Genomic DNA, 245,551 nt, shown 5'->3' with positions numbered 1-245,551 from the left:
GAGCACTAAGAATAGAATCTTTGTTCTTGTTTATAAAATTGAAAGTGCAATAATATAATAAAATAAAAAGAATAGAATGAAACCATTCTAGGTGCCTAGCTTGTCAGCTTGACTTGCACCATTTCCTCCACCTCTGTGCAGTGTAGTGTCATGGCTTGACTTTTCCTGTAATGCTCTGTTCATCATTACCCATGTTTTGCCTATAGCAACAGAAGGGCTTTCCACCACCAAGAATCAGGGAGAAGGCTTGGCTAGAAAGAAATACAGGGTGGAGGCATCCAAAGTCACAGGAGAAAATTACATTTATTTGCGGGTGCTCTCCCACTTTCTTCAGCCTAACGTGTTTTGAGTTTAACTCTTCACCAGAGGTAGAGAGGTAGTAGTCTGTCACTTTTTGTTCCCTGAACCAAGGAGCTGCTTTCACTTAGGAGGTCATTTATACCCAACAGAAAACTTTCTCCTGGCTTCTGTTTTCCAGTTTGTCCATAGTTTTCATTAGCTGTCAGGATCCTTCCCCATATCATCCCCACAATTTTATGAAAGATTGTGTGAACAGGCTTCTTGTGCATATGGACCTATGTAAAGGGCAGCCAGGTCACAGGTTATGGAGTTTGGTACCACAAGATGTGGTGATGGCCAGCAACTCTGACTGCGTTCAAGGGGAATTGGACAAACCCAGGGAGGCTGTCGGGCTAGATTATTATGTCAGCATATAACCATTAAGACTTTATATGCAAAGTCCTATTGGTTATATGCTGAGGGCAGAGGCATCTGGTTAGCCACTGTGAGAAACAGGATGCTGGGCTGGGTGTGCTCTGATCCCGCAGGTCCTCCTCTTAGGGCCTCCACTCGCCACCAGGCGAGGACGATCCTTAGTCAGGCAGAGACCACAGCATTCCATATAATCAATATTATTTGTGTTTCAGTTACCAAGTGTTCACATTTGACAAGTGTTTTTAAAATAAATACCTGTAAACTTCCTGATTGTAGCCTTTTCCAATTCTGCTTTGGCAAGATAAAAGTCAGAAAGTCAAGTTAATCTTTCTCTAGTAAAGACTTTGTGAAATATTTATCAGAAAAGCGACCATGATGAGCACCTGTATGATTGATAGGAACGGGCAACTTCCATTTTATGATATAGTATCATTTAGCTTTAATTGCTAAAACAGTACTCTACATTAAATTATTTTACAGCCACAGAAAAAATATTTATATTTATTTAACTGGGTTCCCAGTAAATGAGTTCTGCAGAAAGCTATTTAAAAATAGTTTCTAAATGCAGTAAACAAAGTACAAAGTTTTTATGTATGAGACTACTTTTAAAGTCCATGGGTTTGTTTGTTTTTACTGAAATTAGACTGGGGGGATGCATGATGACAATCAGTCATGAATGCTACTTTTTATTTAAGAGATTTAGATTTTATTTTTTATTTTTAAAAAGCCAAATAGGAAGTTGAATGATCCAAACCATAGGTCACAATTACAAAACAGAATGCATGCAAAACTATACAACATGCATCCCACTACTAATGGGATGTTTAAGTAAATGTGCATAGAAACTGTAAATGCATTTTTTTATTTCCATTGATTTCAGGGGGACAGAAATATGTATGTTTCAGTCTTTCCCATTGCAATCAATGGGACTGAAAAGAGTGGGCTTTTCACCACACAGATAAGCTACCATTCTGTTACATGCTACAGGGTGAAATCTGTTAGTTGTTAATTGATGGAAAGCACCTGTTAACAGGAATGACTGGATTTCGTAAAACTGTACTTGTGATGTTTGCAGGTAAAGTGATAACTCCAAAATCTGTGTGCGCGCACAGGCACTCTGAAATTTGTCTCTGTCCATTTATGGCAGTTTTCATTAAGGAGGGCAATTTTTGTCTTGAAAATACTTGGTGTCAGCCTAAACCATGTTAAGGACATTTTTGTCTGGCATCCATTTTAAACTTTAAAATGGAAAATAAAAGAGATTTTTTTTGAGGGGGGAGTGGAGGAGAGTTCACTGTTGCAGTAGAAGCATTGGATGCCAAAAAGAGGTTAAAAGGATGCTGGACCAGAGGCCTCAAACAACAAGGCAGGGGAATCTTCCAGTCAAATCTACCATTGCCTTTAGTCAAACTGGGGAAGGGATGGAGTCAGTATATTTTCACATATGAAGATACCAGCCACCATAAGCTGAACAAGCCTTGTTTGCAAAGTGAAGGATCTGGTGCTGCTTTTAATATTTTAAATGCTCACATCTTGTAATTTTTATCTTTCTTTCACTGTCTTTAAAATCCAATTAGTGTGGTCATAGACTTATGTATGATGGTGCTTTGCAAGGATGTATTTGTTATAATGACCAACATTTGGTCAACCCTACTCACTCATTCACTAACACTTCTTTTTGAATTGTAAAATAAAAGTGCTTTACTCGCAAACTGTATATAACCCTTGTACAAAGTTCCCATCCCCCCTTTTCAATTATTACTATACATGGAGTTGTAACAAATAAAATGTTGATTTTTTTATAATAAAATTGAATGGAAGATAAATTTATTATATTGACAGGACACAGGAACTTACATATGGCTAATTAAATGATCTATGCCTTTTACACTGTGGAGGGGTTATTGTTTTTGTTCGTTACTATGTTTTGTGTTTTATATTGTAACCTACCCTGTGATCCTTGGCTGAAGGGCGTTAGTTAGTTAGTTAGTTAGTTAGTTAGTTAGTTAATAAGAGCTTATAAACCTGAAATGACAGAAGAGCCAAACTGGTGTGTACAGTGAACATCTTTCCCTGAAGTATGTGCTATACTTTAACTTCTTATTCAATTTCATTGAAACACTGCAAGATGGAAGCAATAAAATAAGCTTTAAGAGGCTGCACCTGTAGCAAGAATAGATCTGCAGATATGGATATTATACATAAATGCATCAGACTTCTTTTCCATAGGGAATGGCATTTCATAGTGAAGATGTCACTATAGAGAAGAGCTGCTGTAGCCACCCCCTATCTGCAATGATAATTTATTAAAGTCTTAAATATTGGCAGAATGTCTGTGTGGTAAGCCTGCTTGAAGACTTTATTGGGCTCCCATGATTTCTTTCTTGACCTTCAACATTTATTAGTTTTTAAATGTACAGAAAAACAAAAAGAGAGGGGAAAGAATCCGTCTCTTAGGAAACAACAATCCATCATGTACAATTTTCATATGCAGTCTGAATTACAAAACATAATTTCAAAAATCCATATACAAAGATAGTAGAAAGAGGTTAGTTAAAAATTATATCCGAAAACTACAGAAAACTAAGTAAAAATATCAGGCTATGTTTTCAAATTAATATCTCGGAAAGACCTTCAGACCAAAAGGGCAAATTAGCATTTTGAGATCTAGTACAATTAGGACAAATAAAGTGTCTTCACAAAAGAATATATAAGACAGGCCCCAGTGCCTGAACTATCTTTTGCAGGAACAGAGCCTGAGGAAGTAATAATGGACAGGCTCCAACTGGAGGACTATGTGTGGTTGGCAGAATATGGTTTTAGTCGTTAATCCTGCACACACATACCTTTGGGGGGAAAGCCTAATGGGGGAGGGGGGCGAAAACTCAATGAGGATTGACTAAGCATGCTCTGTCGCCTCAGACTGTGTGATGGGGGGGACAGAAGAGAAATCTGGGGGGAGCAGCAATAGAATCACATACTCTAGTTGTCGCCCTGAGGTGGAGCACTCTACTAACCTTTTGAACTTGGGTGGTCAAGTGCCTCTCTGCTTAAAAGTGAAATGCTATAGCAATTTATATTTGGAGAACTCTATGTATACAGAATTATAGGCATTTGTAGATCAAAAAATGGTCCAGCAAGGGCCAGTGAGCTTCTGGGTCTTAATGCTGCTACTGGTGAAGCCTTTAGATATGATAGCCTGATAGACGCCTATTTTTTCCTCTCCCAGACCTTTCAGAGGCTGAGAATACACCACAATGTTTTGTTGTAGTCCTGTACTTTTATAAATAGTCATGAGCATGTCCTGTGGCACTAAATTTCTGTTAGCAAAGTCACTTAAATTACGCAAATGAGCCGAGAGAGAAAAATCCTGATAACACTTTACTGAAGAAACTGAACAAAAATGGAATTTGCCTTTTCCAATTGCCACTGCATAAACTGAACTGACATTTTCAGAGGTTTCCAATGAATGCATAACCGCTGGGTTTACGTAGTCAGGCCACATATCAAGGGCAGGCAGTTGGGTGTCCTTTGGATGTTTGAAAAATAATTACCGTCAGACCCAGCCTCCATGGCCAATAGTTAGCGATGAGGCTCTTGATCTCAGGTTCGTAGGTTCAAGCAAAAAGATTCCTGCATTGCAGGGCGTTGAGCTAGATTATCCTTGTGGTCCTTTCCAACATTACAATTCTATGGTTCTCTGATGTGAGTTGAAGTTCAAAACAGCTTGAGGGTATGACGTTCCTGATCCCTGTTTAATCTGAGGAAAGTATGGTTAAGTGTTCTCCTCAGGCAATTTAAACTGAATTTGTTAGATTATGGCTGTGCCCCACACATTATATTTTCTATTGTTTTTGAAACCACCAAAAACTTTTTAAAAAGCAAAACCTGCAGAAACAAAGCAAAACAACCAGAAATAAAATCTCATAAAAATAAAGAAAACCAGCTGAAGTGGAAAAGACAAGAAAGTACCCAGAAATGAAACAAAGTCAAAAGGAGCATGAAAAACAATGGAATAAATGCAAATTCACTTGAAAGCTAAAAACAAAACAATGTTGGCTATTTGCAGACTAGTTGCACCGTAGAAGGCGTGCTGGAGAGACCACACATCACAAGGAACGCAAAATAACTTTAGCTAGGTTTTAATAACAAAAACTCCTTTTATACTAATTATAATATTATAATTATAATTTTATAAAATTATAATATATCAGTAAGCATGACCCAACCACCAGGGTGCCGAGAGAGCTAGGTGCTGCTCTTTATATACTATACCCAACAGGTTAATTACCACACCTTAACAGCGCCTGCTGTACTGCTTCACAGCTGTAAAACTGGGTCACGTTATTTGCTCTGGCCCTTAAAGAAATACACATCTTGTGGAACAATAATAAACCTTCAAATTTAAAGAGACCATTCAACACTCCAAACTCAAAAACTTGTGGAAAAGAACTAGAACCATTAGCAAACAACATGGAAGAATAAAATAACCAGAAACTGCAAAACAAAGCAATATTTAGCATATTAGCTTTCACTGTCTCTGTTTCTTGCTTGTTTATTTTCTTCATTTGGTAGTTTTTCTTGCTTTGGGGATTATCGGGTCTCATCAAAATGAAGTAATACCAGCAGAAATGCAAAAGCCAAGAAGAAACAGAAATGAAGCAGAGACTGCAACACGAAAAACAAGGATTTCAGTCAGACTTATTTCTTCAATTCAGTATTTTGGGTGGTATTCCTTCTGCTTTATAAGACCTTCAGACCAAAAGGGCAAATTAGCATTTTGAGATCTAGTACAATTAGGACAAATAAAGTCTTCACAAAATAATATCAAGGTCAAGTGGCAGGATTTAAACTGAACAAGTTAAAAACTAAGGTTTTAGAGAAAAATTTAACACCGATTGAAAGAGAGAGGTTTCAGAATGAGACAGGTTTGACTGTGAAATACCTGGGGATTAATATGACAGCCAAAAATGGGAACTTATTTAAAGATAATTATGAAAAAAGTTGGACGGAAGTGAAAAAAGATTTAGAAATTTGGTCAAATTTGAAGCTTTCACTGTTGGGTCGTATTGCTGTGATAAAAATGAATGTATTGCCTAGAATGCTGTTTTTGTTTCAAACATTGCAAATTGTGGACAAGATGGATTGTTTCAAGAAGTGGCAGAGAGATATCTCTAGATTTGTCTGGCAGGGCAAGAAGCCCAGAATAAAATTTAAGATATTAACTGATGCAAATGAAAGGGGTGGATTTGCCCTGCCAGACTTTAAACTTTACTATGAATCAGCAGCTTTTTGCTGGTTGAAAGAATGGCTACTTCTTGAAAACACAGACATTTTGGACTTAGAAGGTTTTAACAATGTATTTGGATGGCATGCATATCTGTGGTATGACAAGGTCAAAGCGCATAAAGCATTTAAAAACCATATTGTCAGGAAAGCATTGTTTAATGTTTGGATAAGATACAAGGATTTATTGGAAAACAAAACCCCAAGGTGGCTGTCACCGATGGAAGCGAAAGCTCTGATAAGGCTCAATATGGAGGCCAATTGGCCGAAATATTGGGAAATTTTGGAACAAGATGGAGATAGACTGAAACTGCAGAGTTTTGAGAAACTAAAAAATAAAGTGCGAGATTGGCTTCATTATTATCAGATAATGGAGGCATATAATTTGGACAAGAAAATTGGCTTCCAGGGGGAAAAATCAAAATTAGAAACAGAACTGTTAGAGCCCAAAACTAAGATTTTGTCAAAGATGTATAACTTGCTGTTGAAATGGAATACTCAGGATGAAACGGTGAAATCTGCTATGATTAAATGGGCACAAGATTTTGGACATAACATTATGTTTGCTGACTGGGAACAGTTGTGGACCACAGGTATGAAGTTTACGGCATGTAATGCTTTAAGAGAGAATATTATGAAAATGATATACAGGTGGTACATGACCCCAGTCAAGCTTGCAAAAATTTATCATTTGCCTGATAACAAATGTTGGAAATGTAAAGAAACTGAAGGTACATTCTTTCACCTTTGGTGGACGTGCCCAAGGATTAAGGCTTTCTGGGAAATGATATATAATGAACTGAAAAAGGTATTTAAATATACCTTCTTGAAGAAACCAGAGGCCTTTCTCCTGGGCATAGTCGGCCAATTGGGCCCAAAGAAGGATAGAACCTTTTTTATGTATGCCACAACAGCAGCAAGAACACTCATTGCAAAGTATTGGAAGACACAAGATCTACCCACTCTGGAAGAATGGCAGATGAAGCTGATGGACTATATGGAACTGGCAGAAATGACTGGCAGAATCCGAGACCAGGGAGAAGAGTCGGTGGAAGAAGATTGGAAGAAATTCAAAGACTATCTACAGAATTATTGTAAAATTAATGAATGTTAGAATGATGTTGGATAGAAATTAAGTGGTTTCCAGCTGTAATGCTTTTAAGGGATTATGAAAAATGGGTTGTTAATAGGTAAAAATTTAACGTTACTATTTTAAGACTAAAGATTAGGATAAATAAAGAAGGGTAAGGATTTGCTGAACCAACAAATTGAACTGGAATACAAAAAAGGGAGGTATGAGGAGGTCCGGGAAACAAGCTAAAGGAAAATAAGCAATGGAAAATCTGTGTGTTTTTAACTATTTTTATTTTGTATTTTTGTTATTTTTTTCATTTTTATTGTAATACTTTAAAAAAGCTTAATAAATATCTTATATATATAAAAAAAGAATATATAAGACAGGCCCCAGTGCCTGAACTATCACAACTTTCAAAGGTGAAGAACCACCATACGCATTAACAAGCGAACAAAGGGCCTAAAAATCTGAAACATGAAGATGAAACAAAACCACTAGAAACTCAAAAACTAATGGAAAAGAATCTAATGGAAACTAATGGAACTAGAATCACTAGAAACTAATAAGCAAGCAACATGAAAGAGCAAAATCACCAGAAACTCCGAAACCAAGCATCATTTAGCATATGAGTTTTCACTGGTTTGGCATTTCTGGAGAATTTGCTTTCTTAATGGCCATTTGCCCCCCCCCCTTTCTTCTTTTTTTTTCTTTTTGCTATTCTTTTAGTTCTGCTTCTTTATAATTGCCTTTTACGTTTCTGCTAGTTTCTTTGTTTCTACTTGTTTTGCTGGTTTCGGGTTTATCAAATATACCGCCTCGGGAGGTTTTGCTTTATTTTGGTATTCTGGTGACTTTGTTTCTTTTCTAGTGGCTTACTCTACCCCTAACCCTCATTCTAACCCTAACCCTAACTGTAATTCTAATCCTAACCCTAATCTGAACCCTAATTCTAATCCTAACGCTAAAACTAACCATAACCCTAACTGTAATGCTAACACCACTGCTTTTTTCTGGGGGGGGGGGCGCAGGGGGATTTTGGCCTCATTGAGGGGCAGCATTTCAATATGAGTAGGAAAATGAGAGTACCCCTAAACATTTTTTTTAGGGGGGGAGCACTGACTAACCCTAACCGTAACTTAAATTCTAAAACTAACCTGGACACTAATTTTAACCCTAACCTTAATCCTCATTCTAACCCTAACACTTACCCTTATTGTACTTCTAATCCTAACCCTAACCCTAATTCTAATCCTAACACTAAAACTTGTTGTGTTTCTTTTATTCCTGCTTCATTACAATTGCTTTTTGCTTTTCTACTAGTTTCCTTGTTTCTGCTTGTTTTTCTTGTTTTGGGTTCATCAAATATACTTCATCGGGAGGTCTTGCTTTATTTTGGGATTCTGGTGATATTGTTTCTTTTCCAGTGGCTTACTCGAACCCAAACTGTAATTCTAATCCTGACCCTAAGCATAATTCTAACTCCAACCCTAAACCTTATCCTTACATTAAGCTTAACCCTAACCATAACGCTAACCGTAACCCTCATTCTCACCCTAACCCTAATTCTGATTCTAAACTAACCATAACATTTAACCTAATTCGTACCCTAACACTTTTCCTTTGGCTTGGCTTGGCTTGTTTCTGTGCTGCTTGTGGTTTTGTTTCATTTCGGCCGGGCTTATTTATTCAATTTAGTATTTTTGGTGGTATTACTTCTGTTTTATCAGCTTTGATTTATTTGTGGGTTTCTTGCAAAATTGATGTCTTGGGGGTTGGATTCTTTCCGGTGTCTCATTTCACTCATATCATTTCCTTGTTTGTTGGTAGTTCTGTGTCAGGCTTCAGGGACTTTGGCTTCCTCCCCCACCCTCTGGCAGTAGATAAGCAGAACAAAGCGAAAGGAGTCTCTTACCAGTTAGAAGCTTTAATGATCAGAGAGAGAGAACAGAGAATCCATTTCTAGGAATGAAGGTGCTCCCAATTAAGGATTCCGCCCACTTCCCCCCTCGTCATCCACATCACTTCCGCGCCTTGCAACCTGATCTCGCAACCACTTTTTTTCTTTCTCTGCTGCCACCTTATCTTCTCTCCTTGACCTTGGGCTGAGCGGGTGTACGCTTTCCAGCGAAAGAGAGTCTGTTAACTTTCTCTCTTCCAGTTCTTCTTTTAGCTGTTCACCACCCAGTTCCTCCCAACTTCTGTCTTCTGAACTATGTCCCTCTGCAAACCACTGTTCCAAATCTGTACTGTCCCACTGCTCCTGGGAAGATTCAGGATCCTGATCAGGAGCAGGGGGAAGGGGAGACTCCCACCATTCCTCCTCAGCATGATCCCTGACATCACCCCCCCCCCCCGAGCTCTCCTCCTTCTTCCACCCCACTGGCTTGGGTCTATGGAGGTGGCTTGCATGAAATGCCTTTCACAATTCTGGTGCATGCACATGTTCTGCATACTCCCACAATCTTTCTGCTGGCCCATACCCCTTCCACCCAATTAGGTACTACAATTTTTCCCCATTGCCATCAAGAGTCTAGGATTTGCTCTACTTCGTATTCCTCCCTCTCCTTCCACTATGACAGGAGATGGAGGAGCTTCCTTAGGAGTCTGGTACGGGTGTGCAGGCACCACTGGTGACAACAGTGATCTGTGGAACACGGGGTGAATCTTCATGGATACAGGCAACTAAAGTCTAAAAGTCACAGGATTAATCTGGTCTATCACTTCAAATGGACCCACTCTCTGATGATCTAATTTCTTGCATCTGCCTTTTTGCAAATCGCGTGTTGACAACCACACTTGATTCCCCACCTTGATCTCACTGCCAGGCTGACAGTGAGCATCTGCTGCCTTCTTATAGGCCTCATTTGCACAGTCCAGATGCTCCTTTAGTAACTCCAGGATGGCTGCCAACTACGAATTCTTCTGCGGCTGGCACTGACAAGGTGTTGGTTGGTGATGGAAAGGAACGAGGATGGTATCCATAGCTAGCAAAGAAGGGGGTCTGCTGAGTTGAAACGTGAAGGGCATTATTGTTCGTGAACTCTGCCAAAGGGAGCTTGGCTACCCAATCATCTTGTTGGTAGTTTACGTAACAGCGAAGGTATTGTTGTAGTGTAGAGTTAGTTCTCTCCAGCTCTCTTGGGGTGTCTGGCAGAGGAAAGGCACAACTCCAACTTGAGTAACTGCACAAGTTTCTTCCAGAACTGCCAGGTGAATTGGGTCCGCAATCTGAAATGACTTGGAGTGAAAGCCCATGCAACTGAACACGTGGTCTAGGAAGAGCTGTTCTGTTTCTTGGGCTGTTGGGAGTCCCTTACATGGCACGGAGTGTGCCATTTTGGTGAACAAGTCCACTACTAATACTGTCTGCTGCTGCGACTTCAGTAGATCTGTTATGAAGTCCATAGCAATGGTTTCCCAAGGCCTTTGCGGGGTAGTTAACGGTTGCAGAAACCCTGCTGGTGCTTCTTTGGGCCCCTTTGCCTGCTGACAAGTCTCACAGGCTCACACGTCTTCCTTCACCTCCTCTCTTACTCTTGGCCACCAAATCTGCCGTGTCACCTGGTATAATGTCTTGTGCTGTCCAAAGTGATCCACTGTAGGGTTATCATGACATTGACACAAGACCTTGGCTCTAAGGTCACCCACTGGAACATAAAGAGCTTCTCCTTTGTACAATAGTCCCTCTTTCTCAGAAAAGCCCTCTGCCTCATTGGTGTCTCCATGCCTCTGGCGAAGACATCCTCTCAGGTCTGCCGTTGGAAGTCTGCTTCATCCCCCACCGATCCTGCAGCCAGCTCTAGCTGTGTCGGCTTCAAGATATGTCTACATACCGAGACTGGTTCCTTGTCCTGATATTCCAGCTTCTTAGAAAGGCATCCACCCCCTGATTCTGACTGCCTGGACTCTGAAATCAAACCTGGCAAAGAACTGCACCCAGCGAATCTGCCTCTGATTCAAACGCCTTGTCGTCTGCCAATACTCTAGAATCATAGAATCATAGAGTTGGAAGAGACCACAAGGGCCATCGAGTCCAACCCCCTGCCAAGCAGGAAACACCATCAGAGCACTCCTGACATATGGTTGTCAAGCCTCTGCTTAAAGACCTCCAAAGAAGGAGACTCCACCACACTCCTTGGCAGCAAATTCCACTGTCGAACAGCTCTTACTGATTACGATGGTCAGTGTGCACCTCTACCTGGTGCTGTGCCCCTTCCAGGAAGTGTCTTCACATTTCAAAGGCTTCCTTGATAGCTATAAGTTCCTTCTCCGAAATGGTGTAGTTCTGCTCAGAAGGAGTCACTTCCTAGAGTGGAAGGCACACAGAGGTTGCCATCTGGGTCTGACTGCAGCAGCCCACACCACTGCCCTGTCAGAAGCATCCGCTTCCATTATCAGCGGCCGGTCGTGTGCTAGGTATACCTCCAAAGAGAACATGGTTTTGAGCCATTCAAACGCCTGTCACGCCTCTGCGTGACACTGGAAGGACTTCTTGCCCTTCAAACAATCAGTGAGAGGTGTAATCAGCCTTGAATAGGCCAGCACAAACTTATGGTAGTAGTTTGCAAACCCCAAGAATCTCCCCCTCAGGCATGAGTCTGTAACCCAGGAAATCTACAGTTGAGACATGGAATTGGCACTTTTCCAACTTGGCATAAAGCTGATTGGGAGAAGATATGGACCAGTTGCATCAGCAACCTACTTCCGTGTTCAGAAGTGCATTGATTAGAAGTATGGGAGGACAGATATCAGAAGCAGATTCTGCCCCTGAGCACCCAGTTTCTCCTATCCAAGAGCAGCTGAGGTTTTACAGGACTTTCAAAATTTCCAGTAGGTAACATTTACTGGCCAAACTGTTCGACACAGACAGCTATAGTTAATTTTTAATGTGAAATTGGGCACCATATAAGAGAAAGCAGTGAGCAAGTTTTCTTTTCTTTAGTTTGTGAACAAAAGCTATTTTTTTAAAAAAGTGAAGCCTCCAGCTTCAGCAGTAGTCTACCTGGAAAATTAATACCCCTTGTTTTTGAGACTGCAGTTGTGGTGCCAGATATTCCCTACAAGTTAGGCAAATTAGAAAGTGTTTTACATAGGAGAAAGAATGGAGGCATTTTGCAGGAGTCCTTCCTGCATCTTTTCCAAATTACTGCAGATTTGGCTAGTGGAGGGTAGTGACAAATTTAAAATGGGCCAGTACAATGGAAAGATTTTCTGTATGTATTTTGAACTAGAGGAAGAAGTGTCCATCAGCTGGGTTAATACAGCTGCAGAACTCTGTGTATGCAGAGTCCATGTTTCTTAAAAGATTTTATGTGTATGTTTTATTAATGTCTTTTGATTTAAGTATATATATTTTTTATCATGGTAATACTAGATTTGGTTTGCAAACATAATTCCAACTAACAAGGAACCAAATTTGAATCTGGCTTTAAAAGATTTCCAAAGAATAAAAATTCAGAAATAAAAGGTTTTACTTTAATTGCAGGAAGATGGACTAGATGACTCTTGGGGTCACTTCCAAGACTACATTTTTATGCTTCTATGCGCAGGGTCACTGGCTCCCCTGTCCCTTCTTGGACCCACCCTGGGGGGCGGGGGCAATGTACTTGCAGGAGAGGTTCTGGGTAGGCATCTCTGCATGGAATCATGGAATCACAGAACCAGGGTCATCCGATCCAACCCCCCTGCAATGCAGGGATCTCAACTAAAGCATCCATGACAGCGGTCCTGGAGGTTCTGCTGAATATGATTAGAAGGGACCGGTTGGTTAAAGGTATACAGGTCGGAGCCAAACAGTACAAATTGAGAGCATTTGCAGATGACTTAGTATTGACGTTACAGGAGCCAGAATCTAGTACCAAAAGAGTTTTAGAACTGATTCAAGAATTTGGTCAAGTTGCAGGATTTAAATTGAATAAGTTAAAGACCAAGGTTTTAGAGAAAAATTTAACACCAATGGAGAGAGAGAGGTTTCAGAATGAGACAGGTTTAACAGTGGTTAAGAAAGTTAAATACTTGGGGATTAACATTACAGCAAAAAATGGGAATTTATTTAAAGACAACTATGAAAAATGCTGGGTTGAAGTGAAAAAAGATTTAGAAATTTGGTCAAATTTGAAGCTTTCACTGCTGGGCCGTATTGCTGCGGTAAAAATGAATGTATTGCCTAGAATGTTGTTTTTGTTTCAAACACTGCAAATTGTGGACAAAATGGACTGTTTCAAGAGGTGGCAGAGAGATATTTCTAAATTTGTCTGGCAGGGCAAGAAGCCCAGAATAAAATTTAAGATATTAACTGATGCAAAGGAAAGGGGTGGATTTGCCCTGCCAGACTTTAAACTTTACTATGAATCAGCAGCTTTTTGCTGGTTGAAAGAATGGTTGCTTCTTGAAAACACTGACATTTTGGATCTAGAAGGTTTTAACAATGTATTTGGATGGCATGCATATCTGTGGTATGACAAGGTCAAAGCGCATAAAGCATTTAAAAACCATATTGTTAGGAAAGCATTGTTTAATGTCTGGATAAGATACAAGGACTTATTGGAAAATAAAACCCCAAGGTGGCTGTCACCGATGGAAGCAAAAGCTCTGAAAAAGCTCAATATGGAGGTCAAATGGCCGAAATATTGGGAAATTTTGGAACAAGACGGAGATAGACTGAAATTGCAGAGTTTTGAGAAATTAAAAAACAAAGTGTGAGACTGGCTTCATTATTATCAGATAATGGAGGCATATAATTTGGACAAGAAAATTGGTTTCCAGGTGGAAAAATCAAAATCAGAAACAGAACTGTTAGAACCCAAAACTAAGATTTTGTCAAAGATGTATAACTTGCTGTTGAAATGGAATACTCAGGATGAAACGGTGAAATCTGCTATGATTAAATGGGCACAAGACGTTGGACATAACATAATGATGGCTGACTGGGAACAGTTATGGACCACAGGTATGAAGTTTACGGCATGTAATGCCTTAAGAGAGAATATTATGAAAATGATTTACAGGTGGTACATGACCCCAGTCAAGCTTGCAAAAATTTATCATTTGCCCGATAACAAATGTTGGAAATGTAAAGAAACTGAAGGTACATTCTTTCACCTTTGGTGGACGTGCCCAAGGATTAAGGCTTTCTGGGAAATGATATATAATGAACTGAAAAAGGTATTTAAATATACCTTCTTGAAGAAACCAGAGGCCTTTCTCCTAGGCATAGTCGGCCAATTGGTGCCAAAGAAGGATAGAACTTTTTTTATGTATGCCACAACGGCAGCAAGAATACTCATTGCAAAGTATTGGAAGACACAAGATTTACCCACTCTGGAAGAATGGCAGATGAAGGTGATGGACTATATGGAACTGGCAGAAATGACTGGCAGAATCCGAGACCAGGGAGAAGAGTCGGTGGAAGAAGATTGGAAGAAATTCAAAGACTAGCTACAGAATTATTGTAAAATTAATGAATGTTAGAATGATGTTGGATAGAAATTAAGTGGTTTCCAGCTGTAATGCTTTAAGGGAATATGAAAATGGGTTGTTAATAGGTAAAAATCTAACGTTACTATTTTAAGACCAAAGATTAGGATAAATAAAGAGGGTAAGGATTTGCTGAACCAACAAACTGAACTGGAATACAAAAAAGAGAGGTATGAGGAGGTCTGGGAAACAAGCTAAGGAAAAATAAGTAATGGAAAAATTGAGTGGTTTTTAATCATTTTTATTTTGTATTTTCTTTTTCTTTTTCATTTTTATATTGTAATATTTTGAAAATCTTAATAAATATTTTATAAAAAAATAATAATAAAGCATCCATGACAGACGGCCATCTGACTTCTGCTTAAAAACCTCCATTGAAGGATTTATAGCAGATTAGAAGAGGGTTTCTGACACCTGGTTCTGCAGTGAAAACCAAAAAGAACAGCCTGTTGGGTGGCTGAAACCGAGAAAGCTTTGTGGATAAGAAGAATTTATATTTTGTTTCAGGGTGAAAAGACTGTGAGCTCAATTTATCAGTGTTTTGGCCACATTGCTGTTGGCACTCAGCCACATGGGGTTGAAATCAGAGGGAGTGATGTGCAGGTTATCCAAGTGCAGCGCATACGGAGTGCAGTCGGCAGTCGGGTCCACCACCCGTTACAGTGAACTTCATGCTCCAGTCAGCTCAGGTTAGGTTGGGGGAGAAATTTGATTCTGGTTGTTGATTTTGTTTACATATCCTACCTTGTGGGACATCTTCAGGAGAAGAAAAGGCTGAGGAGTAAACCCTACTCAAATCTGAAGCGGAGTCCCTAAGGTGGTTGGATGGCGCCTTGTCTGCCTCCTTCCAGGAACTTTTGCAACTCAGCTGGTGCCAATTGTATTGTTCTGCTTTCCCTTGGGAGAGAGAGGGGGGAGTCTTGTCATCTGAGCAGCTCAGGACCTCCAGACCCACTGCCCAGGCTTGCGCCCAGGTCATGCAGCAAAAACAACTCAGGAAGCAGCAGTTACAAGTTACGGGTCTCAGCAGTTACAGCAGGCACTGTGGTTCTCCAGCAGGTGGGCTTCACTCCCATAGGCTCACTCCATTGTCTCTCAAGAAAGATGGATGCCAACAACATATAAGTATTTATAATGTAACAAAGTATAATAACGGATGCCAAATAAATCAAAAGTAGAAAGGGCAATCTAGAACTAAACATATAAGAACAAATCCCCGTACTAAAAGTGAATGTAAAACTTAATATCACAAGGTTGATTTCTTCTGTTTATTTCATAAAATTTATGCACTGCTCGATTGTAAAAAAAAAGAAAGAAAAAGAAACCTCAAAGTGGTTTACAAAAGATAAGACAAGAAAATCAAGAAAAATCTACAGCTATACCTTAAAACATACACAAATTAAAATACTAGAACAAATTCAAAATTTACATCAGTGTTTCTAAGCATCTGGGCAGGCTTGTCTGAACAATAATGTTTTTAGCAGGAGCCCAAAAGAGTACATGACCTGAACATGCAGGGAGTTCCACAGTGTAGGCGTTGCCACGCTAAACAATAGAGTTCTCACAAATGTAGAACACATAGGGTATTATGTGGCACTTGTAGTAGAGTCAATTCTGCTTATCAAAGTGATCAAGTGGGTGCACGTAAGGTAATTTGGCACTAGATCCTGGTGTGGGGCCCCAGTGTTAGTCCTGCTGAAATGTAAGACCTGCTGAAATGTAAGGTCCCCCAGTGAGCTTCATGGCCAAGTGGGGATTCAAACCCTGGTCTCCCAGGTCCTAGTAGTCTGATGCTCTAACCACAATGCCGCGCTGGCTCTCAAATATAAATATATGTGTTTGTACATGTGCAGAGGCATACCTAGGGGTTGGTGAAACCAGCCTGGCTAGGGGTGCAAATATCACCTCAGAAATCTGCCTCCAGTTATCTCCCCCACCCCCGAGGTAACACCATATTTACTTGTGCTGCTTTAGAACAGCATCACAGTAGTGGCAAGATCTTTGTTTGGTTGCCTGTGTGAGCTGTTGTGATCTCAAAAGGTTGCTCCTAGTGGAGGATAAGCTGGATCAGGTTAGATTCCCTCTACTGCCACAGTTCCTCTGGAGTCTCCCCCATTTGCCAGGTTGAGGTCCAAGCCGTGTGACACAGCAGGTCTTAGACCTGTCGGCAACTTCCTGGGAAAGGCCGCTTTGTGGAAGGCTCTGGCTGTCATTAAGCAAGAGTTTCTCTTGACCTGATGCTGTATTGGCCTTAGAGAGGCTCCTGCATCCTGGCCCTTCCTTTTTCATTTTCAGATTGTCGAGGTAGGAGAAGAAAATGAAAGCCACCACAACCATCACAGTAATTGAGCTTGGAGAAGCTCTGCTTCTTCTGCTGCTGCCTGGGCACCTACTTTCTGGCTGTCTTGCCTCAATATTCTGCTTCAAGCTATTCCTGTCACTCCCAGGGTCATCTAGTCCAACTCCCTGCGATACAGGGATCTCAATTAGAGCATCCATGACAGAAGTCCATCTGACTTCTGCTTAATAACCTCCAATGAAGGAGGTTCATTGGAAATGAATGCAAGGGAATGTTCACAGGGGGAAACTTTCAATTATTCTGTTACCCCACCAGGTCTCAAGTGGTATGGCTCAGTGATGCTACATAATGTAATGTAAACAGACTTATCTGTGAGTCTGGGCTACAGCAATGGAAGAAACTGTAGCTGACTAATCTCTGCCCTCCAAGCACCCATTAAAAAGGCAGGAGCCCTGTCCCATGCGGAACCCATCAATCCTACTCCTGAGATCTCCATTTTTATATATAGGTTTTATTATTGTGATTACGTTCCAATTACACCTACAAAGATGTCTCTTGCACAAAAGTACTGATAGGTTTCTCCACCCGAACAATGTGTCATTGAAACATGTTAACCAAAGGACTAAAAATGCCACAACCTGCTGTGACTTGCAAAATGTACTCCAGCATCGCAAAAGCAGCATGTTGTTATTGCACATGCACTGAACTATCAGTGCCAATATGAAACCAACTAAGTCTTTTGATTTAAGGGGGGGGGGCGATTGTTCAGCCATCCCCGATCCCAGTTCCAAATGAAGAGATGTCTCATAGGCTTTCATCATTCTACTTCTTCTTGGTCTGGTAATCCTAAAGCTTTCCCCTGGAAGTGAAAAGACAACCAAGTCAGTAAGATTTATACAATTCTGTATGTTTTGGGGTTCACAGCAGAGCAAGAATCTCTCCCCAGTGCTAAGGAGACCAAATACAGACTTAGGCCAATTAATGCACAACTTCTGATCCATGAGTCCAAATGCATCACGCTACAGATTTGCAACACAACCTGTTTCTTGTGCCTGCAGAAGCAGCAGGAGGCAGTGGATGCTGGTCCATTAGGGAGAATGAGGCAGTGGGGCATTGCAGATGAGCCTGCGAGAGATCCCTCCTGAAACCTGAGAGCTGCTGTCAGCCAGTGTAGACAATGCTGAGCTAGGTAGACAAATGGTCTGACTCCGTAAGACAGCCTCCTATGTTCCACTTTGCTCATACTTTATAGCCAAGAGGGTGAAGCTCATCCTGGGAAAATGATGGTTTTGGCGGATCAGCTACTGGAGATGGGAGGAAGAACAACACTGATTCCTGGACAAACCACTCTCTGTACCAGTTGCCTTGGTAATGCCGAGCAACTCTCAATACACTGCTGGATGTATGAACACTAATGTGCGTCTCTGCCTTGCTCACTTGACTCTTACAACCTATGTATCCACTTTGGACAACGCATTAACCAGCTTCAGACAGATGGGCTCTTGGGAATCAGAAAAGGGAATCAAGCCTTCTCTGAAGCAACTCAGAACTAACAGTGCTACTCTAAAGCTTTGGACCCACTTTGAAGATTTGGAGAGACACAGTCAATTGAAAAGGCACACCCCTCTTCCTCCTTGCCCCAAGTGCTTTCTAAAAGGAAAATGCCAGACAGAGGGAGGGAGAAGATGGACTGTAGTTTTGTGACTGACGAATCTAGCTCCTAACTAGTAAATGCTGGATATTAAACTCCCACCTCTGCCACACACGTCCACCCATAATTGTCATAATTGTCACAAGCACTTTCAGTGAAAACTGATGCCAAATTCAGTCAGAAAACTTTAAAAGCTTCAAACTGTTATTCATCCATATTGACCCCTGCAATTTTGCAAGGAATTTACCTAGAGGTATCTATATGATGTACCATATGTTTATGCCAATTGCCAACAACATGGTGAGGGGAGGAATCCCTTTTTCAAACAAACAAACAAACAAACAAAAACAAACAAACAAACACTTTAAAGGTTTATCTGTACCTTGTCTTAAACATGGCTCCACTCAGAAGAGGCTACTTTGCCCACAGATTTCATCCAGGTGTGACAAAAGTTTTAAAGTTCTTCAATAATTTTTTGTTTTGTTTTAATTTGTGAAGCAAATTCACAATACAAAATTTAAAAATCAACTCCAAGCCTCCCTTTCTCTCCCCCTGTTTTCTTCTGCCCACCAAGACAATGAACAGAGGTCGGGGAAGCTGGCATCAAAAGACAGCTGGTGGAAGAGGCATAACTGCTTTCTTGTCCCCACCTGCCCCATCCTCTTTCTCCCCAGGGGAACAGGAGGGCTGCAGACAGGCAAGTAGACAGGCAGAGAGAAGATCAATAAACAGGCCCCTCCTCCTGTTTTCCACCCCCTGCCCCACCAGTCTTCAGACAGATGCACACATACAAACACACGTGGCTGTTATACGATCCAGCTGTCTTTTAAAAGACAAAATTCACTTGCGGGGGTGGGGGGTGGGGGGTGGCCAGCAGATGGAGCTCAGCTGGCTGAGCTTCCCAAAGTCATTTCTCCTTCTTCCCTTCTTTGGTATCCTCTGGCACCTCCTTGGGGGCAGAGTTCTCCTCATAGCTGAACATCTCTGCCACTTCTCCCTTCACCAGAGCCACCAGGAGAGGGAAGCCAATGCAGGCTGGGACCAGGTAGAGCAGGGCTGGCTGTGCATGTTTGAAGATGGTGAGGCCCAGCCCCAAAATACCATATAAGCCACAAAACTGGTGTGGAAGTATGTGTGCTTGTTCCTCTTGAGGCAAAGCATGGCAGTAAAGCAATGAAGATTATTGGGATGACAATGCCCCCAAGCCCATCATGGCAAAGCTGTCAGCCTCCAAGTATTTCTCTAGCAGATCTTGGGGGGAAACCAATTTTATAGGTGCTTCAAATGACTTTGCGACCGTCACCATAATGTTGGTGCCAAAGACACAGAAGGCATCATACATGAAGAGCCCACCAAGCAGAATGCAGCCGATGCTGACATTGTTCAAGTTCAGCAGCTCCACCCCACTGAGAGACCCACTGAGACCTCCGGGCAGTATATAAATTCACTGAATAATAAATAAATAAAAATTGAGAGGGAAGGCCAGGCCAAAGAAGTTGTCGGCAATCCAGTGCTTTCTCAACAGGTACCAGATTTCCAACACTGCTACTCATGGCCAGGCAGACAAGGTCCACGGTGTCAAACTCGTGGTCGACAAGCTCTTCCTTAGTTTCCTCAGAGCCCTGAGTGAAGAGAAGCTGGTACTGTTTGTTGGGAAAATTCAGGGAGAGTAACAGGCTGATGTATTCGTGAGATAATATTTTGAAGAAGAGGTGGAGGCCTAAGAGGGTGCAGCTGGCAACGACAGGAAAGCGGGCAACATCTCAGTCGGCAATGGTCTCTGGCATATCCAAAGCACTCTTCCCCTTTGCGCAGGAGACGGAGCGCAGTGCCCCGAAGAAGATGGGCAGCAGGGCCATGAGCTGCCATAGGCCAGAGCATGCCCTTGGGGGTGGCAGGGGGCAGCCCTGGCCATGGAGGCGTCTCTGGCCCCACTCCTGTTCTGCACCTCAGTGTGCTCCATAGCCTCCAGTCAAAAAAACGCAGTCCCCAAAGTTTAAAAGTTATAGCCATTTGTTACCCCGCCCCAAGAGGCAACTCAGCTTTCTGAAGCTTTGGTTTCCCAGACAAAACGAGCATTGCCTAAAGCAGACCGAGGGAGATAAGCTCTGACTGAATCTGAAGCACCAACTTAGAATCCAATTTGGATCCCCCCTCCCCCCACGCCCGTCTTGAATATATACACTACAATCTTTTATCGAGGTGGTACCTCGGATTAAGAACTTAATTCGTTCTGGAGGTCCGTTCTTAACCTGAAACTGTTCTTAACCTGAAGCACCACTTTAGGTAATGGGGCCTCCCACTGCCACTGCGCCACAGTCGCACGATTTCTGTTCCTCATCCTGAAGCAAAGTTCTTAACCCAAAGTACTATTTCTGGGTTAGCAGAGTCTGTAACCTGAAGCGTCTGTAACCCGAGGTACCACTGTATCGTCATTTCACTGCTACAGCTTTATCTGAAGAAAACTGGGAATAAAAAATTGGTAAATTGGCTGAGAATTTTCCTAGCCAATGGGATTCAAGATTCCCCAAGAAGGGGTATAGTTGTTAAACAAATTTTAATCTGTAACCTAGTTATATCCTAACATAGTGAGAGAGCTCAGTGCAAGCTTGTAGGAATAAGAGCACAAATAATAATTTCTACTTTCAGAATGTCAGAACAAATGTCTGGTATGTAGCACAGAGTACCCATGCATTCACACCCAACTGTCATGAATGGCTGCTAGGCCCAGCAGCCCCAATGGAAAGTTCACAGGTAACTATTGTTTAGAAAGGGGAGGATGTGCCAGCAGAGGAAGCAAAATCTCTTACCCATCCACCTTGACTATGGATCCAAGGGCTGAAGTTTTCCTTGAGGTATTTTGCTCCAAAGCCCAGTATGGTGTTCATGGGATGGTTGTCTATAGCAGTGAGTCTAGTTATGACTTCAATAGCAAAAGCAACTTTGATACTTTGTGCTTGCACCTCAGAGTCTGCTGTAGAGTCTGCAGGTATCTCTTCTAGGAATTGATCGGCAACTCTACTGAAGAATCCATAGGACATCAGTTCTGAGGCACACTGAAAGAAAGTCCTGTCATTTTGAACCTGGAAATGAATGTAAGGCATTTGTCATTAGGAACAAACAGAGGTATTGGTTCTGTGATGGGACGATGAGCTGCTTGTGCGTAAAATCCAAGTCCCTCAGAGTTTGGTCAAGTTTGCAAACCTCTGTCTGTAACGGAGCCCCTTAAACATGGCTCTGTCAGTCGCTTGCAGATTCCGACAGTGGTTGCTTTCGGAATCGCTTCCAACATAAAAGCTCCTTAACGGAAACACGTCTTCTGGACTCTCTGCGTGACAGTTTCCGGCGAGGAGTGGGTGTCCCTACAGGAGGTCCTGAAACCTCCCCACTGTTTTCGCTGGAAGTGTCTCGGAGCCATCCCTCCTGCTCACTTTCCCTCAGCTCAGCTCTTCTCCCCCTACTGGTTCCCTCTTCAGCTGCTGAGTCTCTCCCAACCTGTGTGAGCCCTTCCACCTCCCTTCCTTCCGATGGCAGTTCCCTGACAGGTTCCATTTCAGGCACAACGATCTCTGAACACAGCAAGTTCAAGGAAGGCTTTTCCTTGTAAAATATACAAATAAGAAATAATTGCTCTCCAATTCTCTGGTAAGTGTGGATTTGTGAGACAACTTTTTTTTTACAGCCAACTTGTAAATGTAGTTCTGGAAAAGTGCTTTCAGCTCTCCAAAACCCCAAATAATTCTTTGGAAAAAGATTACTGAGGCCTCCTTAATGTACACACATTTTATGTGGATATAAACAAATCTGATGGATCAAATTGGGCACCACAGTGGATATAGGGCAGCTGGAAGGTGTGCAGAAGAGGGTGACCAAGATGATCAAGGGTCTGGAAGCCAAGACTTAAAAGAAACAGTTGAGGGAGTTGGATATGTTTGGCCTGGATAAAAGAGACTGAGAGGAAATAAGATGTCACATGGAAGATGGAGTAAGCTTGTTTTCTGCTTCTCCATAGGGTTCCAGATACAGTGGTGCCTCGCAAGACGAAATTAATTCGTTCCGCAAGTCTCTTCGTCTTGCGAGTTTTTCGTCTTGCGATGCACGGTTTCCCATAGGAATGCATTGAAAATCAATCAATGCGTTCCTAGGGAAACCGCCTTCAGACCAGGTCCGGGGACAGTCTGTCCCCGGACCTCTTCTGAAGGCTGGGGGGGGGGGACAAGGGCTTTTCTTCCCACCCCCAGCATTTTAAAAAACCCCAGGACAGCGGAGGACTTCTCCGCTGTCCGGGCGATCTTAAAATGCTGGCGGGCGGCATTTTAAAATCGCCCCGGACAGCGGAGGACTTCTCCGCTGTCCGGGGCGATTTAAAAGCCCCTGGGAAGGCAGGCAGGGGGGCAAAGACTTTCGCCCCCCGCCCGCCTTCAGAAGGTGCTCCCGCCCCCCGCCCCTCTTCCGAGCAGCGTTCCGAAGTGGGGCGGCTGGGGCAGGTGTTCCCGGCCCCCCACCCCGGAACAGCGTTCCGAAGTGGGGCGGCTGGGGCAGGTGTTCCCGCCCCCCCGCCCCGCTTCGGAACAGCGTTTTAAAATGCTGGGGGTCGGGAGCGAAGCGTTCACTGCCGACCCCCAGCATTTTAAAATCTCCCCGGGACAGCAGAGAAGTCTCTGCTGTCCCGGGGAGATTTTTAAATGCTGGGGGTCGGCAGCGAACGCTCCCGACCCCCAGCATTTTAAAATCTCCCCGGGACAGCAGAGACTTCTCTGCTGTCCCGGGGAGATTTTAAAATGCTGGGGGTCGGCAGCGAACGCTTCGCTCCCGCCCGCCAGCATTTTAAGATCGCCCGGGGCAGGCGGGGGGAAGGCAGGCGGGGGGAGCAAAGACTTTTGCCCCCCGCCGGCCTTCAGAAGAGGTCCTCTTCTGAAGGCCGGCTGTGGGCGAAAGTCTTTGCTCCCGACCGCCAGCATTTCCCTATGGGCTTTCGTCTTGCGATGCAAGCCCATAGGGAAATTCGTCTTGCGAAGCGCCTCCAAAACAGAAAACCCTTTCGTCTTGCGGGTTTTCCGTCTTGCGAGGCATTCGTCTTGCGGGGCACCACTGTACAAGAAAGTAGATTCTGACAAAACATTAGGAAAAACTTTCTGACAGTAAAAGCTATGTGGAACGGACTACCTCAGAAGGTGGAGGATGTTTTAAAGCAGAGGTTAGATGGCCATCTGTCTCCGATGCTTTAGTTGAGAGTTTTGCATTGCAGAGGGTTGGACTAGATGATCCTCAGGATCCCTTCCAATTCTACTATTCTATTATATTTTTATCCAAACCTACGGTAATCTGAATTCCACAAAAGGCTTTCTCCTGTCTTCCTTCCCCTGCAGCTGCTCTTTAAACTATATCTTTCTCCCCTTTCTACACATTCAACATTCTAGAAAAGCAATTCACAAAATTGTAAATAATAAAATAGAAAGTTCTGCAATTAAATGCTTTAAGATTCAATGCAAGTAAAAAACAACATAGTACAAATTGCAGCCTCAAACTGGTTACCTTTTCCTGCAGTTTATCTCCCGATGCTCTTAACAAGGCAACTATTTCTTTTATTAACTTTTCTTTCTCATCTGGTAAAACAGAAAAAAGAAGAAGCTAATTTTCTGGTTTAACACAGGATGTAAAATAATCATTTACATTCATTAAAACAAATTATTTCGTAAGCTGCCTCAAGAGCTTTAAGTATTTATGGAATGCTTTTTCCATGTGTTCTATGCATATTATCTCAATCAGAAGAGGTTGTCTGGCAATACTAGGGACACGGGTCCAAAACATTCTTGGGCTTGCTGATCGGAAGGCTGGCAGTTCAAATCTGTGTGATGGGGTGAGCTCCCGTTACTCTGTCCCAGCTGCTGCCAACCTAGCAGTTTGAAAGCACACTAGTGCAAGTAGATAAATAGGTACTGCTGTGGCTGGATGGTAAAAGGCGTTTCTTTGAGCTCTGGACTCGTCACGGTCCTCTGTACACCAGTAGTGGTTTAGTCATGCTGGCCACATGACCTGGAAAGCTGTCTGTGGACAAACATTGGTTCTCTTGGCCTGAAGTGAGATGAGTGCCGCACTCCATAGTCGCCTTTGACTGGACTTAACCGTCCAGGGGTCCTTTACCTTTTACCTTTACCTGGCCATACTATCAGCTGCCTCGTGTGGAGAATACTGACCATCACTGAAGGTGGCTGAAAAACAGTGTGATAGATAACCCATAGGGCACAACTGTGTTATATATTTGAATATGTTTAAATAAATCTGAAGGTGTGTTTCAGTTACGGTGCTTCCAGACAAAAGCCATATTGCAGATGTCTGTTACTTTTCTGAACACACATACAGTTTTTAGTAAAGGTAAAGGGACCCCTGACCATTAAGTCCAGTCGCAGATGACTCCATGGTTGCGCACTCACCTTGCTTTATTGGCCGAGGGAGCCGGCGTTTGTCTGCAGACAGCTTCCGGGTCATGTGGCCAGCATGACTAAGCCGCTTCTGGCGAACCAGAGCAGTGCACGGAAACGCTGTTTACCTTCCCACTGGAGTGGTACCTATTTATCTACTTGCACTTTGACATGCTTTCGAACTGCTAGGTGGGCAGGAGCAGGGACCAAGCAACAGGAGCTCACCCTGTCATGGGGATTCGAACCGCCGACCTTCTGATTGGCAAGCCCTAGGCTCAGTGGTTTAGACCACAGCGCCACCCAAAAGGCTTTGCCAGTACGCTGAAGAATGTGTGCTGAAATCCTTTGCAACATCCAGGGGTTATGTGGCAAGTGTGCAATGGTTCCTTGCCAGACAAATCAATCAAGAAAAGGTTTCTTCAAGAAAAAAAGTTTTTGAAAACACACTCTACAGAAATGCCATTTGGCTGCTGAGGAAAAGCAGGTTACCTTTTTCAACATCATTTTCGGGTTTGGTGGCACACCCACCATCTGCTTCTAGGCTCAGAGTCTCTTCCAGTGCTTTGAATCCTGTCCTTTGAGGGAATAGCGTGGAATTATCAACTATTTCAGCAAGCTTGTCTACCACAACATTGATGTCTGAATCACCTGTTCAGAAACAAATTGAGACAAATTCACTGGCTGGTTTTCTTTACACCCTGCACAATCTTGAAATTATCAAGCATGTCACCCTTAGAATCCTCAAATGCTTTAGCCTTTCTCCATAAGGAACATGCTCAAATGCTGATCCACTCAATCCGGTGCTGTAGATGGTCTTCTGGCAGCAAGCTCACCAACAAAGACCTTTCCCAGTGCTGCATGCGATCTACCACTGAGTCGCAGAGGCCAAGAGGACAGCTTTTTGGAACCCCAGTGGCATGGGAGACTATCTGCACTGTGAGTTCACCACCTGTGACCCTGCCCCACTTCTGAAAATGTTCCCTCCACCTCACGTAGGATCGGGGAAAGCCTTCTGTTGCCTCTGATAGGAAGTTGAATGGTGATGTGCTTAGGCGTGTGGTGTGTGCATGCCTGTGGTGTGCCATACTTCCTTGGAGTACCCTTCCTTGCCATACCCACCTTTGCCATGCAGTCTCCTGTGCGTTGGCAATGAGGCAATGTAGCCCTCAGGCTGAAAAGGGTTCCCAGTCCCTGAGGCAGACCCTCACAGAATTAAGAACCAGCCCTTCACAATGGACGTGCATCGCTTTGGTCAGAGAGGCTGCCAAGGGGAGCAGATTTCCCCATAAGAAGTCTTCTTCACTCTTTAGAACTGTGGTTCCCAACGTGGGGCACACGCCCCAAAGGGGGGCAAGTTGATTTTTAAGGGGGGCAATTCGAGATAGACCAAGTTAATGGCTTTTTAGGCTTCCTCCATGTGAATAGGACTTCACTTTTTGAATAATAAGAATTATATGTCATGGGGGGTGGGCATCAGGATTTTATAGATGCTTAGGTGGAGCATGGGGGGGGGAAGGTTGGGAACCACTGCTTTAGATAGTTTGATAGATTAGCTATGTTACTTCTATTTGTTTATTTCATAAAATTTAAGCCATTGCAGTGGCTTAGCTATCATCCCCTTAACCTACGGAACTGTAAGTAACTGCAGTTCTGGGAAGGGGCCTGCAGAACTGTTTTGAAACCAAGGCTGAAAACCAAGTAATAGTTGCCACTAATATGCTATTAGAGTGTTTAACAAATTGGGGGGGGGGATTAAACCCACCTTGCTCTTCTAGTGAAAAAGCAGAACAACTTCCAACACCCGCCTGCAGGCTTAGTGCACGCCCATTTACAGCATCACCCCTTCTGAGCGTCTTCCCAGAATCCTCTTCAGCTTGCGCCCTTAGACAGGAAGGAAAGAGAAAGTTCTTGCAATGGGACTTCTTCTTCTTCGTCTTCCTCCTGACTCTGGTCAGCTGTCCTTGGTCCTTGGGAGACGAGCCTTGATGTGCCTTCTCCTTACCTTGCCTCTTCTCTCTGCCTAGAGATGATCCCTCTTGGCCTTTCGCTTCCCTTTCTAAAAGATGCCCGTATTTGCTCGCGGACAGTCGACGCTGGGCATAAGCCATAAGCACTCTGTATTCTGTGCTGGTTCTATTGACATCATCCAAAGGGATTTCTTCCATACTGGAAGAATTTGTCAAATTCATGATGCACCTGCAAAGATAAAACAACAGCAACACCATTTTATTGGTATTACCAAGTAAAGGTAGGAATTTCTCTGGAGTGCTTTGCTATAATCAATTTAGAGGCGTTAACACATTGGCAAAAAGTGGGGGAAATCTGAGCAAGCCAAGTTCAAACAGGAAACAATTTGAATCTCCTTTTGTTCTGTCTTCTCACCCTAAAAATTTCAGCCCAGCTCTGAGGAGCAGCAAGTCTTTGTACACAGAGGAAGGGCATGGACAATCATTTGAACACCTTGTCAGGCTCCATGTATTCTGTACTCAAATAAAGTAAAAATCTATTGCAAAGTACAGTGGTGCCCCGCAAGACGAATGCCTCGCAAGACGGAAAACCCGCTAGACGAAAGGGTTTTCTGTTTTGGAGGTGCTTCGCAAAACAAATTTCCTATGTGCTTGCTTCGCAAGACGAAAATGTCTTGCGAGTTCCTGCGGGGTTTTTTTCCTCCCCCCCCCTTTTTCCCAAGCCGCTAAACCGCTTATCAGCTGATGGCTAAGCCGCTTAACAGCTGGTGCTAAGCCGCTTATCAGCTGATCGTTAAGCCGCTTATCAGCTTATCGTTAAGCCGCTTATCAGCTGATCGTTAAGCCACTTATCAGCTTATCGTTAAGCCGCTTATCAGCTGATCCACTAAGCCCGCTAAGCCGCTAATACTTTAGCACTAATCCGCTAATGGGCTTGCTTCGCAAGACGAAAAAACCCGCAAGACGAAGAGACTCGCGGAACGGATTCTTTTCGTCTTGCGAGGCACCACTGTAGCACGAACTTTTCATCCCATATAGGGTATGAACTTTTCCTATTCTGCAATTTTGCATATTTATTTTACTCTTCTACTTCTGTTAGGCAGGGTCAGGGTCAGCACCAAAGGCCAGTCAGGCCACGCCAGGGTCTCTGAAGGGCCTTTCACTGTTCTTGCTGGGTACTTTTCATCAGCAGGTGGCCCCTGTGAATGGGAAGTGACTTTGGCTTCTGTTCACAAGCATCCCCAAGTAGGATGTTTTATCTCTGAAATCATTAGGTACAGGGCACTGCAATTTGGGTAACTTAAACTGGTGGGCAGTTACTGTGGATGTGGGTCACACCTAGATGCCTTTCCGTTGCTGAAGTGTGCCTAGAGATCTGGTGGAGGGTGCTGAGTGCTGCCACCACTGCTTTGGAAGCAGGGCTGGCCCCCACCCTAGTAGGGTTGTATGTGCTGAGGGAGGGGCATTGGCAGCACTATGCCCAGGGCTCTCTGACCAAATAAAACCTTATTTAACAACTTTTATCTAGGTGCTATAATTCCTCATCTTACATGCACTTTGACTTATGCAGTTTCAACCAGATGTAGTTGGTTGGCTGCATAAAATTTCATAAGCCAAGTCCCAAGCAAGGCACAACGCTTCAGAGCTCTTTTGGCACAGCGTCCACTTGGGGATAAAGGTAAAGGTAAAGGGACCCCTGACCATTAGGTCCTGTCATGGCCGACTCTGGGGTTGCAGTGCTCATCTTGCTTTATTGGCCGAGGGAGCCAGCATACAGCTTCCAGGTCATGTGGCCAGCATGACTAAGCCGCTTCTGGCGAACCAGAGCAGCACACGGAAACACCGTTTACCTTCCTGCCGGAGTGGTACCTATTTATCTACTTGCACTTTGACGTGCTTTCGAACTGCTAAGTTGGCAGGAGCAGGGACCGAGCAACGGGAGCTCACCCCGTCGCAGGGATTCGAACTGCCAACCTTCTGATCGGCAAGTCCCAGGCTCTGCGGTTTAACCCACAGTGCCACCCGCGTCCCCACTTGGGGATAAGGTAAAGGTACCCCTGCCCATACGGGCCAGTCGTGTCCGACTCTAGGGTTGTGCGCTCATCTCTCTTAAGAGGCCGGGAGCCAGCGCTGTCCGCAGACACTTCCGGGTCACGTGGCCAGTGTGACGAAGCTGCAGCTGGCGAGCCAGCACCAGCGCAGCACACGGAAACGCCGTTTACCTTCCCGCTATAAAGTGGTACCTATTTATCTACTTGCACTTAGGGGTGCTTTCGAACTGCTAGGTGGGCAGGAGCTGGGACCGAAAGACGGGAGCTCACCCTGCCGCGGGGATTCGAACCGCCGGCCATGCAATCGGCAAGCCCTAGGCACTGAGGTTTTACCCACAGTGCCACCTGCGTCCCTCCACTTGGGGATACCTGGCCTTAAAAGAGCTTTTAAGCTCTCTGGCTCGATTGCTAGGCAAGGCCCACTCAATGCAGAGCCTGGGAGACTCTGGGATGCAGACTCTCCCCCCTCACCCCCACCCCCCTCACCTGCTAGCTACAGGGTGGCTCTGGGGGTTTGAATGTACACATATACATTTCCACATATACACATGTGAATGAGTTTTGAGCATAAGCACCCCTACAGACAGATAAAATTGCTATGTTCTCTCATGTTTGTGTTGTTCCTGAACATTTCACTGCAAATGTTTGGGAGGCAATATTATTCAAGAAAAATAGCATTTCTAAGAAGTCTTAAAAATCATTGCCCCTTGGTAAGAGAAAGTACAGACTTACCATATATTTCAGAAAACCACTACCTGTCTCTGATCTTTGTAAGTCAGTCCTCACCTTCCTGCTTTCATTGACTAGAAACTAACATGGAACTGGCAGCATGCAGCAACTGATTTATTTTAGGATATGTCAGTTTGTTTGTAACAGATCCAAATTGGCATACCTGCTGTGGAACCAGATAAATGGCATAAAGGGCAACTGCTAATGATTTACAACAGAGCTTTCCAAACTGTGTGTTGCAACAAGATGTCAGCTGCAGCGTGTAGGTGTGTCACAGGAATGCTCCCCACATTTCTGGGGCTGGAAAGGGGTTAGTTTAACCTCTGGTTTGCTAGTAAAGCTGAATTACTGTACTGCAAAATGATGCATATCTAAAAAGTGTGTCACCAACATGAAAAGTTTGGAAAACTCTAATGCTTCTGAAATACAAAGTGCCTCACAGCCACTGCTTCTACTTATAGTCTCTAATTCTATACTAACAGTACTCCTCCAGATTTATTACAATTAAGTTTACATAATTTCAATTTATTGTTTTTACATGAAACTTTAGTGCAACAAACTCATGAGCTATGCACTTTTTCAGGGTAGCCTAAGAGAAACAGGATCATTCCAAGATCTTTCAACAATACTTGTTTAACACTCAACCATGTCTGGTCAAGTGGAAATTCAGCAACCATTCCAGCAGAAAGTGCCAGGAGACAGAGTTTCGCTTGAGGCTAGAGCCTGATTTTTTTTTTTATTTCCACATAATAGTTTTCAAAGTGCAAATAGATGAATAGGTACCGCTTCAGCGGGAAGGTAAAAGACGTTTCCGTGCACTGCCCTGGCTCGCCATGCTGGCCACATGACCTGGAAGCTGTACGTCGGCTCCCTCAGCCTATAGAGCGAGATGAGCGCCGCAACCCCAGAGTCATTCATGACTGGACCTAACGGTCAGGGGTCCCTTTACCTTTAATTGTTTTCCACTTATGAAATATCTGCATTCCTGAGAGAAAGGCAGTTCTGACTGACTTTCCCCAGCCCAGTCATATATTACTCAGTATGAAAGTTCAAGAAAGTTTCCTGTAAGACAGACAGTATTCAGGCTTAAGCAAATAAAAAATATTAAATCCTGTATATAAAATACTTTGGGTAATTACCTTCAGATAATGTTTCACAAACAGCCCCCGAAAGGATCACTTGTTGGTGGCCCGTGAATGCCGCAGTGTTGTGTCCGCTTCCTTGTTTTAATAAGAAACCAGCTCAAAGAGCCCAGCTGCTTCGAGGGCACTTTCACTTCCTTATTGGAACTTTGTTTGCTGAGAAATGAAAAGGGGTGGAGCTAAGAGCCTGGACACTTTAGCCCAGCAGTCATTTCCCATTTGTTAAAAGAAACACACCCACTTAAAGCCATTCTGACCTTGCGCCATTCATTCACCATGTATCTAGGATTATCTGCAAACTGGAAGTATATGTGCCACAAAGGTCCTTCTGGTCCGCCATCCTGTTTCTAACAGTGTCCACTCAGATGTGCCAAAGGTTGCAGGAGCAGGAGCCTTCCTGGGCTTGGTAAACAGAGCTACGCTGCCTCACATCCACATCCGACATTCATTCTCTAAACTAAAGCTTTCTATAGTCTAACTTTTATCAAAAGTCTGCAAGTTTAGACTTTTAACGATTTCTGCAGGAATAAGCATCTGTTTCCTGCAAACTCTGGCTGTGCCTCTGTTTCCACTACTGTACTTAAAATGTAAATTACTGTACATTAAATGAATGTAGGGCTGCGCTGACACCTAGTGAGCAAAAACGTTGCTACAACAAGCCAGTTGTTACTGTAAGAATACAACTTCTGGAATGTTACTTAGTAACTCCCTGATTTTCCATCAAAGGTATACCAAAATGCACAATTTTTCTGCTAAAAGACATGGTGACATTTGATCTGTGCTGATAATATTATGCTTATGGTGAGTTATAAAAAGTAATTATAATAAATGCTCTCAATGCACATCAGTGATAATTTTGGATATAGAGTGAGTGGCGCTTTGAATCTAGCTCAGGGGTCAGCAAACTTACTGCGCCTCAGGCAGGTGTCTCCAGCGCCGATCGCACGGTGGGCTGGAGGGTGGGGGAGTGCGTGCCCATACGCATGTGCACACGCTATTTCCGGTGCACTTCCGGGTCGGAGGAGCACTGGAAATAGCTTGTGCACATATGCACGGGCCTCCTCTGACCCGGATGTGCACCGGAAATAACGCTTGCACATGCGCGCGAGCTATTTCTGGTGCTCCTCTGACCCGGCAGTGGGCAGCAGGAGGCAGGGGTCTCCGTGGGCCAAATAAGCAAGTCCCTCAAGCCTTATCCGGCCTGTGGGCCTTAGTTTGGGGACCCCTGATCTAGCTGAACCTGGCTCAGAAATATTGTTTGCCCTCACACTCCTGAGATCTGAAATGCAAGTGGCACTTGCAGGGAAGGGTTTGCAAATGAAAGGCATCTTGTTTTGTGAATGGCAAGACTATCCCCCCCCCCTACAGGAGAATAGTCTTGATAATTGTCCTCAAGCAGAAACCCATGTATGAAGATTGGTGGGTTCACACATTTTTTTCATCTTATGTAGGGAAAGAAGTTTGGAGTGGACAAATTCTTAACACAATTTTTTTAAACACATGTTTTTGTTTAACTCTTTGGTGAAAGAGTTATGCAACACACATGTTATAATCAAATCTGGAAATCTCCACAGCTGCATTAAAGTTTGGGTTGTGTTTTTTTTAAGTTACGAGTAATCTACTGAATAGTACAGATAAGGTCCTCTCTCTACATATGTAGCTTAATCCTAGAAATAATGTGAACTTGGAAGCCACTCACTGCAACAGGATTTCCTGGGCCCAGTACATACACTGAATGTGGATTGGGGCCTCTCAATTCCCCATCTCCCACAATATATTGACAAAAACTGCTGCTTATGTACATATATTAACTGCAGCCTACCTTACATGGCTATGTCCTTTACTTATGTCACCTGCCCACCTAGCAGTTCGAAAGCACATCAAAGTGCAAGTAGATGAATAGGTACCGCTCCGGTGGGAAGGTAAACGGCGTTTCCGTGTGCTGCTCTGGTTCGCCAGAAGCGGCTTAATAATGCTGGCCACATTTATGATTAAATGGGCAGAAGATGTAGGTCACAACATTATGATGGAAGATTGGGTTAAATTATGGAAAACGGACTTAAAATTTACAGATTGTTCCCTATTGAAGGAGAATTACATGAAGATGATGTACAGATGGTACACAACACCAGTGCAGTTAGGGAAAATGTACAAAACTAGTTCAAATATATGTTGGAAGTGTAAGGAAAAGGAGGGAACATTTTATCATATGTGGTGGGATTGTAAAGTAATTAAAAAATTTTGGGAAATGATATACAATGAACTGAAGAAAATGTTCCATTTAACTTTTGTTAAAAAACCTGAGGCATTTTTGTTGGGGATTGCAGGGAAAGACCTGCCAAAAAAGTTGAAAAACATCTTCATGTACGCGACAACGGCCGCGAGAGTTCTGGTAGCACAAGGATGGAAGACTGAAGAAACCCCAGCTAAAGAATTATGGCAAGAAAAATTGATGGACTATGCAGAACTGGCAAAATTGACATATAAGTTACGGGACAAGGATAACTGTGACTTTAAGGATGAATGGGAACCTTTCACAAAGTATTTGAAGATGCAACAAAGCGAACTGGACTCCTTGGCAGGTTTTGAATAAACATTCACAATTTTTTTTACTGATAATAATTAGCTAAACAGTTTGAAGATCTACACAACTCTGCAACATGAAGAAAATAGTGTTATTGGAGAAACCAAAGACTGGAACTGAGGGAAGTCGGGGGGTGGGGTGGGAGGGTGGGTTCTGTGGGGGGGAGGGGGGAGGAAAAATAGGGGGGAAATAAGGATATGTTTTTGGAAAATATGTTTTGTTATAACTTTGAATAAATAAATTTAAACAGAAAAAAAGCAAAAGAAAAATAATGCTGGCCACATGACCCGGAAGCTGTCTGTGGACAAACACCGGCTCCCTTGGCCTATAGAGCGAGATGAGCGCGCAACCCCAGAGTCATCCGCGACTGGACCTAACGGTCAGGGGTACCTTTTCCTTTATGTCACATTATTTAAAGGTTGGACTGTTGCTGTCTGGGGAGGTTCAAATTCCAAAAAAGTTAACAAATCTTGGAAAGGTGTGGAGAAATATTTTGAGGCTGTCTGTTGCCTATTGTCAACAGAAGGTAAATCTTTTGGCATGCATAAACTAGTTTCAAAAATTTCAAATCAAAACCTTTATTGCATTAGCATACAGCCATAGCAAAATAAGACAAAAATACTAGAGACAAGCAACCAAACAAAATTCAAAGCGATATTACTGGCGTAATGACATTTAAATTACCCTAAGACAATAATGTAAAGATTTAGTTGCCAGCGCCAAGAATCCAAAATGCGGATGTATATAAAACATAAAATGGCCCCAAAATAGGCTCGGCACATTGGGTTGAAAAAGTAATAAAAAGAATTAAAACAGGTCCAGGTCTAGGACACACTACCCAGTCAGAGTAGCCCTGAGTTTCAGAGCCTGCACTATAAAGATTGCCACCCCATGTGAAATTTGGGGATTTGCGTCCACAAGAAGCGATTTCAAACAGTCTTCCTTAGATGTAATGGTGGACGGGATCAAGAGGAGGAGCTTAGGTCTTATTGGCTCATAAATAGGGCAGTAGAAAAAGAAATGTATGAAGTCCTCTACTTCATTCATTGTGCATGGACATAAACGCTGAGTAATAGGGGTCTTAGAGTAAATCCCCTGCAGGAAGGCCGTGGGTATAGAATGGAAACGGGCCATAGTAAACGCTCTTCTCAAATTGGGCTCCGTCAGGTCTATCAAGTAGTTGGCAAGTGATCTTACCACTTTCACTTTAGGGAGCCACATGGAGAGGCGAGCTGTAATGGACTGTGCCCGGTCCATGGCCTCGTCTCTTGTAAGAATCCAGGCCCGGATTTTATGTTGGTCCCAAGATGACAGCGTGTCGAGATCTGGGAGGGAGTAGCGTGCAGTAATAGTCTCCATGGCCTTGGACCATTTGTTGGTATGAGAACAAGTTAAAAAGGCTTGCCTAGCTAGTAGGGAACCTGGGGCATTGATTAATTTACAGTAAAAACTAATGATTCTAATGTGGGCTCTCGCAACAATGGAGGGGAGGCCCAGTTCTGTTCTTAACTGTGCAGCAACTGAGCCCTTGGGGAGGCCCAGTATCTTTCGTGCAAAAGAGTTTTGCAGAATCTCCAGCCATTGTAGTGTTTTTAAATTCCACCCCCAGATTTCAACCCCATACAGTAACATCGGGAGGACTTTGCTGATAAATGCTTTTCTGATTGGTGGAACCAACTGGCCGCCTTTTGCATAGAAGAATTTCTCCAAGGCTTTGATGGTTCTACGGGCAGCCAGGATGGTCATATTTAGGTGAGCTGACCAGCTAAGCCCATGCTGAAAAGTGATACCCAAATACTTGAATGCTGAACAATATTCAATAGAGTGGCCCTCAAAATTCCAGAAAGGCTTCCGAGTTTTCGTGCCAAAAGTAAGAATTTTGGTTTTGGCGAAATTGATTTTGAGGGAGTTGGTATCACAATATGTCATGAGCCCTCTGAGCATGTTGTTTAAGCCCTGCTTGGTTAAAGACAGTATCACCATGTCGTCCGCATAGAGTAATATGGGGATCTTGAGCTGTTGTAAAGAGGGGGCAGATTGATTTAGGGCCTTCATGGTTGTAACGATGTCATTGATGTAGAAATTGAATAGAAAAGGTGCCAAGAGGCAGCCCTGTTTGACCCCTTTATTCAGAGGGAAAGGATCAGATAGAGCTCCCAGAGGGCCGAATTTTACTCTGGCCGATATGTCATTATGAATTTCCATAAGAAGGTGGAGGAGTCTCTTATCTATGTTAGTGTAACTAAGCTTCTGCCATAGCCTATCTCTGGGGATGGAGTCAAAAGCGGAGGTCAGGTCCACAAAAGCCGCGTGTAGTTTGCAGTTGAACCTGTTTAGGTATTTATCAATCAGGGTAAATAGAACAAGACATTGGCCAGATGTGCTGTGACCTTTACGGAAGCCAGCCTGTTCCGGGTGGAATAGCTTTGTTTCTTCTGCCCACTCGATTAATTTCTCTAGCAAGAATCTAGAGTAGACCTTGTATGATATGTCCAGCAGGCTGATAGGTCGATAGTTACGCGGATCTTGTGGATCCCCCTTTTTATGTATTGGGATGACTATGCTCTGTTTCCAATTAGGTGGAATCTTAAGAGTAGCATTAATAGTGGTAAAGAGAGATGCTAAAATAGGGGCCCACCATGTCTGGTTCGACAAGAATACCTCAGGTGGTATCATATCCTCCCCCGGGGATTTATCCCCTGAAAGCGTACTGATTAGTTGTATACATCTCTCTGGGGAGACTGGCTCCCAGGTGGGCAAGGCAGATGCTGGAAGAGTGGAGACAACATTTACTTCGGGATCTGGGGCGGAATACAGCTGAGCAAAGTGAGAGTGCCAACTGGCTGCTGTGATGTTATTAGCGATGAATGAGGGGGGTCTTAAACCTGCATTAATTAAATTCCAGAATTTCTTGTCGTCACGGGTTTTAATGGCCACTGACAGTGCCGTCCAGCGTTCTTTCGCAAAGAGCAATTTCTTATGATGGAGCAGCTTCTTGTAGTATGAACGGAATTGGGCTAACTCCCTGATTTTGCTCTGGGTGCTGTCTGATTTCATATCAGACTGAAGAAATCTAAGCCTACTTCTGCACTGTTTGCATTCTTGGTCGAACCAAGTTTGATTCTTCCAGGTTAGAATCGCACGGGAAGGTTTCGTAAGTGAAGGAAGCAAGAAGGCTAGAATTTGCTGGAAAGTTGAGAAATGATTCACATTCATTGTTAACAGCTGAGCTTTCAGGGCTAGGATCTCAGGGGAATTTAGGAGGACTTTTATGTCTTGCTCCAGATAGAAATCCCACTTCTTACGTCCAGGAGCTAAGATCAGTGGATCCTGGGGGTGGAGTGAGCTGGGAAGCCCCAGCTGTGTGTGGAGGAAGGAGATGGCGATTGGCAGGTGGTCACTTTCGGTTCTGTTGAACACATTGAAACAATATGCCTTATCATTAAATGCCGAGGAGGACCAGATGTAGTCTATAACGCTTGCCCCTCTAGATCCTAGAAAAGTATAGAATCCCCCGGACCAGTCTTTGGGTGTGCCATGCAAGCTGTGCAGCCCGCAGTTTATGGTAAACTCCAGCAGTATGATGCCAGCCCTATTAATGGTCTTATCATGTGAATTCCACGTAGGAAACCACTCCTCTTCTATGAATAATTGCGACTTATCGGTGAATGAGCTTATATCTGCTCCGATTCTGGCATTAAAGTCCCCCATTATAAGGATCTCTGACTTTGGAAATTCAGCCACAGATTTATCGAGGATAAATCTTAAATCCTCCCAAAGCTGATTTGAATGAGAAGAGGAGTAGGTAGATGGATTGTACAAGTTTACACATATGAAGTCCCCAACCGGGCTGTTAGTGATATGTAAAGTTTGAATGCAATTACTCTCTAACCAAAAGAGAGGAGAGATATTAAGTTGAAGCTCCTGCAAAACAAATGTTACCAGGCCTCCACTAGGGCGCCCAAACAAATGTGTTTTGGTCGCAGGAATCACAAAGGCGTCATAGCCCAGTAGGGAAGGGGGGGGTGACGATTCTAAGCACCAGGTCTCTTGTATACCCATAATCTGGAATTTCGCTAAAAACTCTTTCATATCCCCGCCATCCTGTTTGGACGTCCATCCCGCCACGTTCCAGGATAGCACATTGAAGCAGTTTGAAGAGGGACTATGTGCTAGTCAGTTACTCTGGTTGCTGGTGGGAGAAGCATTGCCAAGGGTCTGAGACAGCGCCAGGCGTGATACAGCCGAAGGTATCGAAGGGGTGGTAATTTGATTGATGTGGCCAGCAGGGTCTTCAATAAAGCCTGAGCTGTCTCTTTGCGCAGTGGCTTCCTTAACGTTTATATATTGGCTTGAAGAGGTTGCGGATACATGAGGTTCTACCAAAAGAGGTTGACTGGCAAAGGACGAGGATATACGGTCATCTGCCTGGACCACACTGAATGAGGACTCCAGGTCAGGCATAGAAGAATAGGACATTGACAGATTACCAGGATGAGGGGTGTTTGGCGCATTGCTCTTTAAGGCGGAGGACGAGGTAGCTGATTGCAGATCTATTAGTAGAGGTGAAGGGGGTCTGCGTTGCGACGGTGTATGAGGAGCTTCCGCCAGGCAGACTGCCATATCATCCGTTATTGGAGTCCCAGTGATTGGCAGGGGTTTCTGGGGTGTTAGCCCCTTCATGACTGCGTTCCTTTGATTTAATAGGTTGCTATGACCAGGTTTTGAGGAGATTTTCTCTTGAAGTACATGTGTAAGTTGCTGCTTGAGTGTATTGAGCCTGTTTATAACTTCCTGCTGTTCTACTAATGGCAACTCGCCATAGGATGAAATAAGGTCCCTCTCCTCTGAGGCAGCCAGATGGCTGGGCCCGCTTTGGTCATGCTTCTCTGTAGCTGGAGTAGATAAACCAGGAGGCTTGGGCTGAGAGGGAGGGTGAGGTTCCCGGGTGGACAGCTTGAGTTTCAAGACTATGTCACGCCTGTCTGGCGAGCGGATACCTTTTTGTACGATGCTACGGAAAAGAGGTTTAATCCTGGTGTCATTAAAGACTCTCGTTGGGAAGATGCCCCAGGTGGCCAAAAACGCTTTATGCCTAAGCAGTATGGAGGGAATTTTTGGTGACTGGAAGGAGAGCAGTACTTTTTGGAACCGATGGTGGTAGTATAAGAGTTTCACTGTACTGAGATCTATTAGCGGAGGCCAAATCTGAAGGAGTTGCCTTAGATGATCTTTGACATCTCTCGGATTATTCCACCTTGGGGACCTGGGGTCACTGCTGCGTATAGTTAGACATATTTTGTTTGGTTGTAAGATCAGAGATTGAGAGTCCAGTTGAGTTTTTAAGAGGTGACCACCAGTACCACTTTCATGTCTAACAGGGGAGGTACACCTCTGTCCCTTTAAATCCCTCGGAGGCAGAGTGAGGTTGTGCTGCAGCTCCAGCAAATGGGCCTCAAGCTTTTGGTGGAGATTATTCACCTGCATGGAGATCCCATTTATGCTCTTAAAGATGCAGCGCAGGGTCCTGATTATTAATTGGAAATGATTGAATCCCATGCCATCGCCCAGGGCCAACTCGGACTCCCCCTTCGAGGTGACTCTCACTTCTTTGTCATTATCATTAGCATTATTCGTTGCCTTCGAGTTCACCCCCTCCACTTCTATATCGGCTGCGAGGTCAATTAAAGGATTAAAACGATTGTGGGTTTCAACCGTGTAGCTATCTTCCTCGTTATTTCTGCTACAGTTAAGAAAGAAAGAATCAATCTTGGACTGTTTGGGCCTCGGGGGAGGCATTGCCTCATCCAGGTCCCTTGGCCGCTTGCCATGGCCCATAGTGGAGATTAGGAGAAATATCCGCAATAATTGGAAATATCTTAATGCACCTTAGAGAGTATTGCAGGAGGCAGGGGAGTGGTGAGCGAAGAAAAAGTAAGGTAAAGTTCGTTGCTTACTTACAATTCTCAGTCATTTGTCCGAGTGTCCCCCAGAAGAGAAAATCATTTAGCAATAAGAAACCTTAAACAGGGGAGTTTCTCTTCGTGCCGGCGGTGCAGGTCTGAAGGATCGTTGTTCTATGAAGCACACAAGTTTGGCACCACCCAGATCAATCCAAAGCAATCCTCCTTCGTCAAACTTAATTAAAATCTGGCATCACACCAGTGGAGAGTCCAGCAATTACTTGTCTAGCAAAAGGCAAAACTAAAGTAAATAGCTTACTCCAGCGGTTGTAAAATCCAAGTCAGGAGAAGAGGTCGGAGAGAACTGGAAGCATAAACTAGTTCAATAATCACTTCCACGCCACAGAGAACTGCAATTAGTATTGCATGTGATCTGGCCCAATATGTCAATGATGGGTTTCTTTAAACTTCCTTTAAAAAATCTCTCATTGCTTCTTCTTCTTCTTCTTCTTCTTCTTCTTCTTCTTCTTCTTCTTCTCCCCCTCCTCCTCCTCCTCCTCCTCCTCCTCTTATCTACTTACTCATTCACTTATTTTTAACACTTTTATTCAAAAGTTACAATACAGCTTTGTCCACCACCATAATAGCACAGAATGATCACTCCTCATCACTGTCTGTTGCAACTTAACTGCAGCTACATTTGACAACATCAGCAATCTGGGCAGGTTGTAGAGTGTGTGTGGAAGAGGAGCTATACAGTTTAATGCCCCTGCGCATTTTATTTGTAGTGGGGATGGAGAGTTGGGGAAAATCACATCTGCTTTGGTTTCAGATAGTACATGGGTAGACCAATCTAAAAAGCCCAGGACACAAATCTTCACACTCCTCTAGCAGCTATGGTGGCTCATTTACCAGAAGTAATGTATTTAGCATTAACTCTGCAAGTGTATACTTGATTCTGACCAAACTAAGCCTGCTAGAGCATCGGGATCATTGCCCCCCCCCCCATATCACAGAATCATTGTAGGGTTGGAAGGGACCCCAAGAGTCAGAGTCATCTAGTCCACTCCCTGCAAATATGACCATAAAACCTTCACTCTCCCATTCGATTTAACAGCATCAAACATAAAAGAAAATGCTCAGTTTACTTCAGGTTTCAGAGAGAGAAACACCCCTCCCACTGTATATAGCTCTCATGAGTCACACTGTCACTAGTTTAATGCCCCTGCGCATTTTATTTGTAGTGGGGATGGAGAGTTGGGGAAAATCACATCTGCTTTGGTTTCAGATAGTACATGGGTAGACCAATCTAAAAAGCCCAGGACACAAATCTTCACACTCCTCTAGCAGCTATGGTGGCTCATTTACCAGAAGTAACGTATTTAGCATTAACTCTGCAAGTGTATACTTGATTCTGACCAAACTAAGCCTGCTAGAGCATCGGGATCATTGCCCCCCCCCCCCCATATCACAGAATCATTGTAGGGTTGGAAGGGACCCCAAGAGTCAGAGTCATCTAGTCCACTCCCTGCAAATATGACCATAAAACCTTCACTCTCCCATTCGATTTAACAGCATCAAACATGAAAGAAAATGCTCAGTTTACTTCAGGTTTCAGAGAGAGAAACACCCCTCCCACTGTATATAGCTCTCATGAGTCACACTGTCACTAGTTTAATGCGCATTTTATTTGTAGTGGGGATGGAGAGTTGGGGAAAATCACATCTGCTTTGGTTTCAGATAGTACATGGGTAGACCAATCTAAAAAGCCCAGGACACAAATCTTCACACTCCTCTAGCAGCTATGGTGGCTCATTTACCAGAAGTAACGTATTTAGCATTAACTCTGCAAGTGTATACTTGATTCTGACCAAACTAAGCCTGCTAGAGCATCGGGATCATTGCCCCCCCCCCCCATATCACAGAATCATTGTAGGGTTGGAAGGGACCCCAAGAGTCAGAGTCATCTAGTCCACTCCCTGCAAATATGACCATAAAACCTTCACTCTCCCATTCGATTTAACAGCATCAAACATGAAAGAAAATGCTCAGTTTACTTCAGGTTTCAGAGAGAGAAACACCCCTCCCACTGTATATAGCTCTCATGAGTCACACTGTCACTAAATCAAAACATTATAGATACACTGTGCTATCTGAACCTTAGTGTTACATATCATCAAGTGCAATAAGTATTAGCCACAGTAACAAATGCACTGTGTAAACAAAACATGGAAAACGATGTGTGCCTGCCCAACCTGTGTCCTAATAATAATAATAATAATAATAATAATAATCTTATACCCCACCCATCTGACTGGGTTGCCGCAACCACTCCAGGTGGCTTCCAATACATACAGCATAAAAACATTATTAAACTTCAAACATTAAACCTGACCCTAAACCTAAAACTACCCTAACCCCCAACCCTAACTGTAACCATTAACCCGTAGTCATTAACCCCTAATGCTTAAAGCCTAACCCTCTAATTCTAACCTCCAAGCCCCAAGCCGTAGTCAGCGGGGGACTAGCCAGGATTTTTGCCCCGGGTGAAGCTTCCAGAGGGCACCACTGAGGCTCCCAACTTTCCAGCATGTCTGCGCTTAAGCCAGAGAAATTTGGAAAAGTGAACGGAAGAGAGAGGGGAAAGTGAATGGCAGGAGCTGTTCCCATGAAGCTGAAGGAGGCTCATTTACAAGGGTAGGCAGGAAGAGAGAGCTGGAAAATCTGGAGAGGCTACACTTGTGCCCCAGTGAAGTGGAAGATGGGAGCCCCTGAGACAGAAATCCTGGAGAAAGGAAGAGGGGAAGCTGAGGAAGGGAATAATAGAGTTGCAGAGGGTACCCAACTCCCAGAAATATCCTTTCTCCATTTCCTTTTTCCTCCCCTCCATGTCTCAGAGATAATTTAAAGTGATGAAGAGATCAAACCAACTCACCCCATCCTTTTTTCTTCCTTCCTTTCTTCTTTGGAAACAGGAGCTTTTGTCATAATTAAACAATTTAAATGGCAAGTTCACAAGATAAGCACTTCCAAGTATCGCTTGCTTATATTATGTGTTTTTTCTCTCTCTTTCTCTCTTTCTCTGTGTTTGTGTGTGTCTGTTTGGATGAGAGGAAACATACATGTTTACATCATGTGAATACATAAAGCGAGAACTGCTACATAGAATCAGCTATAAAACACTTGTACCAATGAAAGAGATGTGATGCTGACATACAAAGCACTTTATATTTATCAATTCATGCAATTTTGAGGGGAAATGTGGCCACTTTAAATTGAGTCTTACACTGCAAGCCTGTACCGAAATCCACTGAATTCAATGGAACTCACTGCCAGGTAACTGGGTTAAGACTGTGCAGTCTTATACTGCAATCCTAAGCAGTTTTACTGAGACGTAAGTCCCACTGAGTTCAGTACTCTGGTAAGTGCCTGACCATTCCCTCCATCATACAGGCATGCATCCCCTGCCCCCAATAAATAAATATTATATGCAAGGAAAGAATAGCATTTCACTCCACTCAAGCTTTGAATGTGTTTCAAATAGCTAATATTGATTCATTTCACAGACTGTGCATGATCTACTCACAGGGAAGCAAGGGGTGCGTGACCATTTTCCCACCAAAGGCAGTTCCCTGACGAGCGCTGGTCAGCTAGGCGGTATTCAGATTGCAAGGGAAGGGCACTTTCTACCTGAAATTGGATTCACAACTAGCTTCATTCCATAAATCATAACTACTTTGCTTATCTTAGCTGTTGTTCTACTAATTATATATGTTATTTAGGTGTTATTTTCTATATTATTAGCTTCATACCTTATACAGTGGTAAAGGTAAAGGGACCCCTGACCATTAGGTCCAGTCATGCCCGGTTTTGGGGTTGCGGTGCTCATCTCGCTTTACTGGCGGAGGGAGCCGGCGCACAGCTTTCAGGTCATGTGGCCAGCATGACTAAGCCGCTTCTGGCGAACCAGAGCAGTGCACGGAAATGCCGTTTATCTTCCCGCCGGAGCGGTACCTATTTATCTACTTGCACTTTGACATGCTTTCGAACTGCTAGGTTGGCAGGAGCAGGGACCGAGCAACGGGAGCTCACCCCGTCGTGGGGATTCAAACCGCTGACCTTCTGATAGGCAAGTCCTAGGCTCTGTGGTTTAACCCACAGCCCCCCCCATCCTTATACAGTGGTACCTCAGTTAAAAAAATTAATCGGTTTCGGAATTCCGTTCTTAAACCGAAACCGTTCTTAAACTGAGGCGCACTTTCCCTAATGAGGCCTCCCGCTGCCGGTGCCCTTCCAGAGTTTGGATTCCGTTCTTAGACTGGGGTAAAGTTTGCAAACTGGGACACTACTTCCGGTTTTGCGGAGTTTGTAAACCAAATAGTTTGTAAACAGGGCTGTTCTTAAACTGAGGTACCACTGTATTAATTATGAGATTCTGTTACCAATTAATAAAAGGTAATAATAATAATACCAACAACAACAATAAAAGCTAATAGCTTGTCTGCCCTTCCATTCACTAACATCTGAAGAACCCTCCTGCTTTCTTTTGCAGCTGTCATGTGTGCTCCATCCTGTAGCCAGGCATTGCATCCAAGGAGGCCCAGTTCCATGCTGACGGCTGAGCTGTTGGATTTAACTTTGTGATAGTTGAATTCCTTCCACCAACCGATCCTCTCTAATCATGTTTAATAGCACTTCCAGAACCGAAATAAATAACAAAGGGGAAATAGGGCAACCTTGTCGTGTCCCTTTTTCAATTTTAAACTCTTCTGTAACCACATTATTAACTATCAGTTTAGCTTTCTGTTCTGAATATATCGCCCCAATCCCATTCTCAAAACCCCGTCCCACTCCCATCTCTTTTAAATTTCCCATCATAAATTTCCAGGAGATATTGTCAAAGGCCTTCTCCGCGTCTATAAAAATTAGGACTGCTTTTGTATTTATGTCTGTTTGCAAAAGTTCCAAGATATCAATAATGTTCCTTGTGTTAGCAAACAGATGTCTTCCTGGGAGAAAGCCGGCCTGGTCCTTATGAATTACTTCATTTAAAACTTTTTAAAATCTAATTGCCAGAATGTCTGCAAATATTTTGTAATCCACATTTAAAAGAGAGATGGGACGGTAGTTCTTAAGTTGTGTCTTTTCAGCTTCCGACTTTGGTATTAATGTGATAAACGCTTCCTTCCACGACTCCGGTGCCCTCTTCCCCTCCATAATTTCATTGCTGACCTCCATCAAAGGTTGTATCAAATAGTCTTTTAATGTCTTATAGTACTTGGAGGTCAGCCCATCTGGTCCTGGAGATTTGCCAAGTTGCATGTTCTGGATAGCTTGTTCAATCTCTTGTCGTGTTATTTTAGAATTCAGGATTGTCCTATTTTCTTGTGACAATTTAGATAGTCCGTTTTTTACCAAAAATTGTTTAATCTCAACATCATCTTGCGGCCCTTGGGTATATAATTTTTTGAAGTATCTCTGGAAACACTTTCTAATGTCCACTGGATTCTGGATGTTTTTTCCATCAACCTCTAAGTTTGTAACAGTATTTAATCTTTGTCTTCTCTTCAACTGCCAAGCTAGCAGTTTTCCACATTTATTCGCCGACTCAAACGTTTTTTGTTTCATTAATTTAACCTTCCATTCAATTTCCTGATTTATCAATTTAGAATATTGTGTTTGATAAAGTTTAATTTCTCTCAGAGTTGGCTGTGACTTCGGATTCACTCTTAATTTCTTCTCTAATTCTTTTATTTTTTCCAAGATCTTATCTTTTTTCTCATTTTGTGTTCTTTTCTTTACTGCATTCTGTTGTATCAAGAATCCCCTCATTACAGCTTTACTTGCGTCCCAGATTATTCTTTTTTCCACCATGTTATTCATATTTATCTCAAAATAGTCCTTCAGAACTTTTTGGGCCTTCTTGGTAATTTCCTGATCTCTAAACAAATTGTCATTCATCTTCCATCTAAAGGATCCAGTTGGTAATAATGTCATATCCATCTTTACTGCATTATGGTCGGAGCAGGTCTTTGGGCAGATTTCCACTTTTCTGACCTTAGGTGCCAGGCCTCTGGAAATCCATATTTGGTCGATTCTTGTCCAGGTCAGTTGGGCTTCAGAAAAGAATGTTCCCTCTCTTCCTAGTGGGTTCTTTGTCCTCCAAATGTCAATCAAATCCATATTGTCAGTCATTTCAAAAAAGGTTTTAGGTAGTCTGCCGTCTTTTGTAACATTTTGACTTTGTGACTTGTCCATGTTAGTTGATACGACCCCATTCATATCTCCCATCATTATGATGTTGTTATAATCTAGGTAGTCCAGCATTGTCTCCTGCAACTTCTTGTAAAATTCCGATTTCCCTTCATTAGGTGCATAGATTCCTAATATCAGCAGTTTCTCACCTTGATGTTGTATCTCAATAGCCAAAATTCTTCCATGTTCATCTTTAAATAGGGATTTAGGTGACAGGCTCTCTTTTGCATATATCACCACACCTCTCTTCTTAACTTTGTCGGACGATACAAATTCCTGGCCCAATCTTTTATTTATTAACACTTTTCTGTGGAGCCTCGTCACATGTGTTTCTTGTAAACAAATAATGTCCAATTGTTCTTTTTTTAATATATGAAATATTTTCTTCCTTTTTTCCGGAATGTTACAACCATTAATATTCCAGCTCAACAGTTGCAGAGACATCCTGAACTATCTGGTTATTTTTCAAGGGGTGGTATCTTCTCAGGGTCTTCAGGTTCCACAGATGCTGATGTTGGTACTGGCGTTGCCTCAGGCCCAGAAGGTAGTTCAATTCCTTTTTGAAGGTCCTCTCCGTATGTAGACAAGAATTTGTCTCTCTCTTCCAGTGTTCTCACTTTGACCTTTCTCCCTCTAAAGGTAAAAGATATTCCTTGGGGAAATTCCCACCTGAATGGAATTGCGTTGCTCCTTAGTAGTTTAACAAGTTCAGAATAGGCGGCTCTAAGATCAAGCAGTAGTCTTGGGATATCTTTATAAATTTCAATTCTTCTATCCAACACCTCCAGTGATTTTACAAAGTGTAGTCCCAAAATCTTATCCCTTTCCTCCTTTGATCTCAATGTTATCAAACAGTCTCTGGGCCTCTCCTTCTTTATAAATCTTCCAAGTCTGAAAGCTGACACAATTTTAAAGTCCTTTTCTTCCAAGTTCCAGAACTTGGAGAATTCTTTGGTCAAAAACTCAGTTAGATGTCCTTCTTCTGCCTCTTGTAGTGATCTAATCCTTAAGTTGTTCTCACGGTTTCGCAGTTCTATCATCGAGAGATAAATCTGGTGTTCCCCGACTTGTTTAGTGAGTGGTCTTACCTCTTGCTCTAAATTTTCAAATCTTTGTCTGGTGTCCTCAGTCAATTTCCGATTTTCTGCTGAGGCCTCCGTTAACTGTCCAATTGCTTGTGCATTCTGTACCACTTGTGTGGTTAATTTATTTAGACATTCTGTGTTTTTATCAATCTTTGCTGATTGCGCATCTGCTTTCTTGTCCAAAGCTTCCAATTTTTCAAAAATTTTGTCTAGTACAGAAACAGATGCTCCTGAGGCCATATCTTCCAGTTGTAACTGCTCTGCTTCGCCCTCTCCCTCCACTTCTGAGGGCAAAGTAGGCACAGATGATCTGCGTGTCTGTGAGGCTGAGGTTAGAGTTGTTAGAGTTGTTTGTTTAGCTCTCCCTCTTTTTCTTGTGCCACTCATTCCAACGTTATCTGTCAGTCAAGGTCACACTGAGTTGTTCCCATGGGAATGGAAAGGTCCAGAGCAAGCAAACAGCAAGGGAATCGAAAGTAAAAAGTGCATGTAAAATCACTGTTATAATCCAATCCTCTAGAGGGAGCTTAATCTGTCTTTCAGAGTCTAATTTAATGTCCAAGAACCTTCAAATACAAATGTTTAGCAGAGTTTATAAATGGTCACTTTGTTGCAGACAGTGCTTATTTATCTCCAAAAAGAATGTTTCAAATTTAAAAGGTCTCAATACCCTCAGATTGTTTCAAGTTCCAATATACAGTATCCAAATCTGCAGTGCTGACAGCTCCCTTAGTACTCAGGCAGCTCCTGACTCTGGGTTTCACCTTCTAATTTGTAATCCAATAAGAGGAGGAAAGTCAAGTGCAAATAAAAATCCCAAATCTTTAACTTAAAGTCTTTACTTTAAGATGCAAGTTCAATAGATGCTTAGATCTGTAAAACTTAAAGTCTCTTTCTTTCAGCCTCCACTCCTCCAGCTGATTGCTTTTTTTTCAAGTTCAATGGCTGCGGAAGACGGACTTCCTGCTTCCACGTCTCTCCGCTCTCAGCCAAGTTCAAGCCAATTTAAGTTTCCCTTTTAAAGTCTCAAATTCAAGTGATTCAGTCTTTTACTCACAAGTTAGTTGCTTTTTCGTCCGGATCCGTAATTTAGCAGGAAAAGGGATCAGCGCTCACCGACAGTAGCAGCGCGGCTTCGCTCCTCAGGCTGTGAAACAGCTCACAGCGCCGCAACCCCCCTCCGTGCTCCGGAGCCCCTTACGGGGTTCCTTCTGCACTTGGAGGGTCGCTCTAGGCGCCCACCGAGCCTCAAGACCCCAGGCTCTTGCCGCCTGGGGTTTTCCAGAGTGGGTCTCCGCTTCGCCGTAGCGGACGACCCGTTGCCTGCGGAGCCTCCTCTCCCGTTCAGAAGAGGACCGCCATTGCCGTTCGCGCCGCCCCCTCCTGCTTTCTTTTGCAGCTGTCATGTGTGCTCCATCCTGTAGCCAGGCATTGCATCCAAGGAGGCCCAGTTCCATGCTGACGGCTGAGCTGTTGGATTTAACTTTGTGATAGTTGACACATCTGATGTTGCATCAAAAATGATTACCACTCCTAATACAAGCATCTGGGCTTGCATCACAGAGATGTATGCCACCCGGGAGATTTATTATGAGCCAAGTAACAAACAAACAAACAAACAAACAAACAAACAAACAAACAGAGAAAGTGTGAGAGCACACAGGTAGCATTCCTATCTTCACAGATCGTTTAAATTTAGTACCAGAAATTCAGGTGGTGTGCCACTCTAGTCTTTTGCTTCCTGATAGTGCTTCCCAAAACTCAAAAGGTGAACACAATATTCAAGAGGAAAAGTCTAAGAGCGAAGGAAACTGCAATGAACCAAATCAGACCACTGGTCCATCGAGCTCAGCATTGTCTACACAGACTAGCAGCAGCTCTCCAGATGCTCTCCCAGCTGGACCTGGAGATGCTGGCAATTGAAGCGGAGACCTTCTGCATGCCAGGCAGCTGCTCTGCCGCTGAGCTGTGTCCCATATTGTTGGGTCCTCCAAATCTAAACTGAAGGCATTACATATCCCCCCTTTATTGGGGGAGGGGAGGGAATGTTGGAAAGCTGTACACATATGTTTCTAGCAGCATTTTCTAGAGACTCATGTATCCCATTTAGTATTGTATTTGAAACTACTAAAGGTGGAACTGCATATTACAAAGAGGTACTTCCTGATGTTGTGAGCCATTCCATAGCAGATCTGATTCCTATGGAAGGTGCTGGACTCTCCTTTGCTAGAGGTTTTTAAATAGGGTAGGTGGCCACCTAGCACAGGTGAAGGCATCACAGAGGACAGTTGTGATGGACAGCAGAGCCAGAGTCTGGTGGTGCAATGCCTCAGAATTCCACCAGAGGGCTGGAAGCCCTCTCTAATTTGCTACCCAGACAGATGGATAGAAAGAGCTTTGGGAGAATAAAAGGAGCAGTTTCTGAAGTAGTGTTCAAATAGGGAGATAGTTTTAGAAGGGAGTTAGAGAGAGAAGAGTTAAAGTGTTTGTTCTGGTCTCTGTGTGTAACATCCACCCTGAGGAAAATATCTACAGCTAGAGAAAGGAGTCTCTGAGCTTAGATCAGTGTTCTTTAGTGTTCTCTGAGAGTATTCAGAGAGGAGGGCTGAGTTTGAGCCAGGAGAAATAGAGCTGTGAGGATACAGCGACTTGGGTCTCATTCCAGACAGGAAAGGAGAGATCTTCTAGAAAGGGAAGACTCCCAAGCAAACCAGTTAAGAGACGTGGGGTGATCCTCTGGGTCTGTTGCACTGTTTGGAGTACCTCAGGAGTAGGATTGTTGAAATGTTGGATAACTGACAGAAAGTACCACCTTGTTTAGGAAACCGAAGTATTAAGCTGCAACACTGCAATTGTTCACCTTCTGTCTGAGTCTCCCAAGTATCAAAGTTTTACCTCACGCAAAAACCATAGGAAAACCTGTCGTGGTTTTAGGATGTACAGAGATGCCACAATTTGTATACAGTGGTGGAATCCGCTTCCACAGTCCTCTATCTGGAGCGCCCCCTAGCTGAAGCAGGGCCAAAATTGGCTTTCTGTCACTTGGGTCAAAGACCCAGTTTGGCACTCCCCCAGATGCGGGTTTGTGTATACACAGCCACAGCCACACCCACACACCTCAACACATTTATTTGTAAAGGGCATAAAAATTAGGCAATATATAATTTGAATACAAAGGAATCCGAAGAAGTATTATGACTGTATGACCAAAGGAAAAATGAGCATCCCTTCCATCCTATATCTGTGCATCTGGTGCAGAACCTTCCATTTGTCCTTATTGAAATTCATTCTGTTAGCTTGTACCCAGTTCTCCAATCTGTTAAGGTCATTTTGAATTCTGATTCTGTGGCATTAGCTACCCCTCCCAGATTGGTGCCATCTGCGAATTTGATGAGGATCCCCTCAATTCCTTCATCCAAGTCATTTATAATGTTGTTGAACAACAGCAAGCCCTGCGGCACCCCACTTGTCACTTTTTCCAGGATGGCAAGGAACCATTAATGAGTAGTCATTGGGTTCAGTCAAGCTGAACCTGCTCACAGGCCGACTGTTCTATCTAATTATCTATTCTAGGACCTTCCCTGGTATCGATGTCAAGCTCACTGGTCTGTAGTTCTCAGGGTCTTCCTCCCCCCCCCCCCCATTTTGAAGATGGGGACATTTGCCAGCCTCCAGTCTATACGGACCTCACCTGTTCTCCAATAATTCTCAAAGATAATAGACATGTGGGATGTACAGTACAGTCAAGTACAGCATGATTTAGTTCCTAGAGTAGACAGAGACAGGGGAATGTATAACTTCCTGTTCCTGCTGCAAGTGACTCAGCAGATGAGTGTGACTCTATAAAAGCAGAGTACTAAGCAAATTTAATAAAACAGAAAAACAAACAAACAAACAAAAAACTCTATAAAAGCAGAGTTACACAGCCATTTCGTCTCTCTGTTTGATTGAACTCTTAGTTTAGCCTTATCCATTTTGTTGTCTGCTGGCTCTCAGCCAGCAGCGCTTGAGTCCATCCTCACAAAGGATGTGAGCCACGTTATAAGTCTGTAACCTGAAGCTTAAAGCCTGCCTTCTAGGATGTGTACTGTGAACAACTTGTGAGTAAACTTATTGTTATATTTTTAAAAACAGACTTGTGAGTCTTTATTATATTTTAAGAGGCAGAAAAGGGGGCATCGGAGATAATCCATCTGGGCAAGCCAGTTTGGATTAGTCACTTTGTAGAGATTCAAATGAATCTATCAGCTAGCTTCTGGGAATATAGAGGGTATTTGTGGGAGTGAAGGAAGGATAATATTTAACAAATATTTCCTTGTCTATTATCCTAAACATCCCCACAAGACAAAGGCTCTGAAATTACATCTGCAAGCTCCTTTAGTACCCTTTGATGCAGCTCATCAGGCCCTGCAGATTCGAATCCATTTAAAGCAGCTAGGTGTTCCCTTACTACCTCTTTTCCCATCTTGGGCTGCAGCTCCCTCCTTATGTCACTTATTCTGTTATCACCAGGTTGGGCATCACTTTCCTTTTGGGTGAAGACAGAGGCCACGTAGCACCACCTCAGTTTCCTGGGCCTCAATGAAGCTCTTATCCCCAGTGCCAGGTGCCCTTTTGTCATTCTTTTGTTTTCTCCCTCCCCCTCAAGACCTTCTTTAAAGCTCTCCTGATCAGATTCTCAAGACTCTTGGCAAACACGTTCTTGCCAACCACTGTGAGGTTGCAGCCCATCTTTCGCCAGAAGTCCTTCCTCAAGGAAGTGGAGACCATGATCTAAGAAGCCAAATCCTTCCTGACAACACCACCTGCACAGCCAGTGGTTTATCTCCAGCATTTTCCTCATTGTAATACCTTTTAAATTGTTATACCTTTTAAAGCAACAACATCGTCTCTCTCTTTTTGCTCCCAAACAATGAACACAATGCCTTTGAATCAAACAAGGGTTGGCAGGCTATAGTAATGCAGTCTATCTCCATTCTATTGATACATCAGAGGACATCTCTGACACTCCCTTATAAGCTTCACTCTTTAACATTTGAAGAAAAATGCCATTATGATCAACCTGCTAATATCATCACTACCCAGGAATTCCTCAATTGAACCATTATGGGAGATCATGGGAAGGATTGAAAATAGACCCATTTTGAGTGAATTCATACTTCTGTTGATGACTTGGCTGGTGGAAAGAGCACATTGTTGCAAGCAATAGATGTATTTCAGCAGGAGACAGAGGGCTCGTTTAGACAATCTGGACATACAAGCTGTCACCTAGCATGCTGATATCTGTGACCCTTCCTGCCCACATTGTTGTGTGGTTCTGGCCATGCACACCCCTGAGGTGAGTTCTGATTATTACCATGTGAAGGATATTATCAGCAAGGCCAAAAGAAACTAAAGCACAATCCTAACAGTGCAATAGGAAAAGTAAGACATATTGAATTAAATGCTGCTTGCTTCCAGGGAACTTGAGTTAGGATTGTAGTCTAAGAAATGTAATCAACAAATAAATATTTAATATTTATTTTTAACATTTAGCTATTAACAATGTCTTCTGGGAGGGGCACAATTTTTAAGTAAACAAACAAATAAAAGCATTTTAAAAAATAAACAGTAAGATCAATGCAACTATTTCCATAAAACACACACAAGCTGTAGAAAACCATTCTAAAGCAGTATTAAAGCTCACCTAAAAATAATTTGTTCTCAATACTAGAACGGTTTGGTCTGTATAACCAAAGTTCTAATGACTTTTTAAATAGAAGGCTGGTCAACTTTGTGTTAAGAAACACAACAAATAAAACAGAATAACACAGTGAACCCTCCACATTAATTAGTTCAGGACTTCTGCTAAATCAAAGTCGGCATATCAATCCAAGATAAGCAGGAAGCACTGAATTGTCCTTCACTTTGCCAACAGTTGGTGGCACCTTGTGCTGATTTACTTCTCTTTGCTTTGGCAAGGATGACGGCAGAAAAACAGAATATGAGAGAACACTTTGCTCCCGGCTATTTTAGCAACAGGCAAGCTGAGCAGCTTTGCTATGAACAGGGTTAGCCAGCTTGGTCCTTGGTTGTTGGAGGGAGTTGGTTTGGTGGCAGGGGAGGATTTTGCCTTAGAGCATGGATTGTGAGGTACTGTGGGGAGAAGGGATGGAAGGATCTGACTGTCTTGGTTCTCTCTCAGCCCCCACCCCCACCCTGCAATCTGAAATTCAGTTCCGCACAACACTTACTTACTTACTTACTTACTTACTTACTTACTTACTTACTATAATCTTTAAGAAGGTTCTTCAACATTTTACAGTCAGAGATAGCAGTGCTTCTGAATACCAGTTGCTGGAAACCCCAAAGGGAGGAGGGCTCTTGTGGTCAGCTCCTGCTTGATGGCTTCCCACAGGCACCTGATTGGCCAACATGAGAACAGGATGCTGGAACAAATGGAACATTTGCCTGACCCAGCAGGATCTTATGTTATTGTGCAGTGTGAAGATATGGATGGGAATATACAGCCCTAGAAATGGCAAGACTAATTTTGGATCTTGGCCCATATGGCTTGACATTTTATTAATGTTAAAAATAGGTTAAAAATTGCCAAAAAGTTCCATAACTGGACCATCTAGGTAAATGATTAGTTTACATTTCCTTAGAACACTGATCTTGATCAAGATAAGTTGGACAGTTCAGCAGAAAATCCTCTCCTTTTTTCAGTTCCAAACAGTGCATGACTCAAGGCTAACATTAAACCCTGAAATTCCTTCTACTCTTGTCATCTGGAATTTTTGTTCTTTGCTTCACAGTAAATTTGAATTCTTCATCAAGATACATCTTTCCCCCCCTTCCTCAACCCTTGCTCCTGAAAACCATGAAGCTGAGGCTCAAAATCTTGTCAAATGAAGTACTTGATGCCGCAATTATATTTCCCCTTCTCCAAATGCTCTTGGGTTGTCATAAGACAATGAAATGCATATTTCCTTGGAGAACCATGGAACTTCTCTTCAAATTTCTGGGTTTCTTAAGCATTGTTCATTGTTTCTTCAAGTAACACTTAGTTAATCGTGGCCACAATTCATAAGCTGACTAGGGTTGCAAGCTTGCATTTCTTAAATTGTTAGATTAATCAAGAGGATTGCAGCAGGGAACATTTGGTTCTTACCTCAGGGTTCCTATCCAGGGTTCCTTGAGGAGAGGGAAGAAGTTTCAATAGCAAGTGGGTTTACTTCTCCTTCTGATGCAGAGATCTTCCCAGTCATGGGAACCAACTCCAGGGGGCCATGGGGGCCTGGGCACCCACAATAATATAATTGTAGGGACTGAGCACCCACAAAGTCAATGAGAAAAGTTGGCAGACAGCAGTGGTGGGGCTTCTGAGAGAGAAGCAGTTCAGCTCTGCCCTCCGTAGCCAGCGAGCAAGGCGCCCTTTTCTGAAGAGGCTCAGACACAGCAGCAGAATCTCTCTGCCTCCGAGTCTGAGCCCCTCCCCGTGGAAAAGGGTGCCTCACTGGCTGTGGAGAGAAAGAGGAGCTGTGGCTGCTGGCCGCCACACACATTGTGTGTGTGTGATGTCACATGTCCACGTTGCTGCAGAGGACACCCACAATCCTGAGGGCGAGATGGCCCCCCTGTCCCCAGCCAGGCTGCTTCTAGACCAGCCTAAAATACCTCACAGGATTGTTTTGGGGTTGAATGAGGAAGTGGAGAATTATGTGTGCCACCTTTAGCTCATTGGTGAAAAATATGGGATATAAATGTAGAAATAATAAATAAGCCCACTTGCTGTTTCCTCCCCAGGTTGCTTGTAATTGCCATCAATGTAATTGCCATCAGTGAATGTGGCAGAATTCTGAAAAGCTGCTGGGGGCAGCCCTTATAGGATGTGAAGTGTGGCTGGAGAGCATTCAGCTCCCCCCACCCCGCCTGTGCTTTTAATTGTCCCCAACTCCTCACGCTGTATGATTCTTATGGCTACTCTGATTTTAATATATAGTTATTACATGGAGTCTGAAACTAAGCTGCCTTTTGATGACACATGCCTGAGTGCAGGAGTACAGAAGAATCAAATGGATTTTCATAGTTTTTTGTACATCAGATGCAGAGCAGAGAAATTCAACAGAACAAGAGAACAACATAATTTAACTTGAATGTTAGCCAATGCAGCTTTTATGTTTTTACCATGCTTGACTGCTGTAGTTGTGAATCTTGAACTGCTTGCTTGGCTGGCCTGCTTGCTCTCTACCAGCTCACCTGTATATTTGTAAGCAGACAGATATTGCAAAGTCAGCCCATGTCTTTGGCAATTTCCCTTTCATTCAAAAGGAAACGGCTGCCCTGGAACTTCCTACCATTTGGGGGAAGTAGGAGCACTAAAACAATGCTCACTTTGTTAGACTCACCTGTCATTCAGCCTCTTCCCCTTCACCTGCCAAACACTGAAAAGGGATTGTTAAAAAACAATACATTCTGAACAGCTTTGGCTGCTAATCAATTACCTCAGGCTAGCAAACTGTCTTTATAAGCCAACTGAAGATCTGTTGGTCTCCTGAACATCTGCCGTTGACCCTGGTAACTGCCATTCTTCCAACGTTTTGAGACACTGGGAGATTCTTATGCACTGGGGTCTGCGGGGTTTTTCCTCACTGCATGTCTTGCAACTAAGTATGTCAGTTATAAAGGCCTGTATTGTGCTTTGTTTTTCTTTGTTAAAAAAAGAGATTGTGCTTTGTAAAATAAAAAAGTAAGTATGACCTCCAGCTGCCTCCCCCTTACCTGCATATACATTCAGCAGTTCTCTGGACCACAATTTAAGAATGGAAGAGGACACTAAATGGTTTATTCCTTTTGACCCTGCTGTGCATATTTATGTCCAGAGTTGTTGGAATATAGCTTCTAAGGACTGAAGTATGCCTGCCAAGGGCACCCACGTTTTTGTGCTCAAGCCTTTCCCATTGAGCATGAGCAGCAGTCTGTGGTGAGCCAGAGGTCAGGACTGATAGCCTTGACTGAGCTAAAATACTGGGGAGTCTGAACACATAGTTTGTGACTTCATTAAATGTCCCTTACTTTTCCTCTCTCCAGTTTTTAATATTGAAAGCTGTGCATAGGTGATTTTTGCCCTTCCTAATCTTCCTGCAGTTCTTGAAGCACTGTCAGGGACTGGACTCAAGAGGGTGAGATGCAGGAGGAGGAATGGTGGAAATCACTCCCCGCTTCTCCCGACGCTGCAGGAGGAGAAGGAGGCAGCAGCACTGACTTACAGCAGGGCTTTGAGGGGTCTGAGGAAAGTCACAGCTCAGAGATAGACAGAAGAGTTGGGAAGTGTTAGAAGAAGTGGGGGGACGGGACTGCGGCAGGGCAGCCAGATGACACATTGTCACTGGAGAGGATTTCTGATCCCCCGTCTCCCAGAATTCGGCATTTGTTAAGAGTGCAGGAACAATGGAATCAGACATTTGACCTCGAGCGGACGCCGTAAGGGAAGGTGCTGTAGCGAGGAAGGAGGGAGGAGGAGCCCAGTTAGGAGCAACGCCGTTGTTAAGGCTTGTTGCGTTCTTTTGCCTCTTGCTATTATGACTGAATAAACCCATTAAAAAGGACTATACCTTGTTTATCTACTCTTGCTGCAACTGGGGGAGGAATAGCCTTGACAGAAGCCTTGACAGGTACCCTGAAACATTTTAAAGAACTGAGTGTGCAGATCCCGCTTAACTTTAGACAGGCCCAGAATCCTTCTGGATTTGTTCATATCTGCCTCCATCGTACTTGCCACTGACAGAGTATATCTGTGAAAAACTATTGCAGCTTCCCATGTCAGGTATGGGTGACTCCCCACTTACATGGGGGTTACAGTCTGGGCCCCTGTGCACATAAATAAAATTGCATAAGGTGGTTTGTCTAGTTCTTAATTTTTCTTGTCATCTTTGCCAATTCTACATAGACATACAGACAAACCAAAAGTTTAACAAAGAATGGAATATATACAGATTATATTTAAAAGAACATTGTTCCCGTATGAAATCTTTGACATGCTTTGATTAACTTCTGCAATGTCATATGCTACAAAGATTATAATTTATGATGAGTTAAATGTCATACAATATGCAGTCAACAAGGAAACGAAGGACCCACGCTGAGGAAGACGGAAGTCTCAACACATGGAAGAAATTTAATTTATATGTAACATTTTTTTTGGTATTTGATGTGTTTTCTTTTTTTTCTTTTTGTGGTGAATAGATGCAATATTTAAAATCAGTAAGGATTTAAATTTTTTGAAAAGAAATTGCGTAAGGTGGGGCGCACCCTCTAAACACCCTTTCTGCTTCTCTCTCTTCAATTCATACCAAAATACTGTAGTTCCCAGGCTGGCAGGAGTCTGGGACATGCAGGAAAGTGGCTACTGCTGCTGCTCTATCCCGCCCACCGGCTGTTAGGTGGGGAGGCTGAACAGTGTAAAGTCTCTTCAGGGCTTCTTCCACCTTGACTGATGCCCTCTGGGCTCTGGGCAAGGTCTCCTCGCAAGCCCCAAGGACTCTCCAGCTCTCTCCACCATTTGGCTTTGAATGGTTTTGTATGGATTATTTACTTCTCTGTGCCACACATATACACAGTGCGTGGAAGTGTGCCTGCATTACAGCCTCTTCACACATTTTCCTTTATAGGCATACACCTAAAGATGCAATATTTCAATGTATTACTTTATTCATACAGTAATATGAGCAAAGAGCAATTCCATTCTCCTTCTATTACCATAGTTAATTCCCAATATCACTGCATAATAAGTTAATGTTGTGAACCTCCCTGATATCTGTGGATATTTGTATAGGGCAATATACAAATTTAATAAAGAAATAAATGAGCAAATATTAAATATTTTGTATAACAAATAGCAATATCTAATGTTGCTGTTCAAGTTATTGTTCAAACTTCTTCCAGGAAACATCCAAATAGGGAATTTCCCCACTGCAAAGTTTCTGTAATGACTGTCATATGCATTCATGCCAAGAACCTATTTAATAAGATAAATCACATAATCAAAGTGTCAAGAGATTGAAGTAATGTCATATTAAAAATCAGGGCTGCCATATGTCCCAGCGCTTTGTCCTGGATCTTAGGCAATTCTATCGAAAAATCAGTTTACTTTTTGAAATATGGCAACCCTATAAAAATAGCACTTAGCAGTCAATTGTTTCAGCCAAATCTATTAATTATGGAACAACTTTGAAAGTTAGTCAAAACTATGTTGTCTCCAAAGACAAAAACTTACGAAACACACCAAAGGAAGTTGTTATTGGAACAGCTTTTATTGGAGTACTTTACTTCTGTAGTAAAATAGTGGCATTGGAACTGAGGCTTACCCCCTGACAGCTGGGCTAAAAAGCAAGTTTCTTGCTTTGCAAATTTTAATTTATGAAGGCAGACCATCAATGTACCTGGCTTATATTTTCCTCTCACTTCCCCCTGTACTCTGTGACAGTGGGCAGCCAAATAAACACTGAAGAAGATCTTAAGTCCATTATTATCACGGTAATGCAAGAAACACTTTTATGAAATCCACCCAAGTCTGGGCTGTTTGGAAATCTCTGGAAATCTGCCAGTGTAAACTCTTTCCTAAAGCAAAATTTAAGTATATACTTTTGTCCCATATTAAAGTGAGCAAGCAAGCCTAGATTTGATCATGGTTACCAATATAATTTTGAGTAAAAACTTTGCTATCACATATTGCTGTCATCACCAGTAAATTTATCAGGCAGTGTAAAAGGTGAAGACTTGGACAAATGTTTATGTCAAAGGGGGAGGGAATGCAGACTTTTGCTCCCTATTACAAAATTAGTATATGTGTCCATGCAGACAGGGCATGGGCATTATGTTTATGATGTTTGGGAAGGGGTGTTCCTTGAACATGCCTACAGCTGTCTAAATGGTGATGTGGGAGCCCCTATTCAGACCTCAGCAGAACACGGCTGTAAGGGGGATTATGTGGGAGTGGGTCCAGCCCCAAACTTCCTCTTATGTGAAGGGTAAACTTCTATAGAGCTACTGAAAGCCCAGATGCAGCAGGAACCAGAGCATATGGGAGAGAGGTTGGTGAAGAGGGAAGCTCCTTTCACGTTCCAAAGATCATCGGTGTGCAAACAGTAAATCCACTTCCACAGTCACACAGTATACCCTTAGAGGTAAAGGACTGGTGCTCCTGTTACATGCTCAGTGGGAGAATTGTGCTATTCTCATGCACTATTTTAAAAATAAAATGCAGGGCCACACTGTGAAGTCAGTTGTGTGCAAGTGTTCAGGTAAGAGGGTATGATGGACATGTGCATACCAGTTGCTGATGTAGGAACAGTGAATGTCCATATCCAGAAGAGCACTATAGAGGTTCATGACAGTGAACCTGCAAACATGCATTGACTGTGGATGAGGCAAGGAATTACCAACATTCAGTGCCAACAAATCAGACACTAAACAGCATCAATGAATCCATGCTGGTATTAGCAGACAGTGGGGAACTGATGCGCTCTGAATAACATGGGGGAGGGGGAAGGAGGGAAACATTTACTGTGCTCTGGGACGCGGGTGGCGCTGTGGTCTAAACCACAGAGCCTAGAACTTGCCGATCAGAAGGTCTGTGGTTCGAATCCCCGCGATGGGGTGAGCTCCCGTTGCTCGGTCCCAGCTCCTGCCAACCTAGCAGTTCGAAAGCACATCAAAGTGCAACTAGATAAATAGGTACTGCTCCGGCGGGAAGGTAAACGGCGTTTCCATGCGCTGCTCTGGTTCGACAGAAGCAGCTTAGTCATGCTGGCCACATGACCCGGAAGCTGTATGCCGGCTCCCTCGGCCAATAAAGCGAGATGAGCGCCGCAACCCCAGAGTCGGCCACGACTGGACCTAACGGTCAGGGGTCCCTTTACCTTTAAGGTGCAAATGTGAACATAGTCCACATTAGACCTCTAGAGGGCAACTAGAAATCCTCTAAGTTCTCAAAACAGACAAGACTTTTTCATGGATGTTACAAGTTTATACCATTATACGAGAAGAAATGAGTTTGGAGCACAGACTAGAGCTTCAGATTCAATTACCTTTGTTTGCTGTGCATTACAACTTCAGTGTTCAGTGTTCTCTCACATGATTAGTGCGCTGCTAAAGGTGGCTATTAAAAAAGGTGGGTGTGGTGGAGAGAAGGAAGGTAAAGCCTCGAAAACCTTGAGTTCTTACCTGCAGCATATACTTGCTTAAGAAAAAACAACAGAACAACTTTATATATTAAAAATTTTATTGAGATGATGTAATTACAAGCATTTAAAAATTATTTGCAACTCACTGGCCCTGAGAAGAGGCATTCTTGTTTTGTTACATTCATTCAGTTCAATCACCTTAACCCCCACACCTTGAAGAAACAAAAAGAAGAGCCACCATCAACAGGCTACAATTTACTTAAGATTTTTTAATAAAAAAACCCAAGCAAACCGACAACAGCATTTCATTCTTAATTTGCACGTGGCTGCAGCCATTTAAAGAGAATGTCAAAGAAATCTCTGCCCTTATGTGAACCCAGGCGTCCTTGCAATGTTCATTTTGTATACAGTGGTACCTCGGGTTAAGTACTTAATTCGTTCCGGAGGTCCGTACTTAACCTGAAACTATTCTTAACCTGAAGCACCACTTTAGCTAATGGGGCCTCCCACTGCTGCTGCGCCACCGGAGCACGATTTCTGTTCTCATCCTGAGGTAAAGTTCTTAACCCAAAGTACTATTTCTCAGTTAGCGGAGTCTGTAACCTGAAGCGTCTGTAACCCGAGGTACCACTGTATAGGTGAGTTTTATGGTAGGGTTCTCCATTCCCCAATAACTTTTAAGCATTTCCCTATTCCTATTTGTTCTACCCATCACTGACTTCTGCTGGGGAGACAGGGAAGTGCAGGACATCTTGTGAACAGTTGCAAACCCGGCCCTACAGCTGCCATTTTCAGAAGCAGCCCCTTATTAATTGGTAATGGTTATAGTTTGGCCCCAGAGAAACACAAGAACTCACATTCAGTTCCTGAATATGAAAAGCACACCGTTGCAGCCGCAGTTTTATTTAACAGCCATCCAATGAAATGTGTCCCGTCCCCCCCCCGCCCACCTAGTTGTTGCTTCTGTGACTGTCTGGGCTGCTTACATGGATGCAAGAACAATGGGACCAGAGTGTGAGTGTGGATTCATAAGCTTTTAGAATTGCAGCCTTTGTTGTGACGGAAGGGAAAGTAGGCTTCCCCCTTGTAAGAGTCTGCCATTCATAAAAACATGTTAAGAATCTGCAACAACAAAAATGAACTGCCAAATTCAAACACAATAAATGTAATTTGAGGCCCCTTTCATATAAAACAGACAATGTGAAGCTTCTTAAGTCAACAATGAGCAGGGTTTGAAGCTCAATAGAAACAATTCCATAAAACATGTTGATCCACCTGCAGCTCTAAATCTGGGATGCAGCTGTTCTGCTGAGACTCCTTTCCATTAACACAGAGTGGATCGTATCTCTTGGCCGAAGTATGCTGCGCTGGCTACGTAACTGGTATGAAAATTAAGGGACCGGAGGAGCTACCTGTGGGGAACGAAGAGTGATGGACAAATGTGTGAAAATGAATGCTTTAAATGTATGTTCAAGGTTCTTTTATTTTCACATGTTGCATCTTAGATTTAACAGTTTTATCCCTTATCAGTAGTATGTTTCATTTCACTATTTAACATTTTCTTGGGATGGGGGGAAGAGTCCCAGACCAGTTTTTAGTGAATACTGCTGTGAATTTTTTATAGTGAATGACTTTTACTGGAAACTGGTAAGAAACCAGCCAATGACCAGGGCTGTGTGTTTTATATAACCTTACCATGCAAATGCAGAAACATATTGAGTATTTCACTTTAATTTTTCTTTTTAAAGAGCAAGTTTTTAAAGATTCAGAATAAATTTTAGAAGCCAGAAGGTTGGCGGAGCAGAATTACCAGTGATGGAGAGGTGGAGAGACATCAGCATAGCCATCCCTTTCCACCTTACCCCACTTATAGACACAGAACTCTTTATGCAAATTAAATCACAGCAAATATGCTTAATTTGAATATCAGGTCCAAGTGATACAATTTCAGATTCTGCATTCCTGATGCAGAATTGTAAGTCATTATGGCACAGAATACTGATTTCATTAGCATTTAAGATACATACAGCCCTGTGAACAGCTTTCATTGAGTGTGGACGCTGCAGCACAGACAGAATTATGTCATTATGTGTACAGATGAACATATGAACTTTATGAAGAGTAAGATATTTTGTGGTGGAGAACCACAGGGTAGCATACTGCTAACTTCAGAATAATTTAACAACCTTCTTGATGTTTAAAGGGCTAAGACCTCCTACCAACAGAGGTGCATACAAAACTCCTCTCAGCAAAAAAGCTACAGACCAATCTGGAGCTGCAAGAACCTAAAACATTTAAAATTAACAGGGCACGAATGCTCATCCTTTAAAATGAAATTCCATATTTATGGGTAAGATAGCCAGAAAACTTCACTTACAACAGAGCGAAACATAACCAATGCAAAGATCAGCCCAGAAATGCAATCTGTGTTTCCCCGCCAGCACATATAGTTGTGATGACAACCCATCAGAGCTTCCAGAAATGCAATTTTGCAATTTTAAGGGCCTTAAACCCCTTCCTTCTCTTTTTATGACAAACCTTTCTTCTGTCCTAGAGACTGTTGGCTGGCACAAAAAACAAAAACCCTCTTCAAACTGAAAATACCCTGGTGATGGCTCAACAAACTCAGTCAAGCAAAAATCCTGTCCTATTAGTATGGTTTTCATTTAAAGCTTCCTTGAGTTGGAAAATTGTGGAGATGCCTACTGACTTTGGCAGAGCTCTTCCCTTTATCTCTCCTTGTGGGACTGAGGTGCTTTGCAGACACTTTCAAGTCACAATGCTCACTCAAGATAGGCCACTCACGACTCTCAATTTCTTATACCTTTCACCATGGATCACCATCCAGAATCTTTAACCTTTGTGACAAGCATGAATAAAAATAACTCCAGCCATTTTCTCACTTCTTTTATGGCATTTGTCACCATTTGTTCCTATCTTAGAATCATCTTATGAGACTTTGCACAGAAAACAGTTGTACTACATTTCCATAGGAAAGCCTTCAGAATAAGCAAAAACTTGATGTTTTGTTCTACAAACGTTGCTTTAAAAAGGCCAAGTGGCATATTAATTAGAAAAGAAAATCCTCAACAAACCAACCAACCCAAAAACAAAACTAAACAAAAATATCCCCGGGTGAGGGAGACTCTAAAAGGAGCAGTGCAGTAGTGCTATATTTCCCCTCTCTCTTTCAAGTCTTGCTGCCAACACCTTGCCAATAGATTTGTTTTTTCTAAGGTACTCTGGGCTCTTGCACTGTCTCCAAAGTAAATGCTAAGTCCTGGGGTCTCATTTCCCATCTGACTGTGCCTCCACGTAGACTGCTCTTCCACAGACCAAAGTGAAGCAGGGGACTTGGTTCTTCAGCACTCATCTTCCTGGTATATTTGCTCATCCAGTTCCTGAGATTCAAGATGCTCCAGGCGGTCGGTGCGACCACTCATAATCTCATCTGGAGTCTTCATGAACCTGAAAACACAAGCAACATAGAAATGCATGGGTAAGGTATTTTGTTCTTACTGTACTGGTATCTGAAAAAGTGTGCCCATTTTATCATAACCTCTTTCATCTGCTCATCCTGTGCATACCATTCTAATAAAAAAAATGTACATTTTAGATAGCAATTTACTTCTGCATTCCAACAGTTCAATTTGAAATCTAGATTTTTTATCTTCGATTTTTTATCTACTTTCTTATCACACAAAAGAACATCATTTACTTGGTGATATTGCAAGCAACCTGTAAAAGCACCCTCAATTTGGTCATATGGCTTTAATTTCCAACCTCTGTCAGTTTTCATTAATATCTCTTCATAGGTGGCCCACCTCCTCTCTGGATTCACTTTCTTTACAGTTAATACCTCCACAGGTGATATCCACCATGGTGTTTTCCTTTCCAACAAGTTTTTGTTCCTTTCTCAGACCTCGTATATAGATCTTCTAACACATGATTTGTAAAACCTCTATGCACTTTAACTTTATCATACCAAAGATAAGAATGCCAACCAAATCTGTTGTCGTATCCTTCCAAATCTAATAAGTCTTTATTTTCCAGTGTAATCCATTCCTTCAACCAGCAGAGACAGGACGCCTCATAATAAAGTCTGGCACAGAGAATCCACCTTTTTCTTTCTTATCTATTAGTAATTTAAATTTTATCCTTGGTTTTTTCCCTTGCCAGATGAATATTGAAAGTACTTTTTGCCATTCTTTAAATTGTCCAGTCCCCTTGATTATTGGAATCGTTTGAAATAAAAATAACGTCTTAGATAATACATTCATTTTTTCTGCAGATATTCTACCACAAAATGACAACTTTAATCTATTCCATATCTCTAAGTCTCTCTTAATCTCCTTCCACACCAGTTGGTAATTATCATTAAATAAATTGATATTTTTTGCAGTCAGCCAAATTCCCAGATATTTTACTTTCTTTGCCACCAAGATTCCAGACCTTTGTTGCAATTCATCTATTTTTTCTTTAAGCATATTTTTAACCAACATTTTAGTCTTAGTTTTATTCAACCTAAACTCTGCTAGTTGTCCAAATTCTTCAATTTCCTCCAATGCTTCTGGTACACTAGAATGAGGTTCTTCTAATGTTAAAACCAAATCATCTGCAAAGACTTTAAACTTAAATTCCTTTACACCAATTTTGATACCTTTCACTTCTGAGGCTTCTCTTAACCTGTTTGTCAATACCTCCAAGACCGCAATAAATAATAATGGGGACAATTAGTACCTTTTATTATATCAAAGTATTCTGTCAGTATATTATTCACAATCATTTTTGCCTTCTGTTCAGAGTGTATTGCATCTACTCCTCTCAGAAAAGAAAAATATTATCAAAAGCTTTTTCCAAATCTATAAACATTAATGCTGCTTGTTTATCATTCCTGATCTCCAAATATTCTATTATATCCAATATATCTTACATTCTCTTTTAATTGTCGACCAGGAAGAAAACCTGCTTGATCTTTGTGAATCAACTTGTTAAGAGTTTCTTTTAATCTATTTGCCAAAATATCTGTGAAAAGCTTATAGTCATTATTTAATAACAATATTGGTCTATAATTCCTGGCATTCAAACAATCTGTATCTTGCTTAGGGATTAGCGTTATATATGCCTCTTTCCACATGTTCTTGATCTTCCCTTCTTTCAGAATATTATTCATCACGTCCCACAGAACAGATGTCAATTGTCCATTAAGAGTCTTATAATATTTTGATGTGAAGCCATCCAGTCCTGGAGCTTTACCTTGCTTCATACGTTTTATTGCCATTTGAATCTCCTGCATTGTTATTTGTGTATTCAATTGTTTCCTTTTTTCTAATGGGATTTGTTTTACTTTATAAATTTCCAAATATCTCTCTATTCTCTTCATATCTTCCTTCTCCTTCCTGTACAAATCTTTATAAATTTTTTGAAAGGCCTTCCTTATTTATTTTGGATCTTTTGTCACCTTATCTCCTATTTTGATCTTATTAATTGTATTTTGACTTTGACGTTTTCTTAACTGCCAAGTTAATAGCTTTCCAGTCTTATTCGCTGATTCAAAATTCTTTTGTCTCATTATTTTTATCTTCCATTCAACCTCCTGATTCACCAGCATGGAGAACTGAGTTTGCAACATTTTAATAGTTTGTTTTATTTGTTCGTCTTTAGGTTTCAATGTTAGTTTTTTCTCATTCTTCATGAGGTGATTCAGAACTTTCTTTTTCTCTTTCTGTCTTTTGGTGGCAATTTTTCTGTATCAAGAAGCCTCTCATTACAGCTTTACTCGCATCCCAAGCCATTTCAAGTCCAGTTTCTTTATGTAGATTCCACTAAAAGTAGTCTTTTATTACCTCCTTAGCATTTTCCACTATTGTTCGGTCATCAAATAAACTTTCATTCATCCTCCATCTGAAGGAGGACTGTTCTTTCCCTTTCAATTCCGTAAGTGTTGAATTATGGTCTGATAGTATTCCCGGTGTGATCTCATTTTTAATTACTCTTGGTACTAGTTCCTTGGATATCCATATATAAACTATTCATCCCAAACTGTGATTCGGTTTGGAAAAAAATGTGAACTGTTTTGTAGTTGGATATTTTAGTGTCCATATATCAACTAGTCCAAGGTTTTCAATCAAGTCAAAGAATGTTTTTGGTAACTTGCCTTCTTTCGTTGATTTCCTTTTTACTGATCTATCTAGTTCTGGCCGTACCACTCCATTGAGATCCCCCATTAAAATTATCTTCTGATCCATGAATTACAACAGCCTCTCCTCCAATTTTTTTCAGCCTTATTTTCATTTGGTGCATAAACTCCAACAATGATAATTTCCTCCCCCTTGCAGCATCATTTGGGCTACAATCACTCTCCCTTCATCCTTGGAAATCAACTTAGGGTCATACTTCTCCTTTATGTACAAGACTACTCCTCTTTTCTTATTTACATCTGAAGTTATAAAGTCTCCCCCAACCTTTTGTTAATCAAAACATGTCTATGTTTCTTTGTCACATGTGTTTCTTGCAAACAAATTAAATCCAAATTCCGTCTTTTTAAAATATGCTCAATTTTATTTCTTTTAGATTTATTATTAAGACCGTTCACATTCCAAGTTATAAGTTTCAACGTCATTTCTCTGGTCACTACAGTCAATAAAATTTAACTTAAGGTTGGGTAGCTTTATCCTTATCAATATCTTCTTCCTCTCCTTTTTCTTCTTCTCCTCCCTCTTCTTCTTCCTCCTCCTCCTCCTTATTTTCCTCCTTTTTCTTCTTCTTCTTTCCCTCCTTTGAATCCAGAGTGGGTCCAGCAGGTCCAGTGAGACCAGCGTCCACCTTTCCTAATTCTTTCTCATATCTTCTGATGAATTTCTTAACTTCCTGAACATCAGTTAATTTAAATCTTTTATCTTTGTAATAAAATGAGACCCCTTCTGGAAATTCCCATCTGTGTTGTATTCCATTTTTCTTCAACAATCCCATTAGTTGGTTATATCCATCTCTCTTTTGCAAAAATCTGGTAGGGATCTCCTTAAAAATTATGATTGGTTTCCCATCAATAAATAATTTATTATTATAACAGAACGTATTTCTTTCCAAAGGCTGGAGCTCAGCACGTTAGAGTTCTCCCAACCAAAACACAGAGTCTTCACCAGGGGGAAAAAAAAAATCTCCTCTTTAACTCCCACAAAAACCAAAATTCACTACAACGATAATCCCTGCCTTAGCACTTTATACAAAGTATCTGAGGACTTTCAGTTTAACACTCACACAGCAGGGTTGTTCACTTCTGTCTTTACTCCTGCAACTTTCTTTCCTGCACCATCTTCCTCACCGCTGTCGGGATGGAGTGCCTTTTTTCACCCCTCAGCTGTCCGGATCTTGCCAAATTTTCTCCAATATTTCAATGGATAGAAACATCCAATTACAGTGGTACCTCGGGTTACATACGCTTCAAGTTACAGACTCCGCTAACCCAGAAATAGTACCTCTGATTAAGAACTGTCCTTGACGGCTGAACCTGGAGAAAGTCAGATTTGGAGAGATGGAGTACTGTTTGGTCTGGAGATGGGAAGTTGGATAGATCCCCCTATGCAGGGATGTTTTGACTTTTCGGATCTGGCTTTGGGCCAGGGGGAGTTCGGAGTTGTGGGGGCCCTCAATCTTGGAGGGACTTTGAAACATGCCTTTAAATATCTTTTGGATTCTAGTGTCGACTATGGAGAATGGGCTGGCTTGTCGAGAAGGGATAAAGATATTGTCAAGTTGGAGTCTCCCCGAGAGAAAGGAAGGAAATTAAGAATAAGATCAGCAGAAGATAAAGTAAAGTGCAGGTATAAACAAGAAGAAGACCTGCAGAAGGGACATGGAAAAGACTTAAGATCCTCAGATAGAAGGTCACCAGGTTGACAGACTAGATGGATGGAACAGTAAGGACTGACAAAACCCGAGACCAGGAAGAAGAGATGACGGATGAAGATTGGAAGAAAGTTTTAAAAATTCATTTAGAAAATTATTGTAAAATTAATGAGTATTAGAAAAATGTTGGAATGAAACTATTTGGCTTTAGTAGAAATGTTAAAAAGAATTATGTATAAATATGTTTTGTTAAAAAGAATTAGGTATAAATAAGATTTAAGTTTTAAGCTTTAGGGTTTTTTATGGTTAGATAAGGTTAAAATAGATTAAGGTAATCTAATGACAGAATATTGTGAAAGATGGAAAGGATTTGCTGAGATAATTAACAACTAGAATACAAAAAAGGGAGGTGTGAGGAGGTCGATGAAACAAGTTAATGAAAGGTAAGGATTTGGGAATATTGGATTTGCTTTTAAATTTTTTGTTTATTTTTGCTTTTTTGATTCTGATGTATTGTGTGTTTTGTTTTTCTTCTTTTTTTTGACTTTTGTTTTTATTGACTTATATTGTTTAATTTCTTTTTTTGTATACTTTTTTTCCTTTTCTTTTTTCTTGCTTTTTCCTCCTTCTTTCTGTAATTTTAAATTCTTAATAAATATCTTTTTTTAAAAAACAACAACTTTGTTTCAGGATGAGAACAGAAATAGTGCTCTGGCGGCACAGCGGCAGCAGGAGGCCCCATTAGCTAAAGTGGTGCTTCAGGCTAAGAACGGTTTCAGGTTAAGAACGGACCTCCAGAACGAATTAAGTTCTTAACCCGAGGTACCACTGTACAACAGGCAAAAAGGGACTTTCAAAGTGTGTAATTGTAAAGGAAGATACTTGAGCAGCTGTTCTTGGTGAGGATACGGGGCCCCATTAGCTAAAGTGGTGCTTCAGGTTAAGAACAGTTTCAGGTTAAGAACGGACCTCCGGAACGAATTAAGGTTATCACTGTATAATCCAAAATCCATTTTTTCTCTTTGGAAGCTTGCTGCTTTCATCAGAAGCCAGAGACTGCACAACAAAGGATTAGTGGTGCTTTCCCTTTGCGCCCGCAGCTCAATCCCGTCTCCAGTTCTATTAATAAAACCCGAAGAGCAGGAGAGCATGCAAGGGCGCCGCTGGGTGCCACATCCCTCAAGGTAATCCCCTTGAGTTTCCGAGGTCTGCATAGCCTTTGCAGAATGTCTTAAAACCCCCACGTTGCTCGGAATCCCCTGGGGGGTATTCCACGCTTCTTTCTGATGGCCGCGGCTTGCTGGAAGTCCACCTCTACATTTCAGTTTTTAAAAGGGTTTCCCTCTCTACAATCAAGTGGTATATAAATTTTATGAAATAAATAAAATAGTTTGGTGAGCCCCAGCCTAGATGGTGCAGTGGTTTGATTCAGTATAAGGCTGATTCATGTGCTCCTTTTTTAAATGGAAAAAAGAAATGGTCCTCTTGTACCTGCAAAGGTACTGTTTCAGAATGGTTATTTCAGTGGAGGTGTTTACCATTTCTTTATTTCTTTTATTGCACACTCCTTTTATTCCCTCACCACAGCCCCCTCCCTTTGCCCTTCTCCTTTCTCATCGCCCAAGCCCTGCTCCCCAACTCCTCATCAAACCTCTTCAACTCATCTGCACTTCGCTCCACCTGTGCAAGACCTCCCTTCCTGGACTTCCCTGCTACTGCAAGCTCACCTGCCCACTCCACCTCTGCTCACTCATCCACAGGGCCACATCACCCCTTTTGCTCAAACTACCCACGTCCACACCCTTGAGAGATGCTCAACTCTCACTGGCTGCCCCTCTTGCTTCCCCTTCTGCCACAAGCCGTGCTCACTTGCTGTGCCTACCTGTCATTGATGCTTCCCTCACTCTGGAGCATGTGCCACCTGTCACCAGCGTGACAACGGACTAGTACAAATATTATAAAGAGCTATATGCAGTCCTGAAAAAGAAAACCCAGTCCCCTGTTTTGGTCTTAATAGCTCTGAATTTTTTGAAAATGCAATTTTTGGCTTCATGCTTACATTAATGCAATATCGCAAATTCACCACTTGCTGAACATAAGTCACAGTTTGATTTGATTAATCCTCCAAGTGCCAAACTGTCAGCTTTATATGCAGAGCTGCACATATAGTCTACTCAGTGGCCTCATGGAATACTTCAACACTGATAGATATTGAGATATTGGTTTTAATGCTGTGAACTGGTGAACCCATCCCCGGCCTTCAGATATTCAGAAGTTTGGTTTTTAGTCAGGTTAGCTACATTTCTGGAGGGCGATAACGATTCTATTTTATAGCTTCCTCTAACATTATCCATAAGGAAATTTAGAAAAAGAATTTCTTGCAAACAACAAGGATGAAAAATAAGGAATTATCACCTGAACAAAAGTCGTTGTCCTGGCTCCTTTCTGATAATATTTAGTTTATAATAATGGCGCAGGGCTCTAGACATTTTCTCATATGTCATATTTGTTCTGTTCTGTAAAGAAAGAAGAAAAGCATGAAGCAATAATTAAAACATAATAATACAAAGAAAAAGGTGGTTGATGTTTCTGTCTTTCCTTTTGTTCTGTTTCCCACATATATTAGTAGACTACGGAATTGGGGAGGGAATCACTTTATCTCACAATATAATAAAAATCTAATAACGTCATCGCACGGCCCCCAATTGCCTCATCCCAGTCCTTGTTATGCAGGATAGGGAAGAAAAAAGGAAGGCAAAGTGCACAACAGCAGTGGTCATGGCATGGGAGCAAGAAGGGAAGAAAAATGAGAGGGTTTAAAATAATGACAGAAGTTTGAATAAAGCAGCAATGGAGTAAACTAAGAGGGAAATGGTGGTGGTTTGAGTAAAGTATGGACTATTTGTGAACTTCTTGTCCTTTAGCTCTCACACATGAGGCAGCTGAGAACCATAGAATTGGAAGGGATTCCAAGGGTCATCTAGTCCAACCCCCTGCAATGCAGGAATCTCAACTCAAGCATACATGACAGATGGCCATCCAACCTCTGCTTAAAAACCTCCAAGGAAGGAAAGTCCACCACCACCTGGAAGAGGCACAAGTACAGCGAGAAGGGAAGAGCACTGAAAAGAAAAGAATGGTTGTTTTAAACAACAGCAAAGTTTGAAGTGGGGATGGAGAAGCATTGAGAGGAAAACTGATGTTTTAAACAACAGCAACAATTTGTGTAAAGCTAGGTGGGAGAAAAACAGAGGAAAACAGTGGTTTTAAACAACAGCAGAGATTTGAGTAAAGCAGGGATGAGTAGAAAACAGTGGCAATCTTAAACATTGCAGAGGTCTGAGTAGAGCATGCAGGGGAAAACACGGGGGGGGGGGGAGAAGTGGTAGTTGAGTACAGTGACAAGGGAGTTTGGAAAGGCTTGGTTATCTTAGCTTTTTGCTGTTCATTTCAAAGTACCCATCTCTGCTAAGTACCCATCTCTGCTATTTCTCCTTGTTAAAACTGGGGGGGGGGGTTGGGGGGGGGCAAGGGGAAAGCAACCCTCAGTGTATCTCCGTGCCTGGTTTACTAAACCCTGGGCTGCAATTTAAAACAGCCACTTTTTCCTCCTCTGTCCCGCTCTCTTCTTGCTGTACTCAAACTTCCCCCTCATCAGGGCTGGAGTCAGGCGTAGGTCAGCACAACACAATGAATCACTTGAGGCCAGTAAAGTGAATTATTCAAGGAAACAATCCACAGCTCCGGCCTAGTGGTCTCAGAAACTCTTTCTAGGTCTTGCCCTGATGAAGCAGTTGCAAGGACGGAAGGTCCCCAGTGCCCACTAGGACTCCTCCTCTCCAGGGTGTTTCCCGCGCAGTCTTAGGCTATGTCTGCACACAACCCCCCCTCTGCCCCTTTCATTTCTCTGTGTGTCCTAGGAGACCGGGGATGGGGGGAGCTCCAGCAGCAGCAGGAGACTCCCAGGCCTCTTCAGCAGCTTGCCTCTCTGTCTTCTAGTCCCCCTGCCCTCCAGCCCCCACTTCCACCTCAGAGTCTGAACGGTGCTCTGCCACAGCCTCTTCCTGTTCACTAAACCCTGCCACCTCTTCTGCTGTTGACACCTCCTCCTCCCAGTCTTCTCCTTCACACCACTCACTGTTGTCCCACCACCAGTCCCCTGGCTCTGAGCCTTCTTCCCCAGAGGGTTCCCCAGTTGGATCCCCCCCCCACTCCTCTGCTTCCAGCCCGTCCATGACAGCCCTCCTCCATTCCTCAGCTGCCTCATGTGACAGATAAAGGATGTGGAGCTGTCATTCCTGGTACCATTGCCTTCAACAAGAAGTTCTAGAATCAGTGTAATAACTTAGAATAGACAAGCAAATACCCACATATGTACAACATCCATTACTTAACTTAACCTTCTCTAACCGAACAGGATAACTGGCAGACTTGCTCTTAAGATTCTATTCATCTTAGAGATACAGTGATATATATCAGCAAGGCATGTGTGCCTAAAGGGGCTGCAGAAGAGGAGAGGAGGAGGCCTGCAAATGTGGGTGGTCTGTGTGCAAGGGGCAGTTGAGAAAATTAGGGAGGAGGCATGCAATGGGGTTGAAGATGAAAGCGGGGAATGAAAATGTATGCAGAAGAGGAGTGGTGGCAGAAGGTGAAAAGGGTGGTGGCTGCAAGGTGTGGTAGGAGGAAGGTGCAGGAATTAAGATTGTGTGCAAATGGCATTGCACAAAAGGAAGATGCATAGACACAGGAGTGAAGATGAAAACGGATGTAAAGCAGGGCTGCAGCACAGAAGAGTTGTGGCTTCACAAATGGGGCTTGAAAGGTGAAAAGCTCTATTTGTAGCTGCATGGTTTGACAAGGGAAAGCTCTAGGGATGTGGGGGGCTGGGAGGGAGGTTGGCAAGCAGAGTGAGTAAGGATGCAGCCCCTAGTCTACATAAAAAAAAATAAAATCCCAGTTATCACAATTCTGTTACACCCAAGCCATGGACCAAGAAACAGCAACATGCATGGAGCCAGATTGTGTAGATTCTTAGTAGCCCCTGTCTCAGGGACACTGTTGCCTTGAGATCAACACCTCTCCCTTTCTCTGCCCAACATTGCTAGGTTAGGTCAGCAATAATTGGTGTACTCGGGCCAAGCTGCTCTTTACCTTATGGTTTCCCCACAGCCTGGCCAGTCCGTTAGGATCCACTATCCGGAATATTTTGGATTCTCTGTCCTCCCATCGGATGAAGTTTTCGTACCGGCTGTCTGACAGCAGCTGATAGACATAATCCCAAAGGAGCCTGCAGTCTGTGAAGAGGACACAAAGGTTTTGAAAAGACCCACGCCTGGAATGAATTGGGCACCAGGAATGACGCTGACAATTCAGACTTCCACCTAAGAACACCAGAGTTGCCTCGGGAGATCAGATGAGAGGTCCCTTCCATCTCCCACCACCAGAAGCCAGTCAGACGCCTCAGGGAAATTATGAGCAAGATCAGGAAACAGACGACAGTTCCCTGTTGATTGTCCCCAGAATCTGGTATTCAAAGATATACCGTTTCTATATATGAAGGCTTTAGCTATCATGCACATTAGCCTTTGATCAACCATGTATTTGTCCAATTGTTTCTATTAAAAAATTATTACACATTTGAAATAATTTGTTTCTAGAAATTTTGTGTTTTTATCATGATCCTTGTTTGCTAATGTAACAGAAAATTCCATATGTATGTCCCTTAACACTTTTCTCCAACTCAGCATTTGCATAATTCTGTAAAAGCACTGCAATTACTTCAGAGCTATTAAGTAGTTAAATGCCTTCACTTTTGATAATTGGATTGAAATTTCACCCTGGCTAGATCTCTAATTAAAGGTCTAACAGATTATTTAAATTTTGATTACTTCTCCCCTCCTTCTTTCATGCCAGTATTTTTAGATTGGTTAAGCAAAAAGGTTAGTTCTCCCCACTCCTTCAGCTTCATGCAAGTAAATTTTACACCACAGGCATATTCAGTGAGAAATTTAGAATTCAAAAACTGGTTGCAGACCAAAGCTGAGAAATTGTCACACTTCAAAGACAGCTTTTTTTTTCTGAAAGGGGAAGGTTGAATTTCACACCCCATGGGATGGCATTCAGCATAGAATGTATTTATTTATTTGAATTTGTTTGTTGTCTCATCACACTAGTTTTCTAGGTGCCCTATAAATACACTGGTGGACTTACAGCCCCTACTTTATTTAAACATTTCTGTACTGCTTTTCCGCTGAACATGGTCTTTAAATAGCTCATGCCAATATGAAAAGATACAGACAACATATCATTTAAAAGATTCAAATCTACTTTAAAACAAGCCAGCAAACCATAAACATTAATTGAGAAAGAATATGCACAAATAACAGTCTCAAACCAGCTTACAAAAGTATGGCAGAAAAACACTACCATTTACTGATGGAGCAGATCTGGTAAATTTCCTGCAGGAATGAATTCCAGCAGTGACAATGCCTGATTTATAGCACCAGGAAATTTTACCTCAGACAGAAATGGGAATCAAATTATATATATTTCATTTATTATTATAGAGGCAGAATAGATCATTTGTATTATAAAGAAGAGCATATTGTATATACTCTTGAATGTCTTCCTATATATCATGGAATTCTACTCAATATTGATTCAGAGCAGATTCCAACACCTAGTTAGCAGAGTAAAAACTTAAACACGTTGCAGGATTCCCTCCCAAATAGACCAGAGGCAATCAATTGTATTTCATCCAGCAGAGCTTTACTGCTACTGAAGACAAATGAGCATAATGGTCACAAATCCAATACATTCAGGATTGGCCCTGCCCATAAGAAATCCACTTGCAGCAGACTTAACTTACAATAACCTATAATAAGTCTAAACCTCAATGCTAAGCATACTATGTACAGAACACTGCGCCAGAAGAAAAAAAGAGAGAGAAAGTGAAACCGAGGCTCCTTCTGGCCTTACTTTTAGAGTCAGCATGACCTTGACAGAGAACCAGTTTAAACCAGCTGTACTCAGCTTCTCTGAAGGAATAGCCCAAACATCAGGAACCTTCTGCTTGTTTCTTTCACACAGAGAAACTTCCAGAACCCTACACATCAGATCAATACTTTTTGTACTAAGAAATGCAAGCTGACACTAGATGCATGCATAAAAAAGGTGAGGCTGTTGTCAAGCTGCCGTTCACACGGCATAAGTGGCCACATCAGCTCCAGGATGGCAAATGGCAGGCAAGCAAGCAGCACTGGGGGCAACCTGCCCAGGAAAGCCATTTGAGAGAGGAGGGAGAGGGGATTCAAGAGCGGTTTAGCAAGCCACTTTATGAAGCCCCCACTCCTTTATTAGGGGGTGGGGCTTGGGCCAAAGTGCAAGGGGAATGGGAGGGCCTTGGAGCAAAGGGGTGGGGGAGGTATGGGGGAAGGGCAGATGGCAAAGAAGCTGGAGGGTAGTTGGAGACGTTGGAGGGTTGGTGAGCAGGGGGGGGCAGGAGGGGCAGCCCTAGTACTGCACAAAGTCCCTCAATTAGGATTTGATTAATTCTGATTTATCAAGTATTAGATTTAGGTACTGACAAAGTGATACTGACATTAACCCTATCAAGACAAAAGGTTAGAAGAAATTCAACACATGTTGTCTCCCTTAGTAACGACATTTTCTGGGGTACTTCCATATGGGGGCTGCATTTGCAAACTGGTCACTGAAAGATTGCAAACTGGTAGTTGGCAACAGGTTACTTATTCCATTTCCCTCAGTTAAATGGCGAGGAGTCCAAAGCTGTGTGGATGCTACACAATGTATGCAGGAATAACACCTTTAATAATAAACTAAACCTCAGGAAGAACTTTCTGATGGTGAGAGCTGTTTTGTGTGGTGTACTGGTTAAGAAGGACAGATGTCCTAGTGCTCACTGGAAGGACAGATCCTGAAGCTGAGGCTCCAATACTTTGGCCAGAGAAGACTCCCTGGAAAAGACCCTGATGTTGGGAAAGATGGAGGGCACAAGGAGAAGGGGACGGCAGAGGACAAGATGGTTGGACAGTGTTTCTCGAAGCTACAAACATAAGTCTGATCAAACTGCGGGAGGCAGTGGAGGACAGGAGTCCCTGGCGTGTTCTGGTCCATGGGGTCACGAAGAGTCGGACACAACTAAACGACAACAACAACAGTGGTTAAGAGCGGTGGACTCGTAATCTGGGGAACTGGGTTCGCGTCTCCGCTTCTCCACATGCAGCTGCTGGGTGCCCTTGGTCTAGCCACACTTCTCTGAAGTCTCTCAGCCTCACTCACCTCACACAGTGTTTGTTGTGGGGGAGGAAGAGAAAGGAGATTGTTAGCCACCTTGAGACTCCTTCGGGTAGTGATAACTTCTGAGTGTGGACTTCCGGGGTGGCGCCATCAGCAATGGCGAACTCCCTCTGATCTGGAGGGACTAGCTCCACGCGAAACGGGTCTTTTCCGCTACAGCGAAGCGGGGACCCTTTCAAAAATCACAGGCGGATGAAGCCTGTGACCATGGGACTCGGCGGGCACCCTTAGCGCCCCCCCAACCCGCAAAGGAACCCACTAACGGGCTCCAAAGCGAAGAGGGGGAAGTGGCGCGGTGCTGAGAGTCAACTTCTATTTCCGTGGAGTGAAGCCGCATAGCTGTTGCCGGAGAGCGCTGCCTTTTTCCTGGGACAATTTGGCTTCTAAAATAATCACCCGTGAGTACTTAAATTTCGGACAATTGGACTTTAAATAAGGACTTGCGAGCAGAAAGGAATTGGACTTAAAAATTTACTTCAATTTGGCACTGAAACGGGAAGGTCTAAACAGGAAGTCAGCCTTCCGTTTCTTTGTAGACAGAATAAAGCAAAGACAACGTAAACTAGAGCTCAGAAAATAGCTTCTAAAAGATTAACTTTCATCATTTTAAAATTGTTGAACCCCCCTTCGGAAGCAGGAGAAGAAGGGGGATCTTTTTCGGACTGTTTAAACCTGCAGAAGTGAGTTTAAAGTAAAGTAACTTTCCACCGTCCTGATCCTGGAGCGGGGTGTCAGGACTGACGTTTGAAGCTCATTGACCAGAGACAAACATTTTTGACAGATAGCTAAAAGAAGAGAAACATAGTGATTCCACTGTTCCCTTTCGCATTTTAAAGGAACAAATATTGACAAAATATCTCAAAAAGGAAACTTTGTTGCTAGATTTGTACTTAAAAGAAAGAACAAATAGAAGTTTTCCCCCTAGAGGGAGACTGTGAAACTGTAACTAACTTCAGGGAGCTTGCAGTTGGTACAGATTACAATCGTGGGAATAGACTTGTGACCTTGTAGGACAATGTACTCTGAAGCTCTGTGGTGTGCTCTCTGTAAAACAAATGCCCTACTGGAACAGTTAAATGAGAAGACGGATTTGATGACTAATGCGGTCAGAATTTTTGAACAGGCAGTGGGAAACTATATGGAGCCCACCCAGGAATCAAATCAGGAGTGTGCCCTGACAGAACAGATGAGAGAAGAGGATGTTGCTGAATTTTGGGCGCCAGAGATGGAGGGAGCTGTGGCCCTGCAGGAACATGAGGTTTTGGACTTGACAAATGAACTTGGAAAAAGCCAGATTTGGAAAGATAAAGTTTGGACTGGTTTGGAAATGGGGGGTTGGATAGACCCCCCTATGCAGGGATGTTTGGACTTTCCAAGTCTGGCAATGGGCCGTGAGATGTTTGGGGCTGTGGGGGTTCTTAATTTTGGAGGGATTCTGAAACATGTTTTCAAATACCACATGGAGTTTAGTCTGGTCTTTGGAAAAGGGGCTGATTTGTTGAAAAGGGTTAAAAACATTACCAAGCTGGAGTTCCCACGAGTGAAAGGAGAATATGAAGAAGAGCCGCGGAAGGGACATGGAAGAGACTTAAGGGCCTCGGATATAAGGTTATCAGGTTAATGCGCTGGATCAATTGGATAAAAAGGACTGACAAAACCCGGGACCAGGAGGAAAGGACGCTGGATGAAGATTGGATTGTTTTTATTTCTTTTTTTATTATTAGGATTGTTTTATAAAATTGATGAATGTTAGAAAAATGTTGGAACGAAATTACTTGGCTCTAGCAAAAATGTTTAAAGAATTAGGTAAGAATATTATGGTTATGAGAAGTTGGTAAAAATAAGATTTAAGTTTTAAGGTTTTCTATGAGATAAGATGAAAATAGATTAAGGTAATGTAATGACAGAATATTATGAAATATGGAAAGGATTTGCTGCGATAATTAATAACTAGGATACAAAAAAAGGGAGGAGGAGGAGGTCAAAGAAAGAAGGTAATGAAAGTTGAGGATTCGAGAATGATGGATTTGTTTTTATCTGTTTGTGGTGTATTTTTGTTTTTTGAATCTGCATTGTTTGATGTGGTTTGTTTTCTCTTTTTTTCTTTTTTTTCTTTTTTTGCTGTGGTTTTTTTTCCTGTAATTTTAAAAAATTTCAATAAATATTTTTTTAAAAAAGATAACTTCTGAGTGTGTTGAGAATTTCAGCTTGTATCTGCTCAGGGATCATGTCTTAGGTTCAGTCTCTGACTCGTGGTCTGTTGGAAGTCTTTTCAAAGTTTTGGAATGAAGCAAAGGGCTGTATGGTTTACATGATACCTCCTAAATGTTTGCTAATGCATTGTATATCTTTGCCATCTCCATAGTTTTCTGGGGAACTTGGAGGAATGAAATAGCTGGGGTGAAAGTGAAGGAAACACCAGAGCACATGTTAGGGCTTATTCCACAGCAGTGGTGTCAGAAGAGGGCTTCTCTGCTTCTATTGTGTCTATGCAATGTTGGCTGCAGGATGCTTTTAGGGGCTGGGAAGCATTCTGAATGTTATAATTCATTAATATAATTACCATTCTTGTTGGGGAATGTGAATTATGGGAATACGATGCACCGAACTAATTGCCTAAGTGCATGGCAGAATATAAAAAAGTAGTTTCATAGCTAGGTTGGTTGCATAAGGCTACAGGAATCAGGGAGCCTGGGAACTGAAATGCACGGCCAGGAGGCACCAAAGATGAAAGAACAAGGCAGATGGAACTAAGTGCTGCCTTGTTCTTTATTTCTTGGCTATGACTAGCACCAAGCAAATATTCATGACTTGCTTGGAACCCTGAAGCCAAAAACAGCAAAGAAGGAGCAGCTTCCCACAGCAGACAGGTATTTCCAGTACAAGACCTTTCTCAAGCATATGTTTTTTCTACAAATCCAGGACTGGTCAAAACAGAATTCATAAACGCGGGACACTGAGTCATACCTGAATCGCCCTGTGATCTTCATATGAAGGGTGGTATATAATAATAATAATAATAATAATAATAATAATAATAATAATAATTCTATATAGTTAGCATTTGAATTTGTTCTAGTAGGGAAAGTAGCCATTGTGTGTGTGTGTAGGGGGTGGAAGTTAATCCCTCCACCTCAGTGCTGTGGCCCAGACCCAATTTCACCCCACCCATGTTTGCTTTTCAAGTAAATTAAAAGAGAGATAAGCAATCATAAATCTCTCCTGTCTCATCTAGGTGATGAGTGTTTGCGGGATTAATTGTTAAAATAAATGGAGAGGGGAAAACTTGCATGGAAGTTTCTTATGACTGAAGGGATGTTTTGCTTTATTATACAGTGATATAGGTTGGTTGTGCTTCTACATTCTTATTTTACACATCAGATAGAACTTTCATTGATATACCTTGGCTGTTTGTCCAGCTAAGCAGACTTCCTAGCAGATTACGTTTCATTCAGACTAACCAGATTAGCTGGGGGAAAGCTAAGCAGTCCTGCCATTTCCTTCTTGCTTTATCACTTTGCGTGAAGTATCAGAACCCCCTTTTAGTTTCTTTTGAGTGTTGCTTTTTAATTAAAAGTCAGCAAAAAATGCTTCAGTGTTCAACAATGGAAAAATGTTTCATAGATTTCGTATAAAAATATTTGATGTATGCAAATGAGCAGCAGTCTCTTAAAATGAGACATGGCTTCAGCAAGCGCTGCAAAACTGGTTAGACGATGAAAGCCCTGCCTTTGAGGAATAGTTACGGTTTCTCTGGGCTGCAGGTAGTAAAATGCCACCTGATTAATTCTGTTGGTTGGGGGCAGGGAAGAGCAGTGTTAAACAGTAAGCCCTATCATCAATTTATCAGTTTAATGACCTGCTCCAGGTTTCTGTGGGCTCCTTTCAACCTCTCCCCCCCCCACCTCATGGCTTCAGTAGTGGTCACTGCTTTCAGTCCTCCCTCGTGAGCATGCCAGCACAACAGGTCAGCATTGATAGCAAAAGTCACACTACAATCTCTCCAATGCCTCAGTGATCTCCAATATGCAGTGGGAGATCTCCTCAGCGGTCCTTGCGCTCTGGGGCAAGTTCCCATTTCCCCATTCGAAACAAGGATTGTTCCATGATCCCTTGTCCGTAGTGGGCCCTCTGCTGCTCTGGGAATGTTGGAAGGAGCCCTGTTATCCCAGTCACTGACTCACGGTTCAGACTAATGAGACTGTTCTCCTGAGTTCTTACACTTGTGTCAATGGGCGCTATGCAAGTACAAGTAGACACAATAAGGGCCTGCATAAATCATAAATCCTCATCCACTAGTACAGACCCTGTGCACATCCAGTCACATTGGGCCAGTTCTCGCCTTCCACTGAAGACATGGCAGTCAAGCGATGGCAACAGCCGCTATAAACACTCCCCACTTCCATGCATTTATTAAATATATAGAAGAGGGCTAATGTTCCAAGCTGAAATATTTAGTATTTAGGTGAATTACCATATTTTTCTGTGTATAAGACCATAATTTTTTTGCTTTAAAAAATTTGGCAAAAATTGGGGGTCATCCTATACATGGATAGTAAACGCAGAGGGAAGAGTGCATGTGATCTGTGGCGGCAAGTGGGCAGGCGATTGCTGTTGGCAAGCAGATGTGTGACTGGTGGCTGTGGCAAGCGTGCGAGCAGGTGATTGGCAGCGAGCGGGTGGGTGGTTGGGTGATCGGTGGCAAGTGATTGGCAGTGGCGACCTCCCCCACAAAAACCTCAACAACTGAAGGGCAATCTCCCCCCCAATAAATATTGATTTCTTAATTTGGGGTTCAAAAATTAGGGGTAGTCTTATACATGGAAAAATATGGTGATACACACAAGTGAGCAACAGTCTTTTCCCCTCTTTTAAAACTGCTTCAAGCCTACAAATATGCTGAAGAATCTCTCTCTGGCTCAAGGATTTTAAAAGGCCTAGTGAACTTCACTCATCTGGAAGTCAGCCTTGAAAGGAAAGTATCACAGACCTCATTTCTGGTAAAAACTGGTATGGAGATCTACAGTCGTACCTTGCTTCTTGAACGGAATCCGTTCCGGAAGTCTGTTCGACTTCCAAAAACGTTCAGAAACCAAGGTGCAGCTTCTGATTGGCTGCAGGAGCTTCCTGCACTCCAATGGAAGCCGTGTCGGACATTCGGCTTCCAAAAAACGTTCGCAAATTGAAACACTTACTTCCGGGTTTGTGGCATTCGGGAGCCAAAACATTTGAGTCACAAGGAGTTTTAAACCAAGGTACAACTGTAGCAGTATTGACAGCTTAGTCCCAAAACAGCCACCATTTAATTCTCAACGTTGAGTTCAAGAGAGAAACAAGCAAGCAAGGAAGCAAACCCAAAAGAGCTGTTTTTGCAATAGCTGCAAGCATTGCAACCCCTTGTAGGTATAAGACTCTGGATTTCTCTACTCTGGAGGCTCTTTCTAGTGAATAGGTGCACTGCCCTCTCATGCTTCCTTTGAAAAGGGAGGGAGTTTCAAGGAACAGCAGATTGTTCGACAGCCTGTCACATTTTTGTTGTTGCTGCTGTAATGCTGCAAGGAAGGAATAGCAATTCAGTAGGCAAGGACACAACATTATTGAATGCCAATTGGGAAGGCCTGTTTGTTTGATTTGTTTTTGAGTTACTGCTAAGAGCTGCTTGCTTCCATAAAAAAGTTTTCACACAAACTGTGCAACGTGGTAACTACCAGCTCAGGAGATGTTGCTGCTGCTTCCATGAACCCCAAAATACAGAATGTTGTCGTTTCTTCAGTTCAGAGATGGAAATGGGCAATTACCTACCAGTTGTTGAATTTCTGCTAGGGTTGCCATATTTCAATAAAGTTCAGTAAGTGACAACAGGGGTTCTCATACATCCAGATTTTCCCAGACATTTTGCCGATTTCTGCCTGGACGCTGCTTCCGATAGCAGTATTCAGTGTATGTTCAGGAAACTCCAGATGTGTGGCAACCCTAATTTCTACCTTACATACACTGCTCACACAAGTAGACTGCTGATGTGAGCAGGTATCTGTGGAAGTGAGCAACTGCTTGATTAAACTGAGTCTGACTCTCAGATTCATGAAGGGTCACAACCCTACGGACTGAGCTTCACATTATAATAAATGCAGAATGGCCCATTTAAAACAGCAGGCCTGCATTGTACAATGTATAACTGTCACAGACCGGGAAGGAAAACCTGTGGGCAGGCCATTTTTTATTGTTTCACAGTGCTTACTAATGTTTAGGTAAATCGTAAAGAAGATTAATAATAACTTATTAGAACCCCTTTATGTTTGCACTGGCAGAAGAGAAATTCAGATCCCTCCTTCCTAGAGCCAATCCAAGCAAATAAGGAATGTGAATCTCTGTTAAATTTAATACAATAGAATTAAGCATTCTCTCACTGGAAGCCTTCAAACTTAACAGCAGTTAGATTTACCTGGGCCATGCTCATTCATTTAACCCGTTGCAGTATTAATTTGTTTGCTGGGAAACCATGACATGTAATAATACATAAAATGAATGTATTTTGAGGAATGATGTTCATGGGAAAACGCAAGGAAGATTAATCAGGAGCTGGTGGTCGTTACTTTGTCAGAAAGACCATCCATAACTTTGGGGATTTGGGTTCTAAGAACAATATGATGGCAGATCACCATAAAGTAAATACCTTTATTTACCCATTTGCTTCTATAGTACCTTCAACCTATGGACTTCTGTTTGTCTTCTAATGAAATTAACAAATTTCCCAAGCATCAGCCCTTGGGAAAATGTATGGTAGATACCAAAGAAAATACATGACTTGGAATATATCATACTAACCTGCTATCCTTCCAATTGGCATTGCATGCTCTTCAGGGGGAGAGACGGAGACCATGATGTGATTCATGTATGCTAATTCTTCCCGATGGGACAGGTTGATGGGTTTCACCTCTCTGTGCATCCCATCTTCAGACAACCTGGAGGCTTTGAAATCCACAGAGTGCCTGGGGTTCAGTATCAAGGGGTGCATGATGGGGCTGGGCATCAGCTGAATCACCCTTGTGTTTTCCTGGCGGGGACTGGAAGGCTTCTGAAGCACTTCGGAAGGGGTTGGGCAGTGGTTATTCTCAATAGGGGACACTGAGAGAGGGTAAGACTCTTGGCTATTGTTCTCCTGGTGGTGCCTCATTCCCGAGAGCCGATCAGCTGGTGAGAGGCGACGAATAGTGTTCTCCAAGGGGGATTTCAATGACCGCTGCTCAGGTTCTGGTGAAGGCCTGTGGTTGGCACTAATGGGGGATCTAGAGCGATGCAATAATTCAATGGTAGGAGGGTTGTGATGCATTGTGTCAGCTGATTGTCTTGAAGGTCTCTGGACAAAGTTGTCTGTATAGCAAAAGAAAAAGAAAGAAAAAAGTTGTGTATTCTGCGATAGGCAGGAATGGCCAACTGGGAGCTCATAGGTAACACGCAGGACTTTTTTTCAGCCTGAGCTCACTGGAACTCAGTTCTGGCACCTCTCAGATGGGCGCCATTGCCATTATAAGCGAACAAGGGAGGCATTCATGGTGAGTTCTGGCACCTCTTTTTCCTGAAAAATAGTACTGGTGACACATACTGGTGACGCAATTTTAACTGGAACCTTTGGTTCCAGCCAAATACTAACTAAGGTGGAGTAAACAATGCCCATATTTGTTCTCTCAAGGACAAAAACATTGTTTTGAAAAGATGAGACAAATATATTCATACCATGATAGGCTTTAAGATAGAGCATATGGACTGTGTTGACTCCCCATAAAAATGTTAAAATTCTATGCCAAGAAAAGCTGTCTTATATGACTTGCAACCATGATGCAAATTGTATCACATTTTGCATCAACTATTCTGCAAAATTTACCCTGGTTTTGCTAGACCTGTGGAGACAAGAACACTGGTGTCCTTTCTCCAAACCCTGAAAGCACTGTTCTCTCAGGCTTCTGAGATGTCAGCAGTGTAGCTATAAGATCTGGAAACTTGCTTAAAAAAAAAAAGAAAATGAAAGAAAGTAAAGACTCTCAGAAAGGAGAGCCCACTGTTCCATACTTTTTGTGGTCCTCTGCAATTATGGCATACACAGAGTCCTATACCACTTTACACTTATGATAAAGTTATGTTGTTCAGTAAAAAAATTCTGTTATACACACCCAGAACATTGTGGCTATCATCCAATTAATTTCGATTAAAAACAGATCCATTTATTTCAATTAATGAAATAGTGGAAATTGCATGATGTCTTGATGTGGAAAGTACACTGTTAAAACCATTTATTTAAGCCTTGCTCCACGTTCATCACTTAATAGAAATAATTAAAAATGTACAAAGCAAACATATGGCCACATTAAAAAAACATCCTTAATGGAGCTAAAACAATTTTCAGCCTTTTCATGGCACTCCAAATCTGCCACACCTTGCCGTATGCATCTAGATTAGGTTGTTGTATTTGCTCCTTCTCTTCCTCAGTCTGTGGCTACCACTGCTGTCTTAAAGGGTCTGTTCAAAAAGAACAGAGTGGTGCCTTACTTCTAAAATACAATTGCCATGAGGTGCAAGCAAAAGGCCTCTTTGAAGCCCTGTGAACTCGGCTTCCAAAGTTCTGCTTCCCCCGCACAAGCTCTGTGACCTTAGGCTGACTCCAGGCCCACTCATCAGGCTGTCCACCTCCCAATGGATCTTGCCAGCAACCACCAGTTTCCTTGTTACTGCTCAGGAGGAAGCGACATTGGTGTGGATTTTATGATTCACATGCCCCAAATCATAAACAAGAAAGGTCTGTCTTTGTCTGACTACTCAGGTCAGTAATAACGAAATGGGCACAAGGAAGTGAAACTTCAGAGCCAGGCCATGCCCTGTCTGCGGTGACTGAACAACAATGTCTTAAAACTGGTCTTGCAAAGAAATAACCCTTTAAGCATATTTCAGAGCCACCAGATTACCTAGTTGATGTGAACACAGCAAGTCATGATTTTTGTCCAAGGAGGAGTCGGGTGCAGCCGACAGAGTGGGGGCTTGGACTGCAAAGTTCCAACCCTGAAGCCCATTGGGTGGCTTTGGGTACTGCTTCTCTGCCTAGACTACCAGACAGGGTGGCTATGAGGGTGAAATGGGAAGCTGCTTTGAGTCCTTAGGGAAATAGTAGGCATATAAATGAGTTTAAAAAACAAAAACAAACAAACCCCAAAATGATGTTGTAATGTGTAGAGTACAGCTGGGCATATAGTTCGCTGGATCTCATTAAGATTTCCAGAAATCTCAATTTTAAAAAAAGTTTCTACTTCACATGGCAACACAGATACGCTCAGAAAAGCAGCAGAAATTAGGATGAAAGAAAATGTCTGTACAGTGGTACCTTGGGTTACAGACACTTCAGGTTACGTGATTTCGGGTTGCGCACCGCGCTGAACCCGGAAGTACCAAAACGGGTTACTTCCATGTTTCGGTGCTCACACATGCGCAGAGGCACTACATCACGCTTTGTGCATGTGCAGAAGTGCCTAATTGCAACCCACGCGTGTGCAGACATGGCGCTGCGGGTTGCAAACGTTCATCCCACACGGATCACGTTTGCAACCCGAGATTCCACTGTAGTTGTATGACCATACAGAACTCAATGTGAATTACTTTTGAGAATTATTTCTGGGTGGGATTATAGACTTGCATTGTGTTTCTCTTTCTCTTTCTGCATCTGGGTTAAGTTTTTTGCATGTCAAGGTCACAATAACCAAGTAAGAAACATTTCACCATATGCAGTATACACGTGCACCCACTACACGTTATTTGCCATATGCATGGAAATAAATGCAAAATATTGATTGATAGGACATCACTTCAATTGATCTCACATCTCCTTAAAACTCTGCCCTTCTGTCAGGAAATGATAGTAAAGTGATGGCAAGATATGGTTCTCTGATGTGCTCTCATAAGGAAGGTATGAGCCTTCCAGAAGAAAAGGTGGTTCACACATCAACCTCTCATCAGAAGAAAAGGTGGTTCACACATCAATCTCTGGAAGGCATTGGAATTTTGCCAAATAAATGTTTCTGTCATGAATGATCAGGCTCTGCAATGAAATTGGTGCCATCTAGAAGGCTTCCTGATCTAGAAGGCTTCCTGGGAGTGCCTGATCACCTCATCTGTCTCCTGAGAAATCTCTATGTGGGACAAGAAGCTACAGTTAGAACTGGATATGGAACAACTGATCTAGAAGGCTTCCTGGGAGTGCCTGATCACCTCATCTGTCTCCTGAGAAATCTCTATGTGGGACAAGAAGCTACAGTTAGAACTGGATATGGAACAACTGATTGGTTCAAAATTGGGAAAGGAGTGCGGCAAGGCTGTATATTGTCTCCCTGCTTATTTAACTTATATGCAGAATTCATCATGCGAAAGGCTGGGCTGGATGAATCCCTAGCCGGAATTAAGATCGCCGGAAGAAAAATCAACAACCTCAGATATGCAGATGACACAACCTTGATGGCAGAAAGTGAGGAGGAATTAAAGAACCTTTTAATGAGGGTGAAAGAGGAGAGTGCAAAATATGGTCTGAAGCTCAACATCAAAAAAACGAAGATCATGGCCACTGGTCCCATCACCTCCTGGCAAATAGAAGGGGAAGAAATGGAGGCAGGGAGAGATTTTACTTTCTTGGGCTCCATGATCACTGCAGATGGTGAAAGCAGTCACGAAATTAAAAGACGCCTGCTCCTTGGGAGAAAGGCGATGGCAAACCTTGACAGCATCTTAAAAAGCAGAGATATCACCTTGCCAACAAAGGTCCGTATAGTTAAAGCCATGGTTTTCCCAGTAGTGATGTATGGAAGTGAGAGCTGGACCATAAAAGAAGGCTGATCGCTGAAGAATTGATGCTTTTGAATTATGGTGCTGGAGGAGACTCTTGAGAGTCCCATGGACTGCAAGAAAATCAAACCTATCCATTCTTAAGGAAATCAGCCCTGAGTGCTCACTGGAAGGACAGATCGTGAAGCTGAGGCTCCAATACTTTGGCCACCTCATGAGAAGAGAAGACTCCCTGGAAAAAACCCTGATGTTGGGAAAGATGGAGGGCACAAGAAGAAGGGGACGACAGAGGACGAGATGGTTGGACAGTGTTCTTGAAGCTACCAGCATGAGTCTGACCAAACTGTGGGAGGCAGTGGAAGACAGGAGGGCCTGGCGTGCTCTGGTCCAGGGGGTCACGAAGAGTCGGACACGACTAAACGACTAAACAACAACAAGAAGGCTTCCCAGGGCTCATGGAGCCCATTCGCTCAGACACTGCACATTGCATGATAAGCCATGGTCATTTGACACAATTCCTGCATGCAGTCCAACAGAGAGACATAGCATTAAACATTGTTACACCATTAAGCCAACGCAAGGATTACATTTCAAAAGAATGTGTTTCTTTTTCTGCATTAAAAAAGATCTGAATTAGGGAAGACACAGCCTGTGCGTCGCCATCTTCAGTGACACTTGGCAGGAGGGCCAGGGAGGGCCCTGTGGACTGCCGGTTATCAGCCCAAGTGCTCGCTGAAAACATGGCTGTGCACCACAGAAATGGAATAGCCTGTGGTCTGTAGGTTCTGCGTAACAGCCTAGGAACTATTTTATCCTCAATTAAAACTGGATACACTCTTCCATCATAAGCCTAAAATGTATTTTTAAACGCACATGAAAGAGCTATCATTATTATTTATTAAATTTATCTACTGCCCTTTATCCAAGGATCACAGGGCAGTTTATTACATAAAAACACAAAAAGACACACATAACATAGCAACCGACCAAAACAATACCCCTCCCAGTTAACCCTTCATCTGCAAAAGAGCCCACCTTCTGTATTTCTGCATTGAATCCCTAATCAGAAGTGCCCCTCCTGAGTGGAAAAATTGCAACAGGACATCTTCTTTAAGGACAAGTAATTTGTCTTCATATTAGGTGTGGCTGGCTCACTGGATCTTTCCCGATACAAAAATTATTCCCCCATCCTCACTGAGGCTGATTGGAAGGAGGCAAGACCAGAACAGTAAATTGTGCAGAGATGCAGGCAGCAGTCTCCTTTGTAGGTGGGATTTTGGGGCTGTTTGGACATAATGGCAAACCATGCCTAGGAATTAGAAGCACAAAACCCTTGAGGTTTTTCAGCAATTTAGTTCTTCCAGTGCACCAACAGTTCTTTTCTCCTACACACAACACTCAGGAGAGAAACAGAAACCATACTCAAGACTGAATTGTAAAGATCGCCTGGAGAATGCTTGCCCTTTCCCTCATATGGCCATTCAAAGTGAGCTGGTTGGAGCAGATACATACCACAGAACCCAGTGAAGAATTAAACACAACAACAAACCCAACAGGCAGTGCAGGGCTATATTTAGCTGTGCGAGTTCTTCCACCAGCAGGAAAGAGGCAGCACAAGTGACTCAAAGTACACAAGAAGCCCTCATTACCTGCCTGTGAAGTCTTGGCACAAAGGGCTTCCCTCACTGCCCAGAGTCTGTGGCTGGAAGTAATCCATAATTAAAACAAAATGCTCCTCCTTGGCTTTTAATTTCTACCAAGAGGTGCCTTTTTTAAAAAAATGCATGTGCGAAAGCTTTATTTTAGTGGTTGGAAGCAAAGCTGAGGGGAAAGGAGCAAAGAGCAAAAGTATTCACCAAGCACTTGGAGAATACAATAAAACAAGGGTAGAGTATGGATATAAGGGACTGGAGGTGAAAAAGACCCCGGACTCCATTGAAGCGGAAGGTGCCATGGCACACCTGAAGCTGCAGAACTAGCCAGCACCTCTTGGTCTTGGCATTCCTATCTGACATCACACACTTAGAACAAAAACCAGTCTTCCTTCTTATGGGTTGTGTCCATAGAAGAAGCTGAACAATGTGCAGTCCTTGAAATCCAGCCACCACATGTTTTGTGCAGAGCAGTGGTGGGGAACCTGTGGCTTACGGGAACCACATTTGGCCTGTGAGACTGTGTTGGCTAAGATGTGCCCAAATATGACATCAGGCATGGAGAAGGTAAAGACACAACTGGGCTGAGCTTGTGGGGTGCCTACAAGTCTTCTGCGAAGTGTTCTGCACTTGACATTGCAAACTCTAATGACAGGTGCCTATGATCAGGTGTCCATCAAAGGTGACAGGCTTCTGTCCACATGTTGAAATCAGGCACTGTGCACCTGGTCTTGCAAGCTCAGGTGATCATCAGGTCTTATGAAGCGTTGTGCATGGAGATACGAAATCTCAAAGATCAGCTTCTTGTGAAGTTGCCTGCACAGTACTTTGCAAAACCAGACAATCTGTTGATTGTTGGTTCTTTTTGTCTTTGCCTGCATGGTTTGATCACAAACTGCATGAGCAAACAGTTACCAATGTCACTGTGATGTCAGGTAATTGGCTGCCAGTTCCAGTCCTGCATGTATCTCCGATGCAGCCCATACCCTGAAAGAACAGGGAAGGGGATCAAGATACCAGCTGGTAAGAGAGCCTAAGGGGCATAATAGCTGAAGTACTGAACTTAAACAAGGATGACCTGGCATCACAGTGACATCCTTCCTCAGAAATAGAGCTCTCTTGGGGAGCTTGATCCACAGTTACTGTGAGGATACAATTCAGAAAGGGGGAACCGTGTATGTCCATAGCTCTGTAGGATAAAAAGTAATAAATAAGATGAGGCAGGGAGTTCCCTAATGAATACATCTTGGGATCAGCTGATCATCTCTTCTTTGAACACGTACAGGATGTACTGTACAGGGCAGCAGTGGAGTGTCCAGCCTTTGTGGCACAGAAAGGAGCTCCAAGTTTTCAAGAACTAAGATGGCACAACTTAAAACACAATTTTGAACAACAGAACTTTGGAATAGTTAGAGAATCAAGCCTTATGGTTCCAATGTAATGTGGCTGTTTGTCATGAGAATGCCCCCAAGGAGCCTTGGGTTTGTGTCCTCCTCCTCCCACACAGAGATTTGCAACTTCTGTTCCTGGTTTCCAGCAAATCATAGTGGCTTACAATCTTGGCATAAAGGGAAATGTGAAACATGCAGTTTGGATGAAACAGCACAACTACATTTTGCTGAAAACCAGGAACAGGAGTTGGTCATTGTAATGCATGAGGGAAACAGGAAGCATGTGAGACGTACGTTTGTGCTTCCAATTCCAAAGTATGATTTGGCATTACGCCCCCAAAGCCCCCATGTTTCCAATTCAATTCTTAGACCATATATCTAGTTCACAAGATGCACTAGCCAGGCCTGTTGGGGGACTCAGCATCTTACCACATGAACTAAAAGGTGCCTTGAAATACCCTTGAGGTTGTGCATTGCAGAGAAGGATGGATTGTGGTGGGCAAAATCTCTTCTGAATACAGTTGGTATCTTTGGGGAAATTTTTCCACCCTTAATGCTCATCTTATTGCAGTTCTTTCCCAGTCCTGTTACTCCAGGTCCATTTTAACTGGAGCAGCCAGGAACTGATTCTACAGAGTTCTGCATGCAGACCATGTGCTTTCCCATGGAGCAATGGGCCACTGCCAAAATGATGTTTTGCTTTCTTTAAATAGAAACTTCATGTGAAAGGAAACTGAAGCACAGCGGACACGCATGATAAAAGGCCAATTCACATATTATGTAGTGGTTGCCACATACACACTTGTGCTTGATGCAGGTGTACCAGCCTGCCATTTCACATTGTGTAAGTGAAGCAAATAGGTCTACTCTGTAGAGCTAAACACTCTTTTGACAACAAAGTTATACTCAGGATCTGGCTGTAAGTCTTATTTGCATATTATGACAAAAATAAAATAAAGTTTACTGTTGTTACTTCAAACTCTGGCCTTCTTTGGTTTCCTTAGTAACATATTTTCTAACTGTATGGAGCAATTCTGAGTTCATTTTTAGAGGAGTGCTCTAAATTTGTAGCTACAACCATGGTCATAATGTAAGGGTTCGCCAAGTATCCCCCCAAGTATCCTATTTCATTCCACACAAAGCCCACAGCTAACAAACAAACAAACAAACAAACAAACAAACAAACAAACAAAGAGTTGTTGCTACCTTCATCATGGTTTTGATGTAACATGATATCTGGCTGAGCATGGATAGAGTTCCCAGGATGGAAGAAAGGTGAAAACAGCACATGAGAATTCCTTTGCTTCAAGATATGCTGAAGAAGCTCGTAAAGCACATCACCTAAAACACAAACAGACCATGCAAGTGAATGAAAGATATATGATCACCCTATGTTTGGGCAACTTTGGACTGCAACACAGGATGAAATATTTCCCCATACAAAAAAAAATTCTGCACCATAGAAAACTATTACATTAGAGCAAGGATGCCATCTCCTAGGAGTCAAGCTCTTTTGACCTCCCCTGATTATTTTGGGAGGGGCTGCCCCCCCCCCAACATTCAAAGGGAGTGGAGGAGGCCAAATGCGGAGCTGAGCACAGCACCACTTCAGGGGCCAACTCCTTCTCCTCCTCCCCCGCCATGGAAGGAAGGAGATGGTCAAAGCAGCCCCCTGCCAGTGACAGCGGAAGCAGCAGGAGCAGGAGTCACCAGCCACTGAAGCCACACTGCGGCCACCTTCAGCTCTGCCCCCTGGCTCCTCCCAATGGCCTGATGTCACGCTCAATGCCCCCCCTCCCCATTGCCACCTCTGCATTAGACAGAAGAACATCTTTCCATGACATCTAGCTTTTGAAATACAGCTGTCATCTGTGAGAAGGCTAGAGCCCTTCAACAGCCTGGGACCAGGGTACTTGAAGGACCACCTTCACCTGCACAAACCTGCCCCATTGCTTCCCACTGCTCTCAGAATTTACTTCAGCCCCCTTGTCCTTATTCCCAGTGGTGTGGTTGCTATGTCCCAAGAGACACGAAACAAATACCCAATTGTGTACCAGTCCTACGCAATTTGGTAGGTCAAATCCTGGCTAAGCGTGAATGACCTAGTGTGCGGGTACTCACAGCAAAATGCACAGGGGCTTCACTCCTGCCATGCTGCTGCTGTGCTATCCATACCTAAGTCCTGTTTCGGTTTAGCAGTAAGTTCAAATCTCACTCTAGACAAACCACAAGCACTAAACCAAGGCTTGGCTATAGCGAAGTCAAACCATGGCTTAGTTCTGGGTGCCACAACATTAGCAAGTCCAGAGCAGGAACAAAGCAGCTGTGATTTGTGTTAAGAATACCCACATGCTTTCTAGTTCATGCTTACCCATACTTTCGCTTAGCACTACATATGAATGAGGCCACATTATGCATTTCCTTCCTTTTTTCTTAGTACTCACCCGAATGTGGAGACCTGTATCGAAAATCCTCTTTGGTTAAAAGCAAGAGCGCTTTGCCATTCATCTCAAAAGTGTTGCTGTCAATGGGTCTTAATGAGAACTCCTTTTCAGCCCACTTCAGCCAATGGGCTACATCATCTCTGCTCCAGTAAATGGGCTGCAAGCCTACAGAAATGATTGAATAATCATACACTGAAAAACTGAAACCAAAATAAAAATATTCCACAAAATACCAGGGAGAACCTGACACAGTGATTTCACTATTTGCTGAGCATCATGTTATGGGGTTACACATATCCCCAGTGCTTTTCTTCTGCGGGGACACATACCCCTAAACCTTTTGTAAATCTTTGTACTTTTGTCCATTTACTGTATTTATTTTTTCCAATTTGAACTATAAAATGGTGATTTTCTTGAGTCAAAATGAGAGCACCCCTAAACCTTTTTTTTTAAAGGAAAAAAGCACTGCGCATCCCTAACCTGGGCATCTGTATCACATTTTGTGCCTTCTATGATGGTACAGAAAGTATCTTTTCAAGAAAAGAAGAAAGCTTCCCCTCCACCAACAACGGCCCAGGAGAATGCTCCCTAGTCCAGCATTGGGTTTCCCCCAGTGGGGAGCCCCACAAGCAGGACACCAGTGCAATAACACTCTTACCCCAGGAATCCATGGTGACTCCTAAAGCTTTTAAATTATGAATGAAAAATCGAAACACTATGGAAAACAGTAGTAAGTACTGGAATTACAGTATGGGATAAACATAGAGTATATCCAGTGCTTGTTTTCTGGGGGGACGCAGGGGGACGCATACCCCTAAACAGTTTGTGAATCTAAGTTTGGCCTCATTGTGGGGCAACATTTCAATATGAGTAGGAAAATGAGAGTACCCCTAAACATTTTTAGAAAAAAGCACTGAGTATATCAGATATGTTGGAAGTGAGATATGCTCTGTGTTTATCCCATGTTTTAAGTCCAATATTTACTATGTAACTCCATCCCCTATATTATTTCATTCTGATTCTTTTGACCATCCATAATGCATTTAAAATATCTGCTTCAAAATAAAATTCAAAATCAGGACTCCACAGTCCTCCCTTCCAGTGATTCCCTCTCACTATAACCTTTGATACGCTTACCTTTTTCCCTAGCCACATAAAAGTTGATATTATTTTCTATGCCATTCCTTTACCATTTGTGATGTAAAAACATGGGAATGTTATGCAGAAAACACGTTATTCTTGTTAAAACATTTATCTTGATTAGGCTTATTGCCCCCCCCCCCCATTTTTCCAGAATTCTACATCTTGTTGGATCTGTTGTGCCGGATCTAGCTGGGAGCTAATTATCTTTGAATAGTTCTGTTAGGTAATCTGTGATTTTGAGACCTGGATATTTTACTCTACTACACCAGCTAAATTCTTTTATGCGACTCTCATATTCAATCTCATCATAATATACATTTGCTGGTAATAATTCATGTTTTGTTATAATGATTTTTAATCCAGCCACTTATACTCCTGTTTCATTTTCCCAATTTATTTTGGCTGATTCTGTGTAGTGAAATAAGAAAGCTCCCATATCATCGCAGTGAAAGCTGATTTTATGCTCTATTTCTGCTATTCTTATGCCTTTCATTGTCTTACTTTGTCTTATCAATTGCACTTGAGATGCCTCTGACAGCAGGCAGCCTTGTCTTACCACTCTGCTAGGATATAACATTGGGAAACCTAAGTCATTGAATCTCACCCCAACCATATTTCTATATCTATCAGCTTACAGAAATATATATATATATATATACACATACACATCTTCATTGAAAGCTAAAAAGATACATAATTATATGTGCACTAAATATGGTGAGATGTGAATAAAAGAAGGAAAAAGAGAAAGAGAAACAGAACCGGTGTACAAGGGAAAACAAAGGGGGGAGAGGGAAAAACCCAAAACTGTATACGGTGATGCCTCAGGTTAAGTACTTAATTCGTTCCGGAGGTCCGTTCTTAACCTGAAACTGTCCTTAACCTGAAGCACCACTTTAGCTAATGGGGCCTCCTGCTGCCGCCATGCCGCCGGAGCACGATTTCTGTTCTCATCCTGAAGCAAAGTTCTTAACCTGAAGCACTATTTCTGGGTTAGCGGAGTCTGTAACCTGAAGCGTTTGTAACCTGAAGCGTATGTAACCCGAGGTACCACTGTATTTTACAAGGTTGTTATTGTACTTCACCAGATCTTAACCTATTACAGTATTTGTAAGAATGGATTCAAAATATCATTGAATTTGTCCATGGCAAGTCTGTGTTTATATGCAAGTTGTTCAAATGTTGTGAGTTTGTATAAGTCTTCAATCCAATCGTAGAAGGGAGCTGCATTTTTATTTTTCCAATTCATCAGTATCAGTCTTTTTGCTTTAGTTAAGGGCAGGGAGAGTCCACTCATATTGTCCTTTTGTAAGGTTCCATGTGCTGGGTATATAATTCAAGAGGATATTTTGCTCTGTAAATGTAAGGTTGTTCCGTACAGTTCTTTTTATACTTTCACTTACTTTCTGCCAAAAATATTTCAATCTTTCAGCTTACAGAAATTTGTTGGAAATACAATCCTTTCCAAAAAAAATTCCTTCATAAACCCCCACCTGAACCTGTCATAAGCTTATTCTTCACCCAGAAACCAAGAGATTGCATAATATTTAACACCCTTCTTAAACTCATTATTATAGCTCGTCACTTAATAAAACCTGTTTGATCTTTATGCACACATTTTTCTGTTACCCTATGGAGGTTAAAATTTTACAATCAAAATTCAATAGGGCAGACAACATTGAATCTTAATTATTCTCCTCTTTTAATATAATACAGATATGATTCTTATTTTGCATTTCTGGGGCAGATTTCCAGTTTAAATTTAGTTTAAAGCCTCCACTAATGGTGTTTCTATATTGTCAGTATTTTTTAATATATATTCTGCTATGAATCTATCTGGACCTGGAGATTTTCCACTCTTAGAATGTTTTATGGCTTTTCTTACCTGTTCTATATTTATGTCCTGTTTCTTGTTAATGTTTACTTCTGGTAAATGAGCCCATGGCATAAAATCTTTAATGCCTTCTCTTGATAGTTTCTGTGACTTACCAAAAAAAATTGAATTTCTCTGTGCTTATTCAGGGCAGTGATCTCCAACCTTCTACCCCCATGGACCATTTGACAAGTGCCAAGGCTCTTGTGGACTACCTAGTGGTTTTTGTTGCCTGCTGCAGCAACTGTAATGCACCAGGTGCCATAGGATTTCTAACTGCATTGTATACCATTGCTACATCTTTAGATCTTAAATCTCAAAACATTACTTTAACACCTAGAATCATAGAATCATAGAATCATAGAGTTGGAAGAGACCACAAGGGCCATCGAGTCCAACCCCCTGCCAAGCAGGAAACACCATCAGAGCACTCCTGACATATGGTTGTCAAGCCTCTGCTTAAAGACCTCCAAAGAAGGAGACTCCACCACACTCCTTGGCAGCAAATTCCACTGTCAAACAGCTCTTACTGTCAGGAAGTTCTTCCTAATGTTTAGGTGGAATCTTCTTTCTTGTAGTTTGGATCCATTGCTCCATGTCCGCTTCTCTGGAGCAGCAGAAAACAACCTTTCTCCCTCCTCTATGTGACATCCTTTTATATATTTGAACATGGCTATCATATCTCCCCTTAACCTCCTCTTCTCCAGGCTAAACATGCCCAGCTCCCTTAGCCGTTCCTCATAAGGCATCGTTTCCAGGCCTTTGACCATTTTGGTTGCCCTCCTCTGGACACGTTCCAGTTTGTCAGTGTCCTTCTTGAACTGTGGTGCCCAGAACTGGACACAGTACTCCAGGTGAGGTCTGACCAGAGCAGAATACAGTGGCACTATTACTTCCCTTGATCTAGATGCTATACTCCTATTGATGCAGCCCAGAATTGCATTGGCTTTTTTAGCTGCCGTGTCACACTGTTGGCTCATGTCAAGTTTGTGGTCAACCAAGACTCCTAGATCCTTTTCACATGTACTGCTCTCAAGCCAGGTGTCACCCATCTTGTATTTGTGCCTCTCATTTTTTTTGCCCAAGTGCAATACTTTACATTTCTCCCTGTTAAAATTCATCTTGTTTGTTTTGGCCCAGTTCTCTAATCTGTCAAGGTCGTTTTGAAGTGTGATCCTGTCCTCTGGGGTGTTAGCCACCCCTCCCAGTTTGGTGTCATCTGCAAATTTGATCAGGATGCCCTTGAGTCCATCATCCAAGTCGTTGATAAAGATGTTGAATAAGACCGGGCCCAAGACAGAACCCTGTGGCACCCCACTAGTCACTCTTCTCCAGGATGAAGAGGAACCATTGATGAGCACCCTTTGGGTTCGGTCAGTCAGCCAGTTACAAATCCACTGAGTGGTAGCATAGTCAAGACCGCATTTTACCAGCTTCTTTACAAGAATATCATGGGGCACCTTGTCAAATGCCTTGCTGAAATCAAGGTAGGCTACATCCACTGCGTTCCCTTCATCTACCAGGCTTGTAATTCTGTCAAAAAATGAGATCAGGTTGGTCTGACATGACTTATTTTTCAGAAATCCATGCTGACTATTGGTGATCACAGCATTCCTTTCTAGGTGATCACAGACTGTTTGCTTAATGATCTGCTCCAGAATCTTCCCTGGTATTGATGTCAGACTGACTGGGCGGTAATTATTTGGGTCCTCTCTTTTCCCCTTTTTGAAAATAGGGACAACATTTGCCCTCCTCCAGTCTGCCGGGACTTCGCCTGTTCTCCAGGAATTCTCAAAGATGACTGCCAGTGGTTCTGAGATCACATCTGCCAGTTCTTTTAATACTCTTGGATGCAGTTCATCTGGCCCTGGAGACTTGAATACATCTAAACTAGCCAAGTATTCTTGTACTATCTCCTTAGTTATTCTGGGCTGTGTTTCCTTTGCTGAATCATTTGCTCCAAATTCTTCAGGTCGGGCATTGTTTTCTTTATCGGAGAAGACTGAGGCAAAGAAGGCATTGAGGAGTTCAGCCCTTTCTGTGTCCCCTGTTTGCATTTCACCATCTTCTCCTCTGAGTGACCCCACTGTTTCTTTGTTCTTCCTTTTGCTACGAACATACCCATAAAAGCCTTTTTTGTTGCTTTTAACCTCTCTAGCAAGCCTGAGTTCATTCTGTGCTTTAGCTTTTCTGACTTTGTGTCTACACGTGCTGGCTATTTGTTTGAATTCCTCTTTGGTGGTTTCCCCCCTTTTCCATTTTTTGTACACATCCTTTTTTAATCTTAACTCAGTTAAAAGTTCTTTAGATAGCCACCCTGGCTTCTTTAGGCACCTTCCATGTTTCCATCTCATTGGTATTACCTGACGGTGTGCTTTTACTATCTCCCTCTTAACAAACTCCCAGCCATCATGAACTCCCTTTCCTTTTAGTATTATTGTCCACGGGATCTCACCCAGCACTTCCCTAAGTTTTATGAAGTCGGCTTTCTTAAAGTCAAGAAATTGAGTCCTAGTATGCTTGGCTGCTCCTTTCCGCTGTATAGTAAACTTCAGAAGAGCATGATCACTCGCGCCTAATGATCCTTCCACTTCTACCCCACTAACCAGGTCATCAACATTGGTTAGGACCAGATCTAAAATGGCTGTTCCTCTTGTTGCTTCTCCCACTTTCTGGACAATGAAGTTGTCTGCAAGGCCAGTGAGGAATCTGTTTGACCTTATGGTCTTTGCTGAGTTTGACATCCAACAAATATCCGGGTAATTGAAGTCCCCCATTACTACTATCTCCCTTCCTTTTGCATGCTTGGCCATCTGTTCCAGGAAGGCATCATCTATGTCCTCCGTTTGGCTTGGGGATCTATAGTAAACTCCCACAATGAGGTTACTGTTATTCTTCTCTCCCTTAATTTTGACCCAAATGCTCTCACTTTGGCTTTGAGGTTCTAAATCTTGGATCTCTTCACAGGTATACACATCCCTGACATATAACACCACTCCTCCTCCTTTCTTGTCTGGTCTGTTTCTCTGAAATAGATTGTATCCCCCCATTATTACATTCCAATCGTGGGACTTATCCCACCAGGTTTCAGTGATGCCTATTATGTCATATTTAGTTTGCTGTACCAAGAGCTCAAGCTCATCTTGTTTATTTCCCATGCTTTGCGCATTAGTGTACAGACATTGAAGTCCATTAATCATTCCCCCGTGTTTCTTATTTAAGGATTTTTTCCTCCCACCACTAGGTCTGTGTGCTGTTTGCTCCATTTGGTCTATGACATTTGGATGATCATCTTCATCAACTGATAGACTGCTACCTTCAGGAGCACTGTCTCCCTCCCCCACATTAGTCAGTTTAAAGCCCTCCTGATGAGGTTTCTGAGATTTTTGGCAAAAACATTCCTCCCAACCGTTGTGAGGTGCAGCCCATCGCTTGCCAGAAGTCCATCTTCAAGAAACTGCAGTCCGTGATCTAAGAATCCAAACCGTTCCTGTTTACACCATTTGCGAAGCCAGCTGTTCACTTCCACTATTTTTCCCTCTCTCCCTGGGCCACGTCGTTCAACTGGGAGGACAGATGAGATGACAATTTGTGCATTTAATTGCTTCAACTTCCTGCCCAGAGCCTCGTAGTCTCTTTTGATCTTCTGGAGGCTATTGCTCGCAGTGTCATTGGTTCCCACATGAACCAAGAGGAAGGGGTATTTGTCAGTGGGTTTTATGATTCCTTGCAGTCGTTCAGTTACATCTTGGATCTTAGCCCCGGGGAGACAGCACACTTCCCGAGACATCTTGTCAGGCCCACAGATCACTGCTTCTGTTCCCCTCAGTAGGGAATCCCCTATCACCACTACACGCCTCCTCTTAGGTTTGGTCGGGGTTCTTCCGTGAGCTGTCCGTTCCAAGGTCGCCTGCACATTCCCTGAGGACTGACTTTGCTGCTCGTCTTCATATACCTGATCAACTGTAATGAGGGAGAGATCCTCAAATGGAGTCTGCTCTTCGTCTTCCATGCTAGGGGAGAGGACCTCAAAGCGATTGTGTATTTCTAAACAGTCAGAGCGAACCTTGGGCCTCCTACTTCTTTGAGTCACGTTTCTCCATATATCTGGCTCCTGTGTTGGTGTACTAGCCTCCTTGTCAGGGGAATCCCCTGTCTGCTCCTTGGTGGAGACGTTGTGCTCTGTTGCTTCCAAGAAAAGCTCCAGCTCCCTAATTCTTTGGAGCGTAGCTACACGTTCCTCCAGTTGCTGGACTTTGTCTTTTAAGAGGGCAATCAACATGCAATTGCTGCAGGTAAAGCTGCCTGCAACCTTTGGCAAGATGGCAAACACTGCGCAGGAACCGCAGGCGACTGCAGCTGTTCCCTCCCCCTCCATCTTGAGAACGTGTCGTTGGGGCTGGCTACAGCGGTCCTCCTTCTGCTGTCTTGTCTTTTCTGAACTGATTCTGTTTGCGGCCATATATATATATAGAGAGAGGTTCAGTACAAGCAGGCCCAAATATTGTTGTTGTTGTTGTTGTTTAGTCGTTTAGTCATGTCCGACTCTTCGTGACCCCCTGGACCAGAGCACGCCAGGCACTCCTGTCTTCCACTGCCGCAGTTTGGTCAAACTCATGCTGGTAGCTTCGAGAACACTGTCCAACCATCTTGTCCTCTGTCATCCCCTTCTCCTTGTGCCCTCCATCTTTCCCAACATCAGGGTCTTTTCCAGGGAATCTTCTCTTCTCATGAGGTGGCCAAAGTATTGGATCTGTCCTTCCAGTAAGCACTCAGGGCTGATTTCCTTAAGAATGGATAGGTTTGATCTTCTTGCAGTCCATGGGACTCTCAAGAGTCTTCTCCAGCACCAGAATTCAAAAGCATCAATTCTTCGGCGATCAGCCTTCTTTATGGTTCAGCTCTCACTTCCATACATCACTAGACCCAAATATTATTGCAGACAATTTTACTTTCTACAATACTAAATTCTCTCTCTCTCAACTTCCTCTTTTAAAGCTCTAATTTTTATTCCTGTCTTCCTGCCTAAATTGTCCTCTATTCTGCATTTCAACACTTCTATGCAGTGCCTACCCTCAGCTATCAAGCATTATTGCACTTTATCTTTACAATCTCTCTGAAACCTGTTGTGCTAGTTTCCCTCAATTCTCTTTAATCTTTTTAATTGCATTACATAACTATATGTAATATTAGTTTATTGTAATATATGCCCATTTCGGCAACCTTTCCAAATAATATTTTCTTCCATTTTTTTCTTTTATATGCTCTATTTTTAACTCTAATCATTCCTGAAACCCCCAAAAATAGAATTCTAAATAGAATTCCTCAACAACTGTTCTTACTTCCTTTTTATGATTCTTACAAGACATTGTCTACTACTTTAAAATTTTCATAAACCTTTTATTTCCCTTTTTTCATACTCTTATTTCCAATTATGTTAGGAATTGTCTTTGAAAAGAGAGAAACAATCCTGCTCCTATACTAAAATGTTATCATCAAAGTTATGTGCCATGTACAAAACATAGACTGAAATCCTTATCTACATTCATATTTACACCTAAATATCTATGTAGCAATGATAACCATTAAATAATCGATCACACAAAAATGAAGCTAAATGTATTTAAATTGATTATTACATATACTCATGAATTATATACATTTCCGGGAGATCTACCCAATTTATTACAGAACCTTCTTTTATATATATTATTAACTGATGAGTTAACAATTAACAATTTTATCCAGCTCTTAAAAATATCTGTCTGACACTTCCCTTTACACTTCCAATATATTTTTAATGCCATTGGGGTTAGTCCATCAAAACCTATTAACATTAGCCCATCTGGAGACACACAATCAAAGCATGGTGATAACAACAACAATTATTATTATTATTTATACCCTGCCCATCTGGCTGGGTTTACCCAGCCACTCTGAACAGATGGATTTTGTGTACCCAAGCACCTGGTATCCAGAGGTATATGGCCTCCTGATCATCTCTAGCATCTCCTCCTGCACCAATTCAGCAGGCTCCAGGGCTTTCTTTCAGCCGGAACTCAGTTCTGGCACCTCTCAGGTGAGTGCCATTGCCATTATAAGAGAACAGGCGCTGGAAGGCTCCATTTTATGCTCCTCTTGCATGTTCACACACACCTCCAATTCCTCCTGCTCATGCGCACACATCTCTTACACCTTGTCTTCCACAGCAGACTCCCAAGAAGTGAAGAAATCAATCAGCAGCAGCTCCCCAGCTCCAGACAGCTCCTCCTACAAAGCAGTGTCTTCTCACTTGCCTTCAGCTACCAGCTGCTTCTCTTCGCAGTCCCGGCCCCTCAGCTGCCCATTTACACTCTGGATCTCTTTGGCCACTGTTTCCATCTGGGTGCCTTGCAGCTGGGTTTCTGGGTCACTTTCAACCCCCTCTTGAAAGTTTTTCTGTCCACAGAGGCTTCTCAGTCACTCTGCTAGCAGCTGTTCCATTTTATGCAACTGCCGGTGCTGCTGCCGGCTTTCTTGCTGCTTCGTTTTCTTAAGTTCCTCAAAGAGTGTTGCTATTCTTCCCTCCATCTTGACTCAGGCACATCTCACTCACAGGCCCTCCTCCAGGAAACAGAAATCCCACTTCTAATACCAGTGTTGCTCCCCACACCAATCTCTGAGCGGTACAAGATGCCAGTGGTTCCAGGCACTTTACCCAGGGTTCTTGTTTCCTTTGGGGAATGAGGCACAGCGGAGACTGTGTTATCTTTACGATATATGGTTTATTTACACATATATACAACCTGAATCTACAATGGAGGGATTCGCAGCATTAACTCCCCGAAAAGGTATTGTTTCTCCCATAGCTTGGATTCAAACAGAAATCAAACATTGCTCTGAAATGTTTTTCTGACTCTCTTCAGCTTGCTGCTTTACTTCTAGATCACATCAGTGCTAAACTCCGCACTCAACTCTGGCTTTTTCTGTTGATTTTAGATGATAATTTTGTTTTGTTTTTAAATTGGGCTGTGTGCTGAGGATGCTGCCAGTGTCTTCCTTGGAAGGAAGATGCTAATGGGGGTGGAGGTCGCTCTGTACATGCTCTGTACTTTTCCTTGTCACTTCATATCTTCTTATTTTTAAAGCAGGGCATGGCCACAGGTGGAATGGGAGAAGGCGAAATGTTCATGGCTACAAGGTGAAGCTTGTGGTTACAATATAAAGAATTCCAATAGTACCTCCAAGAGGATTCCTTCCCCACCACACCACACCCTATGCAATTGCTCTGTGGTGCTGGAGGAAGAAAGTGATTTAACCGGAACGCTTCTGTGTGAGGGGGTGGCTAGAATGCATTTCTCGTGGGCAGGGGAATGGAAAGCAGCTAAGAAACTAGAATACCCGAAGGCAAGTCCTGCACACCATAAAAAGGGGTGGGGGGGGTGGGGAGCAACCATCTCTAATTACAGCATCAAGACTCTGTCCAACCACGCAATCCTGGCAAAAACATACCAGCCTTGAAATTAAAGCCGGGAAGAAAGGGCAGGGGGCATTTCAGAACAGAAGATCAGGATAAAGGAAAGTGGGCTGTTTTGCCAGCCACAGATGCTCAAAAGTATGAGTCAACCCCCATCCCCAATCAAGAGAGTACATTTTACAGTAAGGGCTTGCTAACAAAATACTGTAAAATGTCAGCTTTGCTATTGTTCTTCTGTGAACTTTCAGGTCTTACACATCAAAGCTGCATTTCAAAAGTTTTACCAGTCATCATGAAGACTAGGAAATTTTAAAAAAATTAAAATTAAAAAGTAGTAGTTTCATTGGGAGGGATTCAGAAAAATTATGGTTTCAGGCACACAGAATGTATCACACAATCACACAGATTGTTGGTGTATTTCTGAATGTTTATATGTAACTACAAGGAGTTCATTAACTGGTTATATAAGATACTGAGATCTGAAAAACTGATAAAATCCATATTTTTTAGGCGCCACTCTTAGACCACTAGTTTCTAGCAATAAGCTACCAGGTTTCTACATTAGCTCTACTCCAGGTTTCTCCAAGTGTTTCCCATCCCCTCCAGATTCCATTAGATTTTAAAAGGCTCCACCTCTCACTCATCAAGTTCTGCTTTTGTTGTGCTTATCATTCCCAAAACACTACTAAATCTTATGCCAGTCTTTATTATAATTAATTTTTTTATCTATTAAATCTCTGAGGCTGACCATCCTTCCTCTACAGTTTTTATTTTCTCCAATTTCTAGGACTAAAGTGGCTTAACTTCCTGATTAGGACCAATTTCCCTTTTCCCACTGGACGTTTTACTTGTTTTGATGCCTTAAAATTTTAGTCATATTGCTTCTCATAGTCACAATGTTGGATAATGTCACAATCAATAAATAAATTTCCCCCTCTGTTTAAATGGACTCCACTTGTAAGATGCGAGAAAAGCGTATTGATTAAAACACCTGAGAAGAATGTTCAGACTCAGAGTCCTTGCTATGAGGAAATAAATCTTCCAGCTCTCCAGAAGCAGAGCCAAGGGCTGCTTCCTGGAAGCAGTGACAGCCCCTTTCTGGAACCAGAGTGAAAATCACATGTTCCATCAATCCTGCTGACCTGCTGACATAACACACGGCTTGCATTTGCTTATCAGGTTTGCAAGCAGGACTCTAAATGAGCTCACTGGGCAGTGATCGCCTGCAGATTCATGAAAGTTGACCATGTCACCAATTTAAGGAAAAGGAGAGTGTGGTGGCCTGGAAGACAGAAGCTAAATTCCTATCCCTCTTAAACCCCTCCTCACATTAAAATTGCTCCACAAAGGGAAAATACGTTCTCTGTTCTGAAATTAAGCAATTTTTTTAAGGGCCAGGATCTACAGCTAAGGAACCTACCTGTTCCCAATATATGATCCTAAAATGTTAGCAGGATTGGACTAGCACAATATAATTTGACAAGGGATATTAAAAAGGAGATTTAATAGATTGGATAAAGGTATTTAGATGCAGAAAAGAGAAGAGATAATTAGTGGAACTAGGCAGAGGGGTGGGGGAAGTCCGGGGGCTGGAAGTACCCCCCATAAAGATACTGAGATTGTTTGTGGACTAATGCAAATAATAAAAGTCAGATAGTTGTTTCTCTCCTTGACATCTGATGGGAGGGTGTTTCACAGAGCGGGTGCCACTGCCAAGAAGGCCCTTTGCCTGGCTCCCTGCAACCTCACTTCTCTTTTTTTTTTTTTTTAATAATATTTATTAAAGTGTCAAAAGAAAAAAAGATCACATTAATAAAAAAAATTAACAATAAAAAGGAAAAATACAAAGTAGAAAAAAAAGAAAAAACAGTTAAAAACAATTCCATCTTTTCCTCACTTCTTTTACATTTACTTGTTTCCCGGACCTCCTCATACCTCCCTCTTTTGTATTCTAATTCAATTTGTTAATCCAACAATTCCTTTCCCTCCTTTTTAATCCTAATCCTTAGTCTTGATATATTGTAACGTTAGCTTTTTACATATTAAAAACCAATTTTTCCATATTCTTTTGTACCTATACAGCTAGAAACCACTTAACTTCAATCCAACATCATTCCAACATTCATTAATTTTACAATATTTCTGTAAATAGTCTTTAAATTTCTTCCAATCTTCTTCCACCGACTCTTCTCCCTGGTCACGGATTCTACCAGTCATTTCTGCCAATTCCATATAATCCATTAATTTCATCTGCCATTCCTCCAGTGTGGGTAAATCTTGTGTCTTCCAATGCTTTGCAATGAGTATTCTTGCTGCTGTTGTAGCATACATAAAGAAAGTTCTGTCCTTTTTAACACCGATTGGCCGACTATGCCCAGGAGAAAGGCCTCTGGTTTCTTCAAGAAGGTAAATTTAAATACCTTTTTTAGTTCATTATATATCATCTCCCAGAAAGCCTTAATCTTTGGGCACGTCCACCAAAGGTGAAAAAATGTACCTTCAGTTTCTTTACATTTCCAACATTTATTATCAGGCACATGATAGATTTTTGCAAGCTTGACTGGGGTTATGTACCACCTATATATCATTTTCATAATATTTTCTCTTAAGGCATTACATGCCGTAAATTTCATACCTGTGGTCCACAACTGTTCCCAGTCAGCAAACATAATATTATGTCCAACATCTTGTGCCCATTTAATCATAGCAGATTTCACCGTTTCATCCTGAGTATTCCATTTCAACAGCAAGTTATACATCTTTGACAAAATTTTAGTTTTGGGTTCTAACAATTCTGTTTCTAATTTTGATTTTTCCACCTGGAAGCCGATTTTCTTGTCCAAATTGTATGCCTCCATTATCTGATAATAATGAAGCCAGTCTCGCACTTTGTTTTTTAGTTTTTCAAAACTCTGCAGTTTCAATCTATCTCCATCTTGTTCCAAAATTTCCCAATATTTCGGCCATTTGACCTCCATATTGAGCTTTTTCAAGGCTTTCACTTCCATCGGTGACAGCCACCTTGGGGTTTTATTTTCCAATAAATCCTTATATCTTATCCAAACATTAAACAATGCTTTCCTGACAATATGGTTTTTAAATGCTTTATGTGCTTTGACTTTATCGTACCACAGATATGCATGCCATCCAAATACATTGTTAAAACCTTCCAAATCCAAAATGTCAGTGTTTTCAAGAAGCAGCCATTCTTTCAACCAGCAAAAAGCTGCTGATTCATAATAAAGTTTGAGGTCTGGCAGGGCAAATCCACCTCTTTCATCTGTTAGTATTTTAAATTTTATTCTGGGCTTCTTGCCCTGCCAGACAAATCTAGAAATATCTCTCTGCCACCTCTTGAAACAGTCCATTTTGTCCACAATTTGCAATGTTTGAAACAAAAACAACATTCTAGGCAATACATTCATTTTAACCGCAGCAATACGGCCCAGCAGTGAAACCTTCAAATTTGACCAAATTTCTAAATCTTTTTTCACTTCAGCCCAACATTTTTCATAATTATCTTTAAATAAGTTCCCATTTTTTGCTGTCAAATTGATCCCCAAGTATTTAACTTTCTTAACCACTGTTAAACCTGACTCATTCTGAAACCTCTCTCTCTCTATTGGTGTTAAATTTTTCTCTAAAACCTTAGTTTTTACCTTATTCAATTTAAATCCTGCGACTTGACCAAATTCTTGAATCAATTCTAAAACCCTTTTGGTACTAGATTCTGGCTCCTGTAACGTCAGTACTAAGTCATCTGCAAATGCTCTCAATTTGTACTGTTTAGCTCCGACCTGTATACCTTTAACCAACTGGTCCCTTCTAATCATGTTCAGCAAAACCTCCAGGACCGAAATAAAAAGCAGTGGGGAAATTGGGCAACCTTGTCGTGTCCCTTTTTCTATCTTAAATTCTTCCGTCACCACATTATTTACAATTAATTTAGCCTTTTGTTCTGAATAAATTGCACTTATACCGTTTTCAAAACCTGAGTTCATTCCCCTGCACCTGACACTGGATTCTTCAAGAGATCATCTGCTTGGAAGGTTCAGAAAAATATTTTCAAAAGTTCAAAGCACTCAAATCCTAGGAATTAAATGTGTGGTTACTACAAGTGCAACTCTCCTTAGAATCACAGACACATTTAGCTATTTAGCACATCCCTAGTTAATAAACATAAAAAGAGAAAAGAAACATGGGAAGTGTGAATGCATAATATCAGGATATGTATGTAAGAGAAGTGGGATTTTATAGGAGCCATGAGGCTGGGAAAGGAGGGAGCTTTTAGAAAAGCTTCGCCCTCCATGTTTACCTGACTACGATGCCCCTGAGGGTGCTGGTACTTGCCATGTGGGACAAATGGTACCTTTGGGGGGAAATTAAACCAGGAAAATGGTGTGCGGCCAGGGCTAACCTTCTCCCCGTAGTTATCTAATCCAGGGTCACTCATGGCTGCTTTTAAGAAGAAAAATAAAAGGAAGACCAGAAGTTCACAGAGTATTGTTTCCATTTCCTAAATTACACTATAGACATCTTTTACTATCTTTCTTTCCCAATTCTATTTTTCTATGCAAACAATGACTGCAATTAGCTTTACTATCTTGCAAGTTTAGTGGAATTGAGGCTCAGTATTTCTTCATAATAATGTGGCCTAAAGCAGGGGCAAAACTAGGCATTATTTCACCCAGGTCAAAGACCCAGTTTGGCATCTCCCATGCACATCGTACGTACACACACTGGGAGCCTCAATGGTGCCACACCCGGGGCCAAAAACCTGGCTAGCACCCCTGTAGCTATGGTTCTGCCTAAAGTAGAAACCTTGTGCTCTTTCTCAGTCAAGTGATCAAAGGTTGATGCCAACGGCTACAGTCTCCAACAGAGAATCCCCTTCCAGATCACTCTCATTGTATTTACGGCTCAATCCGCTTGACAATGCCTATTTTGCAAAAGTAAAGACCAACAAGGAAGGTGGACTGAGTGCAGAGCCATCCTTTGATAAGGCTGAACGGGGTTCTCTGTGGAGACCAGCAGCTGCTACCCAGAGGTGACCCAGAGGCTTCTGACCATGTGGAATCCTGTTTAGGGCTCCTGTGTCAACCAACCCATAGCAAGCCTCAGGAGGCTGTTCACATTTGGAACTACATTGGCTGAATTAAGATGGACTCAAGACAGCTTCTTCCACTGGGTGTAATACGATGTTGTGCTCTGGCCTTAGGCTGCAAATGCCTGGATGTCTGAAAACACCATACATCAATGGAATCAATTTTCCAAAGAGAGAAGGCACGTCTGGAAGAGAATTCAGAACATCTTGCTTCCAACATAACAACTCTTGTTATATGCTCATCTAGATTAGCTAGTTTTTGTTCTTTCCTCCCACAAGTAATTCTGACCCCACCCCCTCCTTAGTTGCTGTGGTCTGAGGTTTAGAATGCTTCTATTGTCTGCCCCCTCCAGCATCCTCTCTGACAGGAAGTTTCCCCAGCATTTTCCGTCATAGGAAATTTCCTGTGGGGAAGTGCTTATCGGGCAAACTAGTTCCACATTGTAACAAAAACAGCAAGTGAAAAGCTGAAACAGCATTTAAGTTCTTTTGGTAAGGAGGCTGAGGCAGCATTAAATTGTTTTGGAAATGAAGAATTATTGTTTTAATTTATTGGATCAGACCCTGGTCACATGAACGTTTACTATTCCAGGGACAGCACAGGTAAGGCAGGCATGAAGGGAAGCATCAGTTGTCTTGATAGCTTAGGAAACATAGACTCAATTTATAGCTGTTTTTGTATCGCACCAGACTGAACTGGAATTGGAATTATTAACAGATAGCTACTTAGTTTTTGTGCTGCAGTGATATTCAGTGGCCGTTGGGCAGGTGCAGTTTGTCCTACGCAGTGAAAGAAACATTCCCAAAGCAGCTCACTGCACTGATAAAAAATAAGAAATTAATATTTTACCTTCTGGTAGAAATAACACAATCATACATAAATGTCTACTCAAAAGTAAGTCCCATTGAGCTTAATGGGTCTTACATCCAAGTAAGTGGGTATAGGTTTTCGCAATTATTTGGAAGTAAGTCACATTGAACTCAGTAGCTCTCTTCTCCAATCAAGGTCGTAGCTGGGGGGTGGCGAAGTGGGGTGCAAAATCAGCTAAAAAATATGTCCATACATATATCTATAAATAAGAATATTAATTATTGCCTCATAAAAAGGTTTTAAATGGAGGGTGGATTGAAATTGGGGGGGGGGGGGGTTGGAGGACAGGCGGAAAGAAGAGCTAATTTGTCCGTGGCCAGGGGGTGCAATCTGGATGGTTCAGGGGCGAAAGATCCCCCAGCTACAGCTCTGTCTCCAGGTACAAATGTACAGGATTGCAGAGTAAATCTACAAAAGGCATAACCAGTTCAAACAATGCCCACTCTATCCCTGGAAGTTCAAAGGCAGCAATGAAGGTGTACATGTGCAAACTTGCAGGGTTGCCTTATTCTACTTATGCTCACTGGACTGCTTCAGTCTGTGGAACCGACACTGTCACAGGTGCTTGCAAGAAATGGATCTGTTAGTTGTGGCAGCACCTGCACACGGGAACTCTTTGTGTACTGAAATCAGGCAAGTGCCTTCACTGTACTATTTTCGGTGCCTACTTACATTTTTTTTGGGCAAACCTATCCAGACATGCAGAGGGTTGATATGTGTTTTAATCCCTTTTTAATACTACAGCATTGATCTTAATAACCTTTTGAACATTTCTAAAATACCTGTCTTTTACTAATAATTTAATTATTTTAATCATTTTGTAAGCCACTGATAGGTTTTATTACGATCAAGCATGATATAAATGTTGTAGAATAAAAATTAAAAATCCGTGGACCACATGCAGCCCTTTCCCACATCCCGCCATAGGTGTCCCAAGCCAACGCTTCCCGCTTCCTAAATGATCTCTGCCTGCTGCTCCATTTTGCTGCCTGGGAGCAGAGAACATGATTGCAATGGCGAGTAAGGCTCAAACAAAGTCACTGCTGTGCACCTTCCTCTCTGCGTAAATCACATGTCCCTACTCTGCCAACAGTAAGATAGGGGAAGTAGACTATAGTAAAGGTAACGGGACCCCTGACCATTAGGTCCAGTCGTGACCGACTCTGGGGTTGCGGCGCTCATCTCGCTTTAGTAGCCTGCAGGAATTAAAGCTTCTGCCGAAGTGCAGAACAGACACAGAATGGTCTGGTTACAGAACAGAGTTCCCTGAGAACCCCACCTTTCATTCAAATAGCAACAACAACTCTAGCCCTTATGCATGAAAAATCTCTGAGAAATCACTAAATAAAAGATCCAGGGGCCAAGGCTCCATTCTCTTCTTTGCTCCTCCCCTGAGTAGCAAAACCATTTGTATAATTTATATAGGTTGCAAAATATTATTTCCTTGGCACATAATTTAGATACCATACGCACAGATATATATTTTTAAGTGCCTTGCCTTGCTGTGCAAAGGGGACGACAGCACAACCACTGAGGAATGGATAAAGCAGGAATACCCCAGTTCATTTCTTGAGGGCCAGAAGTATGAAGCTGCCTGAAAAGCAGTCTTTGACAGACTACAATGTGGCAGAAGTAAAACCTTTACAGCCTTTGGATCTTTCGCACATAGAAAAGAATCCAGCTACAGCTAGGAGCCAGTTTTTCACTTCCTGCATATGAGCAACTTTCACCACAAATCCACAACTTTGATTGAATGCTTGTCCCTGCAACACTGAGAAGAGAAATATACAACCACATAGTTCAAATTCTATTTCTGGATTGTATCATAGCAGACATCTGATAATGATCCTTCCCTCCCGCCTTCTCCCCCCCTCCCCTCCACCCAGTTAACTGCAGCTGTGGTAAAGAGGCTCCTGCCAACAGACCCACAATGCACTCCTCCTCCACAGGAAGTTCCAAAGATCTCTTCCTGCACAGGAAATTTCCTGTGGTCCAACAGACATTCCTCTTAGCTTTTATCACCACCTTACATTTGTTTCGGCGCATATCTACTTAAGTAAGAATAAACAGAGAGCTTGCAAGTGGGTTACATAACTGGTCTGTCTTTCTTCTCCCATGATGGGCAAACTTTTACTGCAGAGGGAGATTCCAACTGTCCCTTACATGTCTTTTTAGTTGTTACATGTGAGCACTGTGTTAGGGAAAATTCTGGACTGAGAGACTACACAAAGCTCAGCTCGTCGGGGTACAAGTGCCCCGCGGGTCTATGCGGTCAGTAAAAGAAGGAAATTCCAGCCAAGCAATTTGGAGCAAAACAGCAGACAGCAGACTTAGATCCTTTATTGTTGCACAACAGGTTCAACAGCAGCGAGTGAACCCCAAGGATGGGGCGACATTGACTTTTAAAACTTCCCACCACATTCCAGAATACAGTTCGCACAGCATCGTCAATACATCATCTTTACATCACTGACATGTCACAAAAGGGAAGGGGTCGGCAGGGATTACACTAGCTTAACCTTGGCAAACATGTCCAGACAAGTCCTTGGTACAAGATTAGCATAAGGGCAAGACCCAGGTATAAGATGAGCCTAGGCAAACACTTCTGAAGTCCCACCACCCAAAGTACAAGAAAACTTCCTTTGCATGTCTGGAGCCTGAGGCAAGTCTGGTGAGGGGATTAGGCTTTCCTTGGCCAACAATCAGCTCAGCAATTGTCACCTCTGGGAACTTCCTGGTGTTGTTTCTTCAAGGGCAAAATAGCGTTGGAATGGAGGAAACTGGCAAAGGAGCTGATTTTATATTACAGTGGACGCTTGGGTTGCGAACGCGATGTTCACAACCCGCAGCGTTTGCAACCTGCGTCTGCGCAGGTTGTGATTCGGTGCTTCTGTGCATGCGCAAAGCGCAATTTAGTGCATCTGCGCATGCATGACCGCCGAAACCCGAAAGTAACACGTTCCGGTACTTCCGGGTTTCGGCAGTCTGCAACCCAAAAAAATGCAACCTGAAGCGGCTGTAACCCGAGGTATGACTGTATTTTTAAAGCTAGGTAACTTCCCTGAGCTGTCAAGTTGAAAGGATACATTCAGGCATAATATTTGTAACATTTAACAACTTTAAAGATGTGGGGGCCCCCCTGTAATTTCTGTGACAACTGTATCGTGTAATTTACTACATGTTAAAATGGGTGCTAAGCTGGTATTGAACTGAATAAAGGCTAATAAACGGAGGCTTAGTCCCTCTTTTGGATGGGGTTTCACTCCCCCTCAAATGTTTGCAGCTAAGACGTGCTCAAATTCAGCCGACTCTTGATGCCAAGGTGGCATGGGTGGCGTGACACATCTTTCATCACTGTAGTTCACTGCACTATCTGCAGTCCTTCCCAGACAGAGACGGGCTTGCTACAATTATCTATCCATACCATGTTTCCACAGAGCACTATACATGAAAATGCCTTCAGAAGCTTCAACCAGTCGGAACACAGCAGCCAGCCTCTTGACAAGCACTTGCTGGTCTGAACACATTTCAATGGTGTTAAATAAGATTTTAAATGTCTCCTAGTTTCTTTTCATAAACAACCATTCAAGACTGTCTAAAAAGTTTGGGAAGGGAAGCCTTCTGTTCCCCTAACCCCAATATGACCCTGTCCCTCCTAAAGATCACCTTCAGAGCAGGGCGCTTGTCCCTGGCCTTTCTGTTCCGTTGCGCCAGAAGTGGTTTAGTTCTGCTGACCACATGACCTGGAAAGCTGTCTGCAGACAAATGCCGGCTCCCTTGGCCTGAAGCAAGATGAGGCCTGCACCCCATTCAGTCAAATTTGACTGGTCCAGGGGTCCTTTACCTATACCTTAAAGACACATATTTTGGTGGATGACTGCATTAACATTGATATGTCTGCTAGTGCTTTACGCTGCAGTCATGAAGCCACTTACTTGGGGACAAGTGGGACCTCCTGCCGGGCGCGCAAGGCTTGCGGACACTCGCCCGAAGCACGGGGAGCCCTCCGGAGGGCTCCCCGTGCTTCGGGCGACAGGCTGCCGCCCCAAGCCTTGCGCGCTTGGCAGGACCTCCTGCCGGGCGCGCAAGGCTTGTGGACACTCGCTGGGGCTGCAGGCTGCTGCCCGCAAGCCTTGTGAGCCGGCGGTAACTCCCATCGGGCTTGCAAGGCTTGTGGATAGCTTCCTGAAGCCTGGAGAGCGAGAGGGGTCGGTGCGCACCGATGCCTCTCGCTCTCCAGGCTTCAGCGAAAGCCTGCATTCGCCCCATAGGACGCACACACATTTCCCCTTCATTTTTGGAGGGGAAAAAGTGCGTCCTATGGGGCGAAAAATACGGTATACTAAATGAAAGTTGTGGGGTAAGGGAGAAAATGTTGTATGCATTATAAAACTTTTAAATGAAAACTTTCAAAAATGATAGGGAATACCTGGCTGCATTACACATAATGATAACCCACAGTTTGTTTTAACAAGCCACGAGTTGTCTCACAGATTAGTCATGATTTGTTTCTGAAAAGTTTGGGTTGTCTTCCAGCTGCTCTTGCCTTGTGCCTTTGTGGTAATAATTACAATTGGAATGCAGAGGACAAAGTCAGGCTTCAGGCTTAAGCAAGTAGTCTGGTATGGAAATTGAGGAAATAATATCCAGGGAGTAGAATGAATGAATGAAGTAGTTGAAGAGGCCAGTTAAGTTTGAAGCAGTATCAATGAGAGTATCAAATATCAGGCAAAGAACTAATCTCAGTGCTTACTGATATATGGTACAATTGTGACCTGACCTCATTGAAAAGTGTAACTTCAGATGCAATGCAAATCAATATAAAATTATTATTATTATTATTATTATTATTATTATTATTTCATATTGCTTTACACTGCCTCAAAAGTTACACTTTTCAATGAGGTCAGGTCACAACATAGACATAGTTCTGCCAGTACCTTGTGCTCTGTTTTGTTCTTCAAAGCTAGCATTAGATCCAGGTGAGTAGGGTTGCAAACTGACCAGGAAAACAACAGCCTGGATTATTTTTTGTCTTTGCCTTAGTTGCTTAAAAACCAGAATTTGACTTAGTCAAGTGGGATTTTAACACAAAGCCATGATTTGTGTAGCCTAAGCACAAGCCAGATTGTAATTATTACCTTCTTTATGAAGTCAAAAGGCAGAATATCAACAACACTCAAGGTAATAGACAGACTTGGAACAGGCCAGGGGACTAATTTGTACACTAGGGCGAGTTCCACACTTGCTTCCAAAAACCTTAGGGCTGTTTTATTTTCCAGCAGGACTTTGTTTACCCCAATGGCCTCTCTTGGTTCTTAATTCTTTCCATTCTTTTGAGATTTCAGACATTATTTCCTTGCTGGCAATTTGCTATATCTTTCTCTCCCATTCTCAGACAGTGAAGCACAAAGGCACTGAAAATTAAAACACATATTTGCATCAACCTCACTCTCAGGCACCACTTGACCATTTTACAATGGACACACTTTTGCTTCTCTTAAGAGAAGGCTGTGAGGAACATACCTTGTTTTGCTTAATATTTGTCTCCTCAGGCCATACATACCTGAGAAGACTGGCCAAACACATTTTGGCACCTGAGGAGAGCAACAACATGCCTATAATGACAAGGACCCCTGGCTAGAACCCCTCTGACATGATTTTATATCTCCTCACAGACACAGATGTGACCTGGCGTCTTTGCAACTGCCACTAGGAAAATTAGAGCAAATTATATAGCCAAGGTAGCCACCAACTGTAAAGTAGATGAATTTATTTGACCCTATCTACATCAGGCTATAGAGGGACGCGGGTGGCGCTGTGAGTTACACCACAGAGCCTAGGACTTGCAGATCAGAAGGTCGGTGGTTCGAATCCCCGCAACGGGGTGAGCTCCCATTGTTCGGTCCCTGCTCCTGCCAACCTAGCAGTTCGAAAGCACGTCAAAGTGCAAGTAGATAAATAGTAAATAAAGAGGTACTGCTCCGGCGGGAAGGTAAACGGCGTTTCTGTGCACTGCTCTGGTTCGCCAGAAGCGGCTTAGTCATGCTGGCCACACGACCCGGAAGCTGTACGCTGGCTCCCTCGGCCAGTAAAGCGAGATGAGCGGCACAACCCCAGAGTCGGTCACGATTGGACCTAATGGTCAGGGGTCCCTTTACCCTTTACCTTACATCAGGCTATGCTCTATCTTTGTCACCAAACTCCAAGTATAATTGCACACTGTATTAATTGACATTGTTTTTTGATATATTAGTGGCCATGTGACGATTTTAGCTTATGAATTTTATTGTTTAATGTCTTGATTTGTATATTGGGGTACTTTTATAGCTCTGTTTAGAGTACGTAATGTTTTGATAATATAAATGTTTTAAGTCTTTTGTATCAATCTAGTATATTTTCTTTTAATTGTTGAATTATTCTGTGTACATTGCGGCAACCTTTGGCTATGTGTAATAAAACTGACTGACTGACTGCCCCCTGCAATTGTGCCTACTTCCACCTGGGCTCTCACATGGGCTGGGCTCTCCCTTTCCTTTCATATCAGCGATTTGTATATAGAGACGAGATCCAACATTACTGATTGAAAAAGAGATTGGGGCAGGCATGTGGGGGGGGGAGAGAAATTAGGTCAGGGACTTCTTTCTTGCTAATAAAATAAAACAGCCTTGGGACATCCTACAGAGGGCAGCCTCCCATCGCATTCATATGCCTACTACTTCGTGGGGTGAAGCAGTTGTTAAAAATGCACAAACTATCCCATATTCCTTCTACTCTTGATTCCATTTACAAGGAAATTCTGCCCCTTAAGGCTGCAGCCCTGGGATACTTTCTTGGGAATAACTCCCCCTGAACTGGTGCAAGAGACTTCTGTCCTCTTCTGTGTGCCCTCAAAATCCTTTCTGGAGGCTTGGGAACCCTCTGGAGCAGATTTTTTGGGCAGGTGGAAGAAGGGAAGGAAATGGAGATCCCATTGCACCAATGACAGATACAACTCACAGATACAACTTTTGAAATTTGGATTTTCGAACTGTGCGATTAAACATGCTTAACTTTGGGGAACCTGGCTACTGCAGAATAAATTACAGTGGTACCTTGGGTTACATACGCTTCAGGTTACAGACACTTCAGGTTACAGACTCTGCTAACCCAGAAATAGTACCTCGGGTTAAGAACTTTGCTTCAGGATGAGAACAGAAATCATGAAGCAGCGGCACAGTGGCAGCAGGAGGCCCCATTAGCTTAAGTGGTGCTTCAGGTTAAGAAGTTTCAGGTTAAGAATGGACCTCCAGAGCGAATTAAGTTTTTAACCCGAGGTACCACTGTACAACAGGCAAAAAGGGACTTTCAAAGTGTGTAATTGTAAAGGAAGATACTTGAGCAGCTGTTCTTGGTGAGGATACGGGGTGCCATAAATCCAGAGGATTGTATCTATTTTCATCAGTGAAATGTTGGGTTGTGAAGCTGACTTTGCAACACACTTGCAAGGCAAAGACACTTGCAAGGCAAAATGCACTAGAAGCATTTTGCAAGTCACTTTGGGTCACATATCATGAAAACGTGTCTAATAAATGCAATTTATGTAAGAGTAACCAGGAGCAGCAGCAGCAGCATTCCTTTAGCTTCCAGGAATTACGATTCCTGTATCTGGTGCTAATGTCAACTGTTTCAACATTCAGCAACAACTTTGGCAAAAAAATGGTTTACATTTTTGTAAAATATGCAAAGCTGTACAGGTGATTGATTACCTAGGGCTGCCATAAGCCCAGAATTTCCCGGACATAGCTGGGGTTCGTCCCTCGTAACCAGTGGAAATCGCTTAAATGTCTGTGAAAATCCGGATGTATGGCAACACATGTTGAAAGTGTAGATTTTGGCAGATTTTTTTTTTTTTGCTCACCAACTTTTGCGTCCGGATTTTCAGTATTTGATATATGGCAACCCTAGATTACCTAGTTAATATGCAAAGCACAGAGGCTAAGCAAGTTATTGATTAAAATATTAAATATGCGATAAACTCACATGTGGGGTTAGGCAAACCACTATTCACTTGGACTTTATCCCCTCTCCCCTATGATGTGAAATTAATTATGTTTATTTTTCACATTGTAAAGATGGTTTAATAAGATACATGAAGTGCTTAGAACACTTGAAATGTGCTATATGAATATTTGTGTCATCACCATCATATTAACATTATCAATTCTTAATTTATCAGTGTGAGCAGTTGGTGGGGGCTGTGAAAGAAAGAGTGTCACCTTATGATGGCTTCTGAGCAGGGAAGCAGGAACATCTTCCAGGGAGTGATTTAGTAATCTCAGAATTCTATCCCTCCCTAACACTCTGCTAATGCACATCATTCTTTCTTGATTAAAAAAACAGGGTCCCACCTAAAATCCTACTTAAGCAGAGCTTTAGGTGTTTGATTCCAAAAAGATTCCTAATTCAAAGTATATTTTTCCAGCTACAGAGGGAAGCCTTAATTCAATGCTACCCTTCACACAGAAAGAAGGTGGTGGTGGTGGAACTAAACGTATATTATTTATTTCTACTGACCTCCAAACCTGAAACATATTCAGCTGGGCAACTAATTTCTTTTAAGAATTAAAATTTATGCTGCCTCCAACACACATAAATCTGATATGCAGATGAGAAAGATGAATACAACCCCATTATCTCACAGAGTTCCATTAAATTATTGTATATTATCTGCTCTGTTACTCTGTGAATTATTATGGTTATTTTTGCTGTTAATTCTACATAGTTGCAAGTAAATAAAATCTTACAGCTATCATTTATATTTCTGTATTATATTATGTTATTACATGAATGGAGTGTTCAGTACTTGCATGGAGTTAAGTTGCTTGAAAGGAATAAAAGGTATTCTTCTGCCCTGATACTGATCCCACATGCTATGTTCTCCTTTCTTCACCATCAGAACTTCAGTTTAGATGATAATTTCTCCTCCCTGAAAGTACGACGTGTTATGGAACAATACTATATCAGTTCTCATAAAAGCGGTGGGGCTTTCACTACCTCTCTCCCTCTCTCACTTAACAAAAATTGCTTTACTCTGAAAACAGTTGGAACCAAGATCATCATAATGAAAGTTAAAACAAATCTGACTCAAAAAAATAGACCTCCAACTCCAGAGACATCTCCATACCTTGCTGCAAGACAGTTGTAAATTTTATAACACATTATCCAGCATTTCTTCCAAAAAGCTCAAGGTGGTCACATGGTTCTCTCCCAACACCTGCCTCTTTTATCTTCACAACAACACTGAATGGGTCCTGAGCCTTCAGTCCTAGTTTAGCAGTGTAACCCTGGCTTCCTTCTGCTCAGTCTCATCAGCAAGGCAGGATAAGTAGAAATAAAACGGGACCCTGAAAACAGCAGCTTTCTGTCTGAGTAGCATAATCAGAGAAAGCCAAGTATCTATACAAATTCCACACTTTTATGTGTAAGCGTGTTTATTTTTTAAAAAATAATATTTATTAATAATTTCAGAATTACAATAAAAAATAAAAAACAAAAAACAACACTACAATACAAAAAAGAAGAGAAAAACACAAAACATAAAAACCAATACAACAATACAGCAAAAGAAAATAAAAAAGGGGGGGAAAGACACAAATCCCAAATTGCATATCTATAATTTCCATTTGCTTGTTTCATTGACCTCCTCACACCTCCCTTTTTGTATTCTAGTTTAATTAATTGTTTCAGCAAATTCTTTCCATCTTTCTCAATTTTTATTAAAAAAATTATCTTAACAATTTAACCTAATAATTAACTCAACAAATCCTTTCCATCTTTCCCCATATTCTGTTATTCAAATTACCTTAATTTATTTAACCTTATCTTACCCCAAAATACCTTAAAGCTTAAATCTTAGTTTTCAAATATACATAGCTCCTGATATCATTTCTGCTAGAGTCATATAGTTTCATTCCAACATTTTCCCTAATATTCATTAAGCTAATTCTAAATAAAAAGTTTCCTTTATAAATTTTCTTCCAATCTTCATCCAGCGTCTCTTCCTCCTGGTCTCGGATCGTGTCAGTCCTTACTGTCCATTCCATCTAGTCCGTCAACCTGGAAGCCTTATGTCCGAGGCCCTTAAGTCTCTTCCATGTCCCTTCTGCAGTTCTTCTTCTTCTTGTTTATACTTGCCCTTTCCCTTGTCTTTTGTTGGTCTCTTTCTTGATTTCTTTCCTTTCTCATTGAGGAGTAGGTCTCTGGGGGATTCCAACCCAAAATTGTCTCCATCTCCCTTCATCCAGCCCGCCCATTCCCCACAGTCCCACTCCCCACAGTCCTCGATATAATCCAAAAAGTATTTAAAATCATATTTCAAGGTCTCTCCAAGGTTAGGAACCTCCTCAGCTCCAAACTCCCCCTGGCCCACTCCAACTTCAATCTTCAATGACAGCGGCTTATGCTCCTGTAGGGCCTCGGGTCTCTCCATTTGTATTATTTGAGGTGCAACCGCATCCTCCTCCATTGTCATCTGCACTTGCCCAGTCAGTACAGATTCATAGGTTGGTCCCTGGATGATTTCTGTATCAATGTTCCCTGTTTGCCCACAGTTATTAACCCCAACAGTCAAATCCATTTTCTCATTCATCAAGTCCATCTTCTCGTGCATCTGTTCCAGCAAGGCATTTGTCTTGCATAAAGCAAGCACCCAATCTTCCTCCCAGCTCATCTTTGGTCAAGGTCAGAAAAGACTGTTCCCACGATCTTAATCTCACAGATGTTGGGTCCTCAAGTATACTGCAGCAACAATTTAACAAGCTCCCTCTAGAGGAGACAATTTCTATTTGTATCCATTTTTTTTTTAAAGGCAAAGGAAAGTTACTTTCATTTTTCAGATATTTCAGATATTTTTCAGATATTTTGTTTCTTTAAAATGCAAAAGGCAACATTAGAATCAACTTGTTTCTTTTCATTAGCTATCTGTCAAAATATTCCATTCACAGTCAATGAACCTCTCCAACAGTTTCTGTCTCTGACACCCCGTTCCCAGGTTAGAGACGGTGGAAACTTATCCTTCTTCACTCCCTCTCCTGCTAGGGTTAAACAGAGTTCCCCCAAGGGGGGTTTCAGTGATTCTGAATGAAGGAAATTTAGACTTTTTTCACAGCTTTCCCGGCTTTAGCTTACAAAGTTTTTGCTTTAGTCTAAATACAAAAAGCGGAAGGCAGACTTCCTGTTTTGCACCTTCCCGCTTCGATATCAAATTAAGAAATTTCTTGATCCAATTTTCCGTTTCTACTCACGGGTACTTGTTTTAAATCCAATTGTCCACAGGAAAAAGTCAGTGCTCTCCAGCAATGGCTGTGCGGCTTCATACGTGTAAGCGTGTTTAGGGACTACGTCTTAAGGTGGCTTGGAAAGGCTGGGAACAAGAGCGGGAACTATTGTCTTTAAAACGTTGACACCCATAGGAGCCAGCTCCTAGGGGCTGAGGGGGCTATTTGAGGGGGTTGGGCCATTCAAATACAGTGGTACCTCAGGTTACATACGCTTCAGGTTACAGACTCCGCTAACCCAGAAATAGTGCTTCAGGTTAAGAACTTTGCTTCAGGATGAGAACAGAAATCGTGTTCTGGCGGCGCGGCAGCAGCAGGAGGCCCCATTAGCTAAAGTGGTCTTCAGGTTAAGAACAGTTTCAGTTTAAGAACAGACCTCCGGAACGAATTAAGTACTTAACCCAAGGTACCACTTGTAGTTAACAGGTGTTGCCATTCAAACTGTGTGTCTGCACCACGTCATGTGATCGATTAAGTGGGGTGGGGCTTACCTGAGCCCCCTCAATGTTTATTCTAGCTGGCACCCCTGTTAGCACCTCAAAGTGAGTATACAAATTGCCTTTCCATCACAGTACATATGCCTTTGAAAATGAAGATGGGCAAAGGACAAAGTCCTTTTAAACACAGAGAAGGTGTCTTGTTTAGTGAAAGGAACCAGAAGAGTGAAACTAGGGACAGGGCATTTCTGAACATGCCCAGAATGCCGAGTGCTCTTTTCTTTGCACAGGCTGTCCTCATCTTTTAGCTCCATTTCATTCTCAGATCTAACTACTTGCACATGTGAGCCAAATGGAAGCTGAAACAAGTTTAGGTTAAGTGTTTGTTAGCATACTAATAAGTTGTCTGTCTCGCCTCTGCATCAGAAACGGAACTAGTGTATGATAAAAATAATTATACCACATATCAGCTAAGCAAAAGCCTAGAACATTTTTTTAAATGCCCTTTTGTCACTGAAGTGCTAACACATTTTGATTTTTTTATTGCCACTGTGCCAGGTGAAGACAATTAAGATGTCATCGGGATCCTTAATGCTTGTGGAAAATAAATGTCAGACAAGTTCCCTTTGGCATACCAAACAATTTGTTCACAGAAGATGCTTAATCTCCTAATGGTTATTTACTGAAGTGGCATTTGCTATGCTAGAGAGAGAGGTATGTCAGAGGGTGGTTGCACTCCCTGAAAATGTTTTTGTATTAGTATTTTTTACTGACAATCTCAGCTCTTTAACATACATATGGGGGAAACTCTTGAGGTTTCCCACAATACCCAAATATGTGAACTGGGCCATTCTCTATGTAATGAGGAACACTGCCCAGCATAAGACGGCAACCTTCAGCCATCTTGCCTCTATAGTAAGCCGCTGCCCCCCCCCCAATTAATTCTTTCATTAAACCCAAAAATTTGAGGGGCATTTCTGCCTTCCCCAAAGAGACTTTTCAGCAGAAGAATGATGGTCAAGGGAAGCAGCTGTCACCCTCTGCTTGCCGGCCCCTTTCTTGCAGCAGACTGAACTGTAATAACTGCAGTTATATGGCAGGGACCTTTTTTGCCAGACCCAGTAGTCTGCACAATGTGTGGTTTCTCTATATTCCCTGAAAAAGAACTGAATACAGCTTAAAGTTGGGGTGGGGGGCTGGACATTTTGCTTTAAACGAACAAAAATGGGAGTAACAAATAGCCACATCCCACACAGGAAATATTGTGTCAGAACACCTCGTCCTTGTGTTTCTTGTAGCCGCTCTTTGTCATCATCATTCAAAAAAACCTACATTTGCAGTAATCATTCAAATCCAAACATCTGTAAATTTTTTTAAACATACACACACACCTCTTATGCCATCTGTTCAAATGGAACAAGTTACAATTAACCTTTTGCAGAGAGGGTGTTGAAAAGAATTCAACAAACAATGAAGGAAGATGGTAAAATGTGGGTTGAATGAGGTTACTGTTAGGTGGCTTTGTAGCTGGTTGACTGACTGAACCCAAAGAATACTCATTAACGGTTCCTCGTCATCCTGGGAAAAAGTGACAAGTGGGGTGCCGCAGGGTTCTGTCCTGGGCCCGTTGTTGTTCAACGTCTTTATAAATGACTTGGATGAAGGAATTGAGGGGATGCTCATCAAATTTGCAGATGACACAAAACTGCAGCTAATGCCGCAGAAGACAGAATCAGAATTCAAAATGACCTTAACAGATTGGAGAACTGGGCACAAGCTAACAAAATGAATTTCAATAGGGACCAATGTAAGGTTCTGCACCTAGGCAGGAAGAACCAGATGCACAAATATAGGATGGGGACACCTGGCTTACTAGCAGTACATGTGAAAAGGATCCTGGAGTCTTGGTGAAACACAAGCTGAACATGAGACAACAGCAGCAGCAAAAAAAGCTAAGACTATTCTAGGTTACATCAACAAAAGTCTAGTGTTCAGATCAAGGGAAGTAATAGTACCATTCTATTTTGCCTTGGACAAAATATAAAGACTTGCTGGAAAATAAAACCCCAAGGTGGCTTTCACCTTTGGAAGCTAAGGCCCGAAAAAGACCCAATATGGAGGCCAAATGGCCAAAATATTGGGAAATTCTAGAAAAAGATGGAGACAATTGGAAACTGCAGAGTTTGGAGAAAATGAAGGATAAAGTGCGAGACTGGTTACATTACGCTCAGATTAAAGAAGTTTTTAAAAATGACAAGAAATTAGGGTTCCAGGTGGAGAAATCGAAAATAGAAACAGAATTGTTAGAACCTAAGAGTAAGGTACTTTCAAGGATGTATAACTTGCTGTTAAAATGGAACACACAAGACGAAATGGTTAAATCGGCTATGATAAGGTGGGCACAGGACATTGGGCATAATATTATGTTTGAGGACTGGGAAAGGTTGTGGAGTACTGGATTGAAATTTACTGCATGTAACGCTTTGAAAGAAAATGTAATGAAAATGATATATAGATGGTATATGACCCCAGTCAAACTTGCAAAAATTTACCACCTGACTGACAATAAGTGTTGGAAATGTAAAGAGTGTGAAGGAACATTCTTCCACTTCTGGTGGACTTGCCCTAAAGTGAAGGCGTTCTGGGAAATGATTTATAATGAACTGAAAAAGGTATTTAAATATACCTTCACTAAGAAACCAGAGGCCTTTCTTTTGGGTATTGTCGGCCAAGGGGTGGTAAAGAAGGACCAGACATTTTTTATGTATGCAACAACAGCAGCAAGGATACTACTCGCAAAGCATTGGAAAGCTCAAGATCTACCCACACTGGAAGAATGGCAGATGCAACTGATAGACTACATGGAACTGGCTGAGATGACCGGCAGAATTCGCGACCTGGGAGAAGAGAGGACTGAGGAGGATTGGAAGAAATTTAAGAATTATTTACAAAAACATTGCAACTTGAGTGAATGCTAAACAGGATGCTAGATCAAAATAACTGAGCACCACTAATTTAGATGATTTTAAGAAAATAAGTGAGATTGAGAAAATATAACTCTTTTTGAGAACTAGAAGATTATGAAACATAGAAGGGATATAAGAATGCAAATAAGATAATAAATTGCTGACAAAATGTTATAACGATGAAAGTGGGAGCGGGAGATGTGAGGAAGTCCAAAGAAAATGTGAAATTATGTTAAGATATATGTTACATTGTCTATTATGTTTATTTCTATTGTAAAACCCAATAAATATTTATAAAAAAAAAAAAAATATTTTGCCTTGGTCAGACTACATCTGGAGTACTGTGTCCAATTCTGGGCATCACAATTTAAGAAGGATGTTGACAAGCTGGAACATGTGCAGAGGAGCATGAACAAGATGATTAAGGGTCCGGAAACCAAGTGCTATGAGAAACAGTTGAGGGAGCTGGGTATGTTTAGCCTGGAAAAGAGGAGACTGAGAGGAGATATGACAGCCATCGTCAAATATCTGAAGGGCTGTCACATGGAGGAGGGAGCATGCTTGTTTTCTCCTGCTCTGGAGGGTAGGACTTGAACCAATGGCTTCAAGTTGCAAGAAAGTAGATTCCGACTAAACATTCGGAAAAACTTTCTGACAGTAAGAGCTGTTCAGCAGTGAACAGACTCCCACGAGAGGTGGTGGCCTCTCCTTCCTTGGAGGTTTTTAAAAAGAGGTTGGGTGGCCATCTGTCATGGATGCTTCAGCTGAGATTCCTATTTTGCAGGGGGTTGGACAAGATGACCTGTAGGTCCTCTCCAACTCTATGTTTCTATGAATGAAGGCTGAGACACCCAATGCCAGGGGCAGGCATCCTGCCCTTACTGCAACATAGTTTTGCAATTTTCCACAGAGAAATGAACATTAGCTGCCATAGGCAAAAGTCAAGGGATGCACTGAGTGATATCACTGGTGGTAATGGGAAAGTAGAGAACCCCAACCTTTAAAAAAGCAACCCTGGAGCATAGCTGTCTCCTGCTTCTTGAACATTGCTCAAGAATGTTGGGGAAAGCATCTTAGAGTCCCTGATCTAGGCACACAAATGCAATGACGCTGCCCAACCAAGTGCAAGCCTGGTCTCACCTAGAAGCATCTTCTGGATGCTTCTTACTCTTTTCTCTTAGGGAACAATGAAGGTGATAAGGGAAATGGACCACTCCCCTTAAAAATAAAAGCTCAACCGAAGTGTTGCTAATGAGCATGGTCTTTAGACAATTCCATCAGCATGAGCTTTGAACTGTTTAATCTGCCAATCAACAAAACAAGGCAACAGCACTCCTGCAGCATACCCAGGTAGGAGTTGGGCTCTTCTCTCTCTCTCTTGTAAAGTGCTCTGAAACCCATTTACAAAAATCTGAGGTTAAATAAATAAATAAATAACCCTCCCATCTTGCTGGGTTTCCTCTGCCACTCTGGGTAGCTTACAGCATATATCAAACATTAAATATATATCGTATATCAAACATTAAAAAACAAAATATCCTATATTAGAAACAAACAAACCAATAAATCAATAGAAACCAACAACAACAACAACAAACAGTTTACAGTTATACCCAAATTAAAATAACCACCAACCCCAACTAAACATTTAACCAATATAAACCTGACAAAAACAAAACAGAGAAACCAAAATTAGAACCGTTTAAAACAGTTTAAAACATTTTAGGCATTTGCCCCAACCCAAGAGTTGTTCCAGTAACTTCCCTCTAGCCTTGAGGAGTCTCTTTTAGGAAGGACACAAATCAGTGTGAAGGTAAGTACAAATATGTATCCATGAATACAAGGGAATAATACAAAAATGAAATTAAAACAACAGTGGCAATGTATTTTTTTTTTTTAAACGTACTGTGTATTTTGGGACTATGGACCACAATAAAGTTGTGTGTGTGTGTGTGTGTGTGAAAATAAAAAAAATACAGTGCCATGCATTCCAAATTCTAGCATAATAGGATGGTGGATTTTTACTCTTGTTGCTAACATAAAAAAGTGAGTGCCAAGTCAAAAAATTATTTGGGTTTTTTAATAGCATGAAGAAATATCATTTTGAGGCTAAATATCACACCTGTGGTCCAATGGCACACATTATAAGTCTCTCCAGTGTTTGGGCAATGTCAATCTGTCTGCAATGAACAAGTGGTCAATTAATTGTTTAGCTTTTTTTTAATATTTCAATATCCAAGTGTTTTTAGCTTCCTTCCATAAAGGGAAGCAAATGCTTCAGTAAATGGAAAGCCAGATGATGATCCCAGACAAAGCCACTAAAAGAACAAACTTTGTTGAAAAACTTTGAAATGTAATAAATTTAAAGATAGAAAACAAATCTTATATGTATGGGTAACCCTGGAAGATGTTTGGAGAAGGAAAGGCATTGCTTTGCTGCCAACTTTGGTAATCTTCAGGCAACCTTTGAAGCTTGATAATCCCCATTGGCAGTCTGGCCCCTTTGTTCTGAAACTAGATCTAAAGAGAAGAACTGAGAGCCTGAATCACTTCCATCATCATCCAGCATTTTACAGGATTTGCAGCTGGATAATTCCCCATTGAATGGTTGTTCCCCATTGCACACCAGGGAGTATTACTGCTTGATGCAATGCACCAGCCAATGGTGAAGGCTGCCTCACCATCTCTCCACCATAATATGGAACTGGGCACTTGCTTGCCTGGGAAGTCTCACAAAAGCCCAGTTCTACCAACAACAGCTTGCTGGTAATGAACTGGGTTCAATTCCTGGGAGTTCTGTTACTGCAAGGCATAGAGGTGCTCTCCTGGTTAAGTGTTGCTGAGAGGTGGCTGCCAGAACCCTCCTCCATAGCTTTCGGGACAATGGAAGTTGTGCGGCTGGTAATATTGCTGTGTGTGGATACTTGGGCTGTTTCCCAGATTGCTGCTTGGACTTCTTCTTCTGTCACAGCGGCTATAAGGAGCTGTAGCTCAGCTCCTAGTCATTATTTTGGAACCAGTCCGCTTTGTTCTGGCTCTTCTGTGCACGCAATCTTCCTCGACTCTGATGCACCTTGCCAGTGCCTCCCTGGTCTCGTATCTGGGGTACACATTATCTTAAAATGTCTTTTTCAGAAACTCGATGTGGACTTCCTTATAAATGGTCCTTTGCTGCCTTTCTCCTCTAACTTTGGAGTGGCTTCCTTCTTGATTGGTGGTTTTCATCCTGCAAAAACTCTGCCTCACTCTCTTCTGAGATGGTTTTCCCTTGAAAATGGACACTTGTTCGCCCAGGATCACTCTGATGACTCGATCATTTAGTATACCACTAAATTTGTGACCTGAGCAGTAAGACTATCCAGAGAGAAGCAGCAAAGAGGAAGAAGGATCAAGTAGGGTTAATGGATTACAGCTTCAATGTATGAAGAGCCCTCCACCACTGTTCCCTGGTGCGTAAGAGAGCTGAAAGTTAACAACAAAACAGTAGTAGATAGATGCCCGCCAGAGACATCTTTGGAATGTCTGTCAGGTTAGTGAGAAACAGTGCAAGGGCTGGACCTGAGCGAAGACTTCAGTTCAGAAACCAACCATTCAGTTCTGTTGAGAGCAGACTGGGATGGAAAGAGGAATTTGGCCCTTGATATAAACAGAGAGTTAACTAGACAAAGGGGACATCCTTATTCCTTAGTAACTATACCAAGTTTAAAGTGGGTGGGTGGGGGAGTTATGCATTAATCTGTTCTTGACCTTTTGGGATGAGACAGTCTGCAAATGGAACTATATCAATAACTGGTCATTATCAAATGAACTGTACCAATAAGAGCAGCATACTAATTTAATAAATAATGATGATGATATCTTCATATCTAGGGTTGCCATATGTCTGGGATTTCCCAAACATGTCCTCTTTTGGGGGGCCAGGATGCCCCTCCAGGTGGATTTTGGCACTGTACATTAAATGTCCAGGGTTTTTTGGGGGGATTGTTTATTTTATTGGGGGGTGGGGGGGACACGCATGCCACCGAAGGGTGGGAGAGGGCAGGCGCTCTTCCGGGCCAGCCCCTCTCTGCCCCCTTCATGCTCTGCGGCCTTTCCGGTCCTGCCTGGGCCTTCTCCAGCAGCGGTGGCAGCCCCCAACAGCTGCTCAAGCTGCACTGGAGGGCAAGGGCTAGTCAGGACCAGAGGGCCACAGAGTGACAAGCCTCCCTGCCCAGGCACAACCTTGCTGTTGGCCACTTGGAGGCCGAGGGCCGGGGGGGGCCTCCCCCTGGCACCGGCAAGCAGGAGCCTCGCACAAAAAGGGTCCTGGAAAACCATGTGACTGGGAGCAGGTGCTGGAAAGGAGTGCGGAAACAACAGGATAAAAAAAACTCTACTTCGTTGCGGCCTCCGTGTTAAGGGCAGGTCTGTCTGGGAAGGCCATTTTCAAAATATGGCAACCCTATCACATCTCTTGCCAAAACAGTAATGACGGAAGATGTGGATTCTCCTATCTATCAGTTCTCTAGCCCTGCTGTCCATCCATGGGAAGCAGATCTCCAGGTGCAACACCCGGCAGGTGAGGGAGGGTTGGCCAAGAGGCCTGGGAAGCAAACAGACAGGAGGAGCAGGGGTTGCCTCTGCTGTGTTGCTCTGGCACATGTCCAGAGTAAGAGATGCCAATCCAGTTTTCAAACGTGTTGCTACTTGTATTCATGAACAGAAAGTAATGTGTGTGGATTATGAAATCTTCAACGTGCTGGAGAAGGAAGTGTCCCCCTTTCCCCTGCTTAAAGCCCCTTGTATTGATTGAGGAGGAAGAGAGTTATTTGCTTAGCTTTCTCAACACCTGAAGAAATATGCAGCTATTCAAATGTGTAGCAAAGGATTCAGTTCCTCCATTTGCTCAGATCGTTTCTCAGGATTGTGTAATTTAGCCTAGGGAAAGTTCCCAGTTTGCACAACTCTGGTCAGTTGTTATGTATAAAATATGTAGATGGATGGTTTGCAATGGAAAAGAAAGAATCATCTGGTGGATACAGGCAGAAAAATCTAGCATTTTTCTTTTTGCTGATTACAAATGAGACCTTGAAGGTCATGCTTAATTCTAGGAGAATCTGTTGGGGTCATATTTACACCACGCATTTAAAGCACATTTATACCACTTTAATATATTGAGATCAATATACTGAGATCCAGTAGTCACTTTCATAGAATCACAGAATCATAGAATCATAGAGTTGGAAGAGACCACAAGGGCCATCAAGTCCAACCCCCTGCCAAGCAGGAAACACCATCAGAGCACTCCTGACATATGGTTGTCAAGCCTCTGCTTAAAGACCTCCAAAGAAGGAGACTCCACCACACTCCTTGGCAGCAAATTCCACTGTCAAACAGCTCTTACTGTCAGGAAGTTCTTCCTAATGTTTAGGTGGAATCTTCTTTCTTGTAGTTTGGATCCATTGCTCCGTGTCCGCTTCTCTGGAGCAGCAGAAAACAACCTTTCTCCCTCCTCTATGTGACATCCTTTTATATATTTGAACATGGCTATCATATCACCCCTTAACCTCCTCTTCTCCAGGCTAAACATGCCCAGCTCCCTTAGCCGTTCCTCATAAGGCATCGTTTCCAGGCCTTTGACCATTTTGGTTGCCCTCCTCTGGACACGTTCCAGTTTGTCAGTGTCCTTCTTGAACTGTGGTGCCCAGAACTGGACACAGTACTCCAGGTGAGGTCTGACCAGAGCAGAATACAGTGGCACTATTACTTCCCTTGATCTAGATGCTATATTCCTATTGATGCAGCCCAGCATTGCATTGGCTTTTTTAGCTGCCGCGTCACACTGTTGGCTCATGTCAAGTTTGTGGTCAACCAAGACTCCTAGATCCTTTTCACATGTACTGCTCTCAAGCCAGGTGTCACCCATCTTGTATTTGTGCCTCTCATTTTTTTTGCCCAAGTGCAATACTTTACATTTCTCCCTGTTAAAATTCATCTTGTTTGTTTTGGCCCAGTTCTCTAATCTGTCAAGGTCGTTTTGAAGTGTGATCCTGTCCTCTGGGGTGTTAGCCACCCCTCCCAGTTTGGTGTCATCTGCAAATTTGATCAGGATGCCCTTGAGTCCATCATCCAAGTCATTGATAAAAGATGTTGAATAAGACCGGGCCCAAGACAGAACCCTGTGGCACCCCACTAGTCACTCTTCACTTTGACTGTATTCTTTTCTCTGCCTGCTAAAAATGTTCTTGTTTAGATAAGCCTAAACAGATGCTTGAAAGTTGAGGTAATTCTAATCTGATTAGTAGTTTATGTTTTAAGGTATGGTTGTGAATTTTTCCTGATATTGCTGTTGTTGTTATTAATTTATATACCGTCCTTCATCAAAGGAAATCAGAGCAGCTCACAAGATAAAAATACAAGATAAAAGCACAAATAGTTAAAACAGAAACATATAACACCGGTCCTGAAAGACCTACATTGGTTCCCAGTACATTCCCGAGCACAATTCAAAGTGTTGGTGCTGACCTTGAAAGCCCTAAACAGCTTCAGCCCAGTATACCTGAAGGAGCGTCTCCACCCACATCATCCAGTCTGGACACTGAAGTCCAGCACCGAGGGCCTCCTGGTAGTTCCCTCCCTGCGAGAAGTGAGGTTACAGGGAACCAGGCAGAGGGCCTTCTTGGTAGTGGCGCCCGCCCTGTGAAACACCCTCCCATCAGATGTCAAGGAAATAAACAACTACAGTGGTACCTCGGGTTACAGACGCTTCAGGTTACACACTCCGCTAACCCAGAAATAGTACCTTGGGTTAAGAACTTTGCTTCAGGATGAGAACAGAAATTGCGCAGCAGTGGCGCGGCGGCAGCGGGAGGCCCCATTAGCTAAAGTGGTGCTTCAGGTTAAGAACAGTTTCAGGTTAAGAACAGACCTCCGGAACGAATTAAGTTCTTAATCCGAGGTACCACTGTATCTGACTTTTAGAAGACATCTGAAAGCAGCCCTGTTTAGGGAAGTTTTTAATGTTTGAAGTTTTATGAAGTTTGAAGATGATGATGATGATGATGATGGGAGCTGCCCAGAGTGGCTGGGGAAACCTAGTCAGATGGGCGGGATATAAATAATAAGGTATTATTATTATTATTATTATTATTATTATTATTATTACAACCCTCTCTCCTGTAAACATATTTGGCAGCAGAAGTGACAGCGGCCTGCGAGTCCTCAGTGGCAGTGGCAGTGGCAGCCTGCAAGGACTTGCAGTGGCCACGACACAATCAGTGGGGCTTGCAAGGCCTTAGCCAGGTGGCGAGAAGTGGCAGTGACCTGCAAGTCCTCCTGGTGGTGGTAGAAGTTGCGGCAGCCTATATCAGCGAGGCCTTGCAGACCGCCTCCATCTCTGCTGCCGCTACCGCAAGGCCTTGCAGGCCACCACTACTGCAAGCGCCCCGACAGGGCCTCGCAGGCTGCTGATTATTGTGCCACTTATGGCTGCCACCGCTTCTGCCCCCCGGCCATTGTTGATTCTGCCACCGCAAGGCTGCTGCCGCTTCTGCCGCTTGCAGTCTGGCAGTCCCTGATTATTTATATTCACTATGACTCAACACCGTACTTTGGATTGTCCTGAATACCACCATTTGGTAGCCAATCCCAAAACAAAAAATCCTGTTTGGATGCAATTTGGCTTGCCTGCTAACGAAAGTGACCATGAGGTGATTGGTAATATCATCATTTATCAATTTTAGACCTTTAAGCAGTAACAGTTCCCAGGACACTATCCTGTTCACCTCTGTGTAGTTCCTATCAATATATCATAATATTTAGCTGATATTGAAAACCAGATATCGCCCAGCCCTAGGAGGTACACATAGAGGATGAGCACAAGGTCTGGTCAGTTTATATAGGGAGAGATGATCCAGTACTGAACCATTTAAGGCTTTGTAAGTCAAAATTGGGCTCGGAAGGCAATTGTCAGCCAGTGCAGTCAGACCACGATTGGTGTAACATGCACAAACTGTCCTGTCGCAGTGAGCAACCTCGCCACTGAATTCGGCACTAACTGAAATTTCCAAACTGCCTTCAGAGTCAGCCCTATGTATAATATGGTGCATTAAGCCAGCTTTGAGTTTGTTTGTTTGTTTACAATCAAGCAGTGTATAATTTTTATGAAATAAATAGCTAAAATAAATAGTAATTGCTTCCTCGAAGAATACCGGGAACTGCAGTTTAGCCCTCACAGAACTACAATTCCCAGCACCCTGAACAAACTAAGGTTCCCAGAGTTCTTTGGGGAATGCCATGTACTGTAAATTATTGTATGGATGTAACAACCCAGATCCTATGTACAGTGGACCCTCTGGATATGAATGTAATTCGTTCCAGGGGTTCGTATGTACCCCCAAAAATCCGGAAGTAGAGGCGTTGCTTCTGCACATGTGCGCGGCGCACAGAGTGCTTCTGTGCATGCGTGCGCGGCGAAACCCAGAAGAATACACTTCCGGGTTTTCCGGGTTCACAACCTGAAAATTATGTTACCCGAAGGTAACATAACCTGAGGGTCCACACACCTCTCTTTAGCCATCTCTATTATCAATTATAGTATGCTACAAGTTTCATGCCAGATATATTAAAGCAAAGAACATATTATGAAATAAATACCTATGAATAAATTCTCTTAACTGAACTGCATTCTGCAATGTTGATACATTACAGACTACAGAAACTATTAATAAGCCAGCATCTGAAGCCACGGTTGGCTTGTTTGAAGGCCATTAGGGACAGTTCTCGGTTCTAATATAATGGGAAGCTATGCTTAACTGTAGCATCTTGGATCGTCTTCCTACTTGTGTGACAGGAAGGGCAAAGCAGGAACATGAAGCTTGTTCACATCTGTTTATGAAGCTGAGATATGATCATGTGACCATGGCTAATGTATATATATATATAAAAAGACTGTACACATTTACTGGAGACATGCAGCCCTAAACCAGCATGCATAATATTGCAATCTCAAAATCTTAGCATGAGCATTCTGCAAAATATATTGGACATATGGATATCTATCCTGAATTATTAGGCTTCTAGAATTTCCAGTCTACTGAAGAGAGGTGGCTTCAGAAGTTTAATCACAGATTACTGTGCTTTTTGTTTTGGTTTCTTCTTCTTCAAAGTATTTCCTGATTTTGACAGTAGCATTTTCCTACTAAACAGGGGGTTTCCTTTGTTTGCATCTTTTTTCACCTCAGTGTCATGAAATGATGAAAAGCAAACTTTGTGGAAGTTCTGATACTTTAGATACAACTGGAACTCAGAATAGAATACCGAGAATGCCAACCTTCTTTTTTGTGTTTTTATATGAAAACATTTCTAGCCCCCAAACCTGCAAAAAATAAGTTGGGAGAGACAAGCAAAAGGTTAAAAGAAGCAGAAGGAAAGCAATCAGCTACCTCTCTATTCAGTTTTTCTTTGCTCATATTTTCAGAGTCTACATTTCTGAGATTTTTGAAGGTCTGGCTCACTTTTTCCATAATGGTGGGAACAATACTGGCAGGGTCCTGGCCAGCTTCCTAGCAAGGGCTGGTTCAAGAGACCACAGCTACACCTAGAATCATAGAATCATAGAGTTGGAAGAGACCACAAGGGCCATCGAGTCCAACCCCCTGCCAAGCAGGAAACAGGAAACCTCTCCATCAAGAGATGCAATGTCACCTGCTAGTTTCCAGATACAATTCACAGTGCTGGCTTTGACATTTACGGATCTCCATGAACAGGATACCTGCCATAAGTAAAAGTTGTTTTTGCAGGTTAACATGCCTACTCCTCTAGGGGTACCTGTTAAGGCAATTTAGGGGGTCAACTGAGCAGATAAAATTGCTTTATACTGAGTAGGTCTTTCACAGGCCTGATGCCTAAGCATTTTTAAGCTGAGCAGTTCTGGGGGTTGAACCAAAAAAGCACCATGCAATGTCCCCTCCATGCCCTTTGGAATGAGAATCGAGAAAGGAGCTGTCTTCAAACAGACAGACTTTGCATTAGTCAATAGTATGTCAACAGCTGCCTTTTCCAGGAAATGTGCAACCAGGGCACTCCCTCTACCCACATTAGAGTCTTCTTTCACATTTTTGCATGACTAACTTCCTCAGAAAGGAAATTTCCCTCAAGCAAAACACCAGTTGTTCCTTTGAATAGTTCATCTGGTCATAACAAGGCAATATGTGTTAAAAGAGAGAGAGAAAAGACCCCATTTCTCATCAGGCCTTTCAGAAATACCTGCAGAAAGCTTTACTAGATGCATTTGAAGCAGACACTAATTTTCAGACATCTAGGGACAGCTTTGCACATCATAGTTTTCAGAATACACTTTAAGTGCATTTTAAGTGTACACTTCACATATAGTGCAGAATGTGAATACAACACAAATGTATTACAAAGAGAAACTTGTCATATAGTTGTTATTGACTGCACTTCCCTGATGAGTTCACACTTGGTGGCAAATGTGGGTTTGCCTCTGGGGCATGTGAAATAACATTCAAAGCAGTAACTACATTATTCAACTCTAAACCTAATTCCATAATTACGAAATTCAAATTCTAAAGACCAGATAAATTTCCTTACATTTATCTGTCATACATAACTATTTTTGCATTTGAAATGTCCTGCTCTAAATACTGTATGTGTGTACATATATGTGCTTATAGAGTTCTCTTCTGAATCAGTGATTGGTTAAAGAACAGGAAGCAGAGAGTAGGGACTTTTCTCACAATGGAAGGGTGTAAGACGTCCACACCACCACATCTAATGCTTCCCTCAGAGAATCCTGGGAACAGTAGTTTACCCCTCACAGAACTGCAATTCCTAGCACCCTTAACAAACTAGGAAGTAAGGAGCTTTGCATTTACTTCCCCAAAGCCCACAGCTCACAGAACGATACACTGGGCTACAATTTTTTACTTTTTGATTTCTACAACTGATTTAGGGTATTTTTGCAACTGATTTAGGGTATTTTTGCACTGCTGAATCAGGAAATGGCATCCGTTTCTCTCCATCAGGTCAGGTTTACTGTAAACTGAATGGTGGGTATTGATAAAGGTAAGTACGCGTAAATTGCATGTTGCTTCACCATTTTTCAAACTTCAGGGCTTGAACTTCCGTTTCTTGGAACTCCTGGAATGCTCAGCGGCAGGGAGGTCTCTCTTCAGAGTCCAACAGTAGTCAGCCATCATGACTGTGTCCCAGCGACCCTTGATACCTGGTCTCCATCTCTTTCATGTCCTGATGGAATCTCTCCCCCTGCTTGTCACTCATTGAACCCAGGTTCTCAGGAAACCGGTCCATATGTGAAAATAGGTAGTGCATCTTGACGCTCATGTTGCAGCCCAGGTTTCTGAAAGCAGTCAGCATGTTGTTGACAAGTTCTGCGTAGTTTCTGGCCTTATTGTTGCCAAGTTCTTCACTACCAGAACAAATGCCTTCCAAGCTTCCAGTTCCACTTCGTTCATTGACTTTCCGAACTCTGGATCTCTGATGAGCTGACGGATCTGAGGACCGTCAAAGATGCCAGCTTTCAACTTCTCCATGGTCAATCCTGGAAAAGCCTGGCACAAGTAAGTGAAGCAGTCACCATCCTTGTCCAGAGCCTTGGTGAACTGCTTGATTAAGCTGAGCTTGATGTGCAGCGGTGGGAAGAGTATTCTGTCTCTGTTCACCAGAAGGTCGTTGATGACGTTCCTTTTTTTGCAAGGCACCAATTCCTCCCGCACAAGCCAGTCCTTCTTCGTGTAATGCTGAGCACGGTCCCTACTATCCCACATGCACAGAAAATATGGGTACTTGGTGAAGCCAGACTGTTGTCCCAACAAAACGTTCACCATCTTCAGGTCAACACAAATAAACCACTTATGCTGATCATAACCAATTTTCTCCAGCACATACTTCACCGCTTCATAGTTCTCCTTCAGTGTACTCGAGTGAGCCAGGGGTATAGAGGCAAACTGGTTGCCGTTGTGTAGCAGAACACATTTCAGTGATCGCTTGCTGCTGTCAATGAACAGTCTCCAATCTTTGGGTTCATACTGTGGCACTCCAAGCTTGAGCAGAAGCTGCGCAATATCTGCACAGTACACCAAGTCCTTCTCTTCCGAGAAAAAACAGAGGGACTCTTGATGCCTGTTGTGGAAGAAGCTGATGCGAGCACTGTCAGAGAGGAGGTTTTTTTCCTTCAATCTGGATGCCAACAGTTTGGCAGAGTCCTTTGACAAGCTGAGGTCGCGAACTAGATCATTCAACTCCTTTTGGGAAAATGGATGTGGAGCATCATCTTCAAGAACCACTTCTTCTTCATGTCCTTCAACACTGGAGGCATCTTCATCACTAATGTCAGGAAGTTCTCCGAAGATAGGCACTGGAATTTCATCACAATGAGCTACAGGACGACGTGCTGATTGAAGATCAGGATACTTCGTGGGGCAGCTGCCCCATTAACTTAGTTTTGATCCCCCAACTTTATGCTTTGCTGCACCAATTTATGGAAGATTTCAAGGTTTTATGACTTCAAACTAATCCCTTTTCGACATAATCACCCAGAACTATCGGACCTGAATACTTCTTGTCATTAAAATAATCATTTCCAATCAAAACAATTATTCAACATGCCATTTTACCCCCACCTGTGATTCAGGTAGGTAGCCGTGTTGGTCTAACGCAGTAGAAATATACAAATATATATATATAAATTAAAAAATTGTCTAGTAGCACCTTAGAGACCAACTAAGTTTGTTCTTGGTACAGTGGTACCTTGGGTTACAGTCGCTTCAGGTTGCAGACGCTTCAGGTTACAGACTCTGCTAACCCAGAAATAGTACGTCGGGTTAAGAACTTTGCTTCAGAATGAGAACAGAAATTGTGTGACAGCAGCACAGCAGCAGTGGGAGGCCCCATTAGCTAAAGTGGTACCTCAGGTTAAGAACAGTTTCAGGTTAAGAACAGACCTCCAGAACGAATTAAATTCTTAACCTGAGGTACCACTGTATAAGCTTTCGTGTGCATGCACACTTCTTCAGATGGTGCTACTAGACAATTTTTTTAAAAAAAATTATATATATTTCATAAAAGTATGATGACAACAAAAACCTTATACTAGCCTTGGAGACTGACAAACATAGAGATCCATCCCTCCTCCAGGGCTGACAACATTTTTATGCTGGTTGCCCAGGCTGGACTGTGCTCAATTCCTCCTCTGCCAGCCTGCTCACTTGCCGGCCTGCAGTTCCTTATCACCAATGGTCAGCAGATTAGTCCATAAAAAGCAAGTCCTTTTATAGTCAAAAGGGTCTATGTGAGGAGAGTGGGGTGTGGAAGTCAGGTATGTATGGCAATGAACTAGACATGTGCCTCAGGCAGAGCTGGCCCATCAATGAGGCAGAGTGACGCAACTGCCTCAGGTGGTGGAAGTACTAGATGCAGCGCCCCGTTTGCCCACTGCTTCTCTTGGCAAAAGGGAAGGACTGCGCCTGGCCTCAGGTTGAAGTTTGGTGTAACAAGTTTATAAATGCTGGAGTCAAACTACTGCCCTAGGACTTTTGAGTCACGTGGTGGAAATAGCCAAACAAATTAAGAACAGTTCATAAAGGAAACCAGTATTTCTTTGGTAGGGAAAAAGGGAAAGGTTTACCTTGTGCAGATTTGCTTTTATTGAGAAGGTTCTTTCACAAAAGACATTTGCTCTTGATTGAAAATGAGTCAGACAAAGAAGCCATATTTAACTAGAACCATCAGCAGGTAATTGCTAACAAGGGAGAAACTGAGATCACAGTCAAGGGGCGTCTGTGGGAAGGATATGCTTGAAGCCTCAGAGTGAATCCTGTCAGGAGAGAAGCATTTTATTTTCATCCTGCGCGGGAGTGGAATGGTGCATGGGCTGAGCTCATTTGATAGCTGTTTTGAAGGGAATTGGACTGCTATGTCTTTAATTTGTCATTCCATTATGAACTCTTTCCCCATCCAATAAGCCTTCAAGTCAGGAAGCTATGTCTGCCCACACAGGAAATTCCTTTGCAGCAACTTCCCCAAAAAGGAAATTTCCCTCAGAAGTGTGGCCTTTGAGCGGAGGCTGTTTGAAGAGATTTCTTTTTTTCTTTTTCTTTTTTGCAAGCTCAACCTACGCTGCTGCTGGTTCTGCAGCCAGAATTTGGGAATGAACAGGTCCTCTTTCAGACAGGGCAAGCAGCCCCCCCCCCCCACCGTTACCCATGATTGTTTGCCCACAAACCTCTCCCTTCCTCCACAGACAGCACTTTTTAAAAAGTAAGTCCACCTCAAACTCTCTCTCTCTCTCTCTGGAAAAGTCTTTGCACAAGCAGTGTTGGCTGGGATTTTAGGAAAGTGAAAAAGGAGAAATAATAGCAATGATGAAGCAGGGAAACGGGGAGAATATCCTACATGCTAATCCCCTGCTTTGAAATCAGGAACAAAGAACCCTGTGCTTAGCACACTGACAAATTGATTGTAAAACAACTTACGGACAGGCAAATGTGTTTAGGATTGGAGCCAAATTGTTCCATTATATTTCCTAAGATCTGGCAGGACAGCATTTTGGAGTCAGCTTTCGGGGTTGTTGCTTTTTTAGTGTGTGTGTGTGTGTGTGTGTGTGTGTGTGTGTGTAAAGTGCAGTGTGGTTTTATTTTAAATAAACTTTCACATTGAGGAACTTTATTTTTAAAATGGGATTCTTTTGAAAGGGGAGCTAAAAGAGGGGAGCAAACCTATAAAAACTATTCTCACAGTCCTCTTGTGAATCTTGTTGAGAGCCAACACTTAATGAATAACAGAAAACATTTTATGAAGCACCTTAGTACAAGCAATATAACCAGATGCACTGCCAGACTTACAGTAAGTTGCAATTTTCCCATTTCAGGTCAGAAAACAAGTGTCTCTCCCAGCATTCAGTAAATGATACAAAGATAAGGAAACTATTCATAATCTATAGGTTTTTAAAAATATATATACAGTTGCAGTTTTTTGTGATTTCATTGAAGATTGCAGAACCAGGGGTAGGAGTTATCCTTTATCTTTTGCTCAATCTACACCACCCCCTTCAGAATTTTCATAGTTTCTATCAATCTCTTCTGCCTTCCTTTGCAACATTTCATACAATACATCACAGCCATTGTTACGCATTTCATTCAAATACACAAACACTTCATCCATTTGTGGAAACATGCCAGTTTTAGGACCCCTTGCGCCTATGGAAATACAATACACTGACAGCACATGCACTGAGAATTCTCCACTCACAGCTTGCAATGCACGTGCGAGAAATGCGTATCCACAATGCCACCTTGTTGCTCTGTTTAAGTAGCGGGGAGAAACACAATTATATCATGCAACAATTACATAATGAAAGGTAATTAACCAATTTTTGGGACTGAAAAAACAGGGTGTGGCAATTATGCGGTGAAATATGGTATTCTGTTGATCAAAAAATCTTCTCCCCTTTCAGGATCTCATTGCCTCACACTCTTGGCACATCTTTTCTTTGACTGAACCATGGTTTTCTCTTTCCAGTTCCCCAACTCCTTCCACCCACTATATCCCACTCTCACAACCATGGAGACTTCTTCTTTCTTACACAGCACTCTTGCTAATATGCACTCCATTTGTCATGTTCTCTCTCTCCTTCTAAGACGCTTCTGAACACCCTGTCCCTAATCTCATCAACTATGGAAAACCAAAAAGTAACTCTTTTAATATTTTTGCAGGCTTTCTTTTTTCAAAATGTGCACACCATACCTGATTTTCAGCACATCATACTCATGCATTACAGTTAATATTGGATTGATAACAGGCTTCTTTTTAGCATATACAGTGGTACCTCAGGTTAAGTACTTAATTTGTTGCGGAGGTCTGTTCTTAACCTGAAACTGTTCTTAACCTGAGGTACAACTTTAGCTAATGGGGCCTCCTGCTGCCGCCGCACCACTACTGCGCAATTTCTGTTCTCATCCTGAAGCAAAGTTCTTAACCCGAGGTACTATTTCTGGGTTAGCGGAGTCTGTAACCTGAAGTGTCTGTAACCTGAAGCATATGTAACCCGAGATACCACTGTATTTGTATCCATGAAGGCTTTAAACTTGCTTTAAGTAAAATTAAAGCAGAGACCCTTAGGACTCTGAATTCTGCCTGCAATGCTGTAATCTGGGATATTCTGCACTTGTATGGCAGCACAGCATATATATGGCTTGGATTGCCTTCTCCTCATGAAATGGAATCATAAATACTGTAGTAGAGTCAGTGAGAATAAAACGAAAAGCCTGGGCCCAAACCACAAAAAGGTCACAGAGATGTTTTTAAAGAAGCTGGATATTAACTCCAGTGCCTTACACAGGAAAAAAGAGGGAACAAGAAGTAACGGCATGAGTGGGGAATTTTGAAAAGATATCTCTGCCAAGTCATTAGAGGGAAGTGAAAACCAGCAAAAAGTGCAAATACTGAAAGGGGTAGTTGGCTTCGAGGAAATGAAAGAGAGAGAATAAGCTTGGTATTCTTGCAAATCAAGAAATTCATTTACCATCATCAGAAACTGCACCAAGACCCATTCAACATGCACTGCCTTTCAGACTTCTCCCTATTTGAATTTTATTTCTGTTGTTGAAGAACCAATGAAGTACTAGGTAGTTAGTTGTATTACAAGTAAGGGAAATTATATCCAGAATGATCCACCAAGTCACTTAGTTGTTTAGCTTTTTGTGGCTTAAAAAACAAATTCTCTTAAGGCAAACTTTATATGAAAGTTGGGGTTGAACTTTTAAAATGTATTACTGCAGCAGCTTTCATATTGTTGGATTACGATCTTAAAGTTTTTTGTGGAATGATTAGAGCTCTAGATCTTCCTTGCTTCCAGAGAGGATCAGAAGGTAGCAAGGACAGAGAAATATACAAGTGACCTTGTGATGGGGAAGTCTATGCTCTAAATGGCTTCTGGCCTTCCTTTCCTGCACCTTGTTCGCATGCAATGCTGAAACATGCTTCACCACTATCTGCGTGAGCAGGAAGGAGCCACCATGAGACTGGGGTTTGTATGTTGCCTCTCTTCCCTCCTTCACCAGCATTTGTTTTAATTTTAGTTTATCCTGAAATTTTGTCTAGACATAAGGTCCAGCAATCATGATTTAAAATTCTGGCCACTTTCAAAGCAAGCCACCACAGTAATTGAGGACTCAACTGCATTCCTTATAAGCGAGGATGTTACAATCAGGGCTTTTTTCTGCCGGAACTCAGTTCCAGCACCTCTCAGGTGGGAGCCATTGCCATTACTGTATAAGAGAACAAGGGAGATGTTCACAGTGAGTTCCGGCACCTCTTGTGCTAGAAAAATAGCACTGGATAAATATTAATAATATTAATTGTACCATAAGCGTTGAGGAAGCATCTTGACACTCATGGTAGAATTAATATCAAAGAAAAGTGAAATGGGATTTGAAGACAAAGCATCTTTTGGGAAATGTGTGCATTTTTTAAATAACAAGGTAACTGAGTCAAGTTGCTGAACTGCATGTGTTGTTGTTGTAGTGTGCTTGTGTGTTATATTAAATATATATGCACTAAATATCTTCAGTGAATATATATATATATATATATATATATATATATATGGAAATTAAATTCTGTGGGGGAAGTTGCTCTCCAAGGATTAAAAGAAAGAATATATACTGCTCATATTCTCTTAACAGCATTTATAACCATGGGGAAGAATTGCCCCTTCAGCCTCCTTCCTATTTTTATTATTATTATTATTATTATTATTATTATTATTATTAATAGTAGTAGTAGTAAAAGTATATTAATATACTGCCCTATACCCACAGGTCTCAGGGTGGTTCACAACATAATTGCCTGAACAAAATACTCATTGAGGGGTACACTAGCACCCTTTCAAAAGTCATCTATTTGTTTTACAAATAGAAGCTTATGGAAATTGTCCTACTGAGACTCTTGTACATGGGTAGGCAAACTAAGGCCCGGGGGCCTGATCCAGCCCAATCACCTTCTACATCTGGCCCGCATGTTTTTACATGAGTAGAATGTGTCCTTTTATTTAAAATGCATCTCTGGGTTATTTGTGGGGCATAGGAATTCGTTCATCCCCCCCCCCCAAAAAAGTCTGCTGACCTCTGCTCTTGTCTCAGGTGTGGGGCACCTGTGGAGCTGCAGGTGCTGTTGAACCCTTTCTCACTTCAGCCCCAGCCAGTACTGGCCAAACGTCAGGGATGACAGAAGCTTTAGTCCAGTGGCCTCTAGACAGCCACCAGCTCCCCATCTCTCCTCTGTTTGAAGACTTCAGCAGTTCTTCTATTCTCCAATCCTTTTGTTCTGTTGTGCTTTGAAAATTCTCTTCAGGACAGAGTGGTTCTTACTTTCTAAACTTGGTAAGGAGAGGCTGGTTTAAATATCATTCCACTGCTCTGCTGGCTGGAGCTGACGGAAATGGTCTTTAAAGCTCAGCATCAAAGCATTTGCTTCATAAGCTGGAAAGCCTCACGTCTTGTGCCAGCAAAAACCTCTCCCCATAATTAATTAATACTGTATTAATTGTGCATGTTCTGTGGAAATGAAGAAACATGGTGGGAAAAGCCCTCTACGCAGGTTTGGGGGAGGGGGGCGGACAAAACAAAAAAGGGTTCTCTCAAAAAGGATTGTAGAGGAAAACCTGTCAAGAAGTCCACACAAAGATAGTAAAACTATGCCTTTCTTAGGACCAACCAAAAAGAAAAAAAGAGTGAGCAATTTTACCAGAACTCTACTTCAGACTGCATGTTTCCTTTAAAAAGGGTGCAGTGAGGAGAAGAAAAATATGGAGATTATGCTGCAACCTGCACTGTAATGAACAGAAACACACCAGCACATCAGATTTCGTGTTACTCATTTTATCCACTTAGCAAGATAAACAACAGAGTAAACAGCTCTACAACAAGGATAACTTGTAAAAGGAAAACCTGTGCTTCTAATCCAAAAGCCATTCTCTCTTTAGAGGAACGTCAGTAAATAAATCTCCCTTCATTTTCAAAATTAACACACACAGAGAGTTATTTATAGCTGCCTTTACTGGAGCTACTTCCTTATCAGGAAGCATGTAGCTGGGAACTGGTGTCTGCCTTCCTTGAAAATTCTTTCCAGAGACACAGAAACCCAAAAAGGGAAATTTCCCTTCAAATACAGTGGGGGTTTTGTTGCTGTTGGCTTTAAGAAAAGAGGGGTTGGGAGGGGGGGTTTTATACCAGGCTGTATATAATGACCCAAAGCTCAGAGAAAACATTAAAATGTTCTTTTTAAAACTGAGACTGATCCAACTTTCTTGTTTTGAAATTAATTTGGACTTAAAATGCTTCATGTTGGCTCGATTACACCAGTGACAGGCTCCACATCAAGTTTAATTGTACACTACATTTTCAGTGTTTTAAGAACAATTCATGAGAAATAGAATTATCAGCTTAACAGTGGGTGTTTCTGCAATAATTCTTTTTTCACTCTTTACAGCATTACTTAACACACACACATAGGTGCCACCCATCGTCGATATACTCAGCATGCCAGCAGTGGCGGAGCATATGCCCACGCTGCCCTGCAGCCGGGGGCGGAGCAAGCCGCCCACGGGGATGGAGCGAGCTGCGCATGGCGGACATTTGGCGCGCCGCCTGCCCGTGACTCCCAAGCCCCTCCTAAGCTGTCAAAACAAAGGGGGAGGGGGAGTGCCGCCAGCAAAGTGGCGCAGCTCCCCCACTTACCCCAACAGCTCGGGGTAGGCTTGGGAGTCACAGGCGCACCAAATGTCACCCCCCTCGGTGGGGGCACCCGGGGTGGTCCGCCCCCCTCCTATGCCCCTGCATGCCAGAAGGACTTCAATTCAGGAGTTAGTACAGAATGTAGAAAAGCAATTCAAATGACACCCAGTGGCAATGCACAGCATGAAGGCTTTCCTCACTGAAAAGTAGATTCAGAAAGGCCTGTAGCATATAAATCTAATAAAACTGAAACAACACAGTGCAGACTCCAGAAAAAAGCCTGAAACAGTATCCAGTTAAGGCATGGAAGCAAGCTTTTGAAATAACCTCTCAATTAGGTTTGATGGCTACCAAGAGGTCACTGCTCCAGTAAGAATTGTATGATGTACTGCACAGGCACTTCTTAAAAATTCCTGCTCATGAATTTAAAAATGGGTGTAGGGGAACAGTTTGGGAAGGGAGTGAACTCTCTCCTTCCCCCTCAGCTTCCAAAATGTTCAACAACTGAGGCGCGGCTTCCTATTGGTTGTAGGAGCTTCCTGCACTCAAGTGGAAGCCACGTCGGACATTCGGCTTCTGAAAAACGTTCGAAAACTGGAGCATTTACTTTCGGGTTTTTGAAGTTCAGGAGTTGAAATGTTCCAAAACAGAGGCGTTCAGGAGCCGAGCTTTGACTGTACAGGCATTCACTCCTCATGCAACTACCACTGTGTAAGGGAAAGAGCTGGACTGCACTTGCTGACCGTGCAGGGTTCTAAATTGTGCAGGAACCTCCAATGGGGGACTAGCAAGAGGTAGCCTCTCTCTTCCCCTCATGCAATGGTAACAGGCAATAATGTTTGCCTAGGGCTCTGGTCTGCTCCCAGCTGGGCTGGGAGAAAAGTGCCTGAAGCATCCCCTTTAGACGCTTTGCTTTAGGCACAAAAAGGGCAGGCAGATGAACAACTGTAGGTGCCTCTGCCACGCCTAGGTTGGCCCTCAGGAGTGCAGCCTCTGGAGACCACAGCAGAGCCCATTCACTCATAGGGACCTGAGTGGTTTTGCTGACCCTGCTCCTCAAACACTGCACACACTCTGCTTGGAACAGTTCCTCAACAACCACACATTTCAGTATGCAGGCAGTAAACTAACACACATGTCAACAAGAAGCAAATCTGCTCTAAGTGCCAACTGAAGTAGGTCTTTGACTCTGGGTCAGCATATCAGTTCATTTCAGATCCAGGAACTCCTCATCACCCATATATGGGGAAACTGAAGCCCACTGCACTGGACCAGAACAGCAAGAATTCTTTCCTAGCCACTTTCCACTTCACCAGAATGTTTTGGTTGCTTCTTACTTCCCAAGGGCTTGATAGTGTGACAGAGGCAGGGCAGCAAGTACAAATTAATACAGGCCTACCTCAGAGATATTGGGAGTTCGGTTCCAGACCACTGCAATAAAACAAGTTACACTTTTTTGGTTTTGTTTCCCAGGGCATATAAAAGTTATGTTTATACTATACTGTGGTCTATTTAGCCAGGCCCCACCTGGCTGCAGGGTCGGGAGGGGGAAAACCTAGCTCTAGCCCAAGCCAGCTCCACTCCCAGGGCCAGAAGAGGGGCAGTGGGGGGGGGGGGCTTCCTTCCCCTGGAAGTGGCCAGGCTGCCTGCAGCTGTAAGGAGCAATATCTGTGAAGTGCAATAAAGCAAAGTATAATAAAATGAGGTGTGCCTGCATGTGGTCACATAGAATCTGCTGTTGACTTTTGCTGTGAGAGGTACATATACAGTAAGTGATCTGATGAATGAGAAACTGGAATGGTCACAAGCCTGTCTACTTTATTGCCCCACCTATTTTTATAAAGCACTGGAGCGCCTCAGCTAAAAATATTCAGCCAGAAAACCAATGGAACATTTTTGGCCCAAAAATGGCACCCCATCAAAACTAGACAGGGACACTTCTAGGTTTGGGAGGGATGATCTTCCTGCTGTGAACTCCACTTGCTCAGTGGCTCCCTCCCTTTGGGCAGTGGCAATTGGGCTCAGAAAGCAAATTCATCACTATCACCTAGAAGAAGAAGGTAGCAAGCAAGCAAGCAAGCAAGCGGAGGTAAGTAAGCAAACAATCTGCAGTGGCAGATGCTTTGGCAGGGAGGCATGTGAACAAGCCACAGCAGAGCTGTATGGAGCAGCAGTGGCTCTGACCCCCCCCCCCCCATGCACCTGGGCAGGCACACATGCAGAGGAGGAGGGCCCACCAATCCAAGGGTGCCCAAATCTCTCAGGCAGTCCAGTTGTAATTGATGGTGGCTGGTGGCTGGTCCTCAGCAGTGGTTGCCCCAACGGTGTCAACTCTAAGGCCGGGTCCTAAGCACCTATGAATCCCATCCTACTCCCACATTTTATACTTACACACTGGCTGTGACAGCCCCTCTTAGCTCTGCCCACCTCCAATAACAGCTATAGCTTGAAAGGGCTGCATCTGGCACATGAAGTCCTGGGCTTGTTCACGCTTAGCAGGGTCCCACCAGATTACAGTCAGTAAACACAGAAGTGGGGAGAGAAGGTGTGTGCCTTTAACTGCTCAAGAGAAAGCCTCTGGAGCCATGATATGCCACAGTTCCCTGGATGTATGTATGAATCCAGGGTCTATAGAAATAAATGATTATAGGCTATTCCCCATTTGTGCATTCCGAGTCATTGTGTGGGTCGACAGAGTGAATGTAAACCCAGCCCAGCCCCCTTCTGGTATAGACAAATGACTATATGCAGTGTCTTGCAGAACAGCAATAAGAATAAAATATTGGTGCAGCCTCTCAAATAAGCACACAGAGTTACTAGCTAACAACAACAAAATAATTACTAGCCCATCTGTCACAGCCCCACAGCCCCAAAAAAGGGTTGGCCGTTTTTGCCACAGCTGCAGCCTGGAAGAAAAACTGTCTGCCTTGTCTTCTGGAAGCATTTGCCAACCACAACATGTGATGGGTTGTATGCAAATTGGTACTAGCAGTCATGTCTAGCTCTAATTAATGATTCTGAAAATTACAACACAAATAGGAAAACCCGTTTTTAATTATACTAATTTTCTTTTTATAAGTGGTGGGAAACAATAGATCAAAACAATTACAACTTTGCAATTAGAAAATTATCAGTGACAGTTAAAATGAATTCCTCTCAATATGCCTGACTTAAGGAGGACTTCAGGCACATCTTTTTACACTTCAGAGAGGTCCAAACCAGGCCTACCTCAACCACTGCTACTACGACCCGAGATCAGTGTTTCCCAAACTGTGGCTTGCGACCCACAAACCACCACCAAATAATAACTACTTTTAATCCTTAACTGAAATGATGAATACCTCTTCCAACTTCTTGTTTTCTTGGCATATTCTTAATGTTGTGTTGATACTTACAACTGAATGTCAGAATGCCACTCCCACTCCAAATGGCCTAGAGTGGTTTATCCTCAGGGAGGATAAGGAAAGGCAAGTGAGGTTTTCTAGCCCTGTACCAAAAGGCCAGGTGATATATGCTTTATAATCCAGGCACTGCCCTCAGACCACTCTTCTTTTTCTTCTTCACCGCACCTTCCGCCACAGAATGGGCTTTGCTAGCTGCCCTTTGGAGGCCCAGTAGGAATTTGGTGGGGAAGCAGGAAGTCCCTGATTGGCCTTTGGAGATCTTACTTTTTGTGTACTTCATGCTGCTGGAAAATACTAATTGGGTTTGCAGCAGCATATACATTAATCTAGGCAGATGAGAGAAAATTTTAAAAACTGGTTGTTAAAAAACAGAAAAACACCTGAGGCATTACTAGGTTAACTTTCTTCAGTCACTTTCTGCTACCTTTGGCTTTGTGGCCCTCCTGGTGCCCTTTAGGGTTGGCATGCACACTTTGGCAAACGTTGGACAGCAGGGAGGGAGCATTTACCTCCAATTCTTTGCCGTGTTTGTAGGTGTAAATCCGCCAAGGAGAAAGAAAGGACCTGCCTCTACCTGATTCTTCCTTGCTATACGGACCACTTGCCCTGATGATTTGGTTTAATTGGTTTTTGCAGATCTTCTCATTTTATTATATTACATTTAATAAAATAGAACCATTTTAACACTTAACTTGCCTCTCAAGTTATTTCAGAGTCTGATGGCAAAGGCTTGAGTCTCACAATTTAACACTGGGGAGCTGCTCTCTGGCGGAAGAACTGCTGACCGTTTACTGCAAAGTGTGTGGACAGAATTGTTTCAAGCAGCTATTACAATTTGTGTCTGATGCATGTAGGATTAGTTAATAGATAAGCCAAGAGTGATTTGAAATTTGCTTAGTCAAAATAATAAATACTATCTTTATCAATAATGATCTGAGCCTATGCCTGACAATCACCAACCCCTGCATAAATGTACTAGTTGCAAAATAGAAGCTCAGTGATCCCACTGACACCTGCCTACACACACACACACACACACACACACACACACAGTTTGTATAACCATATGTTTTTAGAGTAATTTTTGTAGCTTATGAAGCAATATCCTGCAATCAGATGCCTGGTTTTCTTACATTCCCATAAACAAAACTGTGAATAACTTTGTAAGTGCTACAATTGTGTAAACTTTTGCTTGGATGTCTCAAGCAATGGTTGCAAAACAGGCAGTATTGAAATTAAACTGTACAAAACTTTTGGCTACCGGAGGTCTAAAGTCCAAAATTCATGTGCCAGTAAGACAAGAAGTCACCACACCAAAAAGTCTGGTAACCACTGCCCTAGACAGCTCTTATAGTCTAGGGCTGGTTTCTCTTCCACTCGCACCCAAAAAGGTTGGCCTGCTTTTCTCTCCTCCAAAACCCACAGCCCTCTCCCGCTTGCTCTCACTTTCAGAATCTCTTAGATGTCTTTAACTGCACCATTCACTAGTGGAGAACTGTGTTAGAAAACAAACCCCAGCCTGTAAGCATGTGCCTATGAAATGCCTTAACCCATAAACACAGTTAAGTAATTGATCTTCAGTACATACATTGCTATGCTATATGGGAACAAAAGAAATAAAAACTCCAATGCTGGGTTACATTTACTGCGAAGGCCATGGAAAAAGAGAGCAAAATAGAATTCTACCCCATCCTTTCCATCCTCCATGTACTTGTTAAAAATCAATGATTCAAACACACTTGCGATTTGGCACTACATCCAGTGCTTCTAAGGGAAGGGTTTTTGCTTACCTGTTTCTGGCAAACACTACAAAGTGCCCTCATATACTTTTTGGGCATTTCCAAGAAGAAATTGCCCCAGGGTATTCCACACACCACGTGAGAAAGCACTTAATGATACATGGTAAGACCATCTTGTGCAATAGCACAAAGAAACCAAAATTCTGGCAGCATTTCCCCCCTTGGGCTGATTGAGTGGGGAGAGGAGGCAGTTTCAGGGCATCATTACAGATAATGAGCTGAGGTTAAAAAAGTTAAAATGGGACATTGAAAAGGGACAAGAGGAAGTCTGGAAATCCAAATAACCCAACAGATTAAAGCACAGTGCTAAGGGGGCATAGCTTCTTAAGCGCAAGCTTTCACTCCTGCAATCTGTCCCAAACACCTGGTGCCCAACAGATAATGAGGGACTCCCATCAGCCATAAGCAGCAGGGCTAATTTTCAGGAATGATAAGAGTTGTAATCTAAAACATAAGGAGGGTACTGGGTTGGGAGTGGCTGCCCTATACTGATTTTAACATACAAAATTGTCCCCATTGAGTTTCTGAAGCACGTCTGGGAAAAATACTGGGCTAGATGAAGGTAAACAATCAGAATCTTAATCGAGGCAAGACAGAGATTCTGTGCAGGGGGAAACCAATTGCTCTATTCAACTTCTTTTAGATGGGGTAGTGCTCCCCCCGAAGGACCAAGTTTGAGCTTGTATGAGCTCTTGGAGTTGGTGCAAACAGAGAAGTCCAAGTGGCAGCAGTAGCAGGAGATAATTTTAATCTGCATGGCTGGTATGACTGCTGGAATCCCTATCTAGGGAGAAGAAACCTTGTGACAGTCGGCAATGCACTGTGGTACCTTGGTTCTCAAACTTAATCTGTTCCGGAAGTCCGTTCCAAAACCAAAGCGTTCTAAAACCAAGACGTGCTTTCCTATAGAAAGTAATGCAAAATGGATCGATCCGTTTCAGACTTTTAAAAACCCCTAAAACAGCAATTTAAGATGAATTTTACTATCTAATGAGACCATTGATCCATAAAATGAAAGCAATAAACAATGTACTGCAGTCACACAATCAATCAATCAAGCTCAACTGGGTTCCATACAGTCACATAAACAAAACAAAAAAGCCGCAAAAACAAAAAAGCAAAAGAAATAGCAAAAAACAGATAGACCTCAGCATAACACTCAAAACAGAAGTGGGGCACTCAAAACGGAGCACGTTCAGCTTCTGGAAAAAGTTCCCAAACCAGAACACTTACTTCCGGGTTTGCAGTGTTTGGGTTCCAAGTTGCTTGAGTACCAAGGCATTTGAGAACCGAGGTACCACTGTATTAGGGAATTCTTGGTGCTGCTTCTGAAAACAGTTCAAAAACCAACTGGTTCAAAATGTGCCCACTCAGCTATTGGTTGGGGCCAGGCAATTAGAACACATTACACATATTATTGTGTCAGGTACACTGGTTGCCAGTGTGTTCTGGGCCCAATTCAAAGTGTTGGGGCTGACTTTTAAAGCTCTAAATTGTTTGGGATGAGTTTACCTTAAGTGCCACATGCACCTGTATCAACCTGCCATCCCATACTTTAAGATCCGTTCAGGGGGAACCTGTGGAAATGCCAGATGTAGCACCAATGAGGTTGGTGAACGCATGGAACGCGGTCTTTCCAGGAAGTGTCTGCTCAATTATGGAACTCGTTTCCAAATGGGGTCAGGCAAGCCCCATCCCTTGTTAAATGGGCCTTACAGGTTTTATCTTTATGGCCTTCGGGTGCTGCTCTAGAATACTGGATGACTTTAGGTGAATTACTTCTTTATCTGGAATGATGCCTATATACTTATTTTGGATAAAACTGGGCATTTTAAGTGTTTTGAATGGTTATATTGTTGGATTTTAAGCATATGTATTTGTATATTACTGTAAACAGCTTTGGTAGGCAATTTTGCCTAAAAAGAGGTCTAAAAGCCTATAAAATAGTTAAATAAAATAATCTGAAATACTACCAAACAGTTAAACACAGACCTTACTGGTTGTGGCATGAGCAAAGCAGTGCACTACATGGTGCTTAAGTCTTCACACACATCATTTAAATGCATGTGCACTTGAATCAAGTGCCAGACATGCACACAATGGTAGGAACTCACACTAATCATTTTAATGTGATCTCCTAAAAGGCAAAATAGAGTAAACATTGGACACTGATTTACCAAGTGCTGGAAAAGTTGAGGTTGTTCATATTAGGTGTGCTCTGCCTAAGCAGAATAATCTCCAGGGCTCATTGCTAGCAAGTGGGACAATCTGGAGTAGAAAATGCACCTGAAAACACCATGCGACCAGTTCAGAGCACCCCGTGTTCTGCCAGTAAAGTAAGTCTTTGGGAAACACAAAGCCCAACATGCATCTTTCTGTCGATGGTGAAATATGTATCACATGACAGTCAAAGAACCAATCCGTGGAAGGAGGAAGGAAGAACAAGTGTCCATGGCATTTGTGAGGAAAGTCCATTGTTCTAAATAAAAGATATAAATACAACAACAACAAAAGAAAGGCGCCTCCCACCCCAATGATACCAGTACTGGAGGAACACTCACGCAGGTGGGCTGGGAGCCTGATGGCATCTTCCTCCATCCTGATGGCTCGAGGCACTGGGACATGTAATGGTGATGACGAGGAAGTATAAGTTGGTACAGGACTCACTGGAGGGGTGTATGAAATCCTTTCCTGCTGTGATGGATAGGAAAGAACAAATAGAATAATATGAAATTGGGGGCAAAAGATGATGAATTAAAATAAGACATCTTTGAAGAAAGGAACTCTATGGCAGAGAACTGCAGTCAGATAATAAAATTTTAAGTCTATGAATATTGTTGTATGTATGTATGTATGTATGTATGTATGTATGTATTATTTCTATGCCATCCTTCATCCAAGGATCACAGAGCAGTTTACAATATAAAAACATAACATAGTAACAAACAATAATAACCCCCCTCTCCACACATGCACAGTTTAAAAGGCCACAGGTGGTTTATTTAGCCAAAGGCCTCAGAGCAGAGGAATGTTTCTGCCTGGCATCTAAAGATATACAGTGGAATCTTGGGGTACAGTGGGGATTCATTCCAGAGGCCCCACCGCAACCCCAAAATGACACACGTTGAAGCGTGTGTCTGCGCATGCATGCACGGCGAGATTTAGCGCTTCTGCGCATGCGCGAGCGGCGAACCCAGAAGTAACCTGTTCTGGTAGTTCCGGGTTTGCCGTGGATGTTTTCTAAAAAATTGTTGCCCCACAAAATAATAACCTGGTAATGTTGTAAATGGATGCCTTCGTGTAAATCTGAAGAGACTTGCATGTCAGGCCTCTTAAGGCTATTTGCAGGTGTAGCAGTGCACATAGCTGGACATAGGATATGACATAAAAGTAACACATGTTGCATTTTGTTACTAAATTACTTGTGGCATTCTAGCATTTTGGGAGAAACATTTTCTCAATAGTGGTCTATGCTTTACACTTAACAGGAAGGTCCAGTAATGACTGGAAAATGCAGTTTGTTTCGTTTCTGCCTTTTTGTGTGTTCTCAGGTGTCAGAGTTAGCTCTCCTCTGGACTCACACCTCCAGCATTCTCACAGCAAGCACTCCTGATGAATCCCCTGAGGGCTTTCATTTCGACCATGTCGCCTCGCACCCTCCACAGCCGCCACAGGTTTGGACATATCATGAGAGAGATGTCTTTGCCTTGGCCTTTCTATGGGATTTTATTATTATAGGCTCTGGTCTTGCACTCTATGGAGTTGCTCACTTGCACTTAAAAGCAGAAAGCTACTTGCACCTTGGATACACTTGTCCAATTCAAACTGAGTCCAATTAAAATTTATATAGCCCCATGGTTCTCAATTTTTCAAACCAATCTGTGAAAACGCATTCTAAAAAGGGCACTTGTCCAAATTAGTCAATTTAACTCTATAAGGGATCATTCCTGCTAAATCAAAGTATATACACCTTCATGTATCTGCTGTTTCATGGATCCTGAAGCTTCTTCTTGGTAAAATGAGTTAGGGAAAGTCGGCAGAGTGCCATGTGGAACAAAGAAATGTGGTCGTAAATTGATCTAATCTAAATATTGGACTGGGCCGTAGCCTGATCTATTAGAAGGCATGTAGTGCATGAGAATCCGCCGTTGGGCTGTAAGCAATAAGACACTATACATTAAGACATTATACATTAAACATAAAAACAATTACACACACAAAAAACCCCCACCCTTGGTGGAAATAACACACTATCAGACACATTTCAGCATTCCCACATAATAATGCATAATACACACAACATACAAATAATTCCACACCAGTTGGATATCTTGAGGCAATCATGTGATTTTGAGACAATTCTTGCTGCTTTTACATATCTCTTCAATCCCAGGGCACAAAGTCTTGAGGTCAAAAAGAGAGAAAATGTATTTACAATTCAACCTGCCCCTTTTGTCAACCCCCCCCCCCCGGTCAGTCTATATCCTTTGGAAAGAAATTGCTGTGTCCACTCTTTTGTTGTTGTTGCAGGTAATAAGTAGTCTTGTGGTTGCGAGGAATTGGGCTGGTTTTTGTTTTTTTTCATCATTGGGTCTGCAGTAACACATCTGTAGAAATGATATCCTGTAAGGAGGCAGGGTTTTTGGGACTTAAAAACACAGTTAGAAAGGTAAGGGGTAAAAACCCAAAAAGGGTAGAGAATATCATAAGGGAAGCTGTAAACAATAAGAAAATCTTAGAGTTAAGCATTTTTATCCGTTTGAATATTATTATCACCTTTCCAAATAATGACTACTGTTATTAACTGCTCAGCTTACTTTCCTCCACTTAGTTTTGGTGGTTTTTGTTTGTTTGTTTTGCTCTTTTTTAATTTACAGGAAAATAATGAATTGTACACTACATCCATATGTACAAAAAGGGGGGGGGCAAATTCATCAAGTGTACAAGGTACAGATCTGACCAATACTAAAAATTTACAGACCATTTTTTAAAAATAAAAATAAAATAGATTTGACCACATGTGGTGGACATGTTCCAAAATTGAAAAATATTTAGGGAAATGATCTTGAGAAACTAAAAGGAAATGCTAAAACATACAATTTTAAAGAAACCTGAAGCCGGCTGGCAACAAGGTAAAAGAGGAATAAGTTTGATTAAAAACTACATGTCGCAGATGGCGCTGTGGGTTAAACCACAGAGCCTAGGACTTGCCAATCAGAAGGTCGGCAATTCAAATCCCCGCCACAGGATGAGCTCCGGTTGCTTGGTCCCTGCTCCTGCCCACCTAGCAGTTCCAAAGCACGTCCAAGTGCAAGTAGATAAATAGGTACCGCTCCGGCGGGAAGGTAAACGGCGTTTCCATGTGCTGCTCTGGTTCGCCAGAAGCGGCTTAGTCATGCTGGCCACATGACCCGGAAGCTGTACGCAGGCTCCCTCGGCCAGTAAAGTGAGATGAGCACCGCAACCCCAGAGTCGGCCATGACTGGACTTAATAGTCAGGGGTCCCTTTACCTTTACCTGACACAACATGATTCCAAAAAATACTTGGTTGTGCTTAGATTAATTTCAGACATTTCATGATTAAATAAATGAAAACAGATTGTTTGTTATTTAAGAGAAGTGTTCAAGCCACAAAGAAATAGAGGGACGTCAAATAATATAGCAGCGATTCAAACTAGTTTAGCAGAACAGAAGGAAGGAAAGAAAGACGAAAAGAAATACAAATGCAATTACTTTTCTGAGAACCTTGGATATAGAATATTTAAATTACTGTTTGTATCCCCTCACTTTTTTGTGCTGTGGGAGAAAAGAAGGCACAAACACTTTGTTAATGGGGTTGAGTCTTCTTAGGGGTTCACGTATTCTGTTGAAAGGGAAAATTATTTCCTGTGAAATTTTCTGTCAGGAATTCTGTTCCAAAAATGCATAGGCATATACACACAAAACAAAATCTATTATAAATGTCATTAAAATCCATTAAAAAAAACTACTTTAGAGACAAACTCAGTGTGGGAGTACTCTGATATTTACCTGTGGAGAGAATTTTGCATTTTAGATTTGGAACTTGGCAACCTCTTAACTCTTGATGGTCCAGTACTTAACCCTTTTATTTCTCTAAAGCAGCCCCTGGAGCAAAGGTTTAGGGCAATCTGCATTTTACACAAGGCACACACAAAGGGGTACTTCTCACTGCAGTGCCCTCAATGGTTCCAAGTTTTACATTAAGAAATTTGAATAAAATTTCATGTGCAGAGAATAGTTTTGTCACCTCTTGGTTTAAACCTCCTTTTTCTTCTCTCTCTCTCTCTCTCTCTCTCTCTCTCTAAAGCTGACATAGCCTCTGTACATGTACAGAGGTAATGATTCAGCAAATCTATTATACCATTTAACGAGAGTGAAAGAGGAGAGCGCAAAATATGATCTGAAGCTCAACATCAAAAAAACCTAAGATCATGGCCACTGGTTCCATCACCTCCTGGCAAATAGAAGGGGAAGAAATGGAGGCAGTGAGAGATTTTACTTTCTTTAGCAAACATTGCCCCCCTTTTGCCCCCCTGTAGCTCAAGACCTCAGATACATCATACCTACATCACAGAAGAGGCGGTCTACAGCAGAAAACCTGTCTGGCAGGTTACCTGAGAATGATAACTGATTGCATTATTTGGGCAGTCTGGCGATTCCTTTGTAATGGTAAATGTTATATACTGAACTTCTCACCCTGGACCAGCAGGGGGATACTGTAGATAGTTATGCAAATGAAGGATCGAAAGTGACGTTCACTGATTGGATAGTTTGTATGCAAATGAAGGATCGAAAGTGACGTTCAGTGATTGGATAGTTTTAGAAAATGGCAACAGTTACATTGTTCTGGAGCTCTATATAAGCAGGCTGACTGAGCTCCTCAGTCAGTTCTGTTCCAGCTTACAAATAAAGAGCTGCTTTGGAAGAATCGCTGTGTCGTCTGATATGTTCGCCCACAACTTAACAGTAAATACTCAGTTCCTGAGTCCAGGTCACAGGCTCACCCTATTCATATCTTAAATGTGCCCTTAAGACAGGATTTGTGAAAGAGACAGTGGGGAGATTTCCCATTTCCTTTGACCTTGCAGAGAAATATTTGAGGTCATTTTGGGAGAGAGAAAATGGTTTCAGGACTTTTCTGTGGGTTTCTGACATGTGGTTTACATATTTGTATGTGTTTGCTTGGTACATTTATGAACATCTATTTTATATATGTAAGACCTTAAAATTATTATAACAGGTGGAAGGCAGGCACCCTCTCTTCCTGCTTTGTTGCCCCTCCCCTCACTAAGATTAAGGAGAGATTAACAAGCAAGCACACAAAGCAACTCTTAAAGCCTAACTTCCTGCGTTCAGCTAATTATGCAGAGCTTTCTAACGATCCAGGAGCGACACCCCCCACCCCCAGCTAGGCAATCAAAGATCCAGGCAAAGTAAACCAATAACATAAACAGAGAACTGGAACGCGCTTCTTCCTTCCTTCCACTGTACCCACCCCTACTGGTGAAAAAAAGGAAGTGTTGTGTCCGTCCCCCCCAAATAGCTTTCCTCCATATTAAAAAGGAAGGTTGGTTGGTTGGTTAGTTATTTGAGACTAAGTCTTTGCTTGCTTGCTTGCTTGCTTGCTTGCTTGCTTGCTTGCACTCCCTCCCTCTGATAAAAAGGAAGAGATTGGTGGGATGGGGGTTTTTTTTGGGGGGGGGGGCTTCTGTTTCTGGGGGAAATGGAGGGAAGAAGATTTAACTGGCTGCTTTCTGCCAAAATGGGAGATTAGGTACTGTGTGAAAATGGTGGGGAGGGTGTTTGTTGGTAAGCAGTGCAAGCAAATGTGTGTCTACTCACAAGGAAGCCCTACTGAATTCAATGGGGCTTACTCCCAGGAAAGTAGAAGTTTAGCTGAACTCAGTGGGGCTTATGCATGTCTGGATTCCACTTAGACCTCTGAGTGGGGAAGCAGACGCAACTTGACTAGTAAATCACACTGCTCTTAAATAAGTCGAAAATACGGCAAAATATTATAAGACTCTTAGTGGACAACTGACACCAGTGCTATGGGAAGTTATTTTGGGAATAACATTATGAAAGAAGGGAAAATTCTGAATACCTGGAAAGAGGCATATATTACTTTGATCCCTAAGAAAGACACTGATTGCTTGAATGTAAAGAATTACAGACCCATTTCATTATTGAACAATGAGTATAAGCTATTTGCAGACATCTTAGCCAATAGACTAAAAAGTATTTTAAATGAGCTAATTCATAAAGCAGGTTTTCTTCCTCGTCGACAATTGAAAGATAATGTTAGGAATATATTGCATATAATTGAATATTTGGAGACCAGGAACGACAAACAAGCGGCACTAATGTTTATTAATGCTGGGAAAGCTTTTGATAATATTTCTCGGCATTTTATGAAAGAAAATTTGAAAATGATGGGAGTGGGGGAGATATTTTTGAGAGGTATAGAAGCTATATATTCATAGTAAAAAGTGAAATTGATAGTAAACAATACCTTTACTGATAATTTTGATATAACTAAAGGTACTAGACAGGGGTGCCCGTTGTCACCATTGTTATTTATTACGGTCCTGGAGGTATTAAATAAGAATTTGAGAGAATTGCCAGAAGTCAGAGGTATGAAGATTGGAGTAAAAGAGTATAAATTAAAAGCCTTTGCGGATGATTTGGTCTTAACATTAGAAGATCCACAATCTAGCGTACAAGAAGCGCTGGTGAAAATTGAGGAATCTGGGCAAGTAGCAGGATTTAAACTCAATAAAAGTAAAACCAAAACCTTAGTGAAGAATATGGTTAAGGAACAGATAGATGAATTGCAACGTAGATTGGAAATCATGGTGGTAAAAAAAGTGAAATATCTTGGAATTTGGTTAACATAAAAAAATATCAATTTGTTTAATGATAATTATGAATCCATATGGAAGGGAAATAAGAAGGAATAGATTAAAGTTGTCATTTTCTGGAAGAATATCAGTGGTAAAAATGAATGTACTACCCAAGATGTTATTTCTATTTCAAACAATTCCAGTGATCAAAAGGACAGGACAATTCAAAGAGTGGCAAAAAGTATTATCGAGATTCACCTAGCAAGGGAAAAGACCTAGGATAAAATTTAAATTGTTAATAGATAAAAAAGAAAGAGGTGGATTCGCCATACCAGACTTGAAACTCTATTATGAGGTGTCCTGTCTGTGTTGGTTAAAAGAATGGATAACGTTGGAAAATACAGATCTTTTGGATCTGGAAGGTTATGATAACAGATTTGGGTGGCATTTTTATCTTTGGCATGCCAAAGTGAAAGTGCATAAAGGTTTACTGAATCATGTGATCAGAAGGTCGATTTATGAAGTGTGGGAAAGAAATAAAAACTTACTGGAAAGGAAAACACCAAGGTGGATTTCACCCATTGAGGTATTGACGGTCAAAAAATTAAATATGGAGGGAAGGTGGGCCACATATGAAGAGATGGAAACCAAGAAAGCCATTTGATCAAAGAGTATATTAGAATATATTATATTAGAGTATATTAGATATATAATATATTATATTAGAGTATATTAGAAGTAGTATATTAGAAGTAGTAATATGCCACATATAAAAGAAGAACAAATGAAGATTTTAAATACTCAGATAACAGTGCAAGAACTGTTAGAGACAATAATAGAGTCAAAAAATGGCAAGTCAATGGGTCCAGATGGACTTACGGCAAAATATTATAAAAAATTAAGTGAGCAGTTAGTGAACCCCTTGAATGATGTCATGAATGAGATATTGACTACACGTGAAATTCCAGAAACATGGAAAGAAGCCTATATTACAGTAATTCCAAAACAAGATGCAGACTTGCTGCAAATTAAAAACTACAGGCCTACATCTTTATTAAATAATGATTATAAACTGTCTGCAAACATATTAGCTAACAGACTGAAAAAAATATTAAATGAATATATACATCAAGATCAGGCAGGATTTCTTCCAGGTAGACAAATGAAGGAGAATATAAGGAATATTCTGAATATAATAGAATACCTGGAGGTTAAAAATGAAAAGAAAGCAGAAACGATGTTTATTGATGCTGAAAAAGCTTTTGACAACGTCTCTTGGAAATTCATGACAAAGCTACTTGAAGAAATTTAATGTGGTCCTAAATTTTTAAAAGGAATATTAGCAATTTACTCAGAGCAAAAAGCAAAACTAATCATAAAGCAGGTGATAACAGATGAATGTAAGATACAAAAAGGAACTAGACAATGATGTCCATTATCACCACTGCTGTTCATCCTGGTACTGGAAGTACTTGCCAGAAACATAAGAGCAGATAAAGAGATTACAGGTGTAAAAACTGGGGAAAGTGAGTTTAAAAGCATATGCTGATGACTTAGTGATAACTGTGGAAGATCCAAAAACTTCACTCCCTAAAGTTATAGAAAAGATTCAGAAATTTGGGGAAGTGGCAGGATTTAAGTTAAATAGGAATAAAACAAAATTACTAGTTAAAAATTTGAAGGAAGAAGAAAAACAGGAATTGGAGCAAAACATTGATATAGAAGTCCACAAAAAGGTTAAATATTTAGGGATATGGCTAACATTAAGAAATATAAATTTATATAAAGACAATTATGAAAAAAATTGGCTCGAGATAAAAAGAAATTTAGAAATATGGAGCAGAATGAATCTCTCACTGTTAGAAAAAATAGCAGCGGTTAAAATGAATGTGCTGTCAAAAATGCTATTCCTTTTTCAATCAGTCCCAGTAATTGTGAAAGATGTTTAAAAAATGGCAGAGAGAAATATCCAAGTTTATCTGGGGGGGGGAGGGGGCAAAAGGCCAAGGATAAAGCATAAGATACTAACAGACATAAAAGATAGAGGCAGTTTTGCCCTCCCAGACCTTAAATTATATTATGAAGCTGCATGCCTGGTGTGGATTAGGGACTGGATGAAGTTGGAAAAGCAAGAAGCATTAGAACTGGAAGAACATGACAACAGATTTTGCTGCCACACATATTTTTAGTATGGGAAAGGGAAGTTACATAAAAGTTTCTATAATCATATAATTAGGAATTCATTAATTGGAGTATGGGAAATATATAAAGATCTGTTAGAACAGAAGATTCCTTGGTGGCTCTCACCACATGAAGCTTTACTGCTCAAACCACTCAGAAAGAAAGTGGCTTACGTATGCTGATTTGTTAAAAGATCAAGAAGGAAAATGGAAATGAAGAGATTATGAGGAAATAAGAGACCATTTTCAGAGTTGGTTACACTATCGGCAACTACATGAAATATACAAAGACAATAAGAAGAAAGGGCTTAGTTACACAACGTCTAGATTCCAAAAAGTCGTAGAAGGGAAGGTGAGGCTGCAGAAAGGTGCATATAATATTCTGCTAGAATGGGAAACAAAAGACGAAGAGGTAAAATCAGTTATGATTAAATGAGCACAAGATATAGGCCATAACATAATGTTTGAAGACTGGGAAAGATTGTGGAAAATTGATTTAAAATTTACAGATTGCTCTCTGCTGAAAGAAAATTATATGAAAATGATGTACAGATGGTATATAACACCACTGCAGATAGGAAGAATGTATAAAACCAGTTCAAATATGTGTTGGAAATGTAAGGAAAAAGAAGGGACTTTTTACCATATGTTGGTGGGATTGTAGCAAAAAATTTTTAAAAAGTGAAATAATATCTAATGAGTTGAAGAAATTGTTCCATTTAACATTTGGGGGGAAAAAACCTGAAGCATTTTTGTTAGAGATTGTAGGAAAAAACCTGCCAAGGAAACTGAAAAATATTTTCCTGTATGCGACAATGGCAGCAAGAGTCTTAATAGCACAAGGATGGGAATTGGCGGAAATGACTGGCAGAATCCGTGACCAGGGAGAAGAGTCGGTGGAAGAAGATTGGAAGAAATTTAAAGACTATTTACAGAAATATTGCAAAATTAATGAATGTTAGAATGATGTTGGATTGAAGTTAAGTGGTTTCTAGCTGTACAGGTACAAAAGAATATGGAAAAATTGGTTTTTAATATGTAAAAATTTAAAGTTATAATATATCAAGATTAAAGATTAGGATTAAAAAGGAGGGAAAGGAATTGTTGGATTAACAAATTTAATTGGAATACAAAAGAGGGAGGTATGAGGAGGTCCGGGAAACAAGTAAAAGTAAAAGAAGTGAGGAAAAGATGGAATTGTTTTTAATTGTTTTTTCTTTTTTTCTACTTTGTATTTTTCCTTTTCATTGTTAATTTTTTTTTTTTTTACTAATGTGATTTTTTTTCCTTTGAAAAAGGAAAAGGGAATGGGGGCAATGAGGATGATGTATTTTTGATAAATTGTTATGTTGAAACTCCTAATAAAAAAATCTTTTTAAAAAAAATAAAATGATACTACCAGAAAGGAAATACAAGGTAGTTTAATTTCTGACATTATTTATTTCTTGTATCCTATGGGAAATGTAAATATGAAACAGTCTAAAATCTGTGCCTATGCATCTTCCAGAAGTGATGGGACACATTTTTTTCCAAATTGGATCTTGGTGAATAGAGACAAGAGACAAATATGCTAGGAAGATCAGCACACTATTATGCCACTCCCAAGTCATTGAGGTGCAGTGGTCAATTAAATAAGTTAGTACAGTCTATCACAGATGTGCTACGTATTGTTTGTTTGTTTTTATCTTGAAAGTTAGAAGTATGAACAAGGAAAACAAAAATTAGCTGCTGTGGGCCTTGAAGCCCCAGACATCCAAACACTTCCAGCAGCAAGATGCCATTTCTCGGGGGAGCCCTGCTTCACTTGGGCAGACTAAGCCCATTGCTGGGTCTACACACACACCTTTTTGAAGGCTAAAATGTTATGCAGGAACAACTTATTACCATTTAAACTACTAGCACAAAGTAGAGAACCCATCAAAGGAAAGACGTAGCCAGCCTCTCCTTGATCATTTCCCTCATTCTGTGAGTTGCTCTATACCAGGAGTGGGGAACTGGATGCAGCTGGTGGGTCAGAGCCTGCGTTCTCCCACCCCCCCCCCGTAGGTAGGTCTCAGCCCACCTGCCAGTCAGTCACCGGCTGTCACTATGATGTCAGAGGAACAATTTGTCCTTTGTACTGCAGCAAAGGAAAAGGATGAAGAGCAGAAACATGCACACTACCTTGAGCTCTTTGGAGGAAAACATAGGATATAAATGCAGTATCAATGAATGAATGAATGAATGAATGCCCATCTACTCCTGGGCAAAGTAGCCAAAATCTAGTGACATTTGTAATACATGATCCTGTAACTGGTTTAGGACAGTGAAAAATACATTGCAGAAGGAACATTCTGGGGGGTGGAGTAAGATTCCAGACTGAACCCTGGTGGATTGCGCAAGCAAATCTCTCTAGAAGGAGGAAGTGCAGAAATACTTGTCTTTGGTCTTCTGTCCCCTTGCTGTTTTCTTTAATAGACCTTTGGTCATTCTGGATACTGTTTCTATAGCAATTCACTTCAGGATGTATAGCAGATCCAATTAAAACACTTTTAGCAAATAACGAAAATTAAAAACAACAGCAAAGAATGCAGAATTTTGGAAAGGACCCATATGCAAAGCAGCATTTGGAAAAAGATTAACATCTCATTTCCTGAACACAGGGAGCCAAGATTGTTTTATTGACCAGAGTGATTCCATGGAGTTCATTTCCTCTGCAATCTCCCTTTGAACAGAATTTGAATCTGCAAACACCAGGACAGGAGAGAGACTCTCATATTTCATTCCCTACTTGACCAAATTTACTCAAACAATCTTAAACTATGGAGGTGCTGCAGTTGATCACAAGGAAAGGAAAGACTATGACACCTCAGCTCTCTTATTTCAGTTAAATTAAAATGTTACCAAGAGCTATATTAGTGTTGCAAATGTTTAGCTGACTAAGAATACTTTGGTTGAATTAAAAAGTGCCCAAGATTAATCTTACAGCAAACTTATTTCACAGAATCATAGAGTTGGAAGGGACCCAAGAGTCATCTAGTCCAACCCCCTGCAATGAAGGAATCTCAGCTACAGAATCCAGGACAGATGCCCATCCAACCTCTGCTTCAAAACCTCCAAGGAAGGAGAGTCCACCACCTCCCGAGGGAGACCGTTCCACTGTCCAACAGTTGTTACTGCCAGAAAGTTTTTCCATATGTTTAGTTGAAATATCCTTTCTTGCAACTTGAAGCCATTGGTTCAAGTCCTATCCCCCAGAGCAGGAGAAAACAAGCTTGTTCGCTCTTCCATGTGACAGCGCTTCAGATTAAGGGAAGTAATAGTTCCGCTCTATTCTGCCTTGGTCAGACCACACATGGAATACTGTGTCCAGTTCTGGGCACCACAATTTAAGAAGGTTGTTGACAAACTGGAGGGCAACCAAGATGATCAAGGGTCTGGAAACCAAGCCTTATGAGGAGCGCTTGAAGGAGCTGGGTATGTATAACCTGGAAAAGAGGAGACTGAGAGGAGATATGATAGCCATCTTCAAATATCTTAAGGGCTGTCACATGGAAGAGGAGCATGCTTGTTTTCTCCTGCTCTTTAGAGTAGGATTTGAACCAATGGCTTCAAGTTGCAAGAAAGGAGATTCTGACTCAACATCAGGAAGAACTTCCTGACAGTAAGAGCTGTTTGCCAGTGGAATGGTCTCCCCCGGGAGGTTGTGGACTCTCCTTCCTTGGAGGTTTTGAAGCAGAGGTTGGATGGCCATCTGTCATGGATGCTTTAGCTGAGATTCCTGCATTGCAAGGCGTTGGGAAGATGACCCTCGATGTCCCTTTCAACTCTACCATTCCATGATTCTATGAACTCAGCTGAGTTTACACTGCAATAGGGAGTTACAAAAATCTCTAGCAGCAGAACTCTGCTGTCCCGATGAAAATGTTGCAATACAGTTGCCAGGTCTTTTCTGCACCACGAACTGGCGGTGGTAGAGGATGTGCTTTGCATGCAGAAGAACAATGATTCAACCCCTGACAAGGTAGGGCTGGAAATGTCTCTCTTATGAAACCTTGGGGCGCTACTGCCAGACTACCTCAGGCACAAGATACCGGAGGAGATACCTCCTGAGCCTCCTGGTCATTTCCTTCCATGGCTTGCCATAAAGCCCCCAAATTAGCCTGCTCCCCTCAGGTGCACTGGAGGGCACTATCCCATTTCCAGTGTTGAAGGAAGATTGAACTGCAAGGCTGCTCGGCTTCTGGTACACGGCATGGGAAGAGGTGCCATCTTACTATTTGACTATCAAAATGTCTTGAGTCCACATAGCAGAGCATACCAACTTAGACAGACCAACAAGGGCCTGATTTGGTACAAAGCAGCTTCCTATGCTCCTAACATTTCTCCAGTTAGAAGCCCAATTAGCACACTGGTTACGTGATCTGAACAAAGGGAAAGAACAAATTCCGTTGACTCCAGGGACAACACAAAAGCAGCTCTCCCCTTATCTTTGATATCAAGATTCTAAAGAGCCATTTAATTCTGCAGCTGGGAATGAAGAATTTGTCAGGCAGAGTGAATATGCAAGGGGGAAAGCTGAAGGCTGTCGTATTTTTGCTGCATAGTGTGTGTTCAGAACAAAAGCAGCTCTAAGAGATTTCAAGCAACCAGTTTAGCTTTGGGATGAACAATGTCAGCTGAGCTCTTGCTTCTTCACCTCCAGCAAAACCTGCTCAGAGTTCTCCCTCCTAAGACTGCTAATCCTATAGGTAATTTCCCTCCAGAAACTCTTACCTCTCAGGGAGTTGAGGTGCAAGGAAACAATATATACAAGGTGGGTGCAAGATAGCGTGACCCCATCCATTACCCAGAAGTCTGCAACTTTTTAGTGCAAATAAACTATCACAACTTACTCCAAATATTCGGGTCATTTTTGCACCGTTTATCAAATTATTGGAAAAAGCTCAATTTCTCAATTCTTTTCCTTCATTTATATTTTATTTTTTAAATAGCACTGTAACCTACTACCACCTCAAGCCTTAGGGGTAGCATAGATTCTTCTAGAACAATGCTGTTCAACCTTTGGTCCTCCTATGTTGCAGGGCTAAACCTCCCTTCATTGTGGCTGGAGATGACAGTTCAATCCAACAACATATGGGACCAAAGGTTGAAGAGCAGTGTTCTAGAGTGATGTTCCAGAAATGCCTTTTGGTATTCACCTTCTGAAAGGTTTTGCATGCATAGATGAAATACTGCTGGTCAGCTGAAATAGAGGAGACAGGAATGGGCTGCATTTCAGAAACTTAGAATTGTTCTCCTGGGAGAGACAGCCTCCCATACACCCGTTTCCCATAGGAACTATAAGGCTTGTGCCACTGTTTTCCTGTTCCTTTAGGGACATCAGACTCAAGCCTCATCTTGAAACTATTTGTATACTTGGCTATCAACACATATTAAGGAACGGTGAAAAGGCTACCATGCTTAGAAGACCAGGAAAGAAAGGCTAAAAAGTAAGTGTGGCCATACACAGATGAACAACAAGAAAGCACGTACTCAGCTATGGCCCACCTTAATGGTCGTGCTTCTGGATGCTTCCCCAAAATTTGGTGGGCAATTCACTGGTATAAATATAAACAAACTAAAGAAACAAATGAGATGCTGGCTCCATTTTTCTTCAGTATTAAATAAAACAACACCTCATTTTTAATCAGCAGAAGTCATAATGTTTATTCATGGAAAAAGTCCTGGAGGCTGTGAAACTGGGGTTTAGTGACATGGGGGGAAATTTACAACATGATCTATGGCGAGTTGCCCATGTCACATGCTTAGAATGATGACAGTCACCTCCCGTAAGTATTTCTGCATGTGCCATGATGAGAACGCAGCACACAGTAGTTTCACTTGGCAGCAATGTGGAATTTTTACTCCAGTGGTTTTTTTAATGCAACTTGTCTCCTACAGAGACAGCACAGTGGGGAAGCACATGTTTTACAGCAGCCTTTGCCAACCTAGTAATCACCAGCTCTTTTGAACTACAATTTCCATGAGCTCCAACATCACTACCACTATTCCTACTTATTAGTTTTCAAAGCTTTATCAAAGTTCTTTATAGCTTCTCACCACAAACATTCCAACTCACTATGCCTGAATCCAGACTTAGCATAAAATAAATGTAAATGACCCCTGGATGGTTAAGTCCAGTCATAGGTGACTATGGGGTGTGGCACTCATCTCGCTTCAGGCCAAGGGAGCCAGTGTTTGTCCACAGACAGCTTTCCAGGTCGTGTGGCCAGCAGGCCTAAACCACTTCTGGCGCAACGGGACACCGTGACGGAAGCCAGAGTACATGGAAATGTGGTTTATGTTCCCGCTGCAGTGATACCTATTTATCTACTTGCACTGGCATGCTTTCGAACTGCTAGGTTGGCAGGAGCAGGAACTGAGCAACCATTGTGCAGATTCAAATGGCCGACCTTCCAATCAGCAAGCCCAAGAGGCTCAGTGGTTTAGACCACAGCGCCACTAGTGTCCGTGTGCTCTGGCTTCCGTCACGGTGTTTTGTTGCAGCAGAAGTGGTTTAGTCATGCTGGCCACATGACCCGTGAACCTGTCTGTGGACAAACACTGTCTCCCTCGGCCTGAAATGAGATGAGCACCGCACCCCACAGTCGCCTTTGACTGGACTTAACTGTCCAGGGGTCCTTTAGCTTTTACCTAGCATAAAATGTGTCCCAATTCATTTTGGGGCAGCAAAAACATTTTCCTTTTCCTTCAGGCATGCTCACAAGCATACAGTTGGAGAACCTGAAGCCATCACTGATTAGATCTTCCTTAGAGACCATTCACAGGTTACTTGGCAGTTGAATTGTGTATGTCGTGTGTGTGTGTGTGTGTGTGTGTGTGCATTTTATGAAATTTTATGAATTTTATGAATTTAATAAATAAATGAGTCCAAGTTCTCACTGCATAAAGTTCTCACTTTATATACATAAGCTGCATATGAATGCTTACATGACAGCATGCCCCTCCATACAAAACAAAAACAATCACCACCTTGCTTTCTACAAATTTAGATGACAGGTCAGTGACAGTGGTTCACCCTGACATTCTATGATGTGTAGGAAAAATTTGTTTCACTTCTGGTGAGGAGCTTTCAGTCATGTGAGCAGCCACTTGCAGTCTGACATGACACAGCCTGGACACAGGTTTACCAACTTGGTGAGAACTGGGTCAGAGTGTTTGGTGACAAAAATAAATGGTTTTCAGTTTAATGAATGGAGCAAGTCACAAGTGTAAAATGGCAAACACAACTACACTGCAGAGTCTAAGCTGACCGTTCTTTGGGAAGTGGAAGTGGAAAATAATTCCCATCTCAGTGGCAATGGACATAGGGAAGGAGTTATGAGAATTATCAAGCAAATATACTTGAGTCTAGTGATGTAAAATTTCCAGAAATTTTGAAGCCACGAGGAAAAAACGTCCCCACCCCCGTTTCCCCACCCCCCCGGGGAAAATCGAAATTTTGGAAAAATTGAAAAAAAGTTCAGTGTGGAGTAGTTTTACAAATTGCACGAAACACAGTGTAGATAAAAAGTATTATGCTTGCAATAAAACAGGTAACCACCCCCTTTCCCTCAAAAGCAACAAAAAAGCAAGAAACCATCAACATAAAAAATACTGTAATCAGATTTGCTCCTTAGCACCAACAGCAAAAAAAGTTAAGGTCCACCTCAATATTTAAGCTCCATAGAAGGTCTACTCTTTTTTAAAAAAATAAGACACAACATATGCATGCAGTTTATTCTATCCCATTTTCTGAACTACTGCTATCGTTTTCCATTTCTTCTTCCTCTTCGCCATTTTTCTCATGGACTTCTAAAAAACGGCTTTGGGGAAAAACGTGGGGAGGGGAACGGACAGACACCTGTTCCCCCCTCCCCAATTTTTCTGGTTTCCCCCCAGGCCTTTCCATCTCTACTTGAAGACAGCCAGTGCAAAGAATAAGGCAATCTTTTTGCATGCCAGGCCCAGAAGTAACCAACATCCAGTTACTGAATAGTATGTTGCACTAAGGCTCAAACTCTGTTTAAAAGGAAAAGGAGTGTGGGTTTTTTAATTGAATTTGTTATTATATATTATAAAAAGCATGATGGTAAGAGAGCTTCTAAATAGTTTATAAAAATATACAACAGAATATGAAAATGATTGATAAAACACAGTTAAAAGCAGATATTTAAGAGTATTTAAAAGATTATTAAAATCAGCAGTGGTTAAAAGGAAGTAAATCGCATGCAGCTTCTACTTCTTCAGATGGGCTGCCCTAACAAAAATGTTTTGAGCAGTTGCCAGAAAGAGAACACCTGCCTGGTGTCAGTTGGCAGGGAGCTCCAAAGTGGGGGTGCTGGAAGGCCGGGGGGGGGGGGGGAATGGGAAAATTGGGGGAGGGAACACTTTTTTCAGTTTTTTCCCCAAAGCCAATTTTTAAGGAAAAATTGGAAAAAAATAGTGTGTGGAATATTCAAACTATATCATTTTCCAGGCCTTCCCATATCTACTTGAGTCTAATGCACACCCCAGTTTTCACAGCGTAATTTGGAAAGAAGGGTGCACATTAGACTTGAGTAAATACGGTGCTTTGCACACCATGCAAGCGAGAGTTTGCTTGGTGCTCTTCTCTATGATCCAGAACTATAGAACTGAAGCAGAATATCCAGCAGGTCTGAAGCTGGACCCTAAGCCAGAGAGCACTTCTCAATATGTACGTGTTCAGGCCTCGAAAACATCTTCAGGTTCAGAAGGGGAAACACCCAGAAGATTCTATATTTAATATCTGTCACTTCCAGGTAGATCTGGCAGTTGGGGGTAAAATCCTGCCTGACACTCCATAGTACCACTGCCAGCTAAATTAAACAATACTGAGGTGGATGGACCAAAAATCTGTCTCTGCATGAGGCAGTTTTCTGCATTCCTTCCAGAGGAATTTAAGAGCCCTGCTGGATCGGGACCATCTAATCCAGTGTTTCCCAGTCTTCTTCTGACCGTGCCCCCCATGGGTGGAACCAAGGGGGGCAGGGGGCAGCTGCCCCCAATAAGTAAAAAATCAATACAAATCAGAGGTTCTGCCCCCCAACAAAAGCCTGACCCCCCCTAACAAAAAGCCTGGCTACGCCCATGTCCCCTCCTACCAGTAGAAAGGTAGCTATTTAAATGTTTTGTTTGTAAATAGAACATATTATGTTTATATTTTTATAATTTATACAAAATTCCATTACTTAAAATGATAGGAACATAATGAAGTATTGTTGAAGCAGAAAAACATAGAATCATGGAGCTGGAAGGGACCCCTGGGGTCATCTTTCTAGTGCAGCCCCCTCCAAGGTAGGAAACTCAGCTAAAGCATCCATGACAGAAGGCCACCCAACCTCTGCTTAGAAACCTTCAAGGAAGGAGAGTCCAGAAACTCCCAAGGGAGATCCATCTTCCATGTATTATAAAAAGTAAACAATACTGATTTGACCCCAGTTAACTGACACAGAAGGGGAAACCTACAGATAGATTGTATTTTTGTAAGACGCACCAGACCATAAGACGCACCTAGTTTTTGGAAGAGGAAAACAAGAAAAAAAATATTCTGAATCCCAGAAGCCAGAACAGCAAGAGGGATCTGTCTTCTGGGATAGCCTCTTGCTGTTCTGGCTTCTGGGATAGCCAGGCGAAGCCTATTCAGGGCAGCGAGATGAAGGTTCCCCCAAGAGCCGCACTCCCTTTAAAGAGCGCGCGGAGTGTGTGTGCAGCTCTTGGGGGCTTTTCCCCGAGGAAGGAGAAGGGCAGCCCCTCTCCCTCCTCGGGGAAAAGCCCCCACACACGCTCCGCACGGCTCTTTAAAGGGAGCACTGAGCAGAGCCTCCCACCTGCATTCGCTCCATAAGACGCACACACACTTCCCCTTACTTTTTAGGAGAGAAAAAGTGCGTCCTATAGAGCGAAAAATATAGTAGTCCAAAAGGTGCACAAGGAGTTCTGTCTGTGTGTGTATGTGTGTGTGTATAGATGAGAATTTTTAAAAGCAAGTGTTCCTCACTGACCTGGTGCGACAAGATATTGTCACCCAAAGGAGCCCTGGCTGCCTAGATAAAACACAAAGGCCCCCACACAAAGGCCCGCCTGTGAGCAAGGCCAGGGCCGTCTTTACCTGGGGGTGCAATGGGTGCAGGACACCCGGGCACCGAATTCTGGAGGGCATATACTGCTATATGCCGGTCCCTCTCGATCAGCGGCAGTGAAAAGCAATGGAGCAAAAGTCCCTGCCCCCTCCTCCGTCGCTCTGTTACTCCGTAGTGTTAAATATTCCCAAAGAGTCAGGGAACAAAAGCAGTTTCCCCCCACTGCGTCATTGTTATGGGTGAGTGATTTCCCCTCCCAACTTTGGATTCCCCCCTCCCAAAAAACGGTTAATAAAAGTTCATTTGGGGGTGACTAAACTAAATTTGGGGGCGCTGGGCAGATTTTTGCACCCCGGCAGCACATATGCTAGAGATGACCGTGAGCAAGGACCACTGAACTCAGTGAAGTTTTCTTCTGAGTAGACTTTGTTATTTACTAGATGCAAGTCAGCAGCACCAGACAACCCCACTCAGCTAGGCTTTGAAGTGGATTTCACCCCGCGGCTTGCAGAGCCAGGCTTACGCTGCCTATGGGCCCTGCACCCCTTGGCAACATCCGAAGGCCCTGATCCACTTGGCACTGAGGTGGATTGCAACCCACACCTTCAGAGTCAGGCCCAGGCTGCCACCGGACCAAGCATTGGCGGCAGCAACAAGCAGCTCCGGCTCGCCCAGCCCTACCCATTGCCACCCCACCACCCCACTTACCTGACCTGGGGATTCTGGATCGCAGGCCCTACTGGTCAACATGGGAGGCCCAGCAATCACCCTCTCCCTCCAGAAACAAACCAGGACTGCTCCAAGAAAACGCATGTGGCACAAAGGAGCATTAGGCCCTCATGGGTCACCCCCTTACCCACTTCTGATTGGCCAAGCGGATAGCCAGTCAATCAGATTTAAAAAAAATAAAAAATTCTTCACTTCTCCTTTGTAGCCCCCAAGCCTTGTGCTGTGCCCCCCCCCCCATTTACGTGATTTTCACCTGTGGCCCTCTTGGAATATCCGGGGGGGGGGGCAGGGGCCATACGGCCCCAGTTAGAAAACACTGATCCAGTCCAACATTCCGGTCTTACAGTGGCCAGTGAAATGGCCATTGGGATGCAAGCCGGGCCCAAGTGCAACGCTCAGCAGCTGCTATTCTGAAGCAAGCAGCCTCTGACGGTGGAGGGAGAACACAGCTATCATGGCTATCTTCTACCTCACCCTATTCTACCAGTCCAAGCATCCCTGTCATCTAATGCTTTTCCTCCATAGACCACCATCACCCAATTACACAGTCTTGGCTGCAGACGTATGCAAATACAATAAAATTCCTATACAGAGAGAATTAGTAGGTCAGGTTCTAGCCTACTTTTCTCCCTGGCATGCTAATTTCCACAAACATGAGCATCCAGTCATGTGAGCTCCCACCTGCAGCCTGAAATGGTGTAGTAAACAAACCAGGCTTATTGACTCGCTATCGACCACTCCCACCATTTCCACCATGCAGTGCACAGAGAATGGAGCGTGGTGTTTGTCATGCGCCCATATTTGCAGCTAAGGGGCAAGGGTGTGGAACTGACTGATTAGGAGAAAAGACTTGGATGACAACACGCCTGGGGTGGGGTGGGAGAGAAGAGCTGTTCTGGCATGTGAGAGGAGACAGGTTTACCAGCTCCATGAGAACTAGTCCAGAGGCACACAACTGCAACCAGCCCATTTGCCCTGTTCAAGGTATTGCTTCCTAGCTCTGGGAGCTCCCGGGATAGCTCAGTGGGTAGAGCCTGAGACTCTTAATCTCAGGGATGTGGGTTTGAGCATTGCAATGGGTAGGACTAGAGGGTCCTTGTGGTCCCTCCCAACTGTACAGTTCTATGGTTCTACGAAGAAGAGATGCCACAGGACTAAGGGGGAACCCCAAGCACCTGGTAAGCAGGCTGTGTGCATGACTTTTGCGCTCTTAGGTCTTGGAATCAGAGATAACGTACACCATGAAAGCAGAGAACAGTATATTTTAGGGTCCTAAAAAAAACCCTTTGAAAAAATAGGATTGTAGTTAAATTACACAGAAACACCAAAAACAAAATAAAAGGCCCAACAACAGCAGCGGCATGACCCATAACATTCTTTCCTATTATGGAAGACAACACTCACCTTTATCATATTTGTCAGAGGTTTTTATTGCATCATAATTATCAGCTGGTGATTATTGTCCAGGCACTTGAATCAGTAATTATTATTTTCCCCCAAATTGTGGCATATTGGGCTGGAACGTTTTTTTAAAAAAAAACTATCAATCTTTTTAGAATGAAAAATAAAACGTCTAAATTCTGCATAAAGGTGCCCTGTTTTATTTATCACTTGATAGTGTAAATGTGATGTGCAAGCTTCCCCACAATGGCAGCCCCCCAACATTTACTCCACCAGGTTTCCATTGCTCCTCTGCAGTTGTGTTATCATAAATCTGACTGCGGCTAATGAATCTGTTAATGTCCTTAAATACTACTCCTACAATCCCTCACTGTAAGTCAAACAGTGAAAGTAGCATTAGGTTTGGGTTTAAGAGTTATCTGCCCAGTTTGGAAATTGATCTCCTTGAGTATCTCATGCTGAAAAGTGACAAAAGCTTTCAAAAGACAGATAAATCACCTTTTCACCATAATAAGTGGCTTTTTAATCAAAGAGCTGTAACTCTGGTATGACATAAAAATAACTCCTTAAAATACACCCACCCACACCCCTCAAACCATTGTGAATGATGAAGGATATTCAGGTTTAAGTTGAACTTCCCTGGCTCCAACAGATGTTGAACGCTCCCCCCGCGCTTAAAAGAAAGAACTAATTGGAACAAACTTCTTAGTCACACAACTGTTCCTCTAAGGCAGTGGTTTTCAGACTGTGTTTCTGGGAATCCTGGGAATTTTTTTGCATGCTTAAGGCTTTGTGTATAAAAAGTTCAGTGATGACAGAAACAATCTCTGCTCATCTCAGGAAACAGTGTGGTCCAAATGTCACGACCAACATGGAACATGAATGGAGTCTCTGGGCCTTTCCCAATTGGACTTCTCACGTCATAGGCCAGCATGCAACTGAATCTGCTTGCACTGACCATGTTTATCACAGAATCATAGAGTTGGAAGAGACCCCCAAAGGTCCTCTAGTCCAACCCCTGCAGTGCAGGAATCTCAACTAAAGTATTCATTAAAGATGGCCATCCAACTTCTGCTTATGATGGATAAGACAAATCATGCATACACTACGGGCCATTACTCCTGTGCTATATTGCTATTCACTCCTCTGCCCAAGAGAGATAAAACTGCAGTATGACACAGTGGAGTTGACATATAGTGAGACTTGTAGTGGCACCTGTACCTTTATGTTCACAGACTGTGGCTGGAGGATTCATTTTAAAACACACACACACACACTTTAATGTTGGTTGCAAACTGGCAGAGTTCTGTGAATGCTCATGGCATTCATCTTGTTTGAGCAATAGTTGTGGAACCAGTTTCATTTATTTTTGGCAGTTCTCTCTCTCAGCTCTCAGACTCTTGTCAAGAACCAGCACAACAGAAAGCAAACAAGCATTAGACTTTCTTCTAGTTGAAAAAGAGCACAGCAAGGTTATTGTCTGCAACAAAATGCCAATCATAAACTTCAGCTCAAATATGACTCAGAAGATACACCACCCAGTATAATCCATAAACTGGGATAAGAATCCGGGTTCAGTTATTGTTGTAAGACTTACATTAGTTGCTCGGCCCACTTTTGCCGCAACTGTTCTGTGGCCCCCATAAAGTTGCCCAGAGGTTATTATAGTATGCAACCTAAGAACAGAGAAGGGGTAAAGAGGCACACATCCCTTGTGAGTGGGTAAAGGAGAAAGTTTGGTAGATAAATTAAAGACTAACAAATTTATTATGGCAGAAGCTTTCATGAACATCCTACATCAAATGTATGAACAGTTTTCTTGAGACACACATATTTATTTTATAGATTTATAGCCAGAAGCTATTGATGTAGTGTAAAGGTAAAGGGACCCCTGACTGTTGGGTCCAGTCGCAAACGACTCTGGGGTTGCGGCGCTCATCTCACTTTACAGGCCGAGGGAGCCGGCGTTTGTCCGCAGACACTTTTTCTGGGTCATGTGGCCAGCATGACTAAGCCGCTTCTGGTGAAACCAGAGCAGCGCACGGAAACGCCATTTACCTTCTTGCCAGAGCGGTACCTATTTGTCTACTTGCACTTTGTCGTGCTTTCAAATTCCTAGGTTGGCAGGAGCAGGGACCAAACAACGGGAGCTCACCCCATCGCGGGGATTCGAACGGCGACCTTCTGATTGACAAGTCCTAGGCTCAGTGGTTTAACCCACAGCGCCACCCGCATCCCTTGATGTAGTGTACAGTAATATAAAATGAGATAAAGTACAATAAATACAGACTCTATAAACAATTTCTGCAATGGTACAATCAATATTCCATAATATGGCCAAGTAACACTTCAGGGAAAGCCTGCATAAACAAAAATGTCTTTGGGAGCTGCTTAAATACCAAGAGAGGAGGCACCTGTCTAATTTCAGCTGTTGATGCCAGGGGGCTGGAGCCATGAATTCATGTACACACACATGATAGATATAGATGATAGATAGATATCCACAACTCCGGATAATATGGTACTTCATGCATATGATGAAGTTGACAGCAATCCATGGAAGCTTGTGCCCTGATCATTGGCCATGCTAGCTGGGGATAATAAGAGCTGCAGTGCAGAACATTTGGCAAGCACCATGACAGCTACCCCTGTTTTAAATTAATTATGTTACTATAAAACTCACACCTGACAATAAACGTGGTCTTTCTTTAAAGTTTAATCCCACTCGGTTCTGAAGGTTTGGGAGTTAAAAGCCAGGAAACGCATACACTCTGCAAATCAAAGCTAGGAACAGAGGAAGCAGCATTACACCAAGTTAGACGATTTGTTTTTCCATCTAGACTGTCTGCATTGCCTTTTTAGGCCCATGGGCCCATGGGGATATTCAGGCAAGTGGCGTGAGCATTGCTCCCTTGGGTCTTTCCCTTCCCTCAGAAGCTCTATGTACTTTTCAAGGAAGAAAAAATGAGCCACCCTCACCTCAATGTGGGCAGCAACAGGGTGGGAGCCAGAGGCTTTCTGAATGACAGGAGGTGACATCAAGGTGCCATACTGGCAACCTCTGCTCTACTCTGACAGGCAGACAACTCTCCGGGTGTCTCGGGCAGAAGTCCTTCTCACCACCTGCTACCTGATCTTTTTAACAGAAGATGGTACAGGTTGAACCGGGGACCTTCTGGATGGAAAGCACGTGTTCTATCACTGAGCTAGCCCTCCATGACATGTTAAAGTAAAAAAGGGGAGCCACTGAATAGTCACGAAATTCAGTTCTTAGAAAAAAATCCTCCAGCTTCACCACAATCATCAAAAGCAGTAAGCAACAACAAATCTTCCAGATGTTTTGGTCCACATTTAGGCAAATCTATAACATTGAAGGAATTTCTTAATTAGAGGGCAGTAACCAAACTTTGGCTTACCACTCGTGGCTTGTTTATGAGAAAAAGAATCACAAGCACCGCTTCACAGGTAATGCTAAGGAGGCGCTCTGTGGTTTGTTTCCCCTGACCAGTTAAGTAAGAAGTGGGCAAAACTGAGAGTGTGTCTCAGCACACTGCGCCACACTGCTCCATAGAGGAGCCCAATGAAGCAGCCCCAGAAAGCAACAGGAGGAAGCTGCCCAGAGTGGCTGGGGAAACCCAGCCAGAGGGACGGGGTAGAAATAATCAATAAATTATTATTATTATTATTATTATTATTATTATTATTATTATATCTGGTCTAATCCTGATATTTTCCACTAATGAACAATTAGGACCCTACCCCAACTACATAAAGTGCACCCAATACAGTGGTACCTCAGGTTAAGAACTTAATTCGTTCTGGAGGGCCATTCTTAACCTGAAACTGTTCTTAACCTGAGGTACCACTTTAGCTAATGGGGCCTCCCTCTGTCACTGTGTGATTTCTGTTCTCATCCTGAAGCAAAGTTCTTAACCCGAGGTACTATTTCTGGGTTAGCGGAGTCTGTAACCTGAAGCTTTTGTAACCCAAAGCGTTTGTAACCTAAGGTACCACTGTACATGCAACCACTTAGCTCTGCAGGGATCCACCACCAAGCACAAATTGCCAACATGCCCCCCCCAATCTACACTGGAGCCCAACTATGGAAGATTGTGGATTAGGACCCAACTGTGAACCTTCAATATTGTGTTTCAATGTTGTAACCCACCCAGGGAATTTAGGGTGACCAGCAGGTAATAAATTCTAAACAACAATAATAGTACTAGTAGTAGTCCCCACCCCAGGAATTGGAATGTGTGTGGGGGGGGGGAGTTCCCACTGAAGTGAATGGAGATTCCCCCCCCCATGTAAATTGCTAGTGGGGGGCGTCAGATCTGAATTGTGATCAGACCAAGAGCAGAAAGGGACCCCCACGCTAGTTTAACATAGTTTAGCCCTCAGTCTAGCCCCGTATCAGTCTTCACTATATAATCCTCCATTCCACCTGCCCCTGCCTTATTCAAATCCTCAGCCACTCTCTCCCGCACAAGCACACATGGAGACAAATGACTCTCTAAGCTCCTGTTCACACTGGAAAGGAGGAAGAGGGAGGAGGGCACAGTCCTCCCCTTACTGAGCAGAGGACAGAGCCCCTCTTCCTGTCCACAACTGGATGAAAGAGGTTCACAGCTCTTGTCAGCAGAGTCAGTGCTGTGTCGCCCTAGCTGCACATGGTGCTTGTTAAAAATTGGTTGTTGATAAGGGCATAAATATTCTCATAAAGGAATATCGTTTTCAACAAGTAAACTGCATTTATCAAGCCATGCCAGGACTGAAGCAGTAAAGACTCTTTACATCAAGGTATTGTTACAAAAAGGTCAGATAAAATCACGGGCCAAAGTTTTAGGCCTCAGCTGTTTCCCAAGAGGTCACTCTGAACTGACACACCTACTTCTCTGGACAGAATTTTCCTCCAGAATGATTTGGACTTTCCTTTCAGAGAAAAAAAAAGTCTTAAAATGTCCCACTAAGCCCTGAGTTTAGGAAGGTTTTTCTAGTATTGTTGCATGCTTTTTACAAGGAAATAATTAAGGCACCAGACATGCAACTTTCATTCTAGAATTTAAATTTAAAACATCTTGCCTATTAGAAAGCGTGTAAAGCTTCACAGGTATGTTAACAGGATTTGGATTCACTTTCCCCAAGGATGTCCCAGTAGCACCTGTGGCAAATCACATTTCATCTTCACAACTATCCTTTCAAGTAGAGCTAAGAGGAGAAAGGGAAGGGGCAATCTGGACTTGCATTTCAGGTCAAGGTTATATATGTTGTATATCATGCAGTCTTTACTTCCTTATTGTTCTTCCCCAAAAGGTTGCCAACCAATCAGGAAAAACATGCCACAACCTGCTCCTGTCCTTTTAACCAGCAGCTTGGTCTACAGAAGCCCATTCTCCAATATGGCCTCAAGCTGTTCGTTTGCACATGCACGTCTGCAAAAAGCAACAACAAAGGGAGGGTTCTGCCCCAATAGTTCTCCATAATTACACCTGACAATCCTGGAAATTAAAGGCCTTGCAAAGCAGGTCAAAACTGGACTCAAATGTCATACAACTGTGTAAACGCTTTAGAATGCACAGTGTTCATTCTGAGTGTTCACACTTTACTACTGCTATATATGCAGTTTCTCCACAGCTCAAAGGCCTCAGATTTTAATGTTTCTTTCTTCAGACTCAGACAACGGGGATCAAACAGGTTGGAATGTCCTTTGCCACAAAACTAGAAGCCCAGTCAATACAGTGAAAGAATGGGATGTACACTTTCTCAGTGGCGTAGTGTGGGTTGCTAGCGCACAGGGCCATGTGGAGGGGGGGTGGGAGGGAGGCGGAAAAACGGACGGAATACGCCTGCGCATTCAACTGCCCAATGACATCCGAGTCACCCAGGAGATCACAGCCACAGAGATAAGAAAAGAAGAGCCATTCTGTTGTCTGGAGAGGTCACTTCCTCGTTCACAAGAAGAAGCTGTTTTCAATGGAGCCCAGCGACAGAAGCACACAGCTGTATTGCGGCAGCACCAGATGTTGAAATTTTGTGCCCCTAACAATTTTGTGACCACTTTGCAAGTTTCCCTTCTGCTACCAAATCAAGAATTACTTTCTCCACCTCTCACTCCCTTTTTTAGTCAAGAACTTTTTGAACTCATTACTTAATTTTTTTGTTGATAGCAGTATTTTATTTTAATTTTGATATTGTTTGTCTTCCAGATGAGTTAAAGGTTTAGGTACCCCTGACCATTAGGTCCATTCGCAGACGACTCTGGGGTTGCGGCGCTCATCTCGCTCTATAGGCCGAGGAGCCGGTGTTTGTCCGCACACAGCTTCTGGGTCATGTGGCCAGCATGACTAAGCTGCTTCTGGCAAACCAGAGCAGCGCACGGAAACGCCATTTACCTTCCTGCCGGAGCGGTACCTATTTATCTACTTGCACTTTGATGTGCTTTCAAATTGCTAGGTTGGCAGGAGCTGGGACCAAGCAACGGGAGCTCACCCCATGGCGGGGATTCAAACCGCCGACCTTCTGATCGGCAAGTCCTAGGCTCTGTGGTTTAACCCACAGCGCCACCCGCGTCCCGTCTGCCAGATTAGTTACCTTGATTGGGGGGAAAAACAACAGGTATCAGCTGATAACTGAACATTTTAAAATGTGGTATACAATGGGTGGGTGAGAACCTAAAAATAATCCCTTTCTCTCATTTACTCTCACTCTTGTTGGACTCCTATCTCTCAGCATGGTCAGTGGCCATCAAGGATGGGAACTGTAGTCCAAACAACAACTTGGTTCCCCATCCCTCCCCTGCACACCAAGTGAAGTATGCACAGGAATAATGTGAGATGGGATATCGAAAGCTGCCAGGTTCTCTGTTGCTCTGTATACTAGCTTAATGTTCTGAACAAGAGTCCAGTGTAACCTGAAAACAATAAGTAAATTACTGCTTACGGAGCACTAGGGTGAAGGCTTAGGACATTACAGGGTCTGACCTAGCTTACAGAGTGAGTGAGGAAGTAGCAGCACCGGAAAAGCAGTCATCATCTTTCAGCTTCATAACAACTCTGGTGTAGCTTATGCAAAGAGGGGGTGTGAGTGGCCCAAGAGCATCATTGCCGCTCACCGGGATTTGGAGGTCTCCCAAGTCCAAATCCAACACAGTAGCATTTCTGTTTATAGTTAGATGCGCTTGAGTTCCTTCAGGAGAAAAGGTGGTTGGTAAGAAGAAGAAGAAGAAGAAGAAGAAGAAGAAGAAGAAGAAGAAGAAGAAGACATATGTGGTATCTAATCACTTATCCATAGTACTCGACAGTAGGGATGTCAACTAACCAGAAAAAATAGGGGCTGTTTGCTACTTTGCCTTTGACCAGAAGGTTGATCTGTGAAAGTCAGCAGGTGAAACTTCATAGCATGGAGATGAGCATCATCGTTTGCTTATTTGTACAGATAAAGTTAATGTTAAAGGACAAAACTGTAGAAACCAAGACTTTTGTTATGGGGGGCAGAACCTCAGCTTTGTATTGATTTTTACTGATTTAGGAGGGTAGCTGCCCCCCCCCCGGCTATGCCCATGGGCCAGAACATTAGCAGTTCTGCTCCTCAATCCTTAGGGCTGACAGACCAAGAGCAGTCATGTGATCTTTCCTGGTGGTGGCAAGAGTTTACAATAGTAAATAAAGAGGCCACCGTAACACAACAGGCAGGGAGGGTTTCATCTCCAAGACCTGATTGGTCCCCGTCCCCCTCGCACTGATTGTAATTATTGGGAAACACTAGTTGAGGAAGGGTGGGGTGGAATCTAGCTAGAGTTATGGAAACAGTAACAACAATGCAAGATTGCAATATAGAAATTAAAACCAGATCAAATGATACACTAACAACTGTTGCATCCCTGGGGTAAGATAAGGACGCAGCATTGCTTCTAAGTAGACTTCCCATACTCCTTCAATAAGTATTGCTACTAATATCCTGCCAGTTAATTAAGGGTGTGTCCACCATTTCTTTTCTTTGATCCTTTAACTGCTTCGCTAAAGCTGCCAGTAAAATGCAAGAATGGGTAATTCGACTCTGGGTATTTCAGCATCTGGTTTTTGAATCAAAGCCACTTGTTCCAAATACCAGATACTAAATATATCATATTTAGTTCACATTATAGTACAGTACAGTACTCAGTGCATTCAGCTTGAATGAAGTGAATTGGGGGCGCCCACCCCTAGTGTACGTACATTAAAAAATCCCACATACGAAGGTCCTAATATCATGGTTGATTCCTGGAAATCAATTCAGGCCTATGATAATCAGAATTTACCTACATATTTGCTTTAAAACAGTGTGACCATGCATGGACCTACGGCCTCCAAAGCAAGATAATCATGCAAATAGGCAGAAATTCATGCTTTCAGGCCCCCAATATGCACCTAGAGCATTTTCACACATTATATAGCAGCCACAGCCAATATAAGCTCCCCAATTAATCTATGTACAATTCTTGTATATGCATACATTTGTTACACATAAACTTACTGTATTGGCCAGAATATAAGCTGCACTTTCCCCTCCCCCAAATTCCAACCGTGAAAAGTTAAAGTGCGGCTTATATTCGCAACCTTACGATATCGCTGCTGAAACAGCTGCCCAAGGTCCTTCCAAGGCTGGAATGGAGAGTGGCCCCCTCCCAGGATGCTGCCATGAGGGCTGTCAGGGGTGCGGGACAACGGCGCCCGTCCCAACCGTGGCTCCCAAGCCTCCCCCAAACTCCCAAGGGGGAAGGGGGGAAGGCCACCGGCAAAGTGGCACAGCTCACCCCCCCCCCCGGAAGCAGCCCAGGAGCGCGGGGGAATGTACCCGTAGGATTTTCTCCTACATTTGCCATTTACGGGTGTGAGTGCCTGCAGAATTTTAAGGGAGTGGCTTGTATTCAGGTATTGTCTTTTTCCCTCCCCCCCCCGAATTTTAAAGGTGTGGCTTATTTGTGGGTGTGGCTTATACTTGGGCCAATACAGTACATTTTTGGTTTTACCTTCACAAATAATTTAACATATGACATGGTTTTATGATGTTCCAATAGAAAATAAGCAAGCACACTCCATTCTCAACATTTATTTGATGACACCTAAGTTTGCCATGTGGAAATCAGAAGCTTCATGGCAAATGCCATGACTGTATGCACAAGGAAAACGACCCTTTCCAAGCAGTTCCTTACTAAAATTACCTAGTATAAGAATACTATGGGGTAGCTGCCCTTCAGATGCTGCTGGATATTCAAAGCCAGGTCACTGGAGGTTTTTAAGCAGTGGCTGGATGGTCCTCTCTCACAGATGCTTTAGCTGAGATTCCTGCACTGCAGGGAGTTGGACTAGACGACCTTCTGTGTCCCTTCCAGCTCTATAATTGTAGCCTCTGGAATCTTCTCCCTCAGGATGCCCACAAGTTTTCAGAGAAGTTATAACCTCTCTCTTCTGCAAGACTTGTGGGAATTTGCTGGCTGTGTGGAATAATTGTCTTGTGTTAACACAATATACATTCCAGTCTCTCAAGAAAGCCTACTTTGAAAAAGGATTTACCTGGCCCCCCTGCCCACACTAAGATGAGTTAGTAAAGTGTGGCCTAAAGAGACACTTTTTGTAAAGTTCCCCTGCCTATTCACCCATCATTTGACAGAAGCAACTAAGCAAGAGTCTATTTACAAAGCTGATACAGCCATTAGTGTTTTATTGTTCGAACAGCATTTTATAATTTTACAAGTTTAAGTTCTTGATTTAAATAGCAACTACATATTTTACTGTGTTTTAGCTTTATTTGCAGTCCTGGAGGCCTCTTTGAGGCAGACAGGTAAAATACAAATGACTGAGACAAATAATCATTGGCCAAATCTATAACACACACAAACAGACACACTGGAAGTAAACCACCTGTCCTGATGTCTGGCAGTTGTCATACACATTGCCAACAGCAATGGCAGCTTTGTGGGTCAACATCTGACCTTGTTTACCTCCCTGTTACCTGGACTCACTGACATTTTTAAAAAAGAAAACTCATCAAATTCTCTCCATGCATAACTGGGTGTTGCCAACTCCAGAACATTATGGGTCACAATAAACAAAAAAACATATTATGTTCAGTCAGACAATGCAAAGACCTACTAATAATTAGGTTCCCCACCTCCTGACTGAAGGGATGCTTTTTGTGTCTTCAACAGCTCCATGCCAGGAAGAAGTTTCTTCCCTCATAGCCTATGCAGCCCTCACTGATAGATGATGCCAGTTATAACAGGGAAGGTGTGAGGTCTACGCTTCTGGGTCACAGATAAGGGTTGGACCAGCTCCCACAGAGAACACAGAAGCCAGACATCCCAGTATTTATTCTAGAAAAACTATTCACAATGTTGGCATAGATAAGGGTTTTAAAGCACACTGCTAGAAACTAAATTGCTATGTGTCCTGTATTCAGATTTTGTTCAGGTTAAATACTCTTTTGTTCCAAGTATATTTGCTGCTGAGAGCACACCAGAGAATTATATATTACTGAAAGATTATGTTGAGTCTGATATAATCTAAGGCAGGAGTCTTCAAACCTTTTCAGCAGGGGGCCGGTTCACTGTCCCTCAGACCTTCTGGGGGGCCAGACTATATTTTGGAAAAAAAATATGAACGAATTCCTATGCACACTGCACACATTGTATTTGTAGTGCACAAAAAACAATACAATATTTAAAATGAAGAACGATTTTAATCAACATAAACTTATAAGTATTTCAATGGGAAGTATGGACTTGTTTTTGGCTAACAAGATAGTTGATATCCAGTTCCATATTTGTCACTGCTAGTACAGTGGTACCTCGGGATGCGAACATGATCTGTTTCGGAGACCTGTTCGCATCCTGAAGCAAACGCAACCTGCATCCGCGCATGCGCGTGACATCATTTTGACCATCTGTGCATGTGCACGCGGCAAAACCTGGAAGTAACACGCTCTGTTACTCCGCGGAGCGCAACCCGAAAATACTTAACTTGAAGCATATTTATCCCGAGGTATGACTGTAGCAGCAAATGATGGAAGTGTTCATCAGTTAGTCTGGATCTGGTTGGAGATTTCAGATGTTTCATTTGGGAAAATGTCTGTTAACAGTCATAGGTGCTGCCAAAGACGGCTGCAAATTTGAGTGCATGGTTCCTGAGATTAAGATATGTCTCAGAGGGGAGAGATGCATAGAAATTAGTGAGGCTGCTTGATTTGAATGCGTCTTTCAGAGAGTCACAATTCTGTAGTTTGGCCAATTCCATTTGGTAAATCGGATCAACAATTTCAATGTCAACAGAAAATGGGTTCCAGAAAAGCTGTATGTCCTGTTCATGGAGATGAAGCTCTTTAAATCTAATCTGAAACTCCTTTTGCAACATTTCTAGTAAATCCACACATGTCTTGTTTGGGAATGCAACTGCTGGTTTTTCCGCCAACAGGTTTTGAGTTGTGAGGAGATGGCAGAAGTTTTCCTCCTTCACTTGTTTAATGAAGAGGTCTAATTTTGAAAACTTGCTTCTGGAGCACAGGTTGGTTCTCCACCGACAGGTAATGTTCCTGCAACCTGGTCAATAATGAATGGGGATAGTGGGTGTTTTGGAGGGCAGGCAGTTAAGGGAGTCACTGAGACTGCAATCCTAGACATGCTTTCTTGAGAGCAGGTCCTGCCAAACTTACCGTATTTTTCGCTTCATAGGATGCACTTTTTCCCTCTTAAAAACTAAGGGGAAAAGTCTGTGCGTCCTATGGAGCGAATGCAGGAGAGAGGCAGGCAGGAAAAGCCCCCAAGAGCTACACACAAGCTTTGCACGGCTCTTGCAGGCTTTTCTCCAGGAAGGAGAAGGGACTGACACAGCCAGTCAGCCCCTTCTCCCTCCTCGTAGAAAAGCCCTTAAAGGCTCCTGTGGGCTTTTGCGGGAGGTGGGGGAATTGCCATAGCGCCACACAGCCTCTCCAGCCAGGAGAGGCTGCGCAAAGCTAAAGAAGCCAAGGCAGCGAGTGCGATCCATCCTGCTCGCTGCCTTGGCTTCCTCTTTAGCTGGAAGCTTCCCCCGGCTGGAGAGGCTGCGCAAGGCTAAAGAGGAAGCCAAGGCTGCGAGCCGGATGGATCATGCTCGCTGCCTTGGCTTCTTTGCTCTTTGGGGTTGGGGAGTGAAATAATAATTTTTTTCTTGATTCCCCCCTCTAAAAACTAGGTGTGTCTTGTGGTCTGGTGCATCCTATAGAGCAAAAAATACGGCACTTTTGAGTAGGCATGCCTAGGGTTGCCCTGCAAAACTTAAGAGATCCAAACCGTTCCACCAGGCAATAAAATTGTCCCTTAAAAAAAAATGCAAGAAAGGACACATTCTAGAAAATTAACCCAGAGATGCATTTTAAAAGGAGACATTCTACTCAGTTAAGCCACACACCCCACAACACTCCCCTCCCTTCTCCACAGCACTGGATGAGCCCCGGTGGCTGCTTACCTGTGTCTTGCGAGCAGCAGGGGCTGGCAGTGGCAGAGGGATGATGAGTGGCATGCAAAAGGGCTCCAGAGATGGGCTGGCACCAAAAAAGCCCAAAATGAGCCTGCTTGCAGTGTCGGCCGCTCGAGCACTAATGCTGCTGCTGGCACCAACAAAGCCCAGCCCCCTTCCTCTCGGCTCTAGGCAGGGCAGGGAGAGGCCAGGAGGAGGGAGGGAGGAGGCGCCGCCACGATGTGTGAGAGAGGAAAAGAATGTGCTGCTCGCGCTGGCGCAGCCCGAACAAGCGGACCCAATTCCCGGACCATTAAGCAGGCCGGATTTAGAAGGCTGGTGGGCCAGATCTGGCCCGTGGGCCTCAGTTTGAGGACCCCTGATCTAAGGCATTGAGAATGGCTATTGTTGAGTTTTTTACCTTCCCACTTAATGATGGAAACATCAGCTGTTGGATGCAGCTCTTATTTTTACCCTTCCAACCATGCTACACAAGCAAAATTCAGGACATCTCACAGATAGTTGACAAAAGTGTAGGCAGAAGGAGCAGACAAACACTGTCACTGATGTTGCTCTTTAGTCTTAACTACAGTTATACAAAAACTATTCCCTTCATTACCACAAATAATCTGTGAAGAGTTTCAGAAATTCATTCTTTTCTAAACAACCCCTGCACGTTCGGGATTCTTGTTTCTTGCCCTCACTGTCTGTCTTTCTCTCCCTCCCTTCCTCCTCTCTCTCTCTCTCTCACACACACACACACAGAGAGAGAGAGAGAGAGAGAGAGAGAAGTTGTGCAAACTGATATGTACTATAGAAGCTGACTGGGACATGTGTTTTAAGTAGTTATGCAAACTGTGGCTAGAAATCCAATTTGAGAGTAATATAGCACTGGCAAGCATCTATAATCAAATGCATATACATTCCTTCCTTCCTTCCTTTTAGATATTGCTTGATTGTAAGAAAGAAACCTCAAAGTGATCTGCATTCAGTGGTATATAAAGGGTGGCATATAGATCTAATACAATGAAAATATTGTTTGTGGGATGCTGGCCCCAGGGAGACTCGCCTGGAGCCTTCACCAGATATCTTTTGGTGCCAGGCAAAAGCACTCCTCTTCTCCCAGGCCTTTAGTTAATTAAACAATCTTTGGCCTTTTAAACTGTGTTGAGATTTTTTGTTTGTTATTATGTTATGTATTTTTGAGTGTGTGTTTTTTACTGTAAACTGCCCTGTGATCCTTGGATGAAGGGTGGTATAGAAATTTAATAAATAACAATAAAACTTTTATCCATTTAGTTATTTCAATAGTTTGCACACCCAGGCACCAAACCCCGCCCCTCCACACAGTTTGAGATAACCGTCCACACACATGCAACACTGCTAGCAGAGGGCACAGAATATAATAACTGAGCACTGCTGTAACCCTAGGGGTGTCCACTGAATGCCTGAGGGACTCAGAATGAGAGATGGGAAAGGCTTCATATGTAGTGGAGCAAGATCACACAGACTGGACACACCCACCCATTTGCACCTGATGGCAGCTGCATAGTCAGCCTTAGAGAGAAATGGACGTAATGAGTGTCCAGCTATTGGCACTTAGACCCCTTTCTCAACAAAGCCAAACCCATGGCCACTACTTGATGCTAGATCTGAACCTGAAGCATGGGCCATTCTGTTCCTTTCTATGTACAGCTCCCACATCTCATTGCCAATTAGAGACACTCTTCCAGCACAAAGATTTCATCAAAGATAATGACTTCCCTCCGATTTACAAAAGCCAGGCCACCTGATAAGGAACTTGACAAAATGTTGTCCCCAGCGGATCCTTGTTTATAATGTTGACATTGATAACATGAAGTAGCAACAGTTAGGGAAACGGATGGACAAGATATTGAAAACTAAATATGCCCTCATACAAACCTGCCCAGATTTTGAGATCTTTGGGGGAGGCCCGTCTTTCAGTCCCACCACCCTCACAGGCATGCTGGGTGCAGACACGGGAGAGCACCACCTCAGTGGCTGCCCCCAAGCAACTTTGGAACTCCCTCCCTGGAGAAGCTATCCAGCCTGGCCCCCTCCCTCCTGGTTGTCCTTCCACCAACAGATGAAGACTTCCTTGTTCCAACAGGCTTTGGGGACCTGACTTTTAATTAAAGCGCTGGTGCCGTGCAATTCTTATTGTGATTATTGATATGGTTTGATTCTATTACTGTTTCATTGTTTTTTAATTATTGTTTTTTTCTATGTTTTTTGTGTGTCTTGTTTTGTCTGTAAGCTGTCTTGAGTCCCGTCAGGGAAAAAGGCAGGGTATCAATTAATATATAATGAAAAAATAATGATGATGGTGATGATGATGATGATGATGATGATGATGATAGGTGCACTCCTATTGCTTCCAGTAGGAACATAAACACGGCAGAGGCTGGTTCACAGGGGCAAATAGACCACTGTCTGACCAACCTCAGACCGCTTTGAAACAGTCTGCTCCTGCTTGTCTTAACCGGTCCAGAGGGTAGCCCTGGATGTCAGCTTCCTTCTTTGTCTCTGAAGAACTCAACAGGGGGCTCATACAGACTTCCGCTTGTCTCGCCGCTTTCCCTGAGAAAACCTGATCTTTATCACTGAATCAGAGTACGTGTCAATCAGGTTTTCTGCAGATTGACATTTGCTCTGATTTGTTGCCAAAGAATGGGTTTTCCCAGGGAAAGTAGCAGGGCAAACAGAAAACCCCTCAGACCCTTCTTTCCAGGCTTGGGATGAGTGGCAGTGTGGACAAGCCCAGGGAGGAGGATGGGGCCCATAGCAGAATTGGTTGCTTTCACCTGCTCTTGGCTCTGGCTCCATCCATTGTCGGCCTTGCTGTTTTCTGCTCTACCAGTCTCAATGTTCACTAGCCATCACTGGTGGGACATGCTTCAGAGTAGAAATGCCTAGGAGTGTGCTGTTAATGTGGCTTTAAATGTTATGCTTCAACAAATACAAAACTTTGTTTGAAAATTGTTTTCGTTGGAGTATTGGTGAATATTTTAAGACATGACTATGCAACAGCATGCAATTTCCTTAGGCTGTCATTTTCAGGGAGGGGGAAATGACCACTGAAAACTGTTAAAATACTAATGATAGCTTGTCCAAATAATTGTGCTTGATACTATGCATGTGTGTTTGTTTGTTTGATTATTTATTTATACAAGCACTCTATATGTCTCCTAGGGATACACACCGGGGATGGTGGGTGGGGAGTACAACTTTGAAACTGCCCAAGTTGACTGGAAATGTATCAGTTCCTCAAGTTGCTAATTAATTTTATACAATAATGCCTTTTTAGAAATGATTTTTTTCTGCAGAAAATTTACTGTAAACTTTCTATCTGACATCCCTGCTCACTTTAGAGTAGGCTGCCCACTGCAGCTCTAAATGATTTACTGGCTGGCTTTGCCACTTTCCAAGCAGTCTCCACTGAGGGAGGGCACTTCTGCTTCCTTTCTGCATCAAGTGCCATTAAAGTGTTGAGGGTGTACTTGATGCAGAGAAGCAGCAGGATTACCTGCCCTCAGAAAAGAGGCTGCTGCACCACTACATTAATCACTCTTCTGTGTTCCAGCAAGGGAGCGCACCCAGATCAGTGGCCCTTCACAGAGACACACAGCACAGGCTACTTCAACTATGCATAATCCTCCCATGCTGTAAAAGTAAAGCTTTTCAGGTGTAAAAATGAACTGTGACCAATTTTAATTCAGGGGTGAAAAAAGTTTTCTGAAATTTAGAAACACTGAACGAAACAGATCAAATGTACAATTCCCAAACATGTTTTCATTGACTCTACTTTAATGAATAATTGAAACTCCGGAATCACATCTAGGCAAATGAGGCAAGACTTCTCCCTTGACCTAGAGAGGCTGAATGCATGGCTAAACAGGCTTGGACTGTCTGTCAGCAAAAGCGGTCCAGAACTGCATAGATTTGCAGCCATAAAAAGGTGGAGATTGCTATGTAGAGTTCTTAGACCTTAACAGAAGGTTCAGAATATGCAGTTACCCTTTAATTATATTTAAAGCAAATACATCTGTATCAAAATCTCAACTCGGGAAACGACAGAGAAATACAGAACACAGGTTGGAAGTATTTGAAAAACATGTAAGGTTGCAATGTTGTATTTGTTCTGTATTACAAGCACAGTCTTAATCCAGGTGCCAGATGTTTAATCGCAGTCAGTCCATCATTGGAAAAATAAGACTTTGGAGCTGTCTTGCCCATAAATGGCAACTAAACATTCCGTTTTGGCAACTGTATCCTTGGTTTAAAAAGCCATTTGGCTCCTAGCTTATATATCTGAGTTTCTAACACTGGAACACCAGACTGTGTGGCAGGCACGGACCCAGAGATTAATTCTCCATTGGCAAGTGTCCCTCTCCCTGTGGGGCCAAGAAAGTGGGGTGGGCAAATTCAATGTGGTGAGCACACATTTTGGATGATTACTAAGGCTGGTCAAAAACTGTGGACCTGTAGGAGTAGGAGTTCTTATGGATAAACTAAGAGAGTTTGGTTTATTAGCAGGTTTTAAGATTAACCATCAGAAAATGAAAATGTTAACAGAATACCAGAATATTTGGATGGAGAAAAAAGTTTCAAACTGAAAATAATAAGTACTTGGGTATAACCACGACAAATAGGAACTGTACATGGTTTCAAAATAATTATGTCAAAACACAGGCTGAAGTTAAACAAGATGTGTCAAGATGGGAGAAGTTAAAACTGTCACTGCTTGGCAGAATTTCAGTGATAAAAATGAATGTTTTGCCTAGAACGATGTTTCTGTTTCAATCAATACCTATTGTGAATAATAGATAGTTATAGTAACTATCACGTTTCTTAAAAGTAAAATGGTTTGAAAACAAATTTGAATTTAATATAGTGAGATGACTTGGTAACCCCTCAGTCCAATAGGGAGACCACAGCTATAAATGAGGATACAGCACATTACTTGAAAAGAATGCTAAATCTCAGAGTCCAGAGACCCCTCTTCCCACCACGCCTCTTTCTCAGATAGGAAAACAGTCTTTAATTAAACAGATGGGCATGTTTTAAGAGATTACCAGTGTATGCTTTAACATGTTTGGGTTACTCATATTCCATTTTAATCCAGAATTCTTTTTCAAGAGAGACTATTAAATTGAACTGAAAAAAGTTTCAATAGTCATATATATATATAAAATTTTTCTCCACCTGACAAACAACAAAAGAACTTCAACCTAGTAAATATGGTGAATTATCCCAGAGTTTGTGCAATTAAAACAATAGGCCACCACACAATTCAGTTTCAACAAGAAGAGAGGAAGTGAAGAGTTTGGCCACAAGAACCGCCACGTCCTCACAGTGCCCTGGTTTCTACAAATTGCTTTTTTCCTCCCTGGGGTGGTTGCCATAAAAACCTGAGGACTGAGATTTCAAATTTCATCTGCCACCCACACTCTAATTAAAAAAACATTCATGTAATCTCTTGCCATGTCAAATTACAACTGACAAAACTACAGAAGAAAGAAAAAGTTCACCATTGTTGTTGTTGTGAGTTGGGAGGAGTATACCTGAGCCCCCTTCTAAATCCTGGATCCAGAAAGGGTTAAAATTTAAGCAAGGATTCAAATTGTTGAAATAGCCAGACAAGTGTCTTGGGAATGACCCTCCAAGTATGGGCGATTAAGGTAAGAAGGAAGTGACTCTGTGCCAGACAGCAAATGAGGGCCCTCCTCCCTCAGCTCCCTGGTAATTAGAAAGACAAGGACCAGAGTTGGAAGTGGAGATTGGTGTGAATTAGAAGCTGGAAGCAAGGCTGAGGGCTGGGCAGCTGGGAGACAGGGCCATGCTTGGTTTCTGCTGGAATTCAAAGCTGTACCTTTGGGAGAAGCAAGACCCTCTTGGTGTGTTAATGCTGTGAACCCCACCAACGTAGGTTCAGGTTGTAAATGTGTGTAAATAAGCCATATATCAGGCAGATATCACATTCTTTAATGCTCCTCATTTCAAGGAAACTGAACCCTGGGTAAGCGCCTGAAAGCCCTGGAATCTTGCACCACTATGAGATTGGGGTAGTGTGACGCATTATAATACTTCCAGTGTCAAGGATCATGGCAATCCCCTTTCCAAAAGACAGATTAAAGTTGCTTATAGGAGCAGAGGGTTTTTTACTTAGCTTTTTTGCAAGGATAATAAGGGTTGAAGCCTGGAGAGATTTCCAAGGGCCAGATGGACTTGTGGGAGATACCCCTGGGTCTGATGGTCCATATCTATGCTCAGAAAGGTAGACTTTCCTCTCCATCACAAAGCCTCAGCCAAACCTTCTCACACATTCTTAAAAAGCACAGGAACTCCAACTAGAAGAGGATCTTGCGGCCCGTATTTCCCTACTGATCCGAATGATATTTATCAAAACACGCACAAAGGAAGCCAACACCCACCCGCCCTCAAAATTTCAAGCCAAAAAGCTTGCATAAGGCAACTGTCAGGGACAGACACCTCTACCTAGAGGTGTGCACAACAGCTGCTATCAACATGTAAAGGCCCACCTACAATGTTTTTCCAAGGATGTGATTTTACGTTTTGGTAACTTAACCAAAAGACTAAAAAGTAATAGTACACAAACAGTCCTCCTCTGTGAAAATGAGCTTGTTGGTATGATCTCTTCCTGGGAAGGAGAAAGAAGGGCTCAACTGAGACATCATGTTTAACCATGGTTTGCAGTAATCATAGTTTAGAACACAACCCATGATTTGAGCTTTCAAAAACAAAACACATAAGCCATGGTTCAGAGTTGATGGTTTGCTTCTCTTTTCTCTTCTCTCAGTTTCCCACATCCATCACTTTTATCTTCATGATACAGCAGTCTCTGGAGGTGGAGCCATGGTCGTAACTATGATTTATCAATTCAGACATCACACCAAACCATAGTTAAGCTCATTTAAAACCAGTATGGCCACAATGAGCCTAAGTTTATACAACAAAGCAGTGAGGCCTAATAGCCAGTAACCACAAAAGAGGGGAAGGTAAAGAGGAGGGCTATAATGCCAATTGTAAAATAGGGGTGTATGTGAATAACCACACAGAAACAAAACACATTTGAATATGTATTTTAATAACGTAAAGCTAAAATCAATGGGTTGTAGCCAACTAAGATATAGTCAGAGCAGACCTACTGAAAGCAATGGAATGGATGGATTTCAATGGGTCTAGTGATAGCTAGCTAAATGGCTCAGTTGGTAGAGAATGAGATTCCTGCATTGCAAGGGGTTGCACTAGAGAACCCTCGTGGTCCCAACTCTACAATTCTGATTCTATACTTCAAGTGTGACTTAATTCAATTATGTGTCCAGGGCAGCTGTCTACCAGCTCCATCTGGTACGCCGGCTAAGACCCAACCTGCCTGCAGACTATCTCACCAAAGTGGAGCATGCTCTGGTTATCTCCTGCATGGACTACTGCAATGCACTCTACGTGGGGCTACCTTTGAAGCTGACCTGGAAACTACAACTAATTCAGAATGTGGCAGCTAGACTGGTGACTAGGAGCGGCCGCCGAGACCACATAACACTGGTCATAAAGGATCTTCACTGGCTTCCAGTACATTTCTGAGCACAATTCAATGTGTTGGTTCTGACCCTAAACCATCTCGGCCCAGTATACCTGAAGGAGCGTCTCCACCCCCATTGTTCAGCCCAGACATTGAGATCCAGCTCCAACGTCCTTCTGGCGGTTCCCTCCCTGCGTGAAGTGAGATTACAGGGAACCAGGCAGAGGGCCTTCTTGGTAGTGGTGCCCATCCTGAGGAACGCCCTCCCATCAGATGTCAAAGAAATAAACAACTATCTGACTTTTAGAAGACTTCTGAAGGCAGCTGTGTATCAGGAAGCTTTTAATGCTTGATTTTTTTACTATGTTTTATATATTCTGTAAGTCACCCAGAGTGGCTGGGGAAACCCAGCCAGATAGACAGGGTATAAATACAGTGGTGACTTGCAAGACGAAATTAATCCGTTCCGCGAGTCTCTTCGTCTAGCGGTTTTTTCGTCTTGCGAAGCAACCCTATTAGCGGCTTAGCGGATTAGCGCTATTAGCGGTTTAGCGGCTATTAAAGGCTTAGCGGCTTAGCTGCTAAAAGGCTATTAGCGGCTTAGAAAAAGGGGGGGAAGCAAAAAAAAATCTCAAGACTCGCAAGACGTTTTCGTCTTGCGAAGCAAGCCCATAGGGAAATTCGTCCTGCGAAGCGCATCGAAAAACGGAAAACCCTTTCGTCTAGCGGGTTTTCCGTCTTGCGAGGCATTCGTCTTGCGGGGCACCACTGTAATAAAATTTATTATTATTATTATTATTATTTGGATAGAACCAGATATCTAAAAGAATAATACCAAAGTTTTGCAAGTGTCACTCTTCTTCAGGGGATCACTTACAACTATTCTGTTGACTTATAAAAGAATGATAACAGAAAACGCCTAAGATTAAACCAGCCATGTCTATGGTGGGCTAAGTGGAGAGACAAAGACATTACAGATGTAGTAGGGAGATAGAATAGGGTTACCCGACGTCCCCGTTTCCCGGGGACTGTCCCCAGATTTGCGAATAAGTCCCTGAATGTCCATCCCCAGAATGTCCCCGGATTTCATCTAATGTCCCTGGGAAACGCAGCTGCGACAGTCTCAGCAGCCCGGAGCAGTTGGCTCTGGCTGGCTTCAGGAGCTGCTTGGAAGTCCCCATATGATGGTGGTGCAGGGGCTCCAAGATGCAGCTTCCGGGTACATTTTTTCACCTTTGGTGGACGTGCCCAAAGATTAAGGCTTTCTGGGAAATGATATATAATGAATTGAAAAAGGTATTTAAATATACCTTCCTGAAGAAACCAGAGGCCTTTCTTCCGGCCATTGTCGGCCAATTGGTGCCAAAGAAGGATAGAACCTTTTTTATGTATGCTACAACAGCAGCAAGAATACTCATCGCAAAGTATTGGAAGACACAAGATCTACCCACTCTGGAAGAATGGCAGATGAAGCTGATGGACTATATGGAACTGGCGGAAATGACTGGCAGAATCCAAGATCAGAGAGAAGAGTCGGTGAAAGAAGACTGGAACAAATTTAAAGACTATTTACAGAAATATTGTAAAATTAAGGAATCTTAGAAGGATGTTGGATAGAAACTAAGAGGTTTTTAGCTGTAATGCCTTAAGAAACATGAAAAAAGTTTTGCAATTGGGTAAAAGCTTAATGGTAAGGATTTGCTGAACTAACAAATTGAACTGGAAAACAAAAAAGGGAGGTATGAGGAGGTCCGGAGAAATATGTGTAGGGAAGATAGGTTATGGAAAATTAATGTCTTTTTAACTGTTTTATTTGGTATGTTTCTTTTTATTTTTTACTTTTTTGGTTATATTTTAAAAACTTTATTTTTTTCTCTTTCTGTATTCTGTATTTTTTGTATTTTTTGAAACGTTAATAAGTATTATTTTTAAAAAAATAATAGGACGCAGCTTCCGGGCTGCCTCCACCTTCCCTGACCCCAGCAACTAAGCTGTGAAAGAAGGCTTAATGCTGCCTATCGGAACAGCCCCGATCCCAACTCCTACTTTCGTGCAAGCATGAGCGGGGCGGGGATCTCTCAGCTGTGAAGGGAGGCTTCACCCTGCCTATCAGAGTTTGCGTGCAAGCAGGAGGGGGCAGGGATCTCTCAGTTAGGCAATGGGAAGCCTCCCTTCCCAGCTGAGGGATCCCCACCCCCTCCTGCTTGCACGCAGGTAGGAATGAGATCGGGGCTGCTCCAATGGGAAGTGAGGCATCGCGCTGCCTGAGCCTTGCCACCGCCGCCGCTCTCGGCCCTCCTTCTTCGCCTTCCATGCCTGACCCACCGCGCACCGTTTCCCCACCACCACTACCACCAAAGAACCAACAACTCAGGGGCTGCCCAGGCTCATGGAGAAAGGAGATAGAAGCCTCGGAGGAAGGGGAAACATGGCGGTTGGGGTCAAGGTGGCAGCCACCCCTCTGCCACTGCCACCACTGCAGTATCACCGTCCCGAACGTGTAGTATTTATTTATTTATTTATTTAGTCCCCGGATTCATTGAAAAAAATCTGGTGACCTTAAGATAGAAGGCAGCTGTAAGGTCCATCACAGCTTCCCTTTTTATGGTATATTTTGGGGGTGGCATGACAAGAATTAACGAACACACAGGCAAACGGCACCAATTGAGGGACATTTGATGAAAATACTGAACAAAAAAAGGGAAGAAAGTGAAGAAAAGCTATAAACAGAAGCAATAAAAATCAGACTGATGAACATGGGAATAGATCCACAGTCAAATATTTACTTTGGACATTATTACTCTCCTGTTATTACATCAGGAAGTATGAAAGAAAGCTTTCCAATAGTAAACACACAGACCTTTCTTCTAAACACAAAAAGCCTCAAGGCAGAATTCTTAAGCTTGTGTGTTGTGGACCACTATTCTGGCCACTAATAAGTTAGCTCATTTTCTGTAGACTCCTGCATTATGATTACCATTTGCAAATCCACTTGAAATGCTTCCGGATTAAAACTTAACACTCTGTCTACACTCTGAGGAAGTTTTGTGAGTCCACAGAGTAACAAAAAAGCTTTTTGCTCCATGTGATGCTCCTTTCAAAAAGTATCTGAAAGTTACAATTGGCTGTGAATGGAGCCACGTCCTGGGAGTCAGGAGGCCTAGTAAAACAACTACGCTGGCTTCTCTTTTCTTTTTTGTAAGTGTCCGGACCCAACTCAGAGTGAGCTCAAGATATCTGAAGGACATCCTTCTCCCAAAATCTTCCAATGAAGCATCCCCAGAGGTTTATCTAGTTGGGATCCGAGATGGGGATTCTCAGCCATGGGACTCCAAAAGGATGGCTCATCTTTTCCCATGATCAACAGGTTTTGGCCATGCCATAAAAGCCTGTCATTTTTATGAAACCTTTGGGCCATAATTTTTAAAGTCCTGCTAGCTAAATTGTTTTAATTTGCTGGAAGCTGCATTGATGACATTGGTTTTTAATAGCAATTTAATTTCATTTTTATTGTTCTGCTGTGCATTAAGTGTCATTGTTTTTATTTCTTATAACGGTTGTTTTCAGCTTCATTGCCTTTAGTCACCTTTGCCTCTATTGAGGAGAGATTGGGTGTAAATGATTTAAATAAAAGAAAAAGCTGGGTGTGCACATGTCATTCAGACATTTGTCAGTCGTGCTATTATTTGGGATTTGTATTTCACCCAAAGCGCTCAGTAAAAGCCATATCAAAGTAGAGAAATATTATGTATTGCACAACCCACACCACTGCCATGAAATAAATTTTGAACAGAAAGAAGCACAGTAAAGAGCACTCTCATTTCGCAAGTAGCACCACTCTCTGGCTCCTGAAGCCCCATTTTGCAAGTTATGGAACCAGTCCCAAGATGTGCTGCCAACTCATTTTCAGGTCAAGGGTTTCAGATTCTGTACCGTTAAGCAATCCCAGTGCATAGAACCAAACAAACCTGGAAACTGCCTATTTACAGCACAGCATCAAATCACGTGATTCTGCTTCAAAGGATCTTTCCGGTACTTTACTTGGCAGACTCTAATGTTTGCATCACTGATGCGATATATTGGCCTCTCTCTCGGCATCTTAATAAATAGTAGTTATATGTCTTCTCTGTTTTGCTCCATTAATGGAAGCCGGTAATAGCTGCCATGATAAGTCTTGAGTTTCCAGTTGATTTAAATTGCTATGTTGCCACATTAAATTAATTTAAACACTGGATGTTTGGCAAAGGCTATGTGCAGATATTTATGGTTTTATGTTTCCCAGCTGGCAGTTCACCTTTTGTTTCAATAGCCTACCATCTGCACTCACAAGGGCAGGAAGAATACAATCACAGAAAGAAAAAATAATATAGGAAAGCTTCTGCTTCAGGTGCTACTCCTGCCCCCCTCCCCAATACAAAGTTTCCCACACACTGTTGTTGGCTTAAGTCTGTCCCAAGAGACAAAGGAGTGCACCTCCAGGGGTGAAGTCATGACCTCCCTGGGACACAAGCTTGGGCAATGTGTCTGGAGGTCCTGGGCTTCCCAGACAACAAGGACACCCCCCCCCCCCAGCCTTGCAGATGTGGTTCAAAGGAAAGCAGAGCAAGACGTTTGGCACTAGCTTGGCTGTAGCAGTTACCAGGAGGCAGCATACAAGGCACCATCTAACCACCTTAGGGACTCCACTCCGGATTGGTGTAGGGTTTGCTCCTGAAGGCAGCAGAGGCATAGGATGAGAGTTTTTCTTCTCCTAGATGGGCTAGCTTCCCAGGTGGGCCACCCCCTACTTCCCTACACAGCACATGTAGAAACCACCTTCTTGACTGTTGGACCCACTCCTGATCTCTTCCACTCCATCCGTGGAGCCCGTCTTTGCATGCAGGGGAGCTCTGTCCCTCCCTGAGGGTTTGAGACCCATCAGCTTCCCTCACCTGCTTTAGTCAGCCACTTGACGCCATTTCCCGGGGTGCCTGGGGTGTTAGGGGAGGGGTAGTACCTCTGGTGGGGGACATGTCATGCTCATTTTGGGCTAATTTGTCCACCTTTGGTCCCCACCCTGCACTCGGCTCTCACCTGCGGCTTCTAGAAGCTTCCCACACAAGACAAATGGCATTTACATGCTTTACACTATGTTCCCAGTACAGTCGTACCTCGGAAGTCGGACAGAATCTGTTCTGGAAGTCCGTTCGACTTCCAAAGCACAGCTTCTGATTGGCTGCAGGAATTGTTATACCTCAAAAAAAAAAAGAAAAAGAAAAGAAAAGAAAAGAAAAGAAAGAAAAAACCCCACCCCTGTACTTATGGAGTCAAACGTCATACCATGCCTTTATCTGATTGTGTCTTGATGTCATTTGGGGAAGATCAATTTTATATCTGATGAAATTATTTTATTGTTATTAGGGATTTTGTATGGATGGGGGTTTGGGGGGGGTTGAGTTTGCTGAACTGATTTTACTGTTCTTTCCATCCCCTGTATTCTGATTATATACATTGTGATCTTTTCTGTGAACCACCCTGAGACCTCCGGGTACAGGGCGGTATATAAACTCAATCAACCAATAAGATGATAAGATAAGATAAGATGATAAGATAATTGGGCCTTCAAGGCAGTATTCTGTTGTCAACGACAGCCAGCAATGTCCTTCCCTGTTATATATCAATGTGTTATGTAAAGGTGTATCGTTTTTAAATATAGAATCAATTTAATAACCATATCAACAAACCTGGGATAGCTAAGCCAGTAGCTCCATTTGGCACGCCAGCTGAGACCCTGCCCGCCTGCGCACTGTCCCACCAGAGTGGTTCATGCTCTCGTTATTTCCCTGAACTCCTCTCTTTCCAGTTGCTTCTGCTGCTCATGGTCTGGGAAAGGCTCCCAAGTCTGGAGGGTGGGATGAAGCATGTGGAAAAGCCATTGCCTGATGGACAGAAAGTCTCTCTCCCCTCACAGTTCTTCCTCTGGAGCAGCTGTCTTACGAGGGCTGGAGGGTGGGACAAGGCAAGCAGAAAAGTCACTGACTGTTGAAAACTTCCTCAGGGCTATAGCTCCCCCCCGCCCCCAAATCTACCCCAAATAATCTAGCAAAGCAGATCCCAAGCAGAGGTCCTGCTGATTTGTGTTTGACAAGGGAAAGGAGGGGCTGGGGGGGCCAAGACAAGGAGATATTTGTTTTTTAAGGAACTATTGCTTGTGTTGTTCCCAGCACTCCCCATCTCAGCAGTATTTGAAATTTGCCAGGTGCCAGTAGCATTTTGCACCTGGCTATCGGCCACTTGTGACGTCTCCACCATCTGGAGGTGCAGCCCTGGGGATCCTTGGATCTAGACTATTTTCACACCAGCAACAAATCCTGTAGAATTCTGTTCCATAAATACAGTGGTGCCCCGCAAGACGAATGCCTCGCAAGACGGAAAACCCGCTAGACGAAAGGGTTTTCCGTTTTGGAGGTGCTTCGCAAAACGAATTTCCTATGTGCTTGCTTCGCAAGACGAAAATGTCTTGCGAGTTCCTGCGGGGTTTTTTTCCTTCCCCCCCCCCTTTTTCCCAAGCCGCTAAACCGCTTATCAGCTGATGGCTAAGCCGCTTATCAGCTGATCTTTAAGCCGCTTAACAGCTGATGCTAAGCCGCTTATCAGCTGATCTTTAAGCCGCTTAACAGCTGATGCTAAGCCGCTTATCAGCTTATCTTTAAGCCGCTTAACAGCTGATGCTAAACCGCTTATCAGCTGATCGTTAAGCCGCTTATCAGCTGATCTTTAAGCCGCTTATCAGCTGATCGTTAAGTCGCTTATCAGCTGATCTTTAAGCTGGCTAAGCCGCTAATACTGTAGCGCTAAGCCGCTAAACCTCTAATGGGCTTGCTTCGCAAGACGAAAAAACCCGCAAGACGAAGAGACTCGCGGAACGGATTCTTTTCGTCTTGCGAGGCACCACTGTACCAGACTACATTCCAGTTTTCCTCTCAGCCACAGCATATAATCACCTAAATCTGCCCTGCAATATGAAGACTAAAAGAATGGTTTGCATTTGCAGGACAACATGTTTTGATGAGTTGTGGGGGATTGGCTGTATACCTGAGTCACCTTCTAATTCCAGGATCCAGTAAAGAGGATTCCAACTAAACATCAGAAAGAATTTTGACAGTGAAACAGTGTCCCACGAGAGGTGGTGGCCTCTCCTCCCTTGGAGGTTTTTAAGCAAAGGTTGGGTGGCCATCTGTCATGGATGCTTTAGTTCAGGGGTGTCCAAACTTTTTTCAAAGAGGGCCAGATTTGATGAAGTTGACATGCCTCAGGGTTGACCAAAGTTGTTGAGCTTTTTTTAGGATTTCAACCCAGGAAATAAACTGCCACAGGGGCAGGATTAAATTGACCAACGGACCAGATTAGGCCCCCAGGATGGACTTTGGACATACCTGCTTTAGTTGGACTAGACCAGTGGTCCCCAATTAGGGGTCTGGGGACCCCTGGGGGTCTGCCGAACATACCCAGGGGGTCCACAGCACCATCCCCTGCCAGGGACTCACTTACCTTGTTAATTGCACAGTGAATGCCTTGTGAGAATGTTGCTGGATGACAAGTGAGCTGGGATTGGGTAGAAACCTCTGACACAGTTTCTCAGGGTTCATGTGATTGGAGGGGAGGGGGGAGTACAAACAGCTCACCTGCTTATCATTAAAAAAATGTAAGGGATTCCTTCCCCTTACTCTCTACTTTTTAACTGAAAATAACTTCTAACTACTTTCAGGTTTAGAGAAGGGAGGGTTTTCAGTGAATCTTGCCTTATGTGTTTCCATGTCCCTTCTTGGAAGCCCAACAGGGGAAATAGCTAAGCAAATTTCCACTATGATTAGCACAACAGCTCAACCTCTGATGATTTACTTTAGTGCTTGGACTGGGCGATGCTTTCTTTTCAACATCGTGAAATATCAGCAGCTAAATCCTGGTATATCACAATGACTGGAATTTATCTCAGCTGCTTCTTCCTGCCTTAGGGAGGAAGCAGCAGCTAAGATAATGGCCCAACTCTACACAGTGAGCGAGTCCCAATGCCTCTCAGGCTCACGTGTGAGCCAAGGAGCATCGGGCCTTTGCTGAACTGTTCAACTGGGGGGGGGAGGCCTCCTGGCCCCCAGCTGAACGAGCCAGCAGGGCTAGGGGCTCCGTTAACTGCTTGGCTGAGGGAAGCGGCAACTGAGGTCCCCCCCCCCCCCCGCTTGTATGAGAAGGTGGCAGGTCAGGGGCTCCTAAAACTGCTTGGCTGGGGCAAGGGCAGTCACATGCTCCTCAGCCAAGCGCCTCGCCAATACAGATTGTTTCTCCCTCTGCCAGTATGAGGGCAGAGCGGGATGGTGACTTCACTCAGCGGTATATCAACCACTGCAGCTCCTGAGTCCCGCTGCTACCAGCGCCAGCTGGAAGGAGCCAAGAGCAGTGGTGGGTTCATTTGCGACATTCTGCCGAGTGAAGCTGCCATCGCAGTCTGCCCCTCATACCAGTCCTGGGCGATGTATCAGTACATTACCCAGGCCGGTTTAGTGCAAAAGGCAGCCTGCGTGGAATGCTGTTTTCTTGTTTTCTGCGGGAAGCTCTGTGGCTACATTTGGGGGTGGAAGGAAACCGATGTCCGGCAGAATCCTAATAAGGTAAAAAGTTCATTGTTCCTATTGGGTAATCAACAAGAATAAAAACCTCACTCCAAATAAGTACTGTATTTAACTAATTACAGTGGTACCTCGGGTTACAGACGCTTCAGATTACACACGCTTCAGGTTACAGACTCTGCTAACCCAGAAATAGTACCTCGGGTTAAGAACTTTGCTTCAGGATGAGAACAGAAATTGCGCAGCAATGGTGCGGCGGCAGCAGGAGGCCCCATTAGCTAAAGTGGTGCTTCAGGTTAAGAACAGTTTCAGGTTAAGAATGGACCTCCGGAACAAATTAAGTTCTTAACCTGAGATACCACTGTAATCTCTTTAAGCCAGGGATGAAACTTGGGCACAGGAGGACTAACTAACTAAACTAACTAACTAAATAACTAACTAACTAACTAAATAAATAAATAAATAAATAAATAAATAAAACCAACATTACAAAATTACAGCTGTTTTCTACTCAGTCTTCACCAGTGCTTTATCAAGCCCTGACCAAGTCTTCCCCTATGTCTTGAAGGTGCAAGATCCCTCAGTTAGAGGAACCATATGCTGCAAAGTTTTGCTAAGATGTACCATATCAGATTATGAGTAAGTAATACTCTCTCATATAAAAAGCCTTCTGCATATAGAATGCTTGCAAGTTAGGGGCACAATTGCTTTTTTAATATTCAGTTGTAGTGGAGCAATGGAGAGAAGTCTGGGGACAGGCAATGTGTGGTAATATCACAATTTTTATGGTCTTTTTTTAGTATATCTAAAAGCATAGTATATGCTTATTAAGGGCTACCCCACATTTTCTTCAAAAAATTGCTTTGCACAGGTAACTACCATAGAGTGATCAAAATTTTCTGTGGCTTGGCTTTTGAAAAATAGGGGGTCCTCAGTAATTTGCTAATTGTGAACCACTGAATTTGATGATCTTTGGGGTCCCTTCTAACTCTACATTCTATATTCTATGAAATAAATGCCATTTTTCATGCAGAATCAGCCCAAAGGAGGAAAGAGTATGAATTCCTGTCCTTGCTTCTATTGCTTGTCAGAAGAAGACACAGTGATGCCCAATCACATAAATATGCTAAAAACTTACTTTCTCCACTGTTTCTTATGAGTGTCTGTCCCATTGGCAAAGACATGAAAATAAAATCAAAGATAACCAGGAAATCCTGTTTTAGGCAAAGGAATGACCTCTCTGCCTGGTGCAGTTGTTCTATGGTTGCCACAAACTGACTATGCCAGGTTCTGCCACAATAGGCACGGGGAGGGGAAGAGCTAATAACAAAGCTCTCAAGCCAAAAGAAGCCTATACCTTTGCTCCTGACCCCTCATCCTAAGATTTTGCTCCTGCCGCTGGATACCTTGGGTGGAACATGTGTCAGATGACCTCCCTATGCATCAATGAAACATGTCTGAGGTTACACAAATTAGCCGCACCCTACAACGTGAACACACCAGTGACCATGTTTTCTAGGTTCTCATATACATCAATATACATGCATAAGGTTCTCTACGTGAGAAGGGCTCTGGGCCTGCATATTTTGTACATGCCAAAGTACAAAGCTCCTTTCTCCACATAGGAAGCAGAGGGACACAAAATTCCTGCTGAACACATAGAGAACAGGGAGTCCGGTCACGAGACACGACAGCAGGAGGCAGTGCGAGCCTAGGCAGCAGCCCAGCCCCCATCCTTCCTTGAATGCATAGGGCAGGTGTTGTTTGAACCCTACTCCTGAGAAGGAGACTAAAAGCCTGCAACGTCAGATCAAACTCAGAAGCCCTGGCAGTAGCTAGAGACTGCATTAAAGCAGAGCATTTTTATTTCAACAGCTCTATTTCCAAGCAGACGTGAAGTAATTTCTAATCACAAAGAATACTCTATGGATATTCAAAACACATCATGAAAAGGTCTTTGGTGATTTGGTACAATGGCCTGGGAGGCTCTGGAGTCCTCTAGAAAACAGTTTTCCTAACTAGTGTAACTTTCTGTGTTCATCATTACTGTTCTGACGAAGTAATGCTTTCAGTATTTGACCCTGGTTTTACTAACAGGGCAAACACCAATGCTATGCTCCCACAGGCAGGTGCTATATACACAACACATTCCTATTTCAATAGTCTAGAGCAGGAAGAAGTCTGTTCCGCTAGCTAACAATTCTACACAATTGTAATCAATGTGTGGTAAAAACCTTACTAACATTTTTACTGGAAAGGAAAAACAAAATGGTTCTCTAAAACCACGCAATGGAGCAAGAAATATACTATACTTAACGTCACAGCTCTTTGGGGGTTTCATGTTCAATAATGCCCCAGGCACACCAGATAACAGGTGCCCAGTAGCCATAGAGCTCTTCCTGAAGACTTGTAAATAGCTACAATTGCCTGTGGCAAGTAAGAATCTCCTCCAGGCAAAAAGAAAAAAAAAAGCTGTCATAAACAGGAAGGGAGCGAGTGCTCTCCATCTTGTCCTAGGTTGCAGAAAAGACACAGGTGACAACACCTGCCCTTCACATATGAACATGGAAACACTTTGCACATAGACTCATCTGGTCCAGCGCCCTCTTCTCACAATGACCTATGAGATGCCCATGGAAAGCCCACAAAACAGAAACAAGGAGAAGGATGTCAATATGCAAGCATTTACATGCAGGTTCATCACCCCACCTGCAGACATCTAACTTTTAGAGACCAAGGGAGGAAGCTGTAACCTCAACAAAGGCAATCATGTTCACAAATTCTTCAGAAGACATCTCCAAGGACAAAAAAAGAACTAAGAGTACCGCAAAGCAGGGACGTGTGCTGATCTACCGGTACGGTAGTTCTTTTGGTCAGACATGATGCTATTTTTTTCATACTGCTAAGTGTCCTGAAGCTTAGATCCTCTGACACAAAGGGTGCAGATGGACATCTGGGTGGGGAAGGGACTTCAAATCCAAGTAGAAAATGGCTTTGCTACTTGATCCAGACTCCTTGCTCCAAGATTTAACTCCTTCCTCTGGAGACCTGAGAAGGCAGCTAAATTCCTAAAATGTCAGGACAGAAACCCAGTGACTTATCTATGTGGTGCTGGTGTTGTCTACTTTCAAACTTTGCTTACTGGAAAGCAGAGCTGAACCCCAAGGGTGCAAAAGTTGGGTGTCCCCAGTTTAGGGAAACTATGTGTAGCCAGAGTTAACAGTATTCAGAAATCTCAGGTGCCCTAACTGAAGACAGCTGCTATCCAAGACACCTCCACTATTCCTTAAGGATGGGAGGAAGGTTTAGAAAAAGCTGCTCATATGCTGGGAATACAAAGCCCCGAGGAATCTTAATCTCAACAGTATATTCCACATACCATTCAGAGAACATAGGCACATAGATAAACAGTGTTTGGGACATGGGAGTGTACCGCTTATAATTTGTAAAATTGCTCTGAGATAAAAAGAAAAAGAGTTCTATAAAGAACTGAAGGTTTCCATTTAATTGGGATATCCCAGATCATAAGTTTTTTTTATTAAGTTGCCTCCCAGAAAGCTCTCAAGTGGAATCTGTTGATTTGGTTTCTTAAATCAACTTCATCCAAGAAATACACTTTATCGTTTATATACTACACATGTCAAACATCACACAACACATCAATTAGACATTAGTATTTTAAGTGGTGGAAGATCTTCACAAACATCATAATTAATAATTCTTACAACAACCCTGAATGGCAAGCCATTATCATTTATCTCCACTTTGAAAATGGAGACAAAAAAGAGCCATTCAATAAATTCATACCAATTTATTTATTAATTAAGAGATTTCTATGCAGACTTTCAGCAAAACAAAATGTTTTCATAAGCATCATTAAACTGGTTTAACTCATCAGCCTCCATAAGCCTGACAAAAAGGTGAGCTTTTACCCGGTTTCTAAAATAATATAAAGTTGGGGTGAGACTCACTTCAATGGGGAAGCAGCCATTCCACAGATGTGAAGGTACCGCTTGCTGCAGTAACAGCACACCAGACTTACAAGAGGACCTTATGGAGGCCTGCTATACTATTTACAGCTGCAATCTTAGGGACAATTTACATATTACTGCACACACACACACACACACACACACGAACAGCAGGGAGAGATGAACCTGCAGCATAATGAACTGCCCTTAAATCTTCAGATGAAAGACAGTATACTAATTTTATCAACAAATATATGGTTCCTAAGAGCAAGTAGCAAAACACACAAAGGATAGTAATGTTTGACAATCCCTTACCACGTGCACTGCCAATTTTGAGGCTGGTGGTGGCAAGGGGATGCTGAGCTCTGCAAGATTCACACATGTGAGTCCAAACATCAGACCAAGTGGGGTGTTGGCTTCCACACAGGAGCAGCAGGATTTACATACCCTGAGTTAAACATTCAACAGCAACTGAAATAGATGCCCTGCAGGCAAACAGTTTCGAATTTGCCCTGGTCATATCCTGCTCCTACTGTAATAGCTTAGGAATATGAAGCAGTGATCACCCACAGAACTATGCCAGTGTCACTTCCAGACAATGATGTGGTTTTCTGGAAAAACTTGAAAGAATCCCCTAAACAGATTGAGATCATATTGATCATATATAACTTTTAATTTAGTAAACGGTAAGTGTGGCACGTTAATTTTTCATGTTTGTCTGAGCCAAACAATTTCATTAGGAAAAACAGGCAATAAAGCACCCTTAGCGTGCTTTAAAACTTATATACCTGAAAATTATATTTATTGGAAAACTTCCAGTAAATAGCATTTAAGCCATACTAAGTGTGCTTTATTGCTTATTTTCCTGATCAAATGTTTTGGTTCAGAAATTTGCAACACTTGTAAATATTTTAAGATAATTCAACAGCATGGACTTCCCTTATATTATTTAGATTTAAAGCAGGTGAAATATGGAGTCATTAAAAACCATTTAACATTAATTTTAGTATAACCAAAATGCTATGCACTAGGTATTTACTAGATACAGTCATCTGTGGCGGGGGGAAGAGGGGGCTAATTACAACTTTGAAACTGCCCTGTATGACAGCAGTTTTTGAAATTAGCCAGGCACCGGGCGCATTTGGCACCTAGTTTTTGACCACTTGCGACCAAGTGAAGATGACTGGGTGCCAGGATGGGGCCTGAAATCTCTACCATCTGGAGATGCATGCCTGGGGATCCCTGGATCTGGACGGTTTTCACACACTAATATCCCAGCCTGTAGAATTCTATCAGTTGTATGTTATCTGCCCAACTGGAATGAATTTCTGGAAGCAAACTGCTTTCTGTGCAGCCTAAGCAGGAGCAACCTCCAAAAAAGAGGTGGTTGGAATATATGTGGCAGTGTTAGAAACTCAGATATATCAGCTAGGCACCAAATGGCTTCTTAAACCAAGGTTACAGTCGCCAAAATGGAATGCCTAGTTGTCATTTTGGGGCCAGACAGCTTGAAAGTCATATTTTTCAATACAAGCTTTCGGTTCCACTCAGAAATTCATTCTGATTGTGCAGATAAAATATAACAGATAGAATTCTATAGGGTGCGTTGCTAGTGTGTGAAAGCAGTGGTGCCTGGTGCCTGGGCATCTCTGCTTGGTCGCAAGTGGCAAATAGCCAGGTGCAAAATGTGCCTGTCACCTGGCAAATTTTGAACGCTGATATGTGGACTGTTCCTGGATAAAGTGACTTTTCTTCTTCAAGCTCTTAACCTGGCTCAAGGTTGTCATCTGAACTAGCCAGATGTTTAACTGAGAATCAATTACAGTCAGTCCATCATTCAAAAAATAAGAGCGCTGTCTCGCCCAGGCAACTAGAAATTCCATTTTGGTGACTGTAACCTTCATATAAGGAGCCATTCTACAGTGTAGAACGCATCCCTGACTCTGCACCCCTCAGAGTGGAGAGGCCCCCCTGTACACAAGCAGAGACATCATTCCAAAGCAAAGAAAATGACATCATAGAATTCCTTGGCACAGGTCAGAAGCCTCATCACTGCTCAGGATGGCCAAGAGGTGGATGGGATGTCAGGAGCAACTATTGACTGGGTTATCTTGCAGGGCACCCTGAAAGTTGTTGAGCTTTTTTTGTTTTTTAACAGAAATGCCAAAAAGACTCGATTTCTCATTTTACTTGCTGAAGATCCGGTTGCACCTCTGGTTAAGAACTTAATTCATTCTGGAGGTCCGTTCTTAACCTGAAACTGTTCTTAACCTAAAGCACCACTTTAGCTAATGGGGCCTCCCGCTGCCGCCATGCAATTTCTGTTCTCATCCTGAAGCAAAGTTCTTAACCCAAGATACTACTTCCAGGTTAGCGGAGTGTGTAACCTGAAGCGTCTGTAACCCGAGGTACCACTGTACATAAGCTCTAGAGCTCCTCTATTCAACCAAGTCTCCTGTACATGTAAAGTCACCTCTTTTGAAAAAGTAAAAAAATACAGGCAACTCCCCATTTAGACATGCCAAACCTGGAAATGAATTTTAAAAATGCAAAAATGGCCTCAGAAGAGCCCAGAAGGGTTGTCCCCTGTTGCCATTATTGTTTCTTTTAGTATTAGAGACCCTGGCAAAGAACATAAGATCTGATGAAGCAATAAAAGGTGTAACAGTTGGGTGCAAAGGGTACAAACTGAGAGCATTTGCAGATGACCTTCTAGTAACAGTAGAAAACCCGTTGGTGAGTATACCAAGGGTATTAGATAAAATACCTGAGTTCGGACAGGTAGCAGGATTCAAGTTAAATAAAAAAAAAAGAAAGCATTGGTGAAAAATATGACAGAACAAAAAAATGAGCTACAACCAGCAACACAACTGATAATTGAAAAAAGGTGCAGTACTTGGGGGTATGGTTAACAGCTAAGAATATAAATATTTTTAAGGATAACTATGTAACAACATAGAAAGAGATAAAGAAAAATATGGATGTCTGGGGAAGGATGAACTTATCACTTTGGGGAAGAATTTCAGTTATGAAAATGAATGTATTGCCAAGAATGTTATTTTTATTTCAAACAATACCCATAGTCAGTAGAGCAGGACACTTCAAACAATAGCAAAAATATGTTTCTAAATTTATCTGGCAGGGGAAGAAACCAAGGATTAAATATAAACTACTAACGGATACCAAAGAAAAAGGTGGCTTCTCTCTGCCAGATTTGAAATTATAGTATGAGGTGTCATGTCTCTGCTGGCTACGGGAATGGATAATCTTAAAAAATACAGATATTTTAGACCTTGGGGGTCATGCTAATAGATTTGGTTGGCATGCATATTTATGGTATGAGAAAACCTAAGTGAAAAGGGTTTTTGAATCATTTGGTAAGAAAAGCAATTTATGGTATATGGGGAAAATATAAAAACCTGTTAGAGCAGAAGACACCAAGGTGGCTTTCCCCAGTGGAAGTGATATCCTTCAAGATATTACAGATCTTTGAAAGAATGGTTAATACAACCTTTAAAGGAAGTCTGTAATGAAATACTGGAAGGGAAAAGGGCGCCAGAGTCGTGGAAGGTAGCGTACCTCACACTTATACCGAAAACAGAGACTGAAAAGACACAGCTCAAGAACTACTGCCCCATATCATTGCTTAATGTGGATTATAAAATTTTTGCAGACATTTTGGCTAAAAGATTAAAAAAGGTGTTAGCAGAAGAAATCCATAAAGACCAAGCGGGCTTTCTCCCGGGCAGACATTTGTCTGACAATACGAGGAATATAATTAATATTTTAGAAAAACTACAAGTGAAGATTAATACTAAAGCAGTTTTGATATTTGTGGATGCAGAGAAAGCCTTTGACAATATTTCTTGGAGTTTTATGAAGAAGAATCTACAGGGAATGGGGGTAGGCCAAGGTTTTGAAAACGGTATAGGTGCAATTTACTCAGAACAAAAGGCAAAATTAATTGTGAACAATGTAGTGACAGAAGAGTTTAAGATTGAGAAAGGGACACGACAAGGTTGCCCAATCTCTCCATTGCTTTTTATATCAGTCCTGGAGGTTTTGCTAAATATGATTAGAAGGGACCAATTGGTAAAAGGCATACAAGTGGGAGCCAAACAGTACAAATTGAAAGCATTTGCTGACGATTTGGTATTAACTTTACAGGAGCCAGAACCTAGTACCAAAAGAGTATTAGAACTGATCCAAGAATTTGGTCAGGTAGCAGGTTTCAAGTTGAATAAGACGAAAACTAAGGTTTTAGAGAAAAATCTAACTGAGATTGAGAGAGATAAGTTTCAGAAGGAGACAGGATTGACACTGGTTAAGAAAGTGAAATATTTAGGGGTCAACATGACTGCTAAGAATGTGAATTTATTTAAGGATAATTACGAAAAATGTTGGATTGAAGTGAAAAAGGATTTAGAAATATAGTCAAATTTGAAGTTATCGTTGTTAGGCCGAATTGCTGTGATAAAAATGAATGTATTGCCAAGAATGCTGTTTTTGTTTCAAACATTGCAAATTTTGGATAAAATGGACTGTTTCAAGAAGTGGCAGAGAGATATCTCTAGATTTGTCTGGCAGGGAAAGAAACCTCGAATAAAATTTAAGATATTAACAGATGCTAAAGAAAGAGGTGGATTTGCCCTGCCAGACCTTAAACTTTATTATGAATCAGCCGCATTTTGTTGGCTGAGAGAGTGGATGCTTCTTGAAAACACGGATGTGTTGGATTTGGAAGGTTTCAATAATGTATTTGGTTGGCATGCATACCTGTGGTATGATAAGGTTAAAGCACACAAAGCGTTTAAAAACCATATTGTCAGAAAAGCACTGTATAATGTTTGGATAAGATATAAGGACTTGTTAGAAAATAAAACCCCAAGATGGTTGTCACCAATGGAAGCAAAGGCTCAGAAAAAACTCAATATGGAGGCCAAATGGCCGAAGTATTGGGAAATCTTGGAACAAGAGGGAGACAGACTAAAATTGCAGAGCTTTGAAAAATTAAAAAACAGAGTACGAGATTGGCTCCATTATTATAAAATAATGGAGGCATATAATTTGGACAGAAAATTAGGCTTCCAGGTGGAAAAATCAAAATTGGAAACAGAATTGTTAGACCCTAAAGTTAAGAATTTGTCAAGAATGTATAACTTGCTGTTGAAATGGAATACTCAAGATGAAACGGTGAAATCTGCTATGATTAAATGGGCACAAGATGTTGGACATAATATTATGATGGCTGACTGGGAACAGTTATGGACCACTGGTATGAAGTTTACGGCATGTAATGCCTTAAAAGAGAATTTAATGAAAATGATTTACAGGTGGTACATAACACCAGTCAAGCTTGCAAAAATTTACCATTTGCCCAATAATAAATGTTGGAAATGTAATGAAACTGAAGGTACATTCTTCCACCTTTGGTGGACGTGCCCAAAGATCAAGGCATTCTGGGAGATGATCTATAATGAAATGAAAAAGGTATTTAAATATACCTTTCTGAAGAAACCAGAGGCCTTTCTCCTGGGCATGGTAGGCCAATTGGTGCCAAAGAAGGATAGAACTTTTTTCATGTATGCCACAACAGCAGCAAGAATACTTATCGCAAAGCACTGGAAGACACAAGATTTACCCACCAGGGAAGAATGGCAGATGAAGCTGATGGACTACATGGAACTGGCGGAAATGACTGGCAGAATCCGAGACCAGGGAGAAGAGTCGGTGGAAGAAGATTGGAAAAAATTTAAAGTATATTTACAGAAATATTGTAAAATTAATGAATGTTAGAAGGATGCTGGAACGAAGTTATATGGTTTTAGCAGAAATGTTATAAAGAATTAAGTAAAAATAGATTGTTAATGGACCAAAGTGGAAAATTTAAGGTTAGGTTGTTTTAAGTTAAATTTCAGAACGAAAATTGAGAAAGATGGAAAGGACTTGCTGAAATAGCTATTTGAACTAGAATACAAAAAAGGGAGGTGTGAGGAGGTCGATGAAACAAGTATATGAAAGGTAAAGACATGGAAAGGCTGGATGTGTTTTTAAATGTTTTTGTTCTTTTGTTGTTGTTGTTTTATTGTATTGTTTTTTCTGTTTTTTCCTTCTTTTTTTTATGTATTGTAAGGTATTGTTTTGTTTTGTTTAATTTTCTATTGTTCTTTTTCTCTTTCTGTAATTTGCAAACTCCTAATAAACATCTTTTTAAAAAAAAATGGAAGTGATATCCTTGAAAAAGACTAATGCAAAAAGTGAATGGGCAACCTATAAAGAGTTGCTCATGGAAGTAGAACAACAATTGAAAATGAAAAGTTTTGAGGACATAAGACAGTTAGTAACAGACTGGCTGCAATACCATCCATTAAATGAAGTGTTTAAAATAGATTTCAAAAATGGATTTAGTAAAGAATTTTCAAGGTTTGAAAAAGATTTATGAAAAACAATGTGAAGTTACTTTCTAAAATGTATAAACTGCTGCTAGAAGGGCATACCAAAGACGAAGAAGTTAAATCAGTAATGATACAATGGGCACAAGATATTTGGTACAATATCCAATTTTCATCTTGGGAAAAGTTATGGAGGGAGCATTTAAAATTTACAGCGTGCTGTGCGTTGAAGGAGAATTATATGAAAATGATGTATCGTGGTACTTAACACCTGTAAAATTAGCAAAGATGTACAGAACTGATTCAAATGTCTGTTGGAAATGCAAGGAGAAAGAAAGCACATTCTACCACATGCGGTGGACGTGCAAGATAACAACAGCATTGTGGGAAATGATCTGCAATGAGTTGAAAAAAATGTTTAAAATAATGTTTGTGAAAAAACCAGAGGCTTTTTTACTTGGTATTTTAGGTGCACAGATTCTGAAGCAGCAGAAATGACTATTTACGTACGTGACGACAGCAGCGCAGATACTACTGGCCCAGAGTTGGAAGGAAGAGAAAAGTCCCAACCAGAGACGAATGGCTGATGAAAATGATGGACTAGGCCGAAATGGCAAAATTGACTGAGAAAATCAGAAACCAGGAAGAACTTTAAGAAGGAATAGGAAAAAACTACAATGTACCTAAGAGAACACTGTAAACAACTAAAAACTTTGGCAGGATTTGAGTAATGCTTGTAATGTACAAAAAAACTATAGTATAAATGGATGATTAAAAAAAAAATAGAGAAAATAAGGGAAACAGTTGGAAAGAAAAAGATTGATAATGGTAGCCATGGAAGGGTGGAGGGGAATGCTAAATGATTATGGTGATATTTAATGTTTGAACTTAAATTTGTTTTGTATAACACAATAAAAATATATTTTAAAAAATAAATAGAAGAGCCCAGAAGGGGCAAAAAGGCATAAAAACAGCACCTAGCAATCCCACAAGCCCTTGCCCTGACTGCTGAGGCTTGTGGGGAGTTGGGGTTTGAGCAAGGAGGTTTGGAGGGAGCGATTGTGGTGTGCTTTGGCAGAGTTTGGCATCTGGTAAGTGCTGCTGGTTTTTAACGGGGTTTCCAAGGGTTTCCCAATGGGTTTAGAGGGTGTTTTCCCCTCTAATTATTTTTCCAATGGTGTTTTAAATACACGCAATTTCACTGATGTGTGTGGTGCTCAGAACATAACCCCCGTGTAAATGGGGAGTTGCCTATACTTCCTTTCTGGAATGGAAACTTGGAAAGCCAATGACCAGCAAACAAGAAGAAAATCCTGTTTTAAACAGTCAGATCCATAAAAAGGTAAAGGGACCCCTGACTGTTGGGTCTAGTCGCGAACAACTCTGGGGTTGCGGTGCTCATCTCGCTTTACTGGCCGAGGGAGCCGGAGTCTGTCCACAGACAGTTTTTCCGGGTCATGTGGCCAGCAGAAGCATTTGCTGTTTCTGGCAAAACTAGAGCAGCGCACGGAAACGCTGTGTACCTTCCCGCCGGAGCGGTACCTATTTATCTACTTGCACTTCGTGCTTTCGAACTGCTAGGTTGGCAGGAGCAGGAACAGAGCAACGGGAGCTCATCCGGTAGCGGGGATTCAAACCACCAACCTTCTGATCTGCAAGCCCTAGGCTCTCTGGTTTAACCCACAGGGCCACCCGCATCCCAGTCAGATCCATAACCCTACCGAAATGCTTAGTTACAGTTGTACAAAAGAACACATTACTCAAAGAGCAATCCTACACATGTCTACTCAGAACTAAGTCCAACTGAGGTCAGAGGCACTCACAGGTTAGTAGATCTTAGTTTACCATAAACCTACTGTAAACAAACTATGTACTGTGTGCCCCAGAATGGTAAAGGAAAGATAAGGGGAAATATGTACTTAATACAGTTGGAGAACATAAAACAGTTTGAAAGTGAAACTTTCAGCTGCTATGTAATACTGTAAAGATTCAGTCAGCAGCCACCATAAGCAACATATACCTCACACACTGAATACCCTTTCAAGCTTCATTGGTGCTGATCATCCATCCCTAAAATGCCACATTACATAGAACCTTAAGTTTATTTGAGTGAGCATCTTGAAATGGAAATCCTGGGTGTGAAGCAACACAACTTGTCCTGAATAAAAATGTAAATTAGGGGAATAAAAAAGAAACTTTGCTGCCCGTATACGGACCCTTGCAATTATTAGGCATAGCTGCAGGGTGAAGCAAGCAGGGTGGGGTTGGGGGGGAGGTGGAAGATTCTCAAGGGCCTGCAGGAGCTCCTTAAAATGAGACATTTCACCACACGCTTGTTCAACAGACCAAGAAATAACCATCTTCAGAGCACTCACTGGGATGCAATCCTATACATACCTGCTAGGAGTAAGTCCTACTGAAATCAGTAAGACTTGCTTTTCAATAAATGTAGATAGGATCAGGCTACACAATTAAATTCCCCACGTAATGCTACTACACATGTTCAGAAATAAACAGTAATACTAAGCATTTTTATGGAGCATTTAGAATATTCAGTGCTTTACGTTCCATTATTTCAGTAATCTTTTAAAGCCACCCCTCTAAAAGGTAGGAAAGTAGATGTAGCCCAATATTACAGATGAGACAACGGAGGCTGAAAACTATGGCTTGTCTAAGGCCATCTGGGGAAGGTTTGAATTGGCCACTGCAGAAAAACAGCTCTCAAAAGAGAGAAATTGTGCCATTCCTGAAATAAAACTGTGTACAAACTAGTGGTACATATTCAATCTGTATTCATGACCTTGGTGCAACCCTATCAATGTCCCCTGGGAAATGCATCTCACAACAGAGGAAGGACTACTGTATGTTGAAATTGCTGCTTTGCAATTTGAAGCATATTTCCTCAGAGGGAAACCATCCAAGTTATATGGGACCTATTCCCTAATCAGCCTGGCAACTTATATGCTCACTTAGAAGTAAGTCTCACTGGGCTAAAGAGATCATTGGATCACAGCATCAGTAATTTTGAGAGAAATACATTGCTGGATTAAAAAAAAAAAAGTACAGAGAGTTAAAAGTTTTTGAGATGGGACAATACCTTTTCTGGCTAAATGGAAATGCATATTCAAAAATTTTCAAAAGCAAATTTTGGAATTAGCTCACTGAAACCATGCTTCCTTTTTCATAATCTGAATGAATCCCTTGGCCACTAGACACAGAGCAACCTATTTAATTCTATCAAATGTTCCAGAGAACTTTGAAGGAAGTTTGAAGTTTGTTAGAAAGAAATGCAACTTTGCAGCAGAAATATCAAACAACAAAACAGCCCCCTCTATTTATTTATTTTATTTCCTATCTATACACTGTTTGATTGTAAAAAGCCTAAAAGCCATTTACAAAAAGATAAAAAAATAAAACTGAGAAAAGTTCACAGCCCTATTTCAAAACATTATAAAGTTAAAATACTAAAACAATTTAAATTACCTGAACTTTCTAAGCTTCTGGGTAGGCTTGCCTAAACAAGAAAGCCTTTTAGCAGGTGCTGAAGAGAGTACAGTGAAGGTGCTTGCTTGATCTCACTAGGCAGGCTGTCCCAAAGTGCAGGCGCTGCCATACTAAACAATTGTATTCTTACAAATGTGCAGCAGTGCCAATTCTATCCATTCTAGGCAACCAATAAGTAAATTAATCAAGTAGCAAATGTATGTAGTAATAGCACCACAGTGCTCAATTGACATTTTAAAAATAAGCTGCTGACAAAGGTTGTTTCACATGCACACCCTCTCCCTTCCCTCCTTTGTATAGCGATCTCAAAATAATTTTGACATTAGCCTTTTAGCTGTCAGAATGTCACTCAGACTTAATCACCTGATGCTGGACGTTAGTAAGGCAGCCTATAAAACGTGTTAAGCTCAATATTTATAAAACACAGAGCTCCCCTTCCTTATGGGCTGCACACATACATACCTCTACTCTGAAGCAAGTCTCACTGAGTTGAATGGGGCTTACTTCTGAGTAAATAGGAAAAGGATCACATTGCACAGCCACTCAGAAGTAAGGTTACAATTAACTCTGTATGTACTTGGGAGTAAGTGAGACTTACTATCAAGTAAACATACATAGGCTGCTCAGGATTGGAACCTGCCATAAACGGCTTTATAGTTTGAAAGGGTGGAGAGCAGCATCTCTTTTTAACTGCAGCAGCTTTAGTGGAGAATTCCAGTTTGAAAGTGTGGAGGAACTTCTCCTCTGAATACTACAGAAAGTTCAGGCTGACTTCAGAGATCCCTGTGCAAAGCAACATACCAGCTGTGTAACAAGAGTAAACCCCACTCTGGGTTTACAGCCAGAACTCCCCTGCAAATAAACAGAAAACAAGCTTGATTTCTTCCTCCGTTTCTCCCGACGGATCAGGGTCGACCTCCTTTTTAGACGAAGAAACCCAAGGTTATAGGGAAGGGAGTCTCGCCAAAGGCAGAGGAGGAAGAAAATGAAGAGACCCGGGCGCTTATTTCCGCTCTAGGCGACTCCTTAAAGCGACCAAGGATTAAATACACAATTGCATCTTTAGTTTCGGGGGTTGGAACATACATTATCAGCTCTAAGTACGTTTTAAAACAGGGTTTTTAAAACGAGCTTTTACCTTGATACAACACTGTCCAGGACCCTCAGACATGTCTCAGAAGAGGAGGAAATAAAGAGACCAGGAAGTTCTCGTCTTTCTTTTTTTTCTCCCCTTTCCTCTTTCCTTTCCTCTTCCTCCAACCCCCGCAGAAATCCTTTCCCAGCCAACCGCAGGCGTTTTAAGAAGTTCCTCCGATCATCTTTCCAGAAAGACAAATCCACAAGGACTGCAGCCGATCTGCCCGGGGAGGTGCGCCCTGCATGGCTCACTTGGGCATTTGGGGTTCTCAGCAGATGCAAAAAGAAGAGGACGGGAATTGGATTTTTCTGATTCTTTAAAAAGAGCAGAAGTGTTTTGTGCTCCCGCAGAGCTGCAGTCCGCTCCTCCGAGTCCGCCCTTCCCCCTCCCGCTCTCTCTGCCCGTGAATGTGGGAATTCTCCCTTTCCGGGAAGAGAGAAACTGAAAGGCAGAACTGCGAAAAGCGGCTCTTCTTCGCTCATTGATCGGGAGAGTTTCTGGCTTGCAAAGTGACGTGAGTTCCCAGCACTGAGCTCGGCCTCTTAAAGGAGCCGGATCCACCAGGAAACTGAGAGAGCGGGGGGGGGGGGGGGCTGGCTCAGGTTACAGGGAAATAAATAAAAGGGATCTTGGGAGAGCGGGGGGGGGGGAGGGTCGGCAGGCACAACAGCGCGCTTCACGTTCGCGGAAAAAACAGCTGGAGGGAGCGGCGAGCTTGTTTTACATTTCCAGACTGCAAAATGACAAGGCGGCCCCTTTCAATCGGAGAAACGAGAAAAGAGCGCAAGGAGATGCGCGGGGCTGCCAAGCTAGGATGGCAGGTTCCTGGGTGCTGCCGCCGCCGCAGTCCTCCTGCCCACTGAACACGGAGCAAGCCTGCGGAACTCCGCGACACTGACTTCGGAGACAGGCGCGTAGGATCGCGCAGACTCGGCCAAGGGGGGCTGACGCGCGGCAGGCTAAGGGCGCGCGCCTTGTAAAGCTGCAAGAATAGACAGAGCTACTACTTGGGAGTAAGCCCCGCTGAGTTCGGCGGAGCCTCTGGGCTCCTGGGGGGGGGGGCTGCAAGCCGGAGGGCGGTGCGGGAATGGGGCAAGCAGATGCGCCCGGGCTCAGCCTGGCGGGGGGGGGGGGCTTCGCACGAACTTCCGCGCAACCCGGGTTTCCTTTCGAAGGAAGGAGTCGCGGAGCAGCGCCCCCCCCCCCGCCGAGAGCCAGCAGCACCACGTGGTTGGCTCCCAACTCGCCAAGGTGAGGGAAGCGGCACAAGGGCCTTTTGTCTGGGCTTTGCTCTGGCTGCCTCTTTAAGAGGATCCGACCAGGAAATGAGCGCTTTGCTTGCACAAACGGAGCGGGGGGGGGGAGACAAAGGCAAGAAGGGGTCAGAGGAGCCGAGGGAGGAGGGAAGGAGTCCGGGGGAGGAATCGCTAGGATCTTTATTGCTGCTTTAGTCTCTTGACAGTTGTGCAACGGGGTTTCCTTAGAATGTGTGTTTTTCCATCTTCTTCAGTTTAAAGAAGAAAGGGAAAGGGAAGTTAAGTCCAATCCTATGTATTGGAGTCCCATTCAGCTCAGTCGACTTACTCTGTTGCGCGGTGGCCAGGGCTCCCTGATCGCCTTTACTTGCTTTGTTCTACGGCTCAGAAAGTGCAAACAATGATTTAAATTTGACACAAGGTAGTAAAACTTTTACATGCAGCTTTCCAATGCCTTTTTGGACATAGCTTACTACTATCTTTATACATGGAGGGAAACAATTCACAGACTGGGAAAACAAGTTAGTGTATCTAACTTGTTGGCTGCTGTTTGAAAGCTGCTTGTTGTTGTTTAGTCGTTTAGTCGTGTCCGACTCTTCGTGACCCCCTGGACCAGAGCAGGCCAGGCACTCCTGTCTTCCACGGCCTCCCGCAGCTTGGTCAAACTCATGCTGGTAGCTCACTGTCCCACCATCTCATCCTCTGTCTTCCCCTTCTCCTTGTGCCCTCCATCTTTCCCAACATCAGGGTCTTTTCCAGGGACTCCTCTCTTCTCATGAGGTGGCCAAAGTCTTGGAGCCTCAGCTTCAGGATCTGTCCTTCCAGTGAGCACTCAGGGCTGATTTCCTTAAGAATGGATAGGTTTGATCTTCTTGCAGTCCATGGGACTCCCAAGAGTCTCCTCCAGCACCATAATTCAAAAGCATCCTTTGGCAATCAGCCTTCTTTATGGTCCAGCTCTCACTTCCATACATCACTACTGGGAAAACCATAGCTTTAACTACCTTTGTCGGCATGGTGATGTCTCTGCTTTTTAAGATGCTGTCTAGGTTTGTCATTGCTTTTCTTCCAAGAAGCAGGCGTCTTTTAATTTCGTGACTGCTGTCACCATCTGCAGTGATCATGGAGCCCAAGAAAGTAAAATCTCTCCCTGCCTCCATTTCCTCCCCTTCTATTTGCTAGGAGGTGATGGGACCAGTGGCCATGATCTTAGTTTTTTTGATGTTCAGCTTCAGTCCATATTTTGCGCTCTCCTCTTTCACCCTCATTAAAAGGTTCTTTAATTGCTCCTCACTTTCTGCCATCAAGGTTGTGTCTTCTGCATATCTGAGGTTGCTGATATTTCTTCTGGCAATCTTAGGCTAGTCCTAAAAAAATGCAGGAAATTATTATTCTGTCTAGAAGTCGGACGTGTGTGGAGGGAAAGAAGACCCAAGAAAATATCTGTGAACTTGAGATCAATACCAGGAAAGGTCCTAGAACAGATAATTTGACAGTCGGTCTGTGAGCACTTTGAAAAAGTATGCTATGACTACTAAGACCCCCTCCCAAAAAACGTGCCCAGGACAACGGCCCCCTCTACCCCCCCCCCCACACTCTACGCCACTGGACCTGCCAACCAGCAACAAATCCACCAAACAGTTCCCTTCTTCAATCCACATTTTACCAGCTTCCTCACAACAGTATCATGGGGGACTTTGTCAAAAGCCTTACTGAAATCAAGATACACTATGTCCACAACATTCTCCTGATCCACCCAGCTTGTTACTCCATCAAAAAAAAGAAAGAAACAGAAATGAGGCTCCCCATGATACTCTAGTGGAGAATCGGGTAAAATGTAGGCTGAATTAGATGACTGTTAGGTGGATTTGTTGCTGGTTGACAAGTGGGGGGCTGCAGGGATCTGTCCTGCACCCCTTGTTGTCCAATGTCATTCTAAATGACTTGGATAAAGGTGTTGAGGAGATGCTCATCCAATTTGCAGATGACACCAAACTGGGAGGTGTAGCCAGTCCCGCAGGAGACAGAATCGAGATTCAAGATTACTCATTCATTCAACCTTTATTGGCATAATTTCAATATTACTTTAACAGATTGGAGAACTGGGCCCAAACTAACAGAATGAATTTCAGTAGGGACAAATGAAAGGTTTCACAGTTAGGCAAGAAGGACTAGATTCACAAAGATAAGATGAAGGACACCTAGCTTACTACTTGTACGTGTGAAAAGGATCTAGGGGTCTTAGTAGGCCATATGCTTAACATGAGTCAGCAGTGTGATGCAGCAGCAAAAAATGCTAACACTATTCTAGGCTGCATCAACAGGAGTATAGTGTTCAGATCAAGGGAAGTAATAGTCCCACTCTATTTTGTCTCGGTCAGACTACATCTGGAATACTGTGTCCAATTCTGGGTACCACAATTTAAGAAGGATGTTGACAAGCTGGAACATGTGCAGAGGAGGGTGACCAGCATGAGACAGGGTCTGGAAACCAAGTGCTACGAGGAACAGTTGAGGGAGCTGGGTATGTTTAGCCTGGAAAATAGGAGATTTGACAGCCATCCTCAAATATCTAAAGGTCGGTTACAAGGAGGATGGAGGAAGCTCTGAAGGACAGTGCCTGAAACAGTGAATTCAGGTTACAAGAAATGATATTCTGACTAAACATCAGAGGTGGGGGGGGGGTGCGCCACCTGCACCGAGCGTCCCGGTGGGGTGTGTGTTCCAGGGGGTGTGCTGCCTGCACCAAGCACTGTCCTGGGGGGTGGCACGGCGATGTCACCCCCCCCAGGGATGTCACCTGGGGCAGGCCGCACCCACTGCACCCACCTTGCTCCGCCTCTGATAGTACACCATCATCATGGCTAGTTGCTATGTATGTCTCTGAATACCAGTTGCTGGAAAACGCAAGTTGGGAGAGTGCTATTTTGCTCCTGTCCTGCTTGTGAGCTTCCCATAGGCGTCTGGTTGGCCACTGAGAGAAGAGGATGTTTAACGAGATGGATCTCTGGTCTGGTCTGTGTGGGGCCTGCTTTCGAGGAATAACTGGCAGGTAAGTAGAGTGGCCGACCCACTGCCCTACAAGGTGATCCAGGTCCAGGAGGATGCCATGGTCAAGGACAGTGAAATCCATCAAAAGAATCACACTCTGTCTGTCAACCTAGTAGCAATTTGTGCAGGGAGAAGTTTCTATCACATAATAGAAACTTAGCTTATTTCAAAATCCAGTATTTACCAGTGATGACCCAGCCAAATTTGAGCACTTTTAAGTTCCACTTACTAAAATAGGAGAGAGAGATGTGCTTAACTTACTCACTGAAAGCAATGAGGCTTAAATAGTGAACTCCCTTTACTTGGGAGATATTTTAGGAGAGTGAACAATAAAATAAATAATAAAGGGAATATTATAATGCAAATCAGATAGAAAATAGATATGCATACGCAAACAAATATTGGAATTATATACTTATAAATGGGTAAAACAAACTGCAAAATAAAGAAATTTTGTGACTCTTCAACTTTTATAGGAATGAATGTTAAACTATAGGCACAACAGAAAGACTTTTACCAATCTGTTGTGCAAGTTTACTAAGAAAATGTTTGCTAATTTAAAATGCAAAAGTGGGCAGAATTTCTCCAGCTACTGCTAGATTGTCTGACCAGTAAAGGAGATAAACAATATGTTCTCTGTTACAAGCGAACCTGCAGTTAGAGAATTGGATGTTCTACAACTCTGTTTCTACAAGTACAGCCTTCCTTCGTTCTGTACTCTTGCACAGCACCCTTTCGCAACTGCTATGTGCATCGCCTGGAAATAAGAGGCTGGGTCTGGAAACTGAACTTCCACAAGCATTTGTGGCTGCACTATAATCATTTTTAGCTGCTGGCAATCTAACTTTCATGAGCATTACTATGGTTGTTGATATACTTATCCTCAATTAGCTAATATGTTTTCAAATAATATGCTAGCTAAAAGTTCTTACCAACTATACAGGCTTTGGTGGCTGGTGTACATTTGGTCCTGTGCATGGGGGTGGAGAGGAAAGGATTTTCTGGTCCAGTACTTTGTATGTGGATGGGGTTCTCTGACCCACTCACAGAAGAGGATACACATTTACATAAAATTTGCATGTGCAAATTTATGCCCTCTTTGCAGGTGGAGTGGAGGTCCCAAAAATAAATCATTAGCTACACACATAAAAAATGTGAACAAGTGAAGCTTTCCCAATAATTGCATTTCCATACTGGAAATAGCTTAATTTCTGCATGCCACATAGCTGATCCCTACCTTCCCCCAATGCCAGTCTTGAACCAAAGTCTAGTTATAATCCAGTGCCCACCTTCCTGGGAGTGCACCCATTAGAGACAGATAAACATGCACACCATTGCACTGGAAGTTGGTTGTACAGTGGATTCTTAATGAGTCTTCAGTTCCTGCACAGCTGAAGACACGCTAAGCCTCTCTGCAAAGTTCTCAGTTTTCTTTAACATCCACTCACACTTATTGGTATTTGCAGATATATATATTATATTTGCAGATAATAACTTATATTATATTATTGGTATTTGCAGATAATAACTTATAGGGAGTACCAGATCTCAGACAAACCCACACAGAAAATATGCATCCTGGTTGTTAGGAAAAAAAGGAAGGACAAACTACAGAAATTAAAAGGACTAGAAAATGAGCAGAAGTGCACTAAAGGAGGGGGGGTGAACATAGCTCTTTGGGACCCCAGAAATTCCTGTCACCTAGTGTCCAGACAACTCAACTCATCAATCACATCTCCGACTTTACTCATTGGAAAAAAGGACTGAAGGGCTGGCTCATCTCACTGAAATCCTAGAAGGGTACATGCACATTTTGCTTCATGGCTTCCTTTCTAGGAGGGCTAGACACACGCCTTTAAAAAAATGAAGAGGCCCCTGCTGTGTCTGAGGCCCCTGCTGGTCAATGGCCCATCAGCCACTTGCCAAGAGCATGGCCAGCAGTACCTACTTGACAGTGGTCCTTCTTGTACATTCCATTCCCAACCATCAGGCAATATCAGTGTGCTATTTTGAGGAAACTGATGCTGCTTTGAAGACAAGGGCTGGACAGAGAGGGATGCCACAAGTTATGCCAGGGAATTTGAGGCGAGGGACCAAGCCAGGAGTCAGAGCTGAAGAACACACTGAAACATGAGAGCAAGGAAAACTGGAGTTGCTCAGGCCAAGCGCCAGCTCAAACAGGAAGCCCTTTATATCCTTTTCTGTCCAGGAGGGCTCAATGGCCAACCCAAAGCCTGAGAAACTTTTGCACACCCTTCCCCTGCCAAAGATGCTTCCACTTGCAGTTCTGGTGGTTCACCACATGGGGCAGCTGTGCACAAAGATTAGGGTTCCTGGTTCTAACCCCAGCAGCTCCTGACATTGGTTGCCTACCTGCTGTCTCTCATGCACAACTAGTGTTATTTGTTGTTTGTTTCACAAAATGTATACACCACTTGATTGCAGAAAAACCTCAAAGCAGTTTACAAAAAAAACAATAAAATCATCACTAAAAAAATTACAACCATAATTTAAAACATACAAAAGGTTAAAACCACAATAGAATAGACTAAAACAAATTAAAACTCATACAAACTTTCTAAACATCTGAGTAGGCTTGTTTAAATAAGAATGTTTTTCTCAGGCACCAGAAAGAATACTGTGAAGACCCCTGCCTGATCTCAATAGGCAGGGAGTTCCAAAGTACTCGTGCCGCCACACTAATCGACCGAGTTCTTACAAATGCAGTGCAGGTATTAGGCGGCACCTGAAAAAGTTCCAGTTCCATCAATCAAAGCCGTTGAATAGGTGCCTGTTGGGTAAGGCAGTCTTGAAGATCAACTGGACCCGAGTTGTTAAGGGCTTACATTATGGACGAGGGCATTTCTCCAGAAACAGATACTACAGGAACAGAATTAAACACCTGACAAGAAAACTTGCTGTGACTGCCTTGAAAGCTCTCGCTATTAGGGAAGGATTCATTCCACCCTGAATTTCATTTAAAATAACATTCAACACCACATTTTGTGGTAGCCAATTTCTGACCAGTGCTTTTTTTCTTTAAGTGTGCACTTGAACACAAAATGCAGAATTGGAGGGGGGGGGGCAGCTAAAAAGCTGATAATGTAGAGCTCCGTGCCAGGAGGAGCGGCTCCTTGGCTGCGGCGCTTGTCCCTGGTGCAGCTCTGCCCACCCCACCCTCCGGGTCAGGCCTGAAGGAGAGCAAGCAAGTGGGTGGCAGCGTTGCCGCCGCCCATCCTCAGCCATGGCACATCCCACACCCGGTGGCAGCAGAGAGCAGCTTCCCTGCCCCTCTCCTACCCTGAACTGTTGTGCACCCCACCCCTCCGCGCCCTACCCCCCTTGGGCACAAAAGTGCCAAGATAAGTTTAGGACTTATCATCTTTAAATGGAGAACTACTTAGCCCTACATTAGTTTCAAGGTGAATTGGAGAATTTTGAAATACCTTGCAGGGTTTGGGAGAAGATAAAAATGGAGCAGAAGGCGAACCATGTTGGAGCTTCTTGGACGAAAGGTGAGATATAAATGTAGTACATAATAAACTCTGTTTTCCCCTTATTTTTGGTCATAGTTTTCATCAGGACCAAAGCATTGGGCAGGGGTAAAGGCAAAGGACCCCTGGACGGTTAAGTTCAGTCAAAGGCGACTATGGGGTTGCAGTGCTCATATCACTTCAGGCTGAGGGAACCAGTGTTTGTCTGTAGACAACTTTCCGAGTCAAGTGGCCAGCATGACTAAACTGCTTCTGGTGCAACGGGACACCATGATGTAAACCATAGCGCACAGCAATGCTGTTTAGCTTCCAATCAGCAAGCGCAAGAGGTTCAGTGGTTTAGACCACAGTGCTCAACGTTGAACCTATCAAGTGGTGATAGCGATGGTGAAGAGGACTTTATTCACTGCCTCTATGGCATCTGCAGAAAATAGCAGCTCTAACCTGTGTCCAGTCAGATTCAGAGTGAGTTTTCCACCACCAGCGCTCTAGCCATCTAAGCAATTGTTTCATTGCCCTCAGCTCTGGGGAAAACCATGGGGCTGTCTGGGCTCCATGCATCCGGAGATGGTGCTTTAGAGCCAGACAGTCAATACCTGCAAAATCATTGCAGGAGATCATGTGGCCCGTACTGGGCCCTGATGTAGCAGGTGGTTCCGCTAAATTGCGAACCACCTGAAAGAGTCTCCTGCTGCCGTTTTCCGCAGATGCAATAGAGGCGGTGAAGAAAGTCTTCTTCACTGTCGCTATCGCCACTTGGTAGGCTCGACATTGAGCTCTAACCCATGTCCAGTCAGATTCAGAATGAGTTATCCGCCACCGGCACTCTAGCCATCTCAACGATTGTTTCATCGCCCTCAGCTCCGTGGAAAACCACGGGGCTGTCCGGGGTCCATGCAATCGGAGAGGGCGCTTCGGAGCCAAACAGTCAATATCCCTGGTTAACTCTGCATCCCAGCGGGCCACCAGGGAATCAGCTGAAAGGCCATCAACGTGGGATAAAACATCCCCTACCACTCTCTGGAAACCATTTGGATCCATTAAGTGGCGGGGGCGGACCATCCGAATCGGTCCCACCTCCCTGCAGAGGGGAAGGGTCGCAGAGAAGTCCAGTTACACCAGGAAGTGATCTGACCATGGCACTTCTTTCGTTTTGCTTTTACTTAGTGTCAGATCACCCACATCCATAGAGGTGAACACCAGGTCCAAGGCATGTCCGCGGCTATGGGTTGGGCCAGACTTATTCAGGGACAGCCCCATGGAGGCCATGCTTTCCACGAAGTCTCGAGCGGCCCCTTGTAAGGTCGTGTTGGTATGGATGTTAAAAACTAGGTGTCTCCAGGAGAACATCCGCCACGACCTGAAGCAGCTCAGGCAGGGAATCCTTGGCACAGCGGGGAGGTCGGTACACCAAAAGGAATCCTGTACTGCCCCTATTGCCCAACTTCCAGAACATGCACTCAGAAAACTGGGTCTTCCCAATACCAAAATATTTTCTTTTGGGAATTATAGGGACAGAACTACCTAAACTGTATAGAAGCTGCTTCATGTATGCCACTACAGCGGCAAGAATGTTGCAAAGAATGTTACAGAAGTCCCAGCAAAGGAAGAATGGATACAAACCTAATGGAAAATGCAGAAATGGCGAAACTTACCAAAAGAATAAGAAATCAATATAACATTCTTTTATAAAAGAATGGAAGTGGTTTACTGAATATTTACAGATAAATTGTAAACAGATAAAAACATTGGCAGGATTATTGTAATAACCTGCTGTTTCATAAGAGTATATATTTAAAGAAGATGAATAATTGAGCAAATTAAGTTAATTTGGGTGAGATATGCAGAAGATATTAAAAATAAATTTAAGGAACCACAGAAAGAGGGGGAAGGAAGTCAAGTTTTGACATGTTAAAATGATTGTAAAAATAGTGAAATGTATAAACTTGAAAAATATAAATAAAAAAATAATTAAAAAGCAATGCAAGCTAGTGACCACCATATAATTTGACAATAAATTCCATAGGGGCATTATGCCTTGTGTGAGAGAATTTTTTTCCTTTATCTGTGCTGAACCTACTTCCAACTGGTTTTGTTGGATGACACCCGCTCACCCCATCCCAGCAAGCTCCAGTTTTATCAGAGAGAGAACAAATTCCCACCCCTCATACCTTCCACACCATTCATAATTTTACACACCTTTCTCCCTTGTGATGTCAGATCATCCTGTTTCATGGCAGGTCTTGAAAACAAGCAGTAGCTCGCAACTCTTGATTAATCTCACCTAATATTCTTTAACTACTGTTCAATTCAAATTTCATTGAATATTGTTCTTCACTCTCATGACCTCAAAATAGAGTTCATGATGCCTCATTATCTCAGGCAAATATGCCAGTGAGAAAAATGGGAGGGAAGTTTTGTTTGCGATTAATCTTGGATAAGGCTAGAAAAAGAGATCTTATCAGCTGTCCCACTTTCCAGCACTGCCAATTATGAAAAAGACTGAATTGCTCCTGGGGCAATTTGAGCAGAAGACGCAGAGGGAACACCAACTCAGCAAAACAGATCAGTTAACAAAATGGGACTGGTTTGGCTGGGATAAGCTATATATATATCTTTCTTTAAAAAGTGAAGTGTCTTATCTGCTCTACAAGCATATAATCAGGAATGAGGAAATGCTACAAGTTATTGATAAGTCTGGCCTTTCTTCGGACACTCCGAGTTCATTAGACTTTGAGATGGCATCTCGCCACATGAAAAGATTTCTGCATTTCTGCCTGCCTGCCTGTCTTGCTATGGCAAACTCCCCATTCAGACTCCTCGCAAATATCAAATGAAGACAAGCCTTTACAGCTCTGCGGCTACAGCCTCTGCACTCGGCCATAGTTGAAGGGTGCCTTCGTCAGATCCCTGAAGAAAAGAGAGTTTGCCCATGTGGTGATGATGTGCCTGAAGATTTATTTACCCACTACTTACTAGTCTGCCCAAACTGGAAGGACTTAAGACCAGTCTTGTTCAAAGACTTATTATTATTTATTAAATTTGTATACGTCGATCTCAGAACACAAAATTACAATATAAAAAACACAAAATACATAATGAAAACACAAAGACAACCCAAAAATCCCCTCTTCCACAACACATCTTGAAAGGGTGTCAGATGTCAATCAGCCAAATACCTAATTAAAGAGAAATGATTTCACCTGGCGCCTAAAGGTGTACAATGGAGGCGCCAGGCGGACCTCCCTGGGGAGAGCATCCCATAAACAGGGAGTCACTGCAGAAATGGCCCGTTCTCATGTTGCCACCCTCTGGACCTCTTTGTGGAGGGGGTACATGAAGAAGAGCCTCAGGAGATGATCTCAGGGTCCATTGGGGAGATTGTCTGGGTATTGATTAAGTTTTTATTAAGGGACAGGTCCCCCTTTATTCTAAAACAAGTGGCCTGTTTTGCCTTCAGAGCAAAAATTTCAAGGAGAATTCCCTGGATGCCAAGAACAAGGTTTGGGGCAAGTAGAGAACCCCAACAGAGATATAAAACAACAATATATGCAGCTAAGTAAAGAGTGGAAATATAAGCTGTTAGAACTTTGGAAGGAACTTAGAATGGCATATTTTAAAGTATCCCTCTTCCCCAGCATAGAAAGACCACCTTTGGCAAGTTAAAAATGGTTTACCTACAAACTTTCCAAAGGTCAGGTTCATGTGCTTTTCCATACAGCATTCAGAAAAAGTTGCACAGGCAATAAAGTGGTATTTAGTTTAGTCACAAAGTGGTGAAAGTTCCAAATTATTGGTACAGGAACTCAAGAATAGCTTGTTAGAGTCATGTGATCTGAGCTTGGAGCAACCAGCTCAGATCTCCTCAGACACTGAGCTTCTCTGGTAGACTGGAGTAAGAGGCTTGAATACCTTCCTCCCAAGGTGAGAGGGAGTGACCTAGGTAAGCCTCACAGGACAGTTTACTCTATGGCATTAACCCCTTCATGCATTAATTAGACTTAAACATGTTGGTTACATGAGGCTGCTTATCCAAAAAAAAAACCAAAACCATTTGCTTCATCATCTATACTATAAACCTTCATATACTGCTGTTGTCTCTTAAGAATCCCTTCTCAAGACAAAAATATATCTAACTTCTTCAACCTTTCCTCCTAAGACTTTGTCTTGCCCTCCCCATCATTGCTGCCCCCATCCATGCAGCTTCTCCATCCATCCAAGCAAGAGGCATTATCACAAGCCGGGATCCATGCTGGCCATGTAGAAGCACTCAATGAATGGGCAGAGCAGGGTCAGCGAGGAGCATGACCCTGCGAGGAAAGCCCCAAGAGCCGTACAGACAGGAACAACCTTAACCAGAGTTAAATCTTAACTAGCCTATTTAATTAATTTAATTGCAATTAGCCTAGTTGCAAGAGCCCACTTTCAGATCCATCAAGTAGCTACCCGTGTATGGGGTGCACACACATGTGAAATGACCTTGGCCCAGACACCCCTTTTCAGGGAATGGGGGCATGGATTTGGAGTGGGAGAGGGACGTGCCCACAGCTCCAGCCTCATAAATGCTTGTGCAAGAAGAACTCATGGTGCCAGCAACTGTTCTCTCCCCTGCTGGCTGCTTAAGCAAGGGAATACCCAACTCTTATTGAAGGTAGCGCTCACTACGGGGGGGTGTGGGGGTGTGGCTGCAGCTCCTCTTTCAAGCACAGTCTGAGGGCGGCCACTGCTGAAGCAACACCTGAGTTCTGCTCTCATGTCCTGCACAAAGCTGTGCAAGGTACTCTGGCCTTGTCTTCTGCTGAGGCTTGCACCCAGAAAGCAGAACTGTGTACACTCACAATATTCCAAGCAGAAAGGAAAAAATCAAATAAAATCACTGGGTTTTTTTGCATAAAGTAAGGTCAAGAGGTCAAGCACCGCAAAAGACAACAGCAGGTGTGTCACTCTACATCTAGAGCAGTGTGGGAGTGATCCACTCCCCACAAGCAGCCGCTGGTGATGAATAGGCACAGCAAGATCAATAGCATAAAAACACACCTCAAGAGAGACAATTACTTACGTTAATGAGCTGGCCGCTCCCAGAATGTGTTGAGACCAATCTCCAGAGTGTCAAATAATTCCAATTCAGCAGCTTGCATGTTGCAGTCTCTTTGCGAAATTCTAATTTTCCAAGTGTGCACTTGAAGGCTTGCTCTAGAAGTCCCTGGGGAAACACTGTTTTCTTAGTGTCACCCTCTTTTAATGGCTGTGTTGTGTCCCTTTATTCTCTCAGACAGAGGCTGACCTGTTTTGACCCACAAAACAAGAGAAGGGCATTGATCGCAAATGTTGGCATATATGACGTTTGAAAATGTGCAGGTAAACGTGCGCTGCTTGGTATGGCCAATATGTTTGGTCCCCTTAGTGTTGCCTAAAGCGATGGGGGGACGCGGGTGGCGCTGTGGCTAAAAGCCTCAGCGCCTAGGACTTGCCGATCGAAAGGTCGGCGGTTTGAATCCCCGCGGCGGGGTGAGCTCCCGTCGTTCAGTCCCAGCTCCTGCCCACCTAGCAGTTCGAAAGCACCCTTAAGTGCAAGTAGATAAATAGGGACCGCTTACTGGCGGGAGAAGGGACGCGGGTGGCGCTGTGGGTAAAAGCCTCAGTGCCTAGGGCTTGCCGATCGAAAGGTCGGCGGTTCGAATCCCCGCGGCGGGGTGCGCTCCCGCTGCTCTGTCCCAGCGCCTGCCAACCTAGCAGTTCGAAAGCACCCCCGGGTGCAAGTAGATAAATAGGGACCGCTTACCAGCAGGAAGGTAAACGGCGTTCCGTGTGCTGTGCTGGCTCGCCAGATGCAGCTTGTCATGCTGGCCACGTGACCCGGAAGTGTCTGTGGACAGCGCTGGCTCCCGGCCTCTAGAGTGAGATGAGCGCACAACCCTAGAGTCGGACACGACTGACCCGTACGGGCAGGGGTACCTTTACCTTTACCTTTAAAGCAATGGGGGACAGAACTGCCCTTGGGTTTTGCAGCAGCTTTGAACTCCACAAGAGAAAGGTGGAGATGGCAAAACTACACATGATGTTCATCCCACTACCTGTTCTCCAGTGCAGGATTTTGCTTTCACAAATAATCCAGACTGGGGCCTTGATCTCTGTGTGTGAGGCAAAGGGACCGTAACCCTTTGTCCCCTGTTGCAGTCCAAATTGCATCATAGATACCTGTCATTTGCATGGAGGGAGAAAATTCACATTAGTTTCAATGTGAATTGGAGAATTTTGAAAGCTACTTAGGACAGCTACTTAATATCTTCCTAGAGTACAAATGCATTTTCCAAATAGTTGGGAAACTTTGGAAATCTACGCCACCAAATATATCATACTAAATAATAGATTTATTTTATCAAGAATGTGTTTGGTGATGATATCATTGGACATTTCACACTTTACAAAAATTCCAAATTCCAAATGGAATACTGAAGTGTGGGTAAAGGTTGACAGCCTTTAATTTGAAATAATAATAATAATCAACAGTACAGTGATGTACAGTGATGTCTACTAAGTCCTTTTTGAATATTTTATTTATAATTTTCCAACAATACAGTAATTCACACATTAATAATAAACATCACGTTAACCATTGACTTCCCTTCCACCCTTCCATGGTTTCTTCTAAATACCAATTGCTGCTGCATATTATAATCAATCCATACCTTATTTTTCTCCTTTTATTCTCAAAATCCCTTTTACTGCTGAATTTACTCTAAACCTACTAACAATCTAACCTGTTTACAATACTTCTTCATACAGTCTACAAACATTTTCCAATCCTCCGTAAAAGCTGTTTTGTCTTGGCCTCTAATTCTACTGGTTAGACTTGCTAATTCTGCATACTCCATCAGTTTCAACTGCCACTCCACTTTCGTGGGAACTGCCCCCTCCCACCATTTGTGAGCATATAGAATTTGGGCTGCAGTAGTTGCACATATAGGTCTCCTAAGCCCTGTTTAGTTCAACAAGGTTTAATGTTAGCAGTATAATTTTTTATGAATACTAGAGGCTGATAGCCCTGCTTGTTTTGCTTGTCCTCCCCCACCAATCCCTTTCCCGTCCCGGTTTCTGATTTGTGCCTATTTCCATAGGAGCAATGTTGGAGGGTATGTTCTAATTTGCAACCACCCAACTCCCAACTCTGGCCTTTGTCTTTCTAACTGCCAGCGAGTTGAGGGGGGGAGGCATTTGTAATCTGGCACAGAGCCACATCCTTTGTTACCTTAATGGCCCATACTTACCTCACAAGGAAGCTAGCCTGGTTGTTCCAGGAACTGAATCCATGCTGTATCCAGGAATTAGAAGGGGCCCTTGCATACAGTCTACTCCCTGCAAAACTCATAACATTATCAAATGTTCTGTGCCCTAAAAACACCCAATTGATATTCAATGTTAATTTTGGTGGAATAAAATTGTTTTACTTCTTGGCAAACAATGACGTACACAAAAGCTCTGCAGAATGTGCAGCTCTACAAAGCACAGGAAATCCTTGCAAAAGCCAGGCATTAGTCACCCAAGAGACAATATAAAGCAGTAATTATGATGCTCTTTATCGTAACAGTTTCCAGATGGGTAGTATCTGTGCTAGTCCATTGCAGCAAAACAACATGCTCATGTCACCTTTATTATGACATAAGATTTTGTGGACGACAGCCCACTTCATCAGATGCACAAAAGCTAATGCCATAAAATTTGTTAATCTTTCAGATCCCACAAGTCTCTTTCTGTATAAGTTTGTGAGATGTTTTATTGTGTTTTTAATATCCTGTTGAGTGCTGCCCAGAGTCGCAGGGGCAACCCAGTCAGATGGGCGGCATACAAATAATAAAATTACTGTCTATTACTATTGCTATTATTACTTCACCTGTCTCTTGCCTTAGCTAAACAAGCCTAGATGACAGATCCAGACCTTTCAACATTCCTTCATCCCTACAGCTTCTTTACTAAACCTCTTCCCAAGGACTGGAACATGCTGGAAGAGGAGCCCTTACAGATCATCTGCACTACACCTGCCCAGGATGTCTATGTTGGTGGTCTATATCATTCTGCCAAGTGATTTTACTATACATAGAATCATAGAATCACATAATTGTAGAGTTGGAAGGGACCATGAGGATCATCTAGTCCAACTCCCTGCAATGCAGGAATATTTTGCCCAACGTGGGTTCTCAAACCCACGACCCTGAGTTAAGACTCTCATGCTCTACCAACTGAGCTACCCCTAATCTGCTACAGATGTTTGGTAAACCCTGAGATTTAGCACTGTGAGGAAGGGAGGAACTGTGCAAAACTTTAGAAACCTGGAGTAAGAAAAGGTCTAGGGGAGACGGTAATGTCATCAACCTCAAGGAACACTTCTTCATCAGATGAGTCCATAGTAATTGGATATGGCAGGCAGAGAAATCTTCAGAACTGGATAACATCCAGTAGCTTTTTGTTCACAGGACTGAGGTAGAGAGGTTCTCTTGTCTTTTGCATCAGAAGCTCTGGGGAGGTTCTTTTTCTTCCAGGATTCTTCTGTTCTCTACTGCCTGTGGCACTTGCATGATTCCCTCTTCACAGGCTGAAGCCCTGAAGCCAACAGTGAGAGGAACTTCAGTCTGTATGGGATAGATGCTTTCACTCTGTATGTCCTGCTTCTTAATTTGAAGTGTGTTTGAAAGTAAGGCATTTGTAGCGGTATTATCTACATGTCTGCTCAAAGGGATATCCCATCAAGTTCAAAAGGGTTTACTCCCAGGTATTGGAGTGTAGCTTAAGTTACTTACTGGCTGGTAAAAAGCACTGTGCCTATTGTCAGGTGCACATTGTTCCTTAATGAATGAGGAGTGAACTTGAGAATGTGACTCTGAACTTCAAACCATCAACAACTCCATTTGGTCTAAATTAATTTTCAGTTTATTTTTCCTCATTTATCCCATAACTGATCCAAGACATCATTTAAGGAGCACAGTTGTCACCTGAAGTCTAGGGTTTGTCAAAGTGGGTGCCAATAAGCCTGCCGGTAACTCCTATGGTGGCAACAAAAACCCACAATGTGTGAGAAAGTGTTAGTTCCTCTTCTTCAGTCCCTGATTATACTCTCCTACATGGAACATTCTTACATTTTATTGGATGCCAGGATTGAACACACTCCTATTCTGAACAGAGGATAAGTGCAAAAATGTTTCTCTCTGTGAGCAAGCATAGTGATGGTGGATGTTTTCCCATTGATGTGGAGAATGTCCACATCATGCTCTTAGATGTGGCAGCCATTATGTGCTACGCCATACCTCATAAGATTCTCTCAAAATTCCAAATGTGCCAAACATTTGGTGACCCATCATCTACATGAATAGGAGAAGCAGAGTTGGGTGCCATACACATATCAGAGACACTGTACCCCAAACCCTTGCAAGCCTCTGCCCAAGTGCTTTGTGTAGATGTTAAATAGCATGGGTTACAGGATGGAATCTTGCTGACAATTGAATAGTTACCAACTTCTGATAGCTATACTCTAGCAAGGACTAGAATCACTGCAAAACAGTAGCTCATTTTCTGAGGTCAGCAAGGCACTCAAGAACGCTAGCATAGTTGCTGGTATCAAATGCTGAGAGGTCCAGAAGAACCACGCTCCACAAAAATTGTGAAAGCAGCCTTCAACGAAAAACCAGGCCACAAAGCAGATTCATTGCTAGACTCATCCAGCAGAGCTCAGAGCTAGATTATCACCACACATTCAGGTACCTAGAAACAGCATGTTAGAAACATAGCAGTGTTATGTAGAAAATGAATTTTGTAGACACATGAATCCCACAAACAACACTCTCCCCAAACAACACACACACACCTAGTTACAGGTGTGTCCATTGTATTCTGTGGGATAGACATCAAATACAGAACCTCAAACTATCTAGTGCTATATGAAAGGTTATATGAAAGCAATTTCATACTATCATCAAATATCTAATATTTTCTCAAAAATGATAAAATATCAAATAGAGGCACCTGGGAGATATTTTCTGCCAGGGTTGGTTCAGCTGCAGTTCAGCACAGAAACTCAGATGAGCAGTAAGCTTGATTCTTTACTCAGACAGACGGAACCCAACAGAGAGCTCCACGGGCAGGACTAGCCTGATGAAGCAGCGGCCAGAACTGAGGATCTGAGTCTCTCACTTCCTGCATGCCCAACTGTTGCAAACTCCTTTGAGGAGGGGCTCTCTGTACCTTTTGTTCTGCTACATGTAACACCCTCACCCCCAATTCTTGAGGACAGAGAAGGGAGAAGGAAACAGTGGAACTGGCAGGGGCTGGAGATCTGTCACAGCCTCAACCTTCTCTTCCTCCTCAGTTGCCTCAAGTCTCACTTAAACCTGTTGCTTGCTCAGCCTCCAACCCGTCTGCACTCCCTCTTACCTGTCTCCTGCATCCCATCACCATTCTCCTGGCTCACAGCCTTTCCACTCTGATGCTTCCCTGAGGGGTTCCCTGGCTGTAGCCTCCCACCATTCCTCCTTGTCTAGCCAGTCCCTGACATCACCCCCCTCCAGGGTCCACCTCCTCCCTCCCACCAGTGATTGTGGCTTGTTCAGGTAGTGCGCATGAATTCCTTCTGAAGCAGTGGAGCATGGATGTCTTCCACACGCTTCCAGGATCTCTTGTCCAGTGCATAGCTTTTCCAGGCAACAAGATATTGCAGCCTTCCCCTCCTTTGCTAGGTGTCCAGGATTTGCTCCACTTCATACTCCTTCTCTCCATCCACAATGATGGGTGGCGGGTGGTGCCTCTCAGGTTGATAGGGCTGTGCTGGCAAGGATAACAGGGATCTATGGAACACCAGGTGAATCTTCATGGAAGGAGGCAGGTGGAGGCAGAATGTTACTGGATTGATCTGTTCTACCACCTCAAAAGGACTGACATGCTGAGGATCCAACTTTCTGCATCTCCCTTTCTGCAGCTGGTCCCGAGTGGAGAGCCACACTTGATCTTGATCTCTGCTCCAGTTTTTCGGTGCGTGTCCTCCGTCTGCTTTGTAGGCTTCTTTGGCATGTTTGAGCTGCTCCTGCAGCAAGAGTTGCACGGCTGTCAAATCCTCAGCTATTGGCACTGAAAGCATGGTAGCTGAGGTGAGGAGGTTCATGGGTGGAATCCATAACTGGCAAAGAAAAGGGTCTGCTGCAAAGAAGCATGCAGTGCATTGTTGCAAGCAAACTCGGTCAAAGGGAGCAAAACCACCCAGGCATCTTGTTGATAATTGACATAATAGCGCAGGTACTGCTGCGTTGTTGCATTGCTTCTCTTCACCTCTCCTTTTGTCTCCAGATGACTAGCTGAGGAGTTCCATTCCCAGAAGTTGTATGACCTTTTTACAGAACTGGAAGGTGAACTGTGTTCCTCTCTCAGACATGATCTTCTGTGGCAGCCTGTGCAGCCTGAAGACATGTTCTACAAAGAGCGGGACTTTCTCTTGGGCTCTTGGAAGTTCCTTACACGGCACAAAGTGCACCATCTTGGTGAACTACCATCCAGATCATGGCAAGTTTGGTAACTCAGTGATGAAGTCCATGGCTATGGTCTCCCAGGATCCTTGAGATGTGGGAAGTGGTTGTGGCAATCTAGCTGGTGCTCCTCGTGGCCGCTTGGTGTGCTGGCAGGTCTCACATGTGAGAACGTGCTCCTTGATATCCTTGCACACCCGCAGCCACCAGAACTTGTCGCAACAAGTGGTACAGGGTCTTGTGCGAAGTGGCCGGCGGCCAAGCTGTCATGGCACTGAAACTGTCATGGCTCTTGACACGAAACCCCCCAGCAGGCACATGGAGCACCTCTCCTTGGTGCAGCAGGCTATCTTTCGCAGAGAATGCCTCCGCCTTGCGGCTTCCCTCCCATAGTGCTGCCAGCTTGTCTCTGGTAAAGGCACCTGCTGGTGTCTGTTGTTGAAAGTCAGTGGCTGCCATGGCAGGCCTCACCGCTAGCTGTAGCTGTGCTGGACACAGTATGTCTTGTGACCTGGGTGACCTTGAGCATTCAGGCAAACACTTCATTATTGACCTATGGCCCAGGTTGTGCCTTTCAGGTACCTGTGCTCTTGAAGGCTAGTGTCAGGGACTGGCTGGATGAGGAAGAGTGATGGCAGCCAGTGGTCCAGGAAGCACCTGAGGGGTAAGGGGACTTGGAGGTGATTTGCCATGGAATCTCAAGGGCTTCTTATGCAAGCATCCAGGCAATCAGAACATTGTGCTTCTGTCTGTCAGTGACATAGAGCTCAGCCTCCTGTGAGCTTGTTGGCTCTTGCCTCTCTCACAGCTTGAGGTGGGGCCTGCTTTCCTGCAATCCAACCTCCCACAGGATTGTTCTGGGGTAGCAAATTGTGACTGCTCTACTCCTGTGGGGGTATGTGAAATAGCTAAGTTTGCTAGACTCTGAGAACGTGTGTGTTTGTGTGTATATGTGTGTGTATAATATAATTGTTTGATTAATAGTCATTTTCACTCATCAGAAAACTCTAGAAACTATAGTTCTGGGAGGGGGCTAGGAAGTCTCCAGAAGAGAATTCTCAGTAACCTTGTCAAACTACAATTCAAAATGTGTGTGAGACGAGGAAGGGGGTGCCTGCCTGCCTGCCTGCCTGCCTGCCTGCCAGAACATAAAACACACACCAACTTATACAAGTTTGTAGCACAGATATGTTCATAAATGCTATCCTTCTGCATGTCTTCCTTTTGGCTATTCCCTGGTAGAAGAGTAATTCATTCCAAAGAAATTGGAAAACTGGGATTTGCTTCAGTAAATCTGGCTACCCATGGGATTTCTAGAGTAACCACCTTACTAGACAGAAGAGGGAATTTCTGCAGGTGTAGGTGCACCTGCTGTAGTTCCCTCTTCTACACAGGCAAGCACCCTGCCCTGTTTTGCATCTGGTCACCATAAGGATTTTGTTCTCGCCATTGACTAAATCTGATTATCCTAGTTCAACTGGAACCTTCAGTGGTTTCCTCCCTGGGGAAAAGGAGGGGAAGTGCAATGAGAGTTGTGATGTCAACACTTTCCACACATTGTATATTTATACATTATTTGATGGCACTCCTGATATAATTGTTGCCCTCACGCAGAAGCCCATGATAGCATCTGCAAAGCTTGGGCACCAGTTATGAGTCTCCAGTGATGTTTCAATTGTTTCTGAGCCAGTGTGGTGTAGTGGTTAAGAGCGGTAGTCTCATAATCTGGGGAACCGGGTTCGGGTCTCTGCTCCTCCACATGCAGCTGCTGGGTGACCTTGGTCTAGTCACACTTCTCTGAAGTCTCTCAGCCCCACTCACCTCACAGAGTGTTTGTTGTGGGGGAGGAAGGGAAAGGAGAATGTTAGCCGCTTTGAGACTCCTTCGGGTAGTGATAAAGTGGGATATCAAATCCAAACTCCTCTTCTTCTTCTTCTTCTTCTTCTTCTCCTCCTCCTCCTCCTCCTCCTCCTCCTCCTCCTCCTCCAGACTGAGGTCACATGGAGTATCAATGATAAGAAGTTCTAGATTAGCCTTGACTCCAAAAGTCCCAAAGATCGTGGCTACAACAGGTGGCGCAAGATTCTTTCCAGTGATTAAGATAAAGCAATAGGAAGGGAAGTCCTGTTCCCAGTTCCCACTACCTGGCCGCTGGGAGTATGCTGCCTCTAAATAGGGAGGTTTCATTCCTTCCCTATCATTATATCTATAGATAAAGCTCCTGCCCCCTCACCAATTGCTTTTGTACACACAGGTCACTCTGGTAGTAGAAGGAGAGAGGAAAATTACAAAAGCTGCTACAAATCCAGTGGTAACTTTATGATCATTAAGTATTCTCAGAATATAACTTGTACTGCAATATGATTCTTTTTAAGAGGTCGGTTTATTTAGAAAAAGAACTATACTTAGCCATTATTTGCAGTTATCTGTCTATGCATATCTAACAGTGGCAGTATTTTCCACCTACAAGCTTTATAGCAGTGAACAGAATGTGGTTATTAGCTAACAGTTTTAATTTGTTACCTAGTCAAAACCAGCACCTTTTCCAGCTTTACTCCTGTATGGTTTAAGACTACAGTCCTGTTCCCACTTACCTGGGAGCAAGCCCCATTGAATTCAGTAGGACTCACAATTGCTTTGAAAGTTCAGCTGTGTTCACACATTCAGAATACTTTGTGGGGGCTTTCAGTTCAATCCTATGTGCATCTACTCCAAAGTTAACTCCCAGGTATGTGGCTATAGGACTGCGGCCTTAAACGGAGGAGGAGTCAGTAGCATGTCCATGACAGCTGAACTTTACAAGCCTCCCTGTGATTGGGGCCCCTGCCATATCAGAGTTCCCAATCATGAGAAGGCTTGGAAGGGTATCTATTCAAACAGGGTCAACCTGCGCTTAGGCATTTGCTCAGGTGACACAACAGGAACAGCGCTGGATTTGAGAACCCTTTCCACCCACCCACCCACTGCCAGCACGCAGGACTCTAGGGGTGCAGCCACAACTTTGCTGCTGTACGTCCTCAGAGCAAGGGATTGTGGGCACGTTGGCCTCGGATAACCCCTGCACTGCACCGCTATGCTTTGGTGTATCAAATGCTGTTTAAAATTTACAAGTTTAACATCTTACTACTGTTAAAGTCTACCAGTTTGCTGCTCTTAAGCTTTAAATAACAATTGTCCTGGCAGCAGCAAAGCAATGCCGGTGCTCTCTGAGGTCCCCTCATCCACAATGGCTCACCTCTCTGGGAAGACCCCCTGTTCCCTAGGGTTTTATGTCAGATGGGGTATTACCAGGTGGGAGCTTCTGGAAAGCCTTTTCACACACAAACTACTGTTGTTGATACAGAAGGAAACACAAAAGGATGAGGAGGGAGGATAATGTCATGCATGTGGGGGGGGAGGGGGCAGCAGCCGTATCTCTTCTTCAGGGGACACAGAATGTCTTGCGCAAACCCTGCTGCTGAATCTGCATATTGTTGGAAAATAACTGGGGAATAACAATTAATCCTGAAGTCCCACATGTGTGGGAAATTACAAAAAACCCCGACCAATTGCCTGAAATCTGTAGCTCTGTGGTCTTTAACCCTTCCTTTACAAATAGATATGCATTGCTAGGTTTGACTCAGACTTTTCCACACCTATAAGCCCCCTTAGACTTTCCTGCTTAATGTGGAGATGTTGTGGCTGGAGCAGGCCTGTCCACCTTGACCTCTCCACTTCAAGCCTTCATGCTTACTTTTGACCACATAACTGGAACTTTTGTCAGACTGGAAATATGTAAAATTTTGGTCAGGAATTTTCAGATAGCTATATCCCCCATTTTTTGTTTTTTGCATCAGTTGTCCCGAGATGACCGGGGAGCAGTTTTCCCATTGCACATTTATACAGTGGTACCTCGGGTTAAGTACTTAATTCGTTCCGGAGGTCCGTTCTTAACCTGAATCTGTTCTTAACCTGAAGCACCACTTTAGCTAATGGGGCCTCCTGCTGCCACTGCGCTGCTGCTGCACGATTTCTGTTCTCATCCTGAAGCAAAGTTCTTAACCCGAGGTACTATTTCTGTAACCTGAAGCATATGTAACCCGAGGTACCACTGTACTACGTTTTGTCTTATAGGAGGGATTGGCAGCTGTGAACCCTGTGCCAAACCTAGTCCCACTGAGCACAGCCTTCTAGTTTCCAGGCTGATAGAGGGATTTGGAAGAAGTTGCACCTGTTATAAAACAAAGCACTAGAAGAGGTTTTGTGGGATGAGGCTTGTGCATTGCTGAGCCAAAACTAGTTTCTGATTAAGATCTTATGAGGTTTTCTCCGGAGGAGCCACATATCAAAACATCTTGACCTGCCATGGCACTGAGCTGAGCTGTAGTATCTTTCAGGGCATTTTGATGGAATCCTAGCAGCTCCATTTCACCCTAGGGCAGCTGTTCATATTTTTCATATACTGTCATCCAGCAAGGGTTCCCCACCCACGTATGGATCTAGGACTTAATTAAGCATGCTATTTACTTCTCTTAAGGACTAATTATTGATTCCATGCTCTGTTGTAATACTGCACCTGCAAAGGTAGGATCTACTTCCTAATTATCTTATGTGTGCAATCAAACCATTTCCTCCCATAGTGAGAAATGAAACTGTTCCATTAAAGACTCATGCGCTATTGTTCAGGCACAGCAAAGGACTTTAAAGTTCTGTTCATTTCTGTAAGAGAGTCAAGCAGATGTTTTTCGGATAGGACTGAGGGAGTACAATGTAGATTCAGAAAATGTTGCAAGGGAAGAAAGGGGTGGGGGTGTGGACCCTCCTGCAGAAGCTAAAGTGAAGAGCAGTAGCTTAGAGAGTATCAACTTTTGCTTCTCCTGTGCTAGTTAAGAAAATTAAAGAGATGAGATCGCTATCAAGAACATGTTATCCATTGATTCTGAAATTGAAAATAATTCAATAACTGAGTGGAATAAGTTATTATTGTTCTTAGGATTTATAGTCCTGATTTTAAAAAATACTTTAAAAAATAAAATTGGTTATTGTTCATCTTCTGCATTCCTTGAAGTTTATTACTGAAGTCTTTTCTTTTTACTTTATTGAGTAATTTGAATAAGGAAAAATGAAAGATTTAACATATAGAATGAGAGAACAAGAAGAATGTACGTTCAAAGAAGACTGGAAAATGTTTACTGAATATATGGGTGAAAACTGTGTTCATTTAAAAACACTGGTAGCATTAAGATAAATTCAACAGTGTAAATAAGTTTTGATGGATGTAACAATGGATTACTGAATGGTTTAGTTCATATATATATATGAGCTTAACGGTGGTTCAAATAAACAATATAGCCAGATATGTCAAAGAAGAAGAAGATAACTATTTTTTACAAGAGACCCATATTAAGTCTCAAAAGGAGTTATACCTTAGGAGTTTAAAAACCCACATCAACACAAAAAGAATAGTTATATACATTAAACCAACCATTGTTCACATTATTAAATGTAAAGAGAAAATACAGGAGGATATATTATGTTAAAAGGAATAATGATTGATTTTAAAAAGTAACTTTGGTTAATGTGCATGCCCAGAAACATAGGTTTCTCTGTAAGAAATTGTTTGATGAGATAATGGCCTTTTATATTGGAGGCGAATTTTCCCTGGCGGCAGACGACAGAACCACGAGACTGATGTAAAATACTCAAACAAGAGTTTTATTACAACTATACAAACAAGAAACACAAAGCATGTGGGCGTTCTCTTTCTGCAGGCAGTTGCAAACTGCAACTTCTCTCTTTATACACATCACCAGCTATGCCTAATTAGCCTGGAAAACCACACCCAGAACTCATAGAAAATGTCCTTAAAGCTATCTGCACCCTTTTCCTGTTTCGTGACGAATGATACCTAACATTTTATGTATTTGTGATATATGCAGGGGACCTTAATAGGATTATAAACCCAAAGTTGAACATGAGACCAGAAATACCAATAATATTCTACCTCAGAGCTACTTTAAGGGAACCAAACTTTATATCTGATTGATGCATGGATATGGAATAATATAAATTTATGAGAGAATTTATTGAGGACTATAGAAATACATTAGATCCGCAAAATGTTCATGAGGCAGAAAACATCTTGAATTTTACTCAAAAAAAATATTTTGAGAAAGGGCATATAGCTGATATGGTATTAGCATGGAAACTAACAAGAGAATGTGAAAAAGCCCTGATCCCACATGTATTTTTGAAAGAACAGAATAGAGGTCTGCCTCTGAAGATGGTTCGGAAACTTCAGTTAGTGCAGATTCAGCGGCCAGGTTGCTCACCAGAGCAAGACGGTTTGAGCATATTACACCGACCCTGGCCAACTGCACTGGCTACCAATTAGTTTCCAGGCCCAATTCAAAATGCCGGTCTTGACCTATAAAGCCTTAAATGGCTCAGGACCGCAATACCTCAAGGACTGCCTCTTTCCATATGAACCTATCCAGACCCTGAGATCATCTTTGGAGGCCCTCCTTCGTGTGCCCCCTTCTTGAGAGGTCCGCAGGGTGGCAGCATGAGAACGGGGCCTTCTCTGCAGTGGCTCCCCGTCTGTGGAATGCTCTGCCCAGGGAAGTTCACCTGACACCTTCATTATACATCTTTAGGCGCCAGGCGAAAATGTTCCTTTTAAAGCAGGCCTTTGGTTGATTTGATTGACATCCTGTGCCCTTTTAAAATGTGGGTTTAGGGGGGTTATTGGGTTGTTGTTTTTAATTTGATTATGTATTTTGTGATTTTATATTTTGATTTTGTTCCGTGAACCGCCCAGAGACTTCCAGGTATAGGGTGGTATATAAACTCAATCAATCAAATGCCTGAAACTCAGGATTTGCTAAGCATTGCAGCAGAGATCTTGTGCCATAATTCCTATTAGCTGAAGTCACCAAGTAGCAGCTCAGGGTTCGTCCATACTCTGTCTTGTCCCATGTTTCTTCCACCTGTCCTGCCGCTTTCCTCCAGGAAAACTCACTGCTTACCGTTGAATAGGAACAAACGTCAATAGGGAGAATTGTGAACTACACTAGCAACTTGGATCCTATTGGCTGAAGCTGCAGAGATCCTATAGGAACCTTTTGCTGGTGCCTGGAGTAGAAATTTGCTACCATTCGCTACTAGCTTCAGTACTGCCGTGCCTCCAGTCTGCTGCTGCCACCTGCTGGAACAGTTGTTCCTAAAAGACCCTAATTCACTTCTTGAATCCTTGAACTACTTACTGTATGAGTAAGGGCAAAGAACATAGACTTTTGTTAGCACATCTAGGCCTTGGGAGAAGGGGGAGAGTGTTCTTGAACTTGATGATATCTTTGTGGTTTTGTCTATATAATCTGTTGTTGATGGTGCTGTTTGTCAATTTGAATAATTATGGTTCTTTGGGTTGGGCTCAAGACAGGATTAAATACAAGAGAAGGAAAATAAAGAGTACAAGTCACCTAAAGAAAAGCCAAATTAAGCTCCATCTATTTCAATAGGGGAGTTAAACACATCTCATATGAGAAATCAATAGAATTTAAATGTGTTTAATTCTGACTGTACAGTATTTTGCCATGCTCATTTAGGTATTTGAACAGCTTCTCAAGAAGACAATACTATTCTACAAACTGATATTTGTAAAGTCACTCACATACTCCGTGAATGATCTTCCAATGATATTACATGCATCATTTTAGCAGAACAAAGTTCATTTCCATAGTTACTGACATGTTGGACATCATAGCACCCTTTGATTCAATTCAGAGCAGCCGGAAAAGTGGAAGCCAAAATCATTTGCTATAGAGTAGCACCTTGTTTTGCAACCGGGATCCATTCTGGAGCCCTGGTCACTAGCTGAAAAGGACGCAGGGCAAAGCGCTGCGTCTGCGCACACTCGTGGAGCGGATTGCACTTCTGCGCATGCGTGAGCAGCAAACCAGGAAGTAACAATACTAGTGCTCGCTTCAGTAGCATATATACTATTAACAATACTAACGTATACCAACTAATACAAAATACACTCCCCAACAAAAGCCCCTCAACAATCCCCCAGCCCACAAATACAACTATAAATAAATAAATATACAAACAAAAATAAATAAATATAAAGACAAAAAATCCAAATTAACGTATAACAAATCCAAAAATCCAAATTAACATACAGTGGTACCTCAGGTTACATACGCTTCAGGTTACAGACGCTTCAGGTTACAGACTCCGCTAACCCAGAAATATTACCTCGGGTTACGAACTTTGCTTCAGGATGAGAACAGAAATCATGCTCCTGCGGCGCGGCGGCAGCGGAAGGTGCCATTAGCTAAAGTGGTGCTTCAGGTTAAGAACAGTTTCAGGTTAAAAATGGACCTCCGGAATGAATTAAGTACTTAACCCGAGGTACCACTGTATAACAATTTAAAACAACTCCACCCAAGTTAAAACTCTGTCCTCTGTTAAAACCCCGACGTGCCAAGCCCCAAAAGACAACTTCCTTTGGTGTCATTCGCTTTTGGGGCAGCCCCGCCCCTCAGGTAGGCAGGCTTTATAGCAACTGGTGCACAGCTAGCTGGGGCAGCAGGTGTTTCCCATGCTGCCCGCCTGCCCAGGGCCCTGCTCCCTGCACTACTTGCAGAGCTGAAGGCAGGTCCTGGTCTGGAAGTCCCTCAAGAAGCCACAGGTTCAGCAGGTGGGGGGAGATGGAGAGTCCCCTAGATAGCAGCTGAAGGCAGGTCCAAAGTTTGCTCTTTTGTGAAATAAAAATTGGCAAGAGGTTTGGTGCATGTGATAATTCATAGCAGCTTGTTATCTGGCTTGAAAAGCATAATTTCTGGTGATCGGCCTTTAGCATAGGAGTAGGGCCCTAAAATATCTGGCAACCCTGCCTGCTTGATCACCAATGGGTCCCAAGAGAACTGCCATACTTGATTTGATTCAAAATCAGTTGGCACTCTGGATTTCAGCGCTATGTGTGTTTACATGGTTGTCATGACAATATGGCTTTGAGTCAGCTCAATTTGTTGTGAAGAAGGTTTCGGGTTCCAATATTGTTCATTGACTTTGTGCGCTGTGCTGTTGGAAAGCTTCTTCCCAGCTCTGGGATCTAAAATCCTTTCATAAACATAGATGCCTTTGAGCAGCCATGGTTTTGCATAAAATGTGGTGGGATTTTGGCAGGTGCTTCTGGTCAGGACAGAGACCTGCAGGGGCACCTGCCAAAACCCTTTCTTCTGCACAAATATTAAAGCTACCAGAAGCTCCATCAGTCACCCTATACAAAATGTAATAGTCAGTTGTGTGGGTTAGTTACGTTGAAGGACATTATGGGAGATGGTGATTACCCTTGTGGTGTGGCCTTTTCCCAGGCTTCCTGGAGCATCTGTTTTGTCACTTTTGGAAACTGGATGGTGGGCTAAAGGGAAAAGAATCTGAAAGTGATGTGTGCTTTGGACCACACCAGAAAGACGCCCCCCCTTAAAGAAAGGAGTATGCCTTAGATGCACTAGTGTTATAACTGGCCTAAAGTTTCATTTTTGTGCAACACACATTACTATGTGATAGGGTTGCCATATGTCTGGGAATTCCTGGACATGTCCTCTTTTGGGGTCCTCCATCCCCATCTGGGGGGAATTTTACATTTTTAAGCAAATATCCTGGATTTGGGTTGGTTTTTTTAAAATGTGGGGGTGGCTGTGGTTCAGGCTCTGGCTCTGGCGTGGGCTGCTTGGGCTCAGTGGCGATGGAGGGGCGATCAGGCAATTTCCCTAAAAAAGCTCAACAGTACACAACTTTTTGTGTCTGGATTTTTACCACTTGAAATATGGCAACCCTAGTATGTAAGCCCCCCAAGTGAATACTTAGGAATAAGGAAGTAGGAGATGGGCCTAGGCACAAACTAAGCTCTGGGGTTTCCAGCTGCTACTGGAGGACTAATCATTACGATGCATCAGGGCTGTATTTTGCCCAAAGTTTGTTTTTTGTGCATTTACATTGGCATGTGGGCAGCACTGAGACAGGGCACAGCTTCTAGGTGGTGCAACTGTGTAATTTGGGGTGATCCAAAGCTTATTTTTTTGGGTGGTGTCAAATCCATGCTTCCTTGTTTATAAGCATGGTAAGCTTGCTGTACAAGGGGATACTAGGTGATGGTGACATGTACGATTACTCAGTGTTAATGTGAGGTATGTAAACCAGAGTTTTTCCTCTGCAGGTTGCTCATGCAGCTCTTTTGTCTAGACATGCTGTCAAGACATTTTGTTAATAAATTGCACAACTTGTTATAATGAAGTGGTTAATTGTTCACAACTCTTTCTGCTAGAGCATCACTCCACATGGGCGTAGCTGCCCCACCATATCAAGTAAATAAGTAAAAATACTTAACTAAATGTAGAAATAATCAGAATAACTGAAATTGAATTGCTTGCTGAGGTCACTTGGATGATGGAAAAAGAGGAGACTGAGCCTAGCCATCTTCAAACAGCTTAAGGGCTGTCGCATGGAAGAAGAAGCGTGCTTGTTTTTTCCTGCTCTGAAGGGTAGGACTCGAGCCAAACAGAGGTTGGATGGCCATCTGTCATGGATGCAGAGGGTTGGACCAGATGACCCTTGGCTCCCTCCCGACTCTTAAGATTGTATGATTCTATGTTGTGGTGCATTCTAGCGAGGTAACTGGCAACCTGACAGAGTAATAGGCGTGGTTTCCGCGAACTGACCAATCGTGTCGCAGATAGCTCGGTTCTGTGTTCCTTTGGAGAATTGAGACACAGAGTGGAATCATAGAATCTTAAGAGTTGGAAGTGATCCAATGGCCTTCAACCGGCCTGCCCAAGATGGATCCCAGTCTTCCTTCCTTCCTTCTCCCTCCCAGCAACCCTTGCTCAAGCCTCTCTTTTCCTGTCAACTCACACCCAGTTACC

General features: G+C 42.8%; 2 protein-coding genes, 2 long non-coding RNA genes and 1 pseudogene across 6 annotated transcripts; 2 read left to right on the top strand and 3 right to left on the bottom strand.

Annotated features, from left to right (window-relative positions):
• Positions 1–16,033: 16,033 nt before the first annotated feature.
• BCL2L14 (BCL2 like 14) lies at positions 16,034–42,304 on the bottom strand. The gene is made up of 7 exons (XM_081005718.1): positions 42,235–42,304; positions 30,810–30,968; positions 26,686–27,119; positions 25,413–25,571; positions 24,037–24,107; positions 21,312–21,584; positions 16,034–17,709 (listed from the first exon to the last, which is right to left on the bottom strand). The coding sequence occupies exons 3-7, from the start codon at positions 27,110–27,112 to the stop codon at positions 17,668–17,670; spliced, it is 972 nt and encodes a 323-aa protein (XP_080861844.1). The 5' UTR covers positions 27,113–27,119; positions 30,810–30,968; positions 42,235–42,304; the 3' UTR covers positions 16,034–17,667.
• On the bottom strand, positions 19,105–21,192 carry LOC308477630 (minor histocompatibility antigen H13 pseudogene; annotated as a pseudogene). The gene is made up of 3 exons: positions 21,145–21,192; positions 20,051–20,144; positions 19,105–19,926 (listed from the first exon to the last, which is right to left on the bottom strand). The product of its transcript is annotated as a minor histocompatibility antigen H13 pseudogene (transcript).
• A 17,581-nt stretch (positions 42,305–59,885) lies between the features above and the next one.
• On the bottom strand, positions 59,886–215,916 carry ETV6 (ETS variant transcription factor 6). Of its 2 annotated transcripts, none has more exons than XM_081005614.1 (8): positions 215,337–215,916; positions 150,961–151,090; positions 92,278–92,442; positions 91,040–91,174; positions 82,798–83,343; positions 72,805–72,947; positions 70,069–70,169; positions 59,886–63,273 (listed from the first exon to the last, which is right to left on the bottom strand). In XM_081005614.1, the coding sequence occupies exons 1-8, from the start codon at positions 215,367–215,369 to the stop codon at positions 63,168–63,170; spliced, it is 1,359 nt and encodes a 452-aa protein (XP_080861740.1). In that variant the 5' UTR covers positions 215,370–215,916; the 3' UTR covers positions 59,886–63,167. The 2 variants fall into 2 exon arrangements, with proteins under 2 accessions (XP_080861740.1, XP_080861739.1); XM_081005613.1 differs by having other exon boundaries at positions 150,961–151,093; positions 215,337–215,915.
• Positions 126,065–143,092, top strand: LOC308477316. Its single transcript, XR_013986479.1, has 3 exons — positions 126,065–126,894; positions 140,319–140,489; positions 142,171–143,092. It is a non-coding gene; the product is annotated as an uncharacterized lncRNA (long non-coding RNA).
• A 6,842-nt stretch (positions 215,917–222,758) lies between the features above and the next one.
• On the top strand, positions 222,759–225,117 carry LOC308477287. Its single transcript, XR_013986446.1, has 2 exons — positions 222,759–223,158; positions 224,650–225,117. It is a non-coding gene; the product is annotated as an uncharacterized lncRNA (long non-coding RNA).
• The last annotated feature ends 20,434 nt before the right edge of the window (positions 225,118–245,551 follow it).

Source organism: Podarcis pityusensis (genome assembly GCF_964106645.2).
Source record: "Podarcis pityusensis genome assembly, chromosome: 5".
NCBI classification, from domain to species: domain Eukaryota; kingdom Metazoa; phylum Chordata; class Lepidosauria; order Squamata; family Lacertidae; genus Podarcis; species Podarcis pityusensis.
This window is presented reverse-complemented; position numbering and strand designations above follow the sequence as displayed.

What these genes read in the sequence shown, in the direction of transcription:
- BCL2L14 (XM_081005718.1), bottom strand. Translation starts at nt 27,112, where the DNA reads ATGAATTTGACAAATTCTTCCAGTATGGAAGAAATCCCTTTGGATGAT. An exon ending in TTTTTCACTAGAAGAGCAAG is followed by an intron (nt 25,572 to 26,685) that starts GTGGGTTTAATC and finishes GTTTCTGAACAG; the next exon opens with GTGATTCAGACATCAATGTT. An exon ending in TCCATAGTCAAGGTGGATGG is followed by an intron (nt 17,710 to 21,311) that starts GTAAGAGATTTT and finishes TTTCACTTCCAG; the next exon opens with GGGAAAGCTTTAGGATTACC.
- ETV6 (XM_081005613.1), bottom strand. Translation starts at nt 215,369, where the DNA reads ATGTCTGAGGGTCCTGGACAGTGTTGTATCAAG. An exon ending in CTGGACAGTGTTGTATCAAG is followed by an intron (nt 151,094 to 215,336) that starts GTAAAAGCTCGT and finishes TATCCATCACAG; the next exon opens with CAGGAAAGGATTTCATACAC. An exon ending in GGACAACGACTTTTGTTCAG is followed by an intron (nt 63,274 to 70,068) that starts GTGATAATTCCT and finishes TTGTGTTTTCAG; the next exon opens with GTTCATGAAGACTCCAGATG.